At 39.3% G+C, this 288,358-nt stretch overlaps 1 protein-coding gene across 4 annotated transcripts; it reads left to right on the top strand.

Annotated features, from left to right (window-relative positions):
* Positions 1-61,151: 61,151 nt before the first annotated feature.
* si:ch73-70k4.1 lies at positions 61,152-217,458 on the top strand. Of its 4 annotated transcripts, XM_039756047.1 has the most exons (6): positions 61,347-61,478; positions 72,430-72,558; positions 131,266-131,482; positions 162,278-162,422; positions 189,015-189,208; positions 217,123-217,458. In XM_039756047.1, the coding sequence occupies exons 3-6, from the start codon at positions 131,340-131,342 to the stop codon at positions 217,193-217,195; spliced, it is 555 nt and encodes a 184-aa protein (XP_039611981.1). In that variant the 5' UTR covers positions 61,347-61,478; positions 72,430-72,558; positions 131,266-131,339; the 3' UTR covers positions 217,196-217,458. The 4 variants fall into 4 exon arrangements, with proteins under 4 accessions (XP_039611980.1, XP_039611981.1, XP_039611979.1 ...); XM_039756046.1 differs by lacking the exons at positions 61,347-61,478; positions 72,430-72,558 and adding an exon at positions 61,152-61,207; XM_039756045.1 differs by lacking the exon at positions 72,430-72,558.
* The last annotated feature ends 70,900 nt before the right edge of the window (positions 217,459-288,358 follow it).

The following is a 288,358-nucleotide window of genomic DNA, read 5'->3' as shown; positions in this document are numbered from 1 at the left end:
ACTTTACCTATACATGTGGCCAATGAGTTATGTGCTAAAATATAATGTCATGTTAAAAAATAAAGTTCTCATTTGCATGTTTAAAGTGTCATCTTTTTCCCCACTCCCTATCAACCCCGAATACTATGCAAAAAATCACACTCCACACCACCCATGTAACCCTGCACTTTAGCACTGTCCAACATGTTATGAATATCAACATAATAAAGACTAAGAGATGAGAATAAGGCTTGATGTATGATTGTTACATTGGTCTGTTGCAATAAACTCTCTTCTTTTATACTACTCCTTATAATTCTTGATAAATAGTGTAAAGTAGCAGGCCAACTCTCGATGGCATTGTTGATCTGCATACATCACCTGTATCTACTCTGCCCTCCAATATCCTTGGAGTCAGTAAGATTTCCTAGTTTAACACTAATGATTATGGTTTGCATCATACACCTGCCTAAATAAGAGATGGCCTAACAGGCTCATTATTTAGATTAACACAGAAGACTTATTAAGTGTCTACAGTTAGCATTCCTCAAGCCACTGGGCTGTTTCTGTTACTTTTTAATAACTGTGTCTATGCCAGTGGGCACAAGCTCCTTATGACCTTGCAATGATTTATTTAGGCCTAGAAAATGGGTGGATGAATGTAAAGGTCAGTGAGGTAAGGTAACTTGATGAGAGTTTCATCATCAGCCTAGAATGAAGTTTCATAATCCAGATATACAGTACCTGATTATTCCAGCATCCCTTGGTAAATCACAGATCAATACCAGTGTCAAATAATACTGTTATACATGCCCATTATTAAAAAGAATTCATGTACCTTATCTTGTAAGCATTTTATATGAAAGGTTTTCAAACATTGCTTTAGTTAGTGAGACACTGAACCATTAAATTAGTTAAATATGTAAAAGGGTGTCTAAGGCTGTTTCATTCTAAACTCACCCATTTACACTAGAATATCTGCATTTCTTTCACTTAAATCACAATCAACCAACAAAGTTTGGTATCACTCTGTTGAATAAATATTTTTCTTTGTTCATCAGTCCCATAGGAAAAAGTATGCACTGTATATACTGGGGCAATTTAAACTTGCTGAATTGCTATTCTTAAAGAGCACAGATGCTAATAAATGTTATTTATGGAATAGTCAACTACATAGCATCCCAGGATTCTGTTCCCTCCAGCATTTTTTAAATTTTAAGTCAGTTCAAATCTTTGTAATTTTTGCTGTATTATTCCTTTTTGATATATCTTGAATTAGTTTGTTTTGAATGACCCTTGAAGTGGCAGTGCAGCAAAGTTGATTCCAGAGAGAACAAATCAGAGAAATACACACTTAAGGTGAGGATCGAAAGTGAAAAAAACTCAGATTATGTGATGCAGCAGTCAAAGTAAGATTGAGGAGATCATTAAGTTTAGTGTTTGGCTCAGATATTGGCTTAGGATAGAGGGATGTAAATTTAGGTTAAGTTTGGAAATAATACACTACTAACAGTAAGGCATTTGAGTAAATGAGTGGAATGGTTAAGAAGTATGTCCTTCTTCTTTCGGCTGCTCCTGTTAGGGGTTGCTACAACAGATCATCTTTTTCCATATCTTTCTATCCTCTGCATCTTGCTCTCTTACACCCACCACCTGCGTGTCCTCTCTCACCACATCCATAAACCTCCTCTTAGGCCTTCCTCTTTTCCTCTTACCTGCCAGCTCTATCCTTAACAAACGTTTCCCAATATATCCAGCATCTCTCCTCTGCACATGTCAAAACCAACAAAATCTTGCCTCTCTGACTTTGCCTTCCAGCCTTCCAACCTGAGCTGACCCACCGATGTAATCTTTTATAATCCTCTCCATCCTTGTCATACCCAATGCAAATCTTAGCATCTTTAACTCTGTCACCTCCAGTTATGTATCCTGCTTTCTGGTCAGTGCCACCATCTATAACCCATATAACATAGCTGGTCTCGCTACCGTCCTGTAGACCTTCCCTTTCACTCTTGCTGTTAACCATCTGTCACAAATTACTCCTGAAACTCTTCTCCACCCATTCCACCCTGCCTGCACTCTCTTTTTCACCAAGTATTTAAACTCTGCTCCCTGCATCCTCACCATTTCACTGATCTTCCTCATATTCACACACATGTATTCTGTCTTGTTCCTACTGACCTTCATTCCTCTCCTCTCTAGACCATATCTCCACCTCTCCAGGGTCTCCTCAACCTTTTCTCTAATCTCACTACAGATCACAATGTCATCAGCAAACATTATAGTCCAAGGAGATTTCTGTCTAATCTCATCTGTCAACCTGTCCATCACCATTGCAAATAAGAAAGGGTTCAGAGCCGATCACTGATATAATCCCACCACCATGTTGAATGCATCCATCAATTCTACCATAGACCTCACCACTGTTACACTTCCCTCGTACATATCCTGTACAACTCTTACATACTTCTCTGCCACTCCCAACATCCTCATACAATATCAAAACCTCTGTAGGGACCCAGTCATATGCTATCTCCAGGTCCACAAAGACAGAATGCAGGTCCTTCTGGCCTTCTCCATTAACATCCTCACAGCACCTTGTGATGCTCTTTCGTTACATGAAACCATACTGCTGCTCACTAATCATCACCTCCCTTCTTAACCTAGCTTCCACTACTCTTTCCAATAACCATGCTGTGGCTCATCAATTTTATCCCCTTGTAGTTACTACAGATCTGCACATTTTCTCCGTTATTCTAAAGCTTCAATCGGTACCAGTACACTTTTTTTTCATTCCTTAGGCATCCTCTCAATTTCCAAGATTCCATTAAACAATCTAGTTTAAAACTCCAATGCCATCTCTCCTAAACACCTCCATGCTTCCACTGGTATGTCATCTGGACCAATGGCCTTTCCATTCTTTATCCTCTTCATAGCTGTCTTTACTTCCTCCTTGCTGATCCATTGCACTTCCTGATTCACTATCTCCACGTCATCCATCAGTCTCTCAAAGTACTCTTTCCATCTGTTCAACACACCCTCCACACTTGTGAGTAATGTTTCCACCTTTATCTTTTATCACCCTAACGTGCTGCACATCTTTCCCTCTGTCTATCCAATTGTTACAGGTCCTTTTCCCCCTCCTTAGTGTCCAATCTCTTGTACAACTCATCATAAGCCTTCTTTAGCCTTTATCAGCTTTTTCTTCACCTTGCACCTTATCTCCTTGTGCTTTTGTCTACTTTCCACATCTCTCTGACTATCTCACTTCTTCTTCGCCGTCCTCTTTCTCTGTATACTCTCCTATATTTCCCCATTCCTCCACCAGGTTTCCTTTTCCTCCTTCCTTTGTCCAGATGTCACGCCAAGCATCCTTCTTGCTATCACCCTTCTGCTGTAGTTGCCAAGGTGTTTGGTAACTCTACACTGCCACCCAGTGCTGTCTTGCCTCCTCAACCTTGCCATCTTCCTTTTTTAACTTCCACCATTTGATCCTTGGCTCTGCCCTCACGCTCCTCTTCTTCTTGATCTCCAATGTCATCCTACAGACCAACATTCAAAGCTGTTTAACTACACTTTCCCCTACCACTACTTTGCAGTCTTCAATCTCCTTCAGATTGACTCTTCTGCATAGATTATAATCTACCTGTGTGCATCTTCTTCCACTATTGTACGTCACCCTATTCTCCTCCCTCTTTTTAAAATACATATTCACCACAGCCATGCCCACCCTTTTCACAAAATCCACTATCATCTGATCTTCTTCAGTCCTCTCCTTGACACCATACCTACCCATCACCTCCTCGTTTCCTCTGTTCCCTTCACCAACATGTCCATTGAAATCTGCTCCAATCACCACTTTCCATCTCTTGAGTGCACTGTCCATCACTTCATCCAACTCAGTCCAGAAATGTTCTTTTTTATCCATTGAACATCCAACTTGTGGACAACATTCATCATCACACCTCCAATTTCTAGCTTCACTCTGTCTGACACTCTTTTCACCTCCAAAACACTCTTGACATACTATTCCTTCAGAATAATCCCTACCCCATTTCTCCTCCCATCCACACCATGATAGAACAATTGAATCCACCTCCAATCCACCTGGTCTTACTCCACTTCCATTTAGTCTCTTCCACAAACTATATATCAACATTCCTTCTCTCCATCATATTGTCTAACTCTCTCCCCTTACCAGTCAACAGTATACAACAATAACAAATTAATCTTATAAGAGTTTGTAGATATTAAGACATGGTCAAAGTATCCAGTATGTATTGCTGCCTGCCAAAATTCCTCCCCTCTCACATCTGGAATCACACAAAACATATCTTGCATGAGCACAAGAACTCTCACTGAAACACATAAAATTAACAATGGTGCATTTACAAATATTTTAAAACTACTTTTGTTTAAATTAAAAGGTTCACTTACATTACGGCTCTTACATATCCGGCCCCTAATTGTATATGCAGGCTTCATATATCAATTATCAAACTAGAGCCATACACTTACAACAAATATAGATCCTAATAACCCAATCTATTTATTTGATAATTAATAATTATAGTATAATTAAGTGAATATTGTATTATTAGGGTGCTTTCAAAAACAAACACAATTTTGTGTACAGTCCCTTTAGAATCTGGCATTACTTTAATGACACGGGCCATAATCCAGGAATTTCTGGGAGCTGTGTAATCTACTACTAATACAATATCACCTTGTATAAAGCTTCTCTTAAGTCCATACCATTCATGACATTCCTGTAAATTTAGTAAATATTCTTTTGTCCATCTAAACCAGAACAAATCTACCATATACTGAATTTGTTTCCAGCATCGTCATGAGTGCAGATCTTCTTTGTCGAAAACGTCAGGTGGAATATGTGGCTGCCTTTTCATTAACAGTAGATGGTTTGGAGTTAGTGGTTCAAGGTCATTGGGATCATCTCACAATATACGTATGGGTCTGTCATTAAGAATAGCTTCAACCTCACACAAAACTGTTTGCAATCCTTCATCATCAAGCAGTTGTTGTTTCAACACAGAATTAAGAACCCTTCTTATGTTATGAATCTGACGTTCCCAAACTCCACCTTGATGGGATGTACAGGTAGTTGGTGTGTTAAATATCCATTTTAATCCTTTACTTAGAATTTTCTTTTTTTTGTCTTTGTCTGATCCAAATTTTTTAGTGCTTCTCGCAACTCTCTTTCAGCTCCTATGAAATTGGTACCATTATCTGAACATAAAACAGAGATTTGCCATCTTCTGGTTATAAACCAACGTATTGCATTGATACATGAACTAGTGTCATGTGAGTGTGCAACCTTTATATGGACTACTCTAATAGCAAGGCATGTAAATATTACACCATATCTTTGAACACATTCCTGTCCCCTTTTTACCTCAAAAGGCCCCAAATAGTCAACTCCAGTATTAGTAAATGGCAGCTTGTCTGGTAATAGTCGATCTTCAAACAAGTCTGCCTTTTTCTGATTTGCAGGCCCTGTATGTAGCCTTTTACAAATGGTGTAATCTGAAATTATTCTTCCTATTGCAGCGTTAGCTGAAGGAATCCAGTATTTCTCACAGAGCTTTGCAAGTACACAATTCCTTCCACAAGGTCCAGTTTCTTGGTGGATATGATTGAGAATAACTTTAGAAATATGGTGATCTTTAGGCAATATTACTGATTATTTGCTTTCTTCAGGCATCGCAGAACTACTGAGCCAACCTCCAACTCTTAACCTGTTATCTTTAAATTGCGGATCTAATCTTAATATATGACTTCCCTTTTTTAAATTAAATTTTCCTTTTTGCAAAACATTAATTTCCTATGCATATCTTTGTAATTGGAAATAGCGAATTAATTCTAGTTCTGCACTGGCTAGGTCCTCTACTGTATGAGATTATATTCTCAAATTTGTTTTAAACTTCATCATCTCTTGCTGGATTCTTCTCTGACTGAGTGATAACATTATATATCTGTTTTCTTCATATACTCATATGTAACAAACTCTCTTTAAACTTCACTAACCATGCTATGACCCTTTTTAATTGTAACCAACTTGAAGATTCAAAACATCTCTGTTTTCTTGAAGATGTATTAGGTTGACAGTTGCAGTTTTCTTAATTTCTTCATGTAGTATATTAGATTGATTTGGTCAATAGAAAATCTGGTCCCTTTATCCAGCTTTCAGTATCAACAAGAGTCTCTATATTCAGTCCTCTAGACGTCTGATCAACTGGGTTCATTGAGGTGTTTACCTATCTCCACTGCAAAGTTTTACTAGCTTCTCTAATAAAGGACATTCTGTTAGCCACAAATGCCTTGAATCGAATAGTTTCATTTTCAATGTACTTTAGTACTGTTATCTGTCCAGAAGTTGCATTTTTTAAAAGGTAGCTGCAGCTCACATTTCATCATTTATCAATTTTGACAGCCATAACTGCTGAAGTAAGTTCCAGTCTTGGAATTGATATCTGTTTAAAGTGGTGCAACTCTTGCTTTACCTATTAGGAAAGAGCAGTCTTTCTCTTGTCCCATAGTGCAAAGAATAAATTCAGTTTTCTTGCCTCTTAAATTTAGTCGATGCATAAGTTCTTCTGTACAAAATGTTGTTGTACTGCCCATATCCAAGAATGCATATGTCTCTACTGTCACTTTACTTCTATTTGATTTTACCTTAACAGGTACAATTGCAAGAATAGATTAATTGGCACCAGCCCCAGTATATCCACAAGTTTCATGACCCATTAATTGAATATCACTGGTGACATCAGTGTTTTTTTTTTATTGATGTGAAGAATACTTGGGTGTTTTAGAGAACACTCTTTCCATACCATTCTTTTCTTTCAGTCCTTACTAAGGTGGCCTTGACAGAGGCACCCAAAACAAAGACCCTTTGACTTTAAAAACTGTATTTTATCTTCATGAGCCTGTTCGTTGATGTAGTTACAACAACTTAGTGTATGGTTCTTCTCACAGAATAAGCAAGGTATTTGTGATGCATCAGCAAATTGTAAAGCTTCATTTTTCCTTTCCAAAGCCATTTCTGATTTATCTACTTCAGCTACATTCATAGCAAAACTGCTTTTCCTTTCATTGGAAGTCTTAAAATTGAGAGGTTTGGGGTTCCCTCTTCCTTCAGTGTTACTGCACTCAATATCTCCAAATATTGGGTCACTAACAAACTTCGCCTGCCAATCAAATTCTACTAAATCTACAAATCTGGCCCTTCTTCCTTTCTTTTCTTGAATTTCAACAGCTGTACTTCTCCATCTTTCCCTTATTTTATTAGGGAGCTTAGAGATAATTACTCTCATATTTGTTGGATTATTCATTTCATCCATAAACTCGATATCACACATAGCATTTCTACAACCAACAAGGTATAGTGCATATGTATTCAAAGTCTTACTGTCTTTGGCTTTAATCTGTTGCCACTTCAGTGTTTTCTCTACATAAGCTGTAGCAATTCTTACCTCATTGCCATAATGTCTTTGAAGTAATTGCCATTTCTGGACTCACATGCTCACAACTGCATAACAGGTTTTGAGGCTCTCCACTTGTGAATTGTTCCAAATAATATAACTTTGTCTTGATAACTGCTTGCTTTTTTATCTATAATAATTCAAAGGCTCTAATAAAAGATCTATAGGCCAAGGGATCTCTGCTAAACACTGGCACTTCTCTTTGTGGAAGCTGAGCCACGTTTTGTTGCATTACAAGCAACTCTGTTATTTCATTTTGACATTTCATAACTTGAAACAGATCTTTGTCACTGTCAACAGGCTGACGGAAGTCAACAAGTAAGGTAGCTAGTCTAAAAGTTCTCTCCAATAGTGATCCAGAAATATGTATAGGGGTTTTAACAGTCTCTGTAAATATACCAAGGACCTTTTCTTTTTTTTAGGTTGACTCAAGGAGATAGTTTTCACAGTCCTGTTTGTCTTTATAAACAGTGCCTGTATTAGATGATCTTTTATCTAAAATAACTGTTCATATAATCTTGACCATCTTCTTGTTCCTCATATACTTTCAACTTTGCACAGGAGGCAGCTATCTCTGCCTCCAGTTTCAGCTGTTGCCTTTTGACTCTCAGTCTTGCCTCCTCTAATTCAAATTCTTGCTTTTCTCTTAAAACCGCTGCATTTGCTATGAGGGCTGGACGTTCAGCTTTAATTCTCATTTGTGCAAGGCTTGTGACAGACACCCTTGACATATGATCTACAACAGAACCTGGACCACTCTTTTGTCCAAGACTATATGCTGCTACTTCAGAGATACTACTACTTGGCTTAACAATGTCATCTTCAACCAATTTCCCTTGAGCTTTCAAGATCCGCTGTTCAGTATTATGCATAACCTTATTAAAATGATCATATTTAGGTCTCTACAGGCTTATCTGGTCCTCCTTATCTTCCTGTGGCAAAATATTTAAAACTTCACAATTAGTTTCTTTAAACTCTTCTAATAGATTGCTGAACACATTTAACATTTCTGATTTCACACTGTTCTCATCTTCCTTAAGACGTTCAATTTCATTCATTTTGCCATAGTACTAGGGTGTTGTACCATGTTAACCATTATGAATTTAGTGAAAAGTCAAGCAAAATTACACCTTTTATTGGCTTACTAAAAAGATTGCAATATTACATCTTGCTTGAAGAAGGGGCCTGAGTTGCCTCGAAAGCTTGCATATTGTAGTCTTTTTAGTTAGCCAAAAAAAAAGTCTCATTTTGCATGACTTCTCACTACATTCATTTTGCCAGTAAGCTGAGCCAACGTTCCCTTTCTTAGGTTTTAAAACCTATTTAATCTTTCTTCCATGGCCCGTATAGTGAGCTTTTCTGCCCTCTTGTGGTGGTCCGGAAAAACAATTACGTCCAATCTCTCCTTGGCCATTTGATGTCTAGAATATTCTTATTGCATGCAGAAGCGTTTCAATTTACTTAAGCCGTGTGCAGTCAACTTTAACTATTTATTTTTAAAGAATTATTAGAAATCACTCACGGTTTTATAAATTTATGAAAATTGCTGTCTTTATATATAAAACAACCACTCACTTACTTTATAGCCTTTAACGCAGTTCAAAGTATAGTTCATAAGCATTTCGTCGTGCTGCTGGTGATAGTCCAGTTAAATGCTGAAATTACCCGCATCCACCACATATCTTGACATGACTTCAGTTTCCTTTTCTAATAACTCCCTTTGAATTTTTTCATTTTTTTTTTTGCTTTTTGAATTTATGGCATTATATTCATTTTCTTAAATACAGCCTCATTATTCACCATTTCATTGCGTCTAAAATGAGCTAGACTTTGACTTTTTTGTAATGACATTTCTCCTTCTTTCGTATGCAGGATGTAATTTCCAATGAATTAATCTGTTGCACTGTGGTGGGCTGGCACCCTGCCCAGGGTTTGTTTCCTGCCTTTGATTGGCTCCAGCAGACCCCCGTGACCCTGTAGATAGGATATAGCGGGTTGGATAATGGATGATCTGTTGCATAGACTTGACGCAAGTTGTCTTTTAAAAGTTCAACAACTTTATTTCGAACAACAATAACAAATTAATCTTATAACAGTTTGTAAATATTAAGACATGGTCAAAGTCTGTATTGCTCCATTTCATTCTGTACACAAACATTCCACCCTCTCACATCTGAAATCACACAACACATATCTCGCATGCGCACCAGAACTCTCACTGAAACACATGAAATTGACAATGGTGCATTTACAAATATTTAAAAACTACTCTTGCTTAAATTAAAAGGTTCACTTACATTACGGCTCTTACACTACCAACATTTAAAGTTCCTATCCTCAATTGCACTCTCTTTCCCTTCCTCATCTCCTCCTACCTCCAGACATGTTTCCCCCCCTCTTCTTCTCCTTCTTTGGCCAACAGTAGCCCAATTTCCGCCAGCACCCTGTTGGCTAACAGTACTGGTTGTGGCCGTTGTTAACCTGGGCCTGGACCGATCCGGTATGGAAATTTGTATCGCTGTCCACATATTGATCTGGCAAAATTTAACACAGGATGCCCTTCCTTACGTAACCCTCCCTATTTATCCAGGCTTGGGACTGGCATGAAAAAACACAGTGTTTTTTATTTTATTTTTATTTTACTGTTATACTGTACTGAGGATTACTTGTGTTTTGTTCTGTGCATTGTATTGTATCGACCCCCTTCTCTCTGACACCCACTGTATGCCCAACCTACCTGGAAAGGGGTCTCTCTTTGAACTGCCTTTCCCAAGGTTTCTTCCATTTTTTTCCCTACTAGGGTTTTTTTTTGGGGGGGGGTTGTCTTCTTAGAGAATCAAGACTGGGGGGACTGTCAAGAGACAGGGCATGTTAAAGCCCATTGCAGCACTTCTTGTGTGATTTTGGGCTATACAAAAGTAAATTGTATTGTATTGTATTGTTTGTATATCCCATGTGGCTGGGTTATATACTGTATGTTTATATATATACAGCATATATACAGTAAAACCTTAGATTGCGAGTAACTTAGGTTGCAAGTGTTTTGCAAGACAAGTCAAATTTTTTAATAAATTTGGACTTGATAAACGAGCGAGGTCTTGCAATACAAATAGTCCGTATACGCTTTGTCGGCTGAGTGCCATGTGATCACAACTGAGCTGACGGTTCTTCTCTCTCTTTCACTGCAGGATTGTGGGTAATCGACTCCCATGCTCGGTCTCAGTCGGTGTGCTTCACTCATATAGTCAACATCCATACAAGTGTATAATGTTTACTATAGCATTGTGACCGTGTGTGTGTTGTAACATGTGAGTCCTTGTCATGCACCCCAAAACATGACGCTCAGTCTTAGTACTTTAGCAAAACCAGCTTTATTCAGCTTGAAACAGGAACAGCACGGTTATTTATTGTGTTGGGATCTACCACTCTCTTATACACAGACACAGCAATCTGGCAGGGCCGTGACCAGGTTAGTGGCCAAGTAATACAATGCCCTTGCATTTATAATGTTCCTTGCATCACCCATCGACGGCGGGCGCTTATAGAGCAACCGCAATCTTTTTGGATTCACTTTAACGGCAAACTGCTAGCCTGTGGTTGCTTCGGGACTCTCTTCCACATGTCGCCCCATTGGGGGGTAATCCTAAACGAGTTTAGAACCCTTACAGTGCGTAAAACATTTTTTTAAATTTTGTGTCCAAGTGTAGTGACTCTTCAGGCAAAAGTAATTGTCATTGGGTAGGTTCCTTGTTAAAGTCGCAAAAAAAGAAAAATATTCAAGTGAGCCGACAGATAGCAGTGATTCCAAGTGACCCGACATTTGCGTGATAGACATATGAGCGCCGACAAAATCACGAAAGTTTCATTAAATATGAATTACTAGTTTAAAGCATATATAATAATGTTTATTTTAGAAGTCAATATTATGAGACACGGCACACAGATAGTCCTTAAGATCACGACCTGCATATGTAGGAAGAATTGCAGCAAGACATCTTGATAGTTGAGCGTATTTAGACTTGCTGGCTGCCTGACTGCTGGTAATTCCACTTTGTATACGACGCATTATGCCAACCCTCGACTGAGTTGTTTGTTTGCTTTGTTTTGCAAACTGGCAGCACCTAGCACCAAAGCAGTGCTACTGTTTCTGTGTGGGCTTCCTTTTTTCAGGTTTACATCAATGATGCAGAATTTATCAAATATATCAAAATTAATTGCATATTGTTTATAAATTGAAGGCATTTGATTCTAATCATTCTGTAATAATGGCCAAACTATTCCAAATACCTTAGCTGCTTTATTGTTTTTACTCTCAGTATACCACTGAGAGTATTTTAACCCATTGTATCTGTATGTAGAATTACAGCTGTACAGCAGTTGATCGGAAAGCCCTGGAGGACATTTATAGCACATGCTGCCTCAAGAAAGCCACCAGCATCTGCATGAATTCCACTCAGCCATGTACACAGTTTATCTGAACTTCTCCCATCCGGCAACACTTCAGAGCTTTTCCTGTATGGACCTCAAGGCTAGAAACAGTTTCATTCCAAGAGCTATCAATCAATCCATCAAGTGCTCCTGGTAGAACTGTTTCTACTTATAATTACAATTACCTTATTGTAAACTTGCACTACGACTAATATTGTATAACCTGAGCCACTTTATGAACCATTTGCACTATATGTACATATATATTGCACTTATGCTTTCATACTATAGATTCTTCATTGTTTTCTATAGTTATTATATAATTTTATAGGAAAATAAATTTATGAAGGATTTGCATATTGAATCTCATTGTATCATACAATGATAATAAAGGAATCTGTTTCAGTTCAATAGAAGAGTGTATATTTATAGATGATGATGACTGGTTTCTAAGCTGATTTACATTTCCAGGAGATGGCCTCTTGGCAATGTGTGCTGTTAGAATACTAGGATGCATACTTGATGCCATTTTTACTATGAAATGCATTAAAGTATGTATATTACATTTTAGAGATAAATTGTTAACTTCGTTTAAATAATATATACTCTTAATAATTAAACATGTGGGGACACGGTGGCGCAGTAATACTGATGAGCTGGCACCTGTCCATCAATTATTCCTCCCTCATACTGTATGCTTGCTGGGACTGGTGCAACCCTGAGTGGATAGATGGATGGAATAATTAAGCATGTGTGACAGGTGTCTGGTCACACTTACAGGTAATCTAACTTAAACACCGTTAACATATCTGACTACGGCACCCAGTTTTATTAAGAGACTGGGAACTCTTGAGATTTACAGAAAATAGCACACAATGTTCTTTAAATTGGGCGGTTAGTAAACACACAATGAAAGACACAACAATAATTTCAGGAAAAGCAACAGTAACTTCTATTACACAAGACAATAATAAGTACATTAAAAACATAAATGAACATAAACAAAATCTAACAATATCAGGAACAAAATTCCTTTTTTAGAAAGGAAAGCACACAGTCCACACTCTAAAAGTCCATTAAAAACAAGGATTGGAGGATACAACCTTTAGTGATGCAGAGTCCAGTTTGCGCACTGTTACCCCAACAACTAATCTTCCAACTGTCCATGGATGCACTCTGTTCACCGGACACTCGTTTCCCAACAGAAGTTTTGTCAAATTGTGGAATCCCTTTCAGCGTCTCCTTGTCATTCTTTTTCTCCACTTTGGGCTCCTTATGTTGCTGAGACCTAGGCACGCCTCACTTCTTGTCTGCCAGCTTTGCTTGGTCCTTTCATGCAGCTTCCCTCTCTCGCTGGACCCACAACCGTCTTCTTGTGGAGCTGTGTCTTCCTCCCTTGGTGTAAGTGTTGCCATCCGTGTCCCTCACGTCGCACCAGCCACGTACCCCAGTCTGCCAGTGAGCCCCTGTGCTCTCTGCGAGTCTTGGCAGCATTCTCAGTGGACTGTCCCTCTCCCTGCCTTCTCCTGCCCAGAAGTTTAAATCTCCTTCAGTCCCTGCCATTATCAGTTCTGGACAATCAGGTTAAACAATGACACATATAAATTTCCTAGGTTTAACAATTAATGAAAACACAAGTTAACAAAATTTATTGTTACCAACCATTAATGAGTACAGATCTGATGATTATAAACCAATATTGTCAAACATGTTAATTTCCAAGTCAGGTAATTACAGACATCCTCCAAGGAAGGAGAAGTTCTGTTATTACAACTTGGTACTGTAAAAACTTCAAAGTGGTGACTCCTTTGCAATACAGCAAATACCTACATCCTGCAGACAGCCTTTTAACTTCTCACCCCCAGTCCCAACAATGAGTGCCTATTGCCTGTTCATCTGCTGGGTTTTAAATGTAATATATACATGTTCCTTTTCCTAAGAGAGAAAAAGAACGACCCAGTGTACAAAAATGTCCCTCTCTGACACATGTATTATGAAGATTTCTCAATGTTCCTTAAAAGTTTTGAAGAATTACCGTTCTAAGCTCGCAGATTTTACAGTTATTACAGAGCTTATATTGTGGTGATTGGTTACATAGAAAAAGAAAATGGAAGGGCAGAAATTGGGGGTTGGTACATTTGACAGACACAGTATGGCTGCAATAAATTATTTGATTGAGGGTCATGTGTCCCAACAAACATCTTGCTGGAGGTAAGAACAATTCCTGGATGGGGTGCCATCTTGCTACCATGCCCCCATGATTAATAAATGCTTTAATGCATTTCATCATGAAAACGATATAAAGTATACATCTTTGTATTGTAAAATTTTCAGAAACCTGTAATATCATGAATGTAATGTATTCTGTGTGGTGATTACTGCCTGTGTGTCTTACTGTCTTTAAAAGGGAAAGCCCATTTAAGAAGCACATCGTGATTCACACACATAAAACACATAGAATACAATGCATTTAACGTGCTTCTTTAGTTACGATGGTATTTGAGAAACTCTAGTAAATTACACATTGATTTTAATGTTAAGTTTATAACATTCTACTTTTATGACAAAATAAACTACGAGATTAAAATGAATATTTCAAGATTAAGGTTGATATTTCAACCTTTTTTTTCTTCACTGTGTCACTATTTTTTTTCTTTTTCCTGTGACCTATTTCGCTTCCATATGACACTTGGACAGTGGGCTTCAACTCACATTTTTACATCGACTTTGACATCTGACCAGTTCTTTTTTAGTTCGAGCACTGTGTGACTTTCTGAACTTGAACTTTAGAGTATCATTCCATCAAGTTCCTTTTGTTGCTCATATCACTGCCTAAGCCACCAAAAAGTATATTTTTCCTTGCCTCCATTTCACTAAGTAGGACTTCCACTTTGCATTTGGTGAAATTCTTCTCTTTTTATGTGCGTATGCCATTATCTTTTAACAAAACACTCAACTGAAAGGGCTATTTATATTGATTTACATATTCAAATATGCAGCATTCTGAGAGGAGACAGGGTGGGGCAGCAGACGCGTGTAGGCGCATCACATTTCACACTTACTGAGGTTTATGGAGCAGAACTGTGTGGAAGTTGGTTTACGCGTGGTTTTGTGCCTCTGAATTTTTTTGGACATATGCACATTTCCACATTTGTCCATATGCCATGTTTTAGTGTGAATTCTATGCACAGCATTACACATGAGGCCCCTGATGACATCAGTGGTCTAATATTGCAGTGGTGATCGATGCAAAAATAAATGCATCATTTCACATGCTAATTTTTATAAAGTATCTCCATGAAAGAGTACTTTTTGCTATTAGAAGAAAGAATTTTATAACATTTAAATAAAGTAACATATTTAATAATGTATGGTTGATTTTCAAAAAAACTTTTGGTAAGCTACCACATGAGAAGCCATTAGTTAAAATAAAAGAAGTGTGAATTCATGGTGTAGTGTTCAGATAGGTATATAATGGACTAAAATAGAAAATAAATGGTTAAGTTACAAAAAACATGTTGTGGCGTATGGCCGGGTTCCATGACCAGCCGGGACGCCCCTTCATTATATGCTCAGGGGGAGCAGCCATGGACGGTGGAATACCTCCCCCTGGATGCTAGACGTCCGTCCCCCTTGGTTGGAGCGGTGCCTCGGTTTCCCACAGGGCTCCATGGAAATTGGAGTTGGCTGCCAGGGGGTGCTGCAGCTGGGACTCCTGAGCCGGTATGGGCAGCATATTCGCCACACTTGGAAGTGCAGCCAGAACTCGGCGATCAATCACCTGGACTATAAAAGGGCCCAGCTACCACCACTCAAGGAGCCAGAATCAGGAGGAGGAGGACGAGGTTGCCTGGGAAGAGTGGTGGAGGAAGAAAAAGAGTGTTTTGCTTTGTGTTACTTTGTGTGCTGTGCTTTGGAAGATGTGTGCCCACAGGGGAAGAAAATAAATAGCTTGTTTATTTGTTTGCGTGTCCAGTCTGTGTCAGGTCTAATGTCTATATAGCACCTTTTCACAATGTTTTGTATTATGCTAAACAGTACTGTTTGTAATCTATATAAATTGTGTATATGAAAATGGAACTAATAATGACACAGATAGAAAGGCAGATACAACAGTGTCGGCAAAATTATTTATTACAGATAGACATGAACAGAATAAAGGCTTTGGAAGATATGTGGAAGTTTAATATATAATAGACTAGCAGAATACCCGCTCCTGGACAGTCTGAGGTGCAACCTGGTGGCATTGGATGGACCAAAACAAAATGTCCCAGAGGTGTTCTATTGGATTTAGGTCAGGAAAGTGTGGTGGCCAGTCAATGGTATCAATTCCTTCATCCTCCAGGAACTGCCTGCATACTCTCACCACATGAGGCCAGGAATTGTCGTGCACCAGGAGCCACTGTACCAGCATAGGGTCTGACAATGGGTCCAAGGATTTCATCCTGATACCTAATGGCAGCCAAGGTGCCTTTGTCAAGCCTGTAGCGGTCTGTGTGACCCTCCATGGATATGCCTCCCCAGACAATCATTAACCCACCACCAAACTGCTCATGCTGAATGATGTTACAGGCAGCATAATGTTCTCCATGGCTTCTCCAGACCCTTTCACTTCTGTCACGTGCTCAGGGTGAACCTGCTTTCATCTGTAAAAAGCACAGGGCACCAGTGGTGCATCTGCCAATTCTGGTATTCTATGGCGAATGCCAATCGAGCTGCATGCTGCTGGGCAATGAGCTCAGGGCCCATTAGAGGACATGGGGCCCTTAGGTCACCCTCATGAAGTCTTTCTGGTTGTTTGGTCAGACACATTCACACCAGTGGCCTGCTGGAGGTCATTTTGTAGGGCTCTGGCAGTGCTCATCCTGTTCCTCCTTGCCCAAAGGAGCAGATACTGGTCCTGCTGATGGTATATGATATGATGATATATATATACTAGCAAAATATCCGCGCTTCGCAGCGGCGAAGTACTGTATTAAAATTTTTATTAAGAAGAAAATGTAACCTTTTTAAACTGAGGGAAAATATGCCAATAATTATTTGTTAAGATCTCTTTGTATACCATGTTGTCAGTTGGTCAGTTGTAACATGACCAAGCTGTGCGCTGAGCTTACTCTTGAGCATGTAAGTTAAAGTTGACCATGTGAACAGTAATCTTGTCACAAATCTCACTGCTTGGATTGCTGCTGTCATAATCGGTTTGAGTTTCATGGTTTGCTTCAATTACGACAGTATTTGCAGGATTTTGTTATGTTGAAGTGACATTCGGCATCTGTCAAGCGTTGTAAGCACACAACCGGTTTCATCGATAAAATCACATCCAGCTTTTGAGAGTTTAAACATTCATAAACATCAAAGTGTCCACTACTGAAATCGTCACCTGTGAATCTAAGATGTTTAAGAGGCATTGGCGGTTGTCGAAAGCTAAAATATTTGGCCATTTCGGTACACTTGAAGGTGACAACCGAACAATTCAGCGGCAGCCATCAACTCACATGCAGAACCATAGGTGAAGGGCTTAAGTATTTCACTCTTATAGTGCTCCTGTGTAGTATAATTATCTCCTGTACCGTCATCAGTCCACACCTTGAACCTGTCCCAGTCATTCAATACATAAGACACAATGTTCCTCCGGATATCAAGAGTGAGCCTGATATGACCGTGCAATATGTAACAAAGAGAATGGAAAAGGTAGGTGCTATCTCCGGGCATGGAAACCACTCGGTAAGTGACAGTTCTTTGATTGATGGTGATCACCTCGACAGACATGGTAATGGGGGTTGGAATGATAAAGGAAATGGGTACCTGAGCAATGTAAAGTAAGTCTAAAATACCTATACAATAACTAAAATTGTAATCAACAAACAATAAAACAGCGGAGAAGCTGTGGATTAAACAAAAAGGCTGTAGTTATCAGTAGGGAGACATGAATCCCGTGGCGAAGTAAGGAAGGGAATGTAGAGACCGGAGCGACGGACAGTCTTATATAGGCAGGCAGCCAACAACGTGGGAGGTGTTGGGATGGGGGACCCAACGCCACCTCACACGGTGACCGAGGTGCAGGCTATGAACGTATATATGTACGTAAGTAGGATTCAGTTAGCGTTGGGAATCTGTGTACCAAATTTCTTGAAGATGGGCCCATAAGTAACAAAGACTGTTGAAAAGTTCAATATGGCGGCCGACAGTGGCATCATACCACCGAAATAAGTACGTACATTGGTTTCGGTTAGTGCAGGGAAGTCGCCTACCAAATTTCGAGAAGATGGGGCCATAAATAAGAAAGTTCAACATGGCGGACGTTGTTGACCGTTATGACCATTTCGCGTAGAATTTCGAAATGAAACCTGCTTAACTTTTGTAAGTAAGCTGTAAGCAATGAGCCTGCCAAATTTTAGCCTTCTACCTACACGGGAAGTTGGAGAATTAGTGACATTGGAAAGTTCAATATGGCGGCCGACAGTGATGTCATACCAACAAAATAAGTACGTACATCGGTTTCCGTTAAAAGTTCAATATGGCGGCCGACAGTGGCATCATACCACCGAAATAAGTACCAAATTTCAGCCTTCTACCTACACGGGAAGTTGGAGAATTAGTGACGTTGGAAAGTTCAATATGGCTGCCGACAGTGGCGTCATACCATCGAAATAAGTACGTACATTGGTTTCGGTTAGTGCAGGGAAGCCGCCTACCAAATTTCGTGAAGATGGGGCCATGAATAAGAAAGTTCAATATAGCAGACGGTGTTGATCGTTATGACCGTTATGCGTAGAATTTCGAAATGAAACCTGCTTAACTTTTGTAAGTAAGCTGTAAGGAATGGGCCTGCCAAATTTCAGCCTTCAACCTATACGGGAAGTTTGAGAATTAGTGATGTTTGGAAAGTTCAATATGGCGGCCAACAGTGGCGTCATGCCACCGAAATAAGTACGTACATCGGTTTTGCTTAGCGCAGGGAAGCCACCTACCAAATTTCGTGAAGATGGGGTCAGCCTTCTACCTACACGGGAAGTTTGAAAATTGGTGACGTTGGGAAGTTTAATATGGCGGCCGACAGTGGCGTCATACCATCAAAATAAACAAGTACATCGGTTTTGGTTAGCGCAGGGAAGCCGCCTACCAAATTTCATGAAGATGGGGCCATAAATAAGAAAATTCAACATGGCAGACGTTGTCGACCGTTATCGACCGTCACGTGTAGAATTTCGAAATGAAACCTGCTTAACCATTGTAAGTAAGCTTTCTACCTACATGGGAAGTTGGAGAATTAGTGATGAGTCAGTGAGTGAGTGAGTGAGTCAGTCAGTGAGGGCTTTGCCATTTATTAGTATAGATAAATTCAGTTTTATTCCATGTATATTTTTCACTAGGTTCTCCACACGTCTCGTGAAGTTTTACTTTAGGTACTCTAGTTTTCCTCCTATATTCTGATGGAGAAGATTAATTAATTAATGTTAATCAGTTGTGGTCTATGGCCAGCCAATTATCCCAGCCAATACCCCCAGACCGCCAGGTGGAGCCCTCCCTGCAGTGTGGAGGTGCCCCGAATACCAGCAGGGAGTTATGGACAATGGAGTTTTCATCCTCAGCCCTGCTGGATACCACAGGGGCCACTAGTTGGAGCTGCAGGGAGGAACAAAGACTATTTGCCCTACGCCCCAGAAGTACGTCTGAGTCACATGGACAAGAGGAATGACGTACTTCCGGGGTGAAGTAAAGGACTTTTTATCTGACCCGGAAGTGATAAGGAATCATGGACTGAAGGATGGGAAACACTTCCGGGTCAGGGAATATAAAAGAACTGTGGGAACTCACAGATGGGGAGCTGAGCTTGGTGGAAGGGTGGCAATGTGTCTGGGAGTGGAGGAATTGATTATTGAGAGTATTGTGTTTATTTATGAGAATTGTGGAGAGGAGGGTGCTTTGTGCACTGCTGTGTATTAATAAAGTAGATACTTGGACTTTTACCTGGTGTCTGGAAAATTGTCTGAGGGTTCAAGGGAGCGATAGCGCCCCCTATCTGTCACACAGTCAATTAATGAATTATCACTTTGATGTCAGTCTGAAGAGCCCACATCTGGTTAAGACAGTCCCTTAATGCCATGCTGCTGGTGACACACATCAGTGCTCAGAAGCAACCTGTTGTTAATCAGTCTTCATGGTTAAGGGCTTAATGGATCACTGGCTGAAATCTGGGGTTTTGAAACACAAATACAACAATGTTGAATTTGAATCTTTGCATTTTTCACATAAATGCCTTTTGTAAAATTAATTTGGAAATGTAATGCAGTTTTATGCTGAAAGGACACTGTTTAAATCCAGTGGTCCACTGTTAAATTTGACTTTGGTTCTTGGTCCAAAACACAAGTACCATTGCCCTAGTACACATATACATGGGTAAAAAAAAAGGGTAAATTAATAGGCTACTCCAAATTTAAAAAGCTAAAGAAGTTTACCTGACACGATTATTTATGGTATTATATATTTATGCATACGTACGAAAAAATTCAGAGGCACAAAACCATCGTCCCCATTTATCCAGGCTTGGGACCGTCACGAAGAAACACACTAGTTTCTGCATCCCCTATGGCTGGGTTATTTATGAACTTACTACACAGTAATAATTAAACATGAGAATGCAGGTCTTTAGCTAGTTGTTTACCAGATACTAAGAATTCTAATTCATCTTGGCACAGATAAAGCAAGTTTAATGGTACCAGGGCTTTAAGGATGATTTCCAAAGCTGTGTGAACTTGCGTGTCATACGTTTGCTTCAAAGTGAAGAAATTTGTCTTGTGACAGAGTGCACTTCACTTTATCATTTGGTCCTTTGTCTATGCCTGTGCTGTGGTGTAAGCGTTTTCATTTCAAATTGTGTGTTAAGCTTTTTGTTGTGTTCTGTGCAGCTTCAAAGGAAAAGATGTGGCTGTTCTGGAGAGATGTGTAGGTGTTGAGATCCTTTTCATGAAATATGTCTTCTTCCCCCATATTAGGTTCAATCACTAGCAGAAAGTATGAACATTAGAGCTAGTAAACCCTTACAAGCATGTACAAAAGGATCTCAGAGTGTCTGGATCCCAGAGCTCCAAGATGACCAGCTTTAAAGCCCAAAGAATAAGTAGATTTTTTCCCCAGTGAGATGGCTGATTGAATGTCCTGGTCGTCCGGAGAGTGTACAAGCTCTGCAGAGAATGAACAGATACAGTATATGCAGCTGGCTTTTAAGATAAGGTGTACTATACGCTGATTGGAGCAGAGTGCATTTCCCATTACAAGTCCTTGCCATCTTATAGGCACATGAATGTGTCCATCAGAGTAAGAAAGAGTTCAGCTCATGGGTACAAGCCTAAGATGAAAAAAACCTTTGCATAGGGCGGCCTCAGGTAATGACAGCACACCTGAATAATTAGGTGCCCTCCCCAGTTGTACATAAAGAAGCACAAAAACAATCAAATTGAAATAACTTAATATACAGAGGAAAACAAATAATATTACAAAATAATATTATGTGTCCTGAAAGAAGGGCAGTTATGGAATAATAGCTAATGCACATAAATGCACCAACTTAAATGCAATCATTAATTAATTAAAAGCATATGTAGAGAGTTGAAAAAAAGAAAACTCAGAAATAAATTTAGAAAAGGATGAGGGGGTAAAAGAGACTTAAAAGGTTAAAATGAGAACAAGAGGAAAGAAGCACCCTCATTCATCTTGTTTACTTATTTTAAGGATTTAATGACTCATGTGATTTCATTGCAGCTTAAATGAGTTACATGCTATTCCACCTCCAAGGCAATTAGATGGGCGCTCTTTGAGCAGGCAGTATAGAGCAAAGTACAGCAAATAGAGGAAGTATAAATCCTCCTGTGTGAATGTGTCAGCAGCTCAATGTGTGCGCTCTCTTTATTCTTTATCACAGTCTTACACATTAGCTGGATAAGAAAACAGCAGGTCTCTGACTCTGAATGTTTTAAGGGGCAACAAATTTAGGGGCCCGTCCAGAATTAGTGCTCCCTGTTGGACTGATACTAATCATCTCTGCACCTTGAGATCCTGATTACATGTTTCCAGACCCAATGGTCTAGGCATCAGACTTCAGGTATCCAGAGGTGGCTGCTGCATGTGATCTGTGATGGGAAATCCAGCAACAGCTTAATCAGATTGGCAGCATCATTTGCAGATGAGGCTGAAGAAGATTTGCCAGGTTTTGAATCGATTGAAGTAGAAATTTATTACTTCTTTTTTGACTTTTTGAGGAGTAATCAACTGAGGAACCCTGAGGATCAGGGGATGTCTCGCCTGCTTGCATTTTGTGACCTCATTGATGAACTGCAATCATCCCAGGCAGCTGATGAACAGAATGCTGAATTGGTGTCAGTGACTGAACCAGTAGTAGTTGCGCCTGTGATGAGTAAAATAGCCTGGACACTGGTAGTTGCTGCTCAGGTAACTGGTTTGGTAAAACCTTGTAGAGAATGCAACATTCATGGTGGTTAAATCTCAGATTCAGATTCTGATTTGAGTTATAATAATCTGTGCAAGCAAATTGATGAGGGGCTAGTCCAAGAGTTCACTGAAGCTGAGATTATTAGAACGATGCTCAGAATCATCAAACCTGGTACCTTTAAAGTCATGCTCATTACTAAAGTTAGCCTGACTGTAGCTGAGGTAAAGCACAGGGCACACCTAAGGGACAAAAGCAGTACTGAATTGTTCCATGACCTGAGTAATGCCAAACAACATGATAAAGAAAGCCCACAATAGTTTATGAAGAAAGCCCACAACAGTTTATGTATAGGTTAATAGGGTTGAAACAATGTGTGTTGCTTGCCTCTAAACAAAGTACAGGATTCCAGTATAACAGCAAACTAGTGCAGGGAGTGTACCTCCATTCACTTTACCAGGGTATGAATGAGAAATGCTCATATGTCAGACAAGATCTTAAACCATTTCTTCATTTTGGAGTTGATAACAAGGTCAGTGAGTGAAGACACAGAGAGGCAAAAAAGAAAGTAGTCAGTGTCAGTGGAGCGCAGCAGGATAGGGATAGTCAGCATGCTGTTCAGGTGACACAGAAGTCCAAGCTAATCGGACTACCATACAGAAACTGAATCCACAAGTGTCATCGCTGACCAAGAGTCTGGAGAAAGCTTTCACCCCCATAGTGAATGCAGCAACAGAAAACAACTGTCCCTCCCTACCTCTCACAAAACAGTCAGTAAAGCAAGATGTAAAAGGAAAGTGCCGACAGTGTGTATGTATCATAAGGTAATGACCAGTGCACATAATGTTTCCGATGTGGAAAAGAGGGACACAGGGCTATCAGTGGTCTACAGAAGAACAACAACTCGTCAGGAAACTTAACAGGGCCTGGGGGTGTGGGGGGCACCAGTGACATGGTAACTTGTCATCTAGATGGGGTAAAAGTTCAGATGCTGCAGGACAGTGGGGCCCAAGTAAGTATTGTGGAGAAGTCTTGGGTGGAATCAGCCTTTACAAATGTAACAATTTAACAGCTTGAAAGCCTGTTACCAGACCATCCTTTTAAAGTCACTGCAGCTAATTAGACAGATGTTCCATTTGAGGGGTAGATAGAAGTTCTTCTTGAGATCACGAGTTCCAAACATGGCTCAGCAGCCTTGTATGTCCCATGCTTATGCATGTAAGTCAAGAAAGATTAAGCAACCCATTGCTGGGTTTTAATGTAATTCAAGAGATTATTATGGAGAACAGTGACCAAAATGATAACATCCGCTTGGTGGACTTACTGTCAGATTCAGAAGTGCAATGCTGAAACTCAGATGGTTGTTGTTAATATAATGCCACTCTGGGGTGAACCAGAAAACCCGATAGTGGAAAAAAAATTGCATCAGGTTTTTCCCTGGAGCAGGGGAGATGTTGTTTGAACCAGATTTAGAATGCAACTTACTAGATGAGATGGAATTCTTCCCAATGCTTGTCGACGTGCCTGACGTGCTTCCAAAACAGTGAAAATCACAACCCAGAACTCAACAAACCATGACATTTCCTTACGTTCAAAGACAGTCCTAGGATTGATTGGAGTGATTACTGGAAGCAAACCTGTAAACATTACTCCAACTCCTGAGAAGCCAGTAGACCAGAATCGTGATGCTCCTATTTGTTCCACTTATGTCAGCTCTGCTGTTGATTGACGTAGTGAGGGAAAGGAAACCAACACAGCTGCCCCATCACAAACGAAACATGGCACCCGGATGTCAATTTAGACCACCTCTCAGAGCATGATCAGAAGGTGATTCGGCAGATGCTTCATGAATAATCTAACATGTTTCTTTGTGAAGAGGGAGATATTGGATGTATTCCAGGTTTGCAGCTGAAAATCAATATGACAGACTGTAAAAGCCAATCTTGGAAAGTAACCATCATCAGCCTCTCACCAAGGTGGAGTATGGGAAAGACAACTCAGAAGCATAACAAAGATTCTAAACTCAGTTCTTAACCAACAAACCCTTGATGATGAAAGTCTCCAAACAGTAATGTGTGAAGTTGAATCAATCATCAATAACAGACAAATCACAAAGACATCAAATGACCCAAATGATTTGGAGGCACTCACACCCAATCACTTGCTGTTAATAAAGACACAACCCAACATGCCTCCTGGACTCTTTTCTAAAAATGACTAGTATACTCGAAGATGCTGGAAGCAAGTTCAATACATGGCTAATTTGTTTTGGAAAAGATGGTCTAAAGAGTATCTACTAATAGCTCAAGAATGTCAAAAATGGCGTACAGAAATTTTGAACCAGGGGACATTGTTTTAATTATAGATGATACTGCATCCCTCAATTCCTGAGTAATGGGTCAAGTCATCAAGACAATGCCAGATGCCAAAGGTGTAGTCAGAAGAGTTTGTGTGCAGACCAAAACTAGCACACTGGAAAGACCTGTGAATAAATTATGCCTGCTACAAGAAACAGCCAGTGTTTGAAATAAGAAATTCATAAAGGTTTGTTTGCAGTGTTATTGTTAATGATTTGAAAACAATAGTTAATGGAAAAGTTATGTTAGTGGCTCTTATTGAAGTAAAATATAGCAATTATATATTATATATAATATGCAGTATATAATTTATAGTGCATAAACAACTAGGGGCCGGAAATGTAGGAGCCAATTTTAGAAAGTTAATGCTTTAAGGTAAACTCAGATTAGTGCTTGCTTAATTTGAATCGAATATAATTTTCTTTCATAGCCATAGACCAGCCGCAGGAAGGGCATCCGGTGTAAATTTTGCCAAATTAATATGTGGACAACAATACAAATTTCCATACCAGATCGGTCAAGCCCCAAGTTAACAACAAACACCACCAGTACTGTTAGCCAACAGGGTGCTGGCAGAAATTGGGCTACTGTTGGCCAATGAAGAAGAAGAAGAGGGGGGAGACATGAGGTTAGGAACTTTGGCAATATGACTGGCAAGGGGAGAGAGTTAGGCGATATGATGGAGAGAAAGAAGGTTGATATATTGTGTGTGCAAGAGACTAAATGAAAGGGGAGTAAGGCCATGTGGATCGGATGTGGATTCAAATTGTTCTGTCATCGTATGGATGGGAGGAGAAATGGGGTAGGGGTTATTCTGAAGGAACATTATGTCAAGAGTGTTTAGGAAGTGAAAACAGTGTCAGACAGAGTGATGATTATAAAGCTGGAAATTGGAGGTGTGATGATGAATGTTGTTAGTGTATATGCCTCGCAAGTTGGGTGTGCAATGGATGGGAAGTGATGAACAGTGTACCCAAGTGACAGAAAGTGGTAATTGGAGTGGATTTCAATGGACATGTTGATGAAGGGAATGGAGGAGACAAGGTGGTGATGGGTAGGCATGGTATCAAGGAGAGGAATGAAGAAGGTCAGATGATAGTGGATTTTACCAAAAGGATGGACATGGCTGTGGTGAATATGTATTTTAAGAAGAGAGAGGAATATAGGGTGACATACAAGAGTGGAGGAAGATGCACACAGGTAGATTACATCCTATGCAGAAGAGTCAATCCGAAGGAGACTGAAGACTGCAAAGTGGTGGCAGGGGAAAGTGTATTTAAGCAGCATAGGATGATGGTCTGTAGGATGACGTTAGAGATCAAGTAGAGGAAGAGAGTGAGGGCAGAGCCAAGGATCAAATGGTGGAAGTTGAAAAAGGAAGACTGCATGGTTGAGTTTAGGGAGGAAGTGAGACAGGCACTGGGTGGCAGTGAAGAGTGATCAGACAGTTGGGCAACTACAGCAGATGTAGTAAGGGTGACAGGAAGAAGGGTGTTTGGCGTGACATCTGGACAGAGGAAGGAAGAAAAGGAAACCTGATGGTGGAATACACCATACATAGTACAGGAGAGTATACAGAGGAAGAGGATGGTGAAGAAAAAGTGGGATAGTCAGAGAAATGCAGAAAGTAGACAAGAGTACAAGGAGATAAGGTGTAAGGTGAAGACAGAGGTGGTGAAAGCTAAAAAAAGGTGTATGATGAGTTGTATGAGAGGTTGGACACTAAGGAGGGAGAAAAGGACCTGTGCCAATTGTCTAGAAAGAGGGACCGAGCTGGGAAAGTTGTGCAGCAGGTTAGGATGATAAAGGATAAAGATGGAAACATACGCAGAAGCGAGGAGAGTGTGTTGAGCAGATGGAAAGAGTACTTTGAGAGGCTGATGAATAAAGAGAATGAGAAAGAGACAAGGTTGCATGATGTGGAGATAGCGAATCAGGAAGTGCAACATATTAGCAAGGAGGAAGTAAGGACAGTTATGAAAGGATGAAAAATGGAAAGGCCGTTGGTCCAGATGACATACCTGTGGAAGCATGGAGGTGTTTAGGAGAGATGGCAGTAGTATATGTCAGGGGGTATATGTCAAACTGTCAATCAAAATTGATTGACAACCTTAGGTCATGTCCCCTTTTCTCTGATTGGTGGATTTGAAGGGAAGCCCCACCCTTCCACCTGATTTGTGGATTGGAAGGGTGGCCACGCCCCCTGGTGATAGATTGGTGAAGGACAACCTGTCCCTGCCCCGACACCCGCCCACCCACCTGTTTACCCAAGGAAAATGTCAAGAGCATTTTGATGGATGTCTGGCCCCCTCCTTAATCCCGCCCGCAACCACCTGTTTGCCCGAGGAAAGTGTCAAGGGAATTTTGATGGATGTCGTACCTGCCCCCACTCTCACCCCCATCCACCTGCTTGGCCACCTGTCTGTCAACACCTGTTTTGTGGGTTGGTCCCCCCATTTCACGGCCCCTTCTCCCGAGGACATGTTCAGACACGTTCCAGCTGGCCCAAGCGACATGCCTGAGTTTCTTGAAGCTGAAGTGGCGGACGAGGATCGGACTAAGTTGTGCGAAACAAGGGTAGAATCAGGCAATGACAATAAGGAAAACTGCCCACCGCCTTTAGTATTCAAGGCCTGAATTTTGCAAGCTTAAACGGTGGTCGAGTAACGGACTAAGTGGTCTGAAACATAGAGATAACACAATATATAAACTGGCCAGAAATCTTATAATCTGAGCTATCACCTCAGCAAGGGACATTTGTATGCCTCGGTGATAGCTCAGATTATAAGATTTCACCAATACCAATGTATTGTATAGGTGTATTGACCCAATAACCACTCGGACACCTCTTGGTCCCTAATATGGTGACCCGCTTGCAAGAGAGCTCTTTTCAAGGATTCTTTACCCTACAAGGCCCCCGCATTTTCAGAGTTATAATATGTTTTTTCCAAGACCTGCTCCATTGCCGGTGATAAAACAGACACTGACACCACTTAACAACTTAGAAAACATTTATTTAGGAGTCTGAGTTTTTCAGACTGTTGCAGTTTCAGGCTCAGAAAGACCCACAAGTTCTATCAGATCATCAAATTCCAGGTCATATTCAGTCCACAGGTTCATATGACCCTCATGATTAAGATTACGCTTACAAAACTCATTTGCCACACGGCGGGTTACAGAGTAGGAGTATTCATCCATTTCATAAAATGACAGCATTACAGTATCAGAAATAGAGCTGGTATTTTCAAATTCATCCACAGTCTTTTCAACCACTACGTATATTTTGCGAATCGGTAGTAGAGTATTATAATACCCCAGAACTTTCACCGCCAGTCATTTTAGCCAATATTTGCAGAAAATCTTCAGAATCTTCTGAAAGCGGCCTTGACGGTAGGCAATTTCAGGTTCAAAGAGGCAGGTATGCAAAGGTGTGACCAGAACATTATGTGTGGGTGAGCATTTGGCTTGTCTGGGGGGGCAAAAAATATCCATCCATCCATTCCCATTTTTGTAGGGGGGTCAAATAATAATAACAACATAGTTTTATATAACATATAAAAGCAAAAATTGTGGCATAAATCATAACCTATTGTTCAATAAAATTAATAGAGGGAATAGAACTTGTATTATTATTTTTTGTGAACAAATATAGAACTACATCTACAAAGTAAATATCAATGAAGTCAAATGTATACAACATATGAGAGCAAGAACAGAAACTTGGCTCATTGTAGTCATTAGGAATACTATAGGATATCAGTTTTGAGTGTTTAACCTGGATATTATCTACAGGACCAGTCTGTGGTTACTCTTGGCAAATTCTGAAATAAATTCATTCATGTCTAGATGTTCTGTGATGTTTTTCTCATGTGCCAGAATGACTAAATTTCTCTTCCTTGAATGCAGCATTGTTCGGCGGAGTGGATGAGAATGCGGTTCAAAGTAGAGAAAGAGCTTTCGCATGCAGCTGAAGACACACCAATGATGAGTGCTGTGACACATAGCGAATGCAACATAGGGAAGGCCTCTTTGTACTGCTGAATGCATTTGCATGCTTCAGAGAGATTAGCATCAGCTGGCAGTTTATTGATCAACATTGCTTTTGCCACAGCCATTTCATTTTGCAAGCTCATGCTGTTTTGCTCTGTGCCTGCAAGTGCCTGAAGAGGTTTCAGGAGAGAATGATCAAGAAATAATTCTGATTTTGGCAGGAGAAGCGATGTGGCCCTCAATAATTCAACATTTCTCTGAGAGAATCTTGTCTCCATTTCCACAATAGCTCTATCAAGAATGCTGAACATAGCCCTTTTAAAAGTCTGATTAGGAGCAATTTGTTCATCAGAGTCACCATGCCCAAGCGTAGACACGACAATACTATCATCAAGCTGTGAATTAACTTTCCGTTTCCTTTTGAGCGAACTGGTAGGCCTACTTTCACAATGAGAGAAATGCTCCTCCCAGAATGAGTGGCTTCTCATCTCCTTCAGTGTGGCCAGTGAAGCTCACCACCTCCCCAGCTGTGCACAAATCCACTGCATGTGCCTGTAGAATTGCATTGGCTGGTTTCAGCACACCAAGCACATGAAGGAGGAATTTTCCTGTATTGAAGAAATTCTGCTTTTTTAATTGGGTCAAAAGACCACATGCCTCTATGCAAATGTCAAAAGGGGCAGTGTCAGCCTCTGCTACCTCTGAGAGAAGCCCCCTTATAGCTTCCTCATTGTTGACAATGGACTTTGTGACATCATAATGACTGGTCCATCGTATTTCTAGAAGTCTTTTCAGTGTGGGTGTATTGTATGTGTGTGAAACATAATGTCTGTGACAAAATGTGTTCAATGAATTTGACCAAAGAACTTCTTAGCCAGAGGTTCTGATTCCATTGCATGTGTCACTGCTAAATGGAGATGGTGGTTGTAGCAGTGTACATATGGAATGTACTTGTGACAAAGCCTGGACACCACCCCTTGCCCAAGACATCATGACAGAAGCACCATCAAAACACTGACACACTAAATTTTATGGGCTATAACCTAACTCAGAAAGATGTGACTGAATTTGGTTACAAATATATTCAGCATCAAGCTGGTTCAGTTCAATTAAGCCAATCAGGTGTTCTTCAGGGATGGAGTTCTGGACAAATCTAATCACTACAGACAAATTCTCAATGTTACAGCGATCCCTGGTACCATCACTTTTAATGCAAAGTCCAGGAGAGTCAGCTTTTTCATATTTGGTCCTGATATCTTTTACCACCATTTTGGCAAGAGCCTCAATTATTTCATTTTGAATTACATTGGATGTGTATTTTGCATTGTCTGGGATGTATTTTACAATTTCTGCAAGTTTGGCATCTTTTTTGATTGTGTAATCAAAGAACTTAAGGAAAAGTCCCTCCTCCCCACCTTCGTGATTGTGACCACGCAGAGCCAGTTCATTGACTGCAAGGAACTGAATGGCCTCCCCAGTGCTTTTCACATAATATCTATTCTTTTCTATCTGGGTTGGACCCAGAAGTTGAACTATGCTTTCACCCATCTCTGCCCGGTGCCGATACTCTTGCCATGCAGACATGGCTCTGACGTGCAGCATAGTAGACGCGTGTTTGTGGAAGCTGCCACCGTCTTTATCTAGGGCTTTTTTCCAATTAGTGTAGCTGTGTTTGGTGAATATGTCCTCGCGGTCCGAATTGGAAATACTAAATTTGCGGCAGGCAAAGAAAAAGCTGGCATCATGGACAAGCCATGGTCGAGACTGATACCAGCTTGCACTAAAACATATGAGTGTCTTTCCGAATGCATGCTTGGAATAATTAATTAAAATGGGCTGGGACAGGCTATCCATATTTAAGTCAGGCAAACCGGATTGTATATTTTGTTAAAGGCAGAGGTTTGGAATACCCGACACGGGCGCAGAGCTGGAGGATTGTGTAGGCTTATCTACATCTTTTGGAGTTTCAGTTCTCGACGTGGGTGCGCTGTGCTCCGTGTTGGTAGCAGCGGTGCTGGGTTCTACCGTGGAGCCAGCAGCTTGCGGGGAGACGAAGGTTGAAGATCTCAACTTTAAAATAAGCCACCTATGCATAGACTTTGGTGTTACCAACCAGAAAATAAAAGAAGAATGGAACATATACGCTGTTTTAATTAAGGAATGTGGTCAACAGGTTCCAAACATGCTGCAAAGTGAACTTTGAAAATAAAATGTTATTCTTCTCCAGAGTTTTCATTGGACAGACAGAGCATTTTGCAGGGTGGGCACGGCTTTTCTCTGGGGGGGCAGTGCCCACCCCAGCCCCCCCCTGTGGTCACGCCTCCACAGGTATGCCTTGTCTGGGCGGGGTGATTTATATCGTAGCCTTGACATTCTTTTTTCTGGTCATAGTAGACAATAATGTATAGCCTAGACGTCATCAGGCCTTTAACAAGCTGCAGGGACTTTTTCCAGGTTTCAGGCAGCACACCATCAGGGTAATCCATATCTGTCTCAGAACGTCTGATTGACATCGGTTCCTGCGGAACTTGTTTGTTCACCCACGGCTGTCCTGGAGCTAGGTGAGAGGTTTCCGTCTGATCACCATTACCAGAGACGGAGGTATCCGGCTGATCACCATTAGCGGAGACAGGTGAAGACCTCGCCTACCCTTGAGATTGGAATCCACTGTCTGTCTCAAGGTCTCTTGACCAGAGAGTGTAATCAGATCGTACCGTAAAATACCGCGGGTCAGATTCTTGGTGGTCCTGAATACATTACATCCGGACCGTGTTATAGAATTGGTAAGATTCAGGCTTTGAAGCCTCAGGCTTTGGAGCCTCAGGCGGTAACCCTGAGGTTATTATGCTGACCTCCGTCATTTCAGAGTCTGTAGCTGCCGATATGCAGAGAGCTTTAAAAGCTTCAACGAATTCTGAAATGGTCTGGTCCTCCATCTGGATCCTGTGACTAACAGGCTGAGTATTTATGGTTACTCAACAGTTTTTCTTATCGTCATCGCCTGATTCTACCCTTGTTTCGCACAACTTAGTTCGATCCTCATCCACCGCTTCAGCTTCAAGAAACTTGCGCACTAAACATCTTTTAACCCTTTTCAAATGATCCTTCAAATAGATCCTGTGGAAACGATGCTTCACTGCTTTTTTATATACCACTTTCAGAAGGGGCCGACCAACAGGTGCTGCTTGACCAGGGCAGAGGCAGGCCCTTCATGCCCCAGACATGTTGCTTGGGCCGGTTGGAACATGTCTGAAGATGTCCTCGGGAGAAGGGGCCAGGAAGTGGGGGGACCAACCCACAAAACAGGTGTTGACAGACAGGTGGCCATGCAGGTGGAGGGGGATGGGGTGGGAGCGGGACCGACATCCATCAAAATGCCCTTGACACTTTCCTCAGGCAAACAGGTGGGTGGGTGGGAGTGGGGGCGGGGACAGGTTGTCCTTCATCAATCCACCGCCAGGGGGCGTGGCCACCCTTCCAATCCACCAATCAGAGAAAAGGGACTTAAGGTCGTCAATCAAATTTGATTGAAAGTTTGACATATATCCCCTGACATATACAACTGCCATCTCTTCAAAACACCTCCATACTTCCATAGGTATGTCATCTGGACCAATGGCCTTTCCATTTTTTTCATCTTCATAGCTGTCCTTACTTACTCCCTTACTTACTCCCTCCTTGCTAATATGTTGCACTTCCTGATTCACTATTTCCACATCATGCAACCTTGTCTTTTTCTCATTCTCTTTATTCATCAGTCTCTCAAAGTACTGTTTCCATCTGCTCAACACACTCTCCTCGCTTGTGAGTAAGTTTCCATCTTTATCCTTTATCACCCTAACCTGCTGCACATCTTTCCCAGCTCGGTCCCTCTGTCTAGCCAATTGGTTCAGGTCCTTTTCTCCCTCCTTAGTGTCTAACCTTTCATACAACTCATCATACACCTTTTCTTTAACTTTCACCACCTCTGTCTTCACCTTATGCCTTATCTCCTTATCTGTGTACTTTCTGCATTTCTCTGACTATCCCACTTTTTCTTCACCATCCTCTTCCTCTGTATACTCTCCTGTACTTCCCTATTCCACCACCAGGTTTCCTTTTCCTCCTTCCTCTGTCCAGATGTCACACCAAACACCATTCTTCCTGTCACCCTTACTACATCTGCTGTAGTTGCCCAACTGTCTGGTCACTCTTCACTGCCACCCAGTGCCTGTCTCACTTCCTCCCTAAACTCAGCCCTGCAGTCTTCCTTTTTCAACTTCCACCATTTGATCATCAATGAAAGTGTACTGCTGCCAATATTTAAGAATAAGGGGGATATGCAGAACTATAATAACTACAGGGGGATAAAATTGATGAGCCGCAGCATGAAGTTATGGGAAAGAGTAGTGAAAGCTAGGTTAAGAAGTGAGGTGATGACTAGTGAGTAGCAGTATGGTTTCATGCCAGGAGCACCACAGATGAGATGTTTGCTCTGGGGATGTTTAAGGAAAAGTACAGAGAAGGCCACAAGGAGTTGCATTGCATCTTTGTTGACATGGAGAAAGCTTATGACCGGGTGCCTAAAGAGAAGCTGTGGTATTGTATGAGGAAGTCGGGAGTGGCAGAGAAATACATAAGAGTTGTACAGGATATGTACGAGGGAAGTGTGACAATGGTGAGGTCTGCGGTAGGAGTGACTGATACATTCAAGGTGGAGGTGGGATTACAACAGGGATCTGCTCTGAGCTCTTTCTTATTTGCAATGGTGATGGACAGGTTGACAGAGATTAGACAGGAGTCCAGTATGATGTTTGCTGATGACATTGTGATCTGTAGCAACACTAGGGAGCAGGTTGAGGAGACACTGGAGAGGTGGAGATATGCTCTGGAGAGGACATGAATGAAGGTCAGTAGGAACAAGACAGAATGCATGTGTGTAAATGAGAGTGAGGTCAATGGAATGGTGAGGATGCAAGAAGTAGAGTTGGCGAAGGTGGAGGAGTTTAAACACTTGGGATCAACAGTACAGAGTAATGGGGATTGTGGAAAAGAGGTGAAAAAGAGAGTGCAGGCAGGGTGGAATAGGTGGAGAAGAGTGTCAGGTGTAATTTGTGACAGACGGGTATTAGCAAGAGTGAAAGGGAAGGTCTACAGGACGGTAGTGAGACCAGCTATGTTATATGGGTTGTAGACGGGGGCACTGACCAGAAAGCAGGTAACAAAGCTGGAAGTGATAGAGTTAAAGATGCTAAAATTTGCATTAGGTGTGATGAGGATGGATAGGATTAGGAACAAGTACCATTAGAGGGTCAGCTCAAGTTGGACAGTTGGAAGATAAAGTCAGAGAGGCAAGATTGTGTTGGTTTGGACATGTGCGGAGGAGAGACGCTGGATATATTGGGAAAAGGATGTTAAGTATAGAGGTAAGAGGAAAAGAGGAAGGCCTATGAGGAGGTTTATGAATGTGGTGAGAGAGGACATGCAGGTGCTGGGTGTCACAGAGCAAGATGTAGAGGACAGGATGATATGGAAGATGTTCTGCTATGGCAACCCCTAATGGGAGCAGCCGAAAGAACAAGAAGAAGAAGCTATAGACAATGGTTTAGTCATTTACCCCTTGTAAGTTAATATGAGATAGAACTTTCTTGCTATATCAGAGATAGTGTGTTAATTCAGTCAGTTTTAGTTGTTGTTTAGAACAGGTCCCATTGCTAGCAGGGACTAAAAGACCCATATACAGCATACCAGTTTCATGACTGTTTAGAAATTTTTCAACTGTAAGCTAACTTAAAGAAATGAAACAAGATTTATAAGCTTTGAACAGAATTTTTCTTAAACGAGAACTTTTCTTTTCTTGCAATACCAATCTTTTTTCTATTTTTATGTGAACTGTTTTACTTTGAAGTTTTACTAAAGTTTTTAAAACAAATATACTTTGTGGAATCATTTTAATGCAACAACAACAACAACATTTATTTATATAGCACATTTTCATGCAGTAGCTCAAAGTGCTTTACATAATGAAGAATAGAAAAATAAGACACAGTAAGAAAATAAAATAAGTCAACATTAATTAACATCGGAATAAGAGTAAGGTTCAATGGCCAGGGGGGACAGAAAAAACAAAAAAACTCCAGACGGCTGGAGAAAAAAATAAAATCTGTAGGGATTCCAGACCATTAGACTGCCCAGTCCCCTCTTTTTTTTGTCAAGCTTTTTGCCAGAATCCCATGAATCATACTGAAGCTGCAGAACGTCGATAATTCTGGGTAAACGCAGCTACACAGACAACACACCTGGGGCCTCATGCATAACGCTGTGTATAGAATTCACACTAAAACATGATGTAAGGATTAAAGCGGAGATGTGCGTACATACTAAAAAATCCAGATGCATAAATCTGTGTGTTCGCCAATTTCCACGTTCTTCCGCTCCATAAATCCAATGTGAAAAATAACGCACATGCACGCGCCTGCTTCTACTTCCCAAACTCCTCCCAGAATTACGCCTCTTTGAATATGTAAATCAATATAAATAGCCCTTAAGCTCAGCGTTCTGTGAAAAGACAATGTCAAAAGCACGTGGGGAATAAAGATGAATTTCAGCGAATACCAAGTGGAGGCAAAGGAAAAACATATTATTTGTTGGTTTAAACAGTGGCATAAACAACAAAAGGAAGTTGATCGAGTTACATAGAGTGTCAGAGACACTTGAAAGCTCAAGTTCACAAAGTTGCACAGTGCCCCGAAATAAAAAAGAAGTTGTCAGATATCAAAGTTGCCATGAAAAGGTTGGTAGCCCACCGTCTGAGTGTCATATGAAAGCTTATTAGGGTATGTGGACGAAGGTTCGAGGCAAACAGCAGGCAGACAGCAGATATAGAGTAAAAAAGAATTTCTTTATTCTTGGTAAGCAGAGAGACCACTGCAACCCCTGTCAGCTTGTGTCACGAACAGATGGGGGTGAGTTTCCTTTTTATAACAGAAAATTTTACATCTTACAGAGATAGCCTATCACGAGACAAGGTTACACAATTCTTTGGGGGGATTCAGTAATATGCCCAAAAATTACAACACATTTGTTTAACCACTAAAGATGAAGGGAATAAGTCTGTTGCTGTTGATTTTACAATCCTAGATGTTTGTTAAGACTAACAGTTTCCTGAGTACAGACTCAAAGGTCCTCAGCCCAAGATTCTTTGTTCAAATATTATTTAGTATATTAATTAAAAATCTTTTATTATTCCACATTCCCCCCTTTTTGAACGAAGAATAGTTAAAAAAAAACAATCCTGATCGAGGGATGACTGTGAAGAGAATTGGGCCTGGGAAAAAAGATGCATGCATTCTGTGTGGACGAAATAAGCTTTAGTTATTGAGGCAGTGAAAAACTTAAATGGATTAATGGAATTAGACAACAGCAAATCAAAAGAATAACAGTTAAAGCAACTAAAAGGGAAAGAAAAATGGATTTAAACCATTGGCCCCAAGAGCCGAAGGTGGATATAAACCATTCATCAAGAGGGGTATCAATGCCTGAGTTTTCAGCCAATTCTAGGGAGAGAGTAGTCAGACCAGCAAGGCACGGGTGATGGAGCCATCAGGGGCAGTATTATTCGGAATGTACGTACAGCAAGCATCACTGAACATAGCACAAACACCACCTTTTTCGGCTAGAAGCATATCTAGCGCCAAGCGATTTTGCCAGGTCATAAGGGAGGTCTTATCTAATTGGTCATGTATTCCTTCAACATCTTCTTTAGTAAAATTCAGAAAACGCTGTTGATTGTAATATAAATAATTTATCCAATCCACATTTGTATTGATAGTGATTAAGGGAAAAAGAGATTCAATACCAGCAGCTACTTGATCTCTTGCTTTAAATTTCTTAGGGGCACCTCTAGGTATGCCTATTGGGTCAATATACACACCTGGACCATGTAATGATAAATTTGCAACGGATGCTAAGGATCTACGAACACGATGCGAATGGGGAGAGAATGGAGGTTGTTGGCCATGAAGGGGAAGGAGACAGAAAGGCATGACCAATTGTACAAGGGCACAGGTACCAGTCCATTCAGGTGGGAGTATGTCCAGTAATTTAGATCTTCGGCACATCCACCAGACATCCGCACGAGCGGTGGCGTGGGAGGTGAACTAACTAAGGCAAATATTATTGAGGAGAGAGGTGGAGGCATCGATAGAGATGTTGTGCATGAAGGAGCACCGGGGGAGGGAAGGGAGCCAAGGGAAACAGCATTCTTCTTAGGGGAGGCTCGAGTGAAACAAATGTAACTGCCAACATAGGGTCAGAACATAAGGGGAGTCATAGGTTGAATTGGGGGAAAAAGGGTATTTAAGGTATTACATTTGGGATCCGTTGGAGGGAAAGCGGTAGTAAATAGGTAAAGCAAGCAAGGAAGGCCAGTGGGGTCTGAGGGATCAGTTAAGGGAAATGGGGTAGTGGCAAGGTGAGGGCGTGCAGTGGCACATGCATAACAGTTGGATTGGTTTATTTGTCGTGCAGAATAGAGGACCCACTGCAGCCATCGGTTCTGGTCACCGTATCCAGTTTCTATGGAGAATGCAGAGGAAAGGGTGGTGATATTTAGAGAAATAATCGGTTGTGAAGGTAAGTCGTCAGGAGGAGGTGTAGCAGGGATATTTGAGCTAGGAGAGACAAGAGTAGGTTGTGTCCCTGTTACTTGTATAATACATTTTCCAAAGGGAATCTGTGCCAGAAACATAGGACCCTAATACAGGTGTCGGTCATAAAATTAGAATATCATGGCAAAGTTGATTTATTTCAGTAATTCCATTCAAAAAGTGAAACTTGTATATTAGATTCATTCATTACACACAGAGTGATGTATTTAAAATGTTTATTTCTTTTAATTTTGATGATTATAACTGACAACTAGTGAAAGTCCCAAATTCAGTATCTCGGAAAATTAGAATATTGTGAAAAGGTTCAATATTGAAGACACCTGGTGCCACACTCTAATCAGCTAATTAACTCAAAACACCTGCAAAAGCTACACAATCATGGGGAAGACTGCTGACTTCACAGTTGTCCAAAAGACAACCATTGACACCTTGCAGAAGGAGGGCAAGACACAAAAGGTCATTGCTAAAGAGGCTGGCTGTTCACAGAGCTGTGTCCAAGCCCATTAATAGAGAGGCGAAGGGAAGGACAAGATGTGATAGAAAAAAGTGTACAAGCAATAGGGATAACCACACCCTGGAGAGGACTGTGAAACAAAACCCATTCAAAACTGTCGGGGAGATTCAAAAAGAGTGGACTGCAGCTGGAGTCAGTGCTTCAAGAACCACCAGGCACAGACTATGCAAGACATGGGTTTCACCTGTCGCATTCCTTGTGTCAAGCCACTCTTGAACAAGAGACAGCGTCAGAAGCGTCTCGACTGGACTGCTGCTGAATGGTCCAAAGTTATGTTCTCTGATGAAAGTAAATTTTGCATTTCCTTTGGAAACCAAGGTCCCAGAGTCTGGAGGAAGAGAGGAGAGGCACAGAATCCACACTGCTTGAGGTCCAGTGTAAAGTTTCCACAGTCAGTGATGGTTTGGGGTGCCATGTCATCTACTGGTGTTGGTCCATTGTGTTTTCTGAGGTCCAAGGTCAATGCAGCCGTCTACCAGGAAGTTTTAGAGCACTTCATACTTCCTGCTGCTGACGAACTTTATGAAGATGCAGATTTCATTTTCCAACAGGACCTGGCACCTGCACAAAGTGCCAAAACTACCAGTACCTAGTTTAAGGACCATGGTATCCCTGTTCTTGATTGGCCAGTAAACTCGCCTGACCTTAACCCCATAGAAAATCTATGGGGTATTGTGAAGAGGAAGACGCAATACGCCAGACCCAACAATTCAGACGAGCTGAAGGCCACTATCAGAGCAACATGGGCTCTCAAAACACCTGAGCTGTACCACAGACTGATCGACTCCATGCCACGCTGCATTGCTGCAGTAATCCCGGCCAAAGGAACCCCAACTAAATATTGAGTGCTGTACATGCTCATACTTTTCATGTTCATACCTTTCAGTTGGCCAACATTTCTAAAAATCCTTTTTTTGCATTGGTCTTAATTGATATTCTAATTTTCCGAGATACTGAATTTGGGACTTTCATTAGTTGTCATTTACAGTATAATCATCAAAATTAAAAGAAATAAACATTTAAAATACAACAGTCTGTGTGTAATGAATTAATCTAATATACAAGTTTCACTTTTTGAATGGAATTACTGAAATAAATCAACTTTGCCATGATATTCTAATTTTATTACCGGCACCTGTATATAGGTTCCTTTATCATGATATGAGGGGTCTTTTATAGTGATAATCAAAGGATTACAAGTTTCTACCTTACATTCATGAATTGGAGAAAACCTTGATTTAATTATAGAAAACCTTGTTTTTAAATCATGCTCCTGGGCTTCCCATGGATTACACCCCCAGTCCTGGTTGCCAGTGTTTGCAAACACATCACTCCAGCTTGAACATTCAGATAGACGGGAGGAGAAACTTGAATCAGATTTATACCCAGGTCGAGTCACACAAACGTATTTTTCAGACAATCTCCATTTGTCTTGTCTGCTGGATCCACAGGGAGCAATGGAACAAAAGTCACTCCGGAATGAGGCAGTCTTCCCTATTTGGAAAGTTAACGTGGGAAAGTCCCCATGTATTTGCTTCAATTGGTGAGTCAGATGGTCACCACCTGTTTGTCTTTGTCCCAAAGTCAAGAGAGCTATGAGTGCCATTTTTTGCAATGTGACATGTGAATCCAGGCAGGAAGTCCTTTGACTTTAACGGTGTGAGGTGTGGAAAGCAGCACTTGGAACAGTCCTCTCCAGCGAGGTTGATGCCAGTGCTTCCTTCAGGTGTCTCTGACCAGTATCCAGGTTCCCAAAGAAATCTGTGATCTGTGGTGGAGGACTGGTTCGCCAAGCCTGGTTAACCTGCTCGAGGACCTCCTTCAGGGATGCTCGGAGACCTGTAAGACTGGAGAGAAGATCATTGTCCACAGTGTGCAGATTGATATCTCCAATAACCATGCCAACAGGCATGGGCCGTCCAGTTAGTATTTCAAACGGTGACAGTCCCAACTGCCAGTGTGTCCTTCCTCTCAATCCCATTAAGGCCAGGAGTAAAGTGTCAGGCCAGGTTAAATTTGCCTGCTCACAGATTTTTGCTAATTTAGATTTTAGGGTGCAATTGCACCTATCTACAATACCTCCACTTTGGGGATGGTACTTGCAGTAATGATGTATATTTATCTGGAGTCAAGTGGTCAATTCATTTATTACAGAGTTCACAAAATGGGTACCATTATCAGTCTGCAATTTCTGTGGTATTCCCCATCTTGGAATGATTTCTTTTATTAAGGCTTTTGCCACAGTTTTGCCGTCTGCATGTTTGGAAGGGAAAGCTTCCATCCATCGGGAGAACACAGACAGTGTTAATTCAATGAAGTCCATTTGGAGATGTTCGAATGGATCCATTGGGTTAGGTGTGACGGCGGGACTAACCTGGGTACCTTTACCTACGTTAAATTTTTGACATAGTGCACAGCGTCTGCAGAATTGCTCTGCATACGTGGAGAAACCTGTGGCTTCCCAATGTCGCTCGACATCTTGAGTCATTGCATCCTTTCCAGCATGATCCAGGCCATGTGCGATTTTTGCCATACCTGGGAAAGAAGCTTTTGGGAGGAAAGGTTTGTTATTTTCCTTATGGGTCCAGACCCCATCAGAGAGGGATCCTTCTTTGGACCATTTTCTCTTTTCTCTGTCCGTGGTTACGCTCTGTAAAGAGATAATTTGATTATCAGGGTCTTTGTCATCTTTCTGTTGGAATAAAGAGACTGGTGTTTTATTATAGGCAGCTTGCTTGGCAAAGTAGTCAGCCCATTCATTTCCTTGGCTGACGGGATCTTGTTTCGCATTATGAGCTTGGCATTTGATTATTGCCAATTTTAATGGTTTTGTTATGGCTTCTAAGAGGGATTCTACTAATTTTTGATGTTGGATGGGCTTGCCAGTACTGGTCTTGAATCCCCTCAATTTCCATATTGCCCCATGATCATGGCAGACTCCAAAAGCATACCTGGAATCTATGTAGATTGTTATGATTTTTCCTTCTGACAATGACAAGCTCGGATGAGAGCTATTAATTCAGCTGCTTGCCGCTTAAATTTGAAGAAATTCGGTTTGCTTCCAGCAGGTGGTCACCTTTGACCACTGCATAGCTGGTTGAGGGTGTTCCATTATCCAATCGCAAGGAACATCCATCTACGTAGAGCACTTCTCCTGTTTCTAGTGGAGTTTCCTGCAGGTCTGGCCTAAGTTTTAATACGTTAGTTATTTCATCATAACAGTTATGTGGCTCCCCTTCTTCTTCAGTTGGAAGAAGAGTGTCTGGATTTAAGGTAGAGCACCTTTCAATTATGACATTTGACAGTGTACAAAGTACATTTTGATAGTGTATTGCCCTAGCAGTAGTGAGATGCGATGTTTTGGCCTGTACTAAAATGGAGTGTACAGTGTGAGGCTAATTTACTGTTTGGGGGCTCATGAGCACTATATCTGTACTGGCTAGCACAGCTTCTGTTGTGGCTGCTACTACTCTGAGACAGGTTGGAAGTCCCGTAGCCACTGAATCCAATTTTTTCGACAAATAGGCTATTGGCCTCTGTTTGTCTCCATGGAGCTGTGTCAGTACTGCATTCATATATCCCCCCTTTCCGTCCACAAACAGAGTGAATGGACGAGAATAGTTAGGGAGTCCTAAAGCTGGCGTAGAAAGTAGTGCACTTTTTAAATCACATAGAGCCTTCTCAGCCTGCTCATTCCACTGTATACGACCAGAAAGAGGAAGGTCAGCAGTGTTAGATAGATTTTGTAAATTTCTTTCAGAGAAATTTAAAATCCACTGTCGACAGTAACCTAAAATGCCCAATACAGACATAACCTGTTGTTTTGTGACCCGTCTGGGAAGGTTTGGGATGGTGGTTATGCGGTCTTTTGACAGAGCTCTGGTACCACACGTGATGTCATGACCCAAGTACTTGACAGTGGTTTGAACTAGCTGCAGCTTGGTCTTGGAGACCTTGTGCCCATTTTCTGCAAGATACTTGAGCAATAATTCTGCATCTTGTGTGCATGCTTTCTCTGTTTCACTACAGAGTAATAAATCATCAACGTACTGTATCAATGCACTTCCCCTGTCAGGCCAGAAACCTTCCAGGTTTTGAGCAAGCGCTTGGCCGTATACACAAGGAGCCTCTGTATAACCTTGTGGCATAACGGTCCATGTCCAACGGCAGTTTTGAAAAGTAAAAGCAAACCAAAACTGCAAATCAGGATGCACAGGGATGGAAAAGAAAGCATTTGCTAAGTCAATTACTGAGAAGTAATGAGCCGTTGCAGGAATCGAAGAGAGAATAGTGTAAGGATTAAGGACAATCGGTGCCCTAGGAGAAATAGCAGAATTAACTTGTCTGAGGTCTTGGACAAAGCGCCAAGATCCATCAGCTTTCTTTACTGGTAGAATAGGAGAATTTAAAGGAAAGTATTGGATAGGAATTATAGCCCCCCTTTCAACAAGATCTTTATGTACAGCTGCAATTCTGGTTTGGCCTCGGAAGAAAGAGGATATTGCTTATGGTGAGGACGGAAGGATGATTTCGGAAAAACTACCAGAGGTTCACAATTTGCGATCCTGCCAAAATCGTTCTTTCCCTGAGACCATAGGGTGTCAGGAATTGAAGAAAGCCATAGGAAAAAATCAGTTTGTAGAGAGCATAGAGAAAGAGATGGGTGACAAAGGGAACAAAGGACCGGTAGGTCAATTTGGATTAATACTTTAGTTATTAGATGGTCTGAAGTATCAAAAATGCCTAGTGCGACATATAGCCAATCTGTCCTATTTAGACATTGGTCAACCCAGTCCCTAATTTCGACCCAACGAACGGTGTTAGATTTGGCCAAGGACACATGGGGGACTGAACCTCCTAAATATAAAATGCTTTGTGAATATGTGGGATGAACTGAAGCAGCAGCTATAGTAGATGAAATGAAAATGCAAGGGATATGAAGGGTCTCTGGGCAAGTACCTGGAGAGAGAAAAGATTCTAACCAAGGTGTGTCTTGTCTACTTCCTCAGGGAAGTACTGGGCAGTACAGTGTAGGGTGTCTGGGACTTGCAAGTGCGGAAAAAGACATGGAGGAAAAGAGTGTAGGGCTTTAAAGAGAAGAGTGTGTGGGGAGATGTCTAGGGTCCAGGCTGCAAGAGATGGTTTGGGGTGTGAGGAGATTTGGCACAGGAGCTTAGGAATGGAGCAGTAAAATCCTTTTTCTGTCAGTGAGATTGAGACTGACAATTTAGTCATGAGGTCTCTTCCTAGTGGATTGACAGGGCACAGATGATTTAACAGGAAGCGATGAGTTAATGGAGACCTGTCCGTGCTGAGTTGCACTTGCAGAGGCTTTGAAACTAGTAAAGTGTGTGGCAGTCCTGAAGCAGTGAGAACTTTTATAGTGTCTTTCGAGGCAGGGACCTCCAACAGCGATAAGGTGGAGCGTGTGGCTCCATTGTCTACAAGGAAGACAGTTTCATTACCATTCACTATCAAAGTCAATAAAGGGTCTGCATCGGCATGACGAGTAAGCAGAGGAAACTGGAAAAAATGGCTGGGGTTCCCTGCTAAATCCTAAGACCAAGAAATGTCACTGAGCTCTGGGAGCGGGGTTGGTGGTAGTGGACGCTTGTTTGGACAGTCACGTCTGAAGTGTCCAGGTTCACCACAGCCATAGCAGATATATGACGCAGGAGATTGTTCCGATGATTTAGGCATTTGTGTGAACGGATTGGTGGATGCAGAGGACTGGAAGCCTCGTCCCCTTCATCGCCCTCTTCCTCCAAAGGAATTCCCTCGGCCATGGCCTTGGAATCCTCTGCCCCTGCCCGTTCCCCTTGTGTAGTACTGTAGTTGTGCTGCAAGCAGCTTAGTCTATGTATCAAATTATTTTTGCTTAGATTGTCTCTCAGCATGCTTTGCATGGCATTTTACTTCCTCAGAAGTAGCGCTCTCTCATCCTATACAGGATGTGCGGACCTTGTTTTGAATGTCACTTCTTAGTTCTGAAACAAAAGGGGGAACAGCAGTGCGAGTTCGATCATCGGCATTGTCTAGGCCTGAATGATTAGCCATAAGGTCTTGTATTCAGTGTGCCCACTCATCAACTGTCTCGTCTTTCTTCTGTTTGGCAGCTGATATAAGGGACCAGTCTGTGCCTTTCTTATATTTCTCTGTGATAGTTTGTGTCATCACTTCCCATTGTTGTACAAATTGGGCTTCTTGGCCCCCACCACAGTTAAGGCTTTGATCCCAAGCCCAAGGTTGTCCATTCCTTGTCCCCCGACTCACAGTTGCCCATGTGGTACCTAGTTTTCGTCGCAACACCTGTGTCCATTTTGCAGCATTGGGTTTATACATATCATCTAGCTTTTGGAGCTGCTCCACGAATTTTAGCCCACCAACTCCCTTAGGGTCGGGCAGTTCAGACTACATCTTTTAATTCTTGAATATCCCAATTACGGTGAATCATTACAGTAGTGGGGTTATTGGGTCCTGCAGCCTGGGTGGGGTCGTGTTGGGGGTTAGGGACCTCGATTAGGGTGCATGAGAATGTTGAGTCGGGAGGTTTTTGGGGTTTAGGGGAGATAAAGCTGAATCCAGATGTCGAGGCCGGATGAAAAGTCTGACTTCTAGTTCGGTGAGAGATTAGGGATTATCGTCATCAGGATTTGAGTGAGAGGATGAGTCATTATGATATTGTTCATCAAAGAACCCTGTTCCGGATGGTTCGTCAGTTACCTGGGGTGCCTGGGGCGAAGTGGGGACAGGAGGTGGAGGGGTAGGTGGGGGTGGAGTCTGGTATGGAGGGGGTGGACAAATAACGGGGTATGGGGGTCCTTCTTTTCTGTTTACTTTCTTTTATTCTCGGGCTTGGGCTCTGATTCTATCTTAGTTTTCTGCAAAGCTAATAACATTTCTTCCTTTTCTTTCCAGGTTTTAACTTCGGCAGCAAGCAATTCATTACGCTTCTGTGCTGCCTCTAGGGTTATATCCTTTATCACTAGTTCCCACCTATCAAACATATCCATTCGGTAAGGACCCTTATTACAACATCGTTGGGTGTTTCTACACAAAATTTTTCTTATTTCTTGTATTTCTGAAATATCCCCTATTCCATCAATTGGTCATCTAACACCGCTTTGTTTATTCCATTTTTTACACGCTTTCTTAAAATCTAACCCGGTTTTCTTTTCTATTAGTTTCCTAGGTGAACCTCCTTTCGGACCTGAGTGGGAACTAGAGTCCAACACGCTTTCCAAAAATAGTCCTTCCAACGGAGACTTTTGATTTCCCCAAGAAACCTTCTTGACTGTTTTACTATTTTGCTTTCCCATAACTACATAGCTCTGGACAACAGAAGAATAGATCAGCCCACGCAAAGTTCCGTCTCCAGTCCCTTCCACTCCCGGATCAGTACTCTTGTGGTTTCGTGACTTTAGCAGACTGACAATCTGTTCAGCACGGAGTCTGGGACTTTCAACAGGTCAATGCCAATCCCTTCGTCAAGTACCTCCTAGTTGGTAACCGCTCTTGATGTCCACCACAGATTAACCCATAGGAGCAGGAATATGACCAGACGTTAGAGACAGAAACTCGCCCTCCCACACAGTGTTTTTCCCAGATACTCAATATATATTCTATTCGTTTTACTCCCTTTCCTCTATTTCTAGGAGTGTGCCACTCATCCCTTTCTATTCCACTTCACGGGGAGTAACTTACTAATATTCTCAGCAACTTACACTGTCCCCGAGGGACCCAATTATTATTCCCTGCTTTCCAGTTTACTATCCGTTTGGCAATACAGTATTTTTTTTCTTTATTTTCTTTCCCGTAAAACTGGTCAAATCCCTGAGCTATGTCATTCACTCAATCGGATTCCCTCGGTCTACTCACCAAGAATTTTCTTATCCTGCTAGGGAATTCCCAGTTCACTCGACTTTCGTATTCAATCGGAGGAGGCCAGACACTTCTCACGCAGGATTTGCCCGAGGCAGGCCAGTCGTAACTTTTTCCGGAGCTGGTCCTTCCTCTGGACGATCCTGCTCAAGGAGTCACCTGTCCGTCTCCACCCCATGTTGGGCGCCAAAAAATTGTGGACAAAGGTTTGAGGCAAACTGCAGACAGACAGCAGATATAGAGTAAAAAAGTAATTTCTTTATTCTTGGTAAGCAGAGAGACCACTGCTACCCCTGTCAGCTTGTGTCACTGACAGTTATCAGCAAATTGCCCAATCTTGGGTGGGCGAGTTTCCTTTTTATAACAGAAATTTTTACATCTTACAGAGATAGCCTATCACGAGACAAAGTTACACAATTCTTTGGGGGGATTCAGTAATATGCCCAAAAATTACAACACATTTCTTCAACCACTAAAGATGAAGTGAAAAGTCGGTTGCTATTGATTTTACAATCCTAGATGTTTGTTAAGATTAACAGTTTCCTGAGTACAGACTAAAAGGTCCTCAGCCCAAGATTCTTTGTTCAACTATTATTTAATATATTGATTAAAATTTTTTTATTATTCCACAGGTACAACGAAAAAAAAATAGGCACACAGTGGGAAAAAAGCACGAAATGTCAACTTTAATCTCTAAATTTCCACTTTAATCATGTAGTTTTTGTCATTAAAGTAGAATATCATAAACTTCATCTTAAAATTGTTTAATTTACTTGTTTCTCAAATCCCATCATAACTAAAATAGCACGTTAAATGCTTTGTTTTGTATTTGGTCTTCTATGTGCTATGTGTGCACTACGTGCTTCTTAAACGGGCTTTCTCTTCCTCCGACAAGACACAGATTCCTTTACATTCATTATATTACATCTCTCTGAATAATTAAAATACTGAGATGTATACATGATATAATTTTCATGATGATAGGAGTTAAAGCATGTTATTAAACATGGGAACATGGTGGCACAGTGATTGTTCATGTCTCACACAAGATGCTTGCAGCGTCGTGCGCAACCTTCGATGAAATAATTTATAGCAGCAGTACTGTCTCTTTCAAACATACTATCCCCCAATTCCTGTTTTTACTTTTCTTTCTCCAAATACCCATTTGCCACACAATCAGCTCTGTAATAGACGTTAAGCCATCTGTAAGCTTAGAACGCTGATTCTGCAAGAGAACCACCTCTTTCAACCATCGCAAACATATACAGTTTTTAATATCTGGAAATCATTTGGGATTAAATTGCTTAGAGATCTTTATATAGACAATATCTTTGCATCCTATGAACAATTACATTCCAAATTTAACATTCCAACCACACATTTCTTTCACTAACTTCAAATTATGAACTTTGTTAAACAGAACCTGACTGATTGTCCTCATCTTGCACCCTCCTCCATGCTGGAAAAAATATTGCTCAATTTCAAAGACTCAGAGACCATCTCTGCAATATATAAAATTATTTTACAGTCCCTCCCTTTTAAAGATCGAAGAGGACAATGGGAAAAAGATCTCTTAATCAATATATCAGAAAAGGAGCGGAAAATAGCAATGCAGAGCCTTCACTCAAGCTTCATATGCGCAAAGCATACAATTATTCAACTCAAAATTATATATCGAGCACATCTGTCTCTCCTAAAACTGTCAAAAATGTTTCCAGGGCAAGATCCAATATGTGAACGCTGCAATCAAGTCCCAGCCGCACTGGGTCAAATGTTTTTGGACTGCACCAAATTAACATCATTTTGGACCAAAATTTTTAAGTGCCTTTCAGACAGCCTTGGTGTCACAATCCCTCCTATCCCATTAACAGCTGTGTTTGGTGTTCTGCCAGATGGATTTAAAGTGGAGAAGGACAAGCAAACTGTGATTGCATTCACTAAACTTTTGGCACACAGACTTATTTTGCTAAACTGGAAGAATCCTAACTCTCCTTTAAGTCTGTGGGATATCAATGTTTTATACTATTTGAAATTGGAAAAAATCAAATATTCAGTTAGAGGATCTGTACAGAATTTTTTCAAAACGTGGCAGGATCTAATCAATAATATTTTAGAATAAGCTCTTAAAGTACAGAGGAAGCAATTATTCTTTTTCTTCCCCATTCATCTCTATTGCCCTATTAAACTCATCAATTTAGGTATGTTTACAAACCTTAAGTTTTATTTCGTTGGCCATGCTCTCTTTTTGGGATTGTTTTTCAATCCTATTTTTTTGTAAAAATAGATCTATTTGTATGAAATGATTACAATAAAATTAATTAAATTAAAAATAAAAAAATAAAAAAGAAAGGGAAACCACACTGGAACAAAAGCACTACTTTGACGCTGGGTGCTGCCAGTTTGCAAAACCAAGTGGAGAACTTGCGTACGCCAGGGTTTGAGCTACCATGAAAATGTGCGTGGCTTCAAGTTCAAGTACGTCAAGTTTAGGTTTTATACATTGCGATTTGAGCGTGGAAACGGGAGTATGCAACATTTTTGTGCCCCAGTTCAGAAGAGCTACAACTACATTATCAGGCCCCTGTATGAAGAAGTCAAGGAGCATGTTCAGAACCTCTTAGACAGAGGATGGATCCATAAGTCTGTGTCAGCTTATTCCTCAGTAGTAGTGTGTGTGTGAAAAAAAGGCAACAGCCTGCACCTTAGTGTTGACTTTTGTGAGCTCAAGCGCAAAACAATACCGGATCACCATCCACTGCCACAGATGGATTCAGGATCTGTTGCATAGCTAGAAGGCAATTTATGGTTCTCCATCTTGGATTAGGGCAGTGCATATCATTAGTTTTGTGAACAGCCTTCAGTACACCCTGGGACTATACAAATGGGTACAGATGCCCTTCAGATTGATAAATGCAACAGCCGAGATGTATGGAGGGAATATTTGAAGGCATTAGTGTGCCATACTTCGATGATGTCCTGTGTTACTCTAAAACATTTGAGGAACATGTGGAACATCTCAGACAAGTGTTCTGCCGGAAGCAACAACATGGTATCAAGCTCCGTCCAGCCAAATGTGAACTTTTTAAGAAAAAAATACAGTACATTGGGCAAATGGTGTCGGGGAAGGGATTTGGAAGCAGTGATTGATTTGAAGGAGAAGAAACCCCACACAGCTGGAGAAGTTCCACTGTTTAGACACTGTTAGGATTCCTTAGTTACTACCAGTCATTCCCCCAGGACTTTTCCCAACTGGTGAGACCATTGTTCAAACTTCTCCAAAGCCCATCTGAGCTGAGAAACACCACCAAGGTCCAAAAAAATAAATGTAAAGGTTAAGCAAATAAAGGGGAGAACACACAGCTCCCATCCTACACCCCAATAACCTGGACTACTTAACACCAGAATGTGGTATCAAGATTGGTGGAGATGCTGACCAGTCCTCCTAGCCTAGCCTACCCAAAGTTTGATCTTCCGTTTTTATTGTATACAGATGCATCAAACGAAGGCCTGGGAGCTGTATTATAACAATGGCAAGACAACAAACTAAGAGTTATTGGTTATGGGTCCAGTACACTAACACCTGCTGAGAGGAACTACCACCTACACTACGGTAAACTTGAGTTCCTAGCACTTAAATGGGTCATTTGTAACAAATTCCGAGATTACCTATATTACTGTCCAACCTTCACTGACTACACAGATAATAACCCCTTGATCTATGTCTTGAGCTCCGCCACTGTGGGTCACAGGTGGGTTGGAGAGCTAGCAGTTTTCCATTTTGATATTAAGTATAGACTAGGGAAAAGGATTGCCAATGCCGGTTTGTTGTCTAGTATCCAGTAAACCTTCAACAGCAAATGGATAAACGTACAGAGATAGTGTCACTAGAGGTAATGTCTGCAGTGTGGCAAGGAAGCAAAGCAGCAGATGTACTCTGGGTGGTTACATTACAGCTTAATTGTGAAAAACAATATACTGTGCCAACAGGCAGCATTTCAGGCATGATGCCTGAAAACATCAGAGCTGCGCAACGAGAAGATCCGGCTCTCAAAGAACTGGTGTCCTTGAAACTCAAAGCATGGAATCCTAATGAAAAAGAGAAAAGAGCAATGATAAAAGGAGAAGAAAACTACTCCATGAGTGGAACAAGCTAGAGATATACAACAGAGTATACACCCCTCTTCAGAGCCCAAGCCCTTACCTACCCTTCCAAAATTTCCCTGTGAAAAGGGTTTCATAAAACACAAAATATTTAAATTTACTGGTGTCTCTATAGACTAGTGAAAGTCCAGACAATCACAGGGGGCCCCAGAAGAAAGAAAGGAATAAGAAAAGAGGAAAATTAAGGATCAAGATTAGTGGCGCGGCATGGACCCCTTACCAACCTACTCCAAAACAAGGGCAAAACATTTGCTATTTCTTTATATTGGAGTCACATTATCTATTAATCCATGCCACCTAAAGCTGAAGTAAGGTTAGATTAAAGAAAGATGATTTCCAAAAGATTACTGAGAGTGAGTCAGGTGATTTCCAGCAAGAAGCTAAGATACGTTTAGCAGTGATTATACCCAGATAAAATAACCTCCTCTGGATAAAAGTTCAAGGTAAGAGAAGACAGGTCCATGAGTAGAAATATATATGACAAAAGGAGAAAATTAACAGCGAAGATATTGAATAAGTAATTGGAAACAGTTGTCCAAAAAGGACACATATGACAAATGGAATAAGCAGTCAAAGGCATAGCATAAAGTTTACGAGGGGAGAGATACAGGCAAAATACAAATTTTAATTGCATTTGCTGATAATTGGGGTTTTTGGAGGATGTCAAGAAATTGTTAAGGATAACTTTCCACAGGTAAAAGAAAGAAAGAAGGTAAAGCTGGTAGACTTAAAATAAGGGTAAGGTCTAGCAGATATCCTGCACAGATTTTCATATAGGGATGATACTGGCTTAAAGTTTGCAGATAACAAGCAGGAAATTTTATAAAGAGGGTGAGTCAGGAGTGCAGAGGATACTAGGACACTATTTGCATTAAGGACTGATCTGATATGTAGAATAGAAACTCTGGACCTGAGCAATTGGAACGTTCTGAGTTCATATTGCCCTGACTAACCCATAGCTAAAAAGAAATGGGCCTGATAGATAGATAGATAGATACAGTAGATAGATAGATAGATACTTTATTAATCCCAAGGGGAAATTCACATAATACACCAATACAAAGGGCAAGATTCTGGAAGATGGGTTTATGGCTGTGTGAAACTGGAGCTATGCCAAGATGATTCTCCACATTTTGCCAAGTCTGCAGAGCATATAAACTATGTGGGAGGCATTATTTTAATAACAAGGTAGTTAAAGAAAGAACAAAGAGTAACATTTTGCCAAATCAATATGCAGATAACAACACACATTTCAATACCAGATCGGTCAAGGCCCGGATTAACAACAGCCACCACCAGTACTGTTATCCAACAGGGTGCTGGTGGAAATTAGGCTACTGTTGGCCAAAAAATGAGAAGAAGACAGGAGAGTCGTGTCCGGAGGCAGGTGGGGGAGAGGAAAGTAAAGAGAGTTGAAGTGAGGGTAGGAACTTTGAATGTTGGCAGTATAACTATTAAAGAGAGAGAGTTAGCTGATACGATGGAGAGAAGCAAGACTGATATATTGTGCATGCAAGAGACCAGATGGAAAGGGAGTGTATCAGAGGTAGGTTCAAATTGTTCTACCATGGTGTGGATAGGAGGAGAAATGGGGTAGAGGTTATACTGAAGGAACAGTATGTCAAGAGTGTTTTGGAGGTAAAAAGAATATCGGACAGAGTGATGATTATGAAGCTGGAAATTGAAAGTGTGATGATGAATGTTGTTAGTGCAGGTTGGGTGTGTGGAGATAACAGAAGAAGGTTTAGAGCACCCCGCCACCCCCTGGCCTGGCGGGTAATTACCTCCACTTGGTCCACTCAGCTCCCTCCTAGTCACAGCCCGCCCCACCCCCCACCCCCCATCCATGAGGTCGTGGCAGCGGGAAAGGGCATCAGCATTGGCCTGCAGTAGACCACGGCAATAAACGACCGAAAATTTGTAAGGCTGCAGGTCTAAAATTTGAATCACTGTGTAACGCCATCCACTGTAAAGGTGCATGGTGAATTACGAGGGTGAACTCACGTTCCAAGCTGAGTAATCGCCCATTTAATTGCCAAAGCCTCCCCCTCTAATGCCGCATACATGGTCTCCCGTTCCAGTAGTTTCGACTCAGGTACATAATGGGGTGTTCAACTCTATCGACGCTTTGGCTCAACACGGCACCAAGACCTGTGTCCGAAGCGTCCGTCTGGAGAATGAAAGGCAAAGAAAAATTAGGTGCCTTCAAAATAGGAGCTGACGTAAGAGCCTGCTTAAGGTCACTAAATGCAGTGTCGGTAGCTTCATCCCATACCGTGTGATTAGGTTTCCCTTTCTTTGTTAGATTTGTCAAGGGCGTTGCTCTCTCAGAAAACAGGGATACAAACCGGTGATAGTAGCCTGCTAAGCCAAGAAATGCTTGTATCTGTATCCTTTAACTCAACTTAGTATGTGATCCCCCATCTCTTTTTCTTAGTACCTACTGTACTGGAGTGTAGAGAAATGGACAATTCAGATTCTTCAACTCAGATCTGGTTTTACTATAAATGAAATTACTGCACTGGGAACCTTATTTCAACTATTTTATCTTTTTCACTCCAAATTGTTTTATAATTCCCATTATTTTCTTAAACATTTTTACTCTTTCTATTCTGTATTTAGGACAAACCATCAACACGTTTTACTGTTTCTTGTAACATACATAATTCACATATATATTTATATTTATACATACAAGTATTAGGAACAAAACATAGATTTGTATCAACTTTTGGGCTATTTCCATTAACTGGAAGTGGTACTTTACCTTTTTTCATGCAGCTGCTGAGTCTTTACTTTACTTTTGTATTAATTGTTTATCCATCCATCCATTATCCAACCCGCTATATCCTAACTTCAGGGTCACGGGGGTCTGCTGGAGCCAATCCCAACCAACACAGGGCGCAAGGCAGGAAACAAACCCCGGGCAGGGTGCCAGCCCACTGCAGATAATTGTTTATTATCTATATATATAATTCACTAAGGCAAGACAACCATGGAAAGCACACCGAAAGGGGCGTGGATTCACTGAGCCGCCGACAAGTAAGACACCAATGGCACACGCAGGAAGGAGCCACGCCCATCAACTCCTGGCACCTCCGAGCCACGTTGACTGTTCATAGAGGCAAGTTTCTCGCAGAGGTGAATCGCCATATGCAGCGTGTAAAACGGTTTGTGAGGGGTATCCCATGGGATCCTTAAAACAATCCTTTACAACTGAGGTTAAAACACAATGAAGTAAGCAGTCTTTAAAAACCGAGTTTTCGGTTACGATGCACGACTGCGTGCACCATAGCAAACTGTTTTACAGGCTACATACAGCAATTCGCATCCACGACAAACATGCGTCTTCTTCACTCACGGACAATTATATGTTGCTCTCTCCAGAGTTCCATCTTTTCATTCAATTTCTGTATCCTCAAACCCTCCCTTTTTAGACAACTGTGTCTTTCCAGAAGTGTTCAACCATCAATAAATAATTATGCGGCGTTTGTTATGCCGCGGGTTCACTATTGTGTTGTATTTTGCTCTCTCCAGAGTTACATCTTTTCATTCACTTACTACTGTATTCTCAGACTGACCCATTTTAGACAACCGTGTCTTTCCAGAAGTGTTTAGCATTCAATAAATAATTATGCATGAGATTGAGCGTGTGTCTACCAGGTGCAGAGAGGTGTGGGTAAGCCGTTGAACCCCATTCGGGCTGCAAACCGTGGAATTCCCACTAAGTACGACTCATACGCTCCCACTGGTTGCGTCCCTACCCTTTGTGCATGCCCTCTCCCACCTCACTACTACCGTGGTCGGGTGTCTTGGTGGATTATATATAGAAAAGCAGCCAAAACCGCACAAAGCAATGAAACATCTACGTGAGTCACAGATGCATCTGGACTGTGTAAAGACGACCACGACTCCAGTGATGAGTTGGAGGTGGGCACATGAGTGGGCAGTGCATAGTGAACGAGAAATCAGCAAACTAGCAACGGAGGGAGCTGAGTGGATGTCCTTCTCCTCTCCTGCCGTTCCACACTCCGCACCTGAGCGCAGTGCACTAGTATCCCTCCGTCTGGCAGGAGAAGGCACGATGAGGGTCTGCCAGTTTTCAGTCACAGACGATTGTGTGTGTTGGTTCGTTCCGTGCATTGTTACAATGTTGCTTTTCTTGCTGATTTATTACATTACCGACTTTTCAAATGTTAATTTTCTCCCTGTGCTTAAAAATCATTAAAAAATCGGCCTGATTATGCGACGTATGGTACGCTGCGGGTTGGCTAGTATTATTAATTTGATTTGTTGTTTATGGTTCTTTAATGCACATAATATAAAAATATAATAATTGTCTTGAGGTTTACTTCTCAAATATCCATCCCCATATCTGCGTAAATAAAAAAGTCTAGGGGAGACCACGCCTGATTTTTTTTTCTACACATCATTACGGTGTGGTACAGCAGCTGTTCAGCCACAGACAGGAGAGCACTGGAACGAGTGGTTAAGTCTGTACAGTAGATCATCAGCAACAGCCTATCCAATATCAAGAACATTTACAAAACCAAGTGCAAAAGTAAAGCCTCCTCCATTACTGAAGATGTCACAAATCCTGCACATGAACTGCTCTCCCCCACTCCCCCCATCAGGTGGGAAATTGCGCAGCTTATGGGTTGGCACTACCAGATTGAGGAACATCTTCTTGGATGCTATTAGACTAATGAATACATTATCACTAAATCTGACTGTACACTCTTTGTGACTTATGATAAACTTTTGTATTTTGTTTCAATAGTCTCATGTACTAAATTATTTGCTGTTACCTTTTTCACTTGCTGCTAATTATTGGGCATATTGCAATAATATTTATTTTAGCTATGGATATCTTGCTTTACTTAAGTATAAATGTTATTTTGTGCCATTGCACTGTGTTTATCTCTGATACATTTATCATGAAGCTTTGGGGGTTAAGGGGCAACTTATGGGTAGGAAGTATTTTTTAATGGGGTTATTGTGGGCACTTTTTAATTACTAGGACCTGAGCACCAAATTTTATTTCTGCGTATGGATGTTGGAATGACAATAAAGATCCTTGATTCTTGAGTGAATTTCATATCTTTTGCCACTTCTTAATACAATCTACTCTTATAATAAACTTCACTTCCTCATTCCCCATAGTATTTATTACACCCAACTCAGGCCTTTTAATTGCCCTTTTATCCAGACTTTTTGCATTTTCATTCCCAAAAACCCCAGAGTGTGTAGGTCCCTAATAAAACTGGACCACTATAACCATGTATTTGAAACTATATAACATAAAATAAACCTCTAAAAACAAATCATACCAGCAGGATTGAAGCTGAATTGGCACATACTGTATTACAGTTCTATAAGGCTACCTCTAAGGTTAACTTGTTCTAGCCTCAGCAAGCCAGTACTTAGTGCTTTAATTTCTGTCGAAAACACTGATAGATGATCACTTTGTCTTTACCTTAAAGTTTTGCAAAAAATTTAATATAACCACTAACTTTATCACTGACTGGATATTTTGACAAATCTGTATATATATGTAGATATGAATAATATCTCTGGGGCCAATATATTTTCATCAAATGAAAATCAGTTTCATACTCTGCAAACTTCCACAGTGGAATACCTGGCCAAGCCACCATCGGGCTATAATTTATGTCCCCAATATTGTATTCTTGAACTCATTTGTTAATTAACCAGAAAAATCTATTTTCAGCATTATATGAATATTCCCAATTATTATCTAATGCTGGTTGAATCCTTATAATATGTCCACTATATTAAATACATTACTTCTCTCTTGACTTGAAAGGTAATTCACCCATTTCAACCTGTAAAGCATTGGTAGGAGTAGTGTAATTCACTCCACAACAGATTCGAAGAGCAGCTGCTTAAATGAGCTCTAATCTGTTTTAAACTGTTTAGCTGATTACTCATATATCATATTGCTTTAACCTAGGCTTGCTCTAATTAAGGCTCTGTATACTGTCAGTATTGCTTCTCTAGTGGTTCAACTGTCATATCCATCCATAGAACGCATTAAGTTGATGACCCGTTTACATTTACCCACTAAATATCTTATATGAATCCTCCAGGTCAGTCTTCTATCAAACAATATGCCTATATATTTAAACACTGTCTATACTCATCTTCCAGGTAAAAATCATATCTTTATATTTAAACACTGAAAATTGAATCCCAGTTCAATGATCACTTTTCCTCCAACTGTAATGCCTCCAGGCATACCTAACATTTCAACCTCTCTTCCAATTGCCCCCCTTCATTTGCATAAAATCCAATATCCAATTATATATTCTACCCCCAACACCGATTCTATGGAATATACTTAACAGACCATCCCTCCATAATGTAGGCTTTCTATAAATCTAGGAAAACTTCCACCATTGACTCTTTTTCTATGAAGGCTTTCCTTACATCATTCTCCAGTCATATTAATGCATTAAATGTGCATCTTCCTTTCCAAAAACCAAATTGGTGTGAACTCTTTAATCCTTTCTTTCTTATATATCATTATAGCTACTATCACTCTTTCCATTAGTTTACATAAAACACGTGAAGACAATAGGCATATAGGTATTTGCTTGTGAAGGGTCTTTCCCAGGTTTTTGTTAGAAAGTACTATTGTTACCTTTTTCCAATTTTTAAGAAGAATTCAGTGAATGCATATTTCATTATACATTCCTAATAGCACAATACTGTAAGTATATCTGGCAAATGTTTAACCATTTGATATGAAATCACATTTTGTCCTGGAGCTGTACTGTTAGTATTATTAACTGACAGTTTTAATTCTAATAATACAAATTCATCATCAGACACACTCTCAAAAGTGCTTCATTTTTCACAAATGTTCCTATTCCCAGTTACTGTCATCTTTAAATATACTCATCTCCAAGTTTGTCCAGACAACGCATTTTTGAGGAAGCCTTCAGTAAATAGTCTGCAGAGTTAAATTATATTTCAGAAATTGAAATGCATATTTCCTATTGCAGGCCACCAGGGAACACATTTTTTCCCATTCCTCCTTGACTGTATTGGGATAGCTTAAATAACTGCTTTAGTTGCAGTTACTTTAAGACAGATTATCTCTGCATGTCCATACAGGGATATCTGAGTAAATAGTTCATCATAGATATTATAAAACTTTACCCAGTCTTACTGTTTAAAACACCATTTACTAGCACATCCCAATTTCTGTTGATAAATAACTTTTCAAAATTTATAAATAACTGGAAAATGATCACTCTCAGTGTAATCTTCTACAAACATCACTTTCAAAATCCACCTTTGCTTTTCTTTTCACCCATCATTTAAACAAATCAATGAATGTTCTAAAAATTCTTCCACAGCTTTCCCATTAATATCAGTGACTGTACTACACCACAACCCACTGTGTGCATTAAAGTCACTGCACAATACAATTTTACCTGTAAAATCCCTTATTGATTTACCCATCCCATCAGCTGTTAATCTTTGACATAGATTATAAAAATTCACAATGTTTATGCCTCGTTTTGGAGTCCAAATTTCAACTGTCAAATGTTCCATCTGTTTTGGAGTTGACAAAATTCCAAATAATAGATTTTCATTTACAAATATAGCACAACCATCCTGGATTCCATGTGTTCTACCACATCTTACCACCCAGGCATTTTAAAAGATAGATAAATCTTTAACCATGTCTCTTAAATGCAAATGACATCTGGAGAAATTTATAAATTCAAAATGTATGCTTTAAATTCTTGTCCATATGCCAATAAACATCTAGCATTCCAATACACTACAATGTACTTTTTTTTTAAATGCATAAACACTCTTTTATTGCTCTAGACAATTTACTGATGTTCCACTTACCTTACTCTCATACCCTTCTCTGCAGAGCAATTCATGTACCTGTTCTGCTGTGATTTCAAACATTCCCAAATATCTTGTCACAGCATCTACTATAATTTCCAGTCGATCTGACTTCTGCTACACCTGAATAGCCCCATTTACTACAGCACACATTAAAGCATGAAATATCAGGATAGAATTGAGGATGTAGCGGTGATAGAACCATTAGAGTTGAGTAACCATAATATAATAAATTTCTCAGTGTTTTGGAAGAGTATGATACAAAGACTAAAAATGTTAAGTTTAACTTTGGTAGGGCAAATTTTGAAACGATGTAGGAAAGTCTAAGGATGATAGACTTGGATAAGCTTTTAAGTGTGGAGACAGTCAAGGAGCAGTGGACCAGGTTTAAAAATGTTTTACATGTAATGCAGGACAGGTACACACCTAAATTTGAAATTAGTAGATAGTTTAAAAAAACTCCACAGTGGGTTAATAAAGAGTTGAAAAAGAAGGGGCAAAGGAAAAAAAAAGCTTTATACAGTAAAGTTTGTAAAGCTAATAACGCCAATGTGAATCACAGGGCATATGAAAACATGAAGGCAGCCATTAAGAAGGATATTAGGGAGGCTAAAAGGCAGTTAGACAGGAAAACAGCAGATATTCTTTCAGTTTTTTAGTTGTGAAAGAAGAGTCAAAGACAAGAAGAAATGAATCAGAATAATACAGGCAGTGAAATAGCAGATGCTCTAAACTTGCATTTTTCTGAGGTCTTCACATGTGACGAAGTGGATAACCTCACAGCGGTAAACAGGACTACTAAGTAAGTTCAGAGTGATTCAAAAATTGTAAAGGGAAAAGTACGTCTTAAATTAAATAGGCTGAAATAAAAAAAAACACAAGGACCAAATAATGCTTACCCTGGAGATCTAAAGAAGGTTAGGGAGTACATATATGACACACATTTTTATTAAGTCACTACGCACCGGGGAAATTCCAAGTGCCTGGAAAATGGCAAATATTATCCTGGCCCCTTGGTGTAAACAATATGATTAGAAATGGGATATGGGTATTCATTTAATTATTGTATGAGCAGCATGCAAGTGCAGCAGAGGAAATGTGTGCTAGTCAGCCACTGAAGTAGCACTTTTTTTTAAATGAGCTAGTGACCCAAAGGTGACGGTTCTTGACCAAAAAGTGAGTTGTAACAGTGGTTGAGAAATACTTTTATCCTGTTGTTTTTTTATCTGTGTATTTAATTCATACTCTCCCATTAGAAAGGCATATTGATGATTTAAGTTTTCCAATGTCTTTGTGTATAGTAGGTTTACTATAGAGAGAGGTTACTATATTGAGAGGTTTACTTACCTTGGCAGTGTCATTCATGTCTGTGGTAATTCTTCCTATGAAGTAAATAGATAGATTGGGAGAGCATGAGGGGTCATGAGGTCGCTGGAAAGGGGTGTGTGGCACTCCTGAAATCTATGCATAAGGATGAAGATCCAAGTCTTGAGAGCCCTGGTGCTTCCTGTCTTGCTATATGGTTGCGAGACATGGACGCTATCCAGTGACCTGAGACGAAGACTGGACTCCTTTGGTACTGTGTCTCTCTGGAAAATTCTTGGGTACCGTTGGTTTGACTTTGGCTGCTAATGGAGTCCCGAATTAGGCACATTACCTGCATTGTGAGGGAGCGTCAGTTACTGCCCTACAGCCATGTGCCATGTTTCCCTGAGGGTGATCCAGCTCGAAAGATCCTCATTGTTGGGGACCCGAGTGGCTGGACCAGGCCAAGGAGTCGCCCACGTAACACCTGGCTGCGGCACATAGAGGGTAATTTCCAGAGGGTGGAACTAGACCGCATGTCTGTCTAGGGGGTTGCCACCCGGGATCCCGAGCTGTTTCGTCATTTACTGGGTGCGGCAACTCACTGTCCCAGTGCATGCTTCCCAACTTGACTTGTGTATAGTTTGTGATACTTTAACAGGTTGTATATGTTTTCTACATGATCCATAAATGTAATCAACACCTTAATGTTTAGGACTCCCTCGTATCTGATATAAATTCCTTTAAATGGACCCTCCTCAGTATCACACCCCAAACCCCCTTTCCCAACAATTCCTCCATTACTCTCTCCATCTGAACTTCCCGCCATGATGATACCCCATTCAAAGTACAGCTGAAATGGACTGCCTCCTTCCCTTTCCCACCTCCTTCGTTCAGTGAGTTATCCTTTCCTCGAGCTCCCACCAAAATAAGCTTTTCAAGGAAAGAATTAGAAGATGGTTGATCCTGAAAGGGAATGAAGTATGACATCTTTTCCTGCTCATTACATGTGCCACTTATTGTTAGAAGTTTATGGACTTAGAATTGATGTATTTCAATAATTAATGATTTTAGCTAGATGGAACATGCCTTTATAACCTATTTTATGTTACTATTTTATACATTTTTCATTTGACTCTAATTGACAAAAAGAATGATTTAGAAAAATGACATCATTTAAATGTGAAATATTATTAAATATTGCTTTTTAAATGGAGAGAATGACTTTAAATATTTTGTCATTTTGTAAGGAACAAATTACAAACAACAAACATTAATTTACTTAAAACAACATAATATACAAAAAAGGAAAAATATATAAATTATATATAGCAACAATATAAAAACAATATATTACATAGCCAAAAGAAAACATAATTACACACACATTTTGGAAGTTACACTTTTCAAATTTTTCCAGTGTGTATCTTGTATTTTGATTCTTTATATTCTGAACAAATATAAAATTAAAAAAAAAACAACTTAAACAACTTAAACTTATTAAACTTAATACAGAGAATTACACTCAACCATTTGCACTTATAAATTAAATAGTTATCCAAAATGATAAAACAATACTGTAACTATTAACACATTCTTTAAAAATATTAAATAGCATTCATGTTTCTAAATTCCACATTTACTTAGAAATGTTTAAATATTATTTAAATTCATCCAAAAAAACATAGCGTATATACAGTTAACAATCAAATATATTACAGCTTCCTTTCATTATTACATAAAGCCACTAAGTCGTCTTGGTTCGATTAAAACCTAGAGAGAAAAATCTTAACAGAATAATAAAGTGGAACAATCTTAAGAATTACCTCTGCAACTATACTTGTTAAATACTGTTTTATCAAAAATTGTCCACATTGCCTTCCAGTGTGTATTTCTTATTATACGCTTCCAATATCAAATTAAATGATAGTGTAACGTAGTAACTAAGAGTGAAGCAATATTAGATATGCTTTTAAAAGAAAAAAAAAACACATCGGAACGTTTCTCCGAGAGTTGGTTTCTCAACGAGCGCAAGTTTCATGAACTCTCAAGCCACAACATAATGATAATCTTCGTCTTTAGCCTAGAACTGAGCAGGTTAAGAGGTAATGTTTATTTGCGTCACCTTATCAAGTACAACTTGCCTTAACCCTAATCATCTTTAATTAAGTGAGGCTTGCGCGCTTACCACGCTTGTGGAATAATTAATTGATTTTCTCGGAAATGTGTCAATCAAAGGTACCCACCCGTTATCGGTGACGTACGGAAACATGCTGGGGCTCCTTTACCAATGATCATGTGATATGCGTATTTACATTTACACAAGTGATTTTTTGACCCGGCACTTTGTGAGCATCGAGTGTTTCAACCCTAAAGGTATTGAATTGTTTGCTTCGTGATAGATATGACTATAAAATACATGAAAGACCGGTCTAATGACATATAGGAAGACAGCAATTGAGACTGATATAGTCGGTACGTGGTATATTTCGATCGACAAGTAAAAGTTTTAGTTCTACTCCAATGGGCTTTCTCCGGGGTACAGTACTCTTTACTTTTGCTAAGTAGTTATTATACAAATTTACAAAGGCTTTACTTTTACTTCCTTAAGAACGAAAACCAAACGCTTTGTATAGATAATCACCAATTTAAAAGAATTTTGCTTTCTTTCGTCCATCAATTTTCTCTGAATTTAAAAAGTAGTGTAGTCAATAGAAAATTAGAGAAAGGAAACAAAGTGAGAGGTAACTTTTTGTATAATTAACCATATATCTTTCTGGCTGAAGAGTAAGAGCACAAGAAGGCCTGTTAAACAAACAATAATTCTAAGTACTATTTTTTTCTGTATTAATTCTGATATTACTTACATATTCAGTTTAGTTTTAGTTCACTTTCATAGTATTTTTTTTTTCACAAACACTTCTATTTTATAAGTAAATAACCATATGTGTGTGTGTGTTTTTATGTGTATAATATGAGTTATGGTATGGTTAAAGAGATTATGGAGTGTAGTTTTGTGTCACACGCTGTAGAGTTAAAAGGTTTGGAAATAATATTTGCTTAATGTTAGTAGAGGCTTATAGGATTATCATTTCAAAAAGATCAAAAACAAAACCAGAAGCTGAATAAAAATGTAATAAGATGCTTATGTGTTTTTGTTTGATAATCATTTCTGAACATGCTGCACTTTTGTGTGCAAGTTATGAGCATATTTGGAGTGAAGTAAACAATAAATGGCTGAAGAAGTCTTAATATTCCAAAATTTTAAAGAAGAATACTTCTTTAATGCATAATTTACTTACAGTATCTGCAGTCCCACCATAACATTTATTCATCCAGCATTTCTTTGCCAAGAAATATGCTGTAGGCCAGTTTGTGATGACCCTGTAGACAAACTTTAATATTTGCAATGTTTTTATCCTTACTCTGTACAGCACACAGCACATCTTGACAGTATACAGCTAGTAAAAGAAAATCCCATGCAGGGTTTTGCCATGTTGATCTCTGGTTTCTCAATCAGAGTTTATATACAGAATTTCATCACCCATAGGCCTGAAAAGTTAATGGAAATCAGAAAATAGTGATGCCGTGTGTTCTGGCAGATGATCACCCTAACTACTTGAACTGAGGTGGCTACAGAAAAACTTGTATATAATGTCAGGACTTAAGAGTAGCCTGAATAACCACTGCATAAGTACAATAAGATGGCCTTGAGGAGAGCGTGCAATAGGTATATGGGCAATCGTAAAAACATCAAAATGGTATTGGGGATTATGAAAAATATTATCCATCCATTATCCAACCCGCTGTATCCTAACACAGGGTCACGGGGGTCTTCTGGAGCCAATCACAGACAACACAGGGTGCAAGGCAGGAACAAATTCCCGGGCAGGGCGCCAGCCCACCGCAGGGCACATACACACACACACACACACACACAGACCCACACACTAAGCACACACTATGGACAATTTAGGATCATCAATGCACCTAACCTGCATGTCTTTGGACTGTGGGAGGAAACCCACGCAGACACGGGGAGAACGTGCAAACTCCATGCAGTGAGGACCAGGGAAGCGAACCCAAGTCTCCTTACTGCGAGGCAGCAGCGCTACAACTGCACCACGGTGCCGCCCTCAAAAATACTATGAGAAATACTAAATCTTAACATTATAGATTATGGCAATTAGAACACCACATAAGAACAACAAATTTTTCCTGAGCAGAAGCAGTATGATGTGTAGCATGTTAAGAACAAAGAGAGTAAGATCCTTAAACTCTGCATTTTGAGAGAGAGTGTAAGAGAAAGAGGAGAAGAAGGGGGAAGAATAATTGAAAACATTATTCTGGCATCAGATTATTTTCATATTATTTTCAGCTGTAAATGTAAAACTAAGGAAAATAAATACAATTAAATAATGCAATAAAATAAAAACATCAGCTTAGTTTTTCACCAGTTTTGAGGCAATAGGCCCTTTTGTAAGTTCCCAAAAACTTTACCTATTGTTTAGTAAGGACAGTGCCCACTCAGTAATTGTATCACTTCATTGCCAAATTACCTTTTCAAAGCTGAAGTGATTTAACAGCCACACTCTGTTCAGATATGTAGACAGCACTGAAGCTCACTATGTATGCAGAAGAATGGTTTTATTTCTCGAAAACGATTTGTCACTTCTGTGAGAAGTGACCAGTAAATTGTCAACAAAATACCAGCACACCTGATAAATAAGCTGAATGTTTCACATATCTGCTATCCATGTGTTTCATGTAAAGGTTTTGTTGGTCAGCACATTTCATCAGTACATAACTGACACCAGACGAAATGTGCATGCTTGAATTGGGTTTCAGTGTATGGTTCACATTTGTTGGGCTCAATTGCAGTGACATCTAAGATGTGATCATCTGTGATCTGATGTTCTGGCAGTCTAGTGAACTGCAGCTTTGAAAGCTGCCCAACACTTTTGTGATATTTCGCATTTGCAGAAGTGACATCATAAGACTAAACAAAATCGTCCCCTTCGCATGCATCATTATCACTAGAACGTTGAATCTGTTATGCTGTAACTGGCCATTTCTGAAGAACTATCACTATTAAAATAACACAGTAAACTGTTTATTTCTTCTTACAGCACCTGTGTTTAACTCTACACAATAATGTAAAGGCTTTTCCAATAGTCACTCTTCGCGGCTTGCAGTGGACAGGTTATTTTTAGGATTGACAGTAAAGGGGTTTAAAAAAGACTTGATTGGCCTATAGAGCAGTGTGTGTGGTGTTAGGATTATACTTCCTGATTTATTTTGAAACACCTGTTGCCCACAGAGCCTTTGGACTACAGCTCTGGTTTGCCCATGCATACTGTAAGTCCAGTATTATTTTTTTTATTTGTTTTGTCTGTTTGCTTGTCTTTGAAGCTGCTGTAGCATTTTTATGTAGTGTCAGTTTTTAATGCATTTTGTAACTGTTTAATTTTATACATGAAAATCAAATATTTTATTTCAGTTTAGAATATTTTGTAATGGTATTTGTCATCATTAGTTTTTGTTGGTGCAGCAAGAGAAGAATCTTGTTAGTAGTGCTTGGCGGTATACCGGTTCATACCGAACACTTTTTTTTATTTTTGTTATGATATGGATTTTTCTTATACCGCAACACCGGTTTAAATTGCCTAAACAATGTTCGGAACGTGGCGCAGCGGGGAACTGTTCAAGGGGGGACCTTTTTCACTGCTACACCGCTAATCACATACAATGGAGTACATGCTTTAGTGGAGGTGTTGTGCGGGAGCTCTTTTTCACTGTTACACTGCTAAATAGGCATACAACAGAGTACTTGCGGTATTATATGTATTGCGGGATGAAAGTGGACAGAGAACATTCCGAAACTGAAGCTGTAGCTAACAATAATGTTGAATATGATGACACAGAAGAACTTTTGCCGAAAAAAAGAAGTCACGTCCGTTGCCTGGAGATACTTTGGTTTTAACGCTAGAATTACCAGAGTCTACGAAAAAACCCGTAGATCCGTCCCACCTTAAATCGCTTCTTAAAACCGTTCTTACCTCTCCGCCAGTCTCCTTTGTCCTGTAAATGTGCCGATAAAAACAAACTGCAAGCAGCCAGCTATTCCATCCCTCCACCGACTTAGAACGTGCATGAACTTCTCCCAGCTCATGCCTCGATTATCTGGGAGTGAAGTGGAGTTTTAGAGTGGAAATAATAGATTGTTATTTAGAACATACGCATTTCATGTGTGTTCCGTTTCTACAGTAATCTGTGTAAACACAATGTTAAAACAGAAACGTTTTCATATTTTAGTAATAAATGTTACAAAATGTAGGCATAAACTATAAAATGTGTGAAGCCTGAAGGCCAAAAGTCAAATAAACACTTTCATAAAAGGTTCAAGAATTTAACTGCTTCCGTGGCGTAGTGATAAGATTTCGTCACTTAGAGTGCAGCAGACCAGTTCGATTCCCTGCTTGGGGAGAAAAATTATTTTTAACCTTCGCCGTTCTGCCTGCCTGAACTTCCTGTCTATCTATATAGTAATAACAGTAATTTTATTATTATATAGGAGCTTTCCTGTCTGCCTACCATATAGTGCCTTTCCTTCCTATCTATATATCTATCCCCTTAGCTGTTTTTTTATATATCTATTATACAGTGCCTTCCCTGTTTATTTATATATCTAGTGCCTTCTCTGCCTGTCTGTCTGTCTGATTGCATATAGTGCTCTGTACTATTCTGTCCTCTGCGTGCCCTGGAGTACAAAAGAAACACCACCATACAGCAACATGTGCGAACTGGCAAGATCTGGGAAAAAAACACGCGGCCACTGATTACAAACCGCAAGATGAATTAAAGAGACAATATATGTAAAAACATCATCGCACTACTGCAATATTATTTGAAAATGAGCAGCGTCAGATCAGGTTTGAATATGCGCCCGATCTGACGCTGTTTGTTTTCAAATAATATTGCAGGTACTGTGCGTTAAAACTGCTGCACTGAATGAGCTGACGCCTTCAGTAACAGCGTCGGCGTGTATTCAAACCCGATCTGACGCTGTTCGTTTTCAAATAATATTGCATGTACTGTACTATCTATACTAATAAAAGGCAAAGCCCTCACTGACTCACTCACTCACTCATCACTAATTCTCCATCTTCCCGTGTAGGTAGAAGGCTGAAATTTGGCAGGCTCATTCCTTACAGCTTACTTACAAAAAGCATGGGCAGGTTTCATTTCGAAATTCAACGCGTAATGGTCATAACTGGAACCTATTTTTATACATATACTGTAATGGACTTCAGCTCGATGCCCATGGGGGGCGGAGTTGCGTCTGACATCATCACGCCTCCCACGTAATCACGTGAAATGACTCTGAACGCAGTACGTGGAAAATAAGGAAGAGGCCCAAAGAGCGCTGAGCAGAAAACGCCATTTCACAATTGAGAAGGCAGCAAAAGATTATGAAGCGAGTGATGCTTACAAGCATATTCATACGTGCAACTACTGCGGAAACAAAGCCTGGTGTGAACCGTAAGTTTAAATTAACTTTATAGACACACTCCCGCTGCCGTTTGTCATGCCTATGACGAATGTGGTATTCGCGAGATACAAGTTTAATGAAAAGACACGAGGTATAAACGAGACTTTGGCTCACTTTGTAACGGAGTTAAAATTGCTGTAGCAAGAAACCTTTAAGTGCCGGGTCTTAGCTAACATTAAATAAACCCGTTGACATCGCGAGATCGCACGAGCACAGCTGAGAGGCTTCGATGCATGTACTCCATAACGTGTTAAAAAAAATAACGCATTTAATCACACTTTCAATTCCATAGCAAAGGGGAACTTTTGTCAATGCATGATTTCCTGGTACATCGATTACATTGATGCACACATCAGAGCTACAAAAATGTTAGAGTTGGAATAAAACGCGTTCCTACGACTGATCGGAGGAAAATTTCATTTCAAAACACTACCCGACGGAAGCCTTGATAAAAGTATGGTTTTGTGCACACTGAAAAGCAAGCACAATTAGATGCATTACAGAAAGCAGACTTTGTGGCTCTTACTGGGGATCATTGGACTTCTGTGACCGTTAGTAATTCTAATTACATCTAATTACAAAATTTTCAATGATCACACTGTTTTAGCCTAATGTACAAAATAATTTTGGCTAAGGTTACTCAGAGTTTAAAGGTGAAGCTGGTCAAATTACCTTTTATGTTTCTGCCTTATTTTTTAAGAAGAAAAACTGCACTTTATGTTGAAATTTTTGTTATTATTATTTAAAGACAATACCATTCTGAAAATGTACTTAAAGTACTTAAAATACCACTTTATTTTTAAGTCTGCCCAATTTTAGCCAGGGATGATATTTTTGTTTTTGTTTTGAATTGAAATGCAGTTTAAAAGCATTTTTTTTTCAGAAATTAAAAGAGCTTGAGTTTACAATATTCATGTCCATGTCTATTATTTGATTCTGTCGCCCACTAAAACCCTTTTAAATTAAAAAAAAACATTTGCAATTTGGGGCAAAAGTTCATGTGTGATTACATACGATTAATCAAGATTAATTATTACACAGCCTCTAATTAATTAGATTAATTTTTTTAATCGAGTCCCACCCCTAATATATATGTAGATTTGTATATATATGTGTATATACAGTATATATGTAGATATGTATATATATATATGTGTGTGTGTGTGTATATATGTGTATATATACTGCTCACAAAAATTAAAGGAACACTTTAAAGAAACACATTAGATACATCAGATCTCAATATGAAGTTGGATATCTATACAAATAACGACAGGGCAATGTCTTAAGAACAAAAGGATGCCAAGTCTTTTAATGGAAATAAAAGTTTTCTGCCTACAGAGGGCTCAATTGTGTAGACACCCTAAAATCAGAGTGAAATGAAGATGTGGCAGGCTAGTCCATTTTTTCAAAAACTTAATTTCTGCTACTCAAAATGCTTTTCAGTATCTTGTGTGGCCCCACGAGCTTGTATGCATGCTTGACAACGTCGGGGCATGCTCCTAATGAGACGACAGATGGTGTCTTGTGGCATTTCCTCCCAGATCTGTATGAGGGCATCCCTGAGCTGTTGTACAGTCTGAGGAGCAACCTGGCGCCTAATGGACCGAAACATAATGTCCCACAGATGTTCTATTGGGTTTAAGTCAGGGGATCGTGAAGGTCATTCAATTGTTTCAATTCCTTCATCCTCCAGGTACTGCCTGCATACTCTTGCCACATGAGGCCGAGCATTGTCATGCATTAGGAGGAAACCAGGACCTACTGCACCAGCGTAGGGTCTGACAATGGGTTCAAGGATTTCATCTCGATACCTTATGGCAGTCGGAGCACCATTTCCTACGCAGTAGATGTCTGTGCGTTCCTCCATGGATATGCCTCCCCAGACCATCACTGACCCACCACCAAACTGGTCATGCCGAATGATGTTACAGACAGCATAACATTCTCCATGGCTTCTGCAGACCCTTCAATGTCTGTCACATGTGCTCAGGGTGAACCTGCTCTCATCTGTGAAAAACACAGGGTGCCATTGGTGGACCTGACAATTCTGGTATTCTATGGTAAATGCCGATCGAGCTCCACTGCGCTGGGTTGTGAGCACAGGGCCCACTAGAGGACGTTGGGCTCTCAGACCACCCTCAAGAAGTCTGTTTCTGATTGTTTGGTCAGAGACATTCACACCAGTGGCCTGCTGGAGGTCATTTTGTAGAGCTCGGGAAATGCTCATCCTGTTTGTCCTTGTCCAAAGGAGCAGATACCAGTCCTGCTGATGGGTTAAGGACCTTCTATGGTCCTGTCCAGCTCTCCTGGACTAACTGCCTGTCTCCTGGAATCTCCTCCATGCCCTTGAGACTGTGCTGGGAGACACTGCAAACCTTCTGGCAATGACACACATTGATGTGCCATCCTGGAGAAATTGGATTTCCTGTGCAACCTCTGTAGGGTCCAGGTTTCGCCTCATGCTACCAGTAGTTACACTGACCATAGCGAAATGCAAAACTAGTGAAAAAAAACAGTCAGAAAAGATGAGGGAGAAATGTCAGTGGCCTCCACCTGTTAAACCATTCCTGTTTTGGGGGTCATCTCATTGTTGCCCCTCTAGTGCACCTGTTGTTAATTTCATTAACAGCAAAGCAGCTGAAACTGATTAACAACCCCCTGTGCTACTTAACTGACCAGATTAATATCCCAGAAGTTTCATTGACTTGATGCTATACTCTGATTAAAAAGTGTTCCTTTAATTTTTTTGAGCAGTATATATATATATATATATACATACATATATGTATATATATGTATATCTATATATATGTATCTATACTAATAAAAGGCAAAGCCCTCACTCACTCACTCACTGACTGACTCATCACTAATTCTCCAACTTCCCGTGTAGGTAGAAGACTGAAATTTGGCAGGCTCATTCCTAACAGCTTACTTACAAAAGTTGGGCAGGTTTCATTTCGAAATTCTACGAGTAATGGTCATAACTGGAAGCTATTTTTCTACATATACTGTAATGGAGTTGAGCTCGAAAGCCGTGAGGGGCGGAGTTTTGTGTGACATCATCACGCCTCCTATGTAATCACGTGAACTGACTGTCAACGCAGTACGTAGAAAACCAGGAAGAGCTCCAAAAAGCGCTGAAGAAAACATGTAGTATATAATTCAGAAGGCAGCGAAACAATAAGAAGCGAGCGAGTGACATATACAACCATATTCATGAGTGCTGCTACTTCAAAAACAAAGCACGGTGTAAACCTAAACTTTAAATTAAGTTCATAGACAGGCTGCCGCTGGCGTTTGTCATGCCCACGCGTAATGCGGGATACAAGTTTAATGAGAGGACGCAGGATATAAACGAGAGTTTTGATCACTTTGTAACTAAGTTAAAATTGCAGGTGAGGGGCTGTGCTTATGCAAATTCCGAGAGACTGTGTTTGTGGGGGATTGACAGTTAATGCGGGTGGGGGAGTCACGTCATCATCTCCCCTCCCATTCATCTCATTTCGCTCTGAGCTGCGCTCCGCAGCTAACGCAGTGTTATGACTTTGTGACGCTGCCACCAAATACAGAAAAATCCATAAGTTAATACACACGCTGTCTCTAGAGTTTCTCCACACTGAATCCTCCAGGCACTACTTACAAAAGATTACATTGACAATCATGTTATTTTTAAAATAGTTCCTTTTCTTGGCACAAGCACAGCTGAGAAGCTTCGATGCATGTGTTCCATAACGCGTTAAAAATCACGCATTTATTCACAAGCAAAGGGGAACTTTTGTCAATGCATGATTTCCTGGTACACCGATTACATTGATCAGCACTTCCCGATTCATTTTAGCCTCGCACCCCCTTGGTTTGAGAAGAAGTATGAAAAAATATGAGGTTAACACAGAAAAACAGATCAATTGAAGCTTTATGAATAATCGATTCGCCATCAATAATTGTTCCGGTAAAGCCATACTAAGTGTAATCCTCCTTCCATTTTATAATTTTTCCGCCACTAGCCATGATTAAATGAACGGTAAAAAAGTAAGAGCGAAGCGAGGGTGATTTATTCAGGCAGGAAGGCGACAGCTCAATAGCTCGAATTTGGATATAAGTAGCTTCTATTTAGTCGCCAGAAATATCTTTGTTAGGAATGGAAGTTGAATTTAGTGTTTAAATTTCATTGGTAAAGAAAAAGTTATGCAATAATGACTACATTTAACTATATAAAGTCAAAACTTTAATATATAAAGTCAGTGTCGGTATATATAAAGTCAATACTTGTTTCTGAATATATAAAGTCAAAACTTGAATATGTAAAGTCAGCGCTGGAATATATAAAGTCAAAACTTGAATATATAGCCTAAAGTCATTCCCAAATATATAAAGTCAAAACCTGAGTATATAAAGACGGCGTTGGAATATTTCGGAATATATAAAGTAAGCGCTGGAATATTTAAAGTCAAAACTTAAATATATAAAGTCAGCATCGGAATATATAAAGAAAGCGCTGCAATATATAAAGTCAAAACTTCAATATATAAAGTCAGCGTCGGAATATACAAAGTCAGCGCTGGAATATCCATCCATTTCCCAACACGTTGAATCCGACCACAGGGTCACGGGGGTCTGCTGGAGACAATCCCAGCCAACACTTGGGCGAAAGGCAGGAACCAATCCTGGGCAGGGCACATGCATCATTTTCAAAACATTAACCAAACAGTGTTTTTTTAATTTATTTTTCTGAATACGTTTTTGTTAACTTAGTTCAGTTCAGAGTCGTTTCAATCAATAGATTTTGACTTTCACTTTATGTATTCAGGAGTGAGTTTATATACTCCGATGCTGACTTTATATAATCAGGAATGACTTTATGTATACCGACGCTGACTTTATATATTAAAGTTTTGACTTTATATATTCCGACAGTGACTTTATATATTCAAGTTTTGACTTTATATATTCGGGAATGACTTTATATATTCAAGTTTTGACTTTATATATTCTGACCCCGACTTTATATTTTCACAAAATCAATTTATTTGCCTGTTTGGCACCCCATAGTATATGTGTGTGTCTATATATGTACACATGTCAATCATGTTACGTTATTATTAAAATGTTTCCTTTTGTTTTTACTTCTCCGCTGCCAAGAGCGGGTATTTTGCTATATATACATATTGCTATATATATATATATATATATATATATATATATATATATATATATATATATATATATTGCTGTATACGCCCAGGAGGACCAGAGGAGGGCTTGTACCTCCTCCAGACCGCGAGGGGGCGTCCGTCTTGGTTACGCTGATGGCCTCAGGTAGGGGGCATGGAATCCCAGCCCTGTAGGAGCCCGTAGCCACCGCCAGGCGGCGCCCCACTTCCAGACCATCATCTGCTACATCCGGCCAAGGCAGGAGCCCGGCCGGGATGCCCAGGAGGACCGGAGGAGGGCCTGTACCTCCACCAGACCACGAGGAGGTGTCCGCCCTGGTTACGTTGGTGGCCTCGGGTAGGGGGCATAAAAGCATGAAGGGAAGACAAGATGGCCGCGGGCCGGATGTCCCACCCGCTGACAGGCACGGGATTGGCCGGTGTGTCTTGCGTGCCCGCCGATGATTGGATGGAGGCGGGACCAAGGAATGCCAGTCTCGTGCCTACGAGAGACTCGATTGGGCCAGAGGGGCTGGCCCACAGGAGACAGGCGGGGAGTGGGGCTGATGGACGGGTAAGCCCACCACCGTCTGTCTCTATGTGTTCGCCTTTGACACAGGTGCTGAGTGCTCTCACCGCTCGGTTGGAGCAGCTGACGGGGAAGGCGGTCGCGTTGGGAGAGACGCCGTGGGAGACGGAAGATCGGCGTGGCGCTGGAACCGGAAGCCGGCAGAGCACCGCAGGGGTGGTAAGTATTGCTGTCCCCGTAAAGCATGTGGGGGGATTTGCCGAAAACGGCCATGACTTTCCGAAGGAGGACCGGCATCAAGTAGGAAATTCCCCAATAGCGGATGCGACGCCGTTGACAGTCTGCGAGGTGTGGAGATCGAGCATGCAGGGGCTGGTAGGATCGGGGCTGATGAGTGCCCTGGGTCCTAGCACCCTGCGCTCCAAGCCCGCAGCTATCTCCTGTCGCTCTACCTGAACGCAGACGGGGCTGGATTTGAGCTTTTGCCATGCTCAGACCCAGACCGTCAGACCGTCCAAGAGGAGAAGGAGGAACCGAAGGGTGAATGCCGGTTCCTCCGTTAGGAGGGGACGCTGCGCTGGGTGCGCGCGTCCTGAGGAAGGCCGTCCTCGGCGGTGGCAGAGGGAAACCCCTGGGCGGCTAGGCGAGCCGCCTGCGAGAGCGGACCTGCTGACACCAGAAGGACGGGCAGGGAACCTGCGGCGAAGGACCCAAACAGGCAAGTCGTGGGCTGTTGATAGGGGGGCGGAGCGCTGCCAGTACAGAGACCGACAGGATGCTCGGGGCAAGTATCCAGGCAGTGCTTCTGGCCCTCCCTTTGCTTATTTTACAAGTTCGAAGCCCCGACGAGCCCTGGACCCGACGTCGTCTGGGACCTGCCCTCCTGGAACAGGCTACTCCGTGGGAGGGCTCCGCGCCGGGAGGCTGATGGCACCCCAGCTGGCGGAGACGGTGGAGACAGGAGCGGCACAGACCAGAGGGGCACGTTGGCGCCGGAGGGGGTGCCGAAGACAGATGTCCCAGGGTGCCGTGTTGGACCCTGAGGGCAGAGTAGGACCCTCTCTGGGGACGTGCTGCCCTTTCGGGAAGTGTAGCTCAGACCCACATGTCTTCACTAGTGGTGGGGCACTGTGGCACCTGGCTGGGACGCCCAGGAGGACCAGAGGAGGGCTTGTACCTCCTCCAGACTGCGAGGGAGCGTCCATCTTGGTTACGCTGGTGGCCTCGTGTAGGGGGCATGGAAGCCCAGCCCTGTAGGGGCCCGTGGCCACTGGCAGGCGGTGCCCCACTTCCAGACCATCATCTGCCACATCCGGCCGAGACAGGAGCCCGTCCGGGACGCCCAGGAGGACCGGAGGAGGGCCTGTACCTCCACCAGACCACGAGGGGGTGTCCGCCCTGGTTATGTTGGTGGCCTCGGGTAGGGGGCATGGAAGCCCAGCCCTGTAGGGGCCTGTGGCCGCCGCCAGGCGGCGCCCCGCTGCCTGAACAGCCCTGGAGCCCAGCACTTCCACCACACCAGGAAGTGCTGGGGGGAAGACGACAGGGGACACCCGGACGGCTTCTGGGTGCGCAGCCGGCACTTCCGCCACACAAGGGCGTGTCTGCGGAGGAGTGCCGGGAAGCAGCTGGAGCCCATAAAAGGGGCCGCCTCCCAGCAGTCGGCGCGAGAGTCAGGAGGAAGGAAGACAAAGCTGGCGAGAGGACAGGAGGCTGCCAGAAAAGGACTCTGTGGCCTGGACTTTGGGGGATCGGTGCTAGAGGCACTAGGGTGTGACTGCACGGTAGACTTTAAATATTAGTGTAAATAAACGGCGTGTTGGGTGAAAATGTCCGTCTCTCTGTGTCCGGGCCAGCGTTCACAATATATATATATATATATATATATGTATATATATATATATACAGTGGAACCTCGGTTCACGAGCGTCCCGGTTCACGCATACAACTCGGTTCACGACCAAAAAGATCGCCAAACTTTTGCCTCGGTTCACAACCACACACTCGGTATACTGAACAAGCCAGGTTCCCTTGCCTGCCTGCAAGCTGAGCTGAAAGAGAGAGAGAGAGAGAGAGAGAAAGAGCGGCGAGCACGTGCCTGCTGGGAAGGGGAGGAGGAGATTGCTGCACGTGTTTGCTGAACAAGCCAGTTTCCCTTGCGTCCTCAGTTGAGAGTGAGAGAGAGAGAGAGAGAGAGAGCGAGCAAGCGCGCGAGCACGCCTGCTGGGAAGGGGGAGGAGGAGATTGCTGCACGTGTTTGCCTGCCTATCTGTAGGCTGTAGTGCAAGCTCCCCCTCCCCCCACAGGCAGCCTGAGAGAGAAAGAGAGCGGCCATGCTTTTTCATTTAAGCAAAGCCGCTCCTTGTTCATTGTTTTCAATAAGACGTGCACTCTCTTTGTGCTCTACAGTATTCCGTGTGCTTTTGCAGTTAACTATGGCTTCTAAGCAAGTGGAGAGTGGTCAGAAGAAAGTTTTGAAGAAAATTGAAATCGAAGTAAAGAAAGAAATTACAAAAGGTGGAAAAACTGTTTACCAGTTTACTCATTTACCAATCTGAGAACCCTCGTGCTTTCAAGCAGCACAATGTAAACAAAGCCATACTGCCAGTAATGTAGGGCGCAAACACGAAGGATTGGGTCACAAGGTGTTTGTTTTTGGAATGGCTGCATGAGGCTTTCTCTCCTACCAGCTAAAAGCACCAGAAACCCAAGAAATCACAAGAGAGAAAACACCTGAAGGAAAACACTTCATGCCAGAACTCGACTCATGCAAGGTTAGTTTTCTTGGTGGTTTTTGTATTATGGATTTTTCAAAAGTTAATTTTTCAGTTCATAACGCGATTTGTTGCAATATTACTTTTATCTTTTTTCAAATGTTCCTTTTTTCTGCTGTGCTTAAAACTCATTTTAAAACAGTGTTTACAGCGAACAGGCTTTAAGTTTAATAGCATGATCTCCTGCAATCTTTCTTTTTTGGTTGCTTGCGAGTTGGTGTTTGCATGCACTGCACTTCGGATTTGTTTTAATGTTTGTTTTTTTCTGATGTGCTTAAAACTCATTTTAAAAAAAATGCTGCGCGAGCGCGTGCTACAGAGAGATTAGAGAGCGTGAGCGAGCAAGCGCAGAGAGAGAGGGGGCAGCTGACAGGGAAGGGATGGGGGGGTTTAGGAGGATAGGGTGTGTGTGTGTGTGTGTGTGTGTGTGTGTGTGCGCGCGCGCTACAGAGAGAGAGCGTCAGCCAGCCTGCTCCTGTAACTGTAATTGTTTTGTCACTGTTGTGAGTGATGAGTGTTGTTGTCATATATATATATATATATATATATATATATATATATATATATATATATTTACACACACACACATAAACATATATATATATACATATCTATACATATACACATATATACATACATATATCTACATATATACACATACATATACATACACACATACATACATACACACACATATATACACACAAATACATATATATATATATACATACACACACACATATATAAACATATATATACATATACATACATATCTACATATATACACACACAGCTATTTCGGATCAGTGCAGTATGCTGCTTGTTAAAATGGATAACTCCCACTCTTACGTGCAAGTCTGCGTGGATATTATGAACTATCGTATTTGTTCAAGTTCTATTTAAATTTTAAATAGAAGGAATTTTTATTTAGTCGACAGAAATATCTTTGGTAGGAATGGTAAAAACAGACAGGAATATTATTCCTGAATAAATCAACTCAAACCTTAAATAATATTTTGCTCTCTATAAAAATATATCCTGTCTAAATTATACAAGTTAGAAATAAAGTAAACATTAAAAGAACAAACGTTCAAATTTCTTTACTCTTATGTAATTTTATATAAAAATAAACTTAGATTTTAAATATCCCAAAAGATTTTGCTCTCCATAAAAATATATCCTGTCAAAATTATACAAATTCAAATATGCATGCATAACAAAACCTGGAAATATAAATAAAATGTGTTCCTTTCAGCAATAACAAATCAAATCATTCAGTTGTCTTTGCTCATATGTCATTTTAGAGCTGGACGCCTGGCATCTTTTTTTGGCAACAAGTTCGTTTATGTTTGGTGTGAGGTTCTGTGTTGTGGAGATTCTCAGGATGGATTGCAGGTGCTCATCAGTGAGGCGACTCCTGTGTGCTGTTTTGTTAGTCTTTATCACTGAGAAGAGCTTCTCACACAGATATGTGCTACCAAACATGCACAAGGTTCGAGCATGTAGACGGACTTTTTGTTCTTCAAAGTCACCAAAGCGCCGTGCAAACTCAGTGCGCTCAGTTTATCAGCAAAGTGCGTGTTTGGGAACACCGTAGTGACGACTTGGTTTAACATTACTTGGCAACAGGGAAAGTGGGGCAAATTGCACTGGTGCATTTGTGTCTCCCATAAAAGCAGCTTCACTTGTAATCACTTTGTGATTGTGCACGGGTAAAACGTCCGCTGAAGTGTCAGATTCTTATTTAATTATTCTGCTTTCTGTATCTTCTGCATTGCATTCAGGTTACCCTGATGTTTTGTCTCATAGTGCCGTCTTAGATTAAATTCTGTAATTACAGCCACATTAGCTCCACAAATGAGACACACGGGTTCAGTAAACATATACTCAGCCTCCCATCGGTTTTAAAGGCTCTATTTTCAGAATCAACTTTTCTCTCAGCATCGTGTGAGCTAGCTTCGCAATAACTTGCAGCATCATAAGCTAGACTTGATTAACGCGGTAAGTGTTAGCAAGGCAGCTGAAGCGCTGCATTATGGGATCTGTAGTTTATTGTGTTACCAGCGCTTCATATACCTGGGCCATTAATAACAATAATACAGTATATAAAATGATCTCGGGGCGGATATAATTACACGCCGGCGGATGTGGCCCGTGGCCCTTGAGTTTGACAAATATGGACTAAATAGAACTTGAAAAGATATATTTTTCAAATGTGATCGCGCAATTCAGATAGAGTTGACGCTACAGCCTGCATCCTCCTCGCTCTTACTTTTTACCGTTCATCTAATGAATACACTGAGTATGGCTTTACCAAAACAATCATTGATGGCGAATAAAGTATCCATTATTCGAGTATGTAGATCGGGATATATATATACATATATATATACCAGCGTATCAGCGAGAAGTAGTGTGTTAAAAAGCTAGAAAAGAAAAGGGAACATTTTAAAAATAGCGTAACATGACTGTCAATATACAGTATTTGTTTTGTGAGTGTTACTGAGTGTTGCTGTCATCAAGGATTTGATTATCATTATTTCTTTCAATCAGGTTCGTATTTGTAGGATGTGTTGTGTTCAAGTTACATTCCGTGTTTGTCAATCGTTGTAAAGATGACAGGTTTCATTCATCGATTCGTTTCTTACTGCATCAATAAACAGCTCGTCTTCTTCTTTATCTGAGACCTGACACACTGCATGCACGGGTTTTTTACACTGTCTTCCTTTAGCGGGACATTGACTTTTTCCACCGTGTGCTTTGTTTCCGCAGTAGCTGGATTTATGAATATGCTTATCAGGCGCTTCATATTTTTGCTGCCTTTTCAATTGTGTAATTCGGTTTTGTTCAGCGCTCTTTGGAACTGTTGCTTTTATCTGTGCACTCGTCAGTTCACGTGAGCCGCTTCGGTGTACATGCATCGAAGGTTCCCAGCTGTGCTGGTGCCATCTCGTGCTATGTCCATGGCTGTATTTAATGTTACCTTAGTCCTGGCACTTAAAACTTTCTCTCGCAGTTTAGCTGAGTTTGTGTCAAACACCACCCTGACCATCTCATCTTCCTCTCCATAAGCACAGTCCTTCACCCGTGAATATTTAGTGGAGTTTGCTATTGGATTGCCGCTGACGGACGGCCTTATATGGGCAGGCACTAAATTACAAACGCCAGCGCAGCCTGTCTATGAACTTAATTTAAAGTGTAGGTTTACATCGTGCTTTGTTTCCAGTAGCAGAACTCATGAATATGGTTGTATATGTCACTTTCGCTTCGCTTCTTATTGTTTAGCTGCCTTCTCAATTATATAATGCATGTTTTCTTCAGCGCTTTTGGAGGTCTTCCTGGTTTTCTATGTACTGCGTGATTACGTGGGAGGCGTGATGATGTCACACGAAACTCCGCCCCACGGCGTTCAAGCTCATCTCCATTACAGTAAATGGAGAAAACAGCTTCCAGTTATGACCATTACGCGTAGAATTTCGATATAAAACCTGCCCAACTTTTGTAAGGAAGCTGTAAGGAATGAACCTGCCAAATTTCAGCCTTCCACCCACACGGGAAGTTGGAGAATTAGTGATGAGTCAGTGAGTGAGTGAGTGAGGGCTTTGCCTTTTATTAGTATAGATATATATATATATATATATATATATATATATATATATATATATATATATATATATAGTGAACGATAGGGGCCGCTCTCGCTCCCTTGAACCCCTGTCCACGACTCCAGACACCAGGTAAAAGTCCTCAGATTGACTTTATTTTTATGCCACAGTGCAGAAAGCACACTCTCCACCACAATACTCATATAAATCACCAATAAATCACAATAATACAATCCTCCAGCTCCCAGACGTGTTGCCACCCTTCCACCCAGCTCAGCTCGCCGTCTGGGAGCTCCCACAGTCCTTTTATAATCCCTGACCCAGAAGTGTTCTCATTCCCCAGTCCATGTGATCCTCAATCACTTCCTGGTCAGGTAAAAGTTCTTTTCTTCAACCCGGAAGTCCGTCGCTCTTCCTATGACGAACCTCCGGGTCACAGGGCACGAAGAAGCCCTCGCTCCTCCCTGCAGCTCCCTCCTGTGGCCCCCACGGCATCCAGCAGGGATTTGCATAAAAACTCCATTGTCCATGATGCCCTGCTGGTCTTCTGGGACCTCCATGCTGCAAGGAGGGCTCCACCTGGCGGCTTGGGGTATTGGCCTGGGATAAATGGCCGGCCATCCTTCACAGTATTCCCCCCCCAGCGACGAATTATTATTTGGAGCGGCATGCCCCGAGAGGGAAGTCTTCCTCCAAGAGGACGTCCTGTTTGAGCCTTGATTGACATGAATATCTTGGTCCCTGGAGAACCTATAGATTATATATATATATATATATATATACAGATATAGATATATAGATATGACAACAACACTCATATCAAAGACAAAACAATTACATTAACAATCATGTTATGTTAGTTTTAAAATTTTTCCTTTTCTTTTTCATAACTTCTTTAACACACTACTTCTCCGCTGCGAAGCGCGGGTATTCTGCTAGTGTATATATGTATATGTATATATATATATGTATGTATATATATGTGTATGTTTATATGTGTGTGTGTATATACTATATATATATATATATATATATATATATATATATATATATGCCAGCAATACTCATGACAATGACAACACAATTACATTGTCAATCATGTTACGTTATTATTAAAATGTTTCTTTTTCTTTTTCATTGCTTCTTTAACACACTACTTCTCTGCTGCAAAGCACGGGTATTTTGCTAGTTTTAGAATAAAAACATACATTTGATTTCAGTCAGTCTGTAAGAGCCAGTGTAAATGCATGATAATTGTAAAAGTTAGGTTTTTTTTTTTTAATTCAGTTCCATTCTCTCAGTCGCGTTCACGATTCCCCCCATCTGACACTGCTGTTTTCACATAAAGACGCGCCATAGCTCAAACGTGATTTATTTGGAGACGTGCTATAGCTTGAATGTTATTTATTTGGAGACGCGCTATAGCTCGAATGTTATTTATATAGGTAAGAAAGTACAGTGTCAGGTGCTCATTCAAGGTAATAGGAACCATAGCACAGAGAGGTGTGTACACTGCAACAAGTACACATGTCGTAAATATAGGAAGGGTGTGTAGGAACTGTTAATATTTGAATGGGATGATTTTATATAGCACGGATCGGAAATCAGCAGTTCTTACCATTGCACCACGCAAGCTGTCGTATCAACCGCCTACTGTAACTTGCTTTATTTTTTTCTTCACTTATAGTCTAGAATAAAAGTGCACTTGTTTTGTTATACTTGTACACCATCATATGTTCCTGTCTTTGAGTGACACGGGCATGCTCAAAAAATAGACATGTAATGCCATGAAAAGTGCATGCAGGCACTTTAGTTCGCAAGCATTGGTACGAGAATGCAGTCACAAGTACGCTGTAGAGCTATAGCGCATCTTTATGTGAAAACAGCAGAGTCAGATGGGAGGGGGGGTAGGATCCTGAACACGACTGAGAGAATGAAAAGTAAATAAAAAAAAAAAAAACTAACCTTTACAAGTATCATAAATTACACCGACTGTGACACACTGAAATCAAATGTATGTTTTTATTCTAAAATAGTAAGAACAAGAGCAGTTTACTTCACAAAACTGAATCGTGCGGGATCGAACTCATGACCTTTTGATTACCAGTCAGCAGCTGATACCATTACGCTACCAATTCAATTGTAGTTGTTGTCTGTTATAGTTGTATCTTTCTTGAAAGTGTTTCTTTGATATTTGGACTTTAAGCTTCATACATCATATAGTTTATTCCTACATTTTGTCATTTACTACTACTACAATATGAAAAAGGTGTTTACACGGATTACTGTAGAAACGGAACACACGTGAAATGAGTAAATTCCAAATAATGATCTATTATTTCCAATCTAAAACTCCACTTCACTCCCAGATAATCAATCAAGGCATGAGCTGGGAGAAGTTTGTGCACGTTCTAAGTGATTGGGGGATGGAATAGCCGGCTACTTGCAGTTTTCTTTATCAGCACATTTAGATTACAAAAGACGCTGGCGGAGAGGTGAGAACGGTTTTAAGAAGCGATTTAAGGTGGGACGGATCTACGAGTTTTTTCGTAGGCTCTGGTAATTCTAGCGTTAAAAGGTCGGATGGTGGACCATTATGTTCAAATGTGTGAATACTGTTTCTATACTACTGGATAATGCTGCAAGCCAAGTTGTACTTGTTTTATTTTTTTTCAATACAGCGTAATGTACCTGGGTACTGTGTAATAGTGTGACAACATGTTGACTTTAATCTCAACGCTTATGACGAGAATAAAGTCGACATGTTGACCTTATTCTCGACATTTCTACTTTATTCTTGCCGTTTATGTCAAGAATAAAGTCGAACATCGTAAACTAAACCATTGTAAAATGATTATTTAATTTACTAGATTTTCTCAAATCCTATCATAAGTTATATAGCACATTAAATGCTTTGTGTTAAGTGTTCCCCAAGCCATGTAAAATCGGTATGTGCTTCTTAAACTGACTTCCTCTTGTACTGAGGAGGCGCCGGCAGCAATCGCTGCACAGAATACATTCACTTCATGATCTTCCTGCTCCCTGAACATTTAGAATGCTAAGATAAATACTTGATATAATTTTCATAATGAAATGCATTACAGCATCTATTAATCATGTTGGGGCACGGCAGCGTGGAGGTTGCTCTGCTGCCTCGCAGCAAGGGGGTCTTGGGTGTACCCTGCCTTGAATTTGCATGTTTTTCTGGTGGGCTTACTTGGCGTGCTTCAGTTTCCTTTCAAAGTCATGTAGGATGTGGGGTTTTGTTATGCTATATTGACCCTGCTAATATATGTTTTGCTCATATTCACCCTGTGATGAACTGGCAACACGTTCAGGATTTGTTCTTGCCTCGCACACGATGCTTGCTGGGATGGGTGCAACCCTGAATGGATGGCATAATTAAACATGTATAATGAAGATTTTTTTAAAGTTCTGAACACTTCGTGGGCTTCGTTTATAACTAGTTTTAATTTCACAAAGACATTTATCGTGTGTGATTGGTTAGATGGAGGAAGAAAAAGAAAGGATAGGAGCTGATAGGAGCACACATGCAATAAAGAAAGCCCACTCAGAAGAACATCTATTGAATTCTGTGTTCGTGTCTCTGACCACCAGATCACAAACCCAACATTTACACAATATTTAAGTTAACCCATTCATACATCCAGTTTTTTGGAGCCTCGTCATATCTGCCATAAAGTTCTCTGCACTGAACATAAACCTGGGGACGCCTTACTGCGAGGGAGCAGCACTACCGCCATACTACTGTGCATGTTTAATACATGCTTTAATGCATTTTATCATGAAAATGATATCAAGTATATATCTTAGCATTCTAAATTTTCAGAGAGCAGGAATATCATGAAGTGAATGGATTCTGTGCGGTGATCGCTGCCTGCGCCTCCTCTTAGTGTGGAGGAAGTCAGTTTAAGAAGCGTAGTGATTAACAACTGGGTCGGGGAACACTTAACACAAAGCATTTAATGTGCTATATTAACTTATGACGGGGTTTGAGAAAATCTAGTAAATTAAACAGTGATTTTAGGATGAAGTTTAGTTTACGACATTCTGCTTTAATTATAAAATAAATTTGAGAATAAAGTGGAAATATCGACTTTAATCTCTACATCAACGGCGAGAATAAAGTGGAAATGTTGACTTTAATCTCGACATAAGCGTCAAAATTAAAGTGGAAATGTCAAGAATAAAGTCAACATGTCGTCTTTGTTCTCGACGTAGTTTGTTTTTTGTCTTCCTTGTGTCCATATTTTTTTTTCTTCACCGTTTCCCTAATACGATTCCATAAGGCTATACCACAAATAGCATTATAAATGCAAGTTATAGTTTTATTATTTATGTATATAGCTTAGCTTGAAGCAAGGTCCATATTAATGCAATTTGCCCAAATGATGGTTCAGTTGGTAAAGATGTCATCACCAAGTTCCACTTGTTTTATTTTATTTTTATTTGGTGAATACTGTGTAATTCACCTGGGCTTGAAGTAATAGTGCAACTATCAGTAATAATACTATTATTTTATTGTTATTATTTATTACTTTCAATATTATGCAGTTTAATGATGGTAAAGCTGTTTAAAAAGTCACTTTAATGTGTCAGTGGACAGAGATTGTTAACATTTACAGAAAGTGTTGTTGGTTTACAAAAACTATTTACTATTTATTCCTTTTCTAAGACATGTTCAGTGTAATATAACTTTTGACAAGCACCTCTGGATATTTTACTAAGTCTAAATGCCTCTTTGAATGGTTGAAAATATGTTGTCAAAATTATAGTTTAAGTTCTTTGCGAATTTTTTTCAATAAATAGGTTCTATATTTTGACTGCTTCTGTCATGCCATGTGATTCCTTCTCTTCATTAGTGCCACCCCCTTGGTAACTATCACTTTATGGGGCAATGCAAACCTGTATTAATATTTGTGTGCACATTAAAATGTTTTTTTGTACAATGTACAATGCTCATGACAGTGGAATGGGTTATTCTTAGCTAGTCTACTGCAGTAATTGCAGTGGAAAATGTGGTTAACATCCACTCATGCATGGGAAAAAAATACCGTTGAATACCATGAAACCGGGATAATTTAGAAAAATACCATGATATAGTTGGTCATACCGCACAGCTCTACTTGTTAGTTTATTCATTAGAATACACTCCCACGCACCAGGCATTATGACAGTCCTTAATAGCAAAAACCTGTTTCTGAACTAATTCCATAATGGAGTAACAGAAGCGCGCGTGTGTGTGGTTATTTTTCTCTTTTTTTTATTTTAATTATTATTTTCTTTCTTCTTTTTTTTTATTTTATTAATTTTATTGTAAAATTATTATTTTCTCATGTATTATTTGTGGCTTCCAAAGTAATTTGCCATTTGTAGTCATGCATGCATGCAGTACCAAATTTCTCAGTACTAGCGATTCTGTAAAAAGCAGGTAGCATTACATTTTCAGACCTTTGGTACCAAATTAATACTGAAGTATCGGGTTTTTAATATAGCACCTATGCTTTAAAATTGTACAATGGTAGTTTTTGAATGGCCTGAATGAAACCGCATACAATGACCAAGTTTTGGTTGTGTCACTATCTTGAACCTGTGATCTTATTTAATGCCTGCAACACATAGTATTAAAAAATGTAAGCCTTTACTGGAAGTAGGGCTGGGTGATATGGCCTATAAATAATTTTGCAAGCTATTTAGGCTATTGCATTGTATTATACATTATATAGCTCAGTATTTTGAAATCTTCTCTCTTTTGGAATGCTCTATTTAACCCTTTAATGTATATAATCACGCCAATATAATGATTCTACTAGTCCCTATTGACTGCAAAATATATCCCTGGAGTAAATCATTCTTGTTTATATTCATTTGTAGTTTCTATTGGAACAATTTTAAACTTGTATGCAAAACAGGAGGATATCACAACAAAGTTAAATGTAACAAAACAGTATTTATTCAAACCTAGTAACTGCACACAGCAAGAAATATTTCCAGCCAACATAAAGTACTCTTTTTTTGCATAATGTTTGTGAGAACAGGTTATTTCATTGTGACAAACCACATTAACAGTTATATCACATTACATAAAACGGAACATAGCATGCATCTTTTCTACAATTATTTTGCGCTATTTTTTTTCTTAACTAATTCATCCTCCTCCATCATCTGAACTCAACATAAAACTAATTTTCGTAATTCACTTCTTTCGCTCTCTCCAGACTCTTTCACACCCAAGATGCAAACATACATGTCTCACCTATAGGCATCACATGCATTCACACAGTAGACTGAGTTTTTTCAATTCTTTGTCTGTGTGAGGGAGAGAAGCATAATGTCAAAGTGAGTCTCATGCCAGCCTCTTAACCATTTGCACCCTGCCCTCTCCAGCATTTTGTATTTTAACCCTAGCCCTGCCAAATATTTTGAGTTATAAAACTAAATTGTCATTATATATTGGTAATATAATGATAAGTCACAATGTTATAACAACAGATTGATATTATAGGACAAGCTGTACGACTTTCAGTCTAGCAGTCCTCATCATTTTCTAACGTGTATTATAAGGACCTAATGCCAAAACTGAAGTTTTGAGTGATATGCTTCAAGATGGTTTTTAGTGCCAGAAACAAGGCACAAGAACACTTCACATGATTTTACTGCCTCCAAATCAGTCTCCCTGCATCACCCCTTCCCTGTGGGGCTGTTGCTTCTGACGGCAAGTATCAGAACTCCCTAAGCTGTGATGCAACCTGTTCCTGGAACAGTGTCAGGTGAAGAGTCTGACAGGGGTATTACACCTGTCACACTATAACACAGATGTCCAAAAGTGAACTCAGGGAGGAAACAACCTTCCCATGGAACAGAAGGGCAGAAACTCTCTTTGACTGCTTGTATTTCTACACATGCTAAGCATCTGTCATTCTGAGTTGCTCCCATGCTAAAATACAACTGCAATCCTTTCTGTTTTTGTTTTTGAAACCTATGGGAGGAAAAAAAAAACATGCGCAGGCTGTTATTCAGAGCAGCAGGGAGATGACGACAGATAGTCAGTCCGTTATACTGGCCTTTTGGGTATGTACCGTGTGACAGATAGGGGGCGCTCTCGCTCCCTTGAACCCCTGTCCACGACTCCAGAGACCAGGTAAAAAGTCCACAAGTTGACTTTATTTAAATGCCACAGTGCACAAAGCACCCTCTCCTCCACTATACTCATAAACAATCACTAACCAATACAATAAATCAATCCTCCAACTCCCAGACGCGTTGCCACCCTTCCACCCAGCTCAGCTCGCCGTCTGGGAGCTCCCACAGTCCTTTTAAATACCCTGACCCAGAAGCGTTCCAATTCCCAGTCCATGTGACTCTCAATCACTTTGGGGTCAGGTACAAGTCCTTTCTTTCTCCCCGGAAGCACATCGCTCTTCCTCTGACTCACTTCCGGGTTATAGGGCACGAAGAAGTCTTCGGTCCTCCCTGCAGCTCCCTCTTGCGGCCCCTGTGGTATCCAGCAGGGTCTTGTATAAAAACTACATGTCCCATGACTCCCTGCTGGTCTTCGGGGCACCTCCATACTGCAGGAGGGCTCCATCTGGCGGCCTGGGGGTATTGGCCGGGATGACAAGCCAGCCACATCTCACAATCGATATGCGGCTGCCCCAAAACACAGCCTGCTGGGTTCAAAGAGTTAAATTTTTTTTTGTGACAAATTTTGCTTGATGCGTGATATAGTCATTTAATGCATTAGTCCTTTTCATAAGTAGAAAAAGCCGTTATCTTTTTAGTATATTTGGCGTATTCTCCAGCCCTAACTGAAAGCATATATTTAATTGGACATCAATATTCATGGCATACATTTCAAAAAGTACAATACAATACAATACAATACAGTTTATTTTTGTATAGCCCAAAATCACACAGGAAGTGCCGCAATGGGCTTTAATAGGACCTGCCTTTTGACAGCCCCCCAGCCTTGACTCTCTGAGAAGACAAGGAAAAACTCCCAATAAAAACCTTGTAGGGAAAAATGGAAGAAACCTCGGGAAAGGCAGTTCAAAGAGAAAAAGTGCTACTCATGACATCAGTAATAGTTGTGGAATTTTTATTATTTATGTAATTTCGTGGAAATGGCAGCCCACCACCAAATATGCTATTTGTGGGAAACAGTGTTAGTTGTGTATAATGCACTATTGTGACGATGCAGGTCGGCTCTGCTCTCTCTCTGCTGCTTGTGGGAGCCACATAATCTCACAACCATCAGTAATGTAACTGGGACAAGCCAGGCAATTGAGGACGCATGGTGAAAATGGGCAAAAGTACTTTTATTATAAGGAAAAAAAATCTAAATAGTGTCCCCTGGTGCAATACCTAAATGTCTTCAATAAATAAATACAAAAAAGTTAAATCCAAGAGTTAAAATCCACTGTGGGCGGCACGGTGGCGCAGTGGTAGTGCTGCTGCCTCGCAGTTAGGAGACCCGGGTTTGCTTCCCGGGTCCTCCCTGCGTGGAGTTTGCATGTTCTCCCCATGTCTGCGTGGGTTTCCTCTGGGCGCTCCGGTTTCCTCCCACAGTCCAAAGACATGCAGGTTAGGTGGATTGGCGATTCTAAATTGGCCCTAGTGTGTGCTTGGTGTGTTTGTGTGTGCCCTGTGTTGGCTGGGATTGGCTCCAGCAGACCCCTGTGACCCTGTGTTCAGATTCAGCGGGTTGGAAAATGGATGGATGGATGGAAAATCCACTGTAAAAACGAGGAATGTAAAATGACTGAGACATTAACGGTGGCCATTTTCTTCACCCAACCACCGTCTTAGCTTCCTTCGTGTCTCTGTCCGAGGTCAGTCCTCCTCCTGTCATTCTTCATGCACACACAGTCGTACCTCTAATCCCTGGGGATGGCTCCACTATACTCGCACCCACTTTACACAAATAAACAGTTGGGCGAACCAGCCCCTGGAATGCCACACTACTGCAGCACTGTCTTTCTCCCACTAGTTGACTGGCCTGTTTCATCTCTCCACCCGATGCTTCTCCTTCCACAACCTGTTGCTATTCCCTCTCACCCCATCTATTTTCTTCCTTCCTCCTCTTTTTTTTCCTCTTTGCTGTGCTGGCTTCTTTTAAATTGTCAGTCCTAATGGGGCCCAGGTGTGCCTGCGCCGCTTCCTCCAAGGAAATAATGAGGTACCTGCGTGATGTATGCACTCGCACTCACCTTCTTAATTTGCCCAGTTCTTGGTGCGAAGTGGTTTCGCGCAACCACATGTGCCTAATTAGAACCAGCACTTTCTCGGGTGCACTTTATTTTTTTTTTTAAAATCAACATGTCGCCACAGACCTCTCCTCACAACTGTTGAAACAGGTATGAAGTTAGTTTTCCTGTGCAGTCATGAGGAGCATTTAGTATATTTGTTCAGCTTGATGGATGGGTGATTGGGAGAACAAATAAATAAATGGGTTGTGTCTGAATAGTTTTAAATAAACATGTAACTTTAATAAATACATTTTAAGTGTTCTGTAATAAAAAAATTAGATAATTATATATGAATATTAAATTATACTAGCCAACCTGCGGCGTAGCATACGCTGCATATAATTATTTATTGATGAGTGAACACTTCCTGAAAGACACAGTTGTCCAAATGGGGAGGGTTTGAGGATACAACTGTCAGTGAATGAAAAGATGGAACTCTGGAGAGAGCAACATACAATTGTCCGTGAGTGAAAACAGGTTTTGGCAGATACAGGCACATTTTTTTTGAAAGTTTGTCGTTGTGCCTTATTAATAGTCATTGCAAATGGCAATCTAACAGGAAATTGTCTGCATGTAAAAGTAAAAGGCAAATTATAATCTGATGGGGTCAGGGAAATCCGGGGAATAAGGACAGTTTGTGAGGTAGCAGATGTGATAGTCTTACACTCCAGTACACTGCGGTGAATGCTGGTAACAGAAAGTCTAGTGCCATTAACCCATGGGCGGGGCTCTGTTAGTGTTGGCGGTCGTGTCTCTCTGTCTTGCATCCGGTAAAAAGTCAACCTGGCTCATAGGTGCTTGTGGACTTTTGCTCAGATGAAAGCGAATGAGGCTGTGTTTGGTGAGTTGTTGCGTGCGGGCACATGAGCAGGCAGTGCACGTGCCTCGAGAACGACGCTGGACACGAGAGGACGGTTACAATTGGCGTGCGTGGCCCTGTCGTGTGTATCCCATGACGCGGTAGGAGGGTTAGAGTTGGCGGGCGGGGCTCTGTCGTGTGTATCCCATGGTCTTAGAGTTGACGGGCATGGCTCTCTGTCTTGCTGGCGCTCACTGTCTTGCGTGCCCTCAGTGAATTATATATATAGATTCCTTCATAGTTGCCTCGGTGAAAGAAGACCAAGGTTCTCATCCTCTCTGCATGGAGTGTGCATGTTCTCCTGGCCCTTACATTGGTTTCCCACAGGTGTTCTGTTTATCACAGTTAGTGTGGAGGATTGGTGATGCTAAATCGGCCTTTATGTGTGTGTTCACCTTGCAATGAACTTGGCACCCTGTCCAAAGTTTGTTCCTGCCTTGCACCCTATGCTAGCTAGCTATCAAAGCAGCAATGTCCGTTTTTCCAAATATAATCGGAGTGCTAAAAAGCATGCACATTACTACTGCAATGACACTAAACAAGTTACATCAGCCAGGGTTGAATTTCCAAAAGAATGAGCTGGCATTACATTATCTGTAGCAGGAGAGCTTATAAAAATGGCAGCTCCGCACAGTCACAGGTGCTTTTTCCAACTAGTGAGGCAAAGGCAAGCAGTTTTTTTTTAAATATAGCGAGTCACTTCAAAGAGCCATGTGAAGAGCAGCAAATCGATTTGTTTTGGTGCTTGGTGCCAATGCTACTCCATAAAGGTGCCTTTGGAGAATGAATTTGATTATGTATTAATGTGCTGCTCTATAGTGCACAGAATGAGTGTTGCATTGTGCAAGCATGTAGTGTGCTGCATAATGTGACACACAATTGTGGCTTGCCTGTACCTGATGAGATGTGATATTATGAACCCACTGAATGATAAGCCAAATTGAACAGCGTTACAACTTTGTTTGAAGCTAATTAGCAGAATATAAAAGCAGGTAATCCGGTGCAGCATTTATTTTTTTTAACCAGTTCATTTAATTTCTGTTCAGCATCACATAATACAGCCCTAATACTCCTTAGTTCATTGGCCACATCTCTTACAGCATCCACTATTGCATTTTGTGACTGCAGAACACCGTCCACCAGCACACAGCCAGATAGTTGCCCAGTTGCTCGGAGGCAGAGGTATGTGCGTAGCCAGCGCCCGAAGATGTGCTAGGCACAGCCACACCATTACCGCCTGGAGTCGCATGTTTGGAACGGGGTCAGCTTGTTTAATATTGTCTGAAACAGAATAAACAGATGGTGGGCTGTGACTCATTTTTTAACGTTGATTTTGATATCTGACCACTTCATTCTTTATTTTGGGCACTGTGCGACTTGCTTAACTTGAACCTTCCAGTGTCTCTGCCGTGTTGTATCACTCCCATCAACTTCATTTTGTTGCTTATACCATTACTTAAGCCAACAAATGGTATGTTTTTCCTTGCCTCCACTTCAAATTCTCTTGCTTTTGCCATTGTCTTTTAACAAAACACTAAATGATAGGGCCTATTTATATTGATTTTCATATTAAAATATGCAATATGTTATATTACATCTGTTTTGTTTGTATGTATTGCAGTTACTGCATAATTTTCAAATTGCATTTACTTTTTGATTTGCCCACTTTGTTGTTTTTTTCCCCCCAGCAATTAAAATGGAGGTCATTTTGAAAAATATGGTAAAATGTTATTTTGTATATTTTTTGATAGCCAATACTGACTACTTCATGAACACGGTAGGTCAATATTAAGTCCTTTTATTAGAAAGAAAAGAACTGTGTATTTTAATTAAGCTTTCAAATGTTAGACCTTTTTTTTTTTTTTAAATCCAACCACAGATTAGCCTGTGTTATCTGTTATCTTCTATACTAATAAAAGGCAAAGCCCTCACTCACTCACTCACTCATCACTAATTCTCCAACTTCCCGTGTAGGTAGAAGGCTGAAATTTGGCAGGCTTATTCCTTACAGCTTACTTACAAAAGTTGGGCAGGTTTCATTTCGAAATTCTACGCATAAGGGTCATAACTGGAAGCTATTTTTCCCCATATAATGTAATGGAGTCTTGAGTTGGAGATGGCCGCGGGGGGGCGGAGTTTCGTGTGACATCATCACGCCTCCTACGTAAGTACGTAGAGCACAAGGAAGAACTCCAAACAGCGATGAGCACAAAACGCCATTTCACAATTGAGAAGGCAGAAAAACATTATGAAGCAAATGATGCATACAAGCATATTCATAAGTACAGCTACTGTGGAAACAAAGCACGGCGTGAACCGTAAGTTTATATTAAATTAAGTTCATAGGCTGCCACTAGCGTTTGTAATTTAGTGCCTGCCCATATAAGGCCGTCCATCAGCGGCAATCCAATACAAACACTGCGGTAAATATTCACATGTGAAGGACTGTGCTTATGCAGAGAAAGATGAGATGGTCAGGGTGGTGTTTGGCACAAACTCATTGAAACTGCGAGAGAAAGTTTTAAGTGCGGGTCTTAGCTGACATTATACGAGATGGCACCAGTACAGCTGGGAACCTTCGACGCAAGAACACCAAGTGGCTCACGTGAACTGGCGCAGTGCACAGACAAAAAGCAACAGTTCCAAAGAGTGCTGAACAAAAACCGAATTACACAATTGAGAAGGCAGCAAAAAAATATGAAGCGTCTTATACATAGAATCATATTCATAAGTGCAGCTACTGCGGAAACAAAGCACACGGTGGAAAAAGTGAATGTCCTGCTAAAGGAAAAAAAAAACCCGTGCATGCAGTTTGTCACATCACAGATAAAAAGGAAGACGAGCTGTTTATTGATGCAGTAAGGAACTAATCGATGAATGAAACCTCTTATCTTTACAACGATTGACAAACACGGAATGTAACTTGAACACATCCTACAAATACGAGCCTGATTGAAAGAAATAATGATAATCAAATCCTTGATGACAGCAACATTCAATAACACTCACAAAACAATTACTGTATATTGACAATCATGTTACGTTATTTTTAAAATGTTCCCTTTTCTTTTCATAACTTCTACTTCTCCACTGCGATACGGGTATATATATAAATGTATATATATACCCGATCTACAATACATACTTTAGCATAGACAAGCCACACGCTGTGGCAATTGTAGAGTCTTAAGCCTCTAACGCCGACATTCGAGGTTGATTCGAGAGGGTGTACTGACTATGTCGCGCTACCGATTCATTTTACCTTAGCATCTCCTTGGTTTGGGATGTATGAAAAATATTAGGTTAGCAGAATCATGTTACGTTATTTTTAAAATTTTCCCTTTCTTAGCACAAGCACAGCTGAGAAGCTTCGATGCATGTACTCCATAACGCGTTAAAAATAACGCATTTAATCACACTTTCAATTCCAAGCAAACGGGAACTTTTGTCAATGCATGATTTCCTGGTACATCCATTACACTGATGCACACATCACAGCTACAAAAATGTTAGAGTCGGAATAAAGCGCGTTCCTACGACTGATCATTTCGACTACCCGAGCGAAGCCTTGATAAAAGCATGGTTTTGTGCACACTGAAAAGCAAGCAAAATTAGATGCATTACAGAAAGCGGACTTTGTGGCTCTTACTGGGGATCATTGGACTTCCGTGACCGTTAGTAATTCTAAATACATCTAATTACAAAATGTTCAATGATCACACTGTTTTAGCCTAATGTACAAAATAATTTTGGCTAATGTTACTCAGAGTTTAAAGAGTAAGCTGGTCAAATTACCTTTTATGTTTCTGACTTATTTTTTAAGAAGAAAAACTGCACTTTATGGTGAAATTTTGGTTATTATTATTTAAAGACAATACTATTCTGAAAATGTACTTAAAGTACTTAAACTACCACTTTATTTTTAAGTCTGCCCAATTTTAACCAGGGATGATATTTTTGTTTCTGTTTTGAATTCAAATGCAGTTTAAAGGCTTTTTTTCAGAAATTAAAACAGCTTCAGTTTACAATATTCATGTCCATGTCTATTATTTGATTCTGTAAGCCCACTAAAACCGTTTTAAATAAAAAAAACATTTGCGATTTGGGGCAAATTTACGTGTCGATTACATACGATTAATCAAGATTAATTCTTACACAGCCTCTAATTAATTGGATTAATTTTTTAATCGAGTCCCACCTAATATATATATATGTAGATTTGTATATATATGTGTATATACAGTATATATGTAGATATGTATATGTTGTATATACAGTATGTATATATATGTGTGTGTGTATATATACAGTATGTGTATATATATGTATGTGTGTATATGTGTATATATATATTTATATATATGTTTATATGTATATATATGTTTATATATGTGTGTGTGTGTATATATATATATATATATATATATATATATGCCAGCAACACTCATATCAATGACAAAACAATTACATTAACAATCATCTTACGTTATTTTTAAAATGTTTGCTTTTCTTTTTCATAACTTCTTTAACACACTACTTCTCGCTGGCCTGGTATTCTGCTAGTCTATACTAATAAAAGGCAAAGCCCTCACTGACTCACTGACTGACTCACTCACTCACTCACGGACTCACTTATCACTAATTCTCCAACTTCCCGTGTAGGTAGAAGGCTGAAATTTGGCAGGCTCATTCCTTACAGCTTACTTACAAAAGTTAAGCAGGTTTCATTTCAAAGTTCTACACGTAACGGTTGATAACGGTCGATAACGGTCGACAACGTCCGCCATGTTGAACTTTCTTATTTATGGCCCCATCTTCACGAAATTTGGTAGGCGGTTTCCCTACGCTAACCAAAACCGATGTACATACTTATTTCGGTGGTATGACGCCATTGTCGGCCGCCATATTGAATTTTCCAACGTCCCCAATTTTCAAACTTCCCGTGTAGGTAGAAGGCTGACCCCATCTTTACGAAATTTGGTAGGTGGCTTCCCGGCACTAGCCAAAACCGATGTACGTACTTATTTCAGTGGTATGACGCCATTGTCGCCACCATATTGAATTTTCCACACGTCACTAATTCTCCAACTTCCCGTCTAGGTAGAAGGCTGAAATTTGGCAGGCCCATTCCTTACAGGTTACTTACAAAAGTTAAGCAGGTTTCATTTTGAAATTCTACGCGTAGCGGTCATAACGGTCAACAACGTCCGCCATATTGAACTTTCTTATTCATGGCCCCATCTTCACGAAATTTGGTAGGCGGCTTCCTCGCTAACCGAAACCAATGTACATACTTATTTCGGTGGTATGATGCCACTGTCAGCCGCCATATTGAACTTTCCAACGTCACTAATTCTCCAACTTCCCGTGTAGGTAGAAGGCTGAAATTTGGCAGGCTCATTCCTTACAGCTTACTTACAACAATTAAGCAGGTTTCATTTCGAAGTTCTACACGTAACGGTCATAACGGTGGACAACGTCCGCCATGTTGAACTTTCTTATTTATGGCCCCATCTTCACGAAATTTGGTAGGCGGCTTCCCTTAGCTAGCCGAAACCAATGTACGTACTTATTTCGGTGGTATGACGCCACTGTCAGCCTCCATATTGAATTTTCAAACATCACTAATTCTCCAACTTCCCGTATAGGTAGAAGGCTGAAATTTGCAAGGCTTATTCCTTACAGCTTACTTACAAAAGTTAAGCAGGATTCACTTCGAAATTCTACGCGTAATGGTCATAACGGTCAACAATGTCCACCATGTTGAACTTTCTTATTTATGGCCCCATCTTCTCGAAATTTGGTAGGCGGCTTCCCTGCACTAACTGAAACCAATGTACGTACTTATTTCGGTGGTATGATACCACTGTCGGCCGCCATATTGAACTTTTCAACAGTCTTTGTTACTTATGGGCCCATCTTCAAGAAATTCTATCGATCAAAGAACTGTCACTTACCGAGTGGTTTCCATGCCCGGAGATACCACCTACCTTTTCCATTCTCTTTGTTACATATTGCACGGCCATATCAGGCTCACTCTTGATATCCGGAGGAACATTGTGTCTTATGTATTGAATGACTGGGACAGGGTTAAGGTGTGGGCTGATGACGGTACAGGAGATAATTATACTACACAGGAGCACTAGAAGAGTGAAATGCTTAAGCCCTTCACCTATGGTTCTGCATGTGAGTTGATGGCTGCCGCTGAATTGTTCGTTTGTCGCTTTCAAGTGTACCGAAATAGCCAAATATTTTACACCTTTCGACAACCACCAATGCCTCTTAAACTTCTTAGATTCACAGGTGACGATTTCAGTAGTGGACACTTTGATGTTTATAAATGTTTAAACTCTCAAAAGCTGGATGTGATTTTATCGATGAAACTGGTTGTGTGCTCACGATGCTTCACAGAATGTCACTTCAACACAACTAATCCTGTAAATACTGTCGTAATTGAAACAAACCATGAAACTCAAACCGATTATGACAGCAGCAATCCAAGCTATGAGATTTGAGACAAGATTACTGTTCACATGGCCAACTGTAAGTTGCATGCTCAAGAGTAAGCTCAGCGCACAGCTTGGTCATGTTACAACCGGAGGGCCGAACTGACAACATGGCACACAAAGAGATCCAAAACAAATAATTATTGGCATATTTTCCCTCAGTTTAAAAAGGTTTAATTTTCTTCGTAATAAAAATTTTAATGCAGTACTTCGCTGCTGCGAAGCACGGGTATTTTGCTAGTGTACCATATATGATAAGACAAGAATTGTAGATCCGAAAAAACTGTTTTAGCTCTGACCCACGGGAATTTTTTTTTTTTTTAATATATAAACATTATTCACTTTGAGCTTTTGTAAATTACGGACGCTCTGAACCACACAGTGAAAAAAAATTATGGGATAACCCTTATCTCGTACGTACGTGAAAATATCTCGTACGTACAAGATACTTTCACGCGTGCGTCAGATGTTTTCACGCACGCATGCGAGATACTTTCACATACGTATGAGATGTTTTCACGTACGTACGCGATAAACATAGATTAAAATATTACAAAAGTGTGCTTCAGGGCTTCCTAATTACGACCTTACCAAGGCTGTGGCGCTTCAGTTTGACGTCACTTCCAGCGCTTGTAGCGCGGTGATATAAAAAAGCAGACGGATGGGCTTTTATTTATTAAAGGAGTGTGGGATGGTTAGAGTTGGGTTTAACAGCAGCATGCAATACCTACGTCAGGTAATGCTCAGAATGTCAGTCACAAAATGCCCATCGCATACCCCATTACACTATGGTTAAGAGTAGGCTTGTGGGAGGGTAAGGGTTTAGTTTACAGGTATTCGTCTGCACACTTGTATGGAGCACCTGAGGAGATATGGTGTTTTGTTTCTTCCTGGGAAACAATTTGGTGCGTACAACTTACTATCTCGTGCCCACCACTTACCACAGCCTGTGCACCAGGCACTTTTAACGTCTCACCTTCCAATTTTGTGTGTGCGCCGCATTCTTTCAGATGAGCACCAAATGCCATCGCGTGCTACTGTACATCATTTTCTGGAAACGGGACATATCACTGAACAGTCTGATGTTTTCCTCATACAGTTACAGTCCACAGAAATGAATATTGACAAGTTTATAAAATCAGGCTATGCATTCAAGCCGTTAAATCCGTGAAGCAGCACCACTAATCAATGCACTAATTTATAGTAAAAGGAAATTACATTAGTTAGCCATTTACTTTCTAGCCCGCAGCTTGTTATTCGCACGAGTTACGAAAGGAATTCATATTTCACGTATTTACTGCGTGTGAAGTTTACCCAATTCAATGCAGGTTCACTAATTTAATTCTCTGGTAAACCTGGCACACTCGATCACTTATCTGCACCAATGAACTGCAGCAGAGATCTAAATCGTGTTGCTGCCGTTTTTATTGTCACGTTTTTGACAGGATGGATCACTAAGTTAAATTGCTGGTAATACTTGCTTAGCCCAAATGTAGGTACACTCGGTATATTAATTGGCTAACTTATGATGCCATTGTGTTTACGGTAATGGGAAAAAATGACGACACCTTCTTTCAGTTTTATTACAAATCAGAGTCACGGATGGTTATTTAACCTGATTGCCCCTTAAACAGCGGAGTCCGACTTGTTGCTGATATGGGAATGTGTAAACTTTGCTAGAAAAAAAGGACTTCTATCCGCATTTGTGTGTCAAAATCTAACTGCAGTCTCTCTTGTTACAGAACTGTAAAATGAAAGTGAGCCAAACTGATTTAACAATTTAGAGTGTGACTTCAATATTACAATCAGTCTTGTGCCGTTTATATGAAGACAGATGTATGCTAAATTTACTAGTCAATTTGACTATACTCGGGTTAGTCTGGACAAAATTCAACTGCATTTAACAAAAAAAATATATATATACATAATATAAATTAAAGAGATCCAAATCTATTTCAGTCTTTAGAGTGCATATTATATATCACAGTCAACTGAAAGAAAGTGTCTTCTTCGCATCACCGATAACAGGGCAAGTTAGTCAATGAATTTCCTTACGTTTGGGCTAAGGAAGTATTACCTGCCATTTAACTTAGGGATTCATCTTGTCAAATACGTGACAATAAAAATCCGCCGCAACACGATTTAGATCTCTGCTATACTTTTAAAGATTGCAGTTTGTTTTCGCACAATGCAGCGGGTGACCCAGTGTGCCAGGTTTGCCAGTGGATTTCACTAGGATATTCAAGTTTGGCTTTTTAGCAAGGGTACATTTCTTGTCTGAAAATGGCAGGAGTTACAGTGGCCCGATTTGGATATAACTTAAGATGCACGTTAAATCACACAGTTCATTAGTTCAGATATGCGATCGAGTGTGCCAGGTTTACCAGAGAATTAAATTAGTGAACCCGCATTGAACTGGGTAAATTTCACACGCACTAAATACGTGAAATATGAATTCCTTTCGTAACTTGTGCGAATAACAAGCTGCGGGCTAGAAAGTAAATGGCTAACTAATGTAATTTCCTTTTACTATAAATTAGTGCATTGGTTAGTGGTGCTGCTTCGCGGATTTAACGATCTGAGCTTGAATGCATAGCCTGCCTTTATAAACTTGCCAATATTCATTTCTGTGGACTGTAACTGTGTGAGGAAAACATCAGACTGTTCAGTGATATGTCCCGTTTCCAGAAAATGATGTACAGTAGCACGCGACGGCATTTGGTGCTCATCTGAAAGTATGCGGCGCATACTCAATATTGGCAGGTGCGACTTTAAAGAACCTGGTGCGCAGGCTATGGTAAGTGGTGGGCACGAGATAGTAAGTTGTACGCACCAAATTGTTTCCCAGGAAGAAACAAAACACCATATCTCCTCAGGTGCTCCGTACGAGTGTGCAGATGAATACCTGTAAACTTAACCCTTACCCTCCCACAAGCCTACTCTTAACCATAGGGTAATGGGGCAAGCGATGGGCATTTCGTGACTGATGTTCTCGGCATTACCTGACGTAGGAATTGCATGCTGCTGTTAAACCCAACTCTAACCATCCCACACTCCTTTAATAAATAAAAGCCCATCCGTCTGCTTTTTTATATCACCGCACTGCAAGCGCTGGAAGTGACGTCAAACTGAAGCGCCACAGCTTTGGTAAGGTCATAATTAGGAAGCCCCGAAGCACACTTTTGTAATATTTTAATCTAAGTTTATCACTAAGTTTATCGCGTACGTACATACGTGAAAGCATCTCATATGTACGTGAAAACATCTCGTATGTACGTGAAAGTTTCTTGTACGTACGAGATATTTTCACGTACGTACGCATGTGATAAGAGTTATCCCATAATTTTTTTTCACTGTGCGGTTCAGAGCTTCCGTAGTAAATGCCTTGAGATCTTGTACAGAAAGTATTGACAACGAGTCATCAAAGTGTTTAAAATACCTAATCCGAGACTTGACAGTATTTGCAAAGAAACTCTAATTGCAGCTCAGTCTTCACAGTAAAGCAGAAGCTCTATGTAATGCACATTGTGAGAGATATTAGACCTGGGTGACACCTAGAAAGACTTCTCCATGACATTCTGATGTAATACAGCATGGTAGAAACCTTTCTACATGTACTTTCTGAACAATGTGGCTAAGTGATTTCTTAATTAGGCACACACTTTTTTTTTTTACTGAAGATCAGGGGCCTCATGTATAAGCGATGCATATGCACAAAAATGTTGCATACGAACGTTTCCACGCTCAAATCGCGATGTTTAAAACGTAAACTTAGTGTAAAGCCACGCACATTTCCATGGTAGCTCCAACCCTGGCGTACGCAAGTTCTCTGCTCGGTTTTGCAAACTGGCGGCACCCAGCATCAAAGCAGTGCTACGGTTCCAGTGTGGTTTCCCTTTCTTTTTTAGATCCATATCCCTGACGAGGCTTTATAAATACACTGAAATTAACCGCATATTGTATTTTAGTTTAATGCATCTGATTGTAATTAACCTGTAACAATGTAATGATCCAAAGAATGGTCAAACTATTCTAAATACCATAGCTGCTTTAGTGTTGATACTCTCACTGCACCTTCTTTTTCTTTCAGCTGCTCGTGTTAGGGGTTGCCACAGCGGATCATCATTTTCCATATTCCTCTCACTGTACCATTCATTCTGAGTATTTATATCACTGTATCTGAGTGGGGAATCACTGCTCTACAGCAGCTGACTGGAAAGAGAATTATCGGTGTACAGCATCTAGCACACGCTGCCCCAGCAATGCATTCTATTGAACTGCTCTCATACGGCAAACGATTCAGAGCCTTTCCTTTAGGGACATCATGGTTCAGAAACAGTTTCATCCCAAGAACTATAAATGCACTCAATCAGTCAATCAAGTGCTCCTTGTAGAACGCTTTGTACTTCTAAGTACAATTACCTCACTGTAAACTTGTGATAGTTATAATATTGCACAACCTGAGCCACTTTATAAAGTGCATATTTATATATGATGACGATATCATTTTTAAGATGAAATGCAGCAAAATATGTTTATTATATTATACAGATAAAACTTTAACTTAATTTAAATAATCTATATTGTTAATAATTAAACATTTGAGGACATGGTGCCGCAGCGCTAGCAAGGAGCTGGCACTCAGTTCACAGATTGTTCCTGCCTCGCGCTGCATTCTTCCTGGGGCTCGCGCGACACTAGAAGGATAGAATAATTACACATGTACTACGAAGATATTTCAATATTCCTTAAAAGTTTTGAAGATTCGGTGTTTTAAGCTTATAGATAACTTAATGTCTATTACAGAGCTGATTGTGTAACGATTGGGTATTCGGAGAAAGAAAAGTAAGGACAGGAATTGGGGGTTTGAAAAAGACAGTACTGCTTAGTGCTGGTCGGTATACTGGTTCATACTGAAAACTGTTTTTTACTTTTGTTATGATATGGATTTTTCTTATACCGCAACATCAGTTTAAACGGCATTCGGAACGTGGTGCAGCGGGAAACTGTTCAAGGGGGGACCTTTTTCACTGCTGCACTGCTAATCACAGAGGTATTGTGCAGGGGCTCTTCTTCACTGCTACACCGCTAAATAGGCATGCAACAGAGTACATGCAGTAGTGTAGGTGAAAGTGGACGGAGAACATTCTGAAACTGAAGCTGTAGCTGACAAAAAACATTGAACATGATGACACAGAAGAACTTTTGCCGAAAAAAAGGAGTAACGCTGTTGCCTGGAGATAATGTGGTTTTAAAAGGTCAGATGTGGATGTGTATTTGCACATTATGTTCAAATGTGTAAATACTGTTTCTACACTACTGGATAATACTGCAAGCCAAGTTGTACTTTGTGAACATTGCCCCGGAAACAGACAGGCAGACACGCTCAAGTCCTCCAACACACTTTTATTTTTCATTTCTATTTGCACAAGTCCGTGCTCATAAGCCCCAATACCCCTCAGTCCAGGCCAATCAATGTCTTCTCTCTCTCTTCTTCAAGCCGCCTCCTGCCTCCTCCAAAGACCTTGTCACTCTTCCACCCGACTCTTGTCCCTTCTGCAGGGAGGAGGCCCCTTTAAATAAGCACCCAGATGTGCTCCAGGTGTGTTCCCGGCAATCTCCCAGTGACACACCCAGTGCTTCTCCCCAGCACTTCCGGGTGTGGTGGAAGTGCTGAGGTCTAGGGTCTTCCTGGTATTGAGGTCCCCCTGGCGGTAACCCTGGGTCCCTACAGGGTCGAGCTTCCCAGCTCTTTACCCAAAGTCTCCAAGGCAGTCGCCCCCTCAAGGTCTGGAGGAGGCACCAGCCCTCCTTCTGTCTTCTCAGGCGTCCCGGCTGAGTACCACCTCCATCCGGTAGTGACAACTTGTTTTATTTTTTTTCAGTATACAGTTGTGTGAAAAACTATTTGCCCACTTCCTGATTTCTTATTCTTTTGCATGTTTGTCACACAAAATGTTTCTGATCATCAAACACGCTTTAACCATTAGTCAAATATAACACAAGTGAACACAAAATGCAGTTTTAAATGATGGTTTTATTATTTAGGAGAAAAAATCCAAACCTACATGGCCCTGTGTGAAAAAGTAATTGCCCCCTTGTTAAAAAATAACCTAACTGTGGTGTATCACACCTGAGTTCAATTTCCGTAGCCACCCCCAGGCCTGATTACTGCCACACCTGTTTCAATCAAGAAATCACTTAAATAGGAGCTGCCTGACACAGAGAAGTAGACCAAAAGCACCTCAAAAGCTAGACATCATGCCAAGATCCAAAGAAATTCAGGAACAAATGAGAACAGAAGTAATTGAGATCTATCAGTCTGGTAAAGGTTATAAAGCCATTTCTAAAGCTTTGGGACTCCAGCGAACCACAGTGAGAGCCATTATCCACAAATGGCAAAAACATGGAACAGTGGTTAACCTTCCCAGGAGTGGCCGACCGACCAAAATTACCCCAAGAGCGCAGAGACGACTCATCCGAGAGGTCACAAAAGACCCTAGGTCTAAAGAACTGCAGGCCTCACTTGCCTCAATTAAGGTCAGTGTTCACGACTCCACCATAAGAAGGAGACTGGGCAAAAACGGCCAGCGTGGCAGATTTCCAAGACGCAAACCACTGTTAAGCAAAAGAACATTAGGGCTTGTCTCAATTTTGCTAAGAAACATCTCAATGATTGCCAAGACTTTTGGGAAAATACCTTGTGGACTGATGAGACAAAAGTTGAACTTTTTGGAAGGCAAATGTCCCGTTACATCTGGCGTAAAAGGAACACAGCATTTCAGAAAAAGAACATCATAACAACAGTAAAATATGGTGGTGGTAGTGTGATGATCTGGGGTTGTTTTGCTGCTTCAGGACCTAGATGGCTTGCTGTGATAGATGGAACCATGAATTCTACTGTCTACCAAAAAATCCTGAAGGAGAATGTCCGGCCATCTGTTCGTCAACTCAAGCTGAAGCGATCTTGGGTGCTGCAACAGGACAATGACCCAAAACACACCAGCAAATCCACCTCTGAATGGCTGAAGAAAAACAAAATGAAGACTTTGGAGTGGCCTAGTCAAAGTCCTGACCTGAATCCAATTGAGATGCTATGGCATGACCTTAAAAAGGCGGTTCATGCTAGAAAACCCTCAAATAAAGCTGAATTACAACAATTCTGCAAAGATAAGTGGGCCAAAATTCCTCCAGAGCTGTAAAAGACTCATTGCAAGTTATTGCAAATGCTTGATTGCAGTTATTGCTGCTAAGGGTGGCCCAACCAGTTATTAGGTTCAGGGGGTAATTACTTTTTCACACAGGGCCATGTAGGTTTGGATTTTTTCTCCCTAAATAATAAAACCATCATTTAAAAACTGCATTTTGTGTTTACTTGTGTTATATTTGACTAATGGTTAAATGTGTTTGATGATCAGAAACATTTTGTGTGACAAACATGCAAAAGAATAAGAAATCAGGAAGGGGCAAATAGGTTTTCACACCAACACTTTATTCTCAACATTTCCACTTTAATCTCGCCGTTTATGTAAAGATTAAAGTGGACATGTTGACTTTATCCTCATAATTTGTCATTAAAGTAGAAAATCGTAAACAAAACTTCATCGTAAAATGAATATTTAATTTACTAGATTTTCTCAAACCCTGTCATAAGTTATATAGCACATTAAGTGCTTTGTGTTAAGTGTTCCCTGAGCCATGTTAAATCGGTACCTGCTTCTTAAATTGACTTCCTCTTGTACTGAGGAGGCACTGGCAGCGATCGCGGCACAGAATACATTCACTTCGATATTCATGCTCTCTGAACATTTAGAATGCTAAGATAAATACTTATAAGATAAATACTTGATATAATTTTCATGATGAAATGCAGGGGTGCCCACAGTTTTTCGGCTTACAAGCTACTTTTAAAATTACCAGGTCGAAATAATCTACCTACATTAAAAATGTTATATATATATATAGCACTTTATACTTGAAATGTATGTTGTCGTACCTTGCATAACTGAATAACCTTTATGGCAATATAACAATTCAATACATTTATGGTCACTACAGTATTTGGATTTAATAATTGTCATGTGGGAAAGGGCTGACTTGCATAAATAAGTGGAGCCAAATAATGCAGTCAAGGAGCTTTTGAATTCAGCCGAGTGAAAAATGACGCCTGTCCGATTAACTGCGATTTTAGTTCCCTCTACTTTCTTTTTCTCAGATCGCTTTTTGGATGGGCGTCATTTTCATAGTTTTTATGAACAGTTCTAAAGTGCCTTTCCACATTTTCCTTCTTTGGAATAGCAATGATAGACTGACAGATCAGACAAACGAACTTCGATTGTGACATTGTGAGAAAAAAATCCTCTTCCAATTCCACATCCAGTCCATACTCTTCCCAAACATTTTTTTTTAAATCCCTTCTTTAGTCGATATAAATTAGAAGGTTAACTAGATCATTGAGATAGCCGGAGTTTTGCAGTAGCTCGCGCGTTTGATCGTGCGTGCAGGATGACAGAAGAAAATAGATCTAAGACTGGCCGTCCTGTATGTCAATCAAGTGGCAAATGCCATAGGGAGGATATATTATAGACTAACGTTTAAAAAAAAATAATTTTTTTGATTGTAACGCGATCTACCGGTCGATCACGATCGACGCATTGGGCACCCCGATGAAATGCATTAAATAAAGCATGTATTAATTTTGTGGGGGCACGGCGGCATGGAGGTTGCACTGCTGCCTCGCAGCAAGGGTGTCTCAGGTGTACCCTGCCTTGAATTTGCATGTTTTTTTCTGGTGGGTTTACTCGGTGTTTTTTAAAGTTCTGAACACTCTGTGGGCTAAGTTTATAACCAGTTTTAATTTCACAAAGATGTTTATCGTGTGGTGATTGGTTATGTGGAGAAAGAAAAAGGAAGGATAGCAACTGGGGTTTTGGTAAGTTTGACAGACAGCACGCATGCAATAAAGAAAGCCTGCTCAGAAGAACATCAATTGAATTCTGTGTTCATGTGTCCGACCAACAGATCACAAACCCAACATTTACACAATATTTAAGTTAAACCTGTGCGATACCCATTCATACATCCAGTTTTTTGGAGCCTCGTCACACCTGCCATTAAGTTCTCTACACTGAACATACACCTGGGGACCCCTTACTGCGAGGGAGCAGCACTACTGCCTCACTACTATGCATGTTTAATACCTGCTTTAATGCATTTCATCCTGAAAATGATATCAAGTGTATATCTCAGCATTCTAAATTTTCAGAGAGCAGGAATATCATGAAGTGAATGGATTCTGCGTGGTGATCGCTGCCTGCGCCTCCTCTTAGTGCGGAGGATGTCAGTTTAAGAAGCGTAGTGATTAACAACTGGGTCGGGGAACACTTAACACAAAGCATTTAATGTGCTACATTAACTTATGATGGGGTTTGAGAAAATCTAGTAAATTAAGCATTGATTTTAGGATGAAGTTTACTTTAATTTATAAAATGAACTATGAGAATAAAGTGGAAATGTTGACTTTAATCTCGACATAAGCGTCAAAATTAAAGTGAAAATGTCGAAAATAAAGTCGACATTTCGACTTTATTCTGGACATACAGTTTTCTTTTTTCTTCCTTATGTCCGTATTTTTTTTCTTCACCTTGGCCCTAATAAGCTTCTGTAGGGCTATACCACAAATAGCATTATAAATGCAAGTTGCACTTTTATTATTTATGTATATAGCTTAGCTTGAATGCAAGGTCCATATTAATGCAGTGTGCCTAAATGATGGTTCAGTTGGTAAAGATGTCATCACCAAGTTGCACTTGTTTTATTTTATTTTATTTTTTTTGGTGAATACTGTGTAATGCACCTGGGCTTGAAGTCTTGTCGACATACAGTTTTCTTTTTTCTTCCTTATGTCCGTATTTTTTTTCTTCACCTTGGCCCTAATAAGCTTCTGTAGGGCTATACCACAAATAGCATTATAAATGCAAGTTGCACTTTTATTATTTATGTATATAGCTTAGCTTGAAGCAAGGTCCATATTAATGCAGTGTGCCTCAATGATGGTTCAGTTGGTAAAGATGTCATCACCAAGTTGCACTTGTTTTTTTTTATTTAGTTTTTTTTTGGTGAATACTGTGTAATGCACCTGGGCTTGAAGTCTTGAAGTAATAGTGCAACTATCAGTAATAATACTATTATTTTATTGTTATTATTTATTAGTTTCAATATTATGCAGTTTAATGATGGTAAAGTTGTTTAAAAAGTCACTTTAACTTGTCAGTGGACAGAGATTGTTAACATTAACAGAAAGTGTTATTTATTTAATACTATTTATTCCTTTTCTAAGACATTCACATACAACTTTTGACAAGTACCTCTGGATATTTTACTAAGTCTAAATGCCTCTTTGGATGGTTGAAAATATGTTGTCAAAATTAGTTTAAGTTGTATGCAAAATTTGTTCAATGAAAAGGTTCTGTATTTTGACTGCATCTGTCATGCAATGTGATTCCTTCTCTTCATTAGTGCCACACCCTTGATAACTATCACTTTATGGGGTCATGCAAACCTCTGTTAATACTCGTGTGCACATTAAAATGTTTTTTTGTACAATGTACAATGCTCATGACAGTAGAATAGGTTATTTTTATCCAGTCTACTGCAGTAATTGCAGTGGAAAATGTAGTTAACATCTATTCATGCATGGGAAAAAAATACCGTTGAATTCTGTGAAACCTGTATAATTTAGAAAAATGCAATAAATAATTTCATCAAAGGTCGCGCACGGCTCAGGAAGTATCTTGCATGAGGCATGAACAATCACTGCGCCACTGTGTTCCCATGTTTAATAACATGGTTAATTAAACGATTTTAAGATGAAGTTTATGATGTTCTACTTTAATGACAAAATAAACTACATGATTAAAGTGGAAATGTTGAGATTGAAGTTGACATTTCGTGCTTTTTCCCCACTGTGTGCCTTTTTTTCTCTGTACCCTAATAAGCTTTCATATGACACTCAGACAGTGGGCTACAACTCGGCTTTTCACGCTGACTTTGATATGTGACTTCTTTTTATTTCCGCACTGTGCGATTTTGTGAACGTGAGCTTTCAAGTTTCTCCAACACGCTATGTCACTCGATCAACTTCCTTTTGTTGATTATACCACGGTTTATTTGAACAAATAGTATGTATTTCCTTTGCCTCCACTTGGTATTCGCTGAAATTCTTATATTTCCCCCGTGCTTTTCCCCGCTTAAGGGCGATTTATATTATTTTGCATATTCAAAGAGGCGTAATTCTGGGAGGAGTTGGGGCGTTACACAAAGCACGAGCGTTAGTTTTCACGCTGATCGGGATTTATGTAGTGGAAGAACGTGGAAGTTGGAGTACGCACAGATTCCTGCATCTGGATTTTTCTGTGCGTAAGCACATTTCGGCTTTTGTGCTTACGCCATGTTATAGTGCGAGTTTTACGCACGGCGTTATAAATGAGGCCAATTATGATTGTTATAGTTATTGTGCAGCTATTTGAGACTTATTTTACTGTTCAGGTACCCATTTCCTTTATTTAATCCGCGGCTTGTACACCATTTTTTGTTCGTTTATTATGATGATAGATATTTATTGATTCCCTTCTTTAGCTGACTGCCTGCTCATATAAAGGCGCTGTGCTGGTTTTTTGTGAAGCAGCCTTTACATATCTTCTCCGCTGTTTTATAAATGAACGACATATAAGGCCATCCTTTTTCCTTGCTTTGCCAAAGGAAGCTGCCTTTTTATTTAATCCACAGGTTCTCCGCTGTTTTATTGTTTGTTTTTTACGATGGTTATAGTTCTCTTTATATATCACGTTGTCAGTTCAGCACTCTGGTTGTAATATGACGAGGCTGCGTGAGCTCACTCTTGAGAATGCAACGTATAGTTGTCTAGGAGAAAAGCAATCTTGCCTGAAATCAATGGCAACCTTTTGTAGGGTCTATCCCTGAGACTTATTACTTGTCATCGTGCAGCAGAGCCTTACTGGAAATTGGAGGCATCTGAATTGAAATGGGAGATCAGAGGGTATAACGGGGGTGCGAGGAATACATTGAGTGTGGAGAAACTCTAGAGACAGTGTGTATTAACTTGTGGATTTTTCTGTGAGTATTTGGTGGCAGCGTGACGAAGTTGCTTCCGCAAGTCCACGTTAGCTGTGGAGCTCAGCTCGGAGCATATTCTTTTCTCACCTTGTCAATTGTGTAATGCGTTTTTTGAACAGGTTTGAGGGCTTTGCCTTTTATTAGTATAGATTATGTAAGTGTCTATAGACCTTTGCCAATCTATAGAAAACGCTAGCTTAAAGTATTGGGAGGATTGACATGCTGGTGCACTGGTTCTTTTCTATTTGAGGTGAAGCCAATGGGAAGACTTAATAAAGCAGAAGCAATATGCTGATGAAAAGGTTAACGTAAACCCTCTGCTGGACTTTCAGATGCCAGGTTCACCGCTGACCCAGCCACCCGCATAAAAGGCCAGAGACAGCGAGTAACTTTCTACCTCTCCACACAGTCTGCTGGTGTTTCAATAACTTCTATTGTGTATCTGTTCAGTAGTGGCTGTCGGAAATGAAAAAGGAAAATATGCAAAATGTACAAGTTGGTATAACTGCTGTCATGGTAAAATTGAAACAGTAAACTAATTTGTAGTTTTAAGTCTCACAGAGTTTTTCTCTGTTTTAAAATTAGCGAGTTTGCACATTCACCAATACTTTTCAATGTACAGGGCATTCTGTTTGAGTTATCTCCATGAAAATGTTACTGCCTTGACAACAAATTTCCTTGAAGAACGTATGTGCTACTTTTCAACAAAATTAGTCCATGTACAGTGGAACCTCGGGTCACGAACGTCTCTGAACATGTATAAATCGGGTTACGACCACAAAGTTCACCAAACTTTTGCATCTGTTCACGACTACACACTCGGGTGACGAACAAGCCAGTTTCCCTTCCCTCTCCCTGTACTGTACATTGTTCTCGATGCATCATGCAGAGGGACTCTTCCTCAAAACTGTAACCTTCTCTCAACCTAGCTTCCTCCTGTGGTATAGTGGGTCCACAGCTCCCATCAAAAAGGCCAATTTTAATAAATAATCACCACACTCGCGGCTTAGCGAGGGGGCGTGGTGGTGTGTGGCCGAAGCGGTTCCTGAGGAGTTTGTGATGTGGGTGTTTTTCACCAAAGTGCACAGGTGAGAAGCGGTCCGCATCCGTAATTGTTCTGAGGAGCTGCTGATTGGCACGACTACCACGTCCTCTTCATAAATAGAAATGTGGGTCGGCTAAAGGGAAAAAGAAGAGAACAGGAAGGAACGGGAGGTTGCAGGAGAAAGTCGGTGCAGGAGAGAGAGAGCGAGCGAGCACGTGCAGCTGAGAGCGAGCGAGTGCAGGCTCGCATTCAGCTGAGCAGGGAGCCTGGGTGTTTGTCTCAGTGTTATTCAATGTTTTTACATTTAGTTTACTATTACACTGTGCATTTTATGGCGTAATTAACTATTTTTTTGCTTAAAAATCTTTAAAGAAAATATATTTACATACAATTCGTACGGTCTGGAACGGATTAATTGTATTTACATACAATCCTATGGGAGAAATTACTTTGGGTTATGACCAGAGTTTTGGAAGGAATTACGGTCGTAACCTGAGGTTCCACTGTACTTTGTCAGCATGCCTATGTCGATCAAATACAGGAAGCTCTGCAGTCTACTTATGACTTTACGTTGTAGGAAGATAAGTAAATTTAGGTAAACAAAAATTTGATGTGGCTTTTATATAAGTAACATAAATGTGTTTGTTTTTATATAAAGACCATCAAAAAACATAATCGCAAACAGAATTTTGAACAATACCGTGGCAAGCTCTGTAGGCCCTGCTGTTTCGTTTTAAGGACACATGTGTGGCAGATTAACTGGCAGGAAGAAGCCCAACCTCTGGCTCCACCTGAACAGTGCCATGTTTCAACTTTACGCCTGGTGCAGCTGCATTGTTCTTGTGTGACTGGACATTTCTTGTGGAGAGGACTTCTGTTCTCTTTCGCCGATGTAAACCCTTATCCTCATCTGAGTTCACCTCTGTAATAGCACGTCTTTATTTGAAAACTAACAGTCTCAAATAGGGGTGAGTGTGAACGTGACTGAGAGAATAAAATTGATTAATAAAACACAAATGCTAACCTTTATAAGTACCATAAATTTACACTGGCTGTTATAGATTCAAGTCAAATGTATGTTTTTAACCTATAATAATATCAATAAGAGCAGCTCACTACTCAAAATGGTAAATTCAGGAAGCACCCAGAATCGAACCGGCAACCTCTTGATTATGACACAGCAGTTCTTACCTCTGCACCAGCCAAGCGAACGTGTCAATATTGTCCCCTACCTCAATTACTTTTTCTTTGGTTATACAGTAATCCCTCGCTATATCGCGCTTCGACTTTCGCGGTTTCACTCTATCGCGGATTTTAAATGTAAGCACATCTAAATATATATCACAGATTTTTCGCTGGTTCGCAGATTTCTGCAGACAATGGGTCTTTTAATTTATGCTACACACTTCCTCAGTTTGTTTGCCCTGTTGATTTCATACAAGGGACGCTATTGGCGTATGGCTTAGAAGCTACCCAATCAGAGCATGTATTTCATATTAACTAAAACTCCTCAATGCTATAAGATATGCATACCGCGCGGAGCTCGATTGTTTGCTTGTCTCTGCCTCTCTCTCACCCTCTCTGACATTCTCTGTGCCTGACGGAGGGGGTGTGAGCAGAGGTGCCTAGTAGATAGGGACGCGCCTCTAAGAAATGCCGTTTTATCGAGGTGCTTCCAAAAGCACACGTATTGATTTTTTGATTGTTGCTTTAATCTCACTCTCTCTCTGACGTTCTCTGCGCCTGATGGAGGAGATGTGAGCAGAGGGGCTGTTTGCACAGAGGCTGTTTGCTTAGAAGATACTAACGCTCCTCTAAAAAATGCCACGGCAAACTTAAAAGCACACGTATTGATTTTTTGATTGTTTGCTTTTCTTTATGCAGCTCTCTCTCTCTCCCTCTGAAATTCTCTGCTCCTGAAGAGAAGAAGATCTATTTGCATTCTTTTAATTGTGAGAAAGAACTGTCATCTCTGTCTTGTCATGGAGGACAGTTTAAACTTTTGACTAAAGGGTGTTATTTCATGTCTAGAGGGCTCTAATAATGTTAACAGTGTGGGAGAGTTTATAAGGGCTTAAAATATATAAAAATAACTACACAAAGATATGGTTTCTACTTCGCAGATTTTCGTCTATTGCGGGGGTTCTGGAACGCAACCCCCACGATCGAGGAGGGATTACTGTATACTTAAATAAAAGTGCACTTGTTTTGTTATATTTGGACTTCAGTCTTCACACATTATACACTTCATGTTAACATTTTGTCATTAGTACTATAACATGCAAAAGGTTTCTGTTTTAGTTATGTGTTCAACATTTCTTGCCTCACATTTCCTGTCATCCTACCTTTGCCCAGAACATTGTAGACACACATGAAATGTATGTATTCTAGATAATAATATATTCACCCTATACAATTCCAAACACCTCACTGCCAGGTAAAGAGACTTCAGCGTCTGAGTTGACTTTAGCTGTCTCCGTGGGGAGATGTGTGAGCAGGCAGCCTGCTGCCAGTGGCGATCGACATATTTGCATCACAAAGACAGTGATGAGGAGGTGCGAGGGAATTTAAGGTGGCCCGAGATTACGACTTTTTCATAGGCTTCAGAGATTCTAGTGGTAAAGGCCTGGATTTTGGATTAAATCCAGGACACTCGCAAGCTCAAACATTCTGACTCCTCGCTTAGTCTCTCAAGACTCTCTTAGCATTAATCAGCAAAGTCAAGATCAGTAAACCTTTCTTCACCAGCTGATATCCTACAGCCACTGGACCCCACAACCTTGCCCAACACCCATTCCTTACAAGCATAGAACAGAATAAGATCAAGAACACACCTCTGATGAACCCCAGAATCAACTGGGGAAAAACACAGCACTCACAGTACCAGTGTATAGTCTGGCCATGATATCCAGCAACCTTGATTGAATTCTGTGAAGTTTCAGGATGTCCCACAGGTCAGCTCGATCAACTGAGTCATATGCTTTACGAAAATTGTTAAAGGCTGCAAAAACACTGTGCCGATACTTGCATTTATGCTCCATGAGAACTCTCATTGCCAGGATGCGGTTGGTGGTAGACTGTGGGATGAAACACTGGGGGCACTGGTAACACAACCCTCAGCAACCTTCAGGGTTTTGTCATGAAAGGTCTCCCACATCACATTAGAATCGGCAGTCGCACCCAAGTCTGTAAGTTCCTTGTACAAACTGCATTCAAACTCGTCAGAAAGGCTTAACGCATGGCTCAAATCTTGGTGCAGAGTTGTAGGGAATAGGTTTATGGGGCATTGAGACCCAATTTGGAAGAGATGGGACCTGTTACACCCCGACATGTTACATCTGAACCGAAGGAGCACCAATATATTGGGGAGGTGTATGAGTTGAGGATTGTGGGTGTCTGTGGAGTACAGGGAGTTTAAGATAGGCCAGGTTTAAAACTATGTGTGGAGGAACAAATAAAGGTGTAGAAATAAAAATGCATAGTAATGTAAATTCTAACCCAACATTTAAATATTGCAGTAACACATTAAGAATAGCTTGCCGTAATGCTAGAAGTATCAAAAGTAAGGGAAGTAATTTGGAGCTGTATGTAACAGAGTATAATTATGATATAGCAATAACGGAAACCTGGCTAAATAACAAAGATGGGGATGAGTGTCACATAAAGGGATACACATTTTTCGGAAGGATAGACAGGACAGAAAAAGAGGGGGAGTTACTGTTTATGTCAAACAGAATTTAAAAGCAAATCCTGTTCAGTTGGACCATGATCCCCATCTTAGTGAGGACATACGGCTTTACCTGGAAAATATAAGGGAAAGAGGCCTTATTTTAGGAGTGTGTTATAGACCACCCGATGCAAACAGTAATTTCAACACATATCTTTTAAGTAATATTAAAAAGGCAAGTTTACAAGGGGATATTATAGTCATGTAACATTTAATTATCCAAATATTAACTGGGATAATCTTGCAAATGGAGGAGCACAAGAACAGAAGTTTTTAAAAGTAATCTGTGATTGTTTTTTTACACAGCATGTTAAAGAACCAGCATGGGGTGAAGCTTGTCTGGATTTAGTATTTTGTAATAAACAAGATTGAATTGAGGGTGATTGAACCACTAGTGTCATAGTGACCATAATATAATACAGTTCTCAGTGTTTTGTAACAGTGCGGATGCAAAGATTACATTTGTTAAGTTTAACTTTGTTAGGACAAATTTTGATCAGATGCGACAAAGTCTAAGGAGTTTAGACTGGAATAAGCTTTTAAATGTGGAGAAAGTTGAGTAGTGGAACAGGTTTAAAAATGTTTTGCATGTAATGCAAGACAGGTACATACCTAAATTTCGAATTAGTATATTTGAAAAAGTCCACAGTGGGTTAATTAAGAGTTAAAAAAGAAGCTGCAAAGGAAAAGAAAGGGCTTTATAAGGCATATAAGACTAATAACTCCAAAATGAATTGCATGGTGTATGAGAACATGAAGGCTAAAAGACAGTTAGAGAGGAATATAGCAGATAAGGTTAAAGATGACCCTAAGAGATTCTTTCAGTATTTTAGTAGTAAAAAAAACAGTCAAGAAGAAAGTGAAGTGCATCAGAAATAGTACAGGGGAATTAAAAGATGCAGATGGTGAAATAGCGGACGCTCTGATGTTGCATTTTTCTGAGGTCTTCACAAGTGAGGATGTGAATAACCTCCCAGAGGTAAATGGGACTGCTAAGGAGGTACTGAAGGATTTGGAAATTGTAAAGGGAGAAGTACTACTCAGATTAAATAGGCTGAAATCAAACAAATCACCAGGATCAGATAATAATTACCCTCGAGTTCTTAAACTAGGCTAAGTGAGTACATATATAAACCCCTGACACATATTTTTAGGAAGTTACTGCACACTTGGGAGATTCCGAAGGAATGGAAAATGGCAAATATTATCCCGTTATATAAAAAGGGTGTTCAGTCAGATTCAAGCAACTATAGGCCAGTAAGCTTAACATGCATTACTAGGATACAATTGAACAGTACATGACAAGTACAAGAGTTTTTCTGAACAGTCAACATGGGTTCAGAAGAAGGAGGTTGTTTTGTTAACTTGCTGGAATTCTATGAGGAAGTAACAAAAAGATATGGTCAGAGTGGAGCATATAATCTTACTTATCTTGACTTTCAGAAAGCATTTGATAACAACGACAGCAAAAACATTTATTTGTATAGCACATTTTGATACAAATAATGTAGCTCAAAGTGCTTTACATGATGAAGAAAAGATAAATAAAACACAAAGTAATTAAGAATTAAAATAAGACAACACTCATTAACATAGAATAATAGTAAGGTCCGATGGCCAGGAAAGATAGAAAAAAAAAAACTCCAGACGGCTGGAGAGAAAAAATAAAATCTGCAGGGGTTCCAGACCATGAGACCGCCCAGCCCCCTCTGGGTATTCTACCTAATATTAATGAAACAGTCCTCATTGTATTTAAGGTTCTCATGGAAGGACGTGATGATGACGGTCACGTGGACTTCTGGCTTTTAATCCATCAATGTAGGGACATCATGGTGCTTTGATTAGAAAACCAGGAAAAGAAACAGAAGAGAGAGTAGGGGTTAGTATGGATTTTAGAGCTACCATGAATAGTTATGATAATAAATTGAATATACAGAGTATCAGGATTAAAGTGAAGTTATGAGAAGGCCATGTTAAAGTAATGTGTTTTCAGCAGTTTTTTAAAGTGTTCCACTGTATTAGCCTGGCGAATTCCTATTGGCAGGCTATTCCAGATTTTAGGTGCATAACAGGAAAATGCTGCCTCACCACTTCTTTTAAGTTTCGCTCTTGGAATTCTAAGCAGACACTTATTTGAGGATCTAAGGTTACAATTTGGAATATAGGGTGTCAGACATTCCGATATATAAGATGGAGGAAGATTATGTAAGGCTTTGTAAACCATAAGCAGTATTTTAAAGTCAATTCTGAATGATACAGGTAACCAGTGTAGTGACATCAAAACTGGAGAATTGTGCTTGAATTTTTTTTTCCTAGTTAGGATTCTAGAAGCTGCATTCTGCACTAGTTGCAAACGATTTATGTCTTTTTTGGGTAGTCCTGAGAGGAGTGCGTTACATTAATCTAGTCGACTGAAAACAGAAGCATGAACTAACTTTTCAGCATCTTTCAATGATATAAGAGGTCTAACTTTTGCTATGTTTCTTAAGTGAAAAAATGCTGTCTTAGTGGTCTGATTAATATGCAATTTAAAATTCTTAAATTTAAAGTTCTTTACCTCCGTCTTGACTTTTAATCCTAATGTATCAAGTTTATTTCTAATAACCTCATTATATCCATTATTGACAATCACTAAAATGTATGTTTTCTCTTTATTTAGCTTGAGAAAATTGCTATTTATCCAATTAGAAACACAAGTAAGACATTGTGTCAGTGAAACAACAGCATCGGGGTCATCAGGTGCTATTGATAAATACAGCTGTGTGTCATCAGCATAGCTATGATAACTCATGTTATGCCCTGAGATAATCTGACCTAACGGAAGCATGTAAATTGAGAAGAGCAGCGGTCCCAGGATAGAGCCTTGCTGAACACCATATAGGAAATCATGTGTCTTTGAGTTGTAATTACCACAACTAACAAAGAATTTTCTACCTGCCAGGTAGGATTCAAACCAATTTAAGACACTGCCAGAGAGGCCCACCCATTGACTAAGGCGATTTCTAAGAATATTGTGAGCAACGGTGTCAAATGCGGCACTCAGATCTAAGAAGAGGAGAACAGATAAATGGCCTCTGTCTGCATTTACCCGCAAGTCATTTACTACTTTAACGAGTGCAGTTTCTGTGCTGTGATTTGTTCTAAAACCTGACTGAAATTTATCAAGAATAGCATGTTTATTGAAGTGGTCATTTAACTGCATAATGACTGCCTTCTCTAGAATTTTACTTAAGAAAGGCAGGTTAGAAATGGGACTAAAATTTTCAAAAGCAGAGAGGTCAAGATTATTTTTCTTGAGTAGGGGTTTAACTACAGCAGTCTTAAGACAGTCTGGGAAGACCCCTGTATCTAATGACGAGTTTACTATGTCAAGAATATTATCAATTAGCATGCCTGATACTTCTCTGAAAAAACTTGTTGGTATTGGGTCAAGGACGCAGGTGGAGGGTCTCAGTCGATAAATTATTCTATGTAAATCAAGTAAATCTATCCTGGTGAAAGAATTTAATTTGTTTATAACGGAGTATTGGGGCTTACTTAGGAGGATCCGCAGTGTTGGGGAGATATATTATTTTTAATATTTATTTTTTGATTGAATAATACAGCAATAGCCTCACAGGTTTCACTGGAAGTATTTTGGAGGCATTCCTTTGCGTTACCTGGGTTCAGCAGACGATCAATTGTAGAGAATAAGATTCTGGGATTACTAGCATTGTTATTTATAATCTTAGAGAAATATCAGCGCCTCTCAAGACGGACTGTGTTATTGTATTATGTTATTTTAACCTTCAATATCTCATAGTGGATAGTTAGTTTAGTTTTTCTCCCTTTATGATCAGCTCTATAGCATGTTCTCTTTAAATCAGACACTCTTTGGGTCTTCCATGGTAGAACAATGCTAGAAGATTTTTTAACTGTCTTTTCAGGTGCAACTATGTCAACAGCAGCTCTCACCTTAATATTAAATTTTTACGCCTTACTATTTACATTATCCTTGCTATTATAATTAGCACTATAAATGGACTGATTGCTTAGAATGTTTGTAAGGTTTAAAGCTGCTGTTGAATCAAAGAAGCGTTTTTTAACAATATGCTTCTCATGAATGTTTTCTATCAGTAGTTCTATATTAAATATTAAAAGAAAATTGTCTAATAGACCAATATCAATGATCTGCTTTACATCAACTTTTAGTCCTTTGGTAATTACTAAGCCTAACGTATGACCTGCTTTATGTGTTGGCTGATTAATGAGCTGTCTCAAATTAAAAGAGTCCAGGAGGTTCATGAATTCTTGGTCATACAGATTATCGATGTGAAAGTTAAAGTCGCCGACTATTAGGAGTGTGTCATAGTTCATAATTATAATTGACATTAAATCTGAAAATTCGTCAAAGAAAGAGGCATTAAGTTTAGAAGGTCTCTACATGGATAATACTAGAAAGTGAGAATCTACATGAATAACAACGGCAAGGTACTCAAAAGGACTTGAATTTACCAAAACTGACATCTTTACACTTTAACCGGCTCGAGTAAATGTTTGCTAAGCTGCCTCCTTTCTTACCTTGGTGATCTGCATGAGTAAAACTGTAATTCGGAGGCGCAGATTCGATGAAACCAGCAGCGCCATCTGAGCTAAGCCATGTTTCATTTGTGCAATAAAATCAATTTTTCTATCACTAATAAGATCGTTGATGAAAAACGTCTTGTTGGTTAATGCTCTAACATTTAATAGTGCCATATTTAATGTTTAGGAGGAGCATAGCTGATTTCTATGTGTGTTATTGGTGTTTGGAACAGAAGTTATTTTTGTGGTGGAAATTCATATAATAACATAATGTAAGTAAATGTAAAGTGTTACACATAGGAAGTAATAATGTTAGGTTTGAATACACAATGGGAGGTCTGAAAATCAATTATTAATTATTAAGAAGGCAAACAAAATGTTAGGTTATATAGCACAATGCGTGGAGTACAAGTCCAAGGAGGTTATGCTCAAGCTTTATAATGCACTGCTGAGACCTCATCTGGAGTACTATGTGCAGTTTTGGTCCCCAGGCCAGAAAAAGGACATAGCAGCGCTAGAAAAGGACCAGGGAAGAGCAACTTTGCTGATTCCAGAGCTAAAGGGGATGAATTATGAAGAAAGATTTAAAGAGCTGAGGTTTTTCAGTTTAAGCAAAAAAAGATTAAAAGTTGGCATGATTGAAGTGTTTAAAATTATGAAGGGAATTAGTACTGTAGCAGTCCGGGGCCGCTAATATTCACACCCTCAATATGACGGTGATTTGTTTATTTTTGTAGAGGAGATCCAGGGATCTCAGCCTTGGCCCGACCCGAACACACTCAAAAACAGAGACAAAATAAAGCACACTGGGAACTAATGACAATTAAGAATATAATGTAATTAAATAATACAAATGAAAACAATACCAACCCTGTACCCCTACGGTGATATTACATTAAACAGAAAAACACAACTCCACACACCAAAGTCCATGGAATACCACACCGGATGTAATGAGAGATGATGAGAGTAAGTCCAGAGATCTGTATGTTGTAAGGGAATGAATAAAAAGTCCTACTGGTAGACACTGTAAGGGTGAAGATGGATGGATGGTTCAGGAGCACTCCAATAATTGTGGGAAAGCCGTGAATCCACAATCAGTCCTCAGCACACAGATAGACAGACGATCCAGACCCCAACAACGAATACAATCCAGGACACAGCGATTAAATATGGCTTAATTAACAGAAGGCAGTCCGACAGGTAAACAGACACAAAATACAACAAAAACACTTTTTTTCCCTTGGGCACCTGCCCTCCTTTTATACCCCTCTGACCACCTTTGTAGTTTTAACTCATAGTAGCACTGCTACAGTACAGTGGATCGAGATTGATATTTTAAAATTCATTCAATAAAGAAACTGAAACACAGTTCAAAATTTGTTAAGGGTAAATTTCACACAAACATTAGGAGGTTTTTCTTTACTCAGAGGACCATAGAGTCTTGAAATAAGCTACCAATTTGCATGGAAGACAGTAATTTAGGATCTTTCAAAAATAAACTTGATGTTTTTAAGAATAATTAAGTGGATAAGACTGGTGAGCTTTGTTGGGCTGAATGGTCTGTTCTCATGTAGATTGTTCTAATCTTCTTAAAAAAAAAAGAAAAAAAAAACACTGCACAATGGGAAATTCCTAAGGACTGGAAAATTGCAAATATTATTCTATTATTTATAAAGGATGATTGAGCAGTTTCAAGTAAACTATGCCCTTCCAAGGTTAACGTGCATCACAGGTAAATTAATTGAAGGAGTTATTATGGAGAAGATTAAGCAGCACATGAAAAATAACAGGAGTATTAGGTAACGGCATGGGTTAAAATAGGGAAGGTTATGTTTTACTAAAATGCATTTAATAAGGTTCCACAAGAGGATGGGCATCAAACTAAAACAAGTGGTAGTTCAATGTGTAGCATGTAGATGGCTGCAAAACCAGCTAAACACATGAAGCATGATGGTGTGAGAAACCTTATCAGAAGTGAGTGATGTTAAAAGTAGTGTCCCACAGGGCGTCGGTAATGGCGCCACTACTATTTTAGTATATGTAAATCATTTGTATAGGAATTAATAACAAGCTGGTTAAGTTTACATTTGATATCCTATAAACTTCTGCAGGGTAGCCATCAGGGCCTGCTGCTTTCCCGCCTTGAAGTGACTTTATAGCATCTAGTAATTCTGATAACGCCAGAGGTTTATCCAGTTCCTCTGCACTAAAAGTATCTATTTGTGGTATCTTTAATGTATCCAGAAATATATTAGATTGTGTGCTGTCTTCTTTAAACTAAGTAGAATATAAGGATTTATAGTAGTCTCTAAATGTGTGCATTATATTTTTATGGTCAATGATTTTGTCTCCATTCATGTTGGTGATTACTGGGATTGCGTTGCGAACTTCATGCTTGTGGATTTGTTGAGCTAAAAGCTTATTAGCTTTCTCTCCGTGTTCATAGTAATGATGTCTGGATTTATAAATTAGTTGTTCAGTTTCTTTAGTTGTCAAGAGGTTGAATTCTGAATACAGAGCCTGCCTTTTCCTATGTAGAGCCTCGCTTGGAAGCCTGGCATGTTCTTCATCTATTCTATTAATTACGCTTTTTAGCTCTGATACTTTCTTGGTTTGTAATTTATTTCTGTGGGAAAGATATGAAATAATCTGTCCTCTTAAGAAGGCCTTAAGAGTTTCCCAGAATATTCCTGCAGAAATCTCAGAGGATGTATTTGTCTCTAGGAAGAAACTTTGTTTGGATATAAATTCTGTACAATTCTTGTCTGCTAATAGAAGCGGGTTGAGACGCCATATGCGAGGTCAGTGTGTGGGGCATAGTGACTTTAGCTTCAAGGTCAGAGGTGTATGGTCGGAAATAACAATAGCATCATATTTGGAAGATTTAATTGTAGGCAAGGAATTATTATCTATAAAGAAATAATCAGTTCTTGAGTAGCAATGATGTACTGGTGAGTAGAAAGAATATGTTCTTGAGTTTGGGTTTAAAAACCTCCAGAGGTCTAATAAGTTGTGATCAGTTATAAACTTTGTAATTATCTTTGCAGTGTTAGATGTTGTCCCCCCTGTGATAGAAGTCCTATCTAAGAGTGGATTTAAAACACAATTAAAGTCCCCAGCCATTATAATTTTATGAGTGTTCACATTGGGAATGGATGCAAATACATTTTGTATAAATTCCTTATCATCGACATTAGGTGCATAAGCATTTATCAAAATCATTTTACAGTTAGATAAGTTGCCCATGACCATCACATATCTCCCTTCAGGATCCAATACTACATCTGATGCTACAAATGAGACTGTTCTATGTATGAGAATTCCCACACCTCTAGTTTTCTTTGTAAAGCTAGAATGGAACATTTGGCCAGTCCAGTCCTTTTGCAGCCGGAACTGATCCTTGCTTAGTAAGTGGGTCTGCTGTAAAAATACTATTTTAGCATTTAAATCTGTTAGGTGAGAGAATACTTTCTTTCTGTTTAATTCATGATTCAGGCCTTTAACATTCCAACTCACAAAGTTAACTGTCCCATCATGGAGACATTAATTCTGAATTTTTGATGTCATTTTGTAGTCTTAACTGGAAGTGAGACAGCTTTAACCTTAATTTCCTATTTCACCAAGAGTTATTGCCATGCAGCCTATTGTTACATTGGTAGTTATAATTATAAGGATTAAAAGGACAGATTAGATATAGATATAGCCTGCTCTCTTTCTCTCCCCCCCTTAAAATTTTGCCTCCCCACGTGAGGCTGGACCCCACTTCACGCAGTCCCGGTCCTGTGACAAACCTAGAGACAGAGCACGTCCAAAGCAAAACAAGCCCCCATGCAGCGGCGTTTTAGGATTAAAAAATAGAGATATCTATTGCCAATATAGTCTAAATACTATATGCCTAAAATATAATCATTAACAAACTATGAACTTGAAATGTAATCTTCAGCAATCTTAAAGTATTAAGATAATAAACCAGGATAATAAACCCGGGGAATGGTGTTAGAAAGTGGTCCAGAATAAGCATAGTAAGTCTTAATGCAGTAATAACAATAACAATAAACCAAGGGTATAATGTTAAACAGTCTCCTTTAGGGTAGAAAAAAAAAAAACAAAACACAAACGTCTATAGCTGTAATTAAAACATAAACAAGTAACGTCCAAGTAATAAAGTGGATGTATAATTATAATACCCATATCTTATATCTTTACAAATAGATCAGACAGTAGGTTATATATCCTTGCCATGTCATGACAGGCTATCACTCACTATTGTGTTTCAGAATAGTGTCGGGATCAGATTTCTTAATTCCTTTTCTGCTTCTTCATTGCTGGCGAAGACATAGAATTGACCTTGCAATTCCACTCTCAGTTTGGCAGGATACAAGAGGCTGTATTTGCTGTCGGCTTGTCATAACCGCTGTTTAATATTCTAGAAGGCTGCATGTTTAGTAGCTGTTGCAGGAGAGAAATCAGGGAAGATACGAATGTGGTTATTTTCATATATAATCTCTTGCTTGTGTCTGAGGAGTGCCATCACCTCTAGCTTAAATAATAATCTCTTGAAGCGTATAATAAAAGATCTAGGTCTAACGGTATTTGATCCGCGTACGCGATAAGCCACTGCTATCTCAGAATTTGCGTTAAAGTCCTCTCCAGTTATTTTAGAAAATAGTTCAGCTGCGAATTTCACTTGGTTTGGACTTTCTCGATTCTCAGGTAGACCTTCGATTCTAATATTATTACTTCTGCTTCCATCTTCCAAAGCAGCAAGTCTGTCTCTGAGTTTTTTGCATTCGGAGTTGGCAGCTGTTGCTTTTTCTTCAGCACTGGCAGCTAGATTTTCGGCTGTTTTAATCCGAGTCGTGAATGTCTCTTTGACATCCTCCAGTTGATCAGCAAGTGTGCTCAGTTTAGATGTGGTTTCCTGAATGTGCTCTTCAATTTTACCAAGCATATCTTTAAAGACTGCCTCAAAGCGAATATATATGCGTTTCTGTAAGTCTTTATTATCCTGCTGCAGCTTCTCATTTGCCTTTTCATTAGCCTTCACATTTGCCTTCTCGCTTGAACTTGAGCTCAGCGATCATCACCTTCAGTTCAGACAGATCATTTCTGCTTTCGCGCACTATAGGTGAGGCGGTGGGCTCTATTACAGCCGGTGTTCCTGGCTCGTGTGGAGTAGTTGAAAGCACGGACTGCAACGCCTTTTCCAGTTTCAGATGATCTTTTCTGATCGGTGAGCTATCGTCACCTGCGTCACTCGCACTCATACATTCGCTCCCCATATCGCTCTCAGCCGGAGATGATGTAGCGGACCATGGTCCCGAGGAGTCTGAGCTTTCGGCCATCTGATCCAGGTCAGTCTCTGAAAGGCCGTACCTTGAGCTTGAACTTGGACTTGTCGGTCTGAGCTTGGATGTAGCTTTAGTTTTCGTTTCTTTCTGAACCTCTTTTTTGTTGGCCATGTTTATATATGCTTGCATATACTGTAGTAGTACCCTCAGGTTGGATAAATACAGGATATCTCAGGATAATAAGAAGATAATATGAAAGTAACACCGCTGCTAGCGGAGCTCCGCTTCAGACATCCATCTCTTCCTCAGCTAGCTCCCCTTCCTATTAGCAACATTTACAGAAGCTAGAGACAATCGAACTCTTCCTCAAACTTTTCGCCAATCATTAATCACTGTTTTTCCTAAACAAAATAAGGACTTATTGCAATGTGCATCATACAAACCAATTTCACTTTTGAATAATGACATTAAGATACTCTCAGAAATCATAGCTAGAAGGATGGAGAAAGTGCTCCCTTCGGTAATACAGTATCACAAGATCAAACTGGATTTATCAAGGGTCGACACTTATCTTCTAATCTGTTGCCCTGTTTAACGTAATATACAGTACTTACCAACAAAGTCAAACACCCCAGAAATATTATTATCATTGGATGATGCAGAAAAAGCCTTTGGCATGATTGAATGGAAATACCTTTTAACTACATTAGAGAAATTTGGGTTTGGCCCGAACATTTGCGCATGAATCAAACTACTGTATACAAATAAACAAACAACAATAAACAACATTTGTTCAGACTACTTTAAACTAGAATGTGGAACAAGACAAGGATGCCCCTTGTCACCGCTGCTATTTGCAATCGCCATTAAACCACTGGCAGTTCACTGTCGTAATACAGCAGATAAAGGGGATTATCAGAGAAGGACTGAAAGAGAAAATTTCTCTCTATGCAGATGATATGGTACACTATATATCAGACCCACAAAATTCTGTGCCTGCAGTCTTAACAGCACTCACAGAATTTTAAAAGATCTCTGGTCTTAGAATTAATCTGAATAAAAGTGTACTCTTTCCAGTGAATTCTCAAGCATATAATATTAGATTAGACACCCTACTTTTTATCATTGCAGAACAGTTTTAATACCTAGGGGTAAACATCACAAGTAAACATAAAGCTTTTTTTAAACAAAATTTTGATGTCTGCATGGAAAAAATTAAGCAAGACTTCCATAGATGGTCAACCCTTCATCTCACTCTAGCTGGAAGAATTAACACTGTTAAGATGAATATTCTTCCTAAGCTTCTTTTTTATTTCAAAACATTCCAATATACATCAATAAATCATTTTTTAAACAATTAGATTGAACAATAACCTCATTTATTTGGAACTCAAAACATTCACGTATCATGGGAGCGACCCTTCAAAGATCAAAGGCAGAAGATGGCATGGCTCTACCTAACTTTCAGTTTTATTACTGGGCAGCAAACATACAAGCTATAAAAACCTGGACACTAATAGATGAGCATACACAGGCCTGGTCCACAATAGAAGTAAAATCCAGCAGTACTTCCTTATATTCCCTGCTCTGTGCCCTAATAAATGCAAGTTATCGGCAATACACTAATAACCCAATTGTGCTTTACTCACTCAGAATATGGAACCAATGTAGAAAGCATTTTAAGATGGAGAAGCTTTTATCTGTGGCACCTCTGCAAGAGAACCACCTCTTTCAACCTTTGCAAACATATGCAGTTTTTAATATCTGGAAAAAATTTGGGATTAACTTGCATAGAGACCTTTATATAGACAACATCTTTGCATCCTATGAACAATTACATTCCAAATTTAACATTCCAGCTACATATTTCTTTCACTATCTTCAAATTAGGAATTTTGTTAAACAGAACCTGCCCAATTTTCCTCATCTTGCACCCTCGTCCATGCTGGAAAAATATTGCTCAATTTCAAGGACTCAGACACCATCTCTGCAATATATAAAATTATTTTACAGTCCCTCCCTTTCAAAGATCCAAGAGGACACTGGGAAAAAGATCTCTTAATCAATATATTAGAAAAGGAGTAGAAAGTAGCAATGCAAAGAATTCACTCGAGCTCCATATACGCAAAGCATACAATTATTCAACTCAAAATTATATATCGAGCACATTTGTTTCTCCTAAAACTTTCCAAAATGTTTCCAGGGTAAGATCCATCCTGCTAACGCTGCAATCAAGTCCCAGCCTCACTTGGTCACATGTTTTGGGCTTGCACCAAATTAACATCATTTTGGACCAAAATTTTTAAGTACCTTTCAGACAGCCTTGGTGTCACGATCCCTACAAACCCATTAACAGCTGTGTTTGGGGTTCTTCCAGATGGGTTTAAAGGTGAGAAGGACAAACAAACTGTGATTACATTCACTACACTTTTGGCACGCAGACTTATTTTGCTAAACTGGTAGAATCCTAACTCTCCTCTTTTAAGTCAGTGGGAAACCGATGTTTTATACTATTTGAAATTGGAAAAAATCAAATACTCAGTTAGAGGATATGTACAGATTTTTTTCAAAACATGGCAGGATCTAATCAGTAATATTTTAGAATAAGCTCTTAAAGCACAGAGGAAGCAATTATTTCTTTTTTCTTTTTTCTTCTCCATTCATCTCTATTGGCTTATCAAATTCATCAATTTAGGTATGTTTACAAGCCTTAAGTTTTACCCTATTGGCCATGCTTTCTCTCAGGGGTGGGTGTCGACTTGTTCTCAATCCTACTTTTTGTAAAAATTGATTGATTTGTATGGAATGATTACAATAAAATTAAACAATAATAAAAAAAAAGTTTACAGATGATATCAAGAAAGGTGGATTAGCATATAATCTAGAATCCACTGAATCATTACAGAGGGACTTGGATGGCATACAGCTATTCAAATGGCGGCTTGTGGGCCAACATGTGGACCAGATGTAACCTCTGAGTGGCCCAGTTCATTGTCCTGCCGGAAATGCGGAGAAAAAAAATGAGGGAAATTCGCAGTAGTACAGACCATGAAAGCAACACTCCAAATAGCCTAGCAACATTTAACCAGACCCATAGTAGAAAATGTAATAGTAGTAGATCTGGTTTAATTTGCACAAGAGGATTGTATTTCATAATTGTAATGAGTGGCCATTACTTTTTGCATACTTTTTCTTTTTTGATTGTTTACTTCAAAGTTTAATAATACCTTGAGTATGTCATATATGTATGAGAATCAAATCTTGATAAATAAAGTACATTATATTTGTTGCATGCAAATTTGTGTTTATGTGAATATTTCTGGGAAAGGGGTCCATAGCTTTCATCAGATTCTTAAAGGAGTCTGTGGCTCAAAAAAAGTTAAGAATCACTGCTATTGATATATAGATGGGGAAGGCAGTGTATAATAGGCAGACAAGGAAAGCACTACATAATAGGCATACATACAAGCCTGTAGATAACAGTATTAGCTATAATGAATGAGATCATGTATTAATCAACATAATTGATAGCATTCTACATTTTAACGTTAACAATTTACTTAAGAAAAAAAGAAAACACTCCTGCCTGTTTTATGAATGCAGACGCTGTGGCAGGGAGAACAGTGCCCCCGAAACAGAAGTGGTGGAAAATAGATTGCATCAATAGTGGTTTAGCTATGCCTTAGACTCAGGAAACGGCATAGCGAGGTTATGCTAATAAATCCGCAACTGCTGCTTCTTGTTTGCAAAGCAGTTTGAGTATATTTAAGTAATTATTATACTTTGTCAGTTTCAAATTTTAAATGTTATTTTTTTCACCAAATAAACAAAACATCTAGCACTAGGAGTCTCTGCCTCTATATACAGTAGAGTCTCACTTATCTGACATAAACGGGCCGGCAGAACGTCGGATAAGCGAAAATGTCGGATATTGGGAGGTATTAAGAAAAAGCCTATTAAACGGCAAACTATGTTATAATTTTACACATTACGAACCTCAGTTCATGAACGTCTCTGGATACATACAAATTGGATTATGACCAAAAAGTTCGCCAAACTTTTGCATCTGTTCACGACCACACACTAGGTATACGAATGAGCCAGTTTCCCTTTCGGTTTGTGCGCACCGATGATTTCAGCACGTGTTCAGTCTTTCCCTGTGCATTCCCTGTGCAGAGAGAGAGAGAGAGAGAGAGAGAGAGACACACACACACGGGAAAGAGACACACACGCGCGTGGGAAAGAGACACACACACACACATGAGTGCGACACACGCACACACATGCGCGAGAGAGACACACACGCACAAGAGAAACAGAGACGCACGCGTGCACACACATGCGCGCGATAGAGACAGACACAGGCGCACGCACACACACACACACACACGTGAGAGAGAAAGAGAGACAGACACAGGCGCGCGCGCACACACACACACGCCAGAGAAGGCTGGCCACATAATCCAGTGTAATCATATTTTACAACAAAACAACAGAAAAATGTAACTGAAAAAATTAACTTAGCAACTAAAAATAGGCTGCACTCACGCTTGCAACTTACAGTTGTTGCCGATTGATGCATTTTTTTTTTTATTTTTATTTTTTTTTTTTGTGGGACGTCGGATAATACAGAATATTGGATAAGCGAGACTCTATTGTACCTTCACAGTACCTCAAACTTGATCCAAATGCAATGTATGCGTATCACCACCCTTTTGTTTACAAAAAAGGCACTGCTTATTGCACGTTGTGAATTAAAACAAACCTGCAGGATGTTCTCTGTGTGCAGTAGACATTGTATTCATGTGTGTTAGTTATCACGTCATATGGGTTTGTGCACTGATATCTTTGATAGCACTGATAGTTTTTTATCCTGTAAAATGCACTTTGATGTGATGTTTGGGTCATATATTACCAAAATATTTTATTTCAAAAGATAAACAAATATTATTGCTAATACTGTGCATTTTTGATTTTATGCACTTTGAAATTTGCCTGGGTTAGGTGTGAGCAAAATGTTTTATCTTTAAAGGGAAAAAAATATTATTTCTAATATTGTGAAGTATTTTGTATTTATGCACTTTGAGATGTGCCAAGGTCAGATATAACCAACATTTTTTTTTTTTAAATTTCAAAAGTGGGGAAACAAAGTATTGCCGCTACCTCAGATTCTGTTCAGTTATAGCTTTTTTTTTCGTTTTTTAATGCACTTTTTGAGGTGCCTTTGTGAGATGTGACCAAATTTAAAAGAGAAACAATGAATAAGAACTTATTCCACATTTATTGTAAAATTGAAGTCTATACAAAGAAGGTGAAAACAAATCAAACTGTTTAGTGAAAAAGGGAAAAAAAATAATTCAAGAACCTGGTTGCCTTAGGGTCGGTTTATACAGTGGTGTGAAGAACTATTTGCCCCCTTCCTGATTTCTTATTCTTTTGCATGTTTGTCACACAAAATGTTTCTGATCATCAAACACATTTAACCATTAGTCAAATATAACACAAGTAAACACAAAATGCAGTTTTTAAATGATGGTTTTTATTATTTAGGGAGAAAAAAAATCCAAACCTAATTTTGGTCTTCATTTTACTGCCACACCTGTTTCAGTCAAGAAATCACTTAAATAGGAGCTGCCTGACACAGAGAAGTAGACCAAAATCACCTCAAAAGCTAGACATCATGTCAAGATCCAAAGAAATTCAGGAACAAATGAGAACAGAAGTAATTGAGATCTATCAGTCTGGTAAAGGTTATAAAGTCATTTCTAAAGCTTTGGGACTCCAGCGAACCACAGTGAGAGCCATTATCCCAAGAGCGCAGAGACGACTCATCCGAGAGGTCACAAAAGACCCCAGCACAACGTCTAAAGAACTGCAGGCCTCACTTGCCTCAATTAAGGTCAGTGTTCATGACTCCACCATAAGAAAGAGACTGGGCAAAAACGGCCTGCATGGCAGATTTCCAAGACGCAAACCAGTGTTAAGCAAAAAGAACATTAGGGCTCGTCTCAATTTTGCTAAGAAACATCTCAATGATTGCCAAGACTTTTGGGAAAATACCTTGTGGACTGATGAGAGAAAAGTTGAACTTTTTGGAAGGCAAATGTCCCATTACATCTGGCGTGAAAGGAACACAGCATTTCAGAAAAAGAACATCATACCAACAGTAAAATATAGTGGTGGTAGTGTGATGGTCTGGGGTTGTTTTGCTAATTCAGGACCTGGAAGGCTTGCTGTGATAGATGGAACCATGAATTCTACTGTCTACCAAAAAATCCTGAAGGAGAATGTCCGACCATCTGTTCGTCAACTCAAGCTGAAGCGATCTTGGTTGCTGCAACAGGACAATGACCCAAAACACACCAGCAAATCCACCTCTGAATGGCTGAAGAAAAACAAAATGAAGACTTTGGAGTGGCCTAGTCAAAGTCCTGACCTGAATCCAATTGAGATGCTATGGCATGACCTTAAAAAGGCGGTTCATGCTAGAAAACCCTCAAATAAAGCTGAATTACAACAATTCTGCAAAGATGAGTGGGCCAAAATTCCTCCAGAGCGCTGTAAAGAGTCTTTGCAAGTTATCATAAGCGCTTGATTGCAGTTATTGCTGCAAAGGGTGGCCCAACCAGTTATTAGGTTCAGGGGGCAATTACTTTTCACACAGGGCCATGTAGGTTTGGATTTTTTTTTCTCCCTAAATAATAAAAACCATCATTTAAAAACTGCATTTTGTGTTTACTTGTGTTATATTTGACTAATGGTTAAATGTGTTTGATGATCAGAAACATTTTGTGTGACAAACATGCAAAAGAATCAGAAATCAGGAAGGGGGCAAATAGTTTTTCACACCACTGTATGTGCATGCATCATGGCTGGCACGCGTTCGGTGTTCTTTTGACGTGTTCTCTAAGCATGTCCTCCAAAATTAACGTGATACGTGCGCAAGTTGCAGTACTAGCAACAACCCAGGTGGCGTGAGTATGCAAGTTTTGGTACATGATGTCAGCATTGTTGCTTACAATCAACATGTGATAAAGGCTTTGATGTTTGATGAATGGTTCAATGCTGTGAAGCAAATTATCAAACTTAAATGCTGACCTGCAATTGCCTTCATGGTGCTTTTCTTCATCTATTTCTCGCATAGGTAATACAAGCGTTGCAAGTTCCCCATCGTAATGACGTCATACATACATACATACATATTGTCTCGACATTCTCTGGGTTTTTTTTTTTTTTGCACCTTCACAACAGCATCAAAATGCAAATAATAATTATTTTTAATATCTTTTTTTCATCAACTCGTAACACAGTGAAACTGGACAAAATTTTCTCCCCATAATGATTTCTTACACTGATATCTGGTTAAATCCTCCAGATTTACTTAAAGTACATGCACAAACAATAGTGGCCTCAAGCTCATGCATCGCGTAGCATGAAGTATATCCATGGCCTTAGTGTGCACACCCTTTAATAATCAAGGACGTGGCTTCTTTCAGAATCAACCAATCACAATAAGTCTCATTCCAAATAGTAGTTAGTATACACCTGACATCAATTAAAGTGGCTCTGATTGAGCTCAGATAAATTTTGGGTGTTCCTGTAGGAATATTCATTAGTGAATTAGTGTGCACAGCTCCTAAACTTAAACTGGTTTCTGTCCACAAGTTATAAAATGCATGGCCCAACGGTAGAAGAGTTGGGTAGACTTATGATGTGCTGGCGTGATTACATCTCCCAGATGGACATGGAGCCTTTGGGAAGTCCCAAAGAGGTGTTGAAAGAAGTTGCTGAGGATAGTATAACCTAGGCACTCCAGGTCAAGAGTTTGCTGTTTTAACCCTTATCAGGGAATTGAAAATGATGATGAATATGATATACCCTTTAATCTGACTTGGTGAACAACATAGCTTTGAAGATTCTATTTGATGATTTCAGTCTCCACATATAATGTTCTAATATGGCAGCATTGCGTTATCTTCTCCAGGCTGGTGGTAAAGCTGTCCTCCTGGCATTGCAAGCAATCTTTGCTTCCATTTGGGAGACTGGCATCATCCCAGCTGACTGGAAAATGAGACTTGTCGTCCCCATCTGGAACAGGAAGGGTGATCGCCTACTACAGGGGGATAACACTTCTGTCTGTGCTGGGTAAGGTTCTTGCAAGGGTCATCCTCAATAGGATCCGTGATCACTTGCTCACCTACCAGTGACCGGAACAGTCTGGTTTTATGCCTAAGTAGTCTACCATCGACCACATCCTGGCACCGAGGGTTCTTATGGATCGCAAACACGAATATCAGCAGTGTTTCTTTGCAGCCTTTGTCGATTTTCGTAAAGAGTTCAATTCAGTTGATCAAGCTGCTCTGTGGGACATCCTGAGGGTTCACGGGGTCCCCTCAAGGTTGCTGGATATCGTGAGCGGCCTGTACACTGGTACTGTGAGTGCTGTGCAGACTGCAGGCAGACCCTCTGTTTTTTTCCCAGTTGATTCTTGGGTGCGTCAGGGGTGTGTTCTTGCTCCTACTCTGTTCAATGCTTGTGTGGACTGGGTGTTGGGCAAGGTCGTGGGGTCTAGTGGCTGTGGGGCATCTGTTGGTGAAGAAAGATTCACGAATCTTGACTTTGCTGACGATGCTGTGATCTTCACAGAGTCAATGGAGGCTCTGATCGGGGTGCTCGAGAGATTGAGTGAGGAGTCTGAGTGTCTGGGCTTGCGAGTGAGAGAAAATTCTTGGGTACCGTTGGTTTGACTTTGTGTCGAATGAGTAGTTGCTCATGCAGTCCCGAATGAGGCACATTACCTACATTGTGAGGGAGCGTCAGTTACGGCACTATGGCCACATGACACATTTCCCCAAGGGTGATCCAGCTTGTAGGATCCTTATTGTTAGGGACCCGAGTGGCTGGACCAGGCGAAGCCCATGTAACACCTGGCTGCACCAGATGGAGGGTCATTTCTGAAGGGCTGGACTGGACTGCCTGGACGTGTCTGCCTGGGGGGTTGCCAACCGGCATCCCGAGTTGTTTCGTTGTGTTGTGGGTGCGGCAACGCACTGTACCAGTGCATGCTCCCCGACTTGACTTGTGTTATCTTGCAGAATTCAACTAAATGGTTTCACTGGAATTGAAAACTGTATTTTTTTCCTCCATAGATGTTTTTAAAGTATGAAAACATGAAATTCACATGAATTAGGACTTCTGAGGTGCTAGGAAGAGCAGTCTATGAATGGAGAGAATGTCTACGGAAAAGGAAGCTAAACTTAAACTGAAGAAAAGAAAAAACTCAGGGAGCACTGGTATAAATCAAGTTTCAGAGAATGTTCTGAAGGCTCAGAGTGAGAGTGACAGTCTTAAACGAAAATCAGAAGGGTAAGTTACATTAAAAAGTGCGGTGTGCTTCTTTAATGTGTAAATTATTGTTGCTAATATATTTAATTTGCCTTTTTGTGGAAACGTATAATTATAAGGCCAGCTATGCAGTGAAGTAAATAAAAAAATAAAGTTAGAATTTAAAAGTAAATTCTTAAAGGAATAGTCTGTAATTAACTTTTGGACAAATTTTATATTAAAGGCTTTTTCTTGTATGCATATTAACCATTTGTACACCACTTTATATCTGGCACACGTTTTCTTCAATGGAGTTTGCTAGGAAAGTTCACATTTTTTTTGTTGCAATATCTCAAATACAAACTTGAAATTTCTAAATATTTCATTAAAATATTGGTAATATATAGACTTGTCTATCTTAAAACAGAGGAACATTATTGAGTTCAATTACAAATTAATTTACTGTTTCAAATTCACCTTGAGAGAGGTGTCTTCAACTTGTATATTTTGTATATTTTCCTTTTTTTTTTTTAAGTTAACAGCCACTGCATATTGCTCTGAAACATGTATGTACTCTTATATTTGTTACACTAAAAACAGTCTCATGGTTGCATTGACTGCATATTATAAGGACTAATATTTTGATGCTGATGTATGAGATCAGATTTATCATATGTATGTCTTAAAGTTATATATAACATTGATAGTTTTATAGCACAAGCAAGCAGTTGACCAGATGCAGCTTCCAACCATCTCATAGTAACATGAGCTCACCAAGAAATTGGTAGAGGGTACAGACATGAATCAACCAGTTACAGACGAAGATGGAAATGTGATGATGGGAAGAGCTAAACAATTAAACAGTGTGGCACACTTTAAAGAACTAATTAATAGACTAGTAGTTCAAAAAGTCTCCAAAATGAACAGAGATAAAACATGATCTTGCCAAAAGGCATAAAAAAAAGTTCAAAATAATGATTGTTACTACTCATCTCAAGAATGGAAAGGCACCAGGATCTAATGGGATTCCAGCAGAATCTTGAGGTAATTGCAGAGATGCTGCATGGGCTGTTTGAAAGGATATAGAAAGTTGAAGAGGACTCTATAGAATGGAAGTAAAATCATCCAATAAAGGTTTCTAAGGAAAGGTGCTCTTTTCCTGTGCTCCAAAGTAGAGAAGCATAATACTCCTCTTAACACTAGAATTACCAGAGCCTATGAATAAACTCCGTCCCACCTTAAATCGCTTCTTAAATCCCTTCACACCTCTCCGCCAGCGTCCTTTGTCATCTAAATGTGCTGATAAAGAGAAGCTATAGGCAGCCGGCTATTCCATCCCCCCACCAATTTAGAACGTGAACAAACTTCTCCAAGCCCATGCCTTGATTGAGTATCTGGTAGTGAAGTGGATGTTTTAGAGTGGAAATAATAGATCGTTATTTGGAACACACACATTTCATGTCTGTTCCGTTTCTACAGTAATCTGTGTAAACACATTGTTAAAACAGAAACGTTTTTTATATTCTAGTAGTAGATGACAAAATATAGGCATAAACTATATAATGTATGAAGCCTGAAGTCCAAATATCAAAGAAATATTTTCACAACAGGTACAAATATAAGACAACAATTGCGCTTTTATTCAAAAAATAGCTGCAGAAAAAAAAGCCGCCTTAACATGTGACATTGACACCCACTAATTATGACCGCCTTCGTGGCTCAATAAATCCGGTTACTGACTGGGAATCAAAAGGTCGCGGGTTTGATTCTGCAGTATTCCGTTTTGAGAAGTGAACTGCTCTTAGTCTTACTATTTTAGAATAAAAACATACATTTGATTTCAGTCTGTAACAGCCGGTGTAATTTATGATCCTTATAAAAGTTAGCTTTGTTTTTTTTTTTTTTTAATTCACTTTTCATTCTTTCAGTCGCGTTCAGAATCAATCCATACAACCCCATCTGACACGGCTGTTTTCACATAAAGACGCGCTATAGCTCTGCAGTGTACCACGATGCATACTAACGCACCCCAAGGGTTCTGACACACAAATGCTGGCGAAGCTGCCTTCTTCGTATCTCGCTGTCACTTGATTTTCTTTTTATTCAGTTTTATTGAGTGTTCCTGCCAGTCCCCGCATGTTGCTGTATGCTGTTTCTTTTGTACTCCAGGACATGCAGAGGAGAGAATGGTAGAGAGCAGTAACTTCGGCGCTATATGCAATCATCAGACACTCCCCATCTGCCCGTGTCGCTCAAACACAGGAACATATGTTGGTGAAAAGTATAACAAAAGTGCACTTTTATTCAAGTGCACTTTTTCCATTGCCTTTTCCTCTAAGAAGCAATGTACAGTGAACCCTCGTTTATCACGGTTAATCCGTTCCAGACTCTATCGCGATAAATGAATTTTCGCGAAGTAGGATTCTTTATTTATAAATCGAACATTTTCGCAGTTAGAGTATAGAAAACCTGTTTACGACCTTTTAAATACGTTTTTTAACATTATTAGAGCCCTCTAGACATGAAAAAACACCCGTTAGTCACCATTACACGCGTATTACCCAATATATTACACAAAATAAGAGAAAATAAGACATATTAGATGTTACAAATATAATATTATTATTGTACTGTACAATTAATTACACACACACCGTTCTTACACACAACCACTAACCTATGAAGGCACGACCTCAGTAGGAGAGTCTTAAGGTAGTTCAGTATCTTCAGCAGGTGCATCGTTGCCTTCTTCCGCTGAAGCAGTACTAGGAGTAGGCAGTGGGTGTCTGGGTGCGCGGCTGAAAAACATCGTGATAGGCAGTTGCTGGCGCTGTCTTTTAATTTGCGCGAGGAGACTTTTGTATGGTTCGATCGCTCCATCAAGCGCATTCTGGAACTGCAATGCACGCATCATTTGTGGGTCCCATTCGCCAATCATGTCCTGTACAATCCCTCCTCGATCGCGGGGATTGCGTTCCAGACCCCCCCGCGATAGGTGAAAATCCGCGAAGTAGAAACCATATGTTTGTATGGTTATTTTTATATATTTTAAGCCCTTATAAACTCTCCCACCCTGTTAACATTATTAGAGCCCTCTAGACATGAAATAACACCCTTTAGCCAAACGTTTAAACTGTGCTCCATGACAAGACAGAGATGACAGTTCTTTCTCACAATTAAAAGAATGCAAACATATCTTATCTTCAAAAGAGCGCCGTCAGAAGCAGAGAATGTCAGAGAGAGCGCTCGCTAAGAAAAGCAAACAATCAAAAAATCAATACGTGCTTTTAAGTATACAGAAGCACCGCGATAAAGCGGCATTTTGTAGAGGAGCCTCCGTGTCCTCTGTGCAAACAGCCCCTCTGCTCACACCCCCTCCGTCAGGCAGAGAGAGTGAGAAAGATAGAGAGAAGCAAACAAGCACGGCGCGGGAAGCATATCTTATATCATTGAGGAGTTTTAGTTAATATGTAATACATGCTCTGATTGGGTAGCTTCTAAGCCATCCGCCAATAGCGTCCCTTGTATGAAATCAACTGGGCAATCAAACTGAGGAAGCATGTAACCTAAATTAAAAGACCCATTGTCCGCAGAAAGCGGTGAACCAGCGAAAAATCCATGATATATATTTAGATGTGCTTACATTTAAAATCCGCGATAGAGTGAAGCCGCGAAAGTCGAAGCGCGATATAGCGAGGGATTACTGTACATACTTCTCTCTATGCTGTGGTTTCTATTACACACCTGAAAGAAAGAGACAATATATGTAAAAACATCATCGCACTAATGCAATATTATTTGAAAACGAACAGCGTCAGATCAGGTGTGAATTTATGCAGGAACTGGAAATTCTCTGATTTGGGATCAGTTCTGTATGTTTGTGGGTGTGAGTGGTGGACATAACTGGGAATTACTGTGAATGTGCATGGTGTTTTGAGATAATGAATAGAGCTGCAAATTACAGGGAATTCTCAGATGTGATGCTGTTCGTTTTCAAATAATATTGCATTAGTGCGATGATGTTTTTACATATATTGTCTTTTTCTTTCAGGTGTGTAATAGAAACCACAGCATAGAGAGAAGTGTGTACATTGCTTCTTACAGGAAAAGGCAATGGAAAAAGTGCACTTGAATGAAAGTGCACTTTTGTTATACTTTTACACCAACATATGTTCCTGTGTTTGAGCGACACGGGCAGATGGGGAGTGTCTGATGATTACATATAACGCCGAAGTTACTGCTCTTTACCATTCTCTCCTCTGCATGTCCTGGAGTACAAAAGAAACAGCATACAGCAACATGCGGGGACTGGCAGGAACACTCAATAAAACTGAATAAAAAGAAAATCAAGTGACAGCGAGATACGAAGAAGGCAGCTTCGCCAGCGTTTGTGTGTCAGAACCCTTTGGTTATAGCGCGTCTTTATGTGAAAACAGCCATGTCAGATGGGGTTGTATGGATTGATTCTGAACGCGATTGAGAGAATGAAAAGTGAATTAAAAAAAAAAGCTAACTTTTATAAGGATCATAAATTACACCGGCTGTTACAGACTGAAATCAAATGTATGCTTTTATTCTAAAATAGTAAGACTAAGAGCAGTTTACTTCTCAAAACGGAATACTGCAGAATCAAACCTGCGACCTTTTGATTCCCAGTCAGTAGCCGGATGTATTGTGCCACGGAGGCGGTCATAATTAGTGGGTGTCAATGTCACATGTTAAGGTGGCTTTTTTTTCTGCAGCTATATTTTTGAATAAAAGCGCAATTGTTGTCTTATATTTGTACCTTTTGTGAAAATATTTCTTTGATATTTGGACTTTAGGCTTCATACATTATATAGGTTATGCCTACATTTTGTCATCTACTACTAGAATATAAAAAACGTTTCTGTTTTAGCAATGTGTTTACATAGATTACTGTAGAAACGGAACAGACATGAAATGCGTGTGTTCCAAATAACGATCTATTATTTCCACTCTAAAACTCCACTTCACTCCCAGATACTCAATCAAGGCATGGGCTTGGAGAGGTTTGTGCACGTTCAATATTGGTGGGGGGATGGAATAGCCGGCTGCTTCTAGCTTCTCTTTATCAGCACATTTAGAAGACAAAGGACGCTGAGAGAGAGGTGTGACAGGATTTAAGAAGCGATTTAAGGTGTGACGGATTTACAAGTTTTTTCGTAGGCTCTGGTAATTCTAGTGTTAATTCCTGAAAAGATACTGAACAGGAGGATTTTAGAATGCTGAAAAACTATGGGAGCTACAGGCTGATTTCCTCAAAAACAGGTAGTGCATTGACCAATATTATTATTGTTCATTATAATGGAACTGTCCGTTGAGGTGAATTACCACTTTATATAAGCTTTATAAACTTCACAGTAATGTAAAATAGTCCACACTGTGGAAACTTGAGACAGTATTGAAGTCCCAGGAAACTACAAAAGGTACTTGTATGAAGGCATATCATGTAGAGCAGTGCTTCCTAAAATATTTTTAGTTGCAATCCCTTTTCATAAGCAAAATTTTTAGTGACCCCTGGTATTTTAGGAGTTTGCTGCATTACTTTTTAAGGTAAAGATAGAAATAGTATTACAGGTAGTATTTAATGGAACAAATAATACATATTGTGATAATATACAAGAATGTTATTAAATGAAACTCAAATTTATCTAGTTGTACACAACAGAATTAAATATTCAGCAAAAGAAGAAGAGCATGATTTTTTTCGACACAATAATTTAAATCTTAATTTTCATCAGTGCAGGTCTCACTGTAACTTCAGCTTTGTTAAGACTGGAGTGGAATTTACATTTTTGTTAGAGCCAATATAAAAATTCACATAAATATGTGGCAAATGGTAGAAGAGATGTCATTGCTAGCACCGAGAGTATTGGAAATTCAGCTTTAATTCCAGTCCGAGATGCATTCAAGTATTTTTTTGAAAATTCAAGTTTAAGCCGGGCGGCACGGTAGTGCATTGGGTGGGTAGCGCTGCTGCTTCGCAGTTAGGAGACCTGGGTTCGCTTCGTGGGTCCTCCCTCCGTGGAGTTTGTATGTTCTCCCCGTGTCTGCGTGGGTTTCCTCTGGGTACTCCGGCTTCCTCTCACAGTCCAAAGACATGCAGGTTAGGTGCATTGGTAATTAAAAATTGTCCCTAGTATGTGCTTGGTGTGTGGGTGTGTGTGTGCTCTGCGGTAGGCTGGCACCCTGCCCAGGGTTCGTTTCCTGCCTTGCACCCTGTGTTGGCTGGGATTGGCTCCAGCAGACCCCGTGATCCTGTAGTTAGGATATAGTGGGTTGGATAATGGATGGATTGAAGTTTAAGATTTCTATAGCTGGAACCTCTACAATATCTTATTGAGGCAGCAGTGACAGAAGTTTCACTTGCTCCAATAGTATGATAAATGGTTTTTGAACTCAATTTAACTGATCATCTTGAAAATCTTGAAGAAAATTTACCATACTACTGTACTTTTCCAAGTGTGCCACATTATTAATTATACACATTATTAATTATATAGTCTGTTTAATCAGATTGTAATTTTAAATTATTTCTTCTGATAAAATTATCTGTACATGAAAACATTCTAAATGAATAATTTCTACTTCCCCTTATGTTTATTTTTTTCAGAAATCCCTGTCACTTTATCTTTCAGAAAAAAATGTGTCCTCGCCCTACAGAGATGCATTCCGTGTTTTGAATATATCTGAAAACTTTATGTGCAGAGTCAAATGTTATTGTTGTGGAAAACTTTAGCAAAATCTGAGTAATTTCAGAGAATAATAGGATTACTTTTTTTAAAAAAAAAAAACCTCTTAAGTCCTATCAAAGTTCATTCCTTTAACAGCTATTTTACTTCTGCATGCAACAACAAAGTAGACCTCAGATACTTGCATAGATTTGCAAAGAGGCAGATATTTAGTGTAATTTTTTTAATAATTTCAAATACCATTTTGTAGTACTGCATTTAAATCTGTAAAAGTGTTTTGGCTGTGACACAGTGTATAAAATTGTGTCTGTTAACAGGAGATTAATTTTGGTTACAAGTCCTACATTCCTTCCTATCATTGTTTCAGCATTGTCAGTACATATTTCAATGTAGTCACTCCATTCCAGATGATCTTTCTTGAAAAAATCATCCAGATTTAGAAAAAGATCTTTGTCTGTTGTCCACACAGCTTATGGTTGGCTGAACACATTGCTATTATAATAATATCTTACATGTACTAACAGTTGAGCCAACTCTGTAATGACTTTCTTTAATTCTTGCAATAGGTTGGTAGAAGTAGTCATTGTTAATTTCTGAAATTGTTTAAGTAACTATCATTTGAGAGAAGAATTTTATGTAGCTCATCTGCAGACTTGTTTCTGTGAATATTTTTTGTTATTTTAATTGAAATCAGCCAAGTAAGCTCTTCACCAATCATATATTGTGCTTTTATCATTTGCAATTAAGTATGATTCTTCATAATATGAAATTAAATGCTTTTCCTGGATAGCTACACATTTTTTCAAAAAACTTTTTTCTTTGTTTTAAAGTTTTCAAGATTTTTTTAAAAACTGTATTAGCTTACTTAAGTATTAGCATGCCTAGTATTAAGATATCTTTAATTTTGCTGGCTTCAAATTTTAATTTGACAAAGATTTGTTACAAATTAAGCAGACTGATTGCTGCTCATCATGGTCAAAGTATAAAATTAAATCCATATTGCAAAAGTGATTCATTGTACTCTCTTTTTTTGTGAATGCATTTGTATTTTAACTACTTTATGGTACACCCAGGTCCATTGCATGGGCACATTTTCCTGGTTTATCTTTCTTTCTTAAATTTAACTTTCAATAATTGAGATTTATTTTAAATACTGTGTTAAATTTCAATTTTGTTGCATTTTGTCATCTACCTAGTTATGTACCTGTACACTGTACAGCTGGCAGTATTTATGAAAAATCAGCAGAAACCTTTCTGTGTGAATGCCCTTCATATATCAAAGGTGTGTCCACGATGAACTTTTGGTTTGTTCTACAGTTTAATGTATACCATACTACTGAGTGGCAGTAAAAGCACAAATTTCTAATAGTATCTTTGGTTGCTTTCTCAAAAATGTTTGATTAGTAGCTCAATTTAACCTTATCGAAATTTATTTGTTCCAAATTTTAAATGACCTAACATTTCAAGAGGTTTTGACTGCAATTGGTTTTAGTGCTAATTTAGTTTCTAATGAAGGTCAACTGGCAAGGAGTTTCCAGATAACATGAAGAATACAACAGGGATGTCTGCTCTTGCCATTTTTGTTCCTTCTGATAATATACTGTGTTCACATACTGTTGGTTGTTTTGCAGGCCTACCTTCTAGTGTTGTCAAAAATATTGGAATATTTACAAGTATTGGTTTTAAAATTTAAAAAGATGACCTCAGTGCTCATTTTTCATGGCATCAATTCTACAGCCTATATTACGAATGCACTTCCAGTTCACTGTGGCTCAATTTGTGGCCTGTTTCCATCCACTTACAGGTGTTAATAAGGTAGCAATTTCTGCATGGTTGGAGCTTTCACCAGGATGATTAACTGACAGAGACCTGCCCAAGTAATGTCTGGATATACTCTGGCATTGTAGCAAATGGGGACAGAAAACCACAAAATACTTGCAAGATAATTGTAAGACTTGCAAGCAATGTCAATACAAAACATTTCAAGAGTTACTTTATTTCTAAATAACGGAAACATTAAGTACAAACTTGTAAACTGTGGCTTTTATATATATACTAGCAAAATACCCGCACTTCGCAGCGGAGAAGTAGTGTGTTAAAGAAGTAATGAAGAAGAAAATACATTTTAATAATAACGTAACATGATTGACAATGTAATTGTTTTGTCATTGTGATGAGTGTTGCTGGCATATATATATATATATATATATATATATTTTGTCACACACTTGCGCATGGGAGGCAGCTAAAGGGCTTGAGTGAAGGCAGTTCGGAGGCATGCCGGGGTGTGGCAGAGTGCACTGACTCTTTTTCTCCCTTGCCTATAGACCATCCCGGGATTTCACCTGGATCTCCTGACATCACTTCGGGACTGAGCCAATGGAAGTCGGCCACACCAGCTCCAGTCCCTCTGATGTCACCTCCGCTCTGAACCAATGGTGGAAGACCACGTGCCAGATCCATATGACCTCAATTCCTGTCTCCCCCTTTAAAACCTGCCCCTTTTCCTTTGTTTCCTCAGTCTTGTACTGGACTCCGTTGAATGCACTTCAGTGCTGATTATTTTGTGAAAACAACCTTTTGCAGCCAGGATACTATATTATACGGGTGGCTGCCCCAACTCTTTATCTGTCCATGTCTCGTTCTTGTGACAATATATATATATATATATATATATATATATATATATATATATATATATATATATATATATATATATATATATATATATACACACACAAATATATATATATATACATATACACACATATATATACAGGGGAACCTCGGTTCACGATACAACTCGGTTCCACGACCAAACGTTTGCCAAACTTTTGCCTCGGTTCACAACCACACACTTTCGGTATCTGAACAAGCCAGTTTCCCTTTCGGTTTGTACATGTTCAGTCTCTCCCTGTGCAGCGGGCGAGCGAGCAAGAGAGAGAGAGAGAGAAATAAAGCTAGCCAAGTGCCTGCTGGGGAGTGGGAGATTGCTGCAGTGTTTGCCTGCCTATCTGCCTGCCTGTGCGGGGTCGTGGAGTTGGGGGGAGGGGATGGTTCGCATGCACAGGCAGGCTGAGAGAGAAAGCGAGCAAGCCGCGTGCCTGCCTGGCTTTTTCATTTAACCTGTTCATTGTTCTCAGTCAGACATGCACTCTCTTTGTGCTCTACAGTATTTTGTGTGCTTTTGCAGTTAACTATGGCTTTCTAAGCAAGTGAAGAGTGGTGAGAAGAAAGTTTTGAAGAAAATTGAAATCGAAGTAAAGAAATTACAAGAGGTGGAAAAACTGTTTACCAGTTTACTCATTTACCAGTTTGAGAACCCTCGTGCTTTCAAGCAGCATAATGTAAACAAAGCCAGACTGCCAGTAATGTGGAGGGCAAACACGTAGGGTTGGGTCACAAGAACTTTCTTTTTGGAATGGCTGCATGAGGCTTTCGCTCCCACCAGCTAAACAGCTAAAAAACACCAGAAACCCAAGAAATCACAAGAGAGAAAACCCCTGAAGGAAAATGCTTCATTCCAGAACTCGACTCATGCAGTGTTAGTTTTCTTGGTGGTTTTTGTATTACGGATTTTTCAAAAGTTAATTTTTCAGTTCAGTAGCGTGAATTGTTGCAATGTTACTTTTCTCTTTTTTCAAATGTTCCTTTTTTTCCGCTGTGCTTAAAACTCATTTTAAAAAAAGTGTTTACAGCGATCAGGCTGTAAGGCTAAAATAGCGTGATCTTGTTACTTTTTTGGTTGTTTGTGGTTAGTTTTTAAATACAGTTCGGATTTGTTTTAATGTTCCTTTTTTTCCACTGTGCTTAAAACTCATTTTAAAAAAAGTGCTCCACGGGCTCCTGACAGAGGGGAGGGGGTGGGTGGTGTGTGTGTGTGTGTTACAGAGAGAGAGAGAGCGCGAGTGAGCCTGCTCTTGTAGCTGAGCAGGGAGCCTGGGTGTTTTGTGTCAGTGTTATTCAATGTTTTTACATTAGTTTACTATTACACTGTGCATTCTATGGTATACTTAACTATATTTGTGCTTAATCTTTACACATATTTACATACAGTTTGTACGGTCTGGAACGGATTAATTGTATTTACATACAATCCTATGGGGAAACTGCTTGTTCACGACCAACTCGGTTTACGACCAAAGTTCTGGAACGAATTATGGTCGTGAACCAAGGTTCCACTGTATGTGTATATATATATCTGTATATATGTATATATATCTGTATATATGTATATATATCTGTATATATTTGTATATGTGTATATATATGTTTATATGTGTGTGTGTGTATGTATATATATATATATATATATGTTGTAAAATAGACAAGAGGAGACAGCATAAAGGTTTGGAGTTCGCCAGCCCCGTATATTGTGCAGAAATTAGCTATTTTAAATGGGTCAAAATCATAAACAAAACAGTTCATTACGCGACGCCGAACCATGGCATCCACGGCCATTTTATTGGGGAGGAGCCGGAAGTGGAGGAATGCTGGGAAGGACCGTGAGGGAGGCAGGGATTGGTGACGTCAGGGCAAGATGGCGGAGGTAGGGCGGAAGTGCCGCACTGTGGTCAAAACCCGGCTTATGACGGAGGAAGGTCCTTTATACTATGAGAAAGCAGAGGGAGAAAGTTAGTACCCCACCATTCCCTGCCGGCGAATATGTTCCCAGGTGCGTTTGAATCCGTCCGCGGCCTCCTACTCGCGTGCATTACAATGTGTATATATATATATATATATATATATATATATATATATATATATATATATACTAGCAAAATACCGCCATGGCGAGAAGTAGTGTGTTAAAGAAGCAATGAAAAGAAAAGGAAACATTTTGAAAATAACGTAACATGATTGTCAATGTAATTGTTTTGTCACTGTTGTGAGTGATGAGTGTTGTTGTTATATATATATATTTACACACACACACATAAACATATATATATACATATCTATACATATACACATATATATATACACATATATACATACATATATATATCTACATATATACACATACATATGCATACACACATACATACATACACACACATATATACACACAAATACATACATATATATATATATATACATACACACACACATATATAAACATATATATACATATACATACATATCTACATATATACACACACAGCTATTTCAGATCAGTGCAATACGCTGCTTGTTAAAACGGATAACTCCGCTCTTACGTGCAAGTCTGCGTGGATATTATGAACTATCGATTTGTTCAAGTTCTATTTAAATTTTAAATAGAAGGAATTTTTATTTAGTCGACAGAAATATCTTTGGTAGGAATGGTAAAACAGACAGGAATATTATTCTGAATAAATCAACTCAAACCTTAAACAACTTATAATATTTTGCTCTCCATAAAAATATATCCTGTCTAAATTATACAAGTTAGAAATAAAGTAAACGTTAAAAGAACAAACATTCAAATTTCTTTACTCTTATGTAATTTTATATAAAAATAAACTTAGATTTTAAATATCCCAAAAGATTTTGCTCTCCATAAAAATATATCCTGTCAAAATTATACAAATTCAAATATGAACATGCTGCATAACAAAACCTGGAAATATAAATAAAATGTGTTCCTTTCAGCAATAACAAATCAAATCATTCAGTTGTCTTTGCTCATATGTCATTTTAGAGCTGGACGCCTGGCATCTTTTTGGCAACAGGTTCGTTTATGTTTGGTGTGAGGTTCTGTGTTGTGGAGATTCTCAGGATGGATTGCAGGTGCTCATCAGTGAGGCGACTCCTGTGTGCTGTTTTGTTAGTCTTTATCACTGAGAAGAGCTTCTCACACAGATATGTGCTACCAAACATGCACAAGGTTCGAGCCGCATGTAGACGGACTTTTTGTTCTTCAAAGTCACCAAAGCGCCGTGCAAACTCAGTGCCTCAGTTTATCAGCAAAGTGCGTGTTGGGAACACCGTAGTGACGACTTGGTTTAACATTACTTGGCAACAGGGAAAGTGGGGCAAGTTGCACTGGTGCATTTGTGTCTCCCATAAAAGCAGCTTCACTTGAAATCACTTTGTGATTGTGCACGGTAAAACGTCCGCTGAAGTGTCAGATTCTTATTTAATTCTTCTGCTTTCTGTATCTTCTGCATTGCATTCAGGTTACCCTGATGTTTTGTCTCATAGTGCCGTCTTAGATTAAATTCTGTAATTACAGCCACATTAGCTCCACAAATGAGACACACGGGTTCAGTAAACATATACTCAGCCTCCCATCGGTTTTAAAGGCTCTATTTTCAGAATCAACTTTTCTCTTCAGCATCGTGTGAGCTAGCTTCGCAATAACTTGCAGCATCATAAGCTAGACTTGATTAACGGTAAGTGTTGGCAAGGCAGCTGAAGCGCTGCATTATGGGATCTGTAGTTTATTGTGTTACCAGCGCTTCATATACCGGGCCATTAATAACAATAATACAGTATATAAAATGATCTCGCGGGCGGATATAATTACGCCGGGCGGATGTGGCCCTTTGAGTTTGACACATATGGACTAAATAGAACTTGAAAAGATATATTTTTCAAATGTGATCGCAATTCAGATAGAGTTGACGCCAAGCACTACAGCCTGCATGCCTCAATAAGTCATCCTCCCTCGCTCTTACTTTTTACCGTTCATCTAATGAATACACTGAGTATGGCTTTACCAAAACAATCATTGATGGCAATAAAGTATCCATTATTCGAGTATGTAGATCGGGATATATATATACATATATATATACCAGCGTATCGCATGAGAAGTAGTGTGTTAAAAAGCTAGAAAAGAAAAGGGAACATTTTAAAAATAACGTAACATGACTGTCAATATACAGTATTTGTTTTGTGAGTGTTACTGAGTGTTGCTGTCATCAAGGATTTGATTATCATTATTTCTTTCAATCAGGTTCGTATTTGTAGGATGTGTTGTGTTCAAGTTACATTCCGTGTTTGTCAATCGTTGTAAAGATGACAGGTTTCATTCATCGATTCGTTTCTTACTGCATCAATAAACAGCTCGTCTTCTTCTTTATCTGAGACCTGACACACTGCATGCACGGGTTTTTTACACTGTCTTCCTTTAGCGGGACATTGACTTTTTCCAACGTGTGCTTTGTTTCGCAGTAGCTGGATTTATGAATATGCTTGTATGTATCAGGCGCTTCATATTTTTGCTGCCTTTTCAATTGTGTAATTCGGTTTTGTTCAGCTCTTTGGAACTGTTGCTTTTATCTGTGCACTGCGTCAGTTCCGTGAGCCGCTCGGTGTACATGCATCGAAGGTTCCCAGCTGTGCTGGTGCCATCTCGTGCTATGTCCATGGCTGTATTTAATGTTACCTTAGTCCTGGCACTTAAAACTTTCTCTCGCAGTTTCACTGAGTTTGTGTCAAACACCACCCTGACCATCTCATCTTCCTCTCCATAAGCACAGTCCTTCACCCGTGAATATTTAGTGGGAGTTTGCTATTGGATTGCCGCTGACGGACGGCCTTATATGGGCAGGCACTAAATTACAAACGCCAGCGCAGCCTGTCTATGAACTTAATTTAAAGTGTAGGTTTACATCGTGCTTTGTTTCCGAAGTAGCAGAACTCATGAATATGGTTGTATATGTCACTTTCCGCTTCTTATTGTTTCGCTGCCTTCTCAATTATATAATGCATGTTTTCTTCAGCGCTTTTTGGAGGTCTTCTTGGTTTTCTATGTACAGCGTGATTACGTGGGAGGCGTGATGATGTCACATGAAACTCCGCCCCCACGGCGTTCAAGCCTATCTCCATTACAGTAAATGGAGAAAACAGCTTCCAGTTATGACCATTACGTAGAATTTCGATATAAAACCTGCCCAACTTTTGTAAGGAAGCTGTAAGGAATGAACCTGCCAAATTTCAGCCTTCCACCCACACGGGAAGTTGGAGAATTAGTGATGAGTGAGTGAGTAAATGAGTGAGTGAGTGAGGGCTTTGCCTTTTATTAGTATAGATATGCCAGCACCACTCATGACAATGACAACACAATTACATTGTCAATCATGTTATGTTAATATTAAAATGTTTCCTTTTCTTTTTCATTACTTCTTTAACACACTACTTCTCCGCTGCGAAGCGCGGGTATTTTGCTAGTCTATACTAATAAAAGGAAAAGCTAGTAGTATTTTGCTAGTATGTATATATATATATATATGTGGATGTATGGATATGTATATATATATGTTTATATGTGTGTATATATATATATATATATATATATATATATATTGTAAAAGACTGATGAGAAGACAGAAAAAAGGTTTGGGGTTTTCCGGCCCCGTATATTGTCGAGAATCCACAATATATATTCAAAATATGAGGTCAAAACATAAACAAAACCGTTCATATGCGCGACGTTGTATCATGGTGTCGGCGGCCATTTTATTAGGGAGGAGCCGGAAGTGGAGGGATGCTGGGAAGGACCGTGAGGGAGGATGGGATTGATGACGTCAGGACAAGATGGCGGAGGAAGGGCGGAAGTACCGTACTGTGGTCAAAACCCGGCTTATGGTGGCGGAGGGTCCTTTTTCCTATGAGGAAGCAGAGGGAGAAAGTTAGTACCCTGCCATTCCCTGCCAGCGAATGTGTTCCCAGGTGCGTTCAATTCCGTCCGCGGCCTCCTACTCGCGCGTGCGTGACAATATATATGACAGCAACACTCATCACTCACAAAAGTGACAAAACAATTACATTGACAATCATGTTACGTTATTTTCAAAATGTTTCCTTTTCTTTTTCATTACTTCTTTAACACACTACTTCTCCGCTGCGAAGCGCGGGTATTTTACTAGTCTATACTAATGAAAGGCAAAGCCCTCACTCACTCACTCACTCACTCACTCACTCATCACTAATTCTCCAACTTCCCGTGTAGGTAGAAGGCTGAAATTTGGCAGGCTTACTCCTTACAGCTTACTTACAAAAGTTAAGCAGGTTTCATTTTGAAATTCTACGTAGCGGTCATAACGATTCGACAACGTCCGCCATGTTGAACTTTCTTATTTATGGCCCCATCTTCACGAAATTTGGTAGGTGGCTTCCCTGCGCTAACCAAAATCGATGTACAGTAAATACTTATTTCGGTGGTATGACGCCACTGTCGGCCGCCATATTGAACTTTCCAACATCACTAATTCTCCAACATCCTGTTTAGGTAGAAGGCTGAAATTTGTCAGGCTCATTTCTTACAGCTTACTTACAAAAGTTAAGCAGGTTTCATTTTGAAATTCTACACATAACGGTCATAACGGTCAACAACGTTCGCCATGTTGAACTTTCTTATTCATGGCCCCATCTTCACGAAATTTGGTAGGTGGCTTCCCTGCGCTAACCAAAACCGATGTACGTACTTATTTCAGTGCTATGATGCCACTGTCGGCCGCAATATTGAAGTTTCCAATGTCACTAATTCTCCAACTTCCCGTGTAGGTAGAAGGCTGAAATTTGGCAGGCTCATTCCTTACAGCTTGCTTACAAAGGTTAAGCAGGTTTCATTTCAAAATTCCACGCGTAACCGTCATAACGGTTGACAACGTTCGCCATGTTGAACTTTCTTATTCATGGCCCCATCTTCACAAAATGTGGTAGGCAGCTTCCCTGCGCTAACCAAAACCAATGTACGTACTTATTTCAGTGCTATGATGCCACTGTCGGCCGCAATATTGAAGTTTCCAATGTCACTAATTCTCCAACTTCCCGTGTAGGTAGAAGGCTGAAATTTGGCAGGCTCATTCCTTACAGCTTGCTTACAAAGGTTAAGCAGGTTTCATTTCAAAATTCCACGCGTAACCGTCATAACGGTTGACAACGTTCGCCATGTTGAACTTTCTTATTCATGGCCCCATCTTCACGAAATGTGGTAGGCAGCTTCCCTGCACTAACCGAAACTAATGTCCGTACTTATTTCGGTGGTATGACGCTACTGTCAGCTGCCATATTGAACTTTCCAAAGTCACTAATTCTCCAACTTCCCGTGTAGGTAGAAGGCTGAAATTTGGTACTTATTTCGGTGGTATGATGCCACTGTCGGCCGCAATATTGAACTTTTCAACGGTCTTTGTTACTTATGGGCCCATCTTCAAGAAATTTGGTATGCAGGTTCCCAACGCTAACTGAATCCTACTTACGTACATATATACGTCCAAAGCCTGCAGCTCGGTCACCGTGTGAGGCGGCGTTGGGTCCCCCATCCCAACTTCTCCCACGTTGTTGGCTGCCTGCCCATAAAAGGCCATCCGTCGCTGTAGTCTCTTCATTTCCTTCCTTGCTTCGCCACAGGATTCAAGTCTCCCTGCTGATAACTACAGCCTTTTTATTTAATCCACGGCTTCTCCGCTGTTTTATTGTTCATTTATTACGATTATAGTTATTGTGTAGGTATTTTAGACTTACTTTACATTGTTCAGGTACCCATTTCCTTTATCATTCCAACCGTACCCCCATTAACATGTCTATCGAGGTGATCACCATCGATCAAAGAACTGTCACTTACCAAGTTGTTTCCACGCCCGGAGATGGCACCTACCTTTTCCATTCTCTTTGTTACATATTGCACGGCCATATCAGGCTCACTCTTGATATCCGGAGGAACATTGTGTCTTATGTATTGAATGACTGGGACAGTTTCAAGGTGTGGACTGATGACGGTACAGGAGATTATACTACACAGGAGCATTATAACAGTGAAATTCTTAAGCCCTTCACCTATGCATCTGCATGTGAGTTGATGGCTGCCGCTGAATTGTTCGGTTGTTGCTTTCAAGTGTACCGAAATGGCCAAATATTTTACACCTTCGACAATCACCAATGCCTCTTAAACATCTTAGATTGACAGGTGACAATTTCAGTAGTGGACACTTTGATGTTTATGAATGTTTAAACTCTCAAAAGCTGGATGTGAAGTTATCGATGAAACCAGTTGTATACTTACAACCCTTGACAGATGCCGAATGTCTCTTCAACACAAGTCCTACAAATACTGTCTTAATTGAAACAAAACATGAAACTCAAACTGATTATAACAGCAGCAATCCAAGCTATGAGATTTGAAACAAGATTACTGTTCACATGGCCAACTGTACGTTGCATTCTCAAGAGTAAGCTCAGCACACAGCTTGGTCATATTACAACCGGAGGGCCGAACTCACAATGTGGCATACAAAGAGATCCTTAACAAATAATTATTGGTATATTTTCCCTCAGTTTAAAAAGGTTTAATTTTCTTCTTAATAAAAATTTTAAGGCAGTACTTCACTGCCGCGAAGCGCGTGTATTTTGCTATATATATATATGTGTGTGTGTGTGTATGTATGTATGTATGTGTGTATATATGTTGATATATGTATATATATGTATAAATATGTAGATGTGTATATGTATATATATATATATATATATAGATATGTGTAGATATGTGTATATGTAGATATATTTATATGTATATATGTATATGTAATTATGTTTATATGTGTGTGTCTGTGTGTATATATATATATATATATATATTTATATATATGACAGCAACACTCATAAACAGTGACAAAACAATTACATTGACAATCATGTTACGTTATTTTTAAAATGTTTCCTTTTTTCTTTTTTATAACTTCTTTAACACACTACTTCTTCCCTCTTGCCTTGGTATTTTACTAGTATATATATATATATATATATATATATATATATATATATAGATACTGTATATATATATATGTATGTATGTATATATGTGTGTATATATCTCTATATATAATCTTCATTTGGATCTTGATCTTTGTTTGTCCTTGAATGAATTAGAAGAAGCACTAGATGGCAGTAGAGAGACAGCTAAAACATAGGCATTGCATTAAGAATCTCCTCCAGGCTTATACTACTGAAGACTGTAGTACTCCAGTCACACCTCAGAACAGAGATATTCAAACTAAACAATTTGTGCTTTAAATTAACTAATCTTTATATATAATATTCATTTAGATCTTGATCTTTGTCCGCGAATTCCACGCATGCGTAGATCATCTTCCAGTTTAGTACGTTGTTGTTACTCACGGATGTCAACAATGTGCTGGTATAATGAAAGGGGTAGTGGACAGTGTTACGCTGGTTAACTCCTGAGGCCTGGTTAGAGAATGAGATTGCCGAAGATAAAAGGTACGTGCCTACATAACATATGAATGAAAGAAAGACAGTGGGTGAAATGAATGACAACGTAACAGCACGTTCCGGAAATTATTATTGTTACGTTGTACCCGGCGCGTCTCACAGTTGTACCATGTCTTGCTCACATGTCAGTGAAGTGATCCCTATTTATGCTTTAAAGAGCCTGGATACCTATGTGCCCCCTTTTCATAACCATTGTTCCGTGTATATTGCCTTACTCTTTGGATTGCCACAAAGCAACCTGCGAGATTGGAGAAAGTTTGAGAAGAGATTGTGAGAGGAAACGACAGTGTCATGTAAATGAGACAAACTGTGAACGGACAGAAGCAGAAATGCTCCTACACCACCATATAATTACTATTTGGACAGTGATTCCGAGTAGGCCGTTACTATCGAATCAATGTCCAAGGGTTTTCTTTTGTAATTTTGTTTCCCTTATAAAAAATCATAATGCTGTGTGACGAAGGACCCAGTTCACGACTGGCAGCCGCATTTAAACAGGGAGCCCTTCACAGACAACTTTAACACGCGCAACGTAGTTGGGTGCACATGACTAGTATATATATATATATATATATATATATATATATATATATATATGTTTTTTGGAGAAAGTAAGTGGGTTGGGCTGAATGGCATGTTCTTTTCATCTATGGTTGATTCCTGCCTTGCTCTAGGTGCTGACAGGATTGGGTCATTCCCCTTTCTCACAAGGTTCCACATTTAGCTTTTTTGCCAAGTATCACTTAGTGTTTTTGAAACTGAACAAAATATATTATACTTCTAGTTTAATAATTTTCTTTAGCTCATGAAATTGTTATGCATTCTGTGAGCACATTAAGCATGTTTTGTTAGGTTTATATCTGTGCCATACTTCTTTGTGAAACAAAACAGTAGTTGGAACATTGTAAATGAGGTCTCCTTAGAATTTTATGTTGGATATTGCATTATGACTATCACTACATTGTGTATTTTGGGTTACTTCAATGTACATGTGTGGGTTTTTTTTTGTTTTTAGTCATTTAGTCTAAAAATAGAATGACGGCAAGGTGAGTTGTGCTTCACTACACCATGTTTAAGTAGTAAACATCTGGTCATCTGTGCTGATAGTGGTTTCATAAAAGGCAGTGAAATAAAAAAAAGTGGTATTTGGATTGATCAAGCATCACGATTACATATATTGAGGAATGGTTAATCTGTAGTGATGGTCTGCGAATGGGTTCATGTAGGTAGCTATCATTCAAACATTAGAAAAATATTTGAGAACATGCCATTCTGCCCAACAAAACTTGCCTGGCTGGTTAATGTTACCTACAACATTACATTAGCAGACCAAGTTGGACACTTACATACAGCTGTCTATGATAAAGGCACTGAAGTGTATATAACATTCAAAATTCAGACCAACATCCATGCTATTAAGTGAACCTGGTACCACAAGGATTAGGCCTGATGCTGCCACCTTGAAATACACCTTCCAGTTGTAGGGTTTTGTTAAATTTGCTGTACATGGGCACATGGACAAGATTCACATTAAGTCAACACAATTAAGAGCAAGTGAGAGCTTTTTTAAAGAACAATAGTAAAAAAGTAATTCAAGTCCTCCTTCACTGCTTTTTATTCACAGGCAGTTGCGGGTCTTTAGCCTTTTCTTAATTAGAAACTAATTACTGCATTAATATAACATATTTTTTGTCAGTGTTAATTGACTTGATTTTTAATGCTCACAACCCTTAATTTTCTTTTTTTCCTTAATCAGTAGACAAAAATAAAGTAATATAATGCAAGCCAACAGCTGACTGTCTCATAGGTCTTAAGCTTAATTGATTTTTGGGTATTATTTTTCTCCAGTCACTTGCTTATTTAGAAGTGGAAAGTGCAAAAGAGAACACCCTCTAGGCATAGACAGAAATAGTCAGAAATACGAAGCTTCTGTAAAATATAATTTATTGTATTGTTTTTATTGTATAATTGGTAATTTCTGTGAGTCTAACCTACTTTCACGATTTTTATAAGGTAAAATATTATAAAATGTCTGTTATTTGGCAGTAGAATGTCCCAGGATTTTTGTCAGTGGGGGGCAAACATCACTTCTTAAAAAAATGTTTTTTTTACCCGGATTGCAGCACTTGTAATAAAACATGTCTGCGTCATTTTTCCTCACTTATTTCAATGGTTTCCTACAAACCTTGTATTTAGTATCTATCATCAACTTAACTGCACAGTGGATAGATGACAGTTTCACACTCTTAACGAGTTATGCTATATGTAGTGCAGTTTTGAGGTTCCTATACAGGCTAAGCAATAGTAGGTGCATTTCAGGAAATGTGTGCACGTTGTGGTCAGTAACAATGTAAAAAGTATGATAAAAGGCATTGATGGTGCTTGAGTTCAAAGTTTTTCCTGTGCTGCTCATACACTCTAACTGGCAGTGGCAGAAGGTGTTTATGCACAGCAAAGTGTTGCAGATGATGTGACAGTCTGGCGAAAAATAGTGGTGCATTTTAATCATTCTGCCTTTGTTTACTCCTGCTTAGAGAACATTCAGTATCACCACTCTACTTGATCCAAGGTATACCCGTTTAATAGGGAATGTGATGCACTTCAGTTAAGAGCAGCACATGTGGATGTGCCACTGTTTTCTTTTTCTAACTCACATACTCTATTTGTAATGGGGAAACTAAACAGTAAATGCTAAGATGACTTACTTAAAATCCAAAATAAAAATTAGCTTCAATTTTTAAACTACGCTATGTATTTTTCATGTATTTTATTAATTTGGAAATGTTTTGTTATCTTCTAAGCTTTTTGTGATTGAGTTTGTTTCAAACACGATAAACACCCTGTTGTCACTTTGTGTTTAATCAGTGAAATGAAACACTCAGTAGTCACTTAATATAAAATACACACTAATTTGGCTGATCATATTACAACTAAATATGTTTTTGGATAAGCATGAAGAACGTGTTTCTTTGTAAAACAAGATATTTGATGCTTCTGTTTTCTTACAGAACATGATGTGATCGAATCTGTGCTGTGTTTCATCATTGTTTCATAATGTGAAGCATTATTGGTGTACAGCTGTGTTCTTCAACTGGTGGTCTGTGGACCGCTGCCAGTCTGCAAAAACTGTCGGCCGAATCATGTAGCAGCTACATGATTTGGGCACCACATTGTTGCCTGGTGAGTGGGATGCTGCATGTGACAATAAATATAGGTAAAGTGCGTGGTTACCGAATGCCAGCATTGTGCCTCTCGATGACATGCTGCAAAAATCCTTATTTTATTGTGGTTGTCCGTATTGTTTTCTAATATTGTATTGTGGCAGTTCAGAAAACAGGTTATTTCTTTTGTAAAATTTGAAACCCTACAAAATGGAGACAAAAACGTCAAACAGCAAAACCTTTTAACCTTCTTTAGTAGAAGAAAGTATGCCAAGTACTAGTGCGTCACGTTTAGAAGAAACAGAGAAAAAGAAATATGTTGATACTTTAGAATGTGCAATACAAACCAAAAAGAGAAAAGGAAACTTTGTTAGGCATTACGATAATGAATATTTAAAGCTTGGTTTCATTGTAGCCCCTGGCAGTGAACTATTGCCACGGCCTTTGTGTGTAGTATGTTCCGAAATTCTGTCAAATGACGCTATGAAACCTGCAAAAACTTCCTCATCATGTGCATTCGAAGCATAGAGATTTTACTGATAAGCCTCTAGAATTTTTTTTTTTGAAAGATTGTGTGACCACATGAAGATTCAGAAAAGTCAAATGAAAATGATCACAACTAGTGACAAGTTGCTGCTTCAAGCGTCTTATTTAGTTGCTCTTCGAATAGCTAAAAGAAAAAAAGTTTACTATTGGTGAGGAGTTAGTAAAGCCTTGCATCTTAGATGTTGTACGAGAAATTTTAGGTCCTCAAGCCACTAAAAAACTAGAGGCTATACCACTTTTGGACACCACCATTCAGAGAAGAATTGTTGATATGACCACCGATATTGAAAAACAAGTTGTAGAGGGGATAAAGAAACTGAGATGTTTCGCAGTTCAACTTAATGAATCAACTGACTATGCTATCCTACTTTGCTTTGCAGGTATAGTTAAGATGAAGACTTAAGGGAAGAACTTCTTTATTGCCTTGACTTACCCGGACAGACCACTAGTTCAGAAATATTTAATGCTCTAAATGAGTATTTTCAAGTGCAGGGCTTAGACTGGAGCAAATGCATTGGAGTGTGTACAGACGGTGCTATGAGCATGACTGGAGGTCGCTCAAGGAGTAGTTCCAAAAATAAAGGAGGTCATACACCCAGAAGTTTTGTCCACTCACTGTATGATGCACTGGGAGCACCTAGCTGCAAAGAAGCTTTCTACTGAACTAAACACTCTGATGAATGACGCGGTGAAGATCATTTATACAATTTGTAGTTGAGCTATGAACTCCAGGCTGTTCACGAAACACTTTGAGAGTATGGACTCACACCACCTACATCTCCTTTTCCATGCAAAAGTGAGGTGGTTATCGAGAGGAAGTGTTCTTGCACGCTTTTTCGAACTGAGGGAAGAAGTAAAGCAGTTTCTCCGAGAGTGAAAATCTGACCTAGTAGCCTTTGTTGAATGAGGAATGGATGGCTAAGTTTGTGTATATGGCGGACAAATTTGGCCTCAACATTCAGACCAACATCCATGCTATTAAGTGAACCTGGTACCACAAGGATTAGGCCTGATGCTGCCACCTTGAAATACACCTTCCAGTTGTAGGGTTTTGTTAAATTTGCTATACATGGGCACATGGACAAGATTCACATTGAGTTAACACAATTAAGAGCAAGTGAGAGCTTTATTAAAGAACAATAGTAAAAAAGTAATTCAAGTCCTCCTTCACTGCTTTTTATTCACAGGCAGTTGCGGGTCTTTACTCTAGCCTTCTTAACAAACTTAATTTTTCTCTTCAGGGGTCTTGTACAAGTATTTTTACATTGAGAAATAAAATGGATGCGTTCAAAAAGAAGCTGGCTCTTTGGGATTGTTGTGTACAAGAGGAAGAATTTTCCTTTTGAGAATTTTTGATTGCTGCTGATGTCAACCAGAAAGTCATATTCAACATAATAAGTCAACATTTAAGGGAATTAGCTGAAAACTTTTTAAATAATTATTTATTATTAATAATTTTAATAATTATTTCCCTGAAAATGACAATCCTCGTAAAGGTAACCCCTGGATTAATAATCCCTTCTTTGAAGATATAAAATCATCCACACTTGATCCTTGTGAAAAAGAAAAGCTAATCGAGTTGTCTTCTGGTGTCCAGACATAAAATGCAATCATTGTCTCAATTTTGGATATCACTCGAAAAAAAGTATCAATTAGTTATAAAGCTATAAAATTGTTGGTCAATTTTTTGACTTCCTATTTGTGTGAAAAGACTTTTTCAGCCTTGTCAGTAATAAAAACCAAACGGAGGAATCAAATGGATGTTAAGGCAGCACTTTGTCTCCAGAACCAACGCTGCAGCCATGTATATAAAATTTCTACCAAAGAAGCAGGAGCACATGTCACACTAACTAAAAATTTAAATTTATTATTTTTGTCTTAGCCGTCAGTCTGCAAAACATTTCTCCTATTTTTGCTGGTCCACAGGTATAAAAATGTTGAAGAACGCTGGTGTAGAGGATTGCTATTTACTGAACATAAAACTTACATGTTGGTTTTATTGGTATATACAGTATGTCTGCATTAATATTGATGACTCTACATTGAAATTGATTGTTTTACTGGAGCAGTGCTGTTTTTGCTTTTGTCTAAGACAGATCACATTTCTATCACAATTCATTGTTTTAATGTTCCCTATACTGACTGTTAAAAATGTGTTCAGTGGAATATATCTCATTGTTACTATATATAGATATGCTATATATGGGTGTATAGATAAGATGAACTTTATTAATCCCGATGGGAGCTAACATGCATACAGCAGCAGAAACCTAAAAACAAGGATTCAGACTCACAGGACAAATAATACAACCAATCACTTAATCGCTATATAAATAAAAACAGGATGGCGCAGGAAAACAGGAAATTTTCAATTGACGTTCAATGCATGAATAAACACATTACAAAATACATTTAATGATGAAATGTATTGTACAAGATATGCAATTAATGATCATGATCAATATTCATTCAATATTAGTTTTATGTTTTGAAGAAAACATAATGAAGGTGTTGTCAATTTCTGACAGCCTGTTGTGGAAATTCTGCATTGCTTGACATAACATGTCAAGAGGAATTTTCTCTTTTATCCACCTTTTTAGTTCAGCAGTGGTTGCAGGACATGTGTGGTACACTTGGCTTTTAAGATGTCCCCACAAAAAAAAAACACAGTGAGATCTGAGGATCTTGGAGGCCATGGAATGTCACTGCTGTGTGAAATGCCACGCCTTCCAGACAATTATCGAATAGCTGCTATCGATTGTCGGGCAGTATGCAAAGTGGCTCCACCTGGGGACTTCTTTTTTTAAGGCTGAACCCATTTTTTTGAAATTACATACCCATGTCATAATCACATGAGCAGACGGGACTTGATCATGATGTCCTAGCTGGTAATGATGCTGAAAATCACTTTGCGCAGCAGTCAAACTATCATCATTCTTATAAAAGGCTTTCACAACGAACGCTTGTTGCGCACCACTCCATTTCTCCTTTATAACTAATGGCAAGGGGTTCTAAATGAGGTAACATTGGTCCCAAACAACTGCTGACGCCCCAGGGTCACACCTAGTTCCAAAATTTCCCATTTCCCTGCACCACCCAGTATAAATAGATAGACCGATAAGTGTAAATTGTTCAGATATTTCAAAGTGCTAGTTCAAAATAAACTTAATGAGTACCCTGAAAGGAAGCATTGAAATGCCAGATAGCGGTGGGCAGAAAAGACCCCCATAAGCACTCCAGGAGAGCACATCCTGGAGGGGATGGAGTTGTAACGGCCAACCCTTTACCCGGCCAGCAGCCACACTACCAGGACCTGTGGCCTGGATAAGTTACTGAGGAAAATTACCAAGCCATACCTCAGACAAATAATATTTTCCCCCGATCGATGGTTAAACATAAGCAACACAATATCCAAATGTAAATCAGGTGCAGTAATATATTGGATGCAGCAAAATGACAAACACAGTATTATAAATGCCTATATATTATATATATATATATATATATATATATATATATATATATATATATATATATATATATATATATCTCCACCACATCAGCAATGTGAAAAGCAATGTGTATATAATAATAAATCCTCCCTTGTCCCTGCACATGAATACAAACACACAACACAAATAATGACAACAAATGATAACTGAGATGATAATGAACGTGAAATGAGTCTTGGTAAATAACTATCCAAATTACTGATAACTGTCCCAAAATGTTTGTGTTTGACTCTCCCAAAAGAAATACTGGAACAAGCTCACTGTGATTCCTCGGCGATGGTGGAAAATAATGTCCAACCCCGGGGTTTCTGGACATTAATCCGTTTCAATAATCCAGCAGAGTGAGAAACAAACTGTAAAACTGTTGCGATGTGGATGAAAGCTGAAATTGATGATTAGCAGCTGTTAGTAGAATCTCCTTCTCTCTCCTCTCTCCCACTTCTTTCCCTCCTCTCTGTTTAAATAATAATGAGCCGGATGTAATGAAAAACTGGCTCTGACGTTTCCAGGGGTCGCTGCATCAGCCTTCCCTGTATCTTATTACGGGGACGACATTTAAACAAATGAATTTAGACAGAATTACTAGGCACTATTCATGTCATAAAATGGTTTCTTCAAAATATTATATATACTGTACCTACGTCTGTGTTTTTTTTTTTTTTTGACATCATAAACCATAATTCTGCGTGAGCAGGAACCCTCAATAAAACTGAATAAAAATAAATAAAGTGACGGTGTGATACGAAGAAGGCAGATTCACCAACATTTATGTGTCAGCTTTTATCCCTCCAGATCAGAGAATGTCCAGTTCTATTGCCTCAAAACACTACTCACATCTACAGTTATTTCCAGTTTCAAATAAAAACTAACAGCATCAGATCCCTAGGGCGGTAGTATGTATCGTGATCATGAGTGAGAGAATAAAAGTGAAAAAAAGGTAACTTTTACAAGTACAGTACTATAAATGTACACAGTCTGTTACAGACGCAAGCCAAATGTATGTGTGTACTGTATACTATTAACAATAACAGCAGCTCACTACTGAAATTGGCAAATATAGGAGGCAGTGGGAATAGAACTGGTGACCCCTTGATTACAAGTCAGCAAATCTTACTGCTACGCCACAGAAGCTGTTGTATCATCCTTGAACCTTTTGTTAAAGTGCTTATTTGATCTTTGGACTTCAGGCTTCACACATTGTATAGTTTATGCCTACATTTTGTAACATTTATTACTAAAATATGTAAAAGTTTCTGCTTTAACAATGTGTTTACACAGATTACTGTAGAAACGGAACACACATGAAATGCATGTGTTCCAAATAACAATCTATTATTTCCATTCTAAAACTCCAGCAGTTCACTCTCTACCAGATAATCAAACAAGGCATGAGCTGGGAGAACCTAGTGAATGTTCTGCAACGGTGGGGGATGGAATAGCCGGCTGCTTGCTACTTGTCTTAATCAGCACATTTATAGGACAAAGACGCTGATGGAGAGGTGTGAACGGATTTAAGGTGGGCCGGATTTATGAGTTTTCTCGTAGGCTCTGGTAATTCTAGTGTTAAACAGTGTGATGTGACGAGACAGGACAGGGTGCAAATACAATAAACAACAACACTTATGTGGCCCCGCTACAGAGTGTATTTTTCATGAAGGCATCCAATATCGGCACCATCTGCTTTCCTGCAATAGCTTCTAGTGTGTCCAGGGTTTGTCGTGTAATGGCAGAGGCTTTCCTGATATGTTTATTCAGGCATTATGCCTTTTTTTGAACTCAAGTTGCTTCTTCAGGATACCACAGCATGGAACACCACACTGGCTACTGTGGACATTTCCAGAAGCTTGCTGCACACATTAGAAAAGTCTCCTTAGCAAGTACAGTTTACTCTAGCCCTTCTTATACAGCACCACTGTATCGTCAGACCAGTCCTGTTTGTTGTTTATATGAACCCCTAGGTACTTGTAGTCTGCACCACTTTCACATAATCTCTCTGGATGGTGCTCCTTGGTACACCTAAAGTCCACCATCAGCTCTTTTGTCCCACTGATTTTGAGTTGCAAGTTGTTCCCTGCACAATAAGACAAAGTCCTACACAACCTTCATGTACTCTTGTCTTATATCCAATATTAATGCAGCCTGTGATCGACATAGATTCTATTTTGAATCGGCATGTGTTAGCAATAGATTTTCACAAATTTGCCTTCTCTTTCCTTGCCATGACTATGAGTAAATATATTTGAAGAATTTGTTATGAATTACTTCTCTAGGGTGGCTAATTAAAAATAAAATACTTAACTGCTATAATTATAGATTATAGGGAAGGATTGCTACTTTACAAATATCAGTACAGCCAAAAAGGCCAAGGAGATGGTATTGCTGGAGCTGCAGGAATTGTGTGGCCTAGAGGCAGTTGGACAGGATCATGCGGCACTACATGCCAAAAGTCCCAGGAAGAACCAGACAAGTAGTAGTTTAGAGCGCATGTTCAACGAGATCATAGATAAACATGCTGTGTCAATGATAGGGAAGTTTGTGTTTGCGGGGTAATCTGTCTACTGATAGGTATGATGGGATGACTATGGCAGGCACACATCACATGAGGAGGAAAATAACAGTATACAAAGCCACATTGATAGCTAAGATGGCATCAAAAAAGGCTTATCCCTCTGGGGCTGAAAACATAATATAAAACAAATAAAAATGGACAGAATTAAGGTAAAGCATTTGTTAATTATGTTTCAATGGATCAGTAGCAGTATAACTGTTTTTAAGTAGATTTTTCATGAAGGCTATCTGTATCGTTACTTGAGTATTTTATTTGAGTCTTTTTTACTTTAACTCGCTACAATTCAAAGGAAAAAAATCTGTTCCCCCTGTAACAAAAAATATCCATAACTTACTATCTTGCAAGCAAGCTTCTGCAATCGAAAACCAGGAGAAACCAGGTCAGATAATTTTACTAAATTATTCACATATACTTGTGAAATTGAGGGACTATCCCATTATATATTTATTTGCACATTTTGCATCTTTGCTTTCTTTATATACAAAACATTAAGCGCATGGGAGAGAAGCAAAAGGAACAGCACAGACGGCAACTGTGTTGATTTAAACAGTGAAGATATAGTCAAATCAGTGTCAAGCAATGCTGGACTTATTAAAGACATTGAAGATACAAGTAGGTCAGAAAATATGCTTCATACAAGTAGTTGGCACAAAAATAAGCCTTGGTTTCATTTATAAAAACACAAGGTTATAATGTTCAAAATATACCCTCTGATCTTAAAAAACACTTAGAGGTTTTAACTTATTTTTAACTTAACTTTTTTTTGACTTGCCTTTTGGATGTATTGATTATTAAAATGATAACTAAAAATCAATTAAAATAAACTGACTATTAGAGAAATGTAGTTTTTTTTCAGCGAAGCGAGCAGGGGCAAATAAATAAATATACTGTATATACTATATATATATATAGGCTAATGTTCATAATGATATCAGATGGCAGAGATATGGGGAAATAATTAACTGGAATGGAAGCCAAAGAAATAATGTTAAACAGAATCTTTCATATGGCCCCCCAAAAGCTGGAATAGGCTTGAAATTGGTCTTCATGAACTGGGTTCCAGTAGCTGTTGCCATATAGCTGGAAATATACCTGGGAGAACCACAGTTTCTTGTTCAGACAAACCACTTAAGTACTGATCAGTTAACAAAGTGTGGCTCTCCACTTTGTCTCTGATGTCAAGGAAATACCTTTCAGCCCCATATAATAGTTTAGAGAGTGAGAGATTATGTAGTTTACTGTCACATATTGTTAACAAAGCCATAAACAAGCTTATTAGCTACACATGCACAGATGCTTTTGTTCATCAATTGGAATACCTTCCCAAAAGAGTCCTAGACCTATCCAGTCCCAAGTGTTTTCCAGTGACTTTTGACCTGTATACCATTATGCCGCTGAGCTAGATAACTCAAAAAATGGGATACCAGTAAGAGAAATGTTTTTGTTATGTATAACCAGATTCCTGTCGACACTGTATTGTACTTTTACATCCCGTGTTGAAAAAATTCAAACAATGTTGGTTTAGTTTATGTACAATAATTGTGTATGATTTTTTATTTTTTTTTCTGTGAAATTTGAGCTGTTTTAAAAATAGTGTTGTAATTATTCTATCTAATGTGCATATTTTGAAGTATTTTATTCCACATTATGAATCTTATAGTTTGATGTTAACAGTGAAGTTGACAGTTGATGTACATAATAAACAAATATTATCTTCCAGTCTCACTACAGTGGTATCAGTGAATACTTAAAATGCAAGTATCGGTAGTCATACCTGGTCTGACAAAAATTGTATTGATGCATCCCTAATTAAAATAATACAGTGCCCTGAATGCACATAGTAATAAAAGTGAAGAGTGCAGTGCATTAGGAATAATAGGGACAAATCTTAATCTGAAACAGTTTTTGACAAAAGTTGCATTTGCAAAGATTTTCTGAGTGGGTATTGACAATAGTGCAGATGGATTTTGATATGAACTCCAGTGGGATTTTTTTTCCTTTGTACAGTTTTTTTTAAACAACTAGTACGTTTTTGTCTAAGCATATATACTGTATATGTTGCATAGATAACATTACATTTTAAATTAATGTCTTATTATTTTGTTGTTTAGTGATCCCAACGTCTGGTGGACCAAAGCAGATTTAAATGAGACTGATCATCTTTGGCTGTTGGCACTGAAATCTGCAGTTCCTAATGCAACTCAAACACTGATGAGCTTTCCATTATGTCAAGACTTGCCTGCATTTACTCCACAGGTAAAAGTGGGACTTATGAAAGTAGGACAGTACTATCTGATGAACAGCACTTGTTTAATTTAATCATGTTAGTAATGTACAAGGGTTTCTCAAATGAACTTAGGCAGGTAGTTTTGTATAGCGATAAAGACACACAGGACCTAACCCAGGACTGTTGGTTCACTTCTCTCCTGCAATTCACTTTCTGACTCTAAATTGGTCACTTAAAAATAGAATGCCCTGATCCATTGGATGAAATATGTAAGCCAGGTCTAAAAATAATAGTGATCTCCAGATACTTTACCAAATGTACTTATATCGCTGTGCATATTCTTCTTGTTTTTTCCCTCAGCGTTTTCCATGTATGTGGTTTGTGGTTTGTCCTGTATTAATGTAGGTCCTATGGGGAAGTATAGATTTATAGGGCCATTATTATTGTCACATGTATACAGTATGGTGAAATTCTTACATGCATGTGTAAATCAACCTGTTGCTGCTGTCTGGTATCATGATTAACCTTACCTTGAATCTTCTGTATTTTTTTTTTTTTGGAAAACAACTACCTTACTTTGGGACTATTTCTGTCTCCCTTTCCTGATTGGGCCCACCTAAGTGGCATTAGTTGCTCACTCTGCTCATTTTATTTTTCTGCTGCTGGTGTTAGTGGATTTGGTGACATAAAATCATATTGTTTAAAGATTACAAGGCAAATGAAACATTGTAGATATCTGTTTACTGTCATTTTAAAGTATCTTGTTTACAGTTTTTAATTAGCCACATGTACCGTAGATACTCACGTATAAGTTGAAAAATTTCTGTCTTAAAATTTATTAAAAAAAAAAACAGAGTCGACTTATATCCGCGGGGCAACACAATGTTCCATAGAATTTGGGTAATGGCACAGTGCACAGTGCTTTTATTTAAAACAGTCAGTCAATCAAAATCAGTGTTCAAAGAAAACAGTGCAGTGATTCAAAAGAACTCATCATTAAATAAATAATCCATAAAGCAAACGTCGAGGTTTAAAAATCAATAAAACAGAAAAACAATCCTTTAAAAACCCGGCCTAACACCCAGGCTTCCACACAGCTGCCTGCAAGCGCGCGCTCGCTCGCTCGCCCACTCACACCACCTCTCTCTCTCCTGCTTCCTCCAGCCCCCTCCGTCTTTCTTTCTCTTCCTTGTTTTTTTTTTTACTCCGTTTTGGCTTCCACACAGCTGTCTGCGAGCGCTCGTTCGCCCAGTCGCACACCCTCTCTCTCTCTCTCTCTCTCTCTCTCGCTTTCTCCAGCCACCTCCGTCTTTCTTTCTCTTCCTTGTTGTTTTTTGTTTTTTTTTTTACTCCGTTTTTCCTTTCTCTCTAACTGACTCGTGCTTCTCTTTATATGCAGAGAGGACATAGCAGCTGCAGCACATTAGCCACAGGAACAATCACGGATGTGGGCAGTCCCTCACCTGTGCACTAGGTGAGAAATGTCCACACCGCAGATCGCCATGCGGGTCGCGAGCGCGGTATGTATTTAAAAACTAAAACGGCCTTTGCTAAGAGAGCTGTGGACCCATAACACCACATAAGCCTTTGTTGGAATTTCAAGCATCGGCTGGCTGGTGAAAACGGTTTATGAACAGATATGGGCTGTGCCTTCGTAAGCGAACAAAAATCACTCCGAAGCTGCCAAAAGATCTAGAAGAAAAGGTCAGTTCCTTTCATAAATTTATTATCAAGCAAAGACAAAGGCATGACTTCGATCTCAGTAACATTGGTAGCATCGATGAAACGCCAATGACATTTAATATGCCAGGGAATCGAACTGTAGCAGGTATTGGTGAGAAGACTGTACTTATTAAGACAACGGGCCATGAAAAAATCCAAGTTTTACCCTCGACTTATACGCGGGTCATAACAAATTTCGTAATTTTCGGCTTAAAAATACACTCGGCTTATCTGCGAGATCGACTAATACGCAAGTATCTACGGTAGTTTTATTTCCACATTTTAAGGATTTTTAACTTTTGTTGTAATTCTGGTTAATCTTAGTATGAGATTAAAGAGAGTACCCAGAGGTAATTTTCCCCTTGAAACATATGTAACTATGATATGTTTTTGTAAGCCTTGAACTGAATTGGGCAGTTCAGAAAATGGATAGACAAATGTATTTACATTGGCAAACTATTTTTTTGGTAATTTTCTGTTGAGAATTTCCTGACCCTGAGGTGGGAAATGAATGCATTTTAAATCTACAACTGGTATCAGTCATTTTCTGCAAAGTGACATTAATTGTTTTGTTGTGATGAAAAGTGGCTGGAATAGGACAGGCCCTTCTAACAAATGAATGAGCTTTTGAATTGAATCTCATTTGAGTGTGCTTCACTGTTGTGTGCAAGAGTATTTTCCAGAAGTAATTTAAGAATACTTTAGCAAATACAGTATGCTTGTAATTGGATGATGTGAGCTTATGACTGGATATCTGACATTTCCTTTGTGTGACCCATGTAATTTGAGATGTTTTCATGGATGTTTAGATTTTGTTTGCTTTCACTCATGTTGGGCTCCATTTCAAGCTCATTGTGTCAGAAATTTTATTTTGTACATGAAAACGTGAGACTAATAAAAGCATTTTCTAAGTTATCGCTGCAAATCACTTAGTATGAAAAACAGATATTTTTTATATTACTTTAAGAGAACTGCCATGTATCACAGACAGTAATGTAGGCACAATCGATAGCTTTGTGTAGAGATATTAAATTATTTTCAGTTACTATTATAAATCTATTACAAATTTAAACTGTAGCCAAGTGAGAACAATGTATAGGTAAATATGCTGCCAGAAGCATGGAACATCCCCTGGTGGTGGGGCAGTGGCAGGAATGTCTCTCTAATAATAATAATAATAATGATAATAATAATAATAAAACATTTTATTTCTATTGTGCCTTTCCCATGACACCCACTACTGCTGGTCTCAGGATACATTTCTTATTCACTGGAAGTGCCTCCTTAAGTAACAGTTAGTGAAACTAGCTACTAATATGAGTCATGTTCACTATTCCAGTGTTCCATTAGTTTTCCAGTTACATGCAATGCCTCTCTCCAAGATTTTCTCATTATCCTTTGCAAGGTTCTATTTTTCTAACACCCTGGAAGTGTTTGCCTGCCTTCCTAAAACTTCCCAGGCATGGAAAACATAACACGAGTGTTTCAGGGGTTTGTGGAATGCAAAGCTCAGGATACCTGTGTAACATGTTGCCATCAATCATCCATCCAGCCCTGTTTATCTTAAGGGTAAACAACTGTGTGTTAATACTTTTGATATTGCTTACGATTTATGATCTACAGTACACTTGGAGCAATGATCTTTATGTGCAAGCCAGTTTGTACGAATGCAGCCTGCTTTAATATTAACTCATGTTGAGTTGTGGGGATAGGTGTAATTTGTGTATTACCTCAGCGTGTTGTAAGGACATTCAAACTTTGATGCAACATTTGAAAAATGGTTGGGCGAGGCACAAATTGCAAAGCTGCATTTTCCTTGTGGCAAAAAAAGGTAATGTTACCAACACTTTCATTTTGGCTAAAAGAGCATAATTGCTTCTCTGTGGACACTAATCAGTCAATATTATTCCATCATGGTCAGTTCAATACAGTGATCCCTCGCTATATCGCGCTTCAACTTTCGTAGCTTCACTCCATCGCAGATTTTAAATGTAAACATATCTAAATATATATCACAGATTTTTTGCTGGTTCGTGGATTTCTGTGGACAATGGGTCTTTTAATTTATGGTACATGCTTCCCAGTTGATTTCATACAAGGGACACTATTGGCGGATGGCTGAGAAGCTACCCAATCAGAACACAAATAGAACTCCTCAGTGATATACGATATGCTTCCCGCGCAGTGCTTCACATACTTAAAAGCTCTAACAGCACCTATTGATTTTTGATTGTTTGCTTTTCTCTGTCTCTCTCACTCTCTCTGACATTCTCTGCTCCTGACGGAGGGGGTGTGAGCAGAGGGGCTGTTTGCCTAGAGGATACGGACGCTTCTCTAAAAAATGCTGAAAGACTAACTTTACATTGCTGTCTTCCTTGCGGCCGCCTTATCGCGGTGCTTCGCATACTTAAAAGCCCAACAGCACGTATTGATTTTTGATTGTTTGCATTTCTCTCTCTCTGTCTCTCTCTGACATTCTCTGCTCCTGACGCGCACTCTTTTGAAGAGTAAGATATGTTTGCATTCTTTTAATTGTGAGAAAGAACTGTCATCTCTGTCTTGTCATGGAGCACAGTTTAAACTTTTGACTAAAGGGTGTTATTTCATGTCTAGAGGGCTCTAATAATGTTAAAAAACATATTTATAAGGTCGTAAACAAGTTTTCTATGCTCTAACTGCGAAAATATTAGATTTATAAATAAGGAATCCTACTTTGCGGAAATGTATTTATCGCGGTAGTCTGGAACGAATTAACCGCGACAAATGAGGGTTTACTGTATCTCTTTATGAGTTCAATTCTTGTGATGTGCATGGTGATCTCGGCCTGACTGACGTTATCTGGCAGCTCCTAGTGTGTTAGAATGAGCTCCCCTAAATCCTGGTGAAGTTAGCAGTAGTTTCCTAAATTAAGAGAATTGAGCAAATGGTTTTATTCCTACTCCTTCTCCTAAGTGCTGGACCAAATTTTTACTACCGGTGTTTTTTTGTCTGTGCTTATGTGTGTGTAAGGGTTTGGCCAATGCTGGGTGCATCCCTAGAATCTCCACTCAAAAAATAAATAAATCACTGTCTCTTCGACGGTGTGAATATTAGCGGCACATCATAAGTTTCCATGTGCAAGAATTTGAGCCTTAGTCAGAATTATCCACAGAGGTTGTACAGCAACCCTGCTGACACTGCTCAGTAGACCATAATTCCAGTAGGAGTGTTTTTTTTAATATTTTTTGCATTAAAAGATCAGTAACAAAATTTATTAAGAAATAGAATAAATGTTAAAGCACAAATATTAAAGGGAAATCTGATTCAACAAATAACACTCTCGTAACTTTTTTCATTTATCTAATAATCAAAGTTATTTAACTCCAGTGGGTACTGTGTGAATAATTTAATTGCCCCTTTACACGTAATGACTAGTTGCACCTCCTTTAGTTGGACTGCCTCAGACCAAATTCTTCCCACTAGACCTGGGTAAAATTATACATTTTCTAATTAATCATCATTTTACGTTTAAACGATTCAATATCGATACTTCTCAAGATCAATCTTGTTAATCTCTATCCTGTTCTATTACTGTATGCAAATTTTTGCTTATCTTCGTTTTTGCTGTCCAATCCAATACATGTCTCTAATTTGCCTGTTAAGGCTTTCTTTTTTTATTTTTTTTTATTTAAGTTTTTATTGAAAAGAGATACAATCCAATACATCTGTTTATGACTTTTGTCATGTTTACAACAGATATAGCTTATATATTATCAAAAAAGCACCTAATGGCATAAAACAGATCAATATATCTCTTTGGGTTATCTCTCAATTATAGAAAAAAGAAAAAAAAAACTATTTACAGAAGACAGGGGATGTATAGACAATACCTATTCATAAAACACAGGTTCTATAACAGAAAAACATCTAGTTCAATAGGGGTTATATACTCAATCCACCTAGACCAAAAATCAACAAACAGATCTATTTCGTTATTCATACTGAAAGTAATTTTCTCCATTATAAGCACATTTTTTACAACATCAATCCAATCCTGTATTTGTGGCGGATTAGGTTTGTACCAGCATCTAGTAATAGCTTTTTTACTTGAAGCAAGAATTATTCTATACATGTATTTATTTTTCCCTTCCCAGGAAACCATTGACACCGTGCCCATATAAAGTACCTTAAAACTGAAATCAATTGTAATGTTTAAAATAATTTCCAATACCTTATGTATATCTTTCCAAAAACCTCTAATTTTAGGACATCCCCAAAATATGTGAAAATGGTTTACATCCTGTGAGCCACAATGTCTCCAACAATTTGAGTTGCCTTGAAAATTATTTTTCTGTTTTGGGGTAAGGAAAAACCTAATAGTCTTTTTCCACAGAATTCTGTCCAATATGTAGAACGGAGGTTGCCCATTGTTGTTTACATATATTTTCCCAGTCCTCGGTTGAGAAGATAATCCCACTTTCTTTGTCCCATCTTTCTTTAATGTACAAGTATGAATCTCCTTGTAAATCCATCAAGGCTCTATAAAGTTTTGTAATAGTCTTAAACATTGGTTCAGCCTTATAAGCTGAGGAGAATATTTTAAGTAGAGCACTCTTATTTGGATCCTCATCAATCCCTTTTTTAATTTTCTGGCAGAAATGTTGTCGGAGCTGGAGGTATATGTAAGTCTCTGGATTCCAAACTAAATTTTTCTTTTAGAGAATTAAAATCTAATAATTGTCTTTTATCCATGATTAAGCAATAAGCAGTGATCCCTATCTTAGCCCATATTTTAAAACGCATATCTAATGTATTTGGTTTAAAATCAGAATCATATGATGGCCATTTCAATACATTTACAGAATCCTTTAGATTATAGTCTTTAATAATCTCAAACCAATTTTTAAGTGTTACCTTAATCCATTGATTTTCTTTCTTATTTTTAATTAAATGAGCATCTATGATGCTAGTTTGAATAGGGATCCTGTCAAACCAACTAATCTCTATATCCTTCCACCTTGCTTGATATTCTGGGTTGCACCAACAAACTATTATTCTTAACTGTGCTGCCCAACAATATTTTTGTAAACATGGGAGAGCAACTCCTCCTTTATCTTTACTCAGTTGAAGGGTTTTAAATTTTACCTTTGGTTTCTTGCCTTGCCATATGAATCTGGAAATCAGTTTATCCCATTCTGAGAATCGTTTTTTGGGCAAGGGAACAGACAAAGACTAAAATAAATAGAGTAATCTTGGAAGTATGTTTTGCTTGACTGAATCTAATCTAGATCCCATGCTAAAAAATAGTAGAAGATTCCATCTTGCAATGTCAAGTTTTATTTTTTTATTAATAGGACCATAATTAAGGATTTCTAAATTGTTCATATCCTTGGGGATATTTATTCCTAGGTATTTAATAAATGTTAGATCCCATTTTAAGAAGTAATCTTTTTTAATTTTGTTTGGAGGTTATAATTAAAGGTCAGTACCTGAGTTTTTAAAATATTTAATTAAAATCCTGAGAAAAAGCTAAAGGTTTTTAAAGTTTCCATTAACTCAATCAATGACTCAGTTGGATCCTTTAGATAAACTAATATGTCGTCCGCAAATAGTGCTATTTTATGTTCATCATTTTTGATGTTAATACCTTTTATTTTAGAATTTTGCCTGATCCATTGCCCCAGGGGTTCAATAAACAATGCAAAGAGCAGAGGAGAGAGAGGGCACCCCTGTCTGGTACCCCTCTCAAGTACAAAGCTCCTCGATAAATTACCATTTATTTTAATTCTCGCGGTGGGGTATGAGTATATATTTTGAACTACTTTAATAAATTTCTCATGGAAGTTTAATTTGGCAAGAATGCCCTTAAGGAAAAGCCAATTAGAGTCAAAAGTCTTCTCCGCATCAAGGCTTAGGAGAACAGCTTGTAATTTAGTCTTGAATATGATTGATAATTTGGAGAGTCCTTCTGATGTTGTCTTGTGTTTGCCTACCCCTAATAAAACCAGTCTGGTCAGAGTTAATTAGTTCCGGCATTATCAATTCTAATCTTTTAGCTAGGATTGAGACAAACAACTTGTAGTCCATGTTTAGGACACAAATTGGTCTATAAGTTGAACAAGCTTGTTTGTTTTTCCCATCCTTTGGATTAACAGAAATAGCGGCTTCTCTCCACGAGGGCGGCAAATCTCCTCCATGTAAAACATGATTAAATGCTGATAATAAAATGGGGATAAGTTCTTGTTTAAATACCTTATACCACTCAGATGAGAAACCATCTGGCCCCGGTGATTTGTTTGTTTTAAGCCTGGATATTGCTTTGTTTAACTCCTCCTCAGTTATATCTGCAGTTAATTCAGCATTCCAGGTCACACTAACCGAAGAAAGTTTTAAGGGAGTGATAAAAGAATCAGTTTCGTCAGAATTTACAGTCTGTGCTTGAGTATAGAGTTTTTTTTAGTACTCTTCGAACACTCTCTGAATTTCTTCTGACTTATGGAATAGCTGTTTTGATATTGGGTCTTGTATCCTCTGTATTGTCTCATCGGCCTGTTGCTTACGTAGCTTTCTAGCTAATAGCTTCATTGCTTTGCCTCCAGACTCATAATATTTTTGTTTTAAAAACGTTAGTTTTTTCTCTATTTCCTGTTAAAGCTTTCTATTGAAAAAATACTTTACTACCTCTTATAAAATGGTGTATTGTCCTCAACTGAAATCGGCTACTTCTACAGTTAAATCAGATGTGTGGACTTACTACGGATTCAAACAGTGTGGCGGTAAAGAGCAACTGAATAAAAGCAAAGCCATATATAAGTTGTGCAACTTAGAAGTTACTGTTATACTATTGTACTGTTATAACACAATAAATAGGAAAAACCATTTATCTTAACGTCACCCAGAAACGTTACCTCGGTCAACATTCAAACAAGTGGAGCCTAAACAATATACGCATGGAGACAGCATTTAGCTCCACACTTCCATTTAAATTGCCTTGTGCCCAAAAAATAACAAGAATCTGTAGCAGTTTATATTTGTAAAAAAGGAGAGACCCTACACCGTCTTTGAAACAAGGGTTTTCGACAAATGATACAGGTTTTGGATACTATATGAACCAGAAGCAGTTGTGTTAAGTTATTTTACCTAAGCTTTAAGAAGATCTTAAACAAAGCATCATCTCTCAGGTCCGGAGATAGAGTAGCCCTAACTTGCAACAGCTAAACCTCCAGGGCACCAGATTCCTGCGTGACAATCACATATCACTACATTAAAAATGACAGGACATCTGTGGCAGATATGTTGCAAGCAAGTGTGCTGTATGCCACTCACACCAGGAGAAACCTCTCTGCCTATATGTAAAGCTGCCGAGATGGCTGGCTGTTGTTCCAAAATCCTTTCTGGCATTTCCAGTGCACAGTTCCATTGTGTGATGGCATCAATTATAAGTTTGTGTGATGGTAAGTCCAATAAGTGTTGCTTCTCCTTAAGCACATAGCTAGCTGTACTGCTACAGTAGAAAAAGTTTGTAATGACCCTCACCTGGCCAAGCAAGCATGCAATTGCTGGAATTTTCAGAACAGCATGCGATACTAAAGTTGAGTGTGTGTGCAAAGTAGCTGACATGAAGTTCCTTCATAAGCTGTTCTGCACTGATCATTTTAGCAGTGTTGTCAGTTACGATGGCTGGTTCTTTGTCTTTTTTATGTTCCATTAATCCAAAGCCACTGCCAACAATTGAATTTTATTCTAATTTGTAACTCATCAAAGTAACCACCTTTTGCTGATATAACAGCCAAGCTGTGGTAACCCTTTTGATTCCTAATGGCAGTCACTCTTTCTTCCACCAGCAAAATAACCCCAGACCATCCTATCCTCCATGTTTGACAGTTGGTACCACACACTTGAGGAATTATCCTTTCACCAACTTGATGGTGTACAAACATCCTACATGATGAGCCCAAAATTTCATATTTTGATTCATCGGTTCATAAGACTTTTTTCCAGTTTACTCACTGACACTTGTGATTTTTTTTGTTTTTTTTTTTTTTTTTTTCCCAGTTTCTTTAAATGAAAGGCCTACCAAGGGTAATAATGCTCTGTCTCATTTCATTTATTAATTGACATTTTCTGCCTTTATCATTGGAATTTACAACTTCCTACAGTATAATATTGTCCCAGTAACATTTCAGAGGGTATAGCAGCACAGTCTGTTCTAGCTCTGCTTTAAGACAGACAGAGGGTTTTTAAGTAAATAACAGAAGTTAGGGCACTTGTGCAAAATGTTTGCTTCAACTTGCAAGGCTTAATTAACTTTAGTTGCTGCAGAATATTTGTGGGTTGTAACTTATTAGTTGCTTTCTGAAGGCCCATTTGTAATATTCTGAAATTCCCTTTTTTCAGTTTTTGCTAATCTAAACTTTAAATTTAAATCTCTGGCAGTTTACTGCTTACCTTTTCACCATTTAGGTCATTCATTGCATTTCAACTGATTAAATTTGAAGAAAAACGGACGTGTTCTGAAACTTTTGATTGGTAGTGTACAGGATGACCTGGTGAAGGCAGGGACTTCAGTGACAACCGTAAGGTGAACACTAAATAAACTAGGACTTCTTGGCTGCACTTCAAGATGCACTCCAGTGTTGATAAAAAAGAACATTAAAGGTAGACTAGACTACGCCAGGAGAAATTTGGATAGGCCTGCAGGACAGTTTTATTGACTGATGAAACTAAATTGCAACTGTTTGCACACATGAACCATAGGTATGTATGGCATGAGAAAGGCCGGGCATATGACTAAAAGAATAACTTCCCAACAGTCAAGCATGGTGTTGGGTCATTGATGTGGGGATTTTTTTTCCTATAGGAACTAAGAAACTTGGCCGTGTAACTGACATTATGGATTCCCAGAAATACATGGTCATTTTAAAGAGGAATGTGATACTTTCTGTTCAGAAATTGAATCTTGGTGATCAATTGGACTTTCCAGCAAGAAAATGATCCCACGCATGTCTCCAAGTTAACCAAAGTTTGGTTAAGAAATAAATCCAGGAATGTCCTGCAGTGGCCTTCTCAGTCCCCAGATTTAAATTCCATTGAAAATCTTTGGTGGAGTTACAGCTTGAAAACCATTAAACATCAGTTGGCTGGAGGCTTTTGCATGTGAAGAATGGGCAAAGATTTCAACAGAGAGGTGAAAAAAGCTTGTTAGCATTTACCAAAAACTATTATTTGAAGTTTTAAAGGTTATAGGATGCTCCAAAAAGTACTGAAGCTGAGAATTGAATAATGGTACGTAGGCACATTTATGAAAGGATTTACATACTGCATTTCATCTGCGCTCAAACTTAAGTCAATTTATGCTCTCAAAATAACTGTAAAAATGTGTGAAATATTTTTTGTTGTTTAATGGAGCTTTTTTGTCAAATATTTTCATTATCCTCAAATTCATATTACTATAATGTCTTCTGAGATAAGGGTGTTGAATACTGTATTTCTGATTGCAACCATATGTTTGTTAAATTATGGTGAATTTGAATGAGTACAATGTTATGAAAAAGGGTTTTTTACTTTTTTTTTTATTTTTTTATTTAAAGGGCAATGGTATTTGTTCCACATCTTGCAAATACTGATGTTAACTGTTCATTATTCTATATTATAATTATAATTATATTATAATCAAGTATTGCTTCTTAAATGTCATCCCATGTTTATGAATATGTTAAGATGTCATTATGTAGACACCCTTCAAATAAAGTGTTACTGAAATTTGTCGCATTACGCTGTTGTTCTCTATGCATGGTTAAGTAACCTCTAAAAAAGCCAGCACTTCGAATATATTAGTGCATGCTAATTCAATCAAGATAAAATCAATATTGAATCGAATCAGGACATCATTGTTAATACCCTTCATACAGCCTTTCACATACCTATAGAGATACAGTTACCCCAGTCTTACAGAAGTTGTTTAATTCAGAAACACTAGTAAGCTTTCAAGCATGAACTGCTCATTTCTAGTTGAACCTCCGTTTTACTTGTTTTTTTTGTCTAGGTCTGGACTTTGAGTATCCCAGCCCAAAATTTTCATTTTGTGTCTTTTCATCCACTCTGATGTGAACTTGCTTTTGTGTTTTTGGATTTGTGGTTTTGTGTTTTACTGCATGCTTCAAATACACTTCAGCTTTAACTTATGAATGGTTGACTAGATATTATTTTATTATATATTACACTGGGGAACACATTTTTCGTTGAGTTAGATCATACACCTGTTTTTTTTTTTTACTAATTTTTGGGTGGTGAATCCAGAAATGACCCCAGTTTTTTGCTATCACATCCAGTTTTTACGATACAGGGCACCCTCCATTTTTGTCAAAAAACATACAAATTTTACATACAATAAAAAAAATAATGAAATAATAACTGTACTGTTTATTTAAATTTATTTTGTTCATACAAAGGATTTATTGTTACTCTATGACATTTTTTTTACAGTAAAACATTTGAAAATTAATCAGGTAAGCTTATAGCTTTCCTTGAGTGTTCAGTGTTAGGATAATCCTGCCGGATGCTCCAACAATAGTCAGCCATCATATGTACATCCCATCTACCCTGATACCGTCCTTCCACGACCTTCGAATCTTGGTGGAATCGTTCACCTTGCTCATCACTGACTGCACCAATGTTTTCCGGGAAGTTAGAAAGATGGCTATGCAGAAAATGCACCTTGATGTTCATATTGCAACCAAGCATTTTGTAGCTCTCCAAGAGTTTCTGGACAATTTCTGTGAAATTATTTGCTCGTGTGTTTCCAAGAAAGACCTTGACAATGGCTTTGAATGATAACCAAGCATTATTTTCGACTTCTGACATTGTCCTGATGAAATGTTCATCTTTGATGAGCTGCTGAATCTGTGGACCATCAAACACACCGGCCTTTATTTTTCAAATGACAGGCTAGGGAATGCCAAAATGAGGCACTTGAAACAGTCTCTTTCAGATGGCAAAGCTTTAACAAACTGCTTCATCAGACCCAGTTTCATGTGCAGAGGCAGGGATATAATATTTTTTCTATCAACAAGTGGCTCATGTAGAATATTTGGATCACCTGTTTTTAGGGCAGATCTTGGAGGCCAGTTGCTTTCCACCCAATGCCTCTCACAAGCTCTGCTGTCCCACATGCACAGATAACAGGGATACTTGGAGTATCCGCGTTGCTGACCAAGAAGGAAGCATACCATTTTAAGGTCAACACAGAGGACCCAATTGTGTTGGTGATATTGCAACAACTCAATTACTCTCTTTATGTCTGCATATTCTTCACAAAAAGAAACTAAATGGCCAATTGGGACTGACCCAAATATATTGCATTGTGAAGGAGGACACAATTTAAGCTCCACTTTGAGCTATCGATGAATAGTCGCTATTCAGTTGCGTTATAGATTGGAATTCCCAATTCCTCCATTAAACCAGGTATGTTATGGCAATACACAAAGCCAGTGTCAGTTCTAAAGTACTGCAGAAATGCAATTTCTCGGGTTCGAAAGTATGATACCTTTGTTTCTTTTTCAAGTAAGTTTTTCTCACGCAGTCTTGATGCTAGGAGTTCTGAAGCCTTCTTCGATATAGTCTCAAATCACATGCCAAATCACTCAACTCATGCTGATCAAATCCCTTACGAACAGTGCCCTCTTCAATTTCAAACTCTTCATCATTGTTGTCACCTAGTTCATTACCATAATCATGTTCTTCAAGACAGGGTAGTTTAACGAAAACCAGCACTGGGATTTCATCTGAATGAGCCACTGGCCGTATAGCCGACGGTAGACTAGGATACTCTGTTACATTTATTTTTCTTGTTATATCCTGAAGTTTTCACTATACAAAAGTAACAGTCACTGAAATGATCTCCTGGCTCTCGACAAACCATAGGTATACCAAATGACATCTTATCATGTGTTCCTTTTGTCCACATCCGTAAACCCTCAACACACTGTTTGTACACCTTATGAGGGGCCCAAGACTTATCTTGATCACCAAGTTTAACTCTGAAATATGCCAAATAGGCTTGCTCTACAAATGTGCTGATGTTCGTCCTTTGCTTGGGAATGGTGAAACTGCCACAGATATAACAAAATGAATCAGGGTTGTTTAGGCACTTACAACGAGAAACAGCAGAGCCAGACATGATCTGAAAGAAAGGAAATTCATGTGTAAGTAGAAAAATAGATTTTGCTTATTCACTACGTAGAGCAGTGCACAACCTCTGACCATACTGTCTTGCATGTAAATGAATAGCCTATACAAATCCACGCTACAGTAATCGTGTTAATATAAGTGGTAGAGAAAAAACCTGATGTGATAGAAGAATACTAATTGCACTTTCAGAATCAGCATACCTATTTTAGTGTAAATAAGCTTAAAAATTGAAGTCAACAAAAAAATTGTTCAGAATTGTTCTCCAGTGTTATTTATATATCATTTATATTTGTATAATATATTGTAAGGTTTCTAAACTCTTTTGACACCCCAAATGGAACAACACACCAAAGAGCATCCTGAAGCACAATCACCACCTCTGTGAAAGACGGTTTATCAGTTGCCATGGCAACCACAGGCTCCCAGCGCTGCTGTAGCTCACCACGGAAGCAAATCCGAGCCACTCACAGTTGCACTATAAGCGATGTTGTCAATGGGTGATGCAAGGTACATTATAAATGCAGGGAACAGTATTACTTGGCCACGACCCTGCCTGATTGCCTTGTGTGTATAGGAGAGTAGTATATACCGCTACAATAAATAACCGTGTTGTGCCTGTTTCAAGCTAAATAAAGCTGGTTTTGCTAAAGTACTGAGACTCAGCCTCATGTTTTGGCATGAAAGATAGTGACTCATGCTTCACAGTATATAATCAATTACGCGGTCCAAATGTGATCATTTTAACAGTTTTAGTAAAATTCAAAGCAAACAGTTCACGCAAACAATGCACTCAAATAAAAAAAACTTGTCTGTAAGGTTTCTGTTTAATGCTTAAGTACTATATGTTAGTTACATTTATCTCCTACAGTATGATATACATCAAAACATATAGTTAAAGCATTTCTGTTTGCAGCTGTGACACTAGAGGGCACTGTTGCTCCTCTAACCCGATAGACAGATGTCCAGGACACCAGGTAAAATTACAAAAAGGTTTTTAATTATTTTCTTTTCTGTAATATTGCCTCTAAGCACCCCAAACACCATATACAGGCAAGTAATACTAATAATTACAATAATAAGTACAATAACCACACTCAATTCTCTCCTCCACACCTCCCAGCAAGCACTTTCATCTACCTCCCAACTCCGGCTTGCTTGCTGGGTTTTCAACGGTGTTTTATGTAGTCCTTGACCCGGAAGTGCTTCTGTTCTTCTTCCCACATGACTTGCCAGGGTAAGATGGAGGGCTTTTGTTTTCTTCAGCCCGGAAGTACTTTGGGGCTTCCATCCCCGTGACTTGGTAGTACTTCCGGGCTATACGGAAAGTAAAAATCCCCCAGTCTCCCTGCAGCGTCTCCTGGCAGCACCCATGATACCCAGCAGGGCTGTGAAACCGAACTCCAGATCCTATGGTCCCCTGCGGGAATCTGGGCACCGCTAAGCTGCAGGGAAACTGCCATGTAGACCCTAGGGGAGGCAGTGTCCCAAATTAGCTGCTTTCCCCCATCCTTCCAATCTTTGGGTGTCCCGGGCCGGGTTGAGCTGCCAGCCGTCCATCACACAGGCAATTTAATCTATCTAACAGTTCATGTTTCTATGTAACTGTAAATCTAACAATCTTGAGATCATTCCGTTCTCACACCAGAAATAAAAAGAGCATTAAGAACATTCCATTAATTTGTTGGCTTATTGAGGATAAAACAGAATTTTCCATTATATACAGTGCATCCGGAAAGTATTCACAGCGCACCACTTTTTCCACATTTTGTTATGTTACAGCCTTATTCCAAAATGGATTAAATTCATTTTTTTCCTCAGAATTCTACACACAACACCCCATAATGACAACGTGAAAAACGTTTACTTGAGGTTTTTGCAGATTTATTAAAAATAACAAAACTGAGAAAGCACATGTACATAAGTATTCACAGCCTTTCCATGAAGCTCAAAATTGAGCTCAGGTGCATCCTGTTTCCCCTGATCATCCTTGAGATGTTTTTGCAGCTTAATTGGAGTCCACCTGTGGTAAATTCAGTTGATTGGACATGATTTGGAAAGGCACACACCTGTCTATATAAGGTCCCACAGTTGACAGATCATATCAGAGCACAAACCAAGCATGAAGTCAAAGGAATTGTCTGCAGACCTTCGAGACAGGATTGTCTCGAGGCACACATCTGGGGAAGGTTACAGAAAAATTTCTGCTGCTTTGAAGGTCCCAATGAGTACAGTGGCCTCCATCATCTGTAAGTGGAAGAAGTTCGAAACCACCAGGACGCTTCCTAGAGCTGGCTGGCCATCTAAACTGAGCGTTAGGGGGAGAAGGGCCTTAGTCAGGGAGGTCACCAAGTACCCGATGGTCACTCTGTCAGAGCTCCAGAGGTCCTCTGTGGAGAGAGGAGAACCTTCCAGAAGGACAACCATCTCTGCAGCAATCCACCAATCAGGCCTGTATGGTAGAGTGGCCAGATGGAAGCTACTCCTTAGTAAAAGGCACATGGCAGCCCGCCTGGAGTTTGCCAAAAGGCACCTGAAGGACTCTCAGACCATGAGAAACAAAATTCTCTGGTCTGATGAGACAAAGATTGAACTCTTTGGTGTGAATGCCAGGCGTCACGTTTGGAGGAAACCAGGCACTCCTCATCACCAGGCCAATACCATCCCTACAGTGAAGCATGGTGGTGGCAGCATCATGCTGTGGGGATGTTTTTCAATGGAAGGAATTGGGAGACTAGTCAGGATAAATGGAAAGATGACTGCAGCAATGTACAGAGACATCCTGGATGAAAACCTGCTCCAAAGCGCTCTTAACCTTAGACTGGGGCAACGTTTAATCTTTCAGCAGGGCAACACCCCTAATCACACAGCCAAGATATCAAAGGAGTGGCTTCAGGACAACTCTGTGAATGTCCTCGAGTGGCCCAGCCAGAGTCCAGACTTGAATCCGATTGAACATCTCTGGAGAGATCTTAAAATGGCTTTGCACCGACGCTTCCCATCCAACCTGATGGAGCTTGTGAGGTGCTGAAAAGAGGAATGGGCGAAACTGGCCAAGGATAGGTCTGCCAACCTTTGGCATCATATTCAAAAAGAGTTGAGGCTGTAATTGCTGCCAAAGGTGCATCAACAAAGTATCGAGCAAAGGCTGTGAATACTTATGTACATGTGATTTCTCAGTTTTTTTATTTTTAATAAATTTGCAAAAACCTCAAGTAGACTTTTTTCATGTTGTCATTATGGGGTGTTGTGTGTAGAATTCTGAGGAAAAAAATGAATTTAATCCATTTTGGAATAAGGCTGTAACATTACAAAATGTAGAAAAAGTGATGCGCTGTGAATACTTTCCGGATGCACTGTACACAGCTACAGTATGGGAACTTACATTATATTCAAATTAAGCAAGCACTTATGAATTTACCATTAACATTGCCTTACTAGGATTGGGACAAGACAAAGAGCAAAAACAATTACTACCTTTTATTTCATTAAGAGCTACAAATTTATAAACTTATACACAAATACAGTTTGATCTTAATCATAAAACAATTTTTTAAGAATTTCTCCTTTCAGTTATTTCCCATTTCTTGAAAGCTGACACATTTTTATTCATAGGTCTGTTGTATTGTTGTGGAAATTTATTACAATATACAGTGGTGTAAAAAATTATTTGCCCCCTTCCTGATTTCTTATTCTTTTGCATGTTTGTCACACAAAATGTTTCTGATCATCAAACACATTTAACCATTAGTCAAATATAACACAAGTAAACACAAAATGCAGTTTTTAAATGATGGTTTTATTATTTAGGGAGAAAAAATCCAAACCTACATGGCCCTGTGTGAAAAAGTAATTGCCCCCTTGTTAAAAAATAACCTAACTGTGGTGTATCACACCTGAGTTCAATTTCCGTAGCCACCCCCAGGCCTGATTACTGCCACACCTGTTTCAATCAAGAAATCACTTAAATAGGAGCTGCCTGACACAGAGAAGTAGACCAAAAGCACCTCAAAAGCTAGACATCATGCCAAGATCCAAAGAAATTCAGGAACAAATGAGAACAGAAGTAATTGAGATCTATCAGTCTGGTAAAGGTTATAAAGCCATCTCTAAAGCTTTGGGACTCCAGCGAACCACAGTGAGAGCCATTATCCACAAATGGCAAAAACATGGGACAGTGGTGAACCTTCCCAGGAGAGGCCAGACGACCAAAATTACCCCAAGAGCACAGAAACGACTCATCCGAGAGGTCACAAAAGACCCCAGGACAACTTCTAAAGAACTGCAGGCCTCACTTGCCTCATTTAAGGTCATTGTTCAGGACTCCACCATAAGAAAGAGACTGGGCAAAAACGGCCTACATGGCAGATTTCCAAGACGCAAACCACTGTTAAGCAAAAAGAACATTAGGGCTTGTCTCAATTTTGCTAAGAAACATCTCAATGATTGCCAAGACTTTTGGGAAAATACCTTGTGGACTGATGAGACAAAAGTTGAACTTTTTGGAAGGCAAATGTCCCGTTACATCTGGCGTAAAAGGAACAGCATTTCAGAAAAAGAACATCATACCAACAGTAAAATATGGTGGTGGTAGTGTGATGGTCTGGGGTTGTTTTGCTGCTTCAGGACCTGGAAGGCTTGCTGTGATAGATGGAACCATGAATTCTACTGTCTACCAAAAAATCCTGAAGGAGAATGTCCAGCCATCTGTTCGTCAACTCAAGCTGAAGCGATCTTGGGTGCTGCAACAGGACAATGACCCAAAACACACCAGCAAATCCACCTCTGAATGGCTGAAGAAAAACAAAATGAAGACTTTGGAGTGGCCTAGTCAAAGTCCTGACCTAAATCCTATTGAGATGCTATGGCATGACCTTAAAAAGGCAGTTCATGCTAGAAAACCCTCAAATAAAGCTGAATTACAACAATTCTGCAAAGATGAGTGGGCCAAAATTCCTCCAGAGCGCTGAGCAAGACTCATTGCAAGTTATCGCAAACGCTTGATTGCAGTTATTGGTGCTAAGGGTGGCCCAACCAGTTATTAGGTTCAGGGGGCAATTACTGTTTCACACAGGGCCATGTAGGTTTGGATTTTTTTTTCTCCCTAAATAATAAAAATCATCATTTAAAAACTGCATTTTGTGTTTACTTGTGTTATATTTGACTAATGGTTAAATGTGTTTGATGATCAGAAACATTTTGTGTGACAAACATGCAAAAGAATAAGAAATCAGGAAGGGGGCAAATAGTTATTCACACCACTGTAGCTGCTTTATAGTGTCCCACATGTACAGTGTTATGTGCATATGGACTGCTGCTTTAATAATCAAAGAGACTTACTAGCTCAGCACAAGTATAGCAAATGGTTATCTTCAGACATGTGCTATGCTGGTTGCAGTTGCCAGAACAGGTGCCTGCTCACCTTGCTGCTTTTTATTAAAGATATCTCTTCTCAGCTGCTTACCCCAGTGGAAATATTGTGTACACTCATACCCGGTGCCTTTAACAATACACCATGATCCAGTCAAAAAATATGAAATCAATATTTATTAGTAAGGAAAATGTAATACAAAGACAGGATAGTCATAAAAGGTTAGAAACTGTATATGAATAAAGAGTCTTATTACAAAATACTTATGTAGAAAATAGATGATGGAAGACGAGTCTTTTCAAGTCTTGGTGCAGAGCTGCTTCAGATTTTCTTCAGGCAGCAGAGGCTTGGCTTTGGGAATTCAGATGTCTTATCTGGGTGCGTTCTTTCTTTTGTTGTTCCCTTCTCCCTTCTACTCTCTTCTTGTAGCATGCTTCAGAAGCTTAAAGCCCTCACTTTATGTGGAATTAACAATGATTACATGAGTCATCAATGTGTATTTTTCCTTTCTCTGGCTGAATGTCCATTGTGATCCTAATTACCCATGGCTATTAAATTCCAAAAAATATTTGTAAAACTGTTTATATCTGAGGACAAAGTCCATAAAAATTTTGAGTTTAAATCGGCCTATAGCAGTGGTTTTTAAATAAGCACAAGAGTTTGTTTGAGGGTAACTTTAAAAGATTAGAGTGCGTGGTTGTTTAATCAATGTTAGCTTGTACAAGTAAGATTTTGACTCGAATTTGCAGTTCAAGTTGCTATTTCAGCGTATTGTTTAATACATAGTTCAATATTGTGATTTCTGAACATTTATTCTTCATATGGTATATTTCTATGCCAATACGTCTGTCCAGTATGCTGGTTTTGGTCTGTATATAAACTATTCTGGCTGCATCCTTAGCATCTGGAATTATCTTAATGACTCAACCTGTAAACCAAGAATTGCGAGGTGCAGCATCATCTGCTATCCAGACACTGTCTCCTAGTTCAAAATTTCTTCTTGGTTTAAGGCATTTTGACGTTCTTGAAGTATAGACAAATACTCTTCATCCATCTTTTTCAAAACAAATCAGCTATGTGTTGAACTTTTTTCTAGCATCTTCATGTATACTGGTCATTTTTAGAAAAAAAATCCTGAAGGTATGCCAGGTTTAGTCTTGTCTAATACATGGTGATTGGGAGTTAATGCTTCCAAATAATTTGGGTGATCTGATACCTTTTGTAGGGGTCTGTTGTTGACAATTGATTCAACTTCAAGCATAGAGAATTAAAAAATGTAATAAATAATAATAATTCTTTGCATTTATATAGCGCTTTTCTCACTACTCAAAGCGCTCAGCAATTGCAGGTTAAGGACCTTGCTCAAGGGCCCAACAGAGCAGAGTCCCTTTTGGTATTTACGGGATTCGAACTGGAAACCCTCCAATTGCCAGTGCAGATCCCTAGCCTCAGAGCCACCACTCCGCCTAATTGTTCAGTATGTGTTGGTTAAGTATTGAGTTTATATTTTCTTGTGCTTCTAATATGTCTTTCCCATACTCCTCCATTTTATAAAAAGCTGCTAGTAGGATAAAAATCTATTTGATTACTTTCTTCTCCACAACATTGTTTGTTTTTCTTGATCAGTGTTTTTAACAGCTTCATATAGTTTTCTTTTAGCTCCAGCAAAGTTTGTTCTATTATGTGAGCAAATAATATTACATTGAACTGTTTGGAAAATAGTAGATTGACATATGGGATTGACACAAGCATCACGATCCAAGTTGTGTGCAGTCGCAATGTGTACTGCTTGTTAGGCAAGTGAAAACTACTCCATACCTCTTTACTAAACTTCATCCTATTTTAATGTGAAACATCCAAAGTCAGTTCCAACTTTGGTAAAAGGTGGTGGGTTTGGATAACAAACGATGATCTGGCAAATCTGCCATGTTTTTGCTCACCTGCTTTAGCATTGTATCTTCTGCAAGTTGTGCACTTTGAAATGATTTCCTGATAACTGAGTTAGGATGAGGTATCCAGTATTTCTGGTTTAACTGAAAGAATATAATTGCCCCAGCATCCAATTTTCTTGTGGGCTTGCTGAAATATAAGAGAAGCAATAAGTGAATGTTTGTGGGGAATTGCAGGATGTTTACCTTCTTCTGGCATGGCAGCTTTGTTGAGTCTGCATCCTAGTCATTATTTCTTCTTGTAAAATTGGGTTCAAGTTACTGTTCTTTTTCACATAGGCATTTTATGTCATTATTTCTTTTGGACAGTCTTGTAGTTACCTGTCTGTGGCAGATAAGCTCTGTTTCAGTTTTACTTAAATTCTGTGAAGAAACTGAGCTTAGTTTGATTGTCAGTTTGTACTTTTTCTTTAATGCTTCTAATTTCTCTGGGTATTGTTGTAGTTGAGAGAGGCAGATAAGTGCTGCTTTAGCTAAATTTTCTGAAGAAATAGTGTTTGATTTTATTGTAAGGTTTTTTTCATATGTGAAATGTCTTTGTTTCATCTTGTAAATGCTGTAGTATTTCTTTAAAACTTGAAAAATCTTGCCACTGCTTTCTTCAAGCTTAGCCATTGTGGGTAGCAAGATAGAACTTCATTTGTCCCTAGGGGGCTTTTTACAGAAGCTCCTTAAATACATACATACACACACTATTGTCTGAACACACTGGTGAAATCAAAAATCATAATCCTCACAATTCTTCCAGCCTTTTTCTAGGTAAGAATAAGCCTTGTGGAGAAGACAGATAATTGCATCCTCCACTGCAATTTTTGTCCAATAAGCAAACTGTAGTGAGACAAGGCTGTCTACCATAAGACGACTCATGGTCTAGGACTAGTCTTTCAGATGTCTACATGATGTGAGATGCAAGTGCCACTAGTTTATAGTAATTAGGTGAAGAGACAACCTGGCTTTTTTGGAATAGGAACAATGTAGGATGTTTTCCACAGCAACTGTGCCTTAGGAGCAAGCTGAATAGGTGACTGAGGACAACACAAAGTTGGCCAGCACAGGCCTTAAGAACTCGAGGACCACTCCATCTGGTCCCGCAGCTTTTCCTGTGTGTAGCTTTCTTGGTTGTCTTTTAACTTGGTCCTCAGTTATGGACAGTCTGAACTGATAGTTAATGTGGTAGGAGTTGATGATGGGAATTGTTGGAAGGGAAAAATCTATTAATAAATTAGTTCAGGACATTAGCTTTGCCCACCTCCTCTTCTAGAATCTGAGCCCTGGGTTGCCTGAGTACTCATGCCCAGTCCTTTCCAGACATTTCATGCTACTTTGAGTGAGTTTTATATTTTAGCTTTATAAGCTTCCATTCCTTCACTCCATTTTTTCCCAAGCCTCTTTGTCACCGGATTTAAATGCTGTCTTTTTCTTATTCAGGAGACCTTTTAGCTCCTTAGTAATCCAGATCCTGTTTCTTGGAAAGCAACGTACTGTGTTTGAGGGTACTACTGTGTTGACACAAAGGTCAATATAGTCTGTGATACAGTGACTGAGTCCCTCAACATCCTGCCCATGTAACTCTAACGTCATTTTCCACTTTGTCATTTGGAAGCAGTCATTCGGGGCCATTTCAACCTCCAGGCCTTCTTTGGTATTCTGGTTTTAACAGGTTGACGTCTAATAACAGGGTTGTAGTTGGGAATAAGATGCATCAGGATGTAGTCAGATATGCCCAAAGTTGCCAGTTAGTTTACAATTAAAGGCATCTTTAACATCTGGATAGAACAGGTACAGATTTGTATTTCCTTGAGTGGAACAAGACACGTCACATGGTTGAAGTTACCACATATAATTTCAGGGTCAGAATGAATTATCATTAAAGTGTTGGTGACAGAGTGAATCATTTTCATTGCCAAGGCCCTATTTACAGAGGGAAAAATAAATATTAATAAGGGCAATTTAATTTAATTGGGTAGAAATTTTAAATTTATATATAGGTTCAGTGATCTCTGCTTATCAAGTTACCTGCACACCTTTTGATTGATCAGTTGTTCTGACTTCAGTAAGAAACTTGGGCCTTGTGTATATAAGGTTATTTAAGATGACTAGAGCTTTAGCAAAACCTGTTTCATTTTAGCATCAAAAGAGTGACAATACTTGTCACAGATCCTTGCAATCAGTATACACAAACAAGCTAGTAAGTGAAAACTCCAAACCTTTTAAATCACAGTTCTTTTTTCTTAGGTTCATTAGTTGCTTTTTTTTCTGCTAAATGAGCTGATTTTGTTTGGCAGTTTTCTGACTTAAAGTACAGTATATGAGGGTTTCCAAGATATTGGAATGCTACTGGAAAGGCTTGATCCTAAGTATGATGCGTATGTAACAAATACCACAGTCCAAATATCTTCATTTTAAAATTTTTTGTGAAGTGCAAAGCAAACAGTTAACCCAAAAAAGGAAAAAAATGATAATGTGCTTATAAAAAAGAGAAATAAATAACTCTTAATGGCTTAAACACTGTCTGGATGTTGATAGTGTCAAACCCGCTATAACCACTAAATCTATCTCATATGGTGTTTGTTGGACTTTCAGACCTCCCATTGGGTATTCAAACATAATATTTTTACTTCCTACCTATAATATTTTTTTTTTTTTTATTTATTAATTTTATTATAATCAATACATAGTAATCAAGTTTTACAAAAAAAGAATTATGCTAAGCACAGATCGATCCCCACCCTTGAGAGAGAGCAAGCCAAATGGTGTAAAATTTAAGGCTTGTAAAAAATACCTAAATCAACAAATTCTCTGTGCTTTATAAACTCATTTCAAAATATTACTGATTAGATCCTGCCATGTTTTGAAAAAAGTCTGCACAGATCCTCTAACTGAGTATTTGATTTTTTCCAATTTCAAATAGTATAACACATCGGTTTCCCACTGACTTAAAAGAGGAGAGTTTGGGTTCTTCCAGTTTATCAGAATAAGTCTGCGTGCCAACAGTGTAGTGAATGCAATCACAATTTGTTTGTCTTTCTCCACCTTAAGACCCTCTGGAAGAACCCCAAACACAGCTGTTAATGGGTTAGGAGGGATTGTGAGTCCAAGACTGTCTGACCTACCTATAATATTTTACATTTACTTACATTAAATTTCATCTGCCACAAATATGCCCGAGCCTGTATGCTGTCCTCTGTAATGCTTCAATATTATCTTGCAATCCACATATCTTGGCATCATCTACAAATTTAACCAGCTTTACTTGTCACTTTAATTACTATCCAAATCATCACTGGTGCTTTAACATATTGTGTTAAAAAACAGTTAACTGATTACTTCTAAAAACTCTTGGTGTTCCACTATTGCAGTGTTATTCCAGTTAATATTTCGGTAGTTAAGTCCCCCATGACTAAAATGTCCACCTGTAAACTTGCCTTTTTAATATTACTAAAAAGATATGCATTGAAATTACTTTCTGCATTGGGTGGTCTCTTAAAATAAGGCCTGTTTTCCTAATGCTTTACAATCGAAGCCGCATGTCCTCACTAAGATGGGGCTTATCCACCAAATGAAGAGAACTTGCATTTAAATTCTGTTTGACATAAACAGCAACCTCACCTCCTGTTTTTGTTCCATCTATCCTTCGTAAAAAATGTGTATTCCTCTATTTTTTACTCAACCCTATCTTTGTTATTTAACCAGGTTTCTATCATTGCTATAATATCATAGTTATGCTCCAATACATACAACTCCTACTCACTTGTTTTATTTTTGATTCTTTTAGCATAAAGGCAAGCAATTTTTAATGTGTTACTAATTTTACTTTTTCGTTTAAACATTTGGTTAGATGTTATGTTACTGTGCATTTTACTTTTTCGTTTAAACATTTGGTAAGATGTTATGTTACTTTGCAAGTCTTTGCCCTGGGTTGTAACTCAAAACACAATTCTCAACTAAACATTGGCAGATGTCTGAGATTGCAGCAAATCTGTCATTTTTCACACATTCTGCACAGGTGTCTTTGTTGTCAAAGGCAAATGCTGCATGGTAGTCTGATAGCGGTCACGGAACATCGTATGGTTTTTTTGCCGGTACAACAAATAGTTCTGAGCAGGCATCAAGGAAAGCACTAACTGTGGCCATCACTGCTGTTGTGAAAAGAATGGCGATAAATGCCATCAACTCATAGAGGGAGAGGCAAGTTCGTTGTATCACGTGAACATCAGTGACAGAATAAAACTGAATAATAAAAGAACATGCGCTAACTTTTACAAGTAGCCAGAATTTACACCGGCTGTTGCAGACTCAAATCAAATGTATGCTTTTATTGTATTATAGTAATAATAATAGCAGCATACTACTCCAACTATGGAGTGCCCGGCCTCGATTCTGGAACCTTTAGGTTATAAGGCAGCAGTTCTTACCTCTGCACCATTGAAGAATACATATTGAATTCCTGTCAATTGATATATGAGCTTGGGTTTTTAACTCATTGACAGCAACATGAAAATCGAATGATTTTTTTTTCTTTGGTTATATTCTTGAATAAAATCGCGTGTATTTACTTGATATTTGGACTAAAGTCTTCACACATTATACACTTCACGTCATTGTTAGTATAACATGGAAAAAAGTTTTGCTTTAGGTATGTGTTCAGCATTTCTTGCCTCATATTTCCTGCCGTCCTACACTTACACAGATCACTGTAGACACGGAACACACATGAAATTTATGTATTCAAAATAACAATATATTATTTACCCTATTCAATTCCAGGCACCTCACTGCCAGATACAGAGACTTGAGCTCTGAGAATTTTGCGATGAACTCTGCTCCATCAGTGGGAGGGATTTGAGAGCAGGCTGCTGGCTGCTTGTGCTGATTGACCCATTTGCAAAACAAAAGACGCTAATGGGGAGGTGCTAAGGAATTTAAGATGGCCCGGGATTGTGAGTTTTTTTGTAAGCTTCAGGTATTCTAGTGCTAATAAAGAACATCTTTGGATTTCATTTATAATGATGACTTTTTCTATTTACCAAGTATTTTCCACAATAGAAAGAAATACTTAAAAGAAAAAAAAAACTTTTAAAGTTCAAAAGTAAAAAATACAATAATACATGCTAAACCACTGATCATAGGGTAAACTTGCGTAATGTTTTGTAAATTCTGATGTGATACATAGGCAAATATCACTTTGGAGTTACTTTTTGTTTATTTACACAGTTCTGTTTTGTTGTTTGTTGTTAATGCTTATGTTCATGTTCATGAAAATGATAGGCAACACTCTAGAACAGCTAGGAATAAAGTTTCAATGATAGATCCCTGCCATTTTAACAGGTTTTATAAAAAGATACTCTTTTTTAATAAATAAATCAAAAATTCTTTTGTATCTTTTGAAAATATTGTGTAAATGTTTTATGCAGGTTTATAGGAGTAATAAGTCAAGCATGTTGCGGAGCTGTAGTGACATAGAAGACAGGTGTGCTGAATTTCCACCCATGTGCTCATCAGTAACGAAGCTTTTGAACGAAGAGTCATATGAAAAGGCAAATAGTTCATTAAAAGGCAATTTGGAGTTAGCTTCCTGTCCTCTTTGCTTACTTCAGTTCCCTGCTAGGTGAGTATTTATTTATTACTCTTTATTTGTGATGAGTTTAATTTCATTTGTTACTATAGATCATTAAAACTTTCTTCCAAAATATACTTTATTTTTGTGTGTTACATTAATTTTTGTTTTATATATGTTTACATACCATGACTCATTTGAATGACATTTTTCTAAGCAATTTCCTTTCACCTGGAACATTAAAATTATGTCTTATGGACATACTGTATCTTTATAGTTATGTGATGCATTCTGTAATATTTGTGACATTTGCTAAGGGATGCTTACTGTTGCTATCTTGCTCAACATGCATCTCTTATGCATGTATTCTCTCTCTCTCTCTTTCTCTCTCCCTATCTCTCGATTTTTGTTCCAGAGGATTGGTTTATGTGTTAACTTACTACTTGCAGTGCAGGTCACACAAGTTAACAGTTAAATTAAGCAAGTAATAAATGGATGGATGTTGCGAAAATACCAGCAGTCAGATTTATTTAAAGTATTGGGAAATAAAAATGAATTGCAGCTACACTTAAAAAAATAAACCAAAATTCTATGCAAGTAAAACCTGTTCTGTGTTGTGTCAAAAATTTGTATACAGAATATAAAAATAGGCAATGAAACACTGGTTAAAATCAGCATTATCAACTGTTTTGTCTATTTAATTTTTTTGTTTATAACACAGGGATATGCTGATATTGTCTCTGATATTATGATAGAATTGAGAACAGATTTGTATGGACAAATGAATTTGTGGCATGTGGAAGCTACAGCCTTACAGGAGCCAGACTGTTTATTTCTACTAACTTTTCTACTCAAAGGATCCTATACTAAGACTCAGTTACAGTTCAGTATTTGACCCACAGATCTGGGGCCTCATGCATAAAGCCGTGCATAGAATTCGCACTATAATATGACATATGCACAAAAGTGGAAATGTGCTTACGCACAAAAAATCCAGAGGCATAAATCTGTGCGAATGCCAGCTTCCACGTTCTTCCACTACATAAATCCCGGTCAGCATGAAAATGAATGCAGATGCACACACCCCACGCCAACTCCTCCCAGAATTACGGCTCGTTGAATATGCAAATCAATATAAATAGCCTTTAAGCTCAGTGTTCCGTGAAAAGGTAATGGCAAAAGCACGAAGGAAAATAGAACTTCAGCAAATACCAAGTGGAGGCATGGAAAAACTTACTATTTGTTGGCTTAAACAGTGGTATAAACAACAAATGGAAGTTGATCGAGTGACATAGTGTGTCGGAGAAACTCGAAAGCTCAAGTTCACAAAGTCGCACAGTGCTCGAAATAAAAAAGTTGTCAGATATCAAAGTCGTCGTGAAAGGGCAAGTCGTAGCCCACCGTCTGAGTGTCATATGAAAGCTTATTAGGGTACAGAGAAAAAATAAAGGCATCAGTGGGGAAAAAAGCACAAAATATCAACTTTAATCTCGAAATTTCCACTTTAATCACGTAGTTTATTTTGTCATTAAAGTAGAACATCATAAACTTCATCTTAAAATTGTTTAATTTACTAGTTTCTCAAATCCCATCATAACTAAAGTAGCACGTTAAATGCTTTATTTTGTATTTGATCTTCTATGTGCTCTATGTGTGTGAATCACTATGTGCTTCCAGGCTTTCTCTTCCTCCGACAGGACACAGAATCCATTACATTTGTGATATTACAGCTCTGTAAATAATTAAAATACTGAGATGTATACGTGATATCATTTTCATGATGATAGGAGTTAAAGCATGTTATTAAACATGGGAACACAGTGGCACAGTGATTGCATGCAAGACCTTCGATGAAATACTTTGTTGTAGCAGTACTGTCTCTTTCAAACGTACTAACCTCCAATTCCTGTCCTTACTTTTCTTTCTCCATATACCCAATTGCCATACAATTAGCTCTGTAATAGATGTTAAGCCTAAATACACGCTTTATAAAGTGGCTCAGGTTGTGCAATATTATAACTGTATCGCAAGTTTACAGTGAGGTAATTGTATTTATAAGTAGAAACAGTTCTACAAGGAGCACTTCATGGACCTACTGAGTGCGTTTAGAGTTCTTGGGATTAAACTGTTTCTGAACCGTGAGGAAAGGCTCTGAAGCATTTGCCTTATGAGAGCAGTTCAATAGACAGCATAGCTGCGGCAGTGTGTGCTTGATGCTGTATACCGATAATTCTCTTTACGATCAGCCGCTGTACAGCTGTGATTCACACTCAGATACAGTGATATAAATACTCCGAGTGGTGCAGTGAGAGTAATATGGAAAAAGATGATCCGATGTAGCATCCCCTAACAGGAGCAGCTGAAAGAAGAAGAAGAAGAAAAAGGTTAAGTGAGAGTAACAAAGCTAAAACAGTTATGGTATTTGGAATAGTTTGACCATTTTGTGGACCATTATATTGTTACAGGTTAATTACAATCAGATGCATTAAACTAATAAACAATATGTGGTTAATTTCAGTGGACTTATAAAGCCGCATCAGGAATGAGGATCTAAAAAAGAAAGGGTAACTACACAGGAGCAGTAGCACTCCTTTGACGCTGGGTGCCGCCAGTGTGCAAAACCGAGCGCAGAACTTGTGTACAACAGGGTATGAGCTCTTGTGGAAATGTGCGTGGCTTTACACCAAGTTAAGGTTTAATACATCGCGAACATGGAAACGTTCTTACGCAACATTTTTGTGCGTACGCACCGTTTATCCACGAGGCCCCAGTTGATTTAAAAAAAATACTTTGCACTGCATGCTCTTCCAAAAAGTACAAAATTAAATAATTGATGAAGACATTTCACAGCATTCTTACTGTTACTGCCACACCTAAAATAAAATATTTGAAATAGTGTAACTGATATAAATTAATTTAATAAAATCAGTGAATCATTTTGTCATTTATTCTGCCCCCTTTGATTGTCAAGTTTATCAGCTCTTTGAAATCAAAAGATCTGAACTGAACTGAACTGATTTTGTGCCACAGTTATTGTAAAGGTGCATAAAACTGTCAAGCAAGAGACTGTACAAACTGGATGGTGTCTAAGAAAGAAACCTCTGCTCTTAAAGCAAATAAATGTATGACTTAAAATAATTATAATATATTATTTATAATAAATATAAATTTTCATTTATAAGTTACCCCATTTAGTTTGTAGTAATGGACAAAAAAAAAATTATTTCATGTTTTCATGTAGAGTAAGCAAGCACAGTAACCAACAAGCAGAGAAATGGTTCACTCACTAAACACAGGAATGCATTTCATTTAAGGAGACATACTTAAGTAAATATTGTTCAGTATCATATAAAATAACTTCAACATGGTAAAATATGTATTCTAGAGGAAGGATCTATGTAGATGCACATTTAGATTCACACAGACAAGTTTTCCCTCACTGTGAAAAAGCAAATCATAAATCACTACCATGGTCAGTAGACAAACACAAAATTCAGACAACACACTGCTGTACACTTGCAATGTTTTATTGGTCCAATCTGTGATCAGTGTCAGGCCAGAGAACTTCATCTACTTCACAGTTGATATTTTCTCTCTCAAGTACCTCCTCTATGACATACAAAAGTGTTTCATGTACATGTGGGTTGTGATCATACATTCTCCACCTTTAGGCAGAAAAGAACTCCTCAACAAGACTGAGGAAGAGGGAATATGGAGGAAGAAAAAGTACCTCAAAATATGGTTGGGATTCAAACGAATCATGGACATGTACAATTCCTCCATTCATCACATTGTCCCACATGACTACATGTCCCACGTCTGGTCCCTCTTCATCTCTTGTTTGTCTGGGTATGAGTGCACCTCAGATTGTGTCTAAAAAAGCAAGTGGATGTTCTGTATTATAGGGACCCAACACAGCATGTTAACATACTGTATCCTGTCCTATTTGTTCAGGGACAATGACCATGGCACACTGAACAAGGACATTCCTTCCTCACCTTTTTTCGCACAAATTGTGAATCCAGCTAAATCTACATATACTGTACATAGTTACATACTCTAGGAGTGCCATCAAGTTTCATAATTCTCTGTAAATACAATGTAACATGTTGATAGGCATGTGGTTAAGGTAGGGTTGTAACATTTTGAAATACACTCCTATTATAAAATAGAGAAGGAACACAAACATGTACAAACTTAAACCTTGCTTCTTTTTTACTCTGTCTGAATTTCTTTCCCAAGGCACTCTATAAACTTGCTTCACTTGAATATGATTTATCCTCAGTACCCTGTCAGTTGTTTCCATTCTACAAGTCTGGATGTTTCTGAAAATGCGGTCCTCCTAAGTTATCCACTGTTGAATTTCTTGACGCGCATGGTGTTGTTTGGGACAACCAAGTCAATAATTGCTTTTACTTTGTCTTCTGTAAACATTTGATGTCTTCTCCCAGCTGCACTCCAGCTAAAGGTGGATCAGGCAAGAGAATATGCAAAGCAGAATACTCTGTAGACAACGTATTATTGCTGAATCGCACTCAAACTTATTGCTCTCCGATTTTGATGCAAGTTTTCTGGAGATTGAAAATTAAAGTGATGTGCCAGCATCAGCTGATCAGTCTCCAGGTGATCGTTGTGCTGAAGGCATTCATGTAGCAGCTGGCAGCTATTTGAAGACACCCACCTCAAAATAAGTTTTAAAAAAGTGGTAAAAGAATAAAAAAAACTAAATAATAAACATGGGCAAGATTAAGCCAATTAGAGGTTCTGTTTGTCAGTTTCAATTAATTACCCTGCTCTTACCTTACTTATTCTTATTCTCCTATCTGCACCCACTTCTCTACTTGTACCCACTCCTCTAGCTGCCCCTTCTCCCCTGCCTGTACCCATTCCCCTATCAGTCCTCTCCTCTACCTCTTCTGTAAGCTCATCTGCCCACTTCTCAATGCTAGTGCTTTGTTTTTCTTTGCCATTGCTCCAACACTTCCACCACACACCTCTTAGGTTCAAATGTTGTACACTTGGCTCCTTTTGTGGTAGAGAGCTGACAGGTGAACTAATTGGCAAACAGCGTTTGTTTAACTGACTAATTAGCTAAGGGATTTGCTGGCAGTCACAGAAGAAAAGATAACATAATTTCACATGATGAAAAAAGGTCAGATGCAATTGAGAGTTGCTCAAAGATTATTGCATTTCCATTTTTGTTTTTTATATTAATCTAGAAATTATTTGCTATTGCTTCAGTGCAACTTATTAGTTTAGACCACTTTAAGTGTTTTTGAGAACATGTATATTTGTTCTGAAAAATCTTTTAAATAAGTTGAGAAGAATTTTAACTAGTTGTGCTTGACTTTCTCCCTCATTGTGTACTGGCATAGCAATATCTGGAATGTTTTTGAGCAGGTGCTATTGTGGAACACCATAATGCTACATGTGAGCTCATTGACATTTGCTGCTATGCAAACAGTGTACTGACTGTACTTGTGTGTGTACATTAAGTAAATCTGGAGGATTCTACGAGTTGGCAGTGCAAGAAATCATCACAACGAGAAATTGTCTAGTTGTGCTGTGTTGTGATTTGAGGGAAGAAAGATGTTAAAGATAAAAATTCTTTGTAATCTGATTCTGTTGCGTAGTTAAAAAAAAAAAAAAAGACAGTGACAAAGAAGATTGTATGTGAGACCTTCAAATGTATTGCGTCATTACAGTGGGGCATATGAGCTTGTATTGCCTATGCGAGAAATTGATAATGAAAAGCACCATAAATACATTTGAATGTCAGCATTTAAGTTTGATGATTTGCCTAACACATGGAACCATTACTCATACATCAAGGCACAAAAATTTATCCTGTAGGATTTTTTGTCTTGAGTGTAATAATTGTTGCTGCATTACAAGCTAAGCAACATAGGACCTTCAAATGATGTTCCATCTTACATGTGAAAAGCGGTAGAGCGATGCTTAGGTCAATCAAAAAGATTCAGCTGGGATTGGGTCAACATGATCAAAATCTGGGTTCAAAATACAGACAAGTACTCTTTCCAACATTTTAAGAGAAAGAATGCTGCCTTCTTCATAAATGAAGATGAATTTAAATGTGATTTTTAATTGAGTAATCCTGGTACAACATTAGAAAGGGGTATCAGTATTTGATTGAGAGTGTGGTCAGCAAAAGGCTCCATCAAACTCCCAAGATGCTGAAACTTTAGACATGTCCCTTTGAGAATATTCAGTCCAGGTTTGACATCTAGTAATCTCCTGATTATGTCCAGAGCACAGTTCAGCAGTTTGCACAGTCACAGTCTAAGTCAGTGCCTTACTGTGTTTCTTAATAAATTTGTCATTGGTTACAGATGATGCACTAGCTCTGCTGATAGGTGGCTCTGTGCTGACGACTTTCAAAGCATTCTTTAGGGTCAGCTGAAGAGTATGTGCAAAACATGTCATTCTCTTGTACCTCGACAAATAACCAAGCTGTAGTAGAATATCTGGTTGTTCCATGTTTATAAATTTTGGATTAACAAATGAAAATCACCTATCAGCCAGATATTGTAAGTGTTTCAAGTTACAAAAAGAGTGAAGGCTGTTTCATCTGGTTCAATACGCAACATTTCAAAAAAAGATTAACGCAACAACATACTCTTGACTACCTCAACAATACCTATATATTCATGAATTTGTCACATCACAATTCATCATACTTTTATCAATGTGTAGTACACCTGTGAAATATAGTTAAAATTTGCAAGCTAGAATTATATAGTAGGCTATATTTTTAGATTTAATAAAGTGGTTGTAGTTGTAATTTTTTCATGAATAACAGCAGGGAGACTGTGGATGTGCATAATGTTGCTTATCGGATTTTGCTTCATCTGATTTAATTTTGCCCTGAGCTGTATGTATGAGAGTCATCCAGAAAGTAAGGCCTAAATGGCTGTAACATTTGCATGAGGACTTTTTTTCCATCAAAAAAACATAAGCTTGTCTATCTTACTTCAGATTGTCCTCTGCACAGTTAACTACAACCTACAGAATACACTTTTCACTTTAAACCACTTGCTGCACTTTTTTCTCCCTCAGCTATTAAAAACACAAATAATGGGCAGCGATCAACGTTGATTCCCACCCAGTTCCACAGGCTTTGGGGAGGGGTCCAGGTAGAAAGGACATTGTCAACCAATTGCCTGCCAAATTAAAGTTTTGCAACCCCCACTCCATGCCAGATAAGACTGTCCAAACTGTCACAAACCAGAGCAATGATCTAACCACAAATCAAAATTTGTCAGTATCAATTAGAAATTACATTGAATCTTGATTTTTCACCTTATTATTCTTTCAAAATTCGCCATATACAGTTGCACTTCTGCCATCCCTGTCATCATGTGCAGGCAGGGCAAATGCTGTACGTGTTTAAAAAAAAACGTAAAAAAAAAATGGTACATCATTTTCTGTGTAAACCATACATGAGTGCAAAACTCAGATGAAACATGGGGTTATTATTTCCAAGTCACGGCAAAACATTTTATTTGTGGGTAGATCTGTCTGATCCAAAACCGCATCCACTGTCACACACATGTGCATGGGAGGCAGCTAAAGGGTCTAAATGAGAGCAATTGCACATCAAACCAGGGTGTGGCAGAGTGCACTGACCTTTTTCACACTTTCCTGCAGATCATTCACAGGAAATTCTGCCTGGCCTGATGACATCACTTCCATTTCTGACCTTGATGACATCACCTCTGAACCCTTGGATGACATCACGTCCGGTGAAGAACTCATGACTGAAGAGACTTCCATTTCTGGCCCTTTTGATGGTGTCACGTCTGGGTCTAAACCTATGGAAGAGATCCCTTTTGCTTCTACCCTTGATGAGTTCACTTCCTTTTCTGGCCTTTAAAGCTGCCATATTTGACTAACCTAATCAGTTCTGTTTTGGACTCTGTTCTGAGCACATCAGTGCTAGCAATTTACCCATTTGCAGCCAGGGAATATTATATGGGTGGCTGCCCCAAACCTTTTTATGACTCTAGTTTCTGTTTTTTGTGACAGTGGCGTAGTCGGCAGGATGAAGGATCCTCCGAGGAACCAGGACCTGGACCTAAACAATATCCAGGTGGGAAAATACCGTGAGCGAATCTCTGAGTGGGGAGTGCGTCCCGTGGTTTGGAAAGACACTGTGCAGGCTTTATTTTATTTATTTATCAAGCACCTTTAAACAACTTTCATTGACCAAAGTGCTGTACAACTAAAAGACAAAAAGGTTAGCAGGTACTACACAGCGCATATATACTCAATATACATTGCACACTACTATACTAAACCAATCAATAAAATCAAAATAAGTAATAATAATAATAATAATAAATAAGATGAAACCAACTACATAAAATCAAGAGGAATTAAATGCACATGAAAACAGATGTGTCTTAAGCAGGGTTTTAAAATGATTAAGATTCTGGGCCGCTCTCAACTGCAAGGGGAGGCTGTTCCACAAACTGGGGGCTATTACCGAAAATGCTCTGCCTCCTCTGGTTTTAAGCTTTATTCTGGGGATATGGAGTAACTGAAGATCAGAGGATCGCAAGGTTTTGACAGAAGAATACGGAACAAGAAGCTCCGACAAGAAGACAGGTGCCAAGTCATTTAAGCTTTTAAAAACAAGCAGTAATATTTTAAACTGGATCCTGAAATGAACAGGAAGCCAGTGAAGGGAGGCCAGGGGGCTTCACTCCCGAAATACTTGACTGGGCAAAATAATCAAAACGGAAAGTACAAGGGAGGGTTTCACAGGATTGGCCTGGTCCAAAATTGGGAGGCAAAGGGGGCTTACTATGCTCTCTCAGAGGAGAGTGCCCTCCTCCCCAATAAGGTGGAGCCCTTAGCTAAAGTTGGGGATGCCCTAGATTGGCAGGTAACAAATGTGAAAGGGTGGAAATTTGACCCTGAGTGGCCAACCCACCAACAGGCTCATCCCCTCTGAAAGGAAGTAGGCACATGGCTAAGGCCATGGAACAACAGCCCCCTACAAATGGTGCAGCAGGTGACATGCTACCTGCTCATAAATCAGCTCCCAAAGGGTTTTACCCAGCTGGTCTGGGGACAACAATTTAAAAATATAGATGAGCTCATAGAAAAAGGCTGGATGGCCTCACAATATGGGAGGGCAGAACCGTCCCTTAGTTGAGCCCGGACGGATTACGTCCCAAAGTTTCAGCCCCTCTGTTGTAAACCGGAGCCTGTGCCAATGTCTCCAGATTTGTGGGTGCGCAACCTACTTGGTGTGCTCCGATAAACCTTCTGGCGATTCCTCATACAGGAGTAGTGATTGTAAATGGATATAAAACCAAGGCCTTGTTCGATTCCAGTCGCATCATTTCTGTTGTTGCCTGCCGATACGTGCTTCCACGACAATGGCTTAAAACACCAACCAGTATAACCTGTATCAATGAGGAAACCTGACGGTCCATATCCACCGCCTTTTTACATCAGCTGTGAAGGATCACTAGTGAAATTAGCCATACCGATCCTTCCAGACATTCAGGGAAATGGCCAAATTACTAGAAATTAAGCATCTAAAAAACATGGTGCATCATCCTCAAACCAACAAACTCTTAGATAGGTTTAATCAGACTCTCAAACAGATGCTTCGCAAGGTGGTCAGCAAGGATGTGAGAAACTGGGACCTGCTTCTCCCCCTCATTCTTTTTGCATGTCAGGAAGTACCACAAGCCTCTACGGGGTTCTCACCTTTTGAATTATTATACGGACGACAACCCCGAGGTGTATTCAATATTTTAAAAGAAGAGTGGGAAGAAGACACTCTTCCCACTACAAATATATTAGAATTTATCGCACAGTTAAGTGATAGATTTGGAAAAATTTGGCCCATGTTAAAACATCATATGGAAGAAGCGCAAGCAGCACAAGTCCGATACTATGACCGTGGCCTGTCTCTCAGAGAATTCCACCTGGGGGATCAACTCATGGTCCTAGTACCTACAGTACCTTTCATTCTAAATTACTTGCCCATTGGCAAGGACCATATGAAGTTAAGGAAAGGAAAGGACTCGTCAACTATTTGGTGAAACAGCCCAATTATTGACAGAGCAAGCGGGTTTATTATGTAAACATGCTGAAACCGTAGAAGGACAGAGATCCTGATCCCTCCTCTGGACAGCCCTGCTCACTCTTTGCTGACAAGGAGAACATTGACTTCGGCCCGAATTTAAGTCCCAGGCAATGGCGGGAGCTGGAATCAGTCATCCTGTCCGTACTGGAGTTAGTGAGTGAAAAGCCCGGAAGGACCTCTCTAATTACGCACGATATCATCACAGAAACCGGGGTTATTGTCCGAGAGCGCCCCTTTCATCTTCATAAAGCAAAAAGAGCTGAAGTGGAGCTTGAGATCAAGCGCATGTTGGAACTAGGAGTGATAGAGGAAAGTTATAGTCCCTGGTCCAGCCCGATAGTCTTGGTTAGTAAGCCTGACAGAAGTTGGAGGTCTTGCAATGACTTCTGTCATTATTATCAAGTCTCCCAATTTTATGCCTATTCGATGCCATGAGTGGACAACCTCCTTGAGAGGCTAGGACAGGCTAAATACTTGACCACACTGGGCATGACAAAAGGGTATTGGCAGGTTACTTTAACGGACTCCGCAAAGGTTAAGACCAGGTTTAGTACCCCTAGCGTACACTAGCAGTATCGTGTCCTTCCATTTCGGTTACACAGGGCCTTGGCTACTTTCCAAAACCTGTTGGATAAAGTACAACGACCTTATAACTCTGTTCCAGCACATGTAAGGAACACTTACAGCAGGTCTGAGTGGTATTGCGAACACTGGGTAAAGCCGGACTTCGGATTAATCCAAACAAATGCTTCCTTGGATTAAATGAAGCCAAATATTTGGGCTACCAGGTGGGTTGGGGTATCCAGAATTTATGCTATTTTGCGATGGCCCCATCCGCAAAACAAGAAACAGGTCCCAGCCTTTCTTGGGTTAGTGGGGTACTACCGCTGGTTTGTTCCTCAATTCTCAGAGAGAGCGGCACCCTTGACAGACTTGACAACGAAGATGGCCCAAATGATGTGGTATGGTCTGATAAGACAGAGGCTGCATTTAGTGACCTAAAACAGGCTATTACGTCAGCACCCATTTTAAGGGCACCTAAATTTGCTCTGCCTTTTTATTCTCCTGACGGATGCTTCGGATAGAGGCCTGGGAGCTGTGCTGAGCCAGAACGTCGATGGTGTTGAACAACCTGTTATGTTTATGAGTCGGAAACTGTTGGAACGAGACACCAGGTATGCGGAGGCGGAGCAGGAGGCCTACTGTGGGCGACTACACAGCTGAGGTACTACATCTTGGGTAGGGAGTTTTCACTTCTGACACCGTTATAGTGGATGTCCTTACAAAAGGAAATTAACCCACAGGTCAGCATGTGGTTTCTTGACCTGCAGGTTTTCACTTGTCCATCGTTGAGATTCTCTTCACGCCAGCGCCGATAATCTTTCTTTTGTTCACAACCTCTCGGTCAGGAACACCCAACCCGATGATTACTGGGCTTATCCTTGTCACACGTGTGCACATGGGATGCAGCTAAAAGGTCTAAATGAGAGTAATTCCACGCCAGACCAGGGGGTGATGGAGTGCACTGACCTTTTTTCTCACTTTCCTCCAGACCATTCTGCTTGGCCTGATGATGTCACCTCCGTTTCTGACCTTGATGACATCACTTCCAGTTCTGGACCCTTGGATGACATCACGTCCGGTGAAGAACCCATGAACGAAGAGATTTCCGGTTCTGGCCCTTTTGATGATGTCATGTCCGGGTCCAAACCTATGGAAAAGAACCCTTCCACCTCTGCCCTTGATGGCTTCACTTCCTTTTCTGGCCTTTAAAGCTGCCATATTTAACTAGCCTAATCAGTTCTGTTTTGGACTCTGTTCTGAGCACTTCAGTGCTAGCAATTTACCCATTTGCACCCAGGGAATATTATACGTGTGGCTGCCCCAGCGCTTTTTGCTCTTGTGTCTGCTTTTTGTGACACCACACTCTGCTGATATGTGCAGTGAAGGATGAGGACAGACTGAAAATCTGTTGTCATATTAGTTTAACACAAGACTGAAAAAGTTTCTCTCCCAAAATGGCATAATCCTAAACTTGTATGCCAACTAAAATGTTGCTCACGATAATTGGCCATCATAAAAAAACGACGCTTGCACAAAAGTACTTTAACAAAATTCACTGAACACAAGCACAACCTTCCAGACTGATGGCACTTGGCAGACTGACTTGTGAGGAGTGTAACTAGATCGCCCTAGTTACATCGCCCAACCACGTACTACAAGTACCAACCTAACAACAACAAAATTCCGGTTATTTTTGGGTCCCCCCTCATATATATACTAGAGCTGGGAATTGATTAAAAAATTAACCACATAAACGTATGTAAGTAATCACAATTAATCATATCTAACATTACAACTTGCAATTATAAAGTGAATACATAAATCATGTATGAAATACACACTGAATCACAAAGTTAATGTAGAATCTAAACCAGTGTTTCCCAAACTCGGTCCTGGGGACCCCTGTGGCTGCAGGTTTTTGATCCAACCAGCTTCTTTTTTTAATTGAACTCCTGGGCTAATTAAGTGAACTGATATTTCCCAAGTTCTGTGTTTAGAGAACTAATATAGAAATTAGAAAACTAAGTTTCCGAAAAAAAAATATTAAAATGTACCAAGTAGTTATATAGGAATGTTTTTTGTTTTCTTTTTAACAGTATTTTCATCTTGATTTTCATTCTACTTTTCTAGGTGTTCTAATTGTTTAATTAATCCATTATTTACTAATTAGTGGGTCTGACTCTAAAGTAGTTGTAGCCTTTGATTATTCAGTGTTGTTTGCCTGGGTGTCTGATCTGCTTGTTTTAAATTGTCATTATTAAGATACAACGAATGGGGAAAAACTGCACAGAGAAAGGGCAAAGTATAATGAAATCAACAAAAGAGAGTTAAGCATTTAAATCTATAGCAAAAGCACAAATATTTATAAATGTCTTATAAATGTAAAAATCATGCTGCTGTGCTTTTCTCAATGTCGAATAAAAGAAAAAAAATACCAGCTAATTAAATGAAATCAGTGTTATCAGGTGTTGTCACTGATTAAGAATCCGGTTGGAACAAAAACCTGCAGCCACAGGGGGTCCCCAGGACCGAGTTTGGGAAACACTGATCTAAACAAAGGAATTTAAAAAAAATGTAATGACATAGTTTAAACTTAAACAATGACCTTAAACTTTTAACAAAATACTGTTTTTGCCAAGTACAAGCAGAATTTGAAAGCCTTCCTAAAAGGCAGATTAAATAGAAGTCAACAAAAAAACAAGTCCAATGTATTAATTTTCAAGTTTGTATAGCATATAAGACAGAGACGTTTTAAAGTAAGAAGCGATTGAAGCAATTGCTGACTTTGAATGCACTGTTAAGGACTAATTTAATTGAAATAATACAAATTTGTTAATTGGGCATACATTAAAATGTGTTAAACCTTTGCAAAAGTGATCCTCAGTTGTTCTTCACCATCAACCATTTGATAATTATACTCTACACAAGAGTTTTTGAACTGTTGCACCGTAGAAATTACAGCGTAGTGCCCCTGGATCCAGACCTGAGAGAGATGCGCTACTCAGCTGAACAAGACCTGTCCAAGGATGGGACTACCTGGTCAAGCTGACAAAAAAACACCAAAAAAGTGTAATTTTTACCTTTGCTACTTTTCTCTTGCATTGCACCAGGTCTGCCATAAACCAACCCCCCCAAAAATTGTTGACTGCTAAAAAAAAATATCAAATTTATTATCATATTGGTTATAATAACTGCACATATTCACATTTAAGTCAATTATGCACTTTTTTTTGCATTTGCTTGCATTTCAGAATATTCAGGGGTTACTATTTTAGGCTGATGTGTTTTAAGAAAATTATTGTAAAATCATTATGTATTATTTTGGCAGCAACAGATTTACAGTATGCTTTTTGAATGGTATAGTTTTACAGTGAAGTTACATTTGAACCTAATAACCCAGGTATTGTACATGGATATGACTGTTTTTGAATCACTTTGCACTAAGATGCAGGACCTGGATTTTGGAAGATATTTTCAACATTTACTAGGAGGGAAATTTAACTTTTCAGAAAAGTTGATTAAGATAAGGAGATGAAATTCATTTGAAGCTGCACATACATTTTCTTATATTGCAGGCAGGTTGGCGTAGTGGTTAAGGCTCTGGGCTTCAACCTTGTGGTTGTAAGTTCAAATACTGCTACTGACACTGTTATGATGAGCAAGTCGCTTCACCTGCTTGTGCTCCAGCTGGAGGGAACGAAACAAAATAAATATAACTAATTTTATTTCAGTTGTTGAATGTCACCTCAGTGTTCTCCCCAGAAATTTTTTCCAGCCGGGTGGCATGAAAAAGTAGCCGGGTGAGGCAGGACGTGTAAATTTGCACTCTTTTTATTAGTTAAATTATCATTAATTATTTTCCAATGCTCAATATGACTTCCTTTTTTAAGGTTTGACACTTGTGCCAGAATATTTTTATTAAATTTAAGAATTAAATAATAATTGTTATGACAATCCAAGAGGCACAAGTATTGTCACTGTCAGGAAGAAAAGTGAAAACAATGAAAAAAAGTATGGGAAACCTAATGAAGAAAAATGTAAAAATATTCTTCAAAGCCAACTTGCATATGCCGAAGGTGTCTTCAGTTAAATATTTCTTCTTCTTTTCTTCCTAGAGGCCTAATTGTCTGCAGCTTTTCCATAATGAAAGTCTCCAGGATCTGGGCCCTCCAATTAGATCAGCATGAGATTATTTAGCGTGCTTTGTTTCATGCAATTTCTCAAACATGTATTGATCATTTTAAGGGCAGAAAACCCTTTTCACAATCAGCTGTGCTTACTGGGATCACTACCCCAATATGAGCTAGTCAGGCTAAATTTGGAAACAACTCTTTGAGCTCTGATGTCGTTGCCATTTTTAGTAAAATCTGTTTTGGACTGAAGTCTTTGTATGATTGACTGCTGATCACTTTTGACGCAACTGTCCATTCTTGCCTGCTATTTTCATATTTTAAAATTGGAGGGTTACCATTTTTGGAATAATGATTGAAAAGAATTTCAGCAGACTTGCTTGAATCGTGAGTTTCTGCATTGGTGATGGACTCTATGATGGACAATTATGTGGCGAGCAAAATTGGCTCAATTTCGGTAAGATTGACATCTTGCCTTTTCCAAGCCTTAGATAAGTTGGACAACAAAGGTAATATGTCTGAAAGCATCATCAAAGAGGAGACAAAACTGTACGTTTTAACACTAGAATTACCAGAGCCTACGAAAAAACTCGTAGGTTCGTCCCACCTTAAATCGCTTCTTAAAACCGTTCTCACCTCTCTGCCAGTGTCTTTTGTTAATCTAAATGTTCTGATAAAAGAAAAGCTGCAAGTAGCCGGATATTACATCCCCCCCAACGACTTAGAACGTGCACAAACTTCTCCCAGCTCATGCCTTGATTGATTATCTGGGAGTGAAGTGGAGTTTTAGAGTGGAAATAATAGATCATTATTTGGAATACACGTATTTCACGTGTGTTCTGTTTCTACAGTAATCCATGTAAACACATTTTTAAAAAAGAAACGTTCATATTGTAGTAGTAAATGACAAAATGTAAGCATAAACTATATAATGTATGAAGCCTGAAGTCCAAATATCAAACACTTTCACAAAAGGTACAAATATAACAGAACAAGTATGCTTTTATTCAAAAATATAACTGCAGAAAAAAGCCGCCTTAGCATGCCACATTGACACATACCACAGCTGCCACGGTAGCGTAATGGTATCAGCCGCTGACTAGTGTTCAAAAGGTCATGAGTTCGATCCCACACGATTCAGTTTTGAGAAGTAAACTGCTCTTAATCTTACTACTTTAGAATAAAAACATGCATTTGATTTCAGTGTGTAACAGCCGGTGTAATTTATGATACTTGTAAAGGTTAGCTTTTTTTTTTTTTATTCACTTTGGATTAATAAAGTATCTATCTATCTATCTATCTATCTATCTATCTATCTATCTATCTATCTATCTATCTATCTATCTTTTCATTCTCTCAGTCGTGTTACTTATTCTACTGTATGTTAATTAATGTTGACTTATGTTTATTTTTTATTGTGTCTTCTATTTTTCTATTCATTTTGTAAAGCACTTTGAGCTACATATTTTTGTATGAAAATGTGCTATATAAATAAATGTTGATTGATTGATTGATTCAGGATCCTTTCCTACCAATCCCCCCGACCATCTGAGTATGCTGTTTTCACATAAAGATGCGCTGTAGCTCTGCAGCGTACTTGTGACTGCATTCTCTTACCAATGCTTGCGAACTGAAGTGCCTGTGTGCACTTTTCGTGGCATTACACGTCTTATTTTTTGAGCATGCCCGTGTCGCTCAAACACAGGAACATATGTTGGTGTACAAATATAACAAAACAAGTGCACTTTTATTCTAGACTATAAGTGAAGAAAAAATAAAGCAAGTTACAGTAGGCGGTTGATACGACAGCTTGCGTGGTGCAATGCTAAGAACTGCTGATTTCCGATCCGTGGTATATAAAATCATCACACTCAAATATTAACAATTCCCACACACCCTTCCTACATTCACGACATGTGTACTTGTTGCAGTGTACACATCTCTCTGTGCTATGGTTCCTATTACACTGAATGAGCACCTGACATTGTACTTTCTTCCCTATATAAATAACATTCGAGTATAGCGCGTCTCCAAATAAATCACATTCGAGCTATAGCGCGTCTCCAAATAAATCACATTTGAGTTATAGCACGTCTTTATGTGAAAACAGCATTGTCAAATTGGGTGATCGTGAACGCGACTGAGAGAATGGAACTGAATTTAAAAAAAAGCTAACCTTTACAATTATCATGCATTTACACTGGCTCTTACAGACTGACTGAAATCAAATGTATGTTTTTATTCTAAAATAGTTCAGTACATGCAATATTATTTGAAAACGAACAGCGTCAGATCGGGTTTGAATACACGCTGACGCTGTTACAGAAGGAGTCAGCTTATTCAGTGCAGCAGTTTCAACGCACAGTACATGCAATATTATTTGAAAACGAACAGCGTCAGATCGGGCGCATATTCAAACCCAATCTAATGCTGTTCGTTTTCAAATAATATTGCATTAGTGCGATGATGTTTTTACATATATTGTCTCTTTCATTCATCTTGCGGTTTGTAATAAGTGACCGCGTGTTTTTTCCCCGATCTTGCCAGTTCGCACATGTTGCTGTATGGTGCTGTTTCTTTTGTACTCCAGGACATGCAGAGGACAGAATAGTACAGAGCAGTAAGTTCAGCGCTATATGCAATCAGACAGACAGATAGGCAGAGAAGGCACTAGATATATAAATAAACAGGGAAGGCACTGTATAATAGATATATAAAAAACAGCTAAAGGGAGAGATATATAGATAGGTAGGAAGGAAAGGCACTATATGATAGGCAGACAGGGAAGCTCCTATATAATAATAAAATTACTGTTATTACTATATAGATAGACAGGGAGTTCAGGCAGGCAGAACGGCGAAGGTTAAAAATAAATACCTTTTCTCCCCAGCGGGGAATCAAACTCAGATCTCTTGAAGTACAGCAAGTCTGCTGCGCTCTAAGTGACGAAATCTTACCAGTACGCCACGGAAGCTGTTGTAAAAGTTTTGAACCTTTTATGAAAGTGTTTATTTGCTCTTTGGCTGTCAGGCTTCACACATTTTATAGTTTATGTCTACATTTTGTAACATTTATTACTAAAATATGAAAAAGTTTCTGTTTTAACATTGTGTTTACACAGATCACTGTAGAAACGGAACACACATGAAATGCGTGTGTTCCAAATAACAATCTATTATTTCCACTCTAAAACTCCACTTCACTCCCAGATAATCGAGGCATGAGCTCGGAGAAGTTCGTGCACGTTCTGAGTCGGTGGGGGGATGGAATAGCCGGCTGCTTGCAGTTTGTTTTTATCGGCACATTTAGAGGACAAAGGAGGCTGGCGGAGAGGTGAGAACGGTTTTAAGAAGCGATTTAAGGTGGGACGGATCTACGAGTTTTTTCGTAGTCTCTGGTAATTCTAGTCTTTTAATTCTTCAGCTGTGATGTCATTTCGTTCAGTGGCCTCTCTTTCCAGTGCAGCTATGACACTCATCATACACTGTCATAGTGACTGTACTGCAAAGACATGAGACAGCCATCTAGTGTCACTGGCCATTTTCAGCTTAATCTGGAGCATGTTTAGAATATTTTGAATTTCCATTAAACCAGCCATCCTAACTGAAGAGTTTTGGAAGAAATAGAACAGCTGCCTTAAGATGTCATTCAGTTTTGTTAAGTAAGGTACAGCAGCTGCTGCTTGGGCACTTGCAAGGGCCAATCGGTGGTTTACACAATGGCAGTTGACCAAGAGTCCAGATGTTTTATCTTTAAGCAGTTGTGCCATACCTTTCTGTTTCCCAATCATAACAGCTGCTCCTTCTGACCCTAGTCCAACCAGATTAGCAGTTTTCAAGCCTAGAGTGTCCATTGTCTCACTCACTGGTTGGTTATAGTCACCGCTTTGCCATCAATCATATTGTAGGTTGATACAAAACTAATTCTGACCTCTTTAGTGACCTGGCAAACATATTTAATGTAAATAATTAATTGTTTTACAACTCAGATGTCTGTGGTTTCATCACATAGAATATTGAAAAAATTTTCAGCGTGTATATTTTTCAGTATGTTAGGTTTTATTTCTGATGCTAAGAGATCCAGCAGCTCTTGCATTATTCTTTCAGAGGTGTAATGTGCATTTTTACCAACATTGAGATGTTGGAAAAAGGAACAACCCATTTCTTTACAGTGTCCCAACAGCTTTTCAAACAACGTTTTATGTGGCAACTCATTTTTTGCCTTCTTTTCGAATTCTTGTGCATGGCACGTTTACCCAAGGTAACTCCCTCCTTGGGGGATGTTTGTTTGAATACGGCGCTTAGATTTATCGATTGGCAGAGTGTGTGCTGAAGACGTTTCCCCAGAAGGACCAGCTTCTGCAATGTCTTTGTCTGAAATTGGCACATGAGGAGTTGACGCTGCACCTTCATTAGTTTGTGGCGTCTCTTTTCTGAAATAACTGAGCAGTGTTGTTTTCTGAACACTTTTTTTGCTCATGTTGGTAAAACGTTTGGAAAAAATTAAAAGTACTTATGAATAAGACTTTTGAGTGGGAAAGTGAGAGCCTGTTGGATATTCAGTGCACACTTGCACTACGGCAGGGCAAGATATGAACAAAAAGGAATGGCAAATGGGTCACTTTAACAAAACTACGGAAGAGTATTAGTGCCACAGTGAAGAAAAAAAATACAGGCACAGTGAAGAAAAAAAAATCTATATGTTGAGAACAAAGTTGACATGTTGACTTTATTCTCGACGTTTCCACTTTAATCTCGATGTTTATGACGAGAATAAAGTCCACATGTCGACTTTATTCTCGACGTTTCCACTTTATTCTCATAGTTTATTTTGTCATTAAAGTAGAATGTCGTAAACTAAACTTGATCTCTTAAAATCAATGTTTAATTTACTAGATTTTCTCAAACTCCATCATAAGGTAATGTAGTACATTAAATGCTGTGTTAAGTGTACCCCGACCGAGTTGTTAATTACTACGCACGTCTTAAACGGACTCCCTCTTGCACTGAGGAGGCACTTGGAGGGATCGCCGCACAGAATGCATTCACTTGATGATACAGTGATCCCTCGCTATATTGCGCTTCGATTTTCGCGGCTTCACTCCATCGCGGATTTTAAATGTAAGCATATCTAAATATATATCACAGATTTTTCACTGCTTCACGGATTTCTGCGGACAATGGGTCTTTTAATTTATGGTACATGCTTCCTCAGTTTGTTTGCCTAGTTGATTTCATACAAGGGACGCTATTGGCAGATGGCTGAAAAGCTACCCAATCAGAGCACGTATTACGTATTAAATAAAACTCCTCAATGATATATGATATGCTTCCTGCGCGGTGCTTCGCACACTTAAAAACTCTAACAGCCCGTATTGATTTTTGATTGTTTGCTTTTCTCTGTCTCTCTCACTCTCTCTGACATTCTCTGCTCCTGACGGATGGGGTGTGAGCAGAGGGGCTGTTTGCACAGTGGCTGTTTGCTTAGAAGATACGGACACTCCTCTAAAAAATGCTGAAAGACTACCTTCACATTGATCTCTTCATTGCAGCCGTTTTATCACGGTGTTTCGCATACTTAAAAGCCCAACAGCCCTATTGATTTTTGATTGTTTACTTTTTTCTCTCTCAATGACATTCTCTGCTCCTGACGCACTCCTTTGAAGAGGAAGATATGTTTGCATTCTTTTAATTGTGAGAAAGAACTGTCATCTCTGTCTTGTCATGGAGCACAGTTTAAACTTTTGACTAAAGGGAGTTATTTCATATCTAGGGGCTCTAATAATGTTAAAAAACGTATTTATAAGGTCGTAAACAGTTTTTCTATGCTCTAACTGTGAAAATATTAGATTTATAAATAAAGAGTCCTACTTTGTGGAAATTCATTTATCTGGAGCGGATTAACCGTGATAAACGAGGGTTTACTGTATAACTGTGCGGCGAATATTTATAAACAGTGTGGGATAGTTTCTATGGGCTTAAAATATATAAAAATAACCATGCAAACATATGGTTTCTACTTCGCGGATTTTCACCTATCGCAGGGGGTTCTGGAACGCAACCCCCGCGATCGAGGAGGGATTACTGTATTTCTGCTCTCCAAACATTTACAATGCTAATTTTCATGATGAAATGCAATAAAGTATGTATTAAACATGCACGGTAGTGTGGCGGTAGTGCTGCTCCCTCGCAGTAAGGGGTCCCCAGGTGTACGTTCAGTGTAGAGAATTTTATGGCAGGTTAACTTAAATATTGTGTAAATGTTGGGATCGCGATCTGGTGGTCGGAGACACGAACACAGGATTAAATGGATGTTCTTCTGAGCGGGCTTTCTTTATTGCATGCGTGCTGTCTCTGTCTGACTTACCAAAACCCCAATTCCTATCCTTCTTTTTTTCTTTCTCCACATAATCAATCATTAGATCTGCGTCTGTCATCTCACAATGTCATGCGAGGTGGCAGCCAGGTGCTTAACTAAATTAGCTGGGCAAAGCGCCCGGCTAAAAGACGCTATGGAGAACACTGCACCTTGGTTAAAATTGTCAGGTAAATTGTAAAATATTAGTAATAAAGTATTGGAGTTCTGCTTGTGTTTGATTTCCTGTTTTGATGTTGTCTTCCAGCATTTTTTAGTTGAGCAGCTAAGAGTTTTTTTCTGTATTGCTCTTTTTATAGAGTTCTTGTTAACTCTTCCAAGGCAGGTGTTAACAAAGTCTTAAGTAATGGTGTAGAAGGTTTAAGAAGTTATCTAGAATGTATTATTTGCTTTTATCCACTAGATGGCAGCAAAGACTGCAAGATGAACAGACTAGTCATAATTTTCTTTGCAACAGTGCATCAAATGACTGGCAGGTACTGTTGTCAAAAAATAATTAAAAGGCATCTGCAGAAGATGTGTATTGTTGATTACTCCGATTCTATATTGTCAGTTGAGGATTTTGAGTTTTAAGAAGAATGTGATGATGAGAGTACTGCTGAAAAAGAGTGTCGGCAGTGTTGCACATATTGCAAATGTAATTTAGCTATTGCAAATATATTAGACATTTCAAAATAATCATGTATAGAGTGCCCATACATTTATTAGTTGTATGTTTTCCTTATTTTGAGAAATATTTTTGTTTGTCTGAAAAAATTCAGCTTTACCTTCATGATTTAAAAAAAAAAGCCATAAAAGAGTTCTAAAACCTTATCTTGATAAATTGGTACATGGATTAATCAGCTAACAATTATGCAAGATTACCTGCTAAAAATCGTAATAAGTAGGTGGTAATTTAGTTTTTTTGGGAACTTCAAATGGAAAAGGAGATTTGACAAATTATTTATGTGTTAATATTAGAAAATGGAAGCAAGTGTAAGTAAAGCAAAAAGGCTAAATGCAACAATCACCATATTGCCATCATACACTGTGTGCACAATTATTAGGCAAGTGAGTATTTTGACCATATCATCATTTTTATGCGTATATTCCAACTCCAAGCTGTATTAACTTGAATGCTTATTGTATTTAAGCATGTCAGGTGATGTGTATTTGTGTAATGAGGGAGGGTGTGGCCTAAGGAGATCAACACCCTATATCAAGGTGTGCAGAATTATTAGGCAGCTAGTTTTCCTCGGGCAAAACGGGCCAAAAAAGAGATTTAACTGACTCTGAAAAGTCAAAAATTGTAAAAAGTCTTTCAGAGGGATGCAGCACTTTTGGAATTGTTAAGATATTGGTGTGTGATCACAGAACCATCAAACATTTTGTTGCAAATAGTCAACAGGGTCGCAAGAAACGTGTTGAGAACAAAAGATGCAAATTAGCTGCCAAAGATTTCAGAAGAATCAAACGTGAAGCTACCAGGAACCCATTATCCTCCAGTACTTTCATATTCCAGAGCTGCAACCTACCTGGAGTGCCCAGAAGTACAAGGTGTTCAGTGCTCAAAGACATGGCCAAGGTAAGGAGGGCTGAAACCCAACCACCACTGAACAAGAAACATAAGTTGAAACGTCAAAACTGGGCCAAGAAATATCTGAAGACAGATTTTTTTCAAAGGTTTTATGGACCGATGAGATGAGAGTGACTCTTGATGGACCAGATGGATGGACCTGTGGATCAGTAATGGGCACAGAGCTCCACTCCAACGTGGAGGTGGGGTACTGGTATGAGCTGGTATTTGTAAAGATGAGCTAGTTGGACCTTTTTGCATTGAAGATGAACTCAAAATCAACTCCCAAACCTACTGCCAGTTTTTCAAGACATTTTCTTCAAACAGTGATACAGGAAAAGACCATGATTTTATGCAGGCCAATGCTCCATCACTTGCATCGAAGTTCTCCACTGCGTGGCCAGCCAGTAAAGGCCTTAAAGATGAAGGAATAATGACATGGCCCCCTTCCTCATCTGACCTAAACCCTATCGAGAACTTGTGGGCACTTCTTAAACGCTAGATTTACGGGGGAGAAAAACAATACACCTCTCTGAAGAGTGTCTGGGAGGCTGTAGTCACTGCTCCACAAAAAGCTGATCGTCAACAGATCAAGAAACTGACAGACTACATGAATGGAAAGGCTTATGACTGTTATTGGAAAGAAGGGTGTCTATATTGGTCATTGATTGATTGATTTATTTTTTTTGAAATGTCAGAGATGTTTATTTGTAAATTTTGAGGTGTTTGTTTATTATTCTCACTATAACAGATGAAAATAAACAAGTGAGATGGGAAAATTTTCATTTTTCCTTTAGTTGCATAATAAATCTGCACACTAATAGTTGCCTAATAATTGTGCGCACATATGTATTCCCCTGATGATGTTCACACTCACATTTCCGTTGTGAAACATTCAGGTTTATTAACATTTTGGATTGACTGATAGCACTGTGTTTGTTCCATATTAAAATTAATCCTTAAAAATACAACTTGCCTAATAATTGTGCACACAGTGTATAAATACTTGTACAATAAGTGCTTCTATGATGAATCAGCGTACAGAGCCTAAGTGAAAAATCTGGTGAGATGGTGGTCAGTGAACAACCTGTCCCTCAACAAAGGAAAGACCAAGGAGCTCATCATTGATTTTAGAAGATCACATAACGAGGGTTATCACTAGAATCCCTGAAGCCTACAAAAAAACTTTTAATCCTGGCCCACCTTAAACTCTTTCACACCTCTCCATTAGCGTCTTTTGTAAATGTGTCGATCAGCACAAGCAGCCTGCTATCCCATACCCCCCACCGCCGCAGCATAACTTGGGCAAAAAGTTCTCTCAGCTCAAGGCTCATTATCTGCGTGTGGGGTGCCTTTAATTGTATAGGTTAAATAATATATTGTTATTTGAAACACATGCATTTCAAGTGTGTTCCATGTTTACAACAATCTGTGTAAATGTAGGATGGCAAGAAATGCGAGGCAACAAATGCTGAACACATAAATAAAACATAAACTTTTTTCAGTTATAGCACTAATGATAAAATTTTGACATGAGGTGTATAATATGTCAAGACTGAACTCCAAATATAAAATAAACAGTTTCACAAAAGGTACACATATAACAAAACAAGAATATTCAAGAATATAACCAAAGAAAAAGAAATCGGGTTAGGGTGCAATGCTGACACAACCGCTTGGGTAGTGCAGCGATAAGAAGTGCTGATTAATAATCAGGAGGTCGCTGGTTCGATTCTGGGCGCTTCCCAGAATTAACACTTTGAATAGTGAGCTGCTCTTATTGTTACTATTATGCAATAAAAACATACATTTGATTTGAGTTTTTAACAGCCAGTGTAAATTTATGGTGCTTGTAAAGGTTAGCATTTTTTTCCCCCCAACTTTATTCTGTTGGTTATGTTCACGCTCCCCCCCAATCTGACACTTTTGTTTTCAAATAAAGACGTGTTATAACAGAGGTTAACTCAGATGAGGATGAGGGTTCTACATTGGAGAAAGACAACAGAAGCCCTCACCGCAAGAAATGTCCACTCACACATGAGAACAATGCAGCTGCTCCAGGTATATAAGCAATAGATGGCACCATTTGGATGCAGCAAGAAATCGGGCGCCATCCTGCCATTGAATCTGGCACACGTGTCCTTCAGCGAGACAGCAGGGCATGCCAAGGTTGCCATGGTATTGTGCAAAGTTTTGTTTGTGATTATGTTTTATGATGGTCTTTATATAACAAAACCATTTATATGTTACTTATATTGAATGTTAATTACCTATTACCTATAAACCACTCCTTATTCAAGAAAAGATCCTAGTCATCCCACAGAAGAAACACTTTTCGAGACTAAGGTCATACAGCTTATGAAACCGTTTCTGGACAAAGACAGAACTTTAGCAACAGTTGCGTAAAGTGAGACAGGAGCTTCCACCACGCAGCTAAAGTCATTTGTGTAGTGAAGTAGCATTGCACGTGTACTTTGTCAGCTTGCCTGTGTTGATCAAACATAGGAAGCTCTGCATTCTACTTGTTACTTTATGCTGTAGGAAGATAACTAAATAAATCAAGGTAAATAACATTTGATCTGGCTTTTATATAAGTAACATATAAATGTTTTTTTTATATATAAAGACCATCACAAAACATAATCACAAACAGAACTTTGAATGATACCTTGGTGAGCTTGGTATGCCCTGCTGTTTCGCTGAAGGACATGTGTGTGTCAGATTTACTGGCAGGATGATGCCCGACCTCTTTGCTGCATCCAAACGTAGTTTTTTCATAGGCTTCAGGGATTCTAGTGTTATGCTGCAGTTTTCGTCAATGAGGGTGTGTCAAGCTAACATCAAAATACTGCTGACGATGGCACAGTGGCAACTGTTTTTGTAGCTTTCTTAGCGTTAGACCTTAGTGTTACTTGGGCTGTGAAAACCGTTCTAAAAATGTTAGTCCCAAGTGTCATTCGGGCAACTTTACAGATGCATCTTGCATAACATTTGGACCTGAGAAACACTCTGGCTGTTAAACTGCTGTCAGTACTGCCATTCTTAGGAGAAATTATGTCTGAAGGTAGGTTTTTACTGATTATGAAATATCTGCACTTTACCAACAATGAAGACTTTCATGAGAGTACCATTGTAGCAAAATTTTGGAGTGTTTAGTTTCTGGACCATGATGTCAGTATCGATGAAAGTCTCATGGCTTATAAGGGCAGATTGTCATGGATGCAGTACATTGTGTCATAAAGAGCAGGATTTGGCATAAAGTTTTCCGAGCTTTGTTAATCTGAAATAGTATACATTTGGAATTAAGTTTTGTACTATGGGAAAGGGACAATGTTTGATAACAAATACAATTAGTATGGCATAGCTATGTTATCAGTGCTGACTTTGATAGATTCTCTGCAGGATTAAGGTTACTGTGTAACCATGGACAGTTTCTTTTACTTTGCCAGAGCTATTTGACATTTTGCTGCAAAGAAAGACTGATGCATATGGAGCAGTGTGTCCCAACTGTTGTGGCATTCCCAGAAGACTTTGGCAAAGCTAAATTACAGTGATGTGTGCTAGTAGCTTGGCAAAAGGGTTAAGTGCTTGTGCTGAAATGGAAAGACAAGAAAGATGTTTGTCTTCTTGGCACCATACATAATGCAGCTGTAGTCACTGTACAGGCAAAAGGCAATAAGCAGGATACAAATCCTTGTGCTGTGATCAACTACAATAACATGATGGTCAACATGGATCATTCAGATCAAGAGCTGACTTTCTATCCTGTTATACAGAGATAACAAAAGAAATGCTACAAAAAGATATTTCGTCATCTGGTGGAACGATGCATTTGGAATGCATGCTGTCAAAACTGTATCTCATGCAAACTTTACATGCCAACTTGTAGAACAAATCATTACTGCACATCCACTGTCCACACTACCAGTACAGAGATCCGGTCGATCCAGCACATCGTGGATCAATCCTGAGTGTCTTATTGGTAGACATTTTATTGATTATATAACTCCAAAAGAAAAAAAACATAATTCAACTTGTAACTGTGCAGTGTGCTGTTCAAAAACTGTTAAATCCCAAAAGAAAATCCAAAAAGAAACATGCTATTATTGTCCTGACTGTGACATTGGATTGTGTCCTTCGCCATGCTTTAAGACTTACTACACAAAGGACTCCTTTTGAGATTATATACTGTTTTGGCATCATTAGCAGTATTTTTGTTATTGTTGTTGTTTTTGTTAGTATTGTTCAGTTCATATTTTATTTTTATTTATCACCATTATTAATTATATATTTATTATATTTTTGAGGTTTAATAAAAACACAATTTTTCATGCAAAAAAAATATTTTTTTTACATTTTTTTGGAATAAAATGCAACGCTAAGGAGTTTAAGAATGTTAAGAAAAAAACTGGCTTCCCTTGACAGGTGTTGCTGACCTTTTACCACTGAGAGTAGTGGTATCTGTATACCTCTGTATTTGGTGTGTTATCACAGCTTCCCAGCAGCTGATGAGAAGGCTGTACAGCAGGTTGTGTCAAGAGCACAGAGAATTAACAGGATACAGCTTCCTGCTCTGGAGAACATGTACAGCACACACTGCCTCAGGAAAGTCACCAGCATATGCATGGATTTCACTCACCCAGTCCGCAGTCTATCTGAACTTTTCCCATCTGGCAAACACTACAGAGCCTTCCCTGCACAGACCTCGAGGCTCCAAACTAGTTTCATCCCAAAAGCTATAAACACACTCAATCAGTCCATCAAGTGCTCATGGTAGAACTGTTTTAACTTAGAATTACCTCACTATAAACTTGCACAACAGCCTTAATGTTGCACAACCTGAACCACTTTATGAACCATTTGTGCTATCTGCACTATATGTACTTGTACAATATGTTGTACTTAAAAAAAACAAAAAAATGAAATCTTATCGTACCATACAATGACAATAAAAGGTTTAAATTCTTTCTTATGCTTTCACCCCAGTATACAACATTTTAAAACGTATTTCTCACGTATTATACACAGCTAGCTAGGTAAAAACAAGTTACCAAGTGCTATGAATGTGGAGTGAGAAACTTGACATGAAGAGTAATGTGACTAAGAGCAATGAGTGGCACTTGAGTATTTTATACATTGCATTTTACAATTATAGTGGGAAAAGCACTTTTTTGTAATTAAAGGGCTTTTTGCTATTTGTTTTTTCCCTTTATAGATACAGCCAGATGGAAATAGATGGTCATCTTGCAAAATGTCTGTCTGAAATGAATGATGACATTCTTTGGTAAATATGCACGGCTATGCTTAGCCTACCAGTTTAAAATATTTTATTTAGTTATTCTACATTATATGCACTATGTCCTCAGTTTTTTAGATCTCTGTGGTAATGTGTTTTATACTTTAACCTAATGCAATGTTTATGTAAAATATGTTACAACATGCAATGTAAATAAAGTCATAAAAGAAATAGTGTGGGAATAAAAAAATGTCCACCATCACAAAGTGTATCAATACAAATAAAAATTGTCATATTGTTGATGTTTATGATGCACTTGTTTGATATTTGTCAAAAGTTATTTATTTAGTTTTAAATTGCCAACATGTAATGTCAAAAAGATGTATTGGTATGCAACTAAAGAAAATGAGAAAAGATTTGTTTGAATTATTTTTATTAAGATATAGAAATACAAATTTGTATTTCCCTGTTATTTTCAGGGAGATATTGGAAAGGGTTCAGTATAATATTGGAAAGGCTTTTTAGGGTTTTTAGTGTGAGACTTGCTTTATTAAGAGAAAAAGCACATTACCATGTAAGTCTGAAGAATAATTACATTTTTTGAGTCCAAATTCTGTCTGTCCCAGGTTGGCTGCACTCTGAAAATATTCAACAATGACAACCTTTATTGAATACACAATGTCTGAAATCGGGTCATGGTCTACTATTTGTGATGGCATGCATACCTAATGTGACCACAGAAGATACAGTTTTTAAAAGTAGTACAACTATTGTTAAAAATCAATATAAGAAAGTAATAAAAGCAGCCACAGCAGTAGTCTTAATAAAAATTACTCCACATTAAAATAATGAATTTTGAGTCTTGACTTAAATACCAAGAGTCTAATTTACTTTTCAAATTATTTAATTATATGTCCTTTAAATTTTAAGCAGACTTGAATCATAAAATTGCAGCATAACTTCTCTTATAGTGTATGTGAGAAACTATTGAAAGATAGTGAAATTATTTAGGAGCAGGAGTTATATAGAACATATTTATTTACATACTACTGTAGAGTAGTAAGTAAATGATATGAGCAGTTAGACTTTGAAATTTAAAATGAATTAACCAGCTCTTGAAGACCCTGCATCTTAAGGAACGGTATTTTATTTTGGACAAAATAAATCTTCAAGCCTGTGCAGAAGAATTATCAATAACATGAAAAGCTAAGAAATTATATCTCTCATTAAAACAAACTAGCAAATAGGAAAACATCAGGACAGATCAGAGAGATTTCTAGAATAGAGATTGAATATGCCAGGTCTCTTTACAATCAGAATTTAATCTCTTAACAATTAGAGAAACTAATCAACATATTGTTAAATTGCAACATTGCTCATGGAGAGAAGGCTAATACACTTCCTGCTCAACGAATCCACAAGCAGGAAGTTCAGCATAAAGAGATTTCTGACACATTTAAGGAGCATTATCAGTCCTTCTGTTTCTCTCAGTAGCTAGATGAAACACAAGCCAAGGCATTTTTTGATAAAATACAAATACCACTGGTTGATATTCTTAGTGCAAAAAAAACAAAAAAAACTTGATAAACCTAAAAACAGAATCCCATAAATCACTCCATAATGGAAAAGCTGCAAGCACAATAAATTAAAAATTCAATTAAGTTCTAACTAAATCTTTTGCCAAGCATTAATAACCATCTTTCCAAAAAAGAAAGACAACAATTTGCATAATGTAGACCAGTTTTACTCCTGAATAACAATGTTAAGATACTAGTAAAAGTGATAATTAAGAAGATTAGAAAGCTCTTCCCTCGGTGATATTACAAGATCAAACTGGATTTATTAAAGAGAGACACTCAGTCTCAAACCTGTGGCACTTGTTTAATTTAACTTAATCATAAGATATCTTTATCTTTGGATAAAAAGCTTTAGACCGAGTGAAATGAGATTATCCATTTACTACACTGCACACAGTTGGGTTTGGCCCCAATATGTCTGCATGGATTAAACTACTTTATACAAGTCCAGGAGCCTCAGTTTATGTTTTTAATTACATAAACGTTGATTACTTCAAATCAGAATGAGGTACTTGACATGGGTACTATCATCAGTGCTTTTAGTGTTAACCATTGAGCCATTGGCTATTCATCTTTGAATAAACCAGAGATAAAGGGGATCAGTGACTTGAATAGAAAATATTCTTGTGTGCAAGCGACATGGTGCATTATATATTAGACCCTCAATTATCTCTACCATTAGTCTTAAAATGTGTTAGGAGTAGGAGTATTTCATAAGATTTATGGGTTCAAATTAATTTACATAAAACATTTTTTCTTTTCCTAGCGAATCCTATAGTACATCATACCAAATTTAATAACCATTCATTCACAATATCAAAAAGGTTCAAATAATTGGGGAAACCTATCACAATTAAATAAAATGATCCTTTTCAATGTAATTTTGTAAGTACTATGGAAAAAAAATCTTAACATGGTCCATCCTCAATCTCACTTTAGCAGGGATAATTCATACTGTCAAAATGATCATCCTCCCTCAGCTCCTATATCTATTCTAGAGTATCCCTAGTCTAGTGTCCACTGCTGTACTGATGCAGATTTAGTACGTTTTTCGTGTAACATGATTTGGAAATAGTCACCAACACATATCCGCAATCCAATCAGTAGAAGCATGTTTCTTTGTGCAATTTTCTTATAATAATTTTTCTTTTGTTTTTGCCCGAGAGGATAAAATGTCAGTGCCTGATTGGCACTATTGTTGGGCCCTATATGTTATTGTAGGCTACCACAGCGCAACCTTTTTGGCTGCAAAGTTACTTTCACCATGGTGAAGCTTCAGTGACTGAATTCACCACACATACCATGGTGGTTCAGCCATACTGTGTCATATGTATCAGTGTCTCTATCCTTGGTAGCATCTGATGACACATTTACATTTTCATCAGTTTAATTTTATTCTGAAACTGGTTTTACAGCTTCTTGTTTACATGCCATTGTGTTATGGTTAAAGGCTCTGCCCCACTCATGAATATTGATAAGTTACCTTAGAATGGAACTTAGCCATACATAGAATAGACTCTAGTTCTATATGTGGCAAGCATTCCATATTTCAACTAAAAATCTTGCATCAATTACATTTACCTTACTTACAATTGTCTAAAGTGTACCCTGTGTAAGACACAACTTGCAAGCACTGTCATCTAGATCCAGCATCACTATTCTATATATTTTGGGAATGCAGTAAATTCACATTATTTTGGATAAAAATCTTCATACTTACTTCCCAGACAGCCTTAGTCTCACAATCACTACTAGTCCATTAATAATGGTATTTGGTGTACTCCCTGATGGCATTAAAGTGCATACAGGTAGGTATAAATCTATCGTAAAACCCTATACCACACTACTAGCACACACATTTATTTTGCTCAACTGGAAAAGTCCTCACCTATCTTCTATGAGTAAGTGCCATTCTGTATAATCTTAGAAAATTACAAAAAAAATCTACTTCACTCTTTGAGGATAGATCCAAACCTTTTTTTAAAACATAAGAATATGCATGCTGGGCCTGTGATTGAATCTTGGGTAAGGGCTGAGTCTTGCTTTTCTTTCTTTATTTTTTGTTGTATGCTGTTCTTTCATTTTCTCTGCATTGGTTTTGAATTACCATAGTTACTGTTGTGCTTGAAAGTTTGTGAACCCTTTAGAATTTTCTATATTTCTGCATAAATATAACCTAAAACATCATCAGATTTTCACTCAAGTCCTAAAAGTAGATAAAGAGAAACCAGTTAAGCAAATGAGGCAAAATATTATACTTGGTCATTTATTTATTAAGGAAAATGATCAAATATTACATATTTGTGAGTGGCAAAAGTATGTGAACCTTTGCTTTCAGTATCTGGTGTGACACCCCTTTGCAGCAATAACTGCAACTAAACGTTTCCGGTAACTTTTGATCATTCCTGCACACCGGCTTGGAGGAATTTTAGCCCATTCCTCTGTACAGAACAGCTTCAACTCTGGGATGTTGGTGGGTTTCCTCACATTAACTGCTCGCTTCAGGTCCTTCTACAACATTTCGAATGGGTTAAGGTCAGGACTTTGACTTGGCCATTCCAAAATATTGACTTTATTCTTCTTTAACCATTATTTGGTAGAACGACTTGTGTGCTTAGGGTCGTTGTCTTACTGCATGACCCACGTTTTCTTGAGATTCAGTTCATGGACAGATGTCCTGACATTTTCCTTTAGAATTCTCTGATATAATTCAGAAGTCATTGTTCCATCAATGAAGGTAAGCTGTCCTGGCCCAGATGCAGCAAAACAGGCCCATACCATGATAGTACCACCACCATGTTTCACAGATGGGATAAGGTTCTTATGCTGGAATGCAATGTTTTCCTTTCTCCAAACATAACGCTTTTCATTTAAACCAAAATGTTCTATAGTGGTCTCAACCGTCCACAAAACATTCTTCCAATAGCCTTCTGGTTTGTCCATGTGATCTTTAGCAAACTGCAGACAAGCAGCAGCAATGCTTTTTTTGGAGAGCAGTGGCTTTCTCCTTGCAGCCCTTCCATGCACACCATTGTTGTTCAGTGTTCTCCTGATGGTGGACTCATGAACCTGAACATTAGCCAATGTGAGAGAGGCCTTCAGTTGCTTAGAAGTTACCCTGGGGTCTTCTGTGACCTCACCAACTATTACACACCTTGATCTTGGAGTGATCTTTGCTGGTCGACCACTCCTGGGGAGTGTAACAATGGTCTTGAATTTCCTCCATTTGTACACAATCTGTCTGACTGTGGATTGGTGGAGTCCAAACTCTTTACAGATGGTTTTGTAACCTTTTCCAGCCTGATGAGCATCAACAACTCTTTTTCTGAGGTCCTCAAAAAATCTCCTTTGTTCGTGCCATAATACACTTCCACAAACATGTGCTTTGAAGATCAGACTTTGATAGATCCCTGTTCTTTAAATAACACAGGGTGTCCACTCACACCTGATTGTCTTCCCATTGATTGAAAACACCTGACTCTAATTTCACCTTCAAACTAACTGCTAATCCTAGAGGTTCACATACTTTTGCCACTCACAAATATGTAATATTCGATCATTTTCCTCAATAAATAAATGACCAAGTATAATATTTTTGTCTAACTTGTTTAACAGGTTTATCGTTATCTACTTTTAGGACTTGATTGAAAATCTGATGATGTTTTAGGTCATATTTATGCAGAAATATAGAAAATTCTAAAGGGTTCACAAACTGTCAAGCACAACTGTACTCACCAACAGGTCCATCTACAGATAATCTGACTCTCAGATTTTTTAACTAAAATACTATGAAAAATGTATCACCAGCAGATAAGCCAAATGTATATATTTTAATTTAATCGGTTCTGCAAAACTAATTGTAAATGTGCCAAGTAACCTAACTCAAAACTTATTTTAATTGAAGATAAAATACCCATGATACCTAAAAAAAATGTGTTATTACATATAGAACCAATCACACAATAAGGCAACATACTGTAGGTAGCCACATAGGGCACAGTCATTCGAGAGGTGAAGTTTAGGTAAATGGGTGCATGCTTCAGACACTGATGCAGATTCTATTTGAGCAATGACTGTAATTGACTAAAGAAGATTATTAAATGCATTATTTCTCAGAAGTATTGCCTTTTTAAGATGTTGCTTGCTGCTGTATGTGTTGTACACACTTGTGCTCTGGCCATTCAGTGAAGCTACTGAGGAAAAGTTTAAGTGTGTGAGAAGTATTTAATCAAGTTGAAAGAAGTAAAATAAAAATTATAGGTATTCATTTAATACTGCATGTCCTAAGGAGTAAATTTAATCTGCTCAGTGTACAGTCATAAGGAGCCAGTGATTATTGCAAAAGTATTGAGTGTAAGGAAAGAGGCAGACATTGTACACTTTGGGCACAATTGCTCAGCCAAGCAGAAAAGAGTGTACAATCCATCAAAATAAACATCTCTGTTTACTTTTAACCCAGTTATTTGCTATATGTATTTCAAAACCGTGTGATCTAGTGGCACAGCAGCTATTGTTCACATTGCAAATCTTTGGGGGCTCACATTTGGTGATGGAAAAAGGGGGGTGGGGTGTTAACTTCACCACACATATTTATAAAACACAAGAAAATGATTTATTGTGTCTGGTCAGTTTCAAGAAAGTTCCCCTACGGGCTTAGAATTCAGTAACAAATGTGACATGTGCTTTTTGTCATAAAAAAAACCCTCAAAATTAATGGACTGTAAAATTTTATAATAAGTAACTGTATATAACATATTTAGAGTGCCTTGTAAAAGTAGTCATCCTCCATAGTGTTTTTCCTTTTTTGTTGTATAACAAGCTGGAATTAAAATGGTTTTTGGGGTTCTAGGTGGGAGAGAGTTTGGTTAGCAGCATTTCATTTACATAACATGCCTACCATTTGCAAGGTGCAAAATATTGTCTCTTGGGAAATGACTATTAGCTTAGCACATCTAGCCACAGGGATTTTGGCCCATTCCTGAAGGAAAAAACTGCTTCAACTCCTTTAAGTTATATTAGATGGGTTGTGTTGGTGTACAGCAAAATTCAAGCCATGCCACAGATTCTCAATTGGATTGAGGTCTGGGCTTTGACTAGGCCAGGGGTGGTGAACTCCAGGCCTGGAGTACAGCAGTGGCTACAGGGTTTCTTCTAACCCTTTTTCTAATTAGTGACCAGTTTTCACTGCTAATTAACTTGTTCCCCATCACTTTAATAGCCCTGTTAAAAGAAAAAGAATTCAGCCCACTGAATTGATTCCTTTCTTCATTAAATGACAGCCAAGCAGAAATGATATGTGAAACGGGCTAACAGATGACCAGCTAAACTGGGGCTTTAAACTCCAACCAATTTCACTCCAATCACTTTTTTAATGAGAAGCTGATTCTTGCTGTTAATTAAACCCGTTATTTAATTCCATGGCTTGTTGCTGCTCTCATTCTGCCACAGGACACATTTTGAAAACTGTTGTGTTTCTGTTCTTTCTAAGAGCACCGTCAAAATGTTTTGGTGACCTGAGAGATCAACCTTACCAAGACCATCACCTCTCTTTAATTTCAGATATTGTGTAATGGGCACAGGGAAGCTGGTCATGTGGTGGATTGTTTTGTGTCTCATTATTGTTTGTCTGCTAATTAAATAAAAAGAAACAACTATGGGGTCTGAGTCAAGTTAATTAAAAGAAGTAATCATCAGCAAAATTACTAATTAATCACTAATTAAGAAGATGGTAAGAATGAAAACCTGTAGCCACTGCGGCACTCCAGGCCTGGAGTTCGCCACCTCTGGACTAGGCCATTCCAAGACATTTGAATGGATCCTTTTAACCCACCCCAGTGTAGTTTTAGCAGTATGTTCATGGTCATTGTCTGGCTTAAAGGTGAACTTTCGTCTCAGCCTCAAATCTCTGGCAGACTGAAACAGGTTTCCCTCAAGAATAGCCCTGTATTGCGGCTGAAAGGTGAACTTTCATCCGTCTTAAATCTCTGGCAGACTGAAACAGGTTTTCCTCAAGAATAACTCTGTATCTAGTGCCATCCAACTTTCCACCGATCCTGACCAGTCTTCCTGTCCCTTCTGATGAAAATGCCACCACCATGCTTCACTGTGGGAATGGTGTACTTGGGTAGATGGGAAGTGTTGCTTTTGTTCCCATTATGACCAAAAAGTAAAATTTTAGTCTCATCTGACCAGAGGAACTTCTTCTATGTGTTTGTCCACATGTTGCTGAGGAAATTCTAAATATGTTTTCTTATTTTTTTTCTTTAAGCTATATTTTTATGGACTCTCTTCCATAAAGCCCTGGGGCCTCATGTATAACACCGTGCATAGGACTCCCACTATAACATGGCGTAAGCACAAAAGCCGAAATGTTCTTACGCACAGAAAAATCCAGATGCAGGAATCTGTGCGTACTCCAACTTCCACGTTCTTCTGCTACATAAATCCCGATCAGCGTGAAAAATGTAACGCTTGTGCATGTGCTTTATGTAACGCCCCAACTCCTCCCAGAATTACGCCTCTTTGAATATGCAAATCAATATAAATCGCCCTTAAGCTCAGCCTTCTGTGAAAAGACAATGGGAAAAGCACGGGGGAAAATATAAGAATTTCAGCGAATACCAAGTGGAGGCAAAGGAAAAACATACTATTTGTTCAAATAAACCGTGGTATAATCAACAAAATAAAGTTGATCGAGTGACATAGCGTGTTGGAGAAACTTGAAAGCTCACGTTCACAAAATCGCACAGTACCGGAAATAAAAAAGAAGTCACATATCAAATTAGCCGTGAAAAGCCGAGTTGTAGCCCACTGTCTGAGTGTCATATGAAAGCTTATTAGGGTACAGAGAAAAAAAGGCACCCACTGGGGAAAAAGCACGAAATGTCAACTTCAATCTTGACATTTCCACTTTAATCACGTAGTTTATTTTATCATTAAAGTAGAACATCATAAACTTCATCTTAAAATCGTTTAATTAACCAGTTTCCCAAATCACATCGTAATTAAAGTAGCACGTTAAATGCTTTGTTTTGTATTTGATCTTCTATGTGCTCTATGTGTGTGAATCACTACTTGCTTCTTAAACCGGCTCTCTTCCTCCAACTGGACACAGAATCCATTACATTCGTGATATTACAGCTCTCTGAATAACTAAAATACTGAGATGTATACGTGATATCATTTTCATGATGATAGGAGTTAAAGCACGTTATTAAACATGTGTTTCACTTCGATGAAATAATTTATTGCAGCAGTTCTCAGGGGCGGCTCTAGGCTTGTGGTGGCACTGGGCAGAGGAAGAATCGGTGGCTCCTTCGCCCACCAATGTCGGTAAGGTAGCTTATGCACGGTGGATGGCCACGTCCGTTGCAGACACTGCTTAGCCACCTCGTGCTCATGACACAAGCATTTAACTTTTGCCGAAATTTGTCGCGGCATTTTTAGCTGTGTTGTTACTTTCTCTTTCTGTTTTATATTCAATATATATTGACGTAGCCGTCACTGCAGTCAGTGCTTTTCTTTCCCCAAGTAACCGATCGCCATACAATCAGCTCTGTAATAGAAGTTAAGCCATCTGTAAGCTTGCCGCCGATTCTTCAAAACGTTTAAGGAACATTGAAATATCTTCGTAGTATATGTTTAATTATTCTATCCTTAACGACACTCCCAGTGAAGAATATAGATTATTTAAATGAATTTAAAGTTTTATCTGTATAATTTAATAAACATATTTTGCTGCATTTCACCTTAAAAATGATATTATCATCATATGTAAATACGCGCTTTATAAAGTGGCTCAGGTTGTGCGATATTATAACTATAGTGCAAGTTTACAGTGGGGTGATTGTACTTATAAGTACAAACAGTTCTACAAGGTGCAATTGATTGAGTGCATTTAAAGTTCTTGGGATGAAACTTTTTTCTGAACCGCGAGGTCTGTACAGGAAAGGCTTTAAAACGTTTTGCAGTGGCTGAGACAGCGTGTCCATGAAACTGTATAACGATAATTCTTTTTCCGATCAGCTGCTGCTGTGATTCACACTCAGATACAGTGATATAAATACTCCCAAGTGGTGCAGTGAGAGTAATATGGAAAAAGATGATCCACTGTGACAACTCCTAACGGGAGGAGCTGAAAGAAGAAGAAGGAGAAGTGAGAGTAACAACGCTAAAGCAGTTATGGTATTTGGAATACTATGGCTGTTCCCAGGACCATTATATTGTTACAAGTTAATTACAATCAGATGCGTTACACTAATAAACAATATGCGGTTAGTTTCAGTGTATTTATAAAGCCGCGTCAGGAAAATAAGGTGTAATCACACAGGAACACTAGCACTACTTTGATGCTGGGTGCCGCCAGTCTGCAAAACCGAGCGGAGAACTTGCGTACGACAAGGTATGAGGTACCGTGGAAAAGTGCGTGGCTTTACGTCAAGTGTAGGTTTTATACATCGCGATTTGAACGTGGAAAAGTTCTTACGCAACATTTCTGTGCGTACGTACCGTTTATACATGAGGCCCCTGGTCTCTGGGGTGTACAACTTAAAGTGTTCCTATGAACAGAATAATACAATCTCCGCTGTGAAACTTTGCAGCTCCTTCAGTGTTATCCTTGGTGTCTTTGATGTATCTCTGATTAATGCCCTCCATGCCAAGTTTGTAAGTTTTGGTGGGTGGCCTTGTTTTGTCAGGCTTGTAGTGGTGCCATATTCTTTCCATTTTATTATAATGGATTTATTGGTGCCCAGTGGGATATTCAAAGTATGGGATTTTTTTTTATAAATCAACCCCTGATCTGTACTTCTTAACAACTTTGTCTTTGATCTGTTTGGAGTGCTCCTTGGTCTTCATGTTAATTACTTAATGATGTTGCAGAGTCAGGTACCTTTTAGAACAGGTCTATTTATACAGATATCATGTGACAGATCATGTGATACTTATGACAGTTTGATTGCACACAGGTGTGCCGTAATCAACTAATTATCTGACTTCTAATTGGTTGGACCAGATCTTATTTAGGGGTTTTTTGTTTTTTTTTTCCTTTTTATTAATTTTATTGCAATTCATACAAATCAATCAAGTTTTTACAAAAATAAAAATTGAGTTAAGAACAAATCGATCCCCATCCCTGAGAGAGAGAACAAGCCAAACGGCATGAAATTTAAGACCTGTAAACATACCTGAATTAATAAATTCTCTGTGCTTTATGAGATTATTTTAAAATATTACTGATTAGATCCTGCCATGTTTTGAAAAAAGTCTGTACGGATCCTCTAACTGAGTATTTGATTTTTTCCAATTTTAAATAATATAACACATCAGTTTCCCACTGACTTAAAAAAGGAGAGTTTGGGTTCTTTCAGTTTATCAGAATAAGTCTGCGTGCCAAAAGTGTAGTGAATGCAATCACAATTTGTTTGTCTTTCTCCACTTTAAGCCCCTCTGGAAGAACCCCAAACACAGCTGTTAATGGGTTAGGAGGGATTGTGAGACCAAGGCTGTCTGAAAGGTAATTAAAAATTTTCATCCAGAATGATGTTAATTTGGTGCAGGCCCAGAACATGTGACCCAGTGAGGCTGGAGCTAGTTAGTATTTAGGGGTTTCATAGCAAAGGGGATGCATAATTTTGCACTCACAACTTTTCAGTTGTTATATATATATACTATTTATACAGTATATATACTATATATACACACACACACACACACATATATATATATATATATATATATATATATATATATATATACAGTCCCGATCAAAAGTTTAAGACCACTTGTAAAATGGCAAAAAATCATATTTTGCATAGTTGGATCTTAACAAGGTTCCAAGTAGAGCTTCAACATGCAACAAGAATAAATGGGAGTGAGACAAAACATTTTTTGAGCATTCAATTAATTGAAAATAACGATTAAATTGAAACAGGCTGTTTTACAGCTGATCAAAATTTTAGGACCACATGCCTTTAAAAGGCCAAATCTGTGCAAAGATGTGGATTCATTGTCATTATCTGTCAGGTAGTCACACGTTCTGATGGCAAAGGCAAAAAAACTCTCCCTTTTGAATGTGGTCGGGTTGTTGAACTGCATAAGCAGGGTCTCTCACAGCGCGCCATCACTGCTGAGGTGGGACGCAGTACGACAGTCATTTGGAATTTCTTAAATGATCCTGAAGGTTATGGATTAAAAAAGTCAAGTGGAAGACCCAAAACAATTTTACCAGCACTGAGCCGGAGGATCCAATTGGCTGTCCGTCAAGGCACTGCACGATCCTCGACCCAAATTCTGGTGCTGACTGCAGTCCCATAACCATCATAACAACCATAACCGTCTCAATTTTACATTGAAATTTTGGAAAGACATCAAGATAATGTCTTTTCCCAGGAACTCCTTGTATATTTCAACAGGATAATGCCAGGCCTCATTTTGCACAAATTGCAAAACTGTGGCTTCGTAGACATAGAGTCTGTGTGTTTGACTGGCCTGCCTGCAGTTCAGATCTGTGTAATGTCTGGTGTATCATGAAAAGGAGAATCAAACAACAGTGACCACATATTGTTGAGCAGCTCAAATCTTGTATGCGGTAAACAGTAAACATGTTTCAAGTGTCTTTTGGTCCATCTCAGATGAGCTTGAGCCCAGATAATTCACCAATGTTTCTGCACAAAATTAATGTATGGCTTCGTCTTTCCATAATACTGTTTCAGGGAGCATTTCTTGATGCAGCAACGGAATCTGTTAAGCGACAATGTTTTTCCAAAGTACTCCTGAGCCCATGTGGTTATGTGTTGCAGGCATTGATTTCTAGGTTTGTTTATGTTTAACAAATAGGATTAAGTTTGCGGTGAAAACACTGAAAATCTTTTTTTTTTGTCCTTTTGGCTGTTAAATAAAGGTTCAAATGAACTACTTAATTACAGATTTTCGTATTTCATTTTTACAAAGTGTCACAACTTTTTTGGAAATTGTGTCTGTGAAATATATATTGTCACAAAAACCAGACATAAGAGTCATAAAAAGGTTTTGGGCTGCAAAGTTGCAAAATGTATAACAGCACTGATGTGCACAAAACCAAGTCCAAAACAGAACTGAGGGAATAGGGAAAAGGTGGAGGCTTTTAAAGGGGAAGACAGGAAGTGAGATCAGAGGGGTCAGGCTCATAGGGTTGTTCAGCCATAGGTTCGAGCCCGGAAATGACATCACAGAGGCCGGAGCCGGCAAGATCTTTTTCCATAGGCTCGGACCCGGAAGTGATGTCAAGAGTGCCAGGTGGAATCTCCCATGAATGGTCTGCAGGAAAGGCAGAAAATGAGTCAGTGATGTGTGCCACATCCTGGTCTGATTCAGAATTGCCCTTACTCAAGCCGTTTAGCTACCTCCCATCCGCATGCTTGTGACAAGGCCCCCCCATCAGCCCAGTCCCATCGGGTCGGGAAACCCTGGCTGAGAGGTCGTGAACCCTAAGAAGGGCATCGTCATTGGTATGAAGAGAGCCCCGACGATGAACAAGCTATTGGCTGGAGGTCAAGAAACCACCGGGTGACCCGCAGGTTCCACTCCTTGTGCACAGCCATCCATTGTAAAGGTGTATGGTCTGTGACAAGGGTGAATTCCCGGCCCAACAGGTAGTACCTCCGCTGAGTAATTGCCCATTTAATCGCCAAAGCCTCCCTCTCCACTGCCGCATACCTGGTCTCCCAGTCCAACAGTTTCCGGCTCAGGAACATGACGGGGTGTTCCACAACATCGACACATTGGCTCAGCATGGCCCCTAAGCCATTTCAAAAAGGGATCTACTTTGGAGCAATGTGACTTCACGGTACCGTGACACACCAGGTAGCCTAAATACTTGGCTTCGATCAATCCAAAGAACCATTTCTTCGGATTAATCCAAAGTCTGGCCTCACCAAGTGTCCGAAATACCACATTTATCTGCTGTAGGTGTTCCGTTCATGTGCTAGAATAGATGACCACGTCATCCAGGTAGGCAGCACTGTATGTTGCCAGAGCCCTATGTAACCCAAATGGAAGGACATGATACTGCCAGTGTCCGCTAGGGGTACTAAACGCGGTCTTAACCTTTGCGGAGTCCGTTAAAGGAACTTGCCAGTACCCCTTTGTCATTTCCAGCATGGTCAAATACCGGGCTTGTCCTAGCCTCTTGAGGAAGTCGTCCACTCTTGGCATTTGATAAGCATCAAGTTGGGAGACTTGATTAAGCTGACGGAAGTCATTGCAAAACCTCCAACTCCCGTCAGGCTTATTGACCAAGACAATGGGACTGGACCAGGGACTATGACTTTCCTCTATTACTCCTAGTTCCACCATGTGCTTGATCTCAAGCTCCACTTCAGCTCTTTATCCCTCGGGAAGGCGATACGGATGTTCTCGGACTACAACCCCGAGAACAAAATGTCGTGCTCAATCAGAGAGGTCCTTTCAGGGTTTTCACTCACTACCTCCAGGACGGACAGGATAACTGTTTCCAGTTGCCATTGCTGTCCAGGAATTAAATCCACACCGAAGTTAAGGCCACTCATGTGAACAAAGAGCGAGTGGGGCCGACTGGTGTAGAGATTAGGATTCCTATCCTTCCACGGTTTCAGCAGATTTGCATGATAAACCCTCTTCCTCGGTCGATGATTGGGTTGACTCACCAAATAGTCGATGAGTCCTTTCCTCTCCTTAACTTCATATAGACCTTGCCAATGGGCTAGTAACTTAGAGTGGGAGGTAGGTTCTAGAACCATGACCTGCTCTCCTGGGCGGAACTGCCAGAGAGACATGCCTCGATCGTAATATCGGACCTGTGATCATTGAGCCTATTCCATGTGACTATTAAGGAGGGGCAAAATTTTACCAAATCTATCGCGTAATTGCACGATATACTCCAATATATTTGTAGAGGGAAGGGCCTCTTCTTCCCATACTTTCTTTAAAATGTCTAATATGCCCCAGGGCTGTTGCCCGTACAATAATTCAAAAGTGGAGAACCCCATAGAGGCTTGTGGGACTTCCCAATAGGCAAAAAGGACAAGGGGTAGGAGCTGATCCCAATTCCTTCCATCCTCATTGACTACCTTGTGAAGCATTTGTTTGAGAGTCTGATAAAATTTCTCTACCATCTCTGTACGGGCGGAGGCAGCTCGGTCATTACCTACTCAGTTAACCAACCTGACGGAGGACAATGACGTTGAAACCTATTTTTTGGTATTCAAGCTTAATGGTAAGCGGAACACATGACCTGAAGGGACCGGCGCAGAGGGCCTATTACAATTTAACTGAGGAGCAGGCTGCTGATTATGATGCTCTCAAAAGTGAGGTGTTCAAGTACTACGACATATCTCCGGAGAGGCAGGCGAGGAAATGGAGGGAGTGGCAGTTTGATCCCGATCGGCCGCTACGAACCCAGGCTTTCGAGGCTTGGAACAAAGTTTGTCGTTGGCTATGGCCCGACATAAACAACTCCCATAAAATGGGTGAGTTACTGGCTTGCGAAACATTCGTACATGCCCTCCCTGATCATATCGCCCAGCAAGTCCGGAAACAACCATATGACAACATGGACACCTTAATCAAAATAGTAGAGCGTCATTGGGCGGCTTGCATATTAGGGCGATCGGAACGGTTCACTCGCCATAACCAACAGGTGCGTGGGGCAGCTCCTGAGCCCCCCTGACAAGCTCCTGAACCTGCCGTCCGTAAAAGAGATAAACCGTTCCACCTTTCCTTTTGTTTCAAGTGTGGGAAGATGGGATATCTGTCACTTAGTTGCCCCTGTGAACCCATGGACTGCATGGTACAGTAAGGATTTGCATTGAAAATCTTTGATAACAGTTACACCTTCATGGAAGAAGAGCTAAAGTTCTCCTCAAAACAATGAGCAAATGGAATTCTTATTCAAAAATGCTGTCTAAACCAGATTAGAATTGTACAGAATTTATATCCAAACAAATTATTATCTTCCTAGAGACAAATACATCCTCAGAGATTTCTGCAGGAATACTCTGGGAAACTCTTAAGGCCTTCTTAAGAGGACAGATTATTTCATATCTTTCCCACAGAAATAAATTAGAAACCAAGAAAGTATCAGAGCTAAGAAGCGAAATTACTAGAATAGATGAAGAACATGCCAATCTTCCAAGCGAGGCTCTACATAGGAAAAGACAGGCTCTGCATTCAGAACTAAACCTCTTGACAACTAAAGAAACTGAACAACTAATTTATAAATCCAGACATCATTACTATGAACACGGAGAGAAAGCTAATAAGCTTTTAGCTCAACAAATTCACAAGTAAGAAGTCCGCAACGCAATCCCTGTAATCACCAAAACGAACGGAGACAAAATCATCGACCACAAAAATATAATGCACACATTTAGAGACTACTATAAATCCTTATATTCTACTGAGTTTAAAGAAGACAACACACAATCTAATGCATTTCTGGATACATTACAGATACCACAAATAGACATTTTAGTGCGGAGGAACTCGATAAACCTCTGGCATTATCAGAATTACTAGATGCTATAAAGTCATTTCAAGGCGGGAAAGAAGCAGGCCCTGATGGCTACCCTGCAGAATTTTATAAGAAATTCTCCGCTCAGCTAGCTCCCCTCCTATTAGCAACATTTACAGAAGCCAGATACAATCAAACTCAAACTTTTCGCCAAGCATTAATCACAGTTTTTCCTAAACAAAATAAGGACTTATTACAATGTACATCATACAGACCAATTTCACTTTTGAATAATGATGTTAAAATACTCTCAAAAAACATAGCTAGAAGGATGGAGAAAGTGCTCCCTTTGGTAATATCACAAGATCAAACTGGATTTATCAAGGGTCGACACTTATCTTCAAATCTTCAACGCCTGTTTAATGTAATATACTCACCAACTAAGTCAAACACCCCAGAAATATTATTATCATTGGATGCAGAAAAAGCATTTGACATGATTGAATGGAAATACCTTTTTACTACATTAGAGAAATTTGGGTTTGGCCCGAACATTTGTGCATGGATCAAACTACTGTATACCAATCCAGAACCTTCAGTTTGTATCAACAACATTTGTTCAGACTACTTTAAACTAGAACGTGGTACCAGACAAGGATGCCCCTTGTCACCGCTGCTGTTTGCAATTGCCATTGAACCACTGGAAATACACTTTCGAAATGCTGATCAGATTATCAGAGAGGAACTGGAACAGAAAATTTCTCTCTATGCAGATGATATGGTACTGTATATATCAGACCCACAAAATTCTGTGCCTGCAGTCTTAACAGCACTCACAGAATTTCAAAAGATCTCTGGTCTCAGAATTAATCTGAATAAAAGTGTACTCTTTCCAGTGAATTCTCAAGCATATAATATTAGATTAGACACCCTACCTTTTATCATTGCAGAACAGTTTAAATACCTAGGGTAAACATCACAAGTAAACATAAAGCTCTTTATCAACAAAATTTGCCATCTGCATGGAAAAAATTAAGCAAGACTTGCATAGATGGTCAACCCTTCATCTCACTCTAGCTGGAAGAATTAACACTGTTAAGATGAATATTCTTCCTAAGCTCCTTTTTTTATTTCAAAACATTCCAATATACATCAATAAATCATTTTTTAAGCAATTAGATTCAACAATAACCTCATTTATTTGGAACTCAAAACATCCACGTATCAAAGAGCACCCTACAAAGACAAAAGGCAGAAGGTGGCATGGCTCTACCTAACTTCCAGTTTTATTACTGGGCAGCAAACATACAAGCTATAAAACCTGGACACAAATAGATGAACATACACAGGCCTGGTCCGCAATAGAACTAAAATCTTGCAGTACTTCTTTATATTCCCTGCTCTGTGCCTCAACAAATGCAAGTTATCGGCAATATACTAATAACCCAATTGTGCTTCACTCACTCAGAATATGGAACCAATGTAGAAAGCATTTTAAGATGGAGAATCTTTTATCAGTGGCACCTCTGCAAGAGAACCACCTCTTTCAACCTTCACAAACATATGCAGTTTTTAATATCTGGAAAACATTTAGAGATCTTTATATAGGCAACTTCTTTGCATCCTATGAACAATTACAATATAAATTTAACATTCCAGCTACACATTTCTTTCACTATCTTCAAATTAGGAACTTTGTTAAACAGAACCTGCACGATTTTCCTCATCTTGCACCCTCGTCCACGCTGGAAAAATATTGCTCAATTTCTTGGACTTGGACACCATCTCTGCAATATATAAAATTATTTTACAGTCCCTCCCTTTCAAAGATCCAAGAGGACACTGGGAAAAAGATCTCTCAATTAATATATCAGAAAAGGAGTGGAAAATAGCAATACAGAGAATTCACTCGATCTCCATATGCGCAAAGCATCCAATTATTCAAACTCAAAATTATGTATCCAAAATGTTTCCAGGGCAAGATCCAACCCGCGAACGCTGCAATCAAATTCCAGCCTCACTGGGTCACATGTTTTGGGCCTGCACCAAATTAACGTCATTCTGGACCAAAATTTTGAATTACCTTTCAGACAGCCTTGGGTTCACAATCACTCCTAATCCACTAACAGCTGTGTTTGGTGTTCTTCCAGTTGGGTTTAAAGTGGAGAAGGGCAAACAAACTGTGATTGCATTCACTACACTTTTGGCACACAGACTTATTTTGCTAAACTGGAAGAACCCAAACTCCCCTCTTTTAAGTCAGTGGGAAACAGATGTTTTATACTATTTGAAATTGGAAAAAATCAAATACTCAGTTAGAGGATCTGTACAGATTTTTTTCAAAACATGGCAGGATCTAATCAGTAATATTTTAGAATAAGCTCTTAAAGAACAGAGCAAGCAATTATTTCTGTATTTCTTTTTCTTCTCGATTCATCTCTATTGGCTTATCAAACTCATCAATTTAGGTATGTTTACACGCCTTAAGTTTTACTTCGTTGGCCTTGCTCTCTCTCTCAGGGGTGGGGTCGATTTGCTCTCAATCCTACTTTTTGTAAAAATTGATTGATTTGTATGGAATGGTTGCAATAAAATTAATAAAATTTCAAAAAAAAAAAAAAAATGCTGTCTAAACCAGATTAGCAAGTATGTGGTCTCAACAACACCCATAATTATTTGCTGAAGGTCTTTCTGCTTGTCTCTGTTCCATTGACTGGGAAAAAATATTCTACAGTAGGATGACACTGCAATGTGCACATATCTTGAGAAGGTATGTCTACTATTAATAGATTCTGAAGTTAATCTATAAATTCTAAACACTTTTTTCTATAGCAAGTCATACCTTTCAGAGAAGAAGGACCTCATGCTTGGATGGTTGATCAGTAGACCATACAAGGACCTAAACAACTTTGCAACAAATAGAAACATGAGACACTTAACATACCAAACAATTTGTAACTTTAGAACGGTTCTAAAATTACTAAACAATGTGTATTGCAGAACAGTGTGCTATTGCCCTAAAAAGTAAACTGAATAAAAATTCAGTTTTACATGAAGACTATAAAGTTTTCACAAGAGACATAATAGAGAAGGGTTATGATATCAAACAAACCAAAGCAAGGCTGAATTGCAGTGATGACAGGGTGTGGTCCACGGTGTGTCATCTAAAGAAAAATAAGATTTGAGTGTTATATAGCCAATTACCAAGAGACTTCACTTAGTGATCAAGCAATAGAATTAGATCTTCAAGCCCTCTGTTTCAGAGATGGATCCACCTGACCGAAGGTTGAGTATTAGCAGATCAATTTTATTGTCTATTCCTGAAGAAGACAGAGCTGCTGGATTATGTGAATTTCCCTTTGGGATTAATAAAGTATCTATCTGTCTATTGATCTATCTATCTATTGTAAGCTGGAGGGGTGATCGCACCCCAAGAGGACACAGACGCCACTGGGAATACCCCTGAAACACAGACTACCCTCACATTGCTCCTTACCTTCTCACTTGCATTATAACGCGTGTAATACAAGCCTCATGCAATACTCCGCTAACTTAAAAGCATTGTGCAGTGCCTGTCGGTTTTGGAATTGATTGTTTGCTTTTATTTCTCTCTCTCTCTGACATTCTCTACTCCTAGCAGAACTGTCATTTCTGACTCGTTATGGAACACATTTAAGCTTTTGAAAAAAAAGAAACAAATGTTTGTTTGCAGTGTTTGAATAAAATTCCTATTTTCTACAGCCACCTGTGTCTCTGTGCAAATCTGTGACCCAAGCGTGACACTATCTATTGTGGACCCGGCCCGGACACAGACAGGCGGACATGTTGATAATCACCACCACACGTTTATTATATACAATATTTACAGTTCAAAAGTGCCACACAAACCGCAACTCAGTCCTGGCCACACAATGCCTTTTATTCGGGCCGCCTCCACACTCTCTGCTCCTGCCTCGTCCTGCTTCCACCCAACTCCAGCCCCGAATGAAGGAAGATGGCTCCTTTTTTCTGGTCCCGGATGAGCTCCAGGTGCTTCCTGGCATTCCCCCCTGGACACGCCCTAGTGTGGCGGAAATGCCGGCTGTTCTCCCGGAAGCTCTCCGGGTGTCCCTCTTCTTCTTCCCCCCAGCACTTCCTGGTGTGGCGGAAGTGCTGAGGTCCAAGGTCCCCAAGGGATTGGGGCGTCCCCTGGCGGTGACCACAGTTCCCTACAGGGTTGGGCTTCCAAGCCCTCTACCCGTGGCCCCCAAAACAACCAGGATGGCGGCCCCCACGTGATCCCAGTTGGGCGCACGCCCACTTCCGGTCCCTGAAGGCGTCCCGGCCAGGTCGTCGCCCCTGGCATCCTCGACACTATCTATCTATCTATCATTTTGTAGATGAAAGTCAACATGTTTATGGCATCGTTACATATTTTCACTTGATTAATGAAAAATGTAAGAAACATTGTTCACTCTTAATGGGGAAATCAAAAGCTGCACCATTGAAGTACATCATAATTCCAAGATAGAATAGTTAGACCAGCTATTGTGGCAGTAAAGCCAGATAAGATACTAAAAAGAGAATTTCAAATACTCCTTTCAGGATCTTTATTTTGAACTTATAACATCACTGTGTTTACATTATTTCAAGTGAAAACACACTTTTTCAAAACTTTTGTTGTCAACAAAGTCACAGTTAAAAGAAATTCCTAGCCTATAGCAGGAATATCCAACTCTGATTCTCAAGGGTGGCAGTGGCTGCAGGTCTTCCTTACTGCCTCTTTCATAATCAGTGACCAGTTTCTGCTTGTAATTGACTTTTCACCTTCATTTTAATTGCCTTCTTATTTTAAGACTCAATTGAAATGAAAAGTTTTCATCACATGCAAAATATACATACAGTACAATATGTCGTGAAATGCTTAGTTGCTCAACTCCAAAGACTGTGCCTTTAAGAAGAATATAAAATGACAACAGCAGTAATACATGTCTTTATAAACATCAAAAATAATCATTATAATTTTAAATATGTAATAAATAATAGATAATAGCTAAATAAATAACTTAATATAAGTGAGTTAATAATAAGGCATAATGTAATGACACTTTCCTTTTCATGATGCATATGCGCTGTGTAAAAAGCTCTTTCTTAGTCTCTCTGAAGTGGACCATAGCACAGAAAAGAAGCCACTGCTGGGATGGCTGGTGCCATTGATAATTTTTTTTTATCCTGTTCCAACATTGCGTGGTGTAGATGTCCTGGTCATGCAGTGCACACCCACTGATGCTTTTAACTGACTGCACCGCTCTCTTCAGAGCTTTCTGGTCCTGCTGTTTGCTGTTCCCAAACCAGGCAGTAACACTTCTTGTCAGAATACTTGGTGGATGGTGAATGTATAGAAGTTCTTTAGTAACTGGTAATTGGTAGTAATTGGCAGAGCAGCCTGGAATCTCTTAGACATTTTCATATTTTCTTTACCAAGGTGTCAATATATTTCAACCAGGTTATGTTGCTGAGCAGTGGGCAATGAGTTATCTGAAAAAGTCCACCTTCTCCACCTGAGTGCTGTTAATACTGAGAGGGTGGCGGTGGTGCCTTTGCTGATTTCTTCTAAAGTCTACAATCAGATCCTTCATCTTTCTGACATTCTACAGAGAACCTGAGTAAAGCTGAAACAGAGCTTGTCCTCCTTAGTCAACCACGAGAATATACTGAAAAAAATACGGCTTTAAAAAAATTCCAGTATGAAAAAGAACAGACAATTCTTTAAATTGGACCCAGTCTTTCAAGATTGAATAGTGAGAATTAGAAGCAGACTCAACAAAGCTGCTATTCCAGAAGAAGCTAAACATCCTTCTCTTATATTACAGAAAACCCACAACGAAATAGGACATTGTATGCCATAAATGCTGGATGCCTCACGCTAACTCAATTATTAGGAAAATCATTTCAAAGGGCACAACTTGCAGAAGATACAGTGCCGAAGCAGGTGAGCAGAAAATGGCAGAATTTCCAGAGGACTGTTTGTTACTGAACCACCGACCCTTAACTAGCGTTAGACAATGTACACATGGCAAACATTCTGGGACATTCAGCAACTAAGTTGGAGCACTTTGCAGTTTTTATTTACTTAATTTAAGAGTCATTTAGTACATTTTTATTTATTAAATAATGTCATTCAATTAATTCAATCTTATTTATGCTTACATATTTGCTTTCCCCTTCCATTTATTTCCACAGAAGTGACGCATTTTTTTTTTTGCACTCTTACCTAAAGAAGCAGAACAGTGGCGCTGCTGTTTGAGCATGTGCACTCTGCCTGACATCTCACTCACTTGCATTGGGCATCCGAGTGGCTGTCAAATGAGTAAAAGAGGAAAATATACAATTTCAAGCAACCGCTCTCATGGTAAAACTGAAACTTTAAACTAATTCCTAGTTAAAGTCCCACAGCATATTTCTCCATTTTAGTACTGTAGTATTTGAAAAAGAAATTGTTGCTTTGTTATTTATCAGTTTTGCCTACAGCAATACACATAAATTAATCAAATAATTTGGTAAGGCTACTGCCTTATTTACCTTACCTTTCTCTGTTGTAGGAAGACAAGGACTTGTATCAAGGTTCACTCGTTTTAAGGAACATAATAATACAATGTATTAATAAACACATGCATTATACAAATATGATAACTAGAGACATAAACGTGCAAGGTACAGATAAGCAGTTTTTTACGATACCAAATCTTTAAAGAGGATGTCTAGTGTTGTATGGAGTTGTTGCATTGGTGCGTTATAACATTGTTAGTCTAAGCAAAGATTAATTTAACCAAAATCATCACACCAGTAAGTCTTTTAAAACACACATTACAAAACCATCTAAAATATGTTTGTTGCATTTTAAAAATGTTGGAAAATGAAGGTGCTTCCTAGATAAGCAGGATACTGAAAAATTAAACCATGCATTTAGTTTTAATAAGACTGACTGCTGCAATGCATTATTCACTGGCTGTTCAAATGCTGCAGGAATCATATAAAAAGTAAAAAGCACAGCCACAAAGCTCCTGTTTTGAAGTCTTTGCCCTGGCTTCTAGTTAATGGTTACGGTGCACTTCAGAATCCCTTTTCTTTCATTAGAACATTAGAAAGTTTAGACAAACACAGCCCAACAAAGCTCTGCAGTCCCATCCACTTAATTCTTAAGCCAAATTCTGAAGTCTTTATGTCTACTACACCACTTGGTAACTTGTTCCATGTGTCCGTGTTTCTCTTTGTGAAGGAAACTTCCTAATGTTAGTTTGAAATTTACCCTTAACAAATTTCCAATTGTGTCCCTGTGTTCTTGTTGAACTTATTTTAAAATAACAGTCTCAATCCACTGTTCTAATTCTTTTCATAATTTTGAATACCAATCATGTCTCCTCTTATTCTCCTTTTGCTTAAACTGTAAAAGCTCAACTATTTTCGTGTTTTCTCATAACTCATTCCTTGTAGTCCTGGAATCACCCTAGTTGCTGTTCTCTGGACTTTTTCTAGCACAGTGCTAAAAATACAAATTGTTTGGTATGTCTCTTTTCTAGATTGGAGACCAAAACTGAACACATTACTCCAGGTGAGGTCTAGGCAGTGAATTATAAAGCTTCGGCATAACCTCATTGGACTTGTACTCTAGATATTGTACTATATAACCAAACATTCTGTTAGCCTTCTTAATGGCTAAAGAACACTGTCTGAAAGTTGATAGCATAAGACTAAGACTAAGATAGCACTAAGACTCCTAAATCCTTATCATATGGTGTGTACTTTCAATTTTCAGACCTTCCATTATGCATTGAAATATCACATTTTTACTTCCTACATGTAATACTTCACATCTACTTATATTAAATTTCATCTGCCACAAATCTGCTCCAATCTGTAGGCTGTCCAAGTCCCTCTGCAAGAGCCATTTTCTAGTTACATAAGAATCATAAATGTTTTACTAAATGATAGTGCATAATCTATGGGAGGTTCCTATAACCCTCATAAGTTAAATTAAATTGGTATATTCAAGCTATTTCTAACTTCTCTGACTAAACATTATTCTCAGTTAGTGACCAGCCTTGCCATGTGTAAGGTGTAGAGGGCACATGGTTTTAAACTGTGCCTTTTGTGCCTTGCGTAACTTGTGTGTGTTTTTTGTGTGCTAAGAAACATGTAAGACAAAGCACTTAATTGAAAGTGCCGCAACGTGCATTTAAAGTGCACAGAAGAAGAAGTTAAGAATCTTTAAGTATAGAGATACAGTGTTCTCCCTAGCGTCAGCGCCCGGCTAATTTAGTTGAGCGCCCGGCTGCCACCTCGCATGACATTGTGAGATGACAGATGCAGATCTAATGATTGATTGGTTATGTGGAGAAAGAAAAAAGAAGGATAGGAATTGGGGTTTTGGGACATCAGACAGAGACAGCATGCATGCAATAAAGAAAGCCCGCTCAGAAGAACATCCATTTAATCCTGTGTTCGTGTCTCCAACCACCAGATCACGAACCCAGCATTTACACAATATTTAAGTTAAACCTGTGCGATACCCATTCATACATTCAGTTTTTTGGAGCCTCGTCACACCTGCTATAAATTTCTCTACACTGAACGTACACCTGGGGGCCCCTTACTGTGAGGGAGCAGCACTACCGCCACACTGCCGTGCATGTTTAATACATGCTTTAATGCATTTCATCATGAAAATGATATCAAGTATTTATCTTAGCATTGTAAATGTTCAGAGAGCAGGAATATCATCAAGTGAATGCATTGTGTGCGGCGATCCCTCCCAGTGCCACCTCAGTGCAAGAGGGAGTCCGTTTAAGATGCGCGTAGTAATTAACAACTTGGTCGGGGTACACTTAACACAGCATTTAATGTACTACCTTACCTTATGATGGGGTTTGAGAAAATCTAGTAAATTAAACATTGATTTTTAGATCAAGTTTAGTTTACGACATTCTACTTTAATGACAAAATAAACTATGTCGACATGTTGACTTTATTCTCGTCGTAAACTTCAAGATTAAAGTGGAAATGTCGAGAATAAAGTCAACATGTTGACTTTATTCTCGACATATATTTTTTTTTTTCTTCACTGTGCCTGTATTTTTTTTTTCTTCACCGTGTCCCTAATACGCTTCCGTAGTTTTGTTAAAGTGACCCATTTGCCATTCCTTTTTGTTCATATCTTGCCCTGCCGTAGTGCAAGTGTGCACTGAATAACCAACAGGCTCTCACTTTCCCACTCAAAAGTCTTATTCATAAGTACTTTTAATTTTTTCCAAACGTTTTACCAACATGAGCAAAAAAAGTGTTCAGAAAACAACACTGCTCAGTTATTTCAGAAAAGAGATGCCACAAACTAATGAAGGTGCAGCGTCAACTCCTCATGTGGCAATTTCAGACAAAGACATTGCAGAAGCTGGTCCTTCTGGGGAAATGTCTTCAGCACACACTCTGCCAATCAATAAATTTAAGTGCCGCTTATCCAGCATAAATAAACAATGGTTTAAAGATTTTGATTGGCTAATGGTCAATGAAAATGGTATGTGGTGCTCATTGTGCATGAAATATTTAAACAAACATCCCCCAAGGAGGGAGTTATCTTGGGTAAACGTGCCATGCACAAGAATTCGTAAAGAAGGCAAAAAATGAGTTGCCACATACAACGTTGTTTGAAAAGCTGTTGGAACACTGTAAAGAAATGGGTTATTCCTTTTTCCAACATCTTAATGTTGGTAAAAATGCACATTACACCACTGAAGGAATAATGCAAGAGCTGCTGGATTGTCTTAGCATCAGAAATAAAATCTAACATACTGAAAAATATACACGCTAAAAATTTTTCAATGTTCTGTGTGATGAAACCACAGACATCTCAGTTGTAAAACAATTAATTATTTAGATTAAACATGTTTGCCAGGTCACTAAAGAGGTCAGAATTAGTTTTGTATCAACCTACAATATGATCGATGGCAAAGCGGAGACTATAACCAACCACTGAGTGCAACAATGGACACTCTAGGCTTGAAAACTGCTCATCAGGTTGGACTAGGATCAGATGGAGCGGCTGTTATGATTGGGATAGAGAAAGGTGTGCCACAACTGCTTAAAGATAAAACATCTGGACTCTTGGTCAACTGCCACTGTGTAAACCACCGATTGGCCCTTGCAAGTGCCCAAGCAGCAGCTGCTGTACCTTATTTAACAAAACTGAATGACCTCTTAAGGCAGCTGTTCTATTTCTTCTAAAACTCTTCAGTTAGGATGGCTGGTTTAACGGAAATTCAAAATATTCTGAACATTCTCCAGATTAAGATGAAAATGGCCAGTGACACTAGATGGCTGCATGACTTTGCAGTACAGTCACTATGACAGTGTATGATGAGTGTCATAGCTGCACTGGAAAGAGAGGCCACTGAACAAAATGACATCACAGCTGAAGTGTTAAAACGTACAATTTTGTCTCCTCTTTAATGATGCTTTCAGACGTATTACCTTTGTTGTCCAACTTATCTAAGGCTTGGAAAATGCAAGATGTCAATCTTACCAAAATTGAGCCAATTTTGCTCGCCACATAATTGTCCATCATGGAGTTGAAAGACACTCCTGGGAGATATTTTCAAAGCTTTCATCATTGTCTGGCAGAAGAATGGTCAGATCTCCACATTGTTTATACACAGAGTGATGTAATGTCATTCAAAACTGCAATATATGATAAATACCTAGAGACAGTTGTCAAGCACCTAAATGCAAGATTCCCTGACAAGCCAATTATTTCCAGCTTTTCAAAAGTTTTCAATGCAGAAACTCACGATTCAAGCAAGTCTGCTGAAATTCTTTTCAATCATTATTCCAAAAATGGTAACCCTCCAATTTTAAAATATGAAAATAGCAGGCAAGAATGGACAGTTGCGTCAAAAATGATCAGCAGTCAATCATACAAAGACTTCAGTCCAAAACAGATTTTACTAAAAATGGCAATGACATCAGAGCTCAAAGAGTCGTTTCCAAATTTAGCCAGACTAGCTCATATTGGGCTAGTGATCCCAGTAAGCACAGCTGAATGTGAAAGGGGTTTTTCTGCCCTTAAAATGATCAAGACATGTTTGAGAAATTGCATGAAACAAAGCACGCTAAATAATCTCATGCTGATCTCCTTGGAGGGCCCAGATCCTGGAGACTTTCATTATGGAAAAGCTGCAGACAACTAGGCCTCTAGGAAGAAAAGAAGAATAAATATTTAACTGAAGACACCTTCGGCATATGCAAGTTGGCTTTGAAGAATATTTTTAAATTTTTCGTCATTAGGTTTCCCTTACTTTTTTTCATTGTTTTTCATTTTTCTTCCTGACAGCAACAATATTTGTGCCTCTTGGATTGTCATAACAATTGTTATTTAAAATTTTTGTTAGTGTTGCAGGATCCTGAATTGGATACTTCTTAAATTTAATAAAAATATTCTGGAACAAGTGTCAAACCTTAAAAAAGAAAGTCATATTGAGCATTGGAAAATAATTAATGATAATTTAACTAATAAAAAGAGTGCAAATTTCCCCATCCTGCCCCACCCGGCTACTTTTTCATGCCACCTGGCTGGAAAAAATTTCTGGGGAGAACACTGGAGACAACTAAAGTTTTACAAGAAAAGTTTAGAGAAGATACATTTTTTCCTTTTTTTGCCTTTTATTCTACATGTGTAACAACTTTTTTCTTCATTCTTGTGTGGATTGCTTGCTTTGAATTTTCACTAAATATTTTAAAACATTTTGGACTGAAAGATTTCTTTCACCATGTGTTTTTCCCGTGCTTGATCTCTCCTTACACTCCTGTGGCTACACCTTCTATAATGATTCGATGGATTCCAGATTTTCTGACACTCCTCCTATCTTGGTATTATCTGCAAGCTTAACCAGCTTGTTATTTATATTCCTATCCAAATCATTTATTAAAAATATACTGCTAAAAAAATTAAGGGCACACTTAATGTAACTGATATTCATCTCTGTATTATAATAAAAAAAATCTTGGGAGACAAGACTTTTTATCCTTTGATGAGACATGATCTTTTGAAGAGAGACATTTTCACATCCTGCAAGAGAAGACTTTGTGACAAGAGATTTAACCACGCCCGGGTCCGGAAATAAAAGACAAAGAGTAGATGACTGAATAGAACATTGTAAAGAATTCAAAAACGTTGGCACGATACACTTGCAGAGCAGGTTAGAGATAATGCGAAAATTTGAATGTCTCAAAAAAATGATAGTAAAGATGGCATTAGCACAAACAAATGGAAATTATTACTCAGTGAAATAATGGAACAGCAAAAAGAGATTGAATATATTGTTCGGATTTAAACTTTAAGTCAGAGACTTGTAGATCGTATAATTCGTGTTGCCACCAAGGAGAAGTAGTGTTTCTTCCCAATGAAGAGGCGTATCCAAGAAAATTAAAAGTTGTTTGGTGAAAGTAAAATCCCTCAAGAGAAAATGTCAAGCCTCGCAAGACAAGACTTTATGCAAAGAGATTTGGAAAAGTCCTGCCCACATCTAAAACATTTACAACCATGCACACGGTTCAATCATTTCTCATTTGTGTGAATGCTATTGTCAAACATAGTTTGTGTAAAGAGAATGACACAATATTCACTCATGGGTAGTTATATGTTGTGTTGTCACAATGTAATTCCAAACACGGAATCAAAATGCAATGTGATAATGACAAAAAGGTAAAAGCGAAAAGAGATTGAATATAAGGACATAGGTGATATGACAGAAGTATGCAGAGGATGTATGGGGGAGAAGAGAGACAAGGTAGTGAGACAAAAGGACAGCTGCTGTACAGGCTTTTAAATATTCGAAAGGCTGCACGAGATGCTAATCACGCAGCATGGCAGCAAGCCAGCAGCAGCAATCCAGGGTAAAAAAAAAACAAAACTATTGGCTTCCCATTGTATCACTGTTTTAAGAGGGGGTTTCGGAAGAGTGATCGCGTCTCCTTGGGGTGCGTCCAGCCCTCCTCTTCACACCGGGAGCGGCAGAAACGTGAGTTGGCTGGTGCGTAGTGCAGGCCGGGGGCGGTTGGTGAGCAAAGCCCCCTAGCATAATAATATATAAATGCCCGCATTAATTATTGATTAGCCATGCCTTTCTGTACAATAAGTATGTGCTCTATTATTCTGTCCTGCTTCTAGTTTTAAGTTTGGTGAAGGGGATTGGGTTAGATGATTGCTGTCAAGCAGGACATGGGGCAACAGTTTTTTGACCATTTTATTTGGATATAGGTTTAAAGTAAATGAAATGGTATTTTTGGAAATATATTTAGATAAGTATAATAAGTTTATTATGTTTTTTTTTAATTTACCCATGTTTTGTAATAAAGTTCTTTAAATTATGTGGAAGTAGTTACTGGTAATTTAACACGTCAGAAATTTTCAGTCCTGCTTAAAGTGGCACTTAACAGGGAGACGCCACTGTACTAAAATCATACAGTGAATCTAGATGAACAAAATATTCAATTAGAAAAGCTTCACTAAGTAATACTGTGTAATTCATTGGGAGTAAACTGATGCAACAACAATCAATGGAGACCAAAATCACTAACCCATTGAGGGCTGGATTCAACATCACATTGAACATCAAAGTCAAACATTGAAATCACAAGCTGATCCAACTTGCGTGAGTTACATCATGGCATCTCATAATGTCACTCAGTAATGTGTATGGCGCCCACATGCCCATATGTACTCCCGACATCATCTGGACATTCTCTTCATGAGACTGCAGGTGGTGTCCTGGGGGATCTCTTCCCAGGCTTGGATCAGGGTATCGGTGAGATCCTGGACAGTGACAGTCTGTGGCACTACTTGGTGATGTTGGACACACCAATACAGAAAGTCCCATAAGGTTCTTATTTGAATTCTGGTCTGGGGAATGTGCAGGACAGTCAATGGCATCAATGCCTTTGTCATCCAGGAACTGCCTACACCTTCTTGCCACATGAGGCTGGGCATTGTCCTGCACCAGGGCCCACTGCACCAGTGTAAGGTCTGACAATGGGTCTGTGGATTTTATTCCAGTACCTAACACCAGTCAGCTTACTGTTGCCTAGCACAGAGGTCTGTGCAATCCTCCAAGGATATGCCTCCGCAGACCATCACTAATCCATCGCCAAACTAGTCCTACTGTATGATTTTGCAGGCTGCATAATGTTCAGCACATCTGTCACATGTGCTCAGTGTGAACCTGCTCTCATCTGTAACAAGAATGGGGCACCAATGAAAGAGCTGCCAATTGTGGTATTCATTGGCAAATGCCAATTGAGCTTCACAGTGATGGGCTGTGAGCACAGGTCCCATTAGAGCAGGGGTCCCCTACCCTGGTTTCTCCCTTTTCTTAATTTTTGACATGTATTTGCTGCTGCTAATTAACTTCTTTTGAATTAATTTTAATCGATTTGTTTTTTTGAAATTTGTTCCCCTGAAATTTTTCATTGTTCCTCTGAATTGGTTCATTTCTTTCCTTAAATGGCACCAACAGCAGACCAATAAGTCCAGACCTCAAACTCCAACCAATTTTACTCTAACCAGCTGCTTAGTTATGTGCTGAGACTTGTTAATTAAACCCATTCTTTAATTCCATGGCTTGCTGTTGCTCTCATTGTGCAATAGCATACATTTCCAAAATTGTTGATTTTCTCTTTTGTAAGAGCACTGTTCAAATGTTTTGTGAACCTGAGCAGATCAACATTTCATCTTTCTTTATTTTCAGATATTGTATGATAGACACAGTTTGCTGGTCATGTTTTGGCTCATTTTTGATTTCATTATTGTTTGGCAGTTAACTAAGGAAAAAGAAACAATTAAGGGATCTGAGTTTTTAAGAGCAAGTCAATTAAAATTCATTCAAAAGAAGTTAATTAGCAGCAAAAACAGGTCACTAATTGAGAAAAGGTTTAGACTGAAAACCTGCAGCCACTGTGGTCCTCCAGGAGAGGAGACCCTGAACTAGAGATTGTCAGGCCCTCATGCCACTCTCATGGAATCTGTTTATGAGTGCACACCAGTGCAGTTCTTCTCCTGTTCCTTCGCACACAAAGGATGCAGATACCAGTCCTGCTGCTGGTTTGGTGCCCTCCTAAGGCCCTTTCCAGCTGTCCTTGTGTATCCATCTCCTGTTATCTCCTCCATGTTCTTGACACTATGCTAGGAGACACAGCAAACCTTTTTGTGATGGCTCACATAAAGGAGGAGCTGGACTTGCTATGCAACATGAATAGGCTGCAGGTATTACCTCATACTACCGGTAGTGACAAGGATACTAGAAAAACTCAAAACTAGATAAGAATCAGGAGAGAGCAATTGTATGTGGCCACTTAGATCTGCCCAATAACCCTCTTTATATAATGAGATTATATTTACCACATTCCTGGCCTGGGGAGGAATTTCACCAGTGCGTAGTGACTTCTTAAATATATGAGTCAAGTGTTTATGTATTGTGAGCTGAGGGGCTGATCGCACCTCTAGAGATTAGAAACGCTCCTGAGAAAACCCCTGAAAATGTTGACAGACTACCTTCACATTGCTCCTTACCTTATTTGGGCTCTGTCGTGTGGTAAACGTCTCTACTTAAAACCAAAAGTAAGTACCTGTCAGTATTGAAATTGATTGTTTGCTTCTTTCTCTTTCTCTCTCTCTCTCTCTGTCATCGCTATCTTGTCATGGAGAGTACATTTAAACTTTTGAAAAAGAGACAAATGTTCATTTGCAGTGTTTGAATAAAGATCCTATCTCCATCCTCCTGTGTTTCTGTGCAAATCTGTGAGCCAAGCGTGACAAGATGTATTCACTAACTTCCTTAAGCACTCAAGGATAAATATTATCTGGTCCTGGGGCCTCATGCATAAAACTGTGTGTAGAATTCACGCTCTAACATGGCGTACGGACAAAAGTGAAAATGTGCTTATGCACAAAAAAATCCAGATGCATAAATCTATGTGTTCACCAACTTCCACATACTTTGGCTACATAAATCCCGGTCAGCGTGAAAAGTAATGCACACGCCCGCTGTCCTCTCAGAATTACACCTCTTTGAATATGCAAATCAATATAAATAGCCCTTAAGTTCTGTGTTCTGTGAAAAGGCAATGGCAAAAGCACAGGGGGAAATAGAAGAATTTCAGCGAATACCAAGTGGAGGCAAGGAAAAACGTACTATTTGTTGGTTTAAACAGTGGTATTAACAACAAAAGGAAGTTGACCAAGTAACTTAAGTATCGGAGTAACTCTAAAGCTCAAGTTCACAAAGTCACACAGTGCCTGAAATAAAAAAGTTGTCAGATATCAAAGTCGCCATGAAAGGGCGAATCGTAGCCCACCGTCTGAGTGTTATCTGAAAGCTTATTAGGGTACAGAGAAAAAAAAATAGGTACACAGTGGGAAAAAAGCACAAAAGGTCAACTTTAATCTCTAAATTTCCACTTTAATCACATAGTTTATGAATTAATCGTCAAATCATTTAATTTACTAGTTTCTACAGCTCTCTGGATAATTAAAATACCAAGATGTATATTTGATATCATTTTCATGATGATAGGAGTTAAAGCATATTATTAAACATGGGAATATGGTGGCGCATTGATTGTTCATGCCTCACGCAAGATGCTTGCTGCGCCGTGTGCTATCTTCGATGAAATAATTTATTGCAGCAGTACTGTCTCTTTCAAACGTACTAAATCCCAATTTCTGTCTTTACTTTTCTTTCTCCAAATACCCAATCGCCACACAATCAGCTCTGTAATAGACGTTAAGCCATCTGTTAGCTTAGAACGCCGATTCTTCAAAACTTTGAAGGAACATTGAAATATCTTCATAGTACATGTTAAATTATTCGATCCATCCAGTGTCACGCCAGTACCAGCAAGAATACAGTATGAGGTAGGAACAATCCGTAAAATGGAGCGCCAGCTCCTTGCTAGCACTGCGACACTGTGTCATCACATGTTTATTTATTAACAATATAGATTATTTAAATTAAGTTAAAGTTTTATTTTGCTGCATTTCATCTTAAAAATGATATTGTCATGATATGTAAATATGCGCTTTATAAAGTGGCTCAGGTTGTGCAATATTATAACTGTATTGCAAGTTTACAGTGAGGTAATTGTACTTATAACTGCAAACAATTCTACAAGGAGCACTTGATTGACTGATTGAGTGTGTTTATAGTTCTTGGGATGAAACTGTTTCTGAACAGCTGTGATTCCACATTCAGATACAGTGATATAAATACAACTTTGAGTGGTGCAGTGAGAGTAATATGGAAAAAGATGATCCGCTGTGGCAACCCCTAACAGGAGCAGCTGAAAGAAGAAGAAGGTGCAGTGAGAGTAACAACGCTAAAGCAGAATAGTTTGACCATTCTGTGGACCATTATATTGTTACAGGTTAATTACAATCATATGCATTAAACTAAGAAGAGAAAGAGAGCAGGCTTGATCTATACCTAATCTATCCTATTAATCTTTATAATTATAACTACCAACGTAATAATAAGCTGCATGGCAACAACTCTAGGGGAAATAGGAAATTAAAGCCGAAGCTGTCTCACTTCCAGTTAAGACTATAAAATGACATCAAAAACTCAGAATCAGTGTCTCCATGATGAGTCAGTTAACTTCGTAAGCTGGAATGTTAAAGGCCTGAATCATGAATTAAAGAGAAAGAAAGTACTCTCTCACCTAACAGGTCTAAATGCTAAAATAGTATTTTTACAGGAGACCCACTTACTAAGCAAGAATCAGTTCCGGCTGCAAAAAGACTGGACGGGCCAAATGTTCCATTCTAGTTTTACGAAGAAAACTAGAGGTGTGGGAATTCTCATACATAGAAAAGTACCATTTGTAACATCAGATGTAGTATTGGATCCTGAAGGGAGATATGTAATGGTCATGGGCAACTTATCTAATTGTAAAATGATTTTGATAAATGTTTATGCACCTGATGTTGATGATAAGGAATTTATACAAAATTTATTTGCATCCATTCCCAATCTGAACACTCATAAAGTTATAATGGCTGGGGATTTTAATTGTATTCTAAATCCACTTTTAGATAGGATTTCCTCCACAGGGGGAACGGCATCTAACACCGCAAAGATAATTACAAAGTTTATAACTGATCACAACTTATCAGACCCCTGGAGGTTTTTAAACCCAAATTCAAGAACATATTCTTTCTACTCACCAGTACATCATTGCTACTCAAGGATTGATTACTTCTTTATAGACAATAACTTCTTGCCTATGATTAAATCTTGCAAATACGATGCTATTGTTATTTCTAACCATGCACCTATGATCTTGAAGCTAAAATTACTAAGCCTCATACACTCACCCCGCAGATGGTGCCTCAACCCGCTTCTATTAGCTGACGAGAATAGTACGGAATTTATATCCAAACAAATCAAATTCTTTCTAGAGACAAATACATCACCCAAGATCTCTACAGGAATACTCTGGGAAACTCTTAAGGCCTTCTTCAAAGGACAGATTATCTCATATCTTCCCCACAGAAATAAATCTGAAGCCAAGAAAGTAGCAGAGATAAAAAGCAAAATTACTAAAATAGATGAAGAACACGGCAGACTACCAAGCGAGACTCTACATAGGAGGAGGCAGGTGCAAAGCATACAATTATACAACTCAAAATTGTATATCGAGCACATCTGTCTTGACTAAAATCTCCAAAATGTTTCCAGGGCGTGATCCAACCTGAGAACATTGCAACCAAGTCCCAGCCTCACTGGGCCACATGTTTTGGTCCTGCACCAAATTAATATCATTCTGGACCAAAATTTTTAATTACCTTTCAGACAGCCTTGGACTCACAATCCCTCTTAACCCATTAACAGCTGTGTTTGGGGTTCTTACAGAGGGGCTTAAAGTGGAAAAAGACAAACAAATTGTGATTGCATTCACTACACTTTTGGCACGCAGACTGATTCTGATAAACTAGAAGAACCCAAACTCTCCTCTTTTAAGTCAGTGAGAAACCGATGTGTTATATTATTTGAAATTGGAAAAATCAAATACTCAGTTAGAGGATCCGTACAGACTTTTTTCAAAACATGGCAGGAGCTAATCAGTAATATTTTAAAATAAGGTCATGAAGCACAGAGAATTTATTAATTTAGGTATTGTCAGGGATGCCAGGGGCGACGACCCGGAAGTGGGTGTGCGCCCAACTGGGATCACGTGGGGGCTGCCATCCTGGTTGCTTTGGGGGCCACGGGTAGAGAGCTTGGAAGCCAAACCCTGTAGGGACCCGTGGTCACCGCCAGGGGGCACCCCAATGCCTTGGGGACCCTGGACCTCAGCACTTCCCCCACACCAGGAAGTGCTGGGGGGAAGAAGAAGAGGGACACCCAGAGAACTTCCGGGAGAACAGCCGGCATTTCCGCCACACTGGGGCATGTCCAGCGGGGAATGCCGGGAAGCACCTGTAGCTCATCCGGGACCATATAAAAGGGGCCATCTCCCTTCATTCGAGGCTGGAGTCGGGTGGAAGCAGGACGAGGCAGAAGAGAGTGTGGAGGCGGCCCGAAGAGAAGGCTTGTGTGGCCAGGACTGTGTTGGGGTTTGTATGGCACTTTTGAACTGTAAATATTTTATATAATAAACGTGTGGTGGTGATTATCAACATGTCCGCCTGTCTGTGTCCGGGCCGGGTCCACAGTATGTTTACAAGCCTTAAATTTTACACTGTTTGGCTTGCTCTCTCTCTCAGGGGTAGGGATCGATCTGTTTTTAACTCAATTCTTCTTTTTGTAAAAACTTGATTTCTTTGTATGGATTGCAATAAAATTAATTAAAAAAAAGAATAGTTTGACCATTCTGTGGACCATTATATTGTCATAGGTTAATTACAAGCAGATGCATTAAACTAATAAACAATATGCGGTTAATTTCAGTGTATTTATAAAGCTATGTCAGGGATGTGAATCTAAAAAAGAAAGGAAAACCAGACTGGAACAGTAGCACTGCTTTGACGCTGGGTGCCACCAGTCTGCAAAACCGAGCACAGAAATTGCGTATGCCAGGGTATGAGCTACTGTGGAAATGTGCGTGGCTTTATGCCAAGTTTAGGTTTTATACAGTACATCATGATTTGAGTGTGGAAACGCTCGTACATAACATTTTTGTGCGTACGCACAGTTTATACTGGTGATTTACTATATTTGATTTCAGCCTAATTACTCTGAGCAGTACTTTTTCCACTATAATTTCCACATCACTCAGTGCCTCCTTAGTAGTCTCTGTTACAGCTGGGAACTTATCCACTTTCTTATATGTAAAGATCACAGTAAAATGCAAATGTATTTGCTGTTCCACTGTCTATATTTTTAATTTCCCTTTACTATTCCTGATGCACTTCATCTCGCCCTTGACTGTTCTATTTCTTCTAAAATACTGAAACAGTTTCTTTGGATCATCTTTTGCCTTACCTGCAGTATTTCTCCCTAACTCCTTTGTACTGTTCCTAATATCCTTCTTAATGGTCTCCCTCATGCTCTAAAATGGTCTATAATTGGCATTAGATTTATTAGTCTTATATGCCTTATACAGATGTTTTTTTTTCCTTTGCAGCTTCATTTTCAACACTGCAGTTCTTTTATTCTTCTACTAATTCTAAATTTTGGGAGGTACTTGTCCTGCATTATGTGTAAAACATTTTAGACCTGCTCCACTGCTCCTCAACTGTCTCCACACTTAAAGGCTCATTTCAGTTTATCCCGTTTAGACTCTGCAGCAAATACCAAAATTAAACTTAACAGTTTTAGTCTTTGCATCTGCACTTTTCCAAAACACTGAAAACTGTATTATATTATGGTAACTTGACCTTAGCAGTTTAATCACCTGTAAACCCTCAATTCCATCCTGATTATAACAAAATATTGACTCTAGACCACCTTCCCCCATGTTGGTGCTTTAACATACTATGTTAAAAAATCAGTCTATAAATGCCTTCTCTTGTGCTCCATTATTTTCTAGGTTAGCCCAGTTAATATTCAGTAAAGTCCCTCATGTCTATGACATCTCCCATATGTTTGCCTTCTTAATATTACTAAAAAGTGCATTGTGATTTGAAATTACTGTCTGCACTGTGGGGAGCTGTGTCAGAGCCAGCCACTACTTCAACATAGCACACATCTCTCCTTCCTTCTTGTTTAATTGCTGTCCCATAACACGGCTGGACTCTTCCACTTCACTGTTACTGTTAAAAATATAAACACAGTTGATAAACGACGTTCACTCATGGAGTTCAAACATTTATAAAGTGTACCCTTACTTGTTCTGCCTCCTTTCTTGGTTCATCTGTAGATCAATTATTACCAAAGTAAACCATCACAACAGATAAAGGTCTGCTTAGAGTAAAGTCTAACTAATAATATTTTTTTAATTACTGTGGTTTTTTGTTGGATTTTGAAAGAACTCTAACTTAATTGTCATTATATGTAGTGATGTGTGCATCGTTTTTTTTCTTTTACATTATGCATACAGTAGACATTGTGTTATAATCTCTGTATATCTGAACTTTTAATGTGATGTGCTCAGGTGTCAGTACTTGCATGAAAACATCTTCATTTTTCTTTCCTGTCTTAGTTAAATTAAGTCTTGGTTCTTTCAAAATCCAACAACAAAGCACAGTAACTTAAGAAAATAAATGTTATTTTACAAAATGGAACAACATCCCTGTTTAGTGACTGCTGGGACTGATGCTCCTCAGTCTCTGTGTTTGTGAGGATTCACACTCTGAACCGTTCCTGTCTAAAATTAAAAAGCCTGTGTTAGTTACTGAACAGAGTGAACAAACATACGGTACAGTATTCAAGGCTGCAGAATATTACAGATCAAGTAATAAATATGAGGAGGCTTTGCAGGAATTATGCCCAAATTACTTCTGAAACTGAAAGCCTCAGTAATCTTACCTGTAGAAATAGCTAATCTAACTTGAACTTCACATCATCTCGAATTGGGAATCTTAAAAGCAGAAGAAAAGAACATCAAGTTGTGTCTCAGAATTCTGGTTCGCTGGCATTATGGGATTATGGACTGTTTAGCCACATGGAAGGCTGGTTAGCACCAGCATCCTGTAGGGTCAAGAAAAAAAATACAATAAAGGGGCATTGTTTTTCTTACTTCAGCAATAAGAAATAAATTATTTCTAGGGAGTAAGCCTTCTCCATTATATTTAGTTAAATGTATGTGTATGTACTTCTCTTAAACCAACAGCTTAAATGATAAGCTAATGACAAGTGACAACAGCAGGTGCCCAGTCTGTCACTGTGCCACATCAGACGCACACCACACCTTCTCTGATGGCTTTGGACATAATGAATTTTAAAATTGCCTGTTTTGTGCCATAGAATTTTTTTCTACCAAACAAGGTTAAAGTAATACATTTCAAAACTATAAATAAATAGTACCCCACTAACAAATTAATTCATAAGTATAAAATGAATATATTCCCAAAAGGTAGTTTTTGTACAAATGAAGACAAATCCCCCTCTCACATTTCTTTTAATTCTGTTCCTATTCCAAAAATTTTTATAAAGATTTATTTCTGTTACTGTTTTGAATGACAAAACAATCTATCACAGTTTAAGTATTGTTCTTCTTCTGTATGCAATTTTGAAGACTAAATGTTAGAAAATGCAGTAACTGTGGTTTCCTTGCTTCAGAAATTTCTGATACACAAGTGTAAAGTTCAGAATTTTAGACCCTCTATTACATCTTTCAGTACAGACATTAATATCTTAGAAATAACTTTAAAAAAAATGGAAAAACATTAAAGCAATTAAAACGTGGGATTCTGAGATGCTTCATTAACAATTTTTTTAATGCTAGTATCTGCATCTCACTTTCTTGTAATAATTTAGCTGTTGCTACTCTTGTGTGTAATTTAGCCTTCATCATTATATATTTGCTAACTTTATTATGGACTAGCAAAATATCTGCGTTTCGCAGCGGATAAGTAGTGTGTTAAAGAAGTAATGAAAAAGAAAAGGAAACATTTTGAAAATAACGTAACATGATTGTCAATGTAATTGTTTTGTCACTGTAATGAGTGTTGCTGTGATATATATTATATATATATACACACACACACACACACACATACATATACATACATATCTACATATATATATATATATATACACACATGCATACTTCCACATATATATATATATACATATCTACATATATACACACATACATATACACACACACACATATACAGTGGTGTGAAAAACTATTTGCCCCCTTCCTGATTTCTTATTCTTTTGCATGTTTGTCACACAAAATGTTTCTGATCATCAAACACATTTTACCATTAGTCAAATATAACAGAAGTAAACACAAAATGCAGTTTTTAAATGATGGTTTTTATTATTTAGGGAGAAAAAAAATTCCAGGCCCTGAAATAACTGCAATCAAGAGTTTGCGATAACTTGCAATGAGTCTTTTACAGCGCTCTGGAGGAATTTTGGCCCACTCATCTTTGCAGAATTGTTGTAATTCAGCTTTATTTGAGGGTTTTCTAGCAGGAACCGCCTTTTTAAGGTCATGCCATAGCATCTCAATTGGATTCAGGTCAGGACTTTGACTAGGCCACTCCAAAGTCTTCATTTTGTTTTTCTTCAGCCATTCAGAGGTGGATTTGCTGGTGTGTTTTGGGTCATTGTCCTGTTGCAGCACCCAAGATCGCTTCAGCTTGAGTTGACAAAGAGATGGCTGGACATTCTCCTTCAGGATTTTTTGGTAGACAGTAGAATTCATGGTTCCATCTATCACAGCAAGCCTTCCAGGTCCTGAAGCAGCAAAACAACCCCAGACCATCACACTACCACCACCATATTTTACTGTTGGTATGATGTTCCTTTTCTGAAATGCTGTGTTCCTTTTACGCCAGATGTAATGAGACATTTGCCTTCCAAAAAGTTCAACTTTTGTCTCATCAGTCCACAAGATATTTTCCCAAAAGTCTTGGCAATCATTGAGATGTTTCTTAGCAAAATTGAGACGAGCCCTAATGTTCTTTTTGCTTAACACTGGTTTGCGTCTTGGAAATCTGCCATGCAGGCCGTTTTTGCCCAGTCTCTTTCTTATGGTGGAGTCGTGAACACTGACCTTAATTGAGGCAAGTTAGGCCTGCAGTTCTTTAGACATTGTCCTGGGGTCTTTTGTGACCTCTTGGATGAGTCGTCTCTGCGCTCTTAGGGTAATTTTGGTCGGCCGGCCACTCCTGGGAAGGTTCACCACTGTTCCATGTTTTTGCCACTTGTGGATAATGGCTCTCACTGTGGTTCGCTGGAGTCCCAAAGCTTTAGAAATGGCTTTATAACCTTTACCAGACTGATAGATCTCAATTACTTCTGTTCTCATTTGTTCCTTAATTTCTTTGGATCTTGGCATGATGTCTAGCTTTTGAGGTGCTTTTGGTCTACTTCTCTGTGTCAGACAGCTCCTATTTAAGTGATTTCTTGATTGAAACAGGTGTGGCAGTAATCAGGCCTGGGGGTGGCTATGGAAATTGAACTCAGGTGTGATACACCACAGTTAGGTTATTTTTTAACAAGGGGGCAATAACTTTTTCACACAGGGCCATGTAGGTTTGGATTTTTTTTCTCACTAAATAATAAAAACCATCATTTAAAAACTGCATTTTGTGTTTACTTGTGTTATATTTGACTAATGGTTAAATGTGTTTGATGATCAGAAACATTTTGTGTGACAAACATGCAAAAGAATAAGAAATCAGGAAGGGGGCAAATAGTTTTTCACACCACTGTATATATATACCCTTTGAGGTTCGAGCAGCTCTTGCTGGGGGTGTCAGAATCCATCGAGGAAGAAAAATGAAAAACATTTGTACAAAATCTTAATTTATCTATCCATTCCTAAATAATTAAATGGCAGGCTATTTCTTATCAGTGAAATACGCTGCTTGTTAAAATGGATGACTCCTGCTCTTACGTGCACTTAGTGCTTCGTGGGTATTATGAACTATCGTATCTGTTCAAGTTCTATTTTAATTTTAAATATAAGTAATTTTTATTTAGTCGACAGAAATATGTTTGGTAGGAATGTAAGTTAAATTTAGTCATCATTGCATAAATGTTTCTTCATCATAGATGATTTAAAGACTTACATCTTACAACTTACATCCCTACCAAAGATATTTCTGTTGACTAAATAGAACCTACTTATATCCAAATAGAACTTGAAAAGATATATTTTTCTGATCATGCATTTTAGATCGACTTGATGCGCACTACATCAAGCCTGCGAGCTATTGAGCTGTCGCCTGCCTGCCTGCCTCAATAAGTGACCCTCGCTTCGCTCTTACTTTTTTACCGTTCATTTAATCATGGCTAGTCGCGAAGAAATTTGAAAATGGAAGGAGGATTACACTGAGTATGGCTTTACCAAAAAAATTATTGATGGCGAATAAAGTATCCATTATTTATAAAGCTTCAATTGGTGATCTGTTTTTCTGTGTTAACCTCATATTTTTTCATACTTCTTCTCAAGCCAAGGGGGTGCGTGGGTAAAATGAATCGGGAAGCGCTGATATATATATATTGAATATATTGAAATAGTTTTACTGTCGAATAATGCCCTAATTCTGGGCTCATCAGGCGTACACACTCACTACACCCCCTCTCGGGAATCGAATGTCAGACGTCAGCGCTAGAGTATATATATATATATATACACACTGCTCCCAAAAATTAAAGGAACATTTTAAAGAAACACATTAGATACATCAGATCTCAATATGAAGTTGAATATCTATACAAATAACGACAGGGCAATGTCTTAGGAACAAAAGGATGCCAAGTCTTTTAATGGAAATAAAACTTTTCTGCCTACAGAGGGCTCAATTGTGTAGACACCCTAAAATCAGAGCTAAATGAAGATGTGGCAGGCTAGTCCATTTTTTCAAAAACTTAATTTCTGCTACTCAAAATGCTTTTCAGTATCTTGTGTGGCCCCCACGAGCTTGTATGCATGCTTGACAACGTCGGGGCATGCTCCTAATGAGACGACGGATGGTGTCTTGTGGCATTTCCTCCCAGATCTGTATAAGGGCATCCCTGAGCTGTTGTACAGTCTGAGGAGCAACCTGGCGGCGCCTAATGGACCGAAACATAATGTCCCACAGATGTTCTATTGGGTTTAAGTCATGGGATCGTGAAGGCCATTCAATTGTTTCAATTCCTTCATCCTCTAGGTACTGCCTGCATACTCTTGCCACATGAGGCCGGGCATTGTCGTGCATTAGGAGGAAACCAGGACCTACTGCACCAGCGTAGGGTCTGACAATGGGTCCAAGGATTTCATCCTGATACCTAATGGCAGTCAAGGTGTCTTTGTCTAGCTTGTAGAAGTCTGTGCGTCCCTCCATGGATATGCCTCCCCAGACCATCACTGACCCACCACCAAACTGGTCATGCCGAATGATGTTACAGACAGCATAACATTCTCCATGGCTTCTGCAGACCCTTCAACGTCTGTCACATGTGCTCAGGGTGAACCTGCTCTCATCTGGTATTTTATGGTAAATGCCGATCGAGCTCCACTTGCGCTGGGTTGTGAGCACAGGACCCACTAGAGGACGTTGGGCCCTCAGACCACCCTCAAGTCTGTTTCTGATTGTTTGGTCAGAGACATTCACACCAGTGGCCTGCTGGAGGTCATTTTGTAGAGCTCTGGAAATGCTCATCCTGTTTGTCCTTGTCCAAAGGAGCAGATATCTGTCCTGCTGGTGGGTTAAGGACCTTCTATGGTCCTGTCCAGCTCTCCTAGACTAACTGCCTGTCTCCTGGAATCTCCTCCATGCCCTTCAGACAGTGCTGGGAGACACTGCAAACCTTCTGGCAATGACACACATTGATGTGCCATTCTGGAGATGTTGGATTTCCTGTGCAACCTCTGTAGGGTCCAGGTTTCGCCTCATGCTACCAGTAGTTACACTGACCATAGCGTAATGCAAAACTAGTGAAAAAAACAGTCAGAAAAGATGAGGAGGGAGAAATGTCAGTGGCCTCCACCTGTTAAACCATTCCTGTTTTGGGGGTCATGTCATTGTTGCCCCTCTAGTGCATCTGTTGTTAATTTCATTAACACCACAGCAGCTGAAACTGATTAACAACCCCCTGTGCTACTTAACTGACCAGATTAATATCCCAGAAGTTTCATTGACTTGATGCTATACTCTGATTAAAAAGTGTTCCTTTAATTTTTTGAGCAGTATATATATATATATATATATATATATATATATATATATATATATATATATATATATATATATATATATATATATATATATATATATAATAACTCCTATGGCCACAATAAATGTTTTTACTGAATAGACAAACCAGGGGTGAACAAGTTCCTTTCTACTGCAGCCACAGCCGTGACAAACATAAAAAACATCAATAATAACTCATAAACTTGCAATATTATTTAGGAAAATCGCAGCATTTACTCACCAAAAATTCGGATTATTTGTAAACAAAATCCACCCTCCTCTCTTTCCTCAAAAACAGTTCAATTACTCTGTCGTACGGATTATCCGTGCGCTTCAGTTCCATCAAAACGTCCCTTTCTATCGCCATCGAAGCTAATGCTGAAAGGCGAACTCGCCCTATGGTATTTCTGGGATAAGTTTGAATTCGCTTTAGGACTGAAAATGTCTGCTCGACAGAAGCAGTGTACACGGGAATGCTCACCGCCAAATATACCAATGTGAACAACTGCCCCATGCTCTCATTCAGATTTTTTTGATGAAGGAAGTCAAGGAGATCTTTGGGAGATTTTCCTACAAAATCATCCATGGCATACATTACAGTCAGTTCTGTTTTTAGCCGAGACAGATCAAAAAGCGCCCCGTGGCTCTTGTGTTAAACTGGAGAAGGCTGCATGCGTGAAATTTTTCTTGTATTCCCGAAACTTCTCAAGGAGCATGACAAACATCAAGTTTTCATGGTTTTGAAATCTGGTCTTTGTCTGGCAAATAATATTGTCCAGAATCCTGCCATGGAGTTGGCCGTAGTGCACGCGACGATCTTTCGCTCAGAGCGTTTGCGTTGTGTTCAGTGGCCTCGTAGAGTTCCTCATATCGGCTTCTATCCAATCAATGGGTCTGAATACGGTGACGTTGCCGTACACCTGCTAGAGGGCTCTACTGACACCAACTCAAAATCTGATTGGTTGAAGCAACAGGTTAATCAACATTTATTCTGTGTTAGAGTGCCTGCACAATGGATTGTGAAAGCCTCTCTGCCTGGCAACAAATGATGGCTGAAATGTGATTGGTTAAATGCTTTAATACGAAACTCCGCCTCCCACGGTTATCAAGCTGCAGTCTATTACAGTATATGGACGAAAATACGTTCCAGTTATGACCATTACGCGTAGAATTTCGAAATGAAACCTGCCCAACTTTTGTAAGTAAGCTGTAAGGAATTGAGCCTGCCAAATTTTTAGCCTTCTACCTACACGGGAAGTTGGAGAATTAGTGATGAGTGAGTCAATGAGTGAGTCAGTCGTCAGTCAGTCAGTCAGTCAGTGAGCGCTTTGCCTTTTATTAGTATAGATATATTCTCGTATTGATGTAATCTGATATCAACTGTAAGAAAAGACCACAAAACAATCGTAAAGGTTTGGGGTTCCGTCCCCATATACTGTAAGGAAATCATGGTCAGTCAGGTTCTTGTACAACTTAACAGACAAATCAGGAGTTGTCAGGCAGACAATTTATGAGGTGGAAACGGAAGTGAACAGATGGGATGCTGGGAAGAAACCGTGGTGGTGGAAGGGAGAAATTACGTCATCAGGAGGGGACCAGAGGGAAGGAAGAAACCTGGAAGTGGTTGGTTTCTTTAGGAGTCCAGGTAAAGTCACGGTGGTGGTGCTTTATTTTTTCTAAGGAAATAAAGAAAGAGAGGTTAGTACCCCGCCGTTGTCCCCTAACACAACATGTCACGGTGCGCATCGGGTCCTTAAGCTGCTCCCTATGTGCCTGTGCGTGACACAACATAAAAAATACTGATGGCTTTGTAGGGCACACTTTACACCAGTCGAGTGTCAGTCGTGCACTCCTAATTCTAGTCCTAATTCAACACCTAGATTACATTGTTTTGCTTAATTATTAGCATGCCGTTCACACTTTAAGATAAAAAATGTGGACAAATGTTAAAAGAAACACACCACCAAATGCTAATAGGGTGTTACGAAATAAATGACATACATCCATTAACACTAATACAGAAAATATTGTTACTTTTATGTTTAAACCACGAGATTACGAAGGTTGTATTGAAACTAAAAATGAAACTCCTTATTGCCTTTTCCATCAATATGATGTACTTACAAAAAGTTGTGTCCATGGATGTACGCATCCATTATAAAATTCACAGACATGCGTCTCATTTCATTTCGCTCCCCCTTAATTTGACTGGTGTTAAATTTTTCAGGAGACAAATCTTCTTCCAAGACATTATAAAAGTCAAAAGTTGGCATCTTTTCCAGTAAGAAGTCCACTTACAGACAGAGATAAACAGCAACACAAGACTCGCAAATACAATTCAAACCTGACGGGTGACATGTGTCATAAAACATTAGACAGGCGCAGTATAAATTAGGCAAAGTTGTGAAATCAATTTTCATTAAGCAGGGAGCGTGTTTGTGAGACAAATCGGGGATGGGGACTCATGTCGCAAAGTAAAAAAACGCAGATCGGGCACGGTCATAATAGTAAAGCTCTGTGCATGCGGCTCAGGTTGTCTTTGTGCGCATGCACCCGCAGATCGGGCAGACACCGCAGATTGGGTAGTGATAAGCTGTAACACAAAGTAGGCCTCATTTTCTAATGCTTTATAAACAAATCCTGATGGTCTTGCTAAGATGGGGCTCATCATCCAATGGAAAAAGACTAAAAAGACAATTATATTCTGCTTCACGTAAATGGTAACCTCTTCTCCTTTTTTGTTCTGCCTGAAGTTCCTAAAAAAGTGTAGAACTCTAAGTTATACTCATCCCCATCTTTGCTATTTAGCCAGGTTTCTGTTACTGCTATAACATCATAAATATGCTCAGCTACATGCAACTCTAACTCTAATATTTTATTTTTGATACTTTCAGCATTAAGGCAAGCTATTTTTATGTGTTACTTATTTTACTTTTTACACCATTATTTGTCTTCTCATGTACAGTTCTAAACCTGACCTGTCCTATATTCCCTGCCCCCAATTTCCTTCATTTAAATATTCCTTAATTAATGTAACCTATCATGGTGGAACAGGCTGGCTTACTGATATCAGCCACTAGTTATTTCCTTATTCACTTGTCTATTTCTACATCTGCTTGTACCTGATTGGCACTCTGTTGCTAGATGCCTGTTTATGTACCAATGAGCCCCTATCTTAACTGCTTTGAAGTCGGCTGCCTACCTGTACTTAAAACAAATATTTATTTCTGAGAGATGAACATGTATGTCCTTGCTTTCTACCAGGGGTAAGGAGTTACTTTTCAAGTGCCAAGTGGTGATCTATCCAACTATTTTTTATATGCCTCAACTTCTTCCCTCAAAGCAATCACTGTTACTTTAAACTATTCAATGCTACAACTCTGGTTATTCACTTACAGACTTGCCAGTTGCAGGTACTACTTTCTGCCCTGTCTCACCATCACTAGTTTTGAATACAAGTGACAACAAGAAATACAAGTAACAAGTGAGGTTTCAAACTCTTCCTGAAACACTTGGGTACTTTTGCTTATGTGTGGGTAAAAAAAGAGAAAAGAAACCTTTCTAAAGAGAAAAAAGATTTAAAAATTCTCGCACAGCACCATAGCGGCAATCAATAAACAAAGGAGCAAAATTTGCATTTTGATTAACTCTGACACAGCAGTAGCACAACACACTTCTCACTTCTTCTGATTCAATCCATAAAGATAATATTACCATGTCAGCACATTGTAACGGTCTGGTGCCGCTAAGATTCACACCTTCAAGATGACGGTGATTTATTTTTATAGCGGATCCCAGGAACGCTCCCAGCCTTGGCCCAACCCACACACACTTACAAACAGAGACAAAATTAAGCACACTGGGAACTAACAACAATTAAAGAATATAATGAATTATAACTCCACACAGCAAAGTCCATGTAATACCACACCAGATGTAATGAGAGAGTAAGTCCAGCGATCTGTATGTTGTAATGGATTAAAAAAACAGTCCTACTGGTAGACACTGTAAGGATGAAGATGGATGGATGGTTCAGGAGCGCTCCTATACTTGTGGGAAAGCCGTGAATCCACAATCAGTCCTTAGCACACAGGTAAACAGACGATCCAGACCACAACAACGAATACAATCCAGGACACAGCGACTAAATATGGCTTAATTGACAGAAGGCAGTCTGACAGGTAAACAAAACACAAAATACAACAACAAAAAAACACTTTTTTTTCCCTTGGACACCTGCCATCCTTTTAAACCCCTCTGACCACCTTTGAGCCCAACAGCCCCTGCAGAGACTGCTGGTAGATGCAGTTTTAACTCATAGTAGCACTACTACAATCCCCACCCCAAGGCCGTGGTGTACTGTGGAACCAAGGCATGAGGTTTGTGATCTTCATGGTGTCTACTTTCTTAGTCCCTGGCAATCCCCACTCTACAGCGTAGGTCACCGGACCCTTCCGTTGGACCACAGTTACCGGGCCGAACCACTTTGGAGCCAGTTTAGCCGTGAACTTATCTGATGCTTTGGAGAGGCGATGAGTCCTGATCCATAATTTCTCCCCAACCGAGAATTCTACAAGCTTATGTCTCTGGTTGTACGATTGAGACTGTCTGGACTGGGACAACAACAACATTTATTTATATAGCACATTTTCATACAAAAAAAATGTAACTCAAAGTGCTTTACATAATGAAGGACAGAAAAATAAAAGAAACAGTAAGAAAATAAAATAAGTCAACATTAATTAACATAGAATAAGAGTAATGTCCGATGGACAGGGTGGACAGAAAAAAAAAAAAACTCCAGACGGCTGGAGAAAAAAACAAAATCTGCAGGGAATCCAGACTATGAGACCGCCCAGTCCCCTCTGGGCATTTTACCTAACATAAATGAAACAGTCCTCTTTGTATTTAGGGTTCTCACAGAAGGACTTGATGATGATGGTCATGTAGACTTCTGGCTTTTAGTCCATCAATGTTGGAGCATCATGATGCTTTGAGTAGGAGGTGGTGGTGCAGGCCACCACCACAAACAACCGGAAAAAGAAATAGAAGAGAGAGTAGGGGTCAGTACGGATTTTAGAGCCACCATGAATAGTTATTATGATGAATTGAACATACAGAGTATCAGGATTAAATTAAGGTGAAGTTACGAGAAGGCCATGTTACAGTAATGTGTTTTCAGCAGTGTTTTAAAATGCTCCACTGTATTAGCCTGGCGAATTCCCATTGGCAGGCTATTCCAGATTTTAGGTGCATAACAGCAGAAGGCCGCCTCACCACTTCTTTTAAGTTTTGCTTTTGGAATTGTAAGGAGACACTTATTTGAGGATCTAAGGTTACCTTAGGGAAGGGAAGGGACCTCACCATCCTCTCCTTTACCCGTTGTTTGATTTGTTGTATAGTTTATAAGTGATCATGTATTGCTATGTCTGGTTTGGGTGGATTGTGCTCAATTATTCTTTCCAATGGACCATTCAGTTGTCTACCTAAAGCTAACAATGCAGGGGTTTCACCTGTAACCTCGTGCACCGCTGTGTTCAATGTGAACCGCAGCTAAGGCACCCATTTTGTCCACTCCTGATGGTGGTCTCCGACGAAGGATGCTATCATTGTCTTCAGGGTCCGGTTCATCCGCTCAGTGCGATTAGATTGGGGATGGTGCGCTGTTGTCTTCCATTGATCCACCCCCTATTGTTTCTAAAAGTCTTCGGCCTCTTCGGGCCCCGGCCCGTGATGATGTTCTTCGTCACCCCCCATCAGGTAAAGATCTCATCCTTCAGGGTGGAACATATCTTCTTGGCTGTGGCATTAGCCCTAGGGAATAGCTCTACCTATCGGGTAAAATAGTCCACAACCACCATCAAGTAGGTCTTCCGGTCCTTACTGGCAGGAAATGGTCCCATTAGGTCCACACCTAGGCTCTTCCCCGGGGTGGGTAGTGATGGTTACTGGCTTAAGCTGTCCCGAGGGGAGACCAGGTGGGGTTTTGTATTGCTGACAGATGGTACAAGTCTGGACATGGGACCAGACGTCTTTGCCCATCATCGGCCACCATGCCACCTCCAGGATTTTAAACAGAATCTTCGTACATCCAAGGTGACCACCGATCGGGCTATCATGGTAATACTGTAGGAACTTGGTCACATATGTCTCGGGCACTACCAACTGATAATGGTAACCCCGATCTTTTGTTCGAACACAGCAATAGAGTGCCCCTTGAAGTTTCCTATAATGTATGCGGTCAGGCCTCCCCCCGGCCCTCTCTCAACCCCTGACATACAGAACTGGCTGCTTGAGACTGAACGATTTTCTGCATGTTGAGGGGAAGATCAGGCCAAGGGTTGGAGACCAATACCACACATACTACGGGTGCAGGCTTGTGAACCTGTGATAATGCATCGGGCACAACATTAGCACAGCCCTTCCAATAGCACACCTTGAACATGAACTGTTGGAGGGGTAATACCCACCTGGTTAGCCTAGACGTGGTCTTCGGGCAATTGAATGCCCAGGTCAAAGCCCTATGGTCAGTGCAGATTTCAAATGAAGTTCCTTCCAGAAAGTGATGACACTTCTCCACGGCCCACACGACAGCGAGGCATTCCTTCTCGGTGGTGGAATTACACTGTGTGCACAATTATTAGGCAAGTGAGTATTTTGACCATATCATCATTTTTAATGCGTATATTCCAACTCCAAGCTGTATTAACTTGAATGCTTATTGGATTTAAGCACGTCAGGTGATGTGTATTTGTGTAATGAGGGAGGGTGTGGCCTAAGGAGATCAACACCCTATATCAAGGTGTGCAGAATTATTAGGCATCTAGTTTTCCTCAGGCAAAATGGGCCAAAAAAGAGATTTAACTGACTCTGAAAAGTCAAAAATTGTAAAAAGTCTTTCAGAGGGATGCAGCACTTTTGGAATTGCTAAGATATTGGTGTGTGATCACAGAACCATCAAACATTTTGTTGCAAATAGTCAACAGGGTCGCAAGAAACGTGTTGAGAACAAAAGACGCAAATTAGCTGCCAAAGATTTGAGAAGAATCAAACGTGAAGCTACCAGGAACCCATTATCCTCCAGTACTTTCATATTCCAGAGCTGCAACCTACCTGGAGTGCCCAGAAGTACAAGGTGTTCAGTGCTCAAAGACATGGCCAAGGTAAGGAGGGCTGAAACCCAACCACCACTGAACAAGAAACATAAGTTGAAACGTCAAAACTGGGCCAAGAAATATCTGAAGACAGATTTTTTTCAAAGGTTTTATGGACCGATGAGATGAGAGTGACTCTTGATGGACCAGATGGATGGACCTGTGGATCAGTAATGAGCACAGAGCTCCACTCCAACGTGGAGGTGGGGTACTGGTATGAGCTGGTATTTTTAAAGATGAGCTAGTTGGACCTTTTTGCATTGAAGATGAACTCAAAATCAACTCCCAAACCTACTGCCAGTTTTTCGAAGACACTTTCTTCAAACAGTGATACAGGAAAAGACCATGATTTTTATGCAGGCCAATGCTCCATCACTTGCATCGAAGTTCTCCACTGCGTGGCCAGCCAGTAAAGACCTTAAAGATGAAGGAATAATGACATGGCCCCTTCCTCATCTGACCTAAACCCTATCGAGAACTTGTGGGCACTTCTTAAACGCTAGATTTACGGGGGAGAAAAACAATACACCTCTCTGAAGAGTGTCTGGGAGGCTGTAGTCACTGCTCCACAAAAGCTGATCGTCAACAGATCAAAAAAACTGACAGACTCCATGAATGGAAAGGCTTATGACTGTTATTGGAAAGAAGGGTGGCTATATTGGTCATTGATTGATTGATTTATTTTTTTTGAAATGTCAGAGATGTTTATTTGTAAATTTTGAGGTGTTTGTTTATTATTCTCACTATAACAGATGAAAATAAACAAGTGAGATGGGAAATTTTTCATTTTTCCTTTAGTTGCATAATAAATCTGCACACTAATAGTTGCCTAATAATTGTGCGCACATATGTATTCCCCTGATGATGTTCACACTCACATTTCCATTGTGAAACATTCAGGTTTCAGGTTTATTAACATTTTGGATTGACTGATAGCACTGTGTTTGTTCCATATTAAAATTAATCCTCAAAAATACAACTTGCCTTATAATTCTGCACTCCCTGTATTATACTCGGCGCCCTTTAGTGACCGTGAGGCATAGGCCACCACCCTCTCCTCTCCTTGACTTGTTTGAGGGAGAACGTCACCAAGCCAGAGGTCACTCGCATCAGTGTGGACCTGAAAGGTTAATGATGGATCAGGCTGTGCCAGGACTGGTGGTGTCAGTGCTTGTTTGAGTCTTTCAAAGGAGTCCTGGCACGCTGGCATCCACTCACAAGGGGATCCCTTCCTCATCAGCTGGAACAAAGTGGCAGCAATGTCGGCAAACCCGTGGACAAATTTGTGGAACCACCCAGCCATCTCCAGGAAGCGTTGGAGACCTTTTACCTCCTGGGGTGCTGGATAGTTTAAAATGGACCTAATTTTTTTTAGGTCCACTCGAACCCCATCTACCGACACCACATGGCCAAGGAAGGTCAGATGGTCTTGTAGAAATCTACACTTCTTGGTGTTGAGTGTAAGATGAGCCTTATGGAGTCGCTGGAAGATGTGGTCCAGGTCCTTTAGATGTTGTTGGACAGATGGGGAGAATAAAATGATGTCATCTATGTAAACAAAGCAGGTCTTCCCAATGAGCCCCTGGAGGACACATTCCATTAGCCGTTGGAATGATGCCCCTGCATTTTTAAGTCCAAAGGGCATTATCCAAAACTGGAACAGCCCCTCCGGGGTGATGACGGTGGTCTCCTCCATGCTACACTTCTCTATCCTCACCTACCAATACCTGGACTTCAAATGTATGGAGCTGAACACCGTTGCCCCATGCAAAGATTCCAAGATGTCATGAATGAGTAACATGGGGTAAGCATCATTCAAGGTGTTCTTGTTCAGCTCCCGATAGTCCACACAGAATGAGTACCACAGGGATGGCCCACGGCGAGGTGGAAGGCTCGATGACCCCATCCGCCAACATCTGGTCAATCCACTCCTTGATTCAGTGGTAAAACTCTGAAGGCTCTGTGCCAAACCGGGATAGGGTCGACTGTGTGAATGTGGTGACACACCACCTTAGTCTGACTCAATTTCTCTGTCCACACAAAGCACCATTTCCTAAGCAGTGGCAAAACGAGCCCCGGCTGTTCAAGAATTGCCTTTTCTACTGGGCTTGGCTCGTCCACCAACTGCGCGAGGTAATAATAGAAGTTAGGCCAAACCAGATTACTTTGAGCCTTCGTCCAAAACCAATGGACCTCCCCCCCGGCAACTCGTACTCCAACCATGACAGATGGATGGTAAGACCTACCTACACAAGAGAGTCCATTCCAAGTAATAAGGGCATTGAATTTTACTTTTACACTTTCCCTTAACTACTCATAAGGCACTTTAAGCTTTTCCCACAAGCTGTATTTCATAAGGGTATAAGTGCACCCTGTATCTATGACTGCCTCTCCAGTGACTCCTCGTACTTGTACGGGCACCACTAAAAGGGGCAAGGTGGCTTTCACCAAGGTGAGATCGGCACGGGGATCCACTGGAGCTTTTCCTTGTGGTTTGGGACAGGGGATTTCTCGAGATGTGGGACCCTTTCGAGACCCACTAATTCCGATAGCCGCTCAGTCCTTTTCCACTTGGGACCCCACCTTCACCAGCTCATCTACCAATTTCACGACTCCCCTCAGAGTAGCTGCCACCCAAGGGTCACATGCATCAAGGACCCGTCACAATATCTCTTCGTCATGCATGTCAGATCGCCACTTCAGGCACAACGCACGGAATTCAAAGACAAAGTCCCTGAGACTCTGCGATGGCTTTTGTACAAAGGTCCTGACCTTTTCTTCCAACAGCACCTGGTATTCATCTGAGAGGAATGCTTTCAGAAAGGCAGCGTGAAACTCCGCCCAGGTATTACACTTGTGCCACTCAGCAAACCACCAAGAGCGCACCGGCCCGCTGAGTGCCTTGTTCATGAATCCCCAAGCTCGGCTTCACTCAGAGGATGCAGCTCCACGAACAAGTCGACCTCCTCTACAAAGTCGACAATGCTTGTGGGTGCACACTGATGGGCCAGCTTAGGATACTCCATCCGCGGCACTGCAATGGACAAGTATGACTGTCCCTGTTACAGGAGTCAGCTGCCCCAGTGGCTGTGTTACAGCACGCCAGCTTTCCTGCACCTGCTTCCTGATCTCCTCTCTCATATTGGCTTCCAGGCACTGCACACACTGCGCAAAAGACTGTTCAAGATGCTGCACCCTCACAACTGCCTCGCCGGAAACTCGGGCGGCCGTAGCATCGATGAGGTCGTGGACAGTTTCATCCCAATTGAGAAAACTACGGGCGATGTCGTCAACCTGCATCTCTAGCTGTTCTAGGCGCAGCGTCACTTCTTGCAGAATCCATCCCTTGCAAGTCTCGGGCTGCTCCAGACTGGAGACACACAGGGTATCCAGCAGGCTTAACTCCTCCTCGAGTGGGGCTCTGACCATTACGTGACGTGGCCTAGGCAGCCGACACATATCAACCAACGGCCCACTCAGCTCAAGCTCCTCGCCCTGCACTTTCAACAGACATTCTTTTGTATGGGTGCAAGTGAAGTCGGACTAGAAGGGAACGTAAAAAAATTCGCCAGGCTAATACAGAGGAACACTTTAAAAAACTGCGAAAAACTCATTACTTTAACATGGCCTTCTCATAACTTCATTTTAATTTATTCCCGGTACTCTGTATTTTCAATTAATTATCATAACTATTCATGGTGACTCTAAAATTGTACTAACCCCTACTCTCTCTTCTGTTTTTTCCCATGCAGCTTATTATTACATTGGTAGTTATAATTATAAAGATCAAAAGGATAAATTAGGTATAGATCAAGCCTGCTCTCTTTCTCTCCCCCCCCTTAAAATTTTGCCTCCCCACGTGAGGCTAGAACCCACTTCACACAGTCCCAGTCCTCTGACATATCCAGAGACAGAGCACGTCCAAAGCAAAACAAGCCCCCACACAACGGCATTTTAGGATTAAAAGATAGAGATATCTATTACCAATATAGTCTAAAAAACTGTGCACTTAGAATATATATAATCTTCAGCAATCTTAGTGTATTAAGATAATACACCCGGATAATAAACCCGGGGAATGGTGTTAGAAAATGGTCAGAATAAGCATAAATAAGTCTTAATGCAATAATAGCAATAACAATAAACCAAGGGTATGATGTTGAACAGTCTCGTTTAGGGTAAAGAGAAAATAATTAGATAATAAAAGAGAATAAAAGAAAAAAAAAAGAAAAAGTGATTAAGCACAATAAAACATAAACAGATAGCGCCCGAGTCATAATGAGTGATAATGAGAATATATGATGATAAAAACCCGTATTTTAAACAAATAGATCAGACAGTAGATTATTAATCCTTGCCATATCATTAACGGCCATAGAAGAACATACACAGGCTTGGTCCGCAATAGAAGCAAAATCCTGCAGTACTTCTTTATATTCCCTGCTCTGTGCTCCAATAAACACACACTATCGGCAATATTCTAATAACCCAATTGTGCTTTACTTACTTAGAATCTGGAACCAATGTAGAAAGCATTTCGAGATGGAGAAGCTGCTATCTGTGGCACCTCTGCAAGAGAACCACCTCTTTCAACATTCACAATCATATGCAGTTTTTAATATCTGGAAAAAATTTGGAATTAACTTGCTTAGAGATCTTATATAGACAACGTCTTTGCATCCTATGAACAATTACATTCCAAATTTCACATTCCAGCTACATATTTCTTTCACTATCTTCAAATCAGGAATTTTGTTAAACAGAACCTTCCCGATTTTCCTCATCTTGCACCCTCATCCATGCTGGAAAAAATATTGCTCAGTCTCAAGGACTCAGACACCATCTCTGCAATATATAAAATCATATTACAGTCCCTCCCTTTCAAAGATGCAAGAGGACACTGGAAAGAAGATCTTGCAATTAATATATCAGAAAAGGAGTGGAAAGTAGCAATGCAGAGAATTCACTCGAGCTCCATATGCGCAAAGCATACAATTATACAACTCAAAATTATATATCGAGCACATCTGTCTCGTCTAAAACTCTCCAAAATGTTTCCAGGGCACGATCCAACCTGCGAACGCTGCAATCAAGTCCCAGACTCACTGGGTCACATGTTCTGGGCCTGCACCAAATTAATATCATTCTAGACCAAAATTTTTAATTACCTCTCAGACAGCCTTGGTCTCACAATCCCTCCTAACCCATTAACAGCTGTGTTTGGGGTTCTTCCAGATGGGTATAACGTGGAGAAAGACAAACAAATTGTGATTGCATTCACTACACTTTTGGCACGGAGACTTATTCTGCTAAACTGGAAGAACCCAAACTCTCCTTTTTTAAGTCAGTGGGAAACCGATGTGTTATACTATTTGAAATTGGAAAAAATCAAATACTCCGTTAGAAGATCTGTACAGACTTTTTTCAAAACATGGCAGGATCTAATCAGTAATATTTTAAAATAAGCTCTTAAAGCACAGAGGAAGCAAATATTTCCGTATTTCTTTGTCTTCTGCGTTCATCTCTATTGGCTTATCAAATTTATTAATTTAGGTATGTTTACAAGCCTTAAATTTCACGCTGTTTGCCTTGCTCTCTCTTTCAGGGGTGGGGATCGATTTAACCTTAACTCAGTTTTTCTTTTTGTAAAAAATTGATTGATTTGTATGGATTGCAATAAAATTAATAAAACTTCAAAAAATAAACAAATAAATAAATAAATAAAACCCGACTGAAACTCATCAAGAATAGCATGTTTATTGAGGTGGTCATTTAGCTGCATAATGACTGCCTTCTCTAGAATTTTACTTAAGGAAGGCAGGTTAGAAATTGGTCTAAAATTTTCAAAAGCAGAGGGGTCAAGATTATTCTTCTTGAGTAGGGGTTTAACTACAGCAGTCTTAAGACAGTCTGGGAAGATCCCCGTATCTAATTACAAGTTTACAATGTCAAGAATATTATCAATTAGCACGCCTGATACTTTTTTGAAAAAACTTGTTGGTATTGGGTCAAGGATGCAGGTGGAGGGTCTCAGCTGAGAAATTATTTTATGTAAATCAGGTAAATCTATCCTGGTGAAAGAATTTAATTTGTTTATAACAGAGTACTGGGGCTTAGGAGGATCTGCAGTGTTGGGGAGATATACTATATTATTTCTAATATTATTAATTTTTTGATTGACAAATACAGCAATAGCCTCACAGGTTTTACTGGAAGTATTTTGGAGGCATTCCTTTGCGTTACCTGGGTTTAACAGATGATCAATCGTTGAGAATAAGATTCTGGGATTACTAGCATTGTCATTTATACTCTTAGAAAAATAGCAGCGCCTCTCAACCTTCAATATCTTATATTGGATAGTTAATTTAGTTTTCCTCCATTTACGTTCAGCTCTACGGCATGTTCTCTTTAAATCAGACACTCTTTGGGTCTTCCATGGTATAACAATGCTAGAAGATTTTTTAACTGTCTTTTCAGGTGCAACTATGTCAACAGCAGCTCTCAACTTAGTATTACATTTTTCTACCTTACTATTTACATTTTCCTTGCTATGGTAGTTACCACTATAAATGGATTCATTGCTTGGAATGTTTGTAAGTTTTCTGATTAGGGCATGTGATGTTAAGATTTCTTACAATTGAATCACCCATCATGATTACATCACCCGCTGTTAAAGGCAAACTGGAGGTCGAACCGGTTCTGGGTCAAGATGCTCACCTGTGTCGATGGAGGTGTTCTAGCCTTGAACCCCCGCTTGCATAGCTGAAACATGCAGAGGTCTTCATCAGTGGCATCGTCGCTCCGATGAGGCACGAGGGTGAAGCTCACTTGGCCTTGGAGGTGAGCAGCACAACGTGGAGTCGATGTTACTGAAACCCGGCGTGTTGCATCGATTTCAGATGGCGGGGATGGTTTTTCCAGCAGCCAAGCATTCATATCCCTTAGGTACCTCCGTCTTGATAGGAGTTTCTGGATCTGGTTGTCGAGAGCCTGGAGTTCTTCTACGACGACGGCAATGCGATTCATCTCAATGTCAGCCATTGTCTGCTTCTGCTTCCACTTCATGCCCTAGGAAGGAATGAGAGAGAGAGAGAAGTCAGTGAAGTTAAGGGTATGTTCCCTGGTTTGAGACATGCAGCCCAAAATGCAGATGTCCCCATGGGAAGCAGATATAGGGCAAATAAAAGAGGGGTCAAAATGGAACTTTGTGGGACACCTTGTGTGAGAGGTGCTGGCTGAGAAAAGTCACCATATCTATGTTAACTGACATAAATCTATCTTTAAGGTAGGACTCAAACCATTTCAATGTACAACCTTGAATTCTGAATTCAATAGAACTAAAATAGCACAAGAACTCAAGTCCAAGGTTAATAGAATATCATTTGTCATCTTCAACAAAGCAGTTTCTGTATTATGAAGTTTTTTAAAAACTGATTGGCAATTTATGTGATGCATTTCATTCTCCAGATATGAAGATAACTGCAAAGAAACCACCTTTTCCATAATTTTGGACAGTAATAGGAGCTTAGAAATAGGCATGCAATTTGAAAGAACTGTGGAATCAAGAATAGGCTTCTTCAGCAGTGGCAGAATATGCATGTTTAAAGTTGTCTTATATCAGACAGATAGATAGATAGATAGATAGATAGATAGATAGATAGATAGATAGATAGATAGATAGATAGATAGATAGATAGATAGATACTTTATTAATCCCATTATACCAGATTTTAGGCAGTTGTTAATAATAGCCAAAAGAATTAGACCAATGACTGAAAATATCCTTAAACAGACATAATGGTAAAATATCTAGACGGTAATTGCAAGGTTTCATATGCAGACTGTATCGGTTAGCTGAGGAGAGGAAACTGCCTGAAAAACAGTAAGATGGCTATGCACTGGCCAAAAGGGAGCTAGTATCGGCACACCTGGATGAATAATGCTAGATTTAATTAATTGAATTTTAAGTATAAAGAAACTGAAAAACAGCTCAGAGGTCTCTGACATATTCTAATCGAAGCTGCTAACAGATGGATGTAAGAGAGTATTCATGGTGCTAAAAAGCACCCTAAGTCTTGAGGCAGCATTTGCAATTAAATGAGATAAATATCTCACTTAATATCACAGCCTCTTGGTAGTACTTCAGGTGAGTTCTGAGAATTTTCATAAGAAACCAGAAGTTTATCGTTTTTCCACCTAAACTTGGCCTGTATAAAATTCCTGCCTGAGAACACTAGTGGTGTCGTTTAGCCAGGGTGGAACTCTGACTTTAACCTTGGCTCTTCTTAACTTTAAGGATGCAACCAGATCCAGTGTATCCTTGTAAGTAAATTCTCAATGCTTAACCAGACCACAAATATCAGAACAGGGAAGGCTTCTGTCTCCAAAGAAGAGTGAATGTCTGAGAAAATATCATAAAACTATAGACCTGTAACAGCATTTATAGGACAGGAGTAGTGCTTTGGTTGTGAAGTTGATGGGTGGACACAAATGTTTAGTTTCAAAAACTATTGAAAAGTGATCAGAAAGTCTGGCATCAGAAATCTCCAGGTTATTTACAGATAGTCCAAATATAGAACTAACTCCAATATATTACCTCTCTGTTGTGTGGGACTAGAAACCACCTTAGTGAAGTTAAGAGCCCACAAGACCGAGAAATTCTTTAACCAGGGGTTTTGTTGGCAGCAGACATGAATGTTCAGATCTCCTAGAATCAGCAATCTATCAGAACGTGACACCATGAAAGATCAGAACTCAGAGAACTCCTGGACAAAATCCTTATATCTAGGATGTCTATAAACAAATACACACAGTACAGGATTGATAAGCTCAAATTTAAACAGCTGAGCTTCAAAACTGGAGAAATTGTCTACAGACATAAGTCGACATTTAAAACGAATATGAAAAAGAGAAGCAAGCTCACAACCCTGACCAGCAATTCTTAGTGAGCTAAAAAAGTTACAATCAAGAGGAGAAAGATCATGGAGAGACAGTGAGTCACTAGCATGTCCATGTTTTGGGATTTAAAAAAGTCATTCAAAATAAAAGATTTATTGGCCGCGGACCGAACATTCATAAAAACCATCTTCATGAAGCTGTTTGATGGTATTTCACGGTCTGTTAGATTGGTCTTATTCACACTTGAGTATTTCAATGAATGGAGGTTGTCAAAGTTAACTCCTTCACCCCTTGCCCATGGTCCAGCAAAAAGGTATCCAGGAGTAGAACAGATGGTAGAAATAAAACTGTCAGTCAGGGAACCAGAGGGTGTACTCCAGTGCATCACCTGGCAAGATCCGCGGTGGATACAGCAGGAACGTCATATAATTCTAGAGCAACACAATGATTGTAAACTGTTAAAAAAAAATAAAGGAACACTTTCAAAACACATCAGATCTCAATGGGAAAAAATCATGCTGGATATCTGTACTGATATGGACTGGATAACGTGTTAGGAAAATTATCAACCTACAGAGAGCTGAATTCAAAGATATACCGAAAATCAAAGTGAAAAAATGATGCAGCAGGCTTGTTCATTTTGCTGAAATTTCATTGCAGCAACTCAAAATTGTACTCAGTAGTTTGTATGGCCCCTATGTGCTTGAATGCATGCCTGAAAACGCTGGGGCATGCTCCTAATGAGACGAGAGATGATGTCCTGGGGGATCTCCTCCCAGATCTGGACCAGGGCATCACTGAGCTCCTGGACAGTCTGTGGTGCAACCTGGCGGCGTCGGATGGACCGAAACATAATGTCCCAGAGGTGTTCTATAGGATTTAGGTCAGGTGAGCGTGGGGGCCAGTCAATGGTATAAATTCCTTCATCCTCCAGGAACTGCCTGCATACTCTCACCACATGAGGCCGGGCATTGTCGTGCAACAGGAGGAACCCAGGACCCAGTGCACCAGCATATGGGTCTGACATAGGGGCCAAGGATTTCATCCCAATACCTAATGGCAGTCAAGGTGCCATTGTCTATTCTGTAGAGGTCTGTGTGTCCCTCCATGGATATGCCTCCCCAAATTATCACTGACCCACCACCAAACCGGTCATGCTGAATGATGTTACAGGCAGCATAATGTTCTCCACGGCTTCTCCAGACCCTTTCACATCTGTCACATGTGCTCAGGGTGAACCTGCTCTCATCTGTGAAAAGCACATGGCACTAGTGGTGGACCTGCCAATTCTGGTATTCTATTTCAAATGTTAATTGAGCTATACAGTGCCGGGTAGTGAGCACAGAGCACTCGGCCACCCTCATGAAATCTGTTTCTGATTGGTTGGTCAGAGACATTCACACCAATGGCCTGCTAGAGGTCATTTTGTAGGGCTCTGGCAGTGCTCATCCTGTTCCTCCTTGTCCAAAGGAGCAGATACCGATCCTGCTAATGGTTTAAGGACCTTCTATGGCCCTGTCCATCTCTCCTAGAGTAACTACCTATCTCCTGGAATCTCCTCCATGCCCTTGAGTATACGGACTACTCGTATTGCAAGACCTCGTTCGTTTATCAAGTCAAAATTTATTAAAGATTTTAGCTCGTCTTTCAAAACACTGGCAAACCAAGTTACTCGCAATCCAAGGTTCCACTGTACATGAAAAATGAGAGCCAACTCCTGCTGAAGCTTAACCATCACTTCACTGAGTGAAGAACAAGCATGTCTTAACCAAACATGCTTAGACACAGATAGCCAAGGTAAAGTGAGACTTCTTGTACCTGCACAGGCTGCCTTGTTCTAATGTTATTTTCTATCAGATGTGCTATTTGGAGGGCAAGTGAATATGCAGTATTATACTGTCAGTGTACAGTATATCTTGTCACTGTAAGTAGTTTGCACTGTTCACACATACATGTTACCTACTGTAGGTATTGGCTACAAAAGATTTGTTGTGATAAACTGAGATTTGGAACTTTATATTAGTTGTGCAGGGCGGCATGGTGGCACAGTGGGTAGCGCTGCTGCCTCACAGTTAGGAGACCCGGGTTTGCTTCCCAGGTCCTCCCTGCATGGAGTTTGCATGTTCTCACCGTGTCTGTGTGGGTTTCCTCCGGGTACTGCGGTTTCCTCCTACAGTCCAAAGACATGCAAGTTAGGTGGACTGGCAATTCTAAATTGACCCTAGTGTGTGCTTGGTGTGTGTGTGTGTAATCAGATGCGAGTGATCAGCACCCATTAATAGTAAGGGACAGGCTTTGTGGATAGGCTGCGGAGGTAGGTACTTTAAATGCTTATACTTTTGCTGAAGACTGGCAATACGGTAGGTGTGCTCTGCCTGGCTCAGCAGTGAATGCTCTCAAAATAGGGTAGCTCCTTTGAGTCTGTGAAATTGGGGATAGGATACTGAACAGTTTTTCTTGATGAATTGTTCTTAATGTTAGATCCTGCTGTTGCCCTTCAAGTCTCAATGTGTGTACATCTGCTGGCAACAGAATAGCTCTCTCAGACCCATCATCTAGAATGGCATATGTATCTAAAGTCCAATCATTATGATGCAAAAGTACTCTGACAACTTTAAGAAGGACACAACCTTAGCCTTCTGGATGGTCTAGGTATAGGATTTCATTGGAAGCACTAACTGACAGATTTTATGTAGGGTCTTCTTTAGGTGTACAGTCATTCACTACATGGAGGATTTGGAGATGCCTTCCATTGCTTAAGCAGCATGGCTTCTTTAAGGTACATTGTGCTGCTTGGTGGTTACTACCACATCTCTAGCATGTGTTATTAGTTCTAATCCAACTAATCATTTGTTCTTTATTAAACTTCATGGAGGTAGGACATTGACTCAGATAATATTCTTCATTATTGCAATATGGACAAAATACCTTGCTCTCCCTAGTCTTCTGGACTAGCCGAGTGTGTATACTTTGCCTGCTTTATGACACACTTATCTTCTGAATAATGCACGCTGTTCTTGTGGGAGTTTAGTAAGGAGCCGGGCTACATGAGAACCACATCTCAGTTCAGCGTCACCCTCTGGGCCCAATGTCTGTAAAAGACCCACTAACACCTGAATCTTCAAGGCAAACCTTTCAAAGCTGACTGCATTTCCTGGCTGGACATCAGGCGCATACATTACTGTTGCTATTTTATTTAAAGCTAACTGGTGAGGCTGGCCATACCTTTATGTTAGAGCTGCCATTGTATCTGAATATGGTGTATCAGAGTTTAAAAAGGAATCAGCTATTAAGCAAGCCTCTTCAAGCTTAAGATGATCTAAAAGTACTTGATATTTGAACAACTCTGTTGCATCTTCTGGCAGCAGGTTTCCTAGTGTCAACTTCTCAGTTGATGTCAGATAGGACTGATAGGTAGAAACTGGTGCTAGACTGGCATGAATTAGCCTTTTGGGCCTTGGTATCTGCAACTCCCGAGGGCATCCCACAGTGGAGAGCAGTGATATTTTCATAACGAAAATGAGAACTAGAACTAAAAATATTGTTTTTCGTTTTACAAAAAGGAGAAATGAAATTAAGGCAAACAGAGAAACTAAAGCTAAATAAAAATAAAAACTAGTTATATGTGAATGAACTAAAATAAGAACGAAAATTGAGTGAAAATGAAAAAAAAATAGCAATTGCATTTTTCTTCAATCCGGTTCAGTCACCCTGAGCGTTCAGTGATGTTGCGCTGTTCACTATGCAGTGATCTTGTTCCTTGGGCTTGCTATAGTCACGTGACGCAACTTCCGTAAAGGACCGTTGTTTATTTGTTGAGCACATTTCGTTCATTGGGTTGGAGCAATAAGAACATGTGGTTGCTAATGGCAAGTTTTGCACAGATGTTTGCGGGTAGAAATCAAGAAAGTAATTGTGGAAATACTTTAATTGCAGCACAGATGATAATAAAAGCAAATTCAGTGTGCGAGAAGAAGAAAAGAGTCTCGGAGTTTCAGTGCAGGACCAACTGGATCTGGCACCATGACTGCACTTCAGTTACAGGAATGTGCGATCAGGGAAGGCATGAAAAGTAAAAAAAATAAATAAATAATGATAACATAAAATAAATTTGTCCACTGGTTTGTGCTGTAAATTTGTTTTCTATACTGTGTGGACTGCGCTATCCCTCATACACTGGGTTAATGCATGCAATTGGCGTGTGCCTGTAGCTGCCTCTCTGTGTGTCACCAATATAATGTTTGCAGACACGTTTATTATACACCCTGACTTTCCACAGTCTGGCTAATATCTTTAATGAATGTGTGTGACATATTTAGTCTTGCTGATCAGATATAAAACCGCAGTGAAAAGGCACAAGGTAAGGCAGATGGTACCATGCCGCACTGGATTGGGCGGATGTGAATCCAATGGGTGCTTGCATAGAAATAGAATTACTAGACGCCACATGACCAGCAGCATCATACGTCAAAGTCACCACCATATTGCGAGTGGCACTGCTATGGAGTGAAGTAATTGGGTAAAGATGCCTCATGCATGTGCTGTTTGGAATTGTGCAAACCAATGTATGCTCCAAAGCAGATTCCTGAGGATTACATTTCATAGGTAAAGATAGATAGATAGATAGATAGATAGATAGATAGATAGATAGATAGATAGATAGATAGATAGATAGATAGATAGATAGATAGATAGATAGATAGATAGATAGATAGATAGATAGATACTTTATTAATCCCAAGGGGAAATTCACATAATCCAGCAGCAGTATACTGATACAAAGAAACAACATTAAATTAAATAGTAATAAAAATGAAAAAAATAAATAAAAAAAAAAAAAAAAAAAGCGGACAATAACTTTGAGTAATGTTAGCATTTACTCCCCCAGGTTGAATTGAAGAGTCGCATAGTGTGGGGGAGGAACGATCCTGGAGATGACACTGTTCAGTGGATGCAGTGGATTATTCATGATTGACAGGAGTTTGCTTAATGCCCATCATATGATTAAAGCTACCACTTGCTCACATTAAAAAACAAAGGAGGTCTGATGATTCCTTCTGAGGGTACACTCAAGGTGGTCAAAGTAGCTGAGCGTGTTATCCAACAGTCGACATTAGGGCAAGCTGTCAGTGTATCTTTGATCAATCAGTTTGTTTGAGCTGAGATTGGTTCAGATGATGCACACATCAGCACATTGAGGAAACACAGTTTGAAATTGACAACCATCATTTTATGCTCATGTCTTTAGTTGTGTCTGTCTTCCACAAACTAAGGCTGCAACATATTGCCAGACTGAATACTCTCAAATTACAGGATCTGAGTGAGTGAGATGGAGTGTAAATCTGTAAGAGATCAGCGAGGTAGGGGGGAGCAAGACTGTGGAAAGCTTTAAATGTTAAGAGTAGTATTTTGTATTGTATTCAGTACTTAACAGGGAGCCAGTGAAGTTGAGAGAGAATACAGGTAGATGTAATATGTTCAGTGGATTATTATCCTGGCAGCAGAATTTTGAAGAAGTTGTAAGCGATGGATACATTTTTGTGGGATGTCAAATACAATAGCATTACAATTATCTATATGTGAAGTGACTAGGGCATTAACCAATATTTCAGTACTGTGTTTCTAGTTTCTATCCAGACCCTGCCGTCCCACCCCTTCTGAAAGAGCTGTATAAAAAAGCGAAAAATTTTCTAAAGACTCTGTGAAGAAAAATGGAATCTATGCCCGATGCCCCGGTGAAGTGTCCATTCCACAGAATCTATTTGAAGGACCGTTTGAGAAGGGTTAAAAGATGTTTTTATTGCCTGAGTTTCTTGAAGCTGAGCCTCGGTCTAAGTTGTGCGAAGCATGGCTGTTATCGGAGGACAACAAGGAAAACTGTCCGCCGGCTTTAGTATTGAAGGACTGAGTTCTGCCAATTGAAACGGCGGTCAAGTAACGGACTATGAGAGCTGAAACATAACTCAAATCGAGTGATGATGCCACTGAAAACCCTCCTTTATTTTAAGCCACGCCCTCCCCTTTAATCATAAATACACAGCCTGTTAATCAGAAGACCAAAAGGAGGACCATTTAAAGCTCCCCAGCATGTCGGCAGCTACAGACTTTGAAATGACGGGGATCGGCGTAACACCCTCCGGGATACCGCCTGAAGCTTCGTGGTCTGAGACTTCATGGCCTGAGGCTTCATGGCCTGAATTTTACCAGTTCTATAACTTGGTCCGGACTGACAGCCTTCAAGAACCCCAAGAATCTGACATCCGGTATTTTAGTATATGACCCGATTACAGTCTCTGGTCAAGAGACCTCGAGCCAGATTGCGGATTCCATTCTCCAGGTCCAGGATGGTCTTCCGCCGTCTCCGCTGATGATCAGACGGATAACCCTGTCTCCGCCAATGGTGCTCAGATGGATATCTCCGATAAGGGTACTCTCTTACCTAGCTCCAGGACAACCGTGGGTGATCAGACAAGGTCCGGAGGAACCAATGTCGATCAAACTGTCTGAGACAGTTATGGATTGCCCGGATGGTGTGCTGTCTGAAACCTGGAAAAAGGCTCAGCAAATTGTTAAATTGTAAAAGGGTATACACGTGTCTGCTGGATATCATCGTCTATACTTCAGTACTGTGTTGTGTAAGAACAGGACAAAGTCTAGAAATGTTTTGGAGATGGAAGAAGGCAGTCCAAAAAATGTTACTTATATGGGAGGAATTATTTAATAATAATAATAATTATTATTACTATTATTTAATAATTGCCATTATTAGTATATAAATGGATATAGATATTGCATTTAAACGGTTCACCAAAATCTGTTGTATGTAAACGATACTGTTTTAAACGTTATTGGTTTTTCATCAGAAAACCCGGTTTCCACGTCTACCTGTATTAGTTTAAATGGCACTTTTGCCACTTGCAATATGGCGGATGCGCTGACGTATTTTGTTGACTGGGCAACACAGTGACTGCAGCGTCTATCTATATATGTCTATGGGTGCTTGTTGCTGCTGTTCTTCTACGCAGACACGCCAATAAGTTAGCAATATCAGAAAGTCAAGTGCACTGCAGCGGTCCGTTTATTTTTATTTTTTCTTCCAACTTCAAAATGGAAGATTAAGACTTTTAAAACTAAAGGAAAACAAGGAGGACCTTTACAAGAAAGTGAAGGAGATTTTCATGGAAATGGATAGACGAATGGACTTCATTTACAAATAAAGGTAAAACCATAAACGGTTTTCAATTTTATAAAAAGATGGAATCAGACTAAGAAAAAAAAATCCAATATTTAAAGACTAAATTTTGCCCATAAATAAAATATTCGTTTGCATTTCTTGTTATCCTTTTGTGGAACAGTCTGTATTAAAATTGATTAAAGCATAAGAATTAAAATCTTTTAAAAACAACTAAATATTTTAGTTAAGGTCAAAATTGAAATCCGTTTTTTGTACACAACTCTATACTTTAATTTGTATTGAATGAGTATAAATTGTGAAATTGCAACGGCAAATATAGAATATATGGAGGGTGCAGAGCAAATGCGCTCTCACCGCACTCTCTCACTGCTATAAATGCAATGTTCTTTTTTAGCCAAATATGTTTGTAAAGAATGCTGATGAGATATTAAACATATGTCAACGTGCATGCTGCCAGTCGAATAGTAAATAAGATATGGGTTCATATATTTCTAAATCTGATTCTGAAGGAGTCAGTGCCTCACGAACCTCACCGCATGTCACAGCTTCAGTATTGGCAGCAGACATCGTTAACATAGTCTTGCTGGTGCTCCTCATAGTGCCAAGGACCCTTGTCTGTGCACCTGCATTAGAGGCGCTCGTCAAGCGAATATTTTCACTGTGTGGCCATCTGTGCAATGGATGTCGTTGCAGCATGAACCAATCTCTCAAAATGCGTACTTGTTTAAAGCTTAACAGCAGTGTGCTTGCACAGACTGGTTTCTTGGGTTGAAACATTTGATCTTGCTGACTGTATTCATTAGGACACTTAATTTGTTTACTCATTGATGGTCAAGCTGTGTTTAACAGCATCATGAACTGTGAGTGTATTTTGTTGACTGAAACATAACATGCATTGAAATATGTGTAGACCAGCATTTGTGGTCTTGAATTAGAAAAAAAAAACTAAAATTGTACTAATATTATATAAAAAGGCCAGAACGAAATAAAATAAAAACTAAAATTTTAAACACAGAACTAAATAAAAATAAAAATTCCAATGAAAACTAGAATGAAATAAAAATAAAAATAAATTTTATAAAATAAAATAAAAACTAAAATTAATATCAGAACTGAAATATCACTGGTGGAGAGTACACTTTGAATAGGTTGCCTTAGATTCTTCTTAGATATTACCTTGACAGGAACCACATACAGTGTGCATTCTTTACCAGCCCCTGTAAAGGCAAAAGTTCCCTTCTTGGTTTCCCCTTCAGTTGATGTTGACACACTGGATGTAACTTTAGATGTTGCTTCATCCTCTTTTTGATGTGCAAGATGTCTGGGTTCTGCAAATAAAGAAATTCTTACCAAGGTGCCCCTATTTGAGAGAGCAAAAACATAAACCTTTAGATTTCAAAAAGTCAGTTTTGTCTTTATGTGGCAGCTCTTTGACTTTACTACATTCAGCAATAGTATGCTGGCCATTGCAGAATACACAAGATTTTTTAATTGCACAGACAGCAGTAATAGTCTTTTTGACCAAGGTTTCCCGAATCCCCTTTTTAGCAGCATTGGAAATACCTGTAGTAAAAATACTTCCTGATCTCTGACCACACTTCAGAGGAAACCTACCCTTGTTGGTCTTTTCTATTTTCTTTGTGTAACTGCAGCCTTGTGAAATGGCTTCATGCCCAGGGTGCAACAGCATTTTAGCTTCATGAAGCAAAAAGGTAATTAGTTCAGGAATGCCTGCTTTCCTTCTATTTTCTTGAAGCTCTAAGCATACTGTGGTCGAAGAAAGTCAGAAGACGACAGGTGACAAACACCAATTTAAAGTAAAAAGCAATTTCTTTATTCTTGGTGAGTCAAAGAGGCTGCAGCCCCTCTCAGCTTAGTGCCACTAACTGGTCAGATCAGACAGCCTGCAGCCTAACGTGGGGCTTCCCTCTTTATACCTAGTTTGTGTATTAAACAAAAAAAAAAATATATATGGCAGTTCATTTTGAGGTTATACATAAATTACAATAGCTTGCGACTCCCTGAATTGGAATGTGCACATTGAGTTATCAGGGCACTCACAGTTTTAAGAAATATGCTCAAATAGTTTTAAGCAAGAGTTCAGAAACTGGTCACAGCTGATTTATAATATCACAGGGTGTTGTGTTAGTTTCAAGAGGTCAGCAGTTTCTCATAAAAGAATGCAAGTTAGTCTGTGCACAAGCTTAATTCTTTTTCTACATAAATGAAGAACAAATCATATAGCTTTTTTTAGCATGATTAGTACATAATACTGTCCTTTGTATTGTGAATTAACTACTTATAATCATTACAGTTAATAATATTTCTTCCTCAATACCTTCTCCTTTCACTTCGCAAAGAAGAGGGGAGTTTTGTGAGCATAGCATGCACACTTGAATTGTTGTTGAATTCCCTACCATCCCCTATATCATCCATAGTGTTCATACTGCTAGAGAGGAAGGTTGTGTAATCTCTCAGAGCCACCCCATCATTTTGCTTTATTTGAGACCATTTCAATGCTTTGTCAGGATTTGTCTGCTGTGTATAACTCATCACCATAATAACTGTCAAGCAACCTTCTGGCTTCTGCATAGCCTGTTCCTGGTGACAATTGGGAACAGCCTTTAACCATATCTTGAGGGGAACCTCTTGTATATTGAATTAGATAATCTTAACTTATCTTGAGGGTTCTCTAATACGTCTCCTACAGTGTGATCAAAGCCCCTGATGAAATCTGCATAAATCAACGAATTACCTAAAAATAAAGGCACTTGTCCTTGTCTGTATGGTAATTCACCACGCATTGCAGGAGGTGCAGGAGCAGGAACTTCCTTTTGTTGGGCTAACATTTCAGCCATTTCAGTGACTGCCGTCTGACATTCAACTTGATTTTGTATGAGCACGAGTAGTTATATGCATGGACCTTCTGTCAAAATGATTTATGACCCTTAAGCCACGCCCCTATGACGTCATACCGGAAGTCCCGCCCTATGATGCAATTTCGGAAGTCCCGCCCCACTGTTGATGTCATGCCTCTCTCCACGTAACCTAGCCCCGCCCTCTGGCACCTGATTGGCTCTCTTTTCTGTCAAGGGCCTTTTGATGGATGTCTGACCCTCCTTGAACCCGCCCCCGCCACCTGATTGGCTATCCTTTCTGTCAAGGGCCTTTTAATGGATGTCTGTCCCTCCTTGAACCCACCCCCGGCACATGATTGGTTCAGGAAAATGTCAAGGGCAGTTTGATGGATGTCTGACCCCTATTTGAACTCATCCCACAGCCACCTGCTTAATTAAACAAACTGTCAAGAGCAGCCCCCCTCCTTGAACGGGCATGCCCGGGGCATGTCCTGACAAATCCAGGCAAGTTTCTATCCAGACCCTGCCGTCCACCCTTTCTGACAGGGCTGTATAAAAAAGCGAAACATTTTCTAATGACTCTGTGAAGAAAAATGGAATCTATGCCCGATGCCCCAGTGAAGTGTCCGAAGAGGCAGAATCTATTTGAAGGACCGTTTGAGAAGGTCCCGGAATACCCGGTCCTATCTGCAAGGGTTACAGGACTTGGTGAAATTTTATAATCTGAATCATCACCGAGGTATAAAAATGCCCCCCGCCGAGGTGAATAGTTCCAATTCTTGGAAAGTCTTTAAAACCTTATACGGCCTAACTAAACCCCAAAGAAACTCAATATATAAGTTCAAAGTCGGTGATACGGTGAGAGTGTCAAAATCCCGGAATCCTTTTACTAAAGGATGCAAACAAACCTTTTCAGACAAGGTATTTACCGTTTTATTATTCTTTATTATTACTTTGGATTATGACAGCGAAAACATGATAGGTTCCTTTTACGACACGGAGTTACAAAAGATTCGAGGGCCGGACGTCTTGAGGATTGGAAAGATTCTGGCAAAAAAACATATCCGTAGAAAAAAGCATATTTTGGTGAAATGGCTCGGATGGCCCGAAAAGTTTAACAGTTGGATCCCTGAAAGCTACACGCAAGACGTTAAATACTGAGAATGAAAAAATAATATTTCATTCACAGGGTTTTCACAATGGAGAGAAAAAGCTTTTACGTCATTCTTCCCAGCAATTCTTGGCGGGATATTTTCCCTAATAACACCATCGCCGAATTTGCCGTCAAATTAGCTGCCCCCATCAAACTACAGGGCCCCTGGGAAGTTGCATTGGCCGAAATTCAGTATCCGCACACCTGGAATACCCTAGATAAACCGAATAATAATTTTATTGTGGTGTCCCCGCGAATAGTTAAATAATATACTATTCCGTCGGGGTATTACGCTAGCCTCGAGAAAGTGACCTCCAAGATGAATGAAGTGTTGGTGAAAGAACCCCAAGCCGTCGAGGGCAGTTCAGCCAACACTCCAATACCTGAAAACACCATGAGATTCTGCTACAGCGCTATTGAGCGAAGATTCTACGTCATAAGCAGCGTGAAGGATGAATCTTTGCATGTCAAGGGACAGTTGGCGAGGCTTTTAGGAGCTCATGGGGACGTGAGTGTAGGTCTGGTGAATGAAGCTCCATACCCCGCAGATATCAGAGCGGGGTTTTATACCTTGTACGTCTACAG

Source organism: Polypterus senegalus, chromosome 6 (genome assembly GCF_016835505.1).
Source record: "Polypterus senegalus isolate Bchr_013 chromosome 6, ASM1683550v1, whole genome shotgun sequence".
NCBI lineage: Eukaryota > Metazoa > Chordata > Cladistia > Polypteriformes > Polypteridae > Polypterus > Polypterus senegalus.
Note: the sequence above shows the minus strand (reverse complement) of the source record. Positions and strands in the feature narration are given on the sequence as shown.

Coding starts and splice junctions, on each gene's coding strand:
- si:ch73-70k4.1 (XM_039756046.1), top strand. CDS start 131,340: ATGGAGAGAATGTCTACGGAAAAGGAAGCTAAACTTAAACTGAAGAAA. Junction 131,483..162,277: donor CTTAAACGAAAATCAGAAGG/GTAAGTTACATT, acceptor TTTGTTGTTTAG/TGATCCCAACGTCTGGTGGA. Junction 162,423..189,014: donor TGCCTGCATTTACTCCACAG/GTAAAAGTGGGA, acceptor TGTTTTATGCAG/GTTTATAGGAGTAATAAGTC.